Source organism: Salvelinus fontinalis, chromosome 40 (genome assembly GCF_029448725.1).
Source record: "Salvelinus fontinalis isolate EN_2023a chromosome 40, ASM2944872v1, whole genome shotgun sequence".
NCBI classification, from domain to species: Eukaryota; Metazoa; Chordata; class Actinopteri; order Salmoniformes; family Salmonidae; genus Salvelinus; species Salvelinus fontinalis.
The window spans coordinates 10,579,716-10,868,073 of record NC_074704.1 but is presented as its reverse complement, the minus strand read 5'-3'; the positions used below and the strand labels follow the sequence as shown (position 1 = coordinate 10,868,073).

At 43.9% G+C, this 288,358-nt stretch overlaps 8 protein-coding genes and 1 non-coding gene across 23 annotated transcripts in view; 7 read left to right on the top strand and 2 right to left on the bottom strand.

Moving 5' to 3' along the window:
- The first annotated feature begins 34,846 nt into the window (after positions 1 to 34,846).
- On the top strand, positions 34,847 to 97,437 carry atf7ip (activating transcription factor 7 interacting protein). Of its 6 annotated transcripts, XM_055906975.1 has the most exons (15): positions 34,850 to 35,099; positions 44,197 to 44,278; positions 78,052 to 78,097; positions 79,042 to 79,587; positions 79,794 to 80,292; positions 80,498 to 80,685; positions 80,855 to 80,992; positions 81,208 to 81,279; positions 81,794 to 81,852; positions 84,051 to 84,109; positions 84,294 to 84,896; positions 87,981 to 88,091; positions 88,280 to 88,375; positions 91,906 to 91,979; positions 96,415 to 97,437. In XM_055906975.1, exons 1-15 carry the CDS (start codon positions 34,907 to 34,909, stop codon positions 96,895 to 96,897), a joined length of 3,249 nt encoding a protein of 1,082 aa, XP_055762950.1. In that variant the 5' UTR covers positions 34,850 to 34,906; the 3' UTR covers positions 96,898 to 97,437. The 6 variants fall into 6 exon arrangements, with proteins under 6 accessions (XP_055762956.1, XP_055762950.1, XP_055762952.1 ...); XM_055906977.1 differs by lacking the exon at positions 44,197 to 44,278 and having other exon boundaries at positions 35,017 to 35,099; XM_055906976.1 differs by lacking the exons at positions 34,850 to 35,099; positions 44,197 to 44,278 and adding an exon at positions 57,471 to 57,634.
- A 3,272-nt stretch (positions 97,438 to 100,709) lies between these two features.
- Positions 100,710 to 240,100, top strand: grin2bb (glutamate receptor, ionotropic, N-methyl D-aspartate 2B, genome duplicate b). 6 transcript variants are annotated; one of them, XM_055906645.1, is made up of 17 exons: positions 100,710 to 101,527; positions 102,785 to 102,958; positions 114,042 to 114,552; positions 141,055 to 141,771; positions 178,636 to 178,779; positions 180,834 to 181,104; positions 181,463 to 181,655; positions 199,127 to 199,241; positions 199,530 to 199,738; positions 213,352 to 213,520; positions 214,862 to 215,015; positions 216,617 to 216,742; positions 218,724 to 218,953; positions 219,182 to 219,342; positions 221,013 to 221,200; positions 230,160 to 230,398; positions 232,842 to 240,100. In XM_055906645.1, exons 3-17 carry the CDS (start codon positions 114,544 to 114,546, stop codon positions 235,458 to 235,460), a joined length of 5,544 nt encoding a protein of 1,847 aa, XP_055762620.1. In that variant the 5' UTR covers positions 100,710 to 101,527; positions 102,785 to 102,958; positions 114,042 to 114,543; the 3' UTR covers positions 235,461 to 240,100. The 6 variants fall into 6 exon arrangements, with proteins under 6 accessions (XP_055762620.1, XP_055762622.1, XP_055762621.1 ...); XM_055906648.1 differs by lacking the exon at positions 102,785 to 102,958 and having other exon boundaries at positions 100,714 to 101,527; positions 232,842 to 233,898; positions 235,039 to 240,100; XM_055906649.1 differs by lacking the exon at positions 102,785 to 102,958 and having other exon boundaries at positions 100,715 to 101,527; positions 232,842 to 233,271; positions 235,039 to 240,100.
- On the top strand, positions 137,497 to 137,573 carry trnal-uaa (transfer RNA leucine (anticodon UAA)). The gene has a single exon. It is a non-coding gene; the product is annotated as a tRNA-Leu (tRNA).
- Positions 240,101 to 242,393: 2,293 nt separating the features above from the next.
- On the bottom strand, positions 242,394 to 255,947 carry si:ch211-243a20.3 (uncharacterized protein LOC100151507 homolog). 5 transcript variants are annotated; one of them, XM_055906654.1, is made up of 7 exons: positions 255,846 to 255,946; positions 255,534 to 255,657; positions 254,014 to 254,111; positions 251,556 to 251,635; positions 244,576 to 244,707; positions 244,316 to 244,445; positions 242,394 to 243,005 (listed from the first exon to the last, which is right to left on the bottom strand). In XM_055906654.1, the coding sequence occupies exons 3-7, from the start codon at positions 254,085 to 254,087 to the stop codon at positions 242,681 to 242,683; spliced, it is 741 nt and encodes a 246-aa protein (XP_055762629.1). In that variant the 5' UTR covers positions 254,088 to 254,111; positions 255,534 to 255,657; positions 255,846 to 255,946; the 3' UTR covers positions 242,394 to 242,680. The 5 variants fall into 5 exon arrangements, with proteins under 5 accessions (XP_055762629.1, XP_055762628.1, XP_055762630.1 ...); XM_055906653.1 differs by having other exon boundaries at positions 255,832 to 255,930; XM_055906655.1 differs by lacking the exon at positions 255,534 to 255,657 and having other exon boundaries at positions 255,846 to 255,947.
- si:ch211-243a20.4 (uncharacterized) lies at positions 252,121 to 253,771 on the top strand. The gene is made up of 3 exons (XM_055906657.1): positions 252,121 to 252,203; positions 252,466 to 252,753; positions 253,436 to 253,771. The coding sequence occupies exons 1-3, from the start codon at positions 252,140 to 252,142 to the stop codon at positions 253,588 to 253,590; spliced, it is 507 nt and encodes a 168-aa protein (XP_055762632.1). The 5' UTR covers positions 252,121 to 252,139; the 3' UTR covers positions 253,591 to 253,771.
- Positions 254,767 to 259,870, top strand: f8a (coagulation factor VIII associated). Its single transcript, XM_055906650.1, has 12 exons — positions 254,767 to 254,887; positions 255,332 to 255,378; positions 255,557 to 255,629; positions 255,858 to 256,017; positions 257,053 to 257,121; positions 257,340 to 257,460; positions 257,840 to 257,932; positions 258,060 to 258,124; positions 258,279 to 258,360; positions 258,497 to 258,543; positions 259,114 to 259,169; positions 259,342 to 259,870. The coding sequence occupies exons 1-12, from the start codon at positions 254,829 to 254,831 to the stop codon at positions 259,421 to 259,423; spliced, it is 954 nt and encodes a 317-aa protein (XP_055762625.1). The 5' UTR covers positions 254,767 to 254,828; the 3' UTR covers positions 259,424 to 259,870.
- Positions 259,871 to 259,959: 89 nt separating this feature from the next.
- emp1 (epithelial membrane protein 1) lies at positions 259,960 to 263,635 on the bottom strand. The gene is made up of 5 exons (XM_055906658.1): positions 263,536 to 263,635; positions 262,129 to 262,212; positions 261,748 to 261,850; positions 260,998 to 261,138; positions 259,960 to 260,645 (listed from the first exon to the last, which is right to left on the bottom strand). Exons 2-5 carry the CDS (start codon positions 262,201 to 262,203, stop codon positions 260,488 to 260,490), a joined length of 477 nt encoding a protein of 158 aa, XP_055762633.1. The 5' UTR covers positions 262,204 to 262,212; positions 263,536 to 263,635; the 3' UTR covers positions 259,960 to 260,487.
- An 8,166-nt stretch (positions 263,636 to 271,801) lies between these two features.
- Positions 271,802 to 283,984, top strand: LOC129839623 (uncharacterized). The gene is made up of 17 exons (XM_055907151.1): positions 271,802 to 272,476; positions 273,596 to 273,760; positions 274,265 to 274,383; positions 276,084 to 276,273; positions 276,351 to 276,463; positions 276,564 to 278,652; positions 278,930 to 279,054; positions 279,352 to 279,595; positions 279,875 to 279,999; positions 280,103 to 280,202; positions 280,421 to 280,543; positions 280,797 to 280,969; positions 281,438 to 281,535; positions 281,779 to 281,906; positions 282,138 to 282,318; positions 283,447 to 283,597; positions 283,905 to 283,984. The coding sequence occupies exons 1-17, from the start codon at positions 272,053 to 272,055 to the stop codon at positions 283,980 to 283,982; spliced, it is 4,626 nt and encodes a 1,541-aa protein (XP_055763126.1). The 5' UTR covers positions 271,802 to 272,052; the 3' UTR covers positions 283,983 to 283,984.
- A 1,095-nt stretch (positions 283,985 to 285,079) lies between these two features.
- Positions 285,080 to 288,358, top strand: part of LOC129839726 (RNA binding protein fox-1 homolog 2-like) — a gene marked incomplete in the record, with an annotated part of 34,863 nt that continues 31,584 nt past the window's right edge. The window contains 1 exon segment of the mRNA XM_055907320.1: positions 285,080 to 286,309. Coding sequence (XP_055763295.1) covers positions 286,052 to 286,309 — 258 coding nt within the window.

The window sequence follows — 288,358 nt, the reverse complement described above, 5'->3', positions numbered from 1 at the left end:
GGGCCGGCTTACATGGCACCAGCCTTACGCATGGTGTCCCCGGTTCGCCTACATAGCCCGGTGCGGGTTATTCCACCTCCCCGCACTGGTCTGGCGACGGGGAGCATTCAACCAGGTAAGGTTGGGCAGGCTCGGTGCTCAAGGGAGCCAGTACGCCTGCACGGTCCGGTATTTCCGGCGCCACCTCCCCGCCCCAGCCTAGTACCACCAGTGCCTACACCACGCACCAGGCTTCCAGTGCGTTTTCAGAGCCCTGTTCCTCCTCCACGCACTCTCCCTATGGTGCGTGTCTCTAGCCCGGTACCTCCAGTTCCGGCACCACGCACTAAGCCACCTGTGCGTCTCCTGAGTCCTGTACACACTGTTATTTCTCCCCGCACTCGTCCTGAGGTGCGTGCCCTCAGTCCGGTACCACGCACCAGGCATATAGTGCGCTTTGAGAACTCAGTGTGTCCTGTTGTTGTTCCCCGCACTAGCCTGAAGGTGCGTGTCCTTAGCCCGGTACCTCCAGTTCCGGCACCACGCACCAGGCCTACAGTGCGTCTCAGCCGGCCAGAGTCTGCCGTCTGCCCAACGGTGACTGACCTGCCCATCTGTATTGAGCCTTCAAAGCCGCCCGTCTGCCATGAGCCTGCAAAGCCGCCCGTCTGCCATGAGCCTACAGAGCCTTCCGCCAGACAGGAGCCGCTAGAGCCTTCCGCCAGACAGGAGCCGCTAAAGCCTTCCGCCAGACAGGATCAGTCTGAGCCATCCGTCTCCTCAGAGCCATCCGTCTCCCCAGCGCCGTCTGAGCCATCCGTCTCCCCAGCGCCGTCTGAGCCATCCGTCTCCCCAGCGCCGTCTGAGCCATCCATCTCCCCAGCGCCGTCTGAGCCATCCGTCTCCCCAGCGCCGTCTGAGCCATCCGTCTGTCCCGAGCCAGTAGAGCCGCCCGTCTGTCCAGAGCCGTCAGAGCCGTTAGTCAGTCAGGAGCCGCTAGAGCCATTCGTCAGTCAGGATCTGCCAGAGCCGCCAACCAGACAGGATCTGCCAGAGCCGCCAACCAGACAGGATCTGCCAGAGCCGCCAACCAGACAGGATCTGCCAGAGCCGCCAACCAGACAGGATCTGCCAGAGCCGTCAGCCAGCCATGAGCGTCCAGAGCCGTCAGCCAGCCATGAGCGTCCAGAGCCGTCAGCCAGTCATGAGCTGTCCCTCAGCCCAGAGCGGCTATTTATCCAGAACTGCCCCTCAGTCCAGAGCTGTCTCTCTGTCCGGAGCTGCCTTTCAGTCCGGAGTTGCCCCTCTATCCTGAGCTACCTCTCTATCCTGAGCTACCTCTCTATCCTGAGCTATCCTTCTGTCCTGAGCTATCCCTCTGTCCTGAGCTATTCCTCTATCCCGGTGCTGCCCCTTGTGTCGATGTTACCCAAAAGATTAAGTGGGGGTAATATGAGGGTGGTCATTTGTAGGGGGAGATATAAGCTGGGATTGACTATGGTGGGGTGAGGACCTCGCCCTGAGCCTGAGCCACCACCGTGGTCAGATGCCCACCCAGACCCTCCCCTAGACTTTGTGCTGGTGCGCCCGGAGTTCGCACCTTAAGGGGGGTGGCTATGTCACACCCTGGCCTTAGTATTCTTTGTTTTCTTTATTATTTTTAGTTAGGTCAGGGTGTGACATGGGTATTCATGTGGGTTTTGTAGTGTCCAGGGTGATTGTAAGGTTTAGGGGGTTTATTTAGAGTAGTTGGGTTTATGTTTAGTATAGTTGTCTAGCTGTGTCTATGTTGTGTGTAGTTGTCTAGGAAAGTCTATGGTTGCCTAAATGGGTTCCCAATTAGAGACAGCTGGTTTCTGTTGTCTCTTATTGGGAGCCATATTTAGGGTAGCCATAGGCTTTAGTTTGTTGTGGGGAATTGTCTATGTTGAACGTTTGTAGCCTGTGTGTGTGCACTACGTTTCTAGCTTCACGGTCGTTTGTTGTTTTGATAGTTTGTAAGTGTTTTGTTTCGTTTTGCCTTCGTCTATAATAAAAGAAGATGGCTTATTTTCCACATGCTGCGTTTTGGTCCGTCTCTCCTCCACACGATCGTGACAGGGAGAAATCTTGGGAGAGGCACCTAATCTAATCAATAACTAATCATAAACGTGACTAAAAATACAGGTTGGACAGCAAATGAAAGATACATTAGTTCTTAATGCAACCGCTGTGTTAGATTTTTAAAATTAACGTTACTACGACATACAGCATGCGTTAAAGCGAGACCGCACCGAAATTAATGGCGGAATAGTAGGTCAACATTTTTCAACAGAACAACAAATTAACTTCATAAATAGTTCTTACTTTTTGATGAGCTTCCATCAGATTCTTGGGCAAGTTGTCCTTTGTCCAGAATCATCGTTGCTCGGTTGTAGATTGCCGTCTTCAACTTAGGAATTAGCAGCAAACATTAGCTATGTGGCCCAGACGTGCCCAACTCACTATAACGCAGCACAAAGAAATATCCGAAAATCGCAATATACTGATATAAACTGATATAACTCGGTTTAAAATAACTACATTATGATGGCTTTAACACCTATATCGAATAAAATCAGAGCCGGATATATCTAAGGCCTATAACGAGAGCTTTCCAGACGCCATCCTGAGGTCTGTCTCGCGTCATGGCGAACGTTGAAAAGAGTGCACCCCACGTTCCAAGAGCATTTATATGGCCTCAGATCTGCCTAGCAACTCCATTCCAATTCTCACTGCTTGCTGACATCTAGGGGAAGGCGTATGCAGTGCATGATGACCAATAGAATACATGCAAATTAATAAACTGACCCTGGAACAGATTGCCTGATTTCAGATTTCTCACTTCCTGAAAGGAAGTTTGCTCCAACTTGAGTTCTGTTTTACTCACAGATATAATTCAAACGGTTTTAGAAACTAGAGAGTGTTTTCTATCCAATAGTAATAATAATATGCATATTGTACGAACAAGAATTGAGTACGAGGCAGTTTAATTTGGGAACGAATTTTTACAAAGTGAAAACAGCACCTCCTATTGAGAAAAGGTTAATATAACGAATGGTGTATTTAAAATGTTAGCTCTCTGCAGTTTCACCAGATGTTGGCCTGGTGGGACGTTAGCGTCTCACCTACCCAAGAGAAGTTAACAAGAATTTAAGCTTTCTGCCAATATCAGATATGTCAATGTCCTTGGAAATGTTCTTGTTACTTACAACCTCATGCTAATCGCATTAGCCTACATTAGCACAACCGTCCCGTGGAAGGGACACTGATCCCAAAGAAGTTTTAACTTCTTTGGGGTAGGGGGCAGTATTTTCACGTCCGGATGAAAAGCGTGCCCAGAGTAAACTGCCTGCTACTCAGGCCCAGATCCTAGGATATGCATATTATTAGTAGATTTGGATAGAAAACACTATTAAGTTTCTACAACTGTTTGAATGATGTCTGTGAGTATAACAGAACTCATATGGCAGGCAAAAACCTGAGAAAAAATCCAACCAGGAAGTGGGAAATGTGAGGTTTGTAGGTTTTCAACTCTTTGCTTATCCAAGATACAGTGGAAATGGGGTCATGTTGCACTTCCTAAGATTCCATTAGATGTCAACAGTCTATATAACCTTGTTTGATGCTTCTACTGTGAAGTGGGGGCGAATGAGAGGAGATTGAGTAAGGTCTCTCCCAGAGTGCCACGAGCTGACCATGCGCTGACCATGCGCATTCATGTGAGAGTTAGCTGCGTTCAATCGCATTTCTGAAGACAAAAGGAATTCTCCGGTTGGAACATTATTGAAGATTTATGTTAAAAACATCCTAAAGATTGATTCTATACATCGTTTGACATGTTTCTACGGACTGTAACGGAACTTTTTGGACTTTTTGTCCGTACTTTCCGCTGGACTTGCACGTGCGTCGTGAGTTTAGATTGTGTACTGAACGCGTGAACTACAAGGAGGAATTTGGACATAAATTATGGACATTATCGAACAAAACAAACATTTATTGTGGAACTAGGATTCCTGGGAGTGCATTCTGATGAAGATCATCAAAGGTAAGTGAATATTTATAATGCTTTTTCTGACTTATGTTGACTCCAACATGGCGGATATCTCTTTGGGTTGATTTGTCGTCTGAGCGCCGTACTCAGATTATTGCCTGGTTTGCTTTTTCCGTAAAGTTTTTTTGAAATCTAACACAGCGGTTGCATTAACCTGTCTAGGACTCCACATTCCACTGAAAAGGAAGTGCGTGAATTTCAAAAATATTTTTTTGAAATATTTAACTTTCACACATTAACAAGTCCAACACAGCAAATGAAAGATAAACATCTTGTGAATCCAGCCAACATGTCCGATTTTTTTAAATGTTTTACAGCGAAAACACCACGTATATTTATATTAGCTCACCACCAAATCCAAAAAAGCACAGATATTTCTTTCACAGCACAGGTAGCTTATACAAAACCCACAAATAGAGATAGAATTATTCACTAACCTTGGAAAATCTTCATCAGATGAGTCATATAACATCATGTTACACAATACATTTATGTTTTGTTCGATAATGTGCATATATATATTTTTAAAAAATCTCTGTTTACATTGGCGCGTTATGTGCAGTAATGTTTTGATTACAAAACATCTGGTGATTTTTATTTTTATTTTTTTATTTTATTTAAATTTTATCCCCTTTTCTCCCCAATTTTTGTGGTATCCAATCGCTAGTAATTACTATCTTATCTCATCGCTACAACTCCCGTACGAGCTCGGGAGAGACGAAGGTCGAAAGCCATGCGTCCTCCGAAGCACAACCCAACCAAGCCGCACTGCTTCTTTAACACAGCGCGCCTCCAACCCGGAAACCAGCCGCACCAATGTGTCGGAGGAAACACCGTGCACCTGGCCCCCTTGGTTAGCGCGCACTGCGCCCGGCCCGCCACAGGAGTCGCTGGAGCGCGATGAGACAAGGATATCCCTACCGGCCAAACCCTCCCTAACCCGGACGACGCTAGCCCAATTGTGCGTCGCCCCACAGACCTTCCGGTCGCGGCCGGCTGCGACAGAGCCTGGGCGTGAACCCAGAGACTCTGGTGGCGCAGTTAGCACTGCGATGCAGTGCCCTAGACCACTGCGCCACCCCGGAGGCCCTAACATCTGGTGATTTTGCAGAAATACTCATAATAAACATTGATAAAAGATGCAAGTGTTATTCACATAATTAAAGATAAACTTATCCTCTATGCAACCGATGTGTCAGATTTCAAAATAAACTTTACGGAAAAAGATTAATCTGAGAACGGCGCCCAGAGCCCCAACCAGCCAAAGAAATAGTCACTATTTTGGCGTCAACAAAGCTACAAAAACACTATAAATATGCACTTACCTTCAAATAATTTCATCAGAAGGCACTTCCAGGATTCCCATAATCGACAATAAATGACTGAAAAGTTCCATAAAGCCCATCATTTAGCCAGTTGTTGTTAGCATGTTCAGCCCAGGAATCCATTTTCATGACGCACGAGCAAACCTCCAGGTGAAAACTCAAAAAGTTCCGTTACAGGTCGTAGAAACAGGTCAAATGATGTTTGCAATCCATATTTAGTATGTGTTTTACATTAATCATCAATAAGGATCCAACCGGAGAATTTCATTGTCTGTAGAAAGAGCATTGGAACGAGAGCTCTCTCTCTCCCTCGCGCGCAAATCCTGACTGAAAAATCTGAAGACCACTCACTAGAACAGCTCTTCTGAGCCCCTCCCTTATAGTAGAATAACAAGACTGAAATCTAAAGACAATGACATCTAGTGGAAGCCCTAGGCAGTGTTTGTTCAGCCATATCTACAATGGGTCTCATTTGACGCTGTTTTGAAAATCGAGTTCTCATTTCCTGTTTTGACCTCTTCTCAGGTTTTTGTCTGCCAAATGAGTTCTGTTATACTTACAGAAATAATTCAAACAGTTTTAGAAACTTCTGAGTGTTTTCTATACAATAGTAATAATAATATGCATGTATTACCTTCTGGGACAGAGTAGGAGGAAATTTCGTTTGGGCACGCAATTTGTTCAAAGTCGAAATGCTGCCCCCTATCCCTATGAAGTTTTTAAGGAGAAGTGGATCTAAAATTCAATGTGTAACACTTGTATTTCAATCAACATTTATGATGACTATTTCTGTAAATTGATGTGGCTCTCTGCAAAATCACTACTGGAACTACTGAACATAACGCGCCAATGTAAACTGAGATTTTTGGATATAATTATGAACTTTACCGAACAAATTATACACGTATTGTGTAACATGAAGTCCTATGAGTGTCATCTGATGAAGATTATCAAAGGTTAGTGATTCATTTTATCTATATCTCTGCTTTTTGTGACTCCTCTCTTTGGCTGGAAAAATGGCTGTGATTTTCTGTGAATAGGCACTCACCTAACATAATCATTTGGTTTGCTTTCGTCGTAAAGCCTATTTGAAATCGGACACTGTGGCTGGATTTACAACAAGTGTATCTTTAAAATGGTGTAAAATACATGTATGTTTGAGGAATTTTAATTATGGGATTTCTGTTGTTTTGAATTTGGCGCCCTGCAGTTTCACTGGCTGTTGACGAGGTGAGACGCTACCGTCACACATTTTATTTTATTTTATTTATTTATATTTCACCTTTATTTAACCAGGTAGGCTAGTTGAGAACAAGTTCTCATTTGCAACTGCAACCTGGCCAAGATAAAGCATAGCAGTGTGAACAGACAACAACACAGAGTTACACATGGAGTAAACAATAAACAAGTCAATAACATGGTAGAAAAAAAAGAGAATCTATATACAATGTGTGCAAAAGGCATGAGGTAGGCAATAAATCGAATAATTACAATTTAGCAGATTAACACTGGAGTGATAAATCATCAGATGATCATGTGCAAGAAGAGATACTGGTGTGCAAAAGAGCAGAAAAGTAAATAAATAAAAGCAGTATGGGGGGTGAGGTAGGTAAATTGGGTGGGTAGTTTACAGATGGACTATGTACAGCTGCAGCGATCGGTTAGCTGCTCGGATAGCAGATTTTTAAAGTTGTTGAGGGAGATAAAAGTCTCCAACTTCAGAGATTTTTGCAATTCGTTCCAGTCGCAGGCAGCAGAGAACTGGAAGGAAAGGCGTCCAAATGAGGTTTTGGCTTTAGGGATGATCAGTAAGATACACCTGCTGGAGCGCGTGCTACGGGTGGGTGTAGCCATCGTGACCAGTGAACTGAGATAAGGCGGCACTTTACCTAGCATAGCCTTGTAGATGACCTGGAGCCAGTGGGTCTGACGACAAACATGTAGCGAGGGCCAGCCGACTAGGGCATACAGGTCGCAGTGGTGGGTCGTATAAGGTGCTTTAGTAACAAAACGGATGGCACTGTGATAAACTGCATCCAGTTTGCTGAGTAGAGTATTGGAAGTTATTTTGTAGATGACATCGCCGAAGTCGAGGATCGGTAGGATAGTCAGTTTTACTAGGGTAAGTTTGGCGGCGTGAGTGAAGGAGGCTTTGTTGCGGAATAGAAAGCCGACTCTAGATTTGATTTTGGATTGGAGATGTTTGATATGAGTCTGGAAGGAGAGTTTGCAGTCTAGCCAGACACCTAGGTACTTATAGATGTCCACATATTCTAGGTCGGAACCGTCCAGGGTGGTGATGCTAGTCGGGCGTGCGGGTGCAGGCAGCGAACGGTTGAAAAGCATTTATTTGGTTTTACTAGCGTTTAAGAGCAGTTGGAGGCCACGGAAGGAGTGTTGTATGGCATTGAAGCTCATTTGGAGGTTAGATAGCACAGTGTCCAAGGAAGGGACGGAAGTATACAGAATGGTGTTGTCTGCGTAGAGGTGGATCAGGGAATCGCCCGCAGCAAGAGCAACATCATTGATGTATACAGAGAAAAGAGTCGGCCCGAGAATTGAACCCTATGGTACCCCCATAGAGACTGCCAGAGGACCGGACAACATGCCCTCCGATTTGACACACTGAACTCTGTCTGCAAAGTAGTTGGTGAACCAGGCAAGGCAGTCATTAGAAAAACCGAGGCTACTGAGTCTGCCGATAAGAATATGGTGATTGACAGAGTCGAAAGCCTTGGCCAGGTCGATGAAGACGGCTGCACAGTAATGTCTTTTATCGATGGCGGTTATGACATCGTTTAGTACCTTGAGCGTGGCTGAGGTGCACCCGTGACCGGCTCGTAAACCGGATTGCACAGCGGAGAAGGTACGGTGGGATTCGAGATGGTCAGTGATCTGTTTGTTGACTTGGCTTTCGAAGACCTTAGATAGGCAGGGCAGGATGGATATAGGTCTGTAACAGTTTGGGTCCAGGGTGTCTCCCCCTTTGAAGAGGGGGATGACCGCGGCAGCTTTCCAATCCTTGGGGATCTCAGATGATACGAAGGAGAGGTTGAACAGGCTGGTAATAGGGGGTGCGACAATGGCGGCGGACAGTTTCAGAAATAGGGGGTCCAGATTGTCAAGCCCAGCTGATTTGTATGGGTCCAGGTTTTCCAGCTCTTTCAGAACATCTGCTATCTGGATATGGGTAAACGAGAAGCTGGGGAGGCTTGGGCGAGTAGCAGCGGGGGGGGGCGGGGCTGTTGGCCAAGGTTGGAGTCGCCAGGAGGAAGGCATGGCCAGCCATTGAGAAATGTTTGTTGAAGTTTTCGATTATCACGGACTTATCAGTGGTGACCGTGTTACCTAGCCTCAGTGCAGTGGGCAGCTGGGAGGAGGTGCTCTTGTTTTCCACGGACTTTACAGTATCCCAGAACTTTTTGGAGTTAGAGCTACAGGATGCAAATTTCTGCTTGAAAAAGCTAGCCTTGGCTTTCCTGACTGACTGCGTGTATTGGTTCCTGACTTCCCTGAACAGTTGCATATCGCGGGGGCTCTTCGATGCTATTGCAGTTCGCCACAGGATGTTTTTGTGCTGGTCGAGGGCAGTCAGGTCTGGAGTGAACCAAGGGCTATATCTGTTCTTGGTTCTGCATTTTTTGAACGGAGCATGCTTGTCTAATATGGTGAGGAAGTAACTTTTAAAGAATGACCAGGCATCCTCAACTGACGGGATGAGGTCAATATCCTTCCAGGGTACCCGGGCCAGGTCGATTAGAAAGGCCTGCTCGCAGAAGTGTTTTAGGGAGCGTTTGACAGTGATGAGGGGTGGTCGTTTGACCGCAGACCCGTGGCGGATACAGGCAATGAGGCAGTGATCGCTGAGATCTTGATTGAAGACAGCAGAGGTGTATTTGGAGGGCAAGTTGGTCAGGATAATGTCTATTAGGGTGCCCATGTTTACGGATTTAGGGTTGTACCTGGTGGGTTCCTTGATGATTTGTGTGAGATTGAGGGCATCAAGCTTAGATTGTAGGACTGCCGGGGTGTTAAACATATCCCAGTTTAGGTCACCTAACAGAACAAACTCTGAAGCTAGATGGGGAGCGATCAATTCACAGATGGTGTCCAGGGCACAGCTGGGAGCTGAGGGGGGTCGGTAGCAGGCGGCAACAGTGAGAGACTTATTTCTGGAGAGATTAATTTTTAAAATTAGAAGTTCGAACTGTTTGGGCATAGACCTGGAAAGTATGACAGAACTTTGCAGGCTATCTCTGCAGTAGATTGCAACTCCTCCCCCTTTGGCAGTTCTATCTTGACGGAAAGTGTTATAGTTGGGTATGGAAATACCCTAGAGAGGTTGAGGAACAACACTGGACTTTATGCAAACTGGAAACCACATATCCTGAGGTCGGATTTATTGTAGTTGGGGATTTTCACAAAACAAATTTGATGAAAATGCTGGCAATGTTCTATCAACACATTAATTGTAGTACTCGCTCTGGAAAAACTCTTGACCACTGCTACTCCCCCTTTCGAGATGCCTACAAGGCCTTCCCCTGCCCTCCCTTCAGCAAATTAGATCACAAGTCCATTTTGATCCTCCCTTCCCGTAGGTAGAAACTCAAACAGGAAGTACCCATGCTAAGGTCTATTCAACCCTGGTCTGAGCAATCGGAATCCGTGCTTCAAGATTGTTTTGATCACACGGACTGGGATATGTTCCCTGTAGCCTCTGAGAATATCATTGACATATACACGGATATGGTGACAGAGTTTACATTTAAGTCATTTAGCGAACGCTCTTATCCAGAGCGAATTACAAATTGGTGCATTTACCTTATGATATCCAGTGGAACAACCACTTTACAATAGTGCATCTAAATCTTTTAAGGGGGGGGGGGGGTTATAAGTATTACTTTATCCTATCCTAGGTATTCCTTAAAGAGGTGGGGTTTCAGGTGTCTCCGGAAGGTGGTGATTGACTCCGCTGACCTGGCGTCGTGAGGGAGTTTGTTCCACCATTGGGGTGCCAGATCAGCGAACAGTTTTGACTGGGCTGAGCGGGAACTGTACTTCCTCAGAGGTAGGGAGGTGAGCAGGCCAGAGGTGGATGAACACAGTGCCCTTGTTTGGGTGTAGGGCCTGATCAGCACCTGAAGGTACGGAGGTGCCGTTCCCCTCACAGCTCCGTAGGCAAGCACCATGGTCTTGTAGAGTTCATCAGGAAGTGTATAGGGGATGTGATTCCCACTGTGACTATTAAAAACCTACCGAAACCGTGAATAGATGGCAACATTCGCGCAAAACTGAAAGCACGAACCACCGAATTTAACCATGGCAAGGTGACTGGGAATATGGTTGAATACAAACAGTGTAGTTATTCTCTCCGTAAGGCAATCAAACAGGCAAAACGTCAGTACAGAGACAAAGTGGAGTTGCAATTCAACGGTTCAGACACGAGACGTATGTGTCAGGGTCTACAGACAATCACGGATTACAAAGGGCAAACCAGCCATGTTGCGGACACCGACGTCTTACTTCCGGACAAGCTAAACATCTTCTTCGCCCGCTTTGAGGATAATACATTGCCACCGACGCAGCCAGCTCCCAAGGACTGTGGGCTCTCATTCTTCGTGGCCGAGGTGAGTAAGACATTTAAGCCTGCTAACTCTCGCAAGGCTGCTGGCCCAGACAGCATCCCTAGCCGCGTCCTCAGAAAATGCGCAGGCCAGCTGGCTGGAGTGTTTACAGACATATTCAATATCTCACCAATCCCAGTCTACTCTCCCCAATTGCTTCAAGATGTTCACCATTGTTCCTGTACCAAAGAAAGCAAAGGTAACTGAGCTAAATGACTATGGTCCCGTAGCATTCACTTCTGTCATCACGAAGGGTTTTGACAGGCTAGTTAAGGATCATATCACCTCTACCTTACCTGACACCCTAGACCCACTTCAATTTGCTTACCGCCCCAATAGATCCACAGACAATGCAATCACCATCGCACTGCACACTGCCCTGTCCCATCTGGACAAGAGGAATACCTACATAAGAATGCTGTTCATTGACTATAGCTCAGCCTTCGACACCATATGTCATGATCGTCATTATGAATGGACCAAGGTGCAGCGTGGTAGGCGTACATTTTCCTTTAATAAATAAACACCGAACAAAAACAACAAACTACCAAACGAAACGTGAAGCTAATAAAAGTGCTGACATGCAACTATCCATAGACAAGATCCCACAAAGCACAAAGGGGAAATGGCTGCCTAAATATGATCCCCAATCAGAGACAACGATAAACAGCTGCCTCTGATTGGGAACCGTAACAGGCCAACATAGACACACAAACACCTGGATGACCCACCCTAGTCACACCTCGACCCAACCAACATAGAGAATAAAAAGCTCTCTATGGTCAGGGCGTGTCACCATAGTACTGTCGTGACGTGACTATAATTAATGTGATGACTGCTATTCATCTAATAATTACCTCCTACCTTTAGTTATTACTCTATTAAATTAATCATGTAACAATTAAATCATTAGTAAATTGAGGCACCACGAGAACATTTTATTTAATGAGTTACCGTTTCCCGAATGAACTCAAGAATATATCGATATCATACTAGTCATCAATCAATAATTTCCTCATATCAATCTCATTCTGAACGTCGCATAATCCTTGGATATCTGCATGAACCCTAGCCTAAGTGATGAATCAGCGATACACATATTGGCTTAATTATTTATTTACTAACTAACTAAACAATCACACGGAATTACAGAAACACACACGGTATAGGTTATCAATTACTAACATAATGCATATAAAAAGTCCCTAGTGGACTAACCCGATATGACGGCTTGTTACACAATGGAAAGGGGTGGGGAAAATAAAAAGTGGGAGAGACAAAGATAGTGGACTTATCGTATATACATTTGTAAATTTGGAAACTACGCTCACCGTAAATATGAATATTTAGCACCCTAACAATCGCTCATTCGGATAAGAAATGCAACATACACTACTGTTCAAAAGTTTGGGGTCACCTAGAAATGTCCTTGTTTTGGATAACATCAAATTGATCAGAAAAACAGTGTAGACATTGTTAATGTTGTAAATGACTCTTGTAGCTGGAAAGGCAGAGTTCCTTTGTCCAGTGTCTGTGTTATTTTGCCCATCTTAATCGTTTATTTTTATTGGCCAGCCTGAGATATGGCTTTTTCTTTGCAACTCTGCCTAGAAGCCAGCATCCCGGAGTCGCTTCTTCACTGTTGACGTTGAGACTGGTGTTTTGCAGGTACTATTTAATGAAGCTGCCAGTTGAGGACTTGTGAGGCGCCTGTTTCTCAAGCTAGACACTCTAATGTACTTGTCCTCTTGCTCAGTTGTGCACCGGGGCCTCCCACTCTTTCTATTTTGGTTAGAGTCAGTTTGCGCTGTTCTGTGAAGGGAGTAGTACACAGCGTTGTACGAGATCTTCAGTTTCTTGGCAATTTCTCTCATGAAATAACCTTCATTTCTCAGAACAAGAATATACTGACGAGTTTCAGAAGAAAATCATTTGTTTCTGGACATTTTGAGCCTGTAATCGAACCCACAAATGCTGATGCTCCAGATACACAACTAGTCTAAAGAAGGCCAGTTTTATTGCTTCTTTAATCAGAACAACAGTTTTCAGCTGTGCCAACATAATTGCAAAAGGGTTTTCTAATGATCAATTAGCCTTTTAAAATGATAAACTTGGATTAGCTAACACAACGTGCCATTGGAACACAGGAGTGATGGTTGCTGATAATAGGCCTCTGTACGCCTATGTAGATATTCCATAAAAAAATCAGCCGTTTCCAGCTACAATAGTCATTTACAACATAAACAATGTCCACACTGTATTTCTGATCAATTTGGTGTTATTTTAATTAACAATTTTTTTCTTATTTTCTTTCAATAACAAGGACTCCAAACTTTTGAATGGTTGTGTATTTTTATGCCTAGATGTCTTTCTCTGTCATCTCTCTGTTGAAACCACTAACCGTCTATGGCGAGTAGTTCGATGTAAGTCTCTGGTTGTCCACCAGAGGTCACAATGTCCTTCTTAGTTGTTGGCCTCTTTTGTTCTGGAGTGTTCGTTAGATACGTTAGATACATCAGAGGTGTACCACACCGTGGTGAGAGGGAAATGTTCTTCCCTTTCGTATTTGTCAATTGTCCTAGACTACTTCACAATACCCAGCTGCAGACTGAGAATGTTTGGTCTAATCTTCACCTTCTTTACTCGTTGAGAGTTTCAGAGGGTCTTACCATTTTCTGGTCTTGTAGTTTTAACCATTTCGTGACGTCCGGCTTACACCGTCCGCCTGCTTGGTCTAATGTAAATTTCGTTAGGAGTCCTTTTAAGCACCCTGGCCTTGGAGGGCATTCCATCCTGTTGACACAATGTTTGTGCTCACGTGGGCATGGTTACTGACTTGGCCCAGGTTAATAAGAAAAGACACTATCTCATTTAGAAGGCTAAAATCACATTTGTATATTTTATTAAGTATTCTAATACTTAATCATTTATTTTATACATCATTTTGATGCAAATCTGATATATACATTGTGAAAGCTATTAAAGTTACAATGTTTCCGATACTTTTAATGACATCACATATTCCATCTGTCATCATTATCAACATTCTTTATCTTAGAAATATTGTTTCAATGTTCATTGTTAGATGTTGAAATTCTTTGGCAAGAGTCTCTCTGTAACACTCAGACATTCCATTCTCAATACTGCAGAGCCAAAGGGAGAGTTTCTGCCAGGTATTTACGATCTGGTTGTTAAGTCATAAAACTGGGCCAACTCCCAAAGGAGAGAGAGAGAGTTTGGCAATCTGTCAGCCATTGGCCTAGCTGATCCGGCACCTTTGATCGTCACCAAGGGGAGAGAGTCATGACAGTATCATCCAAGCTCATCATTTGGCTCGGTTCCCTGGGTCTGAAGTCCGCCTTCTGCAACTTGGTCCTGGACTTCCTGACGGGCCACCCCCAGGTGGTGAAGCTAGGAAACAACACCTCCACTTCACTGATTTTCAACACAGGGGCCCCACAAGGGTGCGCGCAGCCCCCTCCTGTACTTCCTGTTCACCCATGACTGCGTGGCCATGCACGCCTCCAACTCAATCATCAAGTTTGCAGACGACAACAGTAGTAGGCCTGATTACCAACAATGACGAGACAGCACACAGGGAGGACGTGAGGGCCCTGGCGGAGTGTTGCGCCAGGAAAATTATCTCTCCCTCAACGTCAACAAAACAAAGGAGCTGATCGTGGACTTCAGGAAACAGCAGAGGGAGCATGCCCCTATCCACATTGACGGGACCGCAGTGGAGAAGGTGGAAAGCTTCAAGTTTCTCGGCGTACATATCACTGACAATCTGAAATGGTCCACCCACACAGACAGCGTGGTGAAGAAGGCTCAATAGCTTCTCTTCAACCTCAGGAGGCTGAAGAGTTTCGGTTTGGCCCATAAGACCCTCACAAACTTTTACAGATGTACAATTGAGAGCATCCTGTCGTGCTGTATCACCGCCTGCTACGGCAACTGCACTGCTCGCAACCGCAGGGATTTCCAGAGGGTGGTGCTGTCTGCCCAACGCATCACCGGGGGCACACTGTCTGCCCTCCAGGACACTTACAGCACCCGATGTCACAGGAAGGCCAAAAATATCATCAAGGACATCAACCACCCGAGCCACGGCCTGTTCGAGGTCAGTACACAATCTCCACCCGGCACAGCCAGAAGAGGACTGGCCACCCCTCATAGCCTGGTTCCTCTCTAGGTTTCTTCCTAGGTTTTGGTCTTTCTAGGGAGTTTTTCCTAGCCACCGTGCTTCTACACCTGCATTACTAGCTGTTTGGGGTTTTCGGCTGGGTTTCTGTACAGCACTTCGAGATATTAGCTGATGTACGAAGGGCTATATAAAATAAACTTGATTGATTGAGTACAGGTGCATCAAAGCTGGGGCCGAGAGACTGAAAAACAGCTTCTATCTCAAGGCCATCAGAGGGTTAAATAGCCATCACTAGCCGGCTACCACCCAGTTACTCAACCCTGCACCTTAGAGGCTGTTGCCCTATAGACAGACAGTTGAAGTCTGAAGTTTACATACACTTAGGTTGGAGTCATTAAAACTCATTTTTCAACCACTCCACAAATTTCTTGTTAAGAAACTATAGTTTTGGCAAGTCGGTGAGGACATGTACTTTGTGCATGACACAAGTAATTTTTCCAACAATTGTTTACAGACAGATTATTTCACTTATAATTCACTGTATCACAATTCCAGTGGGTCAGAAGTTTAAATACTCTAACTTGACTGTGCTTTTAAACAGCTTGGAAAATTCCAGAAAATTATGTCATGGCTTTAGCTTCTGATAGGCTAATTGACATAATTTAAGTCAATTGGAGGTGTACCTGTGGATGTATTTCAAGGCCTACCTTCAAACACAGTGCCTCTTTGCTTGACATCATGGGAAAATCAAAGGAAATCAGCCAAGACCTCAGAAAAAAATTGTAGACCTCCACAAGTCTAGTTCATCCTTGGGAGCAATTTCCAAACGCCTGAAGGTACCACGTCCATCTGTACAAACAATAGTACGCAAGTATAAACACCATGGGACCACGCAGCCGTCATACCGCTCAGGAAGGAGACGCGTTCTGTCTCCTAGAGATGAACGTACTTTGGTGCAAAAGGTGCAAATCAATCCCAGAACAACAGAATAAGACCTTGTGAAGATGCTGGAGGAAACAAAAGTATCTATATCCACAGTAAAACGAGTCCTGCATCAACATAACCTGAAAGGCCGCTCAGCAAGGAAGAAGCCACTGCTCCAAAACTGCCATAAAAAAGCCAGACTACGGTTTGCAACTGCACATGGGGACAAAGATCGTACTTTTTGGAGAAATGTCCTCTGGTCTGATGAAACATAAATAGAACTGTTTGGCCATAATGACCATCGTTATGTTTGGAGGAAAAGGGGGGAGGCTTGCAAGCCGAAGAACACCATCCCAACCGTGAAGCATGGGTGTGGCAGCATCATGTTGTGGGGGTGCTTTGCTGCAGGAGGGGCTGCTGCATTTCACAAAATAGATGGCATCATGAGGGGGGGAAATTATGTGGATATATTGAAGCAACATCTCAAGACATCAGTCAGGAAGTTAAAGCTTGGTCGCAAATGAGTCTTCCAAATTGACAATGATCCCAAGCATACTTCCAAGGTTTTGGCAAAATGGCTTAAGGACAACAAAGTCAAGGTATTGGAGTGGCCATCACAAAGCCCTGACCTCAATCCTATAGAAAATGTGTGGGCAGAACTGAAAAAGCGTGTGCGAGCAAGGAGGCCTGCAACCTGACTCAGTTACACCAGCTCTGTCAGGAGGAATGGGCCAAAATTCACCCAACTTATTGTTGGAAGCTTGTGGAAGGCTACCCAAAATATTTGACCCAAGTTAAACAAGTCAGTTAAAGGCAATGCTACCAAATACTAATTAAGTGTACAGTATGTAAACTTCTGAACCACTGGGAATCTGATGAAAGAAATAAAAGCTGAAATAAATCATTCTCTCTACTATTATTCTGACAGTTCACATTCTTAACATAAAGTGGTGATCCTAACTGACCTAAGACAGGGAATTTTTACTAGGATTAAATGTCAGGAATTGTGAAAAACGTATTTGAATGTGAACTGTCAGATGTATTTGTCTAAGGTGTATGTAAACTTCCGACTTCAACTGTACAAAGACATGGAAACACTGGCCACTTTAATAATGTTTACATATTGCTTTACTCATCTCATATGTATATATTGTATTCTATTCTACTGTATTTTAGTCAATGCCACTCCGACATTGCTCATCCTAATATTTATATATATATTTATTAATTCCATTCTTTTACTTTTAGATTTGTGTGTATTGCTGAGAATGATTAGATACTACTGCACTGTTGGAGCTAGGAACACAAGCATTTTGCTACACCCGCAATAACATCTGCTAATATGTGTATGTGACCAATACATTTGATTTGGTTTGACTCCGTCCAGGTCTCGTGGAGTTTCTGCAATTCCGTCCACAACAATGTTGTTCCGCCTTGATTTTCCCTCGAGATAAATCTTATTTCTCAATTTCTATCATTGATTCACATACATAACTGACGTCCTCTCAATGACTTACAGGTTGCGGTCATCTTGCCGTTCTCCTGTTTATTAAACTTATCGAGATGACACTGGGAGAACTGCAAACTGTTCTTCAGGTCCTGGACCTCTCTGGTCAGGTCATCCATTCTTTTTTTTAGTTGACTCAGTATTTGGATGCAACACTTGAAGATATTTTGTTGCTGTTGTAACAACTGCTTGTAGAACTACTTTTGTTCATTTTAAAGATCCTTCACCTGTAATAATAGACATCACTGTCCTCAACGCTACTCCCAACGGCTTTGGTTTTTGTCATGGTCGCAATGTAAGCTACGCTGTTACTGCTTGCAGTTTCAGACAGGGAAAGTCACAGGGAAAATGGAAACAGCAACAAACAGCAGGGCTCTAGACAGCCACAAGACCGGGACAATCCGCGATCCCTGCCACAAGGGCTAACCGTGTCGCGGTCTGGATTCAAGCCCTCAAGGGCCACTGGACAGTGAGTGTTCAGGGGGAATGACACTGGTCATTGTAGGGATGGGGTTGTGGTACACTGACCACTGGAAGGGGAGCGCTCTGGGGTAGTGGTACACTGATAACTGGGAGGGTGGCACCTTGGGGGCGTGGCACACTATCCACTGAAGGGGTAGCACTCTGGGGATTTTAACCACTGGGGGAGGGGGAACACTGGAGGGGGAATTCTGGATGGGTGGCACTTTGGGTTTGTGACAAGGGGTCTGGTATCCATCCCATCTTGGCTGGGGATGGGAGTAGCTGGCTGTCTACTCAGGGTAGGCATAGGGAGCCTGGAAAGTCTGAGCTGGTTGTTGGACTTGGGCCTAGTAAGGATGAGCTCATTGCTGAGCTGCAGCCACTGGGCTTGGCGCTAAGTAAGGTTGGGCTAATAGCTGAGCCGGGGCCTGGTAGGGCGGAATTCGTAGCTGAGCTGGGGCCTAGTAGGGCTGGACTGGTAACTGAGGCTGCTGATAGGTTTGGTATGGTTGTTGTGGCTGAGCTGTGGCCTAGCCTTGAGACTGGTATGGCTGGGCCGGAGGCTGATGGGGCTGTGCTGGTTGCTGAGCTGGGTTCTGAGCTGGAACCTGGTATGGCTGGACTAGGGGCTGGTAGGAATGAGCAGGGGCCTGAGCTGGAGCCTGGTATGGCTGGGGTAGTAGGGCTGGGCTGGAGACTGGTGTAGTAGTGCCCAAGGAAGGTCAGAGGTCGACTGGGTTCTAGAATACTATTGAAGTCGTGGGTCTGTCGAGTATATGTAGGCTTGACTCTGTGTCCTGTACTGCAGCCCCTGGGTCGGATCAGGTGGTAAGGTAGCGGATGATGGGTGGAGCCTGTAGGCTGCTGGGCTGGGATCCATGGGAATGAGAGATTGTGGTATCTTATCTGTAAGATTGGTTTAATCTACCCCCACTCAGGGTGCAAACTGGTCTATGGGGGTTATGTGATCATCTGGGGAGAGTGGAATGGCCTGGGTTAGGTTGAGGCCTGGATGGCCTGGGTTGAAGCTTGAATGGCCTGGGATGAGGCCTGGATGGCCTGGGTTAATGCCAGTGTGGCCGCTTGGTATGCCGGGGTGGCCGCTTGGTAGGCCGCTTTGGCCACTAGGGTAGTCGGTTGGCCGATGTTGGCCTAACCCATTAACAGCGAACATCTGTCGTCTCTCAGAGCAACACGTGCCAAGCAGATTGAACTCAGGTGCGGATTTACTGTCATGGAGGAACCACCTACCTGGTTCATCCCAAAGTCATCGAGGAGGTGTGGGGACGTTACGGCAGGGCTGGAGTCAGACAACGCGCAATGAGAGACCACAACGCTCCTCTAAGCGTGGACTTACTGGGCCCACAAGTGGCAAAACACGCTTCCCTCCTTGGGCCTGATCCCTCCCCCCCACTCACAAGTGAGAGCGAACAGTCTATCCATCATCCTGATAGCGCCACATTGGCCCGGGAAGCCATGGCTGGCAGAGATTTTACCTCTCCTGTACGCACAACCATGGTGCCTCCCACAAGGCAGGGATCTGCTATCCCAATTGAAGGGCAAAATATTCCACCCTCATCCCGAGTTTATGGATTTCTGGGCCTGGCCCGTTAGAGGTCCAACTTAAACTCGGTGGGCTTGCTTCCAAACATAATTGCCACGATTCTGAGTGCAAGAGCTCCCCAACAAGAGGTCTTTATGACCTGCAGTGGAGATTGTTTGAGAGGTAATATGAGAGACACGAGTTGGTCCCCTTTCAGTGCTCCATCCCTGCCGTTCTCTCCTTCCTATAGGAATTGCTCAACATGGGCAAGTCCTTTTCCACCATTAAGGTCTACTTGGCAGCGATCACAGCCTAACATGTAGGACTAGGTGAGACGACGATCGGGGCTCAACCAATGGTTTGTCATTTAATGATGTCTCCGTCTGGTCTCTAAGCCACTTGCCCCATCATGGGACTTGGCACTGGTTCTGGATGCACTCACGGGCCATCATTTTGAACCCCTGGACACGGGGGATCTTAAGACTATGTCTTATAACACGGTTTCCCATACTCGGTCCTGGGGCCCCCCCTGGGTGCATGTTTAGATTTTTGCCTTTGCACTACACACCTGATTCAAATAATCAATGCCTAATGATGAGTTGGTTATTTGAATCAGCAGTGTAGTGCTAGGGCAAAAACCAAAACGTGCACCCAGGTGAGGCCACAGGACCGGGTTTGGGAAACCCTGTCTCATAAGATGGACCTGTTGCTCACCTTGGCTACGGCCAAGCGAGTTAGTGAACTTCATGCGCTCTTGGTTAATTTTCATTTACTCAGTTTGATCCCGACTACTCCAAGATTATGATATGTCCTTATGCAGAGTTTGTTCCTAAAGTAATCCATATGGCATAGTAGTCAAGCCACTGACCTCTGCCCCTTCCACCGTTCTCTCCCCCAGGTTGTGTCTGGTACGTGCCCTGCACGTCTACATGGACAGGACTAGGCATTTCCGGAGGTGTGACCATTTGTTTGCTTTCCCAACCCTGCTCATGATAGGGCTTTGTCCAAAGAACAGGTAGTGAGGGCTATTGCCAAGGCATACAGTTGTAGGGGGTTGCAGTCTCCCCTGGGTGTCCAGGCGCATTCCACCGGAGGATTTGCCACGTCATGGGCACTGTTCAGGGCCATCTCTCTTAGATTTTTGGGCTTCCCCTCACACCTTTGTTAGGTTCTTGATAAGAGAATTTCCAATCCCAATGATAATAACAATCAATCAATAGCTCTGACCAATTCCTGAGGTTTGTAAGACCATGGGTATATGTAACGCTCGTCTTCCTCCTCGTCTGAGGAGGAGCAAGGATTGGACCAAAGCGCAGCGTGGTTTGAATACATATTTTAATTATAGCAACGAAGATGAAAAAACACTTGACAAAATACAAAACAATAAACGACGTGAGCAAACGAACGAAAACAGTACTGTGTGGCGAACAAACACAGACACGGCAACAATCACCCACAAACAAACATTGAAAACAGCCTACCTTAATATGGTTCCCAATCAGAGACAATGACAAACACCTGCCTCTGATTGAGAACCATATTAGGCCAAACGAACAAATCTAAACATAGAAACAAATAACATAGACTGCCCACCCCAACTCACACCCTGACCATACTAAATAAAGACAAAACAAGGGAAATAAGGTCAGGAACGTGACAGTATAATAATAATAATTAGTCAAAGACTCAGCTTATACAAAAGGTTAGTACAGTTTATTCAGAGAACGTTCTAAAGTCAAGAATACAAAATAATTCATTTTATACTGACTTCTCACGTCCACACATTCACAAAACCATACACACAACCATACACACACACACATACACACAACCATATGCACACACATGTCCTGCTACCTAGCCGACAGAGATTAGTGACCTTGTCCTTGAGACTTACTCCCCGTTCTCTCCCAAATCTCTAGTCAGGTCGGCACCAAGTTCAGACTGTCTGTGTTTAAAATACCATAAAGACATATTGTCTTTACCCTAATTCTGACTAGGACTACACATTTATTGATTATGATTTTATACATTCTAATCAATTCCATACAATTATATGTTTCAGGGCGGAATATTCTAATCATTCAATTAACAGATAATTTTCACCTATCAGTTCTATTGTCTGGATGTCATTGCACCTTCATTGGCGCACAAAGTCCTCGATGCTGGAGCTGAGTAGGATGAATCAGGCACATTACCATGTACCACAACAGGCTTCTCAGGAGATGGGGTATTGGCAATCAGGGCATTTTGCAAGTGTTCCATAGTGAGATGTCAAACCGAGTCGACTGAAAGATAACTTTGGGTTACGGTATGTAACCCCGGCTCTCTGAAGGTGAGGAGGGAGCCATCTCACCAGATTGCCCCTCTTGCATGACTCTAGAATTAGGAAACCAGAGCATTGCAGGTGCTATATAGCCATGCGGGGTGTACACCCACAAAGCTCTGATTGGCCTGCTAGGTGTGATTCTCCTCCAGAAAACCGGGGTTACATACCGTAACCCAAGGTTTACAGTCCCAGACAGTTCAGCCCAAGCCAGTGGTCCAGCAGCAGCCCTGGTAAGAACACAAGCAAGCTAATATAAATCATGCTGTTACACAGAGCAAAGGGGTCATGTGGAACATGGGCTCTGAAAAGGGAAGCAGTTTTTGGCCCGCAGATTCAGCAGGCAGCCGACTTACCAGCAGCCGAGCTCCCAGCAATCCAAGCAGTCAACCTACAAGCAGCCAACCTACCAGCAGCCGACCTACCAGCAGCCCAAGCAAGTCGTGCAACCGACCTACCAGCAGCTGAGATGCCAGCAGCCCAAGAAACTCGTGCAGCGGGCCTACCAGTAGCTGAGATTCCGGCAGCTCAATATCATGATTAGTGATAAGTTGGAAATGTTCATGGTTTTCCAGACTCAACACCTTCCCTGAGGGTGACATCCATGGAAGCTCTGACCAGATCGAGAGAGTTTGAACAACTACACTTGGGTGGGTATAAAGCAATTGCACTATTAACCACTTGAAGGTTTTGGCCTTAGAAATTGTCTATAGCAACTAACATTTTTGCTCTTGCTCTCAGTTTGGGGAAGGCCCTTTCCTGTTTCAGCATGACAATGCCCCCGTGCACAAAGCAAGGTCCATACAGAAATGGTTTGTCGAGATCGATGTGGAAGAACTTGACTGGCCTGCACAGAGCCCTGAACTCAAGCCTATCAAAAACCTTTGGGATGAATTGGAACGCTGACTGCGAACAAGTCCCTGCAGCAATGTTCCAACATCCAGTGTGAAGCCTTCCCAGAAGAGTGGAGGCTGGTTTAGAAGCAAAGTGAGAACCAACTCCATATTAATACCCATGATTTTGGAATGAGATGTTCGACGGGCAGGTGTGTGTAAACAGTGCATTCGGAAAGTCATATAGTGTGTGTAGACTTGTTACGTTACAGCCTTGTTCTAAAAATTGATTAAACAGTTTTCCCACTGATCAATCTACTACACACAATACCCCATAATGACAAAGCAAAAACATGTTTAGAAATTTTTGCAAATTTATTAAAAATAAACTAATTAAATATCACATTTACATAAGTATTCAGACCCTTTACTCAGCACTTTTGTCGAAGCACCTTTGGCAGCAATTACAGCCGGGAATCTACTTGGGTACGACGCTACAAACTTTGCACACCTGTACTTGGAGAATTTCTCCCATTATTCTCTGCAGATCCTTTCAAACTCTGTCCGGTTGGATGGGGAGCGTCGCTGCACAGCTATTTTCAGGTCTATCCAGAGATGTTCGATCGGGTTCAAATCCGGGCTCTGGCTGGGCCACTCAAGGACATTCAGAGACTTGTCCTGAAGCAACTCCTACGTTGTCTTGGCTGTGTTTATGGTCGTTGTTCTGTTGGAAGGTGAATCTTCTGCCCAGTCAGAGTTCCTGAGCACTCTGGAGCAAGTTTTCATCAAGGATCTCTCTGTACTTTGCTCCGTTCATCTTTCTCTCAATCCTGACTAGTCTCACAGACCCTGCTGCTGAAAAACATCCCCACAGCCAGATGATGGCACCACTATGGTTCACCATAGGGATGGTGCCAGGATTCCTCCAGACGTGACGCTTCGCATTCAGGCCAAAGAGCTCAATCTTGGTTTCATAAGACCAGAGACTCTTGTATCCCATGGTCTGAGAGTCCTTTAAGTGCTTTTTGGCAAACTCCAAGCAGGCTGTCTTGTGCCTTTTACTGAGGTTTGGCTTCAGTCTGGCCACCCTACCATAAAGGCCTGATTGGTGGAGTGCTGCAGAGATGGTTGACATTCTGGAAGGTTTTCACATCTCAACAGAGGTACTCTGGAGCTCTGTCAGAGTCACCATTGGTTTCGTGGTCACCTCCCTGACCAAGGCCCTTCTCCCCCGATTGCTCAGTTTGGCCAGGCAGCCAGCTCTAGGAAGAGTATTGGTGTTTCCAAACAACTTCCATTTAAGAATGATGGAGGCCACGGAGTTCTTGGGGACCTTCAAGGCTGCATAACATTTTTGGTACCCTTCCACAGATTTGTGCCACGAAACAATCCTGTCTCGAAGCTCTACGACAATTCCTTCAACCTCTTGGCTTGGTTTTTGCTCTGACGTGCACTGTCAACTGTGGGACTTTGAATGGGGTACGGTAGTAAATGCCAGGTGCATTGGTTTGTTTTTTAAGAACTGCAACGCTGCTGGGTTTTTCACGCTCAACAGTTTCCTGTGTTTATCAAGAATGGTCCACCACCCAAAAGGACATTCAGACAACTTGACACAACCGTAGGAAGCATTGGCGCCAACATGGGACAGCATCCCTGTGGAACGCTTTCAACACCATGTAGAGACCTTCCCCCGTCGACTTGAGGCTGTTCTGAGGGCAAAAGGGGTTGCAACTCAATATTAGGAAGGTGTTCCTAATGTTTGGTATCACAGGAGGTTGTTGGCACCTTAATTGGGGAGAACGGGCTAGTGGTAATGGTTGGAATGGTATCAAATACATTGTTTCCAGGTGTTTGATGCCATTCAATTTACTCTGCTCCAGACATTATTATGAGTCGTTCTCCCCTCAGCAGCATCCACTGTTTGGTATACTCCAGATTTCTTTTGTCGAATGCCTGGTATAGCAAGTAGCGGCGAAGGAACACAATGTATATTATCCAGGTCAAACTCAAAACCTATAATCTGCATGAATAGCATTGAATACTTCTCTGGTCACACTTTATGCTCACAAACTAAATGAGTCAAAATCAGCTATTGCACCTTATTCTACCCTATGGTGAATTATGACATTCTGTGCAGACAAATGTCCAAAAGGGAAGATCAAATCAGGGAATGGAACCTAAATTATTTTCCAATCGTTTCATTCTGATCAGAACCCTATTTATTTTGTTCCGTTCGTGTTTTAACCCGGATAATAAAGTTCTGAATCAGTTCTAACTCAAAAAAGTAACTGTTCGTATAGTCAGAGAGGAAGCGAGAGGCCCAACTTGCCGGAAAATCTCTTTCTCCAGCAGGTGGCGTTTCCCCCCCGTATTTTCGCCCACTAAGCAAGGAGTTTTTGGGTGGAAGTCAATAAAATAGTGTCTAATTTGGTCAACAAAAATTTGCTACGTGAGGTTAATTTGATCTAATAAAAGTTTCATAATGCTTAAGTTGTTATGAGTGTACTGATATAAGTAGGACACGTGACATCCTGGCAATTTTGAGAAGAAAACCCTATCGGAGATGTCTAGAGATGGCTACACATATTCATGGCATGAGGCTAGTAGCATAGCATCTCTCTCCATTGAATACAGACTGTTGATGTCAACAACCCTCATCGAATATTCAAAAAATTATTATAATAAGGAGTTCATGTATCCACCAACCCAAAGAAAGGATAAGCGGAAGCTAGACAGCCAGCCGTGCCGCTTTGTGGACAATGACTCCCATTGTTAGGGCAGAGACATGTATCTTGTCAGTATATCCATACTCTTTGGTATAGTTCCTTTTCGTTCATTTGTACTGCGTGAAACCAACAGTTTTTACATTTAGCTCATTAAGGCTGCATTCACACAGGCAGCCCAATTCTGATATTTTCTTTACACTGACTGGTCTTTTGACCAATCAGATCAGCTCTGAAAAAGAGCTGACATGAAAAGATCTGATGTGATTGGACAAAAGACCAATTAGTGGAAAAAATATCAGAAGTGGGCTGCGTTTAAACGCAACCTGATTTACTCCACCAACTAGGGTAGATAGAGCAGCTTGCTATGGAACACATAAGCTAGTTGTTTACATGTTTGATGGACAGATAAGCGCAGGCCATAGAAGCTACTAAAATTTCACAGGTGAGGATAGAGCGAGAGAGGGGTGGACATGGAGGCTTCCCCTGAAGCAGTTCCAACCCCTGTATCAAATTTTGATACATCTTTGTATTCTATATTCTCTCCATGTTGTTTTTTATTTTGTTTTTCACTTACTTATTGTTATCCATCCACAGATTTGTCACTGAATGAACTGTAAACCCACGTGACGATGACTGTAAACTATTAGAGGATGAGTTCCAACACTTACCTGCATGTTCAAAGGTGGGTGGGTGACTTTAGCGTCGCTATATACACTACCGGTCAAACGTTTTATAACACCTACTCATTCAAGGGTTTTTCTTTATTTTACTATTTTCCCCACCTTACAGTGAAATACTTACTTACAAACCCTTAAACAACAATGCAGTTTTAATAAAAAATAAAATAAAATAAATGAAAGTAACAAATAATTAAAGAGCAGCAGTAAAATAACAATAGCGAGGCTATATACAGGGGGTACTGGTACAGAGTCAATGTGCGGGGGCACCAGTTAGTCAAGGTAAATGAGGTAATATGTACATGTAGGTAGAGTTAATAAAGTGACTATGCATAGATAATAACAGAGTAGGAGCAGCGTAAAAGGGGAGGTAATGCAAATAGTCTGGTTAGCCATTTGATTAGATGTTCAGGAGTCTTATGGCTTGAAGGTAGAAGCTGTTTAGAAGCCTCTTGGACCTAGACTTGGTCGCTCCGGTACTGCTTGCCTTTCGGTAGCAGGGAGAACCGTCTATGACTAGGGTGGCTAGAGTCTTTGACACTTTTTAGGGCCTTCCTTTGACACCGCCTGGTATAGAGGTCCTGGATGACAGGAAGCTTGGCCCCGGTGATGTACTGGGCCGTACGCACTATCCTCTGTAGTGCCTAGCGGTCGAAGGCTGAGCAGTTGCTATACCAGGCAGTGATGCAACCCATCAGGATGCTCTAGATGGTGCAGCTGTAGAACCTTTTGAGGATCTGAGGACCCATGCCAAATCTTTTCAGTCTCCTGAGGGGGAATAGGTTTTGTCATGCCCTCTTCACAACTGTCTTGGTGTGCTTGGACCATGTTAGTTTGTTGGTGATGTGGACGCCAAGGAACTTGAAGCTCTCAGCCTGCTTGCCTACAGCCCCGTCGATGAGAATGGGGGCGTGCTCGGTCCTCCTTTTCCTGTAGTCCACAATCATCTCCTTTGTCTTGATCACGTTGAGGGAGAGATTGTTGTCCTTGCACTACAGTGTCAGGTCTCTGACCTCCTCCCTATAGGCTGTCTCATCGTTGTTGGTGATCAGGCCTACCACTTTTGAGTCATTGGCAAAATTAATGATGGTGTTGGAGTCGTGCCTGGCCGTGCAGTCATGAGTGAACAGGGATTACAGGAGGGGACTGAGCTCGCACCCGAGGGGTACCTGTGTTGAGGATCAGCGTGGTGGATGTGTTGTTACCTACCCATACCAACTGGGGGCGACCTGTCAGGAAGTCCAGGATCCAGTTGCAGAGGGAGGTGTTTAGTCCCAGGGTCCTTAGCTTAGTGATGAGCTTTGAGGGCACTATGGTGTTGAACGCTGAGCTGTAGTCAATGAATAGCATTCTCACATAGGTGTTCCTTTTGTCCAGGTATGAAAAGGCAGTGTGGAGTACAATAGAGATTGCATCATCTGTGGATTTTTATTTAACCAGGCAAGTCAGTTAAGAACAAATTCTTATTTACAATGACGGCCTACCCCGGCCAAACCTGCATGACGCTGGGCCAATTGTGCGCCGCCCTATGAGACCCCCAAATACAGCCGGATTTGATACAGCCTGGATTTGACCTAGGGACTGTAGTGACGACCTCTTGTAGATGCAGTGCCATAGATTGCTACGCCACTCGGGAGCCCTGGATCTGTTGAGGCGGCATACAAATTGGAGTGGGTCTAGGGTTTCTGGGATAATGGTGTTGATGTGAGCCATGACCAGCCTTTCAAGCACTTCATGGCTACAGATGTGAGTGCTACAGGTCTGTAATCATTTATGCAGGTTACCCTAGTGTTCTTGGGCACAGGGACTATGGTGGTCTGCTTGAAACATGTTGGTATTACAAACTCATTCAGGGAGAGGTTGAAAATGTCAGTAAAGACACTTGCCAGTTGGTCAGCGCATGTTCGGAGTACACGTCCTGGTAATCTGTCTGGCCCTGCGACCTTGTGAATGTTGACCTGTTAAAAGGTCTTACTCACATCGGATATGGAGAGCGTGATCACACAGTTGTCGGGAACAGCTGATGCTATCATGCATGTTTCAGTGTTACTTGCCTCGAAGTGAGCATAGAAGTAATTTAGCTCGTCTGGTAGGCTCGTGTCACTGGGCAGCTCTCGGATGTGCTTCCCTTTGTAGTCTGTAATAGTTTGCAAGCCCTACCCCATCCAACGAGCGTCGGAGCCGGTGTAGTATGATTCTAGAGTTTTTATTTTTTTATTTTAATTTTTAATTTTATCCCATTTTCTCCCCAATTTTCGTGGTATCCAATCGCTAGTAATTACTACCTTGTCTCATCGCTACAACTCCCGTACGGGCACGGGGGAGATGAAGGTCGAAAGCCATGCGTCCTCCGAAGCACAACCCAACCAGCCGTACTGCTTCTTAACCTGTCTAGGATCAGCGTGGCGCTAGCGGCACCCCCCCCCCCCCCCACTGAAAAACCAGTGCCGCGAAATTCAAAAAAAATATATTTTTAAAATATTTAACTTTCACACATTAAAGTCCAATACAGCTAATGAAAGACACAGATCTTGTGAATCCAGTCAACATTTCCGATTTTTAAAATGTTTTACAGGGAAGACACAATATGTAAAGATGTACATCTATTACCTAAAAACACATTAGCATCATCCACCATCTTTTATTTGTCCACCAACACCAGTAGCCATCACCAATTCGGCTAAACTAAGATATTTATAGCCCCTAACCAACAAAAAAACTCATTAGATGACAGTCTGATAACATATTTATGGTATGGGATAGGATAGGTTTTGTTAGAAAAAAGTGCATATTTCAGGTAGACTTCATAGTTTACAATTGCACCCACCATCACAAATGGACTAGAATAATTACAATGAGCAACGTGTTTACCTAACTACTAATCATCAAACATTTCGTAAAAATACACAGCATACACGAATCGAAAGACACAGATCCTGTGAATACAGACAATATTTCAGATTTTCTAAGTGTCTTACAGCGAAAACACAATAAATCGTTATATTAGCTTAGCACATAGCAATTAGCAGCCCAGCATTGATTCTAGCCAAAGTGAGCGATAAAAGTCAACATCGCCAAAAGATATTAATTTTTTCACTAACCTTCTCAGAATTCTTCCGATGACACTCCTGTAACATCACATTACAACATGCATATACAGTTTGATCGAAAATGTTTATATTTAGCCACCAAAATCATGGTTAGACAATGTGAAATGTAACTCAGCTGGTCAGAATTTGTCCTTGCGCCACTTAGACAGTGATCTACTCTTATACATAAATACTCATAAACGTGACTAAAAAATATAGGGTGGACAGGGATTGATAGACAATTTAATTCTTAATACAATTGCGTTATTACATTTTTTAATTTATCCTTACTTTTCAATACAGTTTGCGCCAAGCGAAGCTACGTCAAAAAACATGGCGTCCTAAGCCACTAAAATGTTTCGACAGAAACACGATTTATCATAATAAAAATGTCCTACCTTGAGCTGTTCTTCCATCAGTATCTTGGGCAAAGGATCCTTTCTTGGGAGAAATCGTCTTTTGGTGGAAAGCTGTCCTCTTGCCATGTGGAAATGTCAACTGCGTTCGGGATGAACTGAAAAGCGTGCCCAACTTTTCACATCGTTGCAAAAATAAATGTCCCAAAATCGCACTAAACGGATATAAATTGCTATAAAACGCTTTAAATTAACTACTTCATGATGTTTGTAACTCCTATAACGAGTGAAAAGATGACCGGAGAAATATAACAGGCTAAACTAACGCTTGGAACAGGAGAGGGTCGGTGTCTTCCACGCGCGTTACGCAGCAAGAAAAGACTTGCTAGCTAAAGGTTTTTTTCATTTGTAGGGCCTGTGAACGAGCAATCGACCCCGTTGGAATCGTCATCACGTAAAGGCATCCAGGGGAAGACGTAAGAAGTGTCCGTATAGTCATAGCAACGACAGTGCCCTTTTAACTGACTTCAGAAAAGTGGCCAACATTTCTCAAATCTGACTCCATGTCAGGGAAATTGCTGTAGAATGGGCTCTGTTCCACTTAGAGACAAAATTTCAACTCCTATAGAAACTATAGACTGTTTTCTATCCAATAATAATAATAATATGCATATTGTACGATCAAGGATTTTGTGGGAAGCCGTTTAAAAAATTAGCCACATTAGCATAAATAGTCTAAACAGCGCCCCCATCCCCAACAGGTTAACACAGCGCGCCTCCAACCCGGAAGCCAGCCGCACCAATGTGTCGGAGGAAACACCGTGTACCTGGCCCCCCTTGGTTGGCGCGCACTACGCCCGGCCCGCCACAGGAGTCGCTGGAGCGCGATGAGACAAGGATATCCCTACCGGCCAAACCCTCCCTACCCCGGACGACGCTATGCCAATTGTGCGTCACCCCACGGACCTCCCGGTCGCGGCCGGCTGCGACAGAGCCTGGGCGCGAACCCAGAGACTCTGGTGGCGCAGTTAGCACTGCGATGCAGTGCCCTAGACCACTGCGTCACCCGGGAGGCCCTGTAGTATGATTCTATCTTAGTCCTGTATTGACGCTTTGCCTGTTTGATGGTTCGTCGTAGGGCATAGCGGGATTTCTTATACGCTTCCGGGTTTGAGTCCCGCTCTTCGAAAGCGACAGCTCTACCCATTAGCTCAGTGCGGATGTTGCCTGTAATCCATGGCTTCTGGTTGAGGTATGTACGTACAGTTACTGTGGGGACGACGTCATCGATGCACTTATTGATGAAGCCAGTGACTGATGTGGTGTACTCCTCAATGCCATCAAAAGAATCCCGGAACATATTCCAGTCTGTGCTAGTAAAACAGTCCTGTAGCTTAGCATCTGCTTCATCTCACTTCAAAGGGCTCCTTTACTAGGCTACCCCGCACATGTTCTTCAAGCCTCCAAACAGTGGTGAATCAAAAGAGACATCTTTTCCACAAATCACCAAAAAGTGTAATGACATTTGGCGATTGTCAATTGGCCAGAATTTATGCGTCATTTGCTGTCCGCATCTGTGTCTCGGCCACTCATCTCTGCCTTGCCAAATGTCAATGTTCTGGTTGAACCACATCACATTTTGGAGCCTAGGCTATACCACCTGTTTAAGTCCATTCGCAAATGTTTCATGCCTCTGACATGCAGTAGTGATTAATAATGATGTGATAGCCTACCGTTTTCTTGACATTTTGTTTTAATTATTGTAATAGGCTCATGTTTTACCGATACAGCGTACCCCCACTATTTATTTTGCCAGGACACCATACCGGACCTCCTTACTTTCACCCTTGGGAAAAAGTTAATTAATCCACAAATTGTATATTATTTTAAAAGACCACGTTTTAATGAATTTGTTGATATAATTAAAAACATATATTATAAAACAGTACAGCAGGAAGCAGGAAGTAGGCGGGACTTTCATATCAGATAGAAGGGTTGGCTGACAACGTCACAAATTATGCGCACCCATTGATGGGGCCGAAAGCCGTGCTTAGTTATGATTCTGAATAGTCAGATGCTGTAGCTAGCAACAATGACATGCAGGGAATCGTAGTTGGCTCATTTCAGCTAGTTTTATCTTGTTCTTGATACCATGTCTTGTTTTGAGGTGTTTTGACTGGTTTCATGTCAATGCTAATAGGGCAAAAATGTGCTAGCTATCTAACTGTAACGATGTATTTGTGCAAATGTATTTGTTTTCAATAAACATTTGGGGAAGAGTCTTTCTAAATGTTTAAATGAAAATTTCATAACCCCACATAACACACTGCTGCTACTGTTTGTCTGTCCTGTTGACGAGTCACTTCATTCCTAGTTATATGTACATATCTACCTCAATTACCTCACGTATATAGTCAAGTTATTGTTACTCATTGTGTATTTACTAGTACATTTCTATAATTTATCAATTTTCTTTCTACATTGTTGGGAATGGCCCGTAAGTAAGCATTTCAGTTTTAGTCTACACCTGTTGTTTATTTAACTAGGCAAGTAAAGTCTTATTTACAATGACGACCTAGGAACAGTGAGTTAACTGCCTTGTTCAGGGGCAGAAAGACAGATTTTTACCTTGACAGCTCAGGGATTGATCTAGCAACCTTTCGGTTATTGGCCCAACGCTATAACCACTAGGCTACCTGCCATTTACAAAGCCTGTGAGGAATAAAGATGTATTTGATTGAACTTGTTTGCAAATAATTGGTTAGAGATCTTAAATATCACTTAATTTGTATCTCCTGTAGCTTTAGAATCGTGTCAAAGTTAGTTCCTGTTTCAGTAACGTCTTTGGTCACGTTTGCGTGAGTCAACCAAAAACACCCGAATGATTGGTTGACAAATAGTGCCTCAATGCAGGTGATGGCTGCATTGTGCAGTTGGTTTGAAGCAACTGCAGCGACTTGAAGACAACTTCATCAAAGACTGTTAGAGAGGATCAAAACCGTAATATATCATGGGTAAATTGTGACTGACTGACTGACTGATCTACAAATAATAATGAGAAGTTATTTATTAAACAAGGTTCTTTGTAGATCAGTCAGTCGGCATTCGCCTGCACTGTCGGCTGCAATGTTAAACAAGCCCATTAACGGCATGCCTTTGATCACATGGTTTTTGTAAAGTTCATGCAGTCCACATGTAGGCACAAGTCTGACAATTTTTGTCTCCATAATGCAACACACTTGAGCTGCTCGAACCATAGAGAATGATAGAGGCCTCTAGTGGCCAAAAGTCTGTGTTAGCATGGGAAGCACCATTGAGAGCTTCCACCATCTTAATGTAGTCAACTGGGTGGGACTTCCAACTTCACTGGCTAATCCCTCCTGAAGAAGAAGAAAATGTACTACTTCAAAATGGAGATTTCCTCAATGGCGCTCCCAATGCAGTCACAGACGCTATGATGGCAAAGATAAAGATGAGTCCTCTATCTATCTCTATGACTTGAAGGTGCCCATTGTCTGTCTGTTTTTCAATGCCAGTTCTGCTTTAGATTGTCACACAGCCGGCTAGGGCTGGAAGCACCCCCTCCCTTTGTGGAGAAAGGGGAGGAGCATACTACAGTCACTCTCTCACTGATGAACTGTATGTAGCAAGGTGTCTGCTTGTGTGTGTGTTTGACTGTGTGTATGCGTGTACCCTTTTCTCTGAGTTAATTGTGATGCAGTAAGTTTTAGCAGTGAGGGGGAAAACAATTATAAAGAGTAGGCAGTTTAGTTCTGATTGGGTTTTCCCAATTGGGAGGGGGCTTATATACAATGAATTGTATGTGCGAGACAGATTTTTAACATGGTGATTCAATCAAATAAATCAACCCTCCCCCAAAAATAAAGTGGTTCGCTATGGAAAGTGGATATAATCAATTCCAGAAAAACGCACAAACCAGGAGATTAACCGAACAAATTAAATACAGTAGCTAAACAAGAAAACGTGTTAATATGATAAATACAATTCCAGACATTTCAGGCATAAACATTTTAATCACATATATATTTTTAAAGACCTCTATTGGTCATTGGTGGAACTACAGTGGCACAAGCAGACATTTTAATTGAAAAAGAGTTTGCCTGCAGAGGGGCCAGTGAGACAAAATGGCCGACCTGAAATCAGCTCATGGGATGTGCGAAAATGAGTAAATGTCAGTAAATGTAATTTTTCTCAATGATGAATAAGTTTGCATATGTTATTTTGGCTCTGGATGTGTTTATTGATCACATACGTTGTACATATAGGCCTACTAAGTCACTTTAACCTATGACCAGAACAATTTAGCACTTGAAGCAGTTGAGCATCTTTTTTGTTCAGTCTGGCCTAAAACAAGTTTTACCTTTTTGTTTTTTTTGTTTCTTCCTTTTTCCTTTACGATTTAGATCCACATTTGAAGCCATAAAATGAACAAATCACCACTGTCTATAGACATTTCGATTTTTAGACACGTATGTTGCTATGCTACTATGAACAACTATAGCTTTTGAACAGTTGAAATGCTTAACAGCTACCAAGAGAGCCCACAGATCACAAGCACTGTAGTTTCAGCTGAAACTTTTCTAGGATGTGGGATGAATTAAAAAAAAAAGTACAATACATAATTTCCACCAAAGATGTAATACTTTACTATAATTATAAGCTGTTATAAGTATACTTGTGTTGCCACTGTTCTTAAACAGACTCCTCCCACTTATGAATACCACCCCTCCTCCCTTCATACTTCCCTCACCCCTGCTCCCTTCATACTTCCCTCACCCTTCCCCCATCAGAAAAGACCACACCCCATCCCCCTCTTCTTGCCTTGTCAGAAAACAGTCTTTAGCTCTTCCACTATGGCGGTCTTGTGACTGATACTGTCTATTCTCCTAGTAGAGCAGGTGATCAGGTAGTCTGTGAAAGTCTACACAAGTCTTTCTTACCCTCAGGCGATCAGGTAGTCTGTGAAAGTCTACACAAGTCTTTCTTACCCTAACAGATCTAAGAAAATCACGTTAGACATGGTTCTGTTCTCTCTTCAACATATATCATTTCCTTCAACTTCTACTTACCTTGTTGAATTAAAAAAAAAAAATCATAGACGACAGTATTCATACTGTACTTGATTTTCTTTTAAAGCTACTCCTACCAGCTTTCACGTTGTTTTCTGTCATGGACGATATCTAGTAGGAGGTGCCTAGACTGCTCTCACGCACGCAACCCCCTCCCCTTGACTACGAAGGAGGAGGAGCTGACAACACAGTGGTGGATGACTGACTGTAGTCGCTGAGAACAGTCTGCATGCACAGGTTTTGTTTTGGTGTTGTTTCTAGCCGGTGTGTCCGCGTCACTATCACGCTCATATTTACGTTTTTCCCTTGGCTCAGTTTGCGATCCTCTGCACATTATAAATCGATATTGTGCGCGAGGAGCACATTCGGCTCGTGCGGATACTGGCTATTTCGCGGGAAACAGGCAGAATTCAGAAGCATCGGTGAGTTAGCTAGCATGCTAGCTGTCTTAACTGTTTTTACAGATCATTCCAACAGTTTTGTTTTTGTCTATTTAAAATGTGTCACTTTCTCTATAAAATAGGCGTTTCATTTTTTTATGTCATGTTCTTGAACGAGTATGTGTAAAACATTAGCTTGGGATGTAGACTGGTCTTGGCAGGGACATGGACGTGAAAAAAAAAGTGAGGTGGGGTGAAGGGGGGCGCTAGCTAGCTAACGTTAACTGTTAGCAAAATCATTTAAGATTTTTGGCTATTGAGTAGAGAACTACAATTGTTTGTTTATATATATTTTTTTATATATAATATATATATGTGTGTTTATATATATATCTACCAAAATATATATATTAAAAAAATGCGTACACATTTAAAAAATATATATTTTGGTAGATATATTTTTTTTAAGTCTGTCTATACACACACTTTAATAATAATGTGTGTGTGTGTATGTGTATATATGTGTATATATATGTATATATGTGTATATATATGTATATATATATATATATATATATATATATATATATATATATATATATATATATACATGTGTATGTATATATATATATATATATATATACATGTATATATATATATATATATATACATGTGTATGTATATATATATATATATATATATATATATGTGTGTATATATGCCAAAAGATAATTTTTATATTTAGTATTTCTTATGTATGCTTTGTATTTGGCTGTACATTTTTTGTTGTTGCCCAAAATGTAATGTTTCTTTCAAGACAAAAATGTGCTTTCATCGAAAAACATGTATCAAGTACAAGTGAATGTTGCAAGCCTAGGCAGCTAAAGCGGTTTGTTTCACAGCGTAGCTTGTCGGCACGCTAACTACCATACTTTATATTATTTGACGTCAAAATTTGGAAATGCACATGCCATCTACAGGTCATAGTCCATCATAACCTAGCCCAGTGATTCTCAATTGATTGGTCGTGACCCAAGAGGTTTTGAGTGGGTCATGGGTGTCTGGAGTAAAAAAAAAAAATAAAAAACCCTTGAATTAACCAGGTAGAACATGTGTAGTATAGCAACACTATTTTGGTTGATTTTGTGGTCTAAAGCCAGTGAGTTTATTAACATTCCTAATCAAGGACATGGGCAAATTTGTATTATTGAAAATGAAAGCGGTGGGAATGTTAATCCCTTGTCATATAATTGCTGCATTTACTATCAATATAGCATAAAAAATTGTTTTTCAGATTATGTTTTGGCGATGCGAATATTGGGTCGCAACTGAGACAACCTGGTTCAATATGGGTCCCGGGGCAAAACCAGTTGAGAACCACTGATCCAGCCTATGTCGATGCACTCAAAATCTAGACAACCCCATTGGTTGAGATGATGTGATCCCCTTCAACCTGGACAACTTCTTTATAACCATGACGGCCACCAAACATTGACAAAGTTGTGAGTGCAAGTCACTGGGGCTATAACAATAAATGTTGCTTCTTGCTCTATAAATGTAGCAAGGAATTTGTTTCAAAAGGAATTATCAATGATAGTAAATTGGAAGGATTAAAACAAATATTGCAGGGAAGCATGGACGATGCCTATGTAGGATCGGGTGATGCTGGAGTGTGTCAGATGAGATGTTGCAGTATTACGACGAAAGGGGTTATCTGGCTTAAAGAATTTTAGGAATCAGACTGATAGCCTATTTTCAAGATCAGAATATTTGCAAATATTGTCGAGTTTGTAAATAGCCATCAACCATTTCTGTTTCAAAACTAGCAACCAAACAAAGAGCAAGTACTGTCAAAATACCATTAGATATTGAGACAAAGTACTTGTACACACACTATGGAAACAGACACAACGTTGAATGACAAAAGGGAAGAAATGGACAAGACTGGTCAGGATCTTTTCTTTAGAGCCACTGTATGAGGAGTCTTGCTCTAACATCAGCAATAACGTGTAAAATGTATGAATAGGGCATAAATACATTTACCATATGTCTAATTCAGCACCAGTAGGAACTTTAGGAAGCAACTTTAATGTGACTGCAAAGTATTCCCTGACATTGTTGCAAATTGGGGATCAAGCACATGGAAAAAACCTAGCTAACAGCAGCTATGGTGGCCATTTTGAGTTGCTGCAATAATAAGTGGCACCGTCAGAAAATGTGGCAGCGCAGTGTTTGTGTGTGGGGGAGGGGAAGAGATAGTGAATAGTTAGCACTCAGCTAGCTGCATTAGCCTCCCAGGAAAAACATAATAATTATGAACATAACTATATGATAACATTTTAGACAATCTGTCACTTTCAAAGTCTTGCGTCTTTGAAGAGTACTGCCATTTTTGTTCTTGTTGGCTGTGTATAAGGCATTTTGAATATCTGCTCCCAATGTGCTCTCTATTGCAATTGGAACTTTCTTAGGTCTATGGAAATAGAAACGATGGTGAACAGACACAATTATTTTCCATAACACGTTTTCATTACATTGGAAAGATTATTATCAGATTAGATGTGGGCATAGGCCTAGAATTAGTTTTTCTCCTTCTGTTTCCACACAGTCCTACAATGAACAGTATTGTAAACTGTGTGACTTACATACAGGGCAGACACATCTCTTGGGGAGATATTTTGCACTGGAATTGGAATGCTCGTCTCACTGTATGTACTAGCATACGTGAAAGGCTGTTCATGCTTGAAGAAACCTAGTGCACCCCTGGAAGCATCGTTTCAGGTAGGCCTAGATGTTTTTACGCAAATTGTAATGAGTTTGGAAACACATTGGTTTTGAGGTAGTCTGTCTACTAGTGTAACGTAAGGCGCACGTAGAATTACAGAATTAATAAGCAATCTCCTTTAACGTGAACTATTTCAAGTTGTTTTTGATAAATATTGAAACACCTATTATTGGTATAGTTTCTTATATAAAAAATATTTTTGAATGTAAAAAAAAATAGTTTTTAGTGTTCTAGGATTACTCTCCCCTCTTGTCTTGTTATTTGATCTCAACCCCCCCTGGCTTCTTAAAGTGGTATGGCCCTGGTTTGCTGTACTTTTCCACTCAGTACACAGTCTGTCTGTGAGTGACTGTGTTAGTGAGGGGGGAGGGGTGTTCCAACGTCTCCTGTGTCGACCAATCGTTTACTGGATAGTTGTGCGTTTTTGATCTCAACCCCCCCTGGCTTCTTAGTGGTATGGCCCTGGTTTGCTGTACTTTTCCACCCAGTACACAGTCTGTCTGTGAGTGACTGTGTTAGTGAGGGGGGAGGGGTGTTCCAGCATCTCCTGTGTAGACCAATCGTTTACTGGATAGTTGTGCGTTTTTGATCTCAACCCCCCCTGGCTTCTTAGTGGTATGGCCCTGGTTTGCTGTACTTTTCCACCCAGTACACAGTCTGTCTGTGAGTGACTGTGTTAGTGAGGGGGGAGGGGTGTTTCAACGTCTCCTGTGTCAACCAATCGTTTACTGGATAATTGTGCGTTTTTGTTTTGTATATTTGTTCTATTGGTGCAACTTTCTGTGTGTGTGTGTTTTTGGCAAATTTGGGCTTTGAAAGTAAGTTATTTCAGGCACACTGGTGAGTTAGTTCATATTAATTTGTGTAGAGACTGAGATTGCATTTGTTCTGGGGTGTTTTCAGTTCCCTAGTGTAAAGTAGTTTATTACCTTGAATGTTTCATTGTAAATATATGTACCAGTAGTTCCAGTTCGTTCACACCAAGTGTGTGTGCCCCCTTAATCCACTTTAGTCTCCCCTCTGAGGAAGATGGTACAGTCCTGCAGCCAGTTATCCCTCCCCCACTGCTTTTCCAGGCTTCCATATGCCTGCGGTTTCTGGGCTAACTGAAAAGGAGGCAGAACTCCGGACAAAAGCTAGGCTTAACCTACCTGTCCTTGCAGTTGTCATAGGCTATGTTAATATTTTATATTGGCTAGTTAATAGCTATTGGGCGATTCCATGCCAGCGGGAGCGTAAAATATTTTTGTCATCTCCGATTGTTTTGGCAATTCTCACTTAGAAACTTCATTGGGAGGAAGGATGTTTGACATGTCTTTTACATTTGTATCACAAATCAGATGATGGAAGTGTACATTTAAGGCCCTTTTTTTTTAAACCTATACTTGTCTCTTGTCAGACTCTATGATCTATGAACCATACATGATATTTCGGAATGTAGACATACTCCATATTTGAGAGAACAATATAAGGAGGAAGATGTTGTCTGGATCATGCACGGTTCACAAAACATCGTGTCTTACAGTAGGCATGTACCGGTCTAAAAAGGGCCTAAAATGGCCACTTTAATCATGATTTTTCTCAAAAATGGTTAGTGATACAAATGTTAAAAGTATTTTCTAATGTCTTTAATCCTAATGAAGTTCTATGTGAGAATTACCAGAAAAATCTGATATACCCCAAATATTTTTCGCTGATGTGGAATTGCACTATTGCTAGATAAACTACCTTTGAAATAATACATCATTGTTGAATAATTACCTAATGTTAATAAACCATATGTACATTTTTGTAAGAACAAATAGGTAAGCGTTCTTGTGTCAAGAACTGAGTGTTGTAAGTTTTTCATATAGAACGATAGCATGACGAGTTTCTCCACATAGACACTATTTTGAATTTGGTTAATGAAGACGTGGTTGAGTTTATTTTGGTTAATTTGTCAATCTGGTTCAACAAGACAGTTAACTGTTTGTGGTAGTATTGGACTGTAACTGGTTCGAAACAATCCCTCTTTCACCTTCTGTCAAACCAAGATGTCTGCCTCAAGCGACCTCACCAACCCTGATCAGTCATACCCAACCTGTCTCGGGACCCAGAGTATGATATAGCCATATAATAATATATACCATTTAGCAGACTTTTATCCAAAGCGATTTACATCAGTGTGTGCATACATTTTAATGTGGATGGCCCTAGAGGGAATCAAACCCACGACCCTGCGACGCAAGCGCGGTGCTCCACCAACCGAGCCACACAGGACACTCCTTGATCAACCAGTTTCAGTAGATCGAACAGCCAGTCTATGGATGAACTATAGAGATCAGCTGGAGATAATCGCTGGCAGAACAAACCCAAGGGAGGGACTGACCCCAATGCAGCACAAATATGAGAAATGTGCAATCAGTTCTGTGTGGGCAATCAGTAGCAAAGCAAGGAACCCCTGTCTGGCCTGGGAGGAAAACAGTCTCCAGATACTCACTTCATCAGTGCTTTGTTGTACAGTTTAGGCCTTCAAATTTTACGGACATTGCAATAATCGGAATACCATTCAAATGCCTGTATTCTGTGATTCCATTCGTTTTTTTTGCATCGTGGAAGGTATTCAGTTCAGAAGTATGAAAGCTCAGAATACCAGTTGTGTGCGTAGTATTTGAAAATATGTGTTATGTACTTCATCTCAATGCGGAAATATTTAGGCTAGTGAGTGAGGCTGGACCACTTGAAGACTGCTTCCACGTTGTGACTGTTGCTGTGAGTCTCTACAGAACTGTCGCGTGGGGGATGGGCAGCATAAAAAATGAGAGCAACATTTCACTCAAGATAGCCTACACTTAACAGGATTTGTGGAGTAATGTTTGTGTGAAGGCCTACAGGTCATGTCTAACAGAACTATAAGGTGCAGCCCACCCCTGGACGTTTTACCCGTTCATGTGATAGACATCTTTAATGGTACTTTACATAACAGAAATTTAGGCCTAACACCAGCATAACGTCTTGTACTAGCCTAATCCCATTTGTGGTCAGTTAGCAATGTAGGCTAGTCACTTACATATATTTATCTAATATGCCTGTAGGCTAATGTAGGAAACGTATGCCATATATCACTCCTTGTTTTGGATCCCCGGGGCTATTCATGACAGAATTCTTCAAAACTGAAGGTCGGAGTTAACACTGTAAAGTAGGAAGTAGAGTATTGAATGATTCTTCCCTTGTCTAAATAACATTGCTTAAACTGGTTTCAGCAGGTTCTAGCTGGTTCCTTTTACACTGCCTCCGGATTGGCTAACCACCTGATTGAGAGAGCAGGGGGAGGAACGTGTTCCCAATGTGGTCTTGAGTCAATATTTATGTTAGTCTTTGGTGCTTTGGACATTTCATGAATCATTTATTGTTTTATATCCCAAGGTCATTTAAACAGGTGGTTATTTAAATACTTAAAACATTTTTATGTATGTGTATGTGTATCAAAATGTCTGATGTACAAACTTGAGAGAAATTATGTGTTCATTGTCAGCGAGGAACGCATGAACCAACCGACATTATGGATGATAATCAGGCCAAATTATAAATTATAACAATTATTATTCTGCTTCTCACAGGAGTCATTCACATAAAGCAATGCACTGCTATTGAATAAAATACTTCATGGCACTCATTAGACCAGTAAAGAATATTATGCACAGTCTTGCAGATCTATAATAAGTGTCTATAATAAAAGTGTTCACAGGGTGAACCCAGCGGTATATGTACTGTGTAGCTCGGGTCTAATGATTGCACCACTATCAGTTACTAGTATAGGGCCCTATAGAATCTGCATTAAGGAGAACGAGGACAGAATCACGGAATCCAGATATTAAAACAGAATTGATCAAATTTCAAAAATATATTGAACTTAGTAGGAAATCAACGAAATGTATTGAACTTATTAGAAAATCCATTAAATTGCCCAAATTAATCATAAAACATGAACAAAATCAATCAGTGATTCGTATTTTCCTGCACTTTCTGAAAAGACACAGGAATGCCCCTCTGTGTGTGATGCGTGCATATGTCTACACTTTGTGTAGCAATTAGCGATGATGCTAATGATAACCTCCCCTGATAGCGATGGAAAGGCTTTCCAAAAAAACATTTTTTTTAAATGTTAACTACAAAGTAATATATGCCTATCTGGCAGAATGATATCATGATTATTTGCATCAATCCAGTGGCCATTTTGTTTGGCACACACTGCAAAGTGCTAGAGAAATGTTGCTAACTAAACAAATCTCTTTTGCTGGTTCATTAAAGGGTAACTAAAGGGTAACTTACCCCTAAAGGGTAACTACACCCCAAAATCAAAATGTCTTCTATTTTTCTCAGATGTCGAGTGGTCTCCTGATGAGGTTTAAGCATTGTTGTGGACTTAGAATATCCCTCTTTTTTTGATCATTGTGTGGTTTTTTGACCTGGATAATCCCCCCCCGGGGGAAAACGGAATTTGGGAAAAAAATAAACGTATCGGGCAAAAAATAAAACATATTTTATAGGGTCCTATGTCTGTAGGCTACTTCGACTTATATTTTTTTGTGGTAGCTGGTTAGCAAGGCATTTCTTGAATTGTTAGCAATATTTGGACTTTCAACCTTGTGGTTAAAGATGCCAGGGATTTTTTGGGGGTTTGGCAGGGTTATAAATCTAAATTACACATCACAAAATCTAATTTGCGACAAGATTACACATCAATCTTATTTGCCTTGAAGATACTTGAGGAACTTTCGTTGTTTTTTTATCCATGATAGACTGAAATAAAATCAAGCCCAATGCATTTTTTAATGACAATATAGGTATTGGTTCAGACAAGACTTGTCTCTTTTTACCTTTATTTAACTAGGCAAGTCAGTTAAGAACAAATTCTTATTTTCAATGACAGCCTAGGAACAACTGCCTTGTTCAGGGGCAGAACAACAGATGTTTACCTTGTCAGCTCAGGGATTTGATCTTGCAACCTTTCGGTTACTAGTCCAAGCTACCTGCCGCCCCACCGTTCTGACCCTGAACAAGGCAGTTAACCCACTGTTCCTAGGCTAACTACTAGAATATAGAGTAAGAATTCCAAGCTTGACTGAATTCTAGAGGCACTCTGAGGTCAATGGTCAAGTTCTAAGGAGAACCCCAATGGTGAAAAAGAGGACACAAAGCTCAGTGAGTAAGGTACTGGAGTAGGTCTGTAAACTGTATGAGAGCTGAAAAAGCATAGAACGTCTCTGTTCAGATCAGTATCTCAGTCAGAGTCAGCGATCTTTCGGTTTCATTGTTAGCGATAGGTTATGAATTGCGATCTTTCGGTACAATCCCCATTGTATGTATAATTATGGTAAGAATAAAATGATACCTTAAAGTAGGAGGAGTTTAAACTCTCTAGTCCTCCTGCACAAGTGAATGTTTCAGCCAACAGCTGCCAAGTGCTAAGCCTGGCTGCGCACAGCAGCAGCACTGGCGGACATTTTGAGTTTCTGCTGGCAGTCCTCACGCAGTCTATGAAAGAGGAAGGGAGTGGGGGATGGGCATACTACGCAGTGAGCTATTAGCTGGCTAGTGTTAGTTCTACTGAATAACTGTAATATCAGCAGCATTTTAAATGATCTATCTTAGGTTTCATCTTGTAATCCAAGAAATATGCAAGAAACAGAAACATAGTCCTGACACCTCAAGAAGGAGTAAACTATCTACTACCATCATTTTTTATGCATGTTCGTTTTATCATTTTATTGCTATTGCCATTAGTGATTATAGGCCTTTTTAATTAAGGACAGAAGTAATCTAGATTTCTGGTGGTTAATTAAACGGTCCTCTCTAGTAGGAGAAAAATCTTTTCCCCCTTCCTCTGTCAGAATGGTTTAGTCCTAGCTAGGCTGTAATTTTCCATGCAGCTACAGGCTGCTAGTGTGGGGGAGGGGTGGTGCTAAGTGTGTCAGGCTGTGCACTCTAGTACTGACTGCGCTGCTAGCCTGTTTTTTTTTGGCGGGAAAAAAGCAGTCTCTGTGCTGCATGCTTCTGCCAAAGTTAAAAAAAAAAGTATATTTTGCATTTGTTTTAATAACTTAAGATGGCCACCCTGGGGTAAATCCCAAAGGGAGAAAATAAATTTGTTTCCATCCTTTTGTTCTGAGTGTGTTACATTGTGCAGTTTGTCAGCCTGTGCTGAATCAGTGTTGCCTGTGCTGGCTGTCTTTAGCCACGAGGCTGAGATTGATGGTTTCACTGTGCGCACAGCCTTGCACAAGAACACTCTATGCTGAAACAGATGGAACATTCCAACCTTAGTCCCCCTCACCCTCCCACTTTTTTTCTTCCTCCCTCTGCTGTTGCTAGTACAATCAACACAGCCAATCGAATCACGCGTACGACCTCTGTCCAACGGAAGGCCTTCTTCTCCAGACTTCTCCTGTTCAAGGTTTACTTGAATTTCTTTCATTTTTTGAAGACTGTTGTACAGCTATAATGATGTTGCTCTGTTCTGACTATGATTTTGGCCTACATTTCAGTATTTAACTTAGCCATTGTTCTATATATTCATTTCCGTTAAGTAGAGCTATGCTAACCACAATTCCGAAACGTGGATAATATATATATTTTTAGAAAGTGTTATTTAAAAAAAAATAAAAAATAATAATGTTTACAGTAGTGCTGTATTTGTGTTTTGTATGAGGAGAAAATATTTGTATATATTTTCTGTAGTAAAAATTGATAATTTTTGGCATTTAGATTGTCATGCCCTGCTATTTGTGTGTGAGGACACGAGAGGGTTGGGGGTGAATGCTAGAAGCCTTAAGTATTGTATTAGCAGCAATGCTTTGCAACCAGTCCAAATGTGTAAAAATCTTTGTCTGACAAGTGAAAAAGGTCTTGAATCGTCATTGGCATCGGAATAAGAACAGGAGCTTTAACAGGGATGTAATATCTTTATATCTACCAATATTTTCTCATATTGGTTTCTTGGCTAATGGATTCTTATGGGAATCTATAAAAATAAAGAAAGCGACAAGACCACAAACTGGTTCTGATCAATACTGGGATATGAACACTGATCAAAGCTCATGTTGCGTGGCTCCTCCCGCCTTGCCACTAATTGAAAAACACACCTGGGGTTTGAACGGTATAGGGGCGTCAGGTAGCCTAGTGGTTAATAAAAAATAAGAATTTGTTCTTAACTGACTTGCCTAGTTAAATAAAGGTTCAATACAAAATGTAAAATCCTCTTGGATCGAGTCCAATTAACAAAAGTTTCATTATTCAGAGGCTGTCAACATGAATTTGTTCTTGTCGAGGCAGTGAAAAGTAAGAGCAGGAATTCTTGAAGATTTCTGCAGACCACTTACCAGTTGTGAAATTTAACGTACAATGTTTCATCAACATTGCTGAGACTGATAGCCTACCTTTGCCTGTGTCTTGGGAGTGATCTGAAAACGGAGGGAATTTTCACAGAAATTATAATCTGAAAGGAGTTTCTGAAATGTATGCCATCAGCCTGAGGCTGCAGCTCACATAGGCCTAGCAACAGAACATGAGAGCACTCTGCACTTGGATTGAAAGGCCCTGTTTAACAGGAGAAAACATTCACGAAAGACAACTGTAGCTTGGACTATGGCTTGGAGCCCAGCCCATCTCTGCCAACTTTTTGGTTTGACCAAACCTGTCTTGCTGTGTGACAGGTTTTTTGTATTTTATTTTTTGCTTTGTATTGCCCTTTGTTAATGATTGAAAGGTCAGCAGTATTTTACAAGTACTTGAGGAATTGCATACCTGTATACCTGCATAGTAATTTTGAGATGTTTGCCAGTGCCTGTGTTGTCATATTGATCAATTCAGGAATGGGCAGATCACTGGAAATATATTTATAATGCACTGCAATCACAGATAGGCCCATTATTTTCAAGTCTTTTGAGATTTTACACATCTGTGAATTGTTGTGCTGCTGTTTGGCCACATACCCATCTGGAATTGTTATGAGCTATGAACAGAACACAGTACTAGTCAAGTACTACTAGCCTAGTAAATCAGTAGCGTTTGTCAGAGGAGACAAACATTACCAAAGGAATAGAAGCAAGGTCAAGATGGTGATGAGAAGTCTTTTTTACACAGTTTGGAGGTATACAGTGGACAGTTTACACCTATTGCAGACCAGAAACCAATCATCTATGGCCCACATCAATCAGTAAATGCTGTAGTATATAGTACAGTGGAGGACTAGCTTGAACCGCATCATGGGAGCTTCAGGAGAAAATATACCCAAACTAAATACATTTAACCTAATTGATCAGCATAACCTTACACAACATTATGTGGGTTGGATGAGGAAGTACATAATAACTACTTTGAAAAAGAAACGTAACTTACTTTTTATAGAAATAAAAACGAACGAAACAGCCTGCAAAATTGGTATACAGAGCAGATAACATATTTACATGAAGGTGATGTAACTTGATACACTGTTGTACTACAGTGGATTGGATACGTGTTCAGTTAGCAGTGTGTGAGGGCTCAGTCTGGCTGGCTGCGCATACAGCAGAGTTGGCGGACATTTTGTTTTTTCTGCAGTGAATCCGGAACGCGTGTAATGAAAGAGGAGTGTTGAGGGGAAGCCTACGCACAGTTTGCAGTAACATTGGAATGTTAACAGAGCTGTTGTAACATAGCAGTGATTTTATTAGTTTAATATCATATCAGAGATGAGAAAATAACATGTTAATAATTATTATAGAAAAGTTATGAGGCAAAATGTTACTGAACATATTATTTTTCATCTTCCATTCAAAGGACATTTTGGTCAAATAAGTATCTCAATCAAAGAGTCAGCGCTCTTTTGATTTCTTTGTTAGCAATAGGAGTCCATAGAACAGACAAAGAATGTCATAAATTGCAATCGTTTGATACATTCCCTATTGTATGTATAATTATGCGAAGAGTAAAATGATACCTAAAAGTAGGAGTTTAAACACTAGTCCTCTTGCTCAAGTTGATGTTTCAGTCAACAGCTGCCAAGTGCTAAACCTGGTTGTCCACTGCACCAGCACTGGCGGACATTTTGAGTTTCTGCAGGCAGTCTTCACGCAGTCTATGAAAGAGGAAGGGAGTGGGGGATGGGCATACTACGCAGTGAGCTATTAGCTGGCTAGTGTTCTACTGAATAACTGTAATATCAGCAGCATTTTTAAATGATCTAATTTTGGTTTCATCTCATAATCCAAGCTCTATGGAAGATACAGAAAACAGGTTAGACCTGCCTCTCAAGAATTATTTTTTTATTGGTGTTTACTTTATCATAGTATTGATATTGCCATTAGTGATTATAGGCCTATTAACTAATTAAAAATACTTAATTCTAAACAATTATCATCTTACTTTTTTAGAAATTCAAATCACATTTTATTTGTCACATGCTCCGAATACAACAGGTGTAGACCTTACAGTGAAATGCTTACTTACAAGCCCTTAACCAACAATGTTTTAAGAAGTTTTAAGAAAAATAAGGGTTAAGTAAAAATTGTAAAATAAAAGTAACAAATAATTAAACAGCAGCAGTAAAATAACAATAGCGAGGCTATATACAGGGGTTACCGGTACAGAGTCAATGTGCGGGGGCACCGGTTAGTCGAGGTAGTATGTACATGTAGGTAGTGTTAAAGTGACTATGCATTGATAATAACAGATAGCAGTAGTAGTAGTAGTAGCAGTGGCAGTGTAAAAGAGGGGTCTGGGTAGCCCTTTCATTAGCTGTTCAGAAGTCTTGTGGCTTGGGGGTAGAAGCTGTTAAGAAGCATTTTGCACCTAGACTTGGTACCGCTTGCTGTGCACAGTCTATGACTAGGGTGGCTGGAATCTTTGACAATTTTTAGGGACTTCCTCTGACACCGCCTTGTATAGAGGTCCTGGATGGCAGGTAGCTTGGCCCCAGTGATGTACTGTGCCGTACGCACTACCCTCTGTAGTACCTTGTGGTCAGAGGCCGAGCAGTTGCCATACCAGGCAGTGACGCAACCAGTCAGGATGCTCTCGATGGTGCAGCTATAGAACCCTTTGAGGATCTGAGGACCCATGCCAAATCTTTTCAGTCTCCTGAGGAATAGGTTTTGTCGTGCCCTCTTCACGACTGTCTTAGTGCGTTTTGACCATGATAGTTTGTTGGTGATGTGGACACCAAGGAACTTGAAGCTTTCAACCTGATCCACTACAGCCCCGTCGATGAGAATGGGTGCATGCTCGGTCCTCCTTTTCCTGTAGTTCACAATCATCTCCTTTGTCTTGATCACGTTGAGTGAGAGATTGTTGTCCTGGCACCACACGGCCAGGTCTCTGACCCCCTCCCTATAGGCTGTCTCATCGTTGCCAGTGATCAGGCCTACCACTTTTGTGTCATCGGCAAACTTGATGATGATGTTGGAGTCGTGCCTGGCTGTGCAGTCATGAGTGAACAGGGATTACAGGAGGTGACTAAGCACGCACCCCTGTGGGGCCCCCGTGTTGAGAATCAGCATGGCAGATGTGTTGTTACCTACCCTTACCACGTGGGGCGGCCCCCAGTTGCAGAGGGAGGTGTTTAGTCCCAGTGTCCTTAGCGTCCCAGTGTCCTTAGCTTAGTGAGGAGCTTTGAGGGCACTATTGTGTTGAACGCTGAGCTGTAGTCAATGAATAGCATTCTCACATAGGTGTTCCGTTTGTCCAGGTGGGAAAGGGTAGTGTTGAGTGCAATAGAGTTTGCGTCATCTGTTGGGGCGGTATGCAAATTGGAGTTGGTCTAGGGTTTCTGGAATAATGGTGTTGATGTGAGCCATGACCAGCCTTTCAAATCACGTCATGGCTACAGACATGAGTGCTACGGGTCGGTAGTCATTTAGGCATGTTACCTTAGTGTTTTTGGGAACAGGGACTATGATCTGCTTGCAATATGTTGGTATTACAGACTGTCAGGGACAGGTTGAAAATGTCAGTGAAGAAATTTGCCAGTTGGTCAGCGCATGCTCGGTAACGCAGATGAAAAACACACAAAAGGTTAACATTCACAACGCCGCAGGGCCAGATGGATTACCAGGACATGTACTCCTGTGTATCTTTTCTATCTATAGTGTGCTCAGCTGCCCTAATATTACTTACTGGTCAGGGCTCGACATAAATGCTTGTCCTCTTGTCCAGGAAAAGTTTTTTTTAAATTGTCGGCACAAGAAGAATGTAGATTTAAGTTGTCCGAATGGACAAGTAAAACAAATCACACAAAATTCACAATATCAAACGAGGGCCCTGACACAATATTCAATAGACAATGGCTTAATATTCAAATCAATTTTTCATGTATATAAATAAAAAAGATGTCATAGGGTAGGTGATATGCACATTGGCTACAGCCTCATGTCCAAACCTATGCTGACATGAGGGAGACGCCAGAAAATGTAGCAAAGTTTTAATGAGACTTTTAATTGCATAAATATAGGCTAAGCGGCCGTCATGTTTGACACATATTTGTAAGGATAATTAGCCTAACATTAACATCTAAATGCTTGATTCTGTTGACATAGGCTACACGAGGCAGGGTTTGCCCAGATGAAATGGTCACAAAACCGGAGAGTGAAGGACCGTGCCTGTTGCCAGATCACACACCTTGAATCTGAGCAGAGGCGGTCAGCATTTTGAAACTATTTAACCATAAATGTAATTGTCTAAACTTGGAAGTTTTATGTGTCATATTAGTAACCAATGCTAGTTGGTGCATCTTTAAATCTCGTCACACAGCCAGGAGTGGTGGGTGCGGAGTCAAGCGCAGAGAGCAGAGGATAATGAGGGAAACCAAACTTTATTGCGGTAACCAAAATAAACGCCCAAAACAACAGGCGATAATCAAAAGTGTCCAACCCAAAACTAGGCACAAACAGACAGGGAACACAACACGCAACAAACCTCGACTAACAGAAAACAAGCCCGCACAAAAGCAGGCGGACCTAACAGGCTTAAATAGTCCTGAATCAAAACTCAAACACGAAACAGGTGCAACCAATAAGACATAACAAACAGAAAAGGAAAAGGGGATCGGTGGCAGCTAGTAGATCGGCGACGACTTCCGCCGAGCACCGCCCGAACAGGCAGGGGAGCCACCTTCGGTGGGAGTCGTGACAGTACCCCTCCTGACGCGCGGCTCCCGCAGCGCGCCGCCGCCGCCGGCCTCGAGGGCAACCCGGGGGGGCGAGGCGCAGGGCGATCTGGATGGAGGCGGTGGAACTCCCTCAGTAGTGATGGATCCAAGATGTCCTCCACCGGTACCCAGCACCTCTCCTCCGGACCGTACCCCTCCCAGTCCACGAGCTACTGTAGGCCCCTCACCCGGCGTCTAGAGTCCAGAATGGAACGTACAGTGTACGCCGGGGACCCCTCGATGTCCAGAGGGGGCGGAGGGACCTCCGGCACCTCACCTTCCTGCAGGGGACCAGCCACCACCGGCCTGAGGAGAGACACATGAAACGAGTGGTTAATACGGTAGTAAGAAGGAAGCTGTAACCTATAACACACCTCGTTTATCCTCCTCAGGACTTTAAATGGCCCCACACACTGCGGCCCCCAGCTTCCGGCACGGCAGGCGGAGGGGGAGGTTTCGGGTCGAGAGCCAGACCATGGGACGTACCTCGCCCATTCACCAGGCCAGTCCTGGCAATACGACTGCAGAAACCTACCCACATCCTGGTTCACTCTCTCCACCTGCCCATTACTCTCGGGGTGAAAACCCGAGGTCAGGGTGATTGAGACCCCCGTACGTTCCATAAACGCCCTCCAAACTCTGGACGTGAACTGGGGACCCCGATCAGAAACGATGTCCTCAGGCACCCCGTAGTGCCGGAAGACGTGGGTAAACAGGGCCTCAGTGGAAAACAGTGGAACGGGGAGGGGCTGTAACTTCCTTCTAGGCAGGTGTCGAGGAGCCTTGCTCTGAGCGCACACCGAGCAGGAGGAGACATAAAACCTCACGTTCTTGGCCAAAGTGGGCCTTCAGTACCTCCCCCTAAGACTCCGCACTGTCCTCAATACCAGGATGATCCGACGAGGGTAGCGTATGGGCCCATCAAATCAAACGATCACGAACACCAAGCGGCACGTACTGAATACCCGCTGGACTCTGAGGAGGTGCAGGTTCCAACCGTAACGCCCGCTCGATTTCCGCGTCCACCTCCCATACCACCGGTGCTACCAGACATGAAGCTGGAAGGATGGGAGTAGAGATGGGACAGCGTGTCAGCCTTAGTGTTAAGGGAGCCTGGCCTATAGGAGATCGTGAACTGAAATCTGGTAAAAAAACATGGCCCACCTTGCCTGACGCGGATTCAATCTCCTCGCTGCCCGGATATACTCGAGATTACGATGGCCAGTCCAGATGAGGAAAGGGTGCTTGGCCCCCTCAAGCCAATGTCTCCACACCTTCAGAGCTTTTACCACAGCTAACAACTCCCGGTCCCCCACGTCATAGTTCCGCTCCGCCGGACCGAGCTTCCTCGAGAAGAAAGCGCAGGGGCGGAGCTTCGGTGGAGTGTCCGAGCGCTGTGACAGCACGGCTCCATCCCCAGCCTCGGACGCGTCCACCTCCACTATGAACGCCAAAGAGGGGTCCGGATGAGCCAGCACGGGAGTGTCGGTGAACAGCTCCTTCAGACGACTGACGGCTCTGTCCGCCTCCGCGGACCACCGCAAGCGCGCCGGCCCCCCCTTGAGCAGTGAAGTAATGGGAGCAGCTACCTGACCAAAGTCCCGGATAAACCTCCGGTAGTAATTGGCAAACCCCAAAAAACACTGCACCTCCTTTACCGTGGTCGGAGTCGGCCAATTACGCACGGCTGTAACGCGGTCACACTCCATCACCACCCCAGAGGTGGAAATGCGATAACCCAGGAAGGAATCGGCTTGTTTGGAGAACACACATTTCTCAGCCTTGACTTACAGGTCATGCTCCAGCAGTCGCCCAAGTACCTTACCCACCAGAGACACATGCGCGTGTGGCAGAATAGATAAGTATATCATCGATATACACCACCACACCCTGCCCGTGCAGGTCTCTGAGAATCTCGTCTACGAAAGATTGAAAGACAGCTGGAGCATTTTTCAACCCATACGGCATGACGAGGTTACTCATAATGGCCAGATGTGGTACTAAACGTGGTCTTCCACTCATCTCCCTCCCGGATACGCACCAAATTATACGCACTCCTAAGGTCCAGTTTTGTGAAAAAACGCGCTCCGTGAAATGATTCTACTGCCGTGGCCATGAGAGGTAGCGGGTAACTAAACCCCACTGTGATCAATGCACGGACGCAGACCTCCCTCTTTTTTCTTCACAAAAAGAAACTTGAGGAGACGGGTGACGTGGAGGGCTGAATGTACCCCTGTCCCAGGGATTCAGTGACATATGTCTCCATAGCCACTGTCTCCTCCTGGGACAATTGGTACACGTGACTCCTGGGAAGTGCAACGTTTACCAGGAGGTTTATCGCGCAATCCTCTCGTCGATGAGGTGGTAATTGGGTTGCCCTCTTTTTAGAGAAAGCGATAGCCAAATCGGCATATTCAGAGGGAATGCGCACAGTGGAAACCTGGTCAGGACTCCACCATCGTCGCACCGATGGAAACTCCTCTGCACCTACCTGAACACTCCTCTGACCAGCCTCGGAGATCCCCCTGTTTCCATGAAATCTCAGGATTGTGATTAGCCAGCCAGGGAATCCCCAGCACCACTGGAAACGCAGGTGAATCAGTAAGGAAGAGACTAATCCCCTCCTTATGATCCCCCTGCGTCACCATGTCCAGTGGAACCGTGGCCTCCCTGACCAGCCCTGACCCTAATGGTCGGCTATCTAATGGTCGGCTATCTATTCCACACTGCATTGGCCCACTCCAGGGCTCGACCCGTCAGACAGGAGATGAGGAAGCTCACGCTCTCCTCACGAGAGGGAGTTGGACGAACAGTAGCCAGGTACAGCTCAAGCTGTAGTAAGAAACCCTGGCACCCAGCCGCCGTTCCATCGTACTCCCTGGGGAGCGCCAGACGCAGAGCACTGGATCCGGACATCGTAGGAGGGGTAGGTTGAGCTAGGTGAGGTAGGGAGGCCACTCCTCTCCCATCGGTCCATTCTCTCCATCATTTGATCCATTGCTGATCCGATTTGGTGGAGAATGGCCATATGATGGAGGACACGCTCCTCCATGGATGGAAGAGGGGGTGCAGCTGCTCCTGCTGACTCCATGGGTATGGTGCGTGCTTCTGCCACACAGCCAGGAGTGGTGGGTGCGGAGTCAAGCGCAGAGAGCAGAGGATAATGAGGGAAACCAAACTTTATTGCGGTAACCAAAATAAACGCCCTAAACAACAGGCGATAATCAAAAGTGTCCAACCCAAAACTGGGCACAGACAGGGAACACAACATACAACAAACCTCAACTAACAGAAAACAATCTCGCACAAAAGCAAGCGGGCCTAAATAGTCCTGAATCAAAACTCAAACACGAAACAGGTGCAACCAATAAGACATAACAAACAGAAAAGGAAAAGGGGATCGGTGGCAGCTAGTAGATCGGCGACGACGAGCGAACAGGCAGGGGAGCCACCTTCGGTGGGAGTCGTGACAGATCTCCCCTCTTTCTTTATTTCTAACGGATATTTTCATCTCTGCCACATGAAACCACTTGGTATTTTCCTGCTAATTGCATTTTAGAACATTTGCGCATATCCAACAGCCATGTGCGCAATTGTTGAGTTCTAATATGATTTTTTGAAACTTCAGCAACATTTTATGCTAAACGGTCTGATCTGTTGCATCAGCCTCATCATTTTATTTTTAATTTTTTTAAATCTGCAGTGGTTGTATGAATTTTGGATCTGTCATCCCAGAATTTTCCCAGAGTCTGTTTTAAACCGTAGATGTATTGTTTATCGTCCCAGGGACGACAGGACGAGCCCTGCAGGAAATTATTTTCTAAAGACATAAAAACTATTTGGCTGTAATTGTAATGTTGCAATATTTTATTGGCTACCGAAAAGGGCCAACCATCCTCCAGAAGAGCCTTAAAGTGGTAGTGTTTTATTTTGAGACAGGCTTGAACGTGCAAAGAAGCCATTAGGCTGAGTGTGGCCAACATTTTTGTCTGATTCTCTATGGTAAAAAAGAGAAATGCATTTTATTTTGCAAAGTGGGTCATACAATGATGTAAAAATTGTCACAGACCTTTTTTTTTTGTTGGAACAAGTGTTTGAGCTTTTGGACAAGTAAAAAATGGCAAAAAAGGAAATGTCAAGCCCAGCTGGTGTAAATGCACATGGTGTAACGCTCGTCTTCCTCCTCGTCAGAGGAGGAGCAAGGATCGGACCAAAGTGCAGCGTGGTTTGAATACATATTTTAATTATAGCAACGAAGACGAAAACACTTGACAAAATACAAAACAATAAACGACGTGAACAAACGAACGAAAACAGTACCGTGTGGCGCAACAAACACAGACACGGCAACAATCACCCACAAACAAACATTGAAAACAGCCTACCTTAATATGGTTCCCAATCAGAGACAATGACAAACACCTGCCTCTGATTGAGAACCATATTAGGCCAAATGAACAAACCTAAACCTAAACAAATAACATATACTGCCCACCCCAACTCACGCCCTGACCTTACTAAATAAAGACAAAACAAGGGAAATAAGGTCAGGAACGTGACAGTACCCCCCCCCCCCCCCTCCTCAAGGTGCGGACTCCGGACGCAAAACCTGAACCTATAGGGGAGGGTCTGGGTGGGCATCTGTCCACGATGGCGGCTCTGGTGCTGGTCGTGGTCCCCACCCCACCATAGTTAATCCCCGCTTCCATGGCCTCCTCATAATAGTGACCCTCCAAATTAACCCCACCGGACTGAGGGGCAGCACCGGACTGAGGGGCAGCACCGGACTGAGGGGCAGCACCGGACTGAGGGGCAGCACCGGACCGAGGGGGAATTCCGGCATCGCCGGCAGCTCTGGCAGCTCCTGGCTGACTGATGATTCTAGCAGATCCTGGCTGACGGGCGGCTCTGGCTGCTCCTGGCTGGCGGGCGGCTCTGGCTGCTCCTGGCTGGCGGGCGGCTCTGGCTGCTCCTGGCTGGCGGGCGGCTCTGGCTGCTCCTGGCTGGCGGGCGGCTCTGGCTGCTCTTGGCTGGCGGGCGGCTCTGGCTGCTCCTGGCTGGCGGGCGGCTCTGGCTGCTCCTGGCTGGCGGGCGGCTCTGGCTGCTCCTGACTGGCGGGCGGCTCTGGCTGCTCCTGACTGGCGGGCGGCTCTGGCTGCTCCTGACTGGCGGGCGGCTCTGGCTGCTCCTGACTGGCGGGCGGCTCTGGCTGCTCCTGACTGGCGGGCGGCTCTGGCTGCTCCTGACTGGCGGGCGGCTCTGGCTGCTCCTGACTGGCGGGCGGCTCTGGCTGCTCCTGACTGGCGGGCGGCTCTGGCTGCTCCTGACTGGCGGGCGGCTCTGAAGGCGCAGGACAGACGGGCGGCTCAGACGGCGCTGGGCAGACGGGCAGCTCAGATGGCGCTGGGCAGACGGGCACCGCAGGCGACGCTGGGCAGACGGCAGACTCTGGCCGGCTGAGGCGCACAGTAGGCCTGGTGCGTGGTGCCGGAACTGGTGGTACCGGGCTAAGGACAAGCACCTCAAGGCTAGTGCGGGGAGCAGCAACAGGACGCACAGGGCTCTGGAGACGCACAGGAGGCTTGGTGCGTGGTGCCGGAACTGGTGGTACCGGGCTGGAGACACGCACCATAGGGCGTGTGCGTGGAGGAGGAACAGGGCTCTGGAGACGCACTGGAAGCCTGGTGCGTGGTGTAGGCACTGGTGGTACTGGGCTGGGGCGGGGAGGTGGCGCCGGATATACCGGACCGTGAAGCGTACTGGCTCCCTTGAGCACCGAGCCTGCCCAACCTTACCTGGTTGAATGCTCCCCGTAGCCCGACCAGTGCGGGGAGGTGGAATAACCCGCACTGGGCTGTGTTGGCGAACTGGGGACATCATGCGTAAGGCTGGTGCAATGTATGCCGGCCCGAGGAGACGCACTGGAGACCAGACGCGTTGAGCCGGCTTCATGGCACCTGGCTCAATGCTCAATCTAGCCCGGCCGATACGTGGAGCTGGGATGTACCGCACCGGGCTAAGCACACGTACAGGAGACACCGTGCACTCTTCCGCATAACACGGTGTCTGCCCGTACTCTCGCTCTCCACGGTAAGCACGGAGATTTGGCGCATGCTTCCTACCTGACTTCGCCACACTCCCTTTTAGCCCTCCCCCAAGAAGTTTTTGGAGCTGACTCTCAGGCTTCCAGCCTCGCTTCCGTGCTGCCTCCTCATACCGCCGCCTCTCGGCTTTAGCTGCCTCCAGCTCTTCACGAGGGCGGCGATATTCTCCCGGTTGTGCCCAGGGTCCTCCACTGTCCAGAATTTTCTCCCAACTCCATAAGTCCTGCGATCGCTGCTCCTGCTGCTGCTGCCTCTTACCACGCTGCTCGGTCCTTGGTTGGTGGGTGATTCTCTAACGCTCGTCTTCCTCCTCGTCAGAGGAGGAGCAAGGATTTGAATACATATTTTAATTATAGCAACGAAGACGAAAAACACTTGACAAAATACAAAACAATAAACGACGTGAACAAACGAACGAAAACAGTACCGTGTGGCGAACAAACACAAACACGGCAACAATCACCCACAAACAAACATTGAAAACAGCCTACCTTTAATATGGTTCCCAATCAGAGACAATGACAAACACCTGCCTCTGATTGAGAACCATATTAGGCCAAATTAACAAACCTAAACATAGAAACAAATAACATAGGCTGCCCACCCCAACTCACGCCCTGACCATACTAAATAAAGACAAAACAAGGGAAATAAGGTCAGGAACGTGACACATGGAGAATAATTGATCCCTGTAATGATTGATATCTGCCCAATTTTACAACTCGCAAACCTTGATACATTCGACTATGGTGTCTAAGGTTATGGTGTCTAAGGTTATACTCGTTCAGGCTTTTTTTGAACATAACAGTTAAAGGTCATTTTCATTAGCTTTCTCATTTTAGGACAGAAGTAGTCTAGATTTCTGGTGTTTTAATTAAACAGTTTTATCTCTCCAGCTCCCTCTAGTAAAAAGAAATATCCTCCCCCTACCTCTGTCAGAATGGTTTAGTCCTAGCTAGGCTGTAATTTTCCATGCTGCTGCAGACTGCTAGGGTGGGTGGGTGGTTGGGGGAGGGGTGGCCGCTAAGCGTGTCAGGCTGTGCACTTTAGCACTGACTGTGCTGTTAGCCTGTTTTTTTGCGGGCAAAAAGAAGTCTGTGCTGCAGGCTTCTGCCAAAGTTAATAAATAAGTAGTATATTTTGAATTTGTTGTAGTAACTTTTAAGATGGCCATTCTGAGGTAAATCCTAAAGGCAGAAACTAATTTTGTTTCCATCCTTTTGTTCTGAGGGTGTTACATTGTGCAGTTAGTCAGCCTGTGCTGGGTCAGTGTTGCCTGTGCTGGCCGTGTTTAGCGAGATGAGGCTGAGACTGTGATAGTTTCACTGTGCGCACGTGTGCACAACCTTGCAAAAGAACACACTATGCTGAAACAGATGGCACAGTCCGACCTCAGCCCCCTTCACCCTCCCGCTTTTTTTCTTCCTTCCTCTGCTGTTGCTAGTTCCCTCAACACAGCCAAACTAATCACGCGTCGACCTCTGTCCAATGGAAGGCCTACTTCTCCAGACTACTCCTTTTCAAGGTTTACTTGAATTTCATATATATATATATTTTTAAACACCTATACCCAAGTTACTATTCTGACTAGTATCTACACTTCAGTATTTAACTTAGCAACTGTTCTATTTTTTGTTTGTTCGCTAGAGTGCTACGTTAACAATGCTTCCAAAACATAGATAATGCGTTTTTTAAAACGTATTTATGTAACACTAATGGCGTTGTATTTGGTCATTGTGTGTTTTGTCTTAGGAACATTTGTATTTATTTTTTTGTATAAAAAAATATTAAATTTTTGGGCATTTAGATATTCATGTCCAGCTATTTGTGTGATAGGAAGTGAGAGGGTCTGAACAGTTGGGACAATACTAGAAACCTTAAGTATTGTGATAGCAGCAATGCTTTGCCACAATTTAGAATATGTAAAAACCTTTTGTCTGACAAGTGAAAAAGGTATTGAATCATCATTGGCACCAGAACAAGAACAGGAGCTTGAACAGGAAAGTGATACATTCATATCTACCAATATTTTCTCGTCTTAGTTTCCCGGCTAATTGAGTCAAATGAGGAGCTTAGAAAATGAACTGTAAAAGGCGACAAGACCACAAACTGTCTCTGATCAACACTGGGATATGAACACTGATCAAAGCTCATGTTGTGTGGCTCCTCCCACCTTGCCACTAATTGAAAAACACACCTGAGGTTTGAAAGGTAGAGATCATCATGGATCGAGTCCAATTAACAAAAGTCTAGTTATTCAGAGGCTGTCAAGTCATTTGTCCTTGTCGAGGCATTGAAAAGTAAGTGAAGAAATTCTTTAAGATTTCTGTAGACCACCTACCTCAGCCAAATCAGTTGTGAATGTAAAATTCAACGTACAATGTTTACTCAACATTGCTGAGACTGATCGCCTACCTTGTGTATTGGGAGAGATCTAAAAGGGGAGGGGATTTTCACAGAAATTGTAATCTGAAAGGAGTTTCTGAAATGTATGCCGGCAGCCAGAGGCTGCAGCTCGCATCGGTCTAGCAACAGAACATGAGAGCACTCTGCACATGGATCAGGGCCTTCTTTAACAGGAGAGAACATTCACTAAATACACTTGTAACTTGGACTAGGTTTGAAGCCCAGCCCGTCTCTGCTAACCTTTTGATTTGACCATATCCTCTCACTGCTGTGTAGCAAGACAGGCGAGTTGTATTTATTCACTTTTTACTTCGTATTGCCCTATGCTAATGCTAATGATTGAAAGATCAGCAGTATTTTACAATGACAAATGAGAGGACTTGCCTTCCTGTATACCTGCATAGTTTTTAAAAGTAATTTTCAGATGTTTGCCAGTGCCTGTGTTGTCACACGGATGAATTCAGGAATGGGCAGATCGCTGGAAAGATATTTATAATGCACTCCAATCATAGATAGGCCCATGAATTTTCAAGCATTTCCCTGATTTTACACATCTGTGAATTGTTGTGCTGCTGTTTGGCCACATGTCCCTCTGGAATTGTTATGAGCTATGAACAGAACACAGTACTAGTCAAGTACTACTAGCCTAGTAAATCACTAGTGTTTGTCAGAGGAGACAAACATTACCAAAGGAATAGAAGCAAGGACAAGATGGTGATGAGGAGTCTTTTTTACCCCAGTTTGGAGGTATACAGTGGACAGTTTACACCTATTGCAGACCAGAAACCAATCATCTATGGCCCACATCAATCAGTAAATGCTGTAGTATATAGTATAGCGGAGGATTAGCTTGAAACGCATCATGGGAGCTTCAGAAGGAAACTATACCCAAACTAAATACATTTAACCTAATTGATCGGCATAACCAAACAGAAAATGTTGTGGTATGGATGAGGAAGTACATAATAACTACTTTGAAAAGTAAATACAATTTGTAAAAAGCAAACTTAACCTACTTTTTATACAAATAAAAAAAAATGAACGAAACCATCTGTGTAAAGTTGGCATACAAAGCAAATAATTTAACATGAAGGTGATGTAAGTTGATGCACTGTTGTACTACAGTGGATTGGATATGTGTTCAGATAGTAGCGTGTCAGGGCTCAGCCAGGCAGTGCACACAGAAGAACTGGCGGACATTTTGTTTTTTTCTGCAGTGAATCCAGAACGCGGGTAATAAAAGAGGAGTGGGGAGGGGAAACGACGCGCACTGCGCAATAACATTGGAATGTGAACAGCGCCATTGTAACATAACAGGATGTAATTTCACCTTATTCGTTTTATATCAAGGAAACTCATCAGAGATTAGGAAATAACATGTTAATAATTCTTATTGTAAAGTTTAGGGAAAATGTGACTAAACAATTTTTCATCATCCATTCGAAGACATTTGGGTAAAATCAGTACTGCAATCAGAGAGTCAGCAATCTTTTGGTTTCTTTGTTCATACAAGAGACAAATAATGTTATAGTTTTCAATCTTTCGGTAGAATCAAAAATATGAATGCAGCATATGAAGTGTTGGTCCCATGTTTCATGAGCTGAAATAAAAGATCCCAGAAATGTTCCATATGCACAAAAAGCTTATTTTTCTCATCTTGTGGACCAATTAGTTTACATCCCTGTTAGTGAGCATTAATCCTTTGTCAAGATAATCCATCCACCTGGCATATCAAGAAGCTGATTAAACATCATGATCATTACACAGGTGCACCTTCTGCTGGGGGCATTAAAAAGCCACTCTAAAATGTGCATTTTTGACACACAACACAATGCCACATTGTGGAGTGTGCAATTGGCACGCTGACTGCAGGAATGTCCACCAAAGCTGTTGCCAGAAAATGGAATATTAATTTCTCTACCATAAGCCGCTCCAGCATCATTTTAGAGAATTTGGCAGTATATCCAACTGGCCTCACAACCGCAGACCACTTTTAACCATGCCAGCCCAGGACCTCCACATCCGGCTTCTTCACCTGTGGGATCGTCGATGAGACCAGCCACCTGGATAGCTGATAACTATGGGTTTGCAAAACCAAAGATTTTCTGCACAGTCTCAGGAAGCTCATCTGTGTGCTCGTTGTCTTCACCCGGGTCTTGACCTGACTGCAGTTTTGCGTCGTAACTGATTTCAGTGGGAAAAGGCTCCATTCGATGGCCATTGGCAAGCTGCAGAAGTGTGCTCTTCACGGATGAATCCCGATTTCAACTGTACCGGACAGATGGCAGAGAGCGTAGAGTGTATGGCGTCGTTTGGGCGAGCGGTTTGCTGATGTCAACATTGTGAACAGAGTGCCCCATGGTGCCATTGGGGTTATGGTATGGGCAGGCATAAACTACACACAACGAACACAATTGCATTTTATAATTTGCGATTCGAATGCACAAAGATCTGCCGCCATCATCTCATGTTTCAGCATGATAATGCACGGCCCCATGTCTCAAAGATCTGTACACAATTTCTGGAAGCTGAAAATGTCCCTGTCCTTACATGGCCTGCATACTCACAAGACAAGTCACCAATTGAGCATGTTTGGGATGCTCTGGATCAATGTGTACGACAGCGTGATCCAGATCCCTCTGATATCCAGCAACTTCACACAGCCATTGAAAAGGAGTGGGACAACATTCCACAGGCCACAATCAACAGCCTGATAACCTCTATGCGAAGGAGATGTGTCGCGCTGCATGAGGCTAATTGGTATTCACACCAGATACTGACTGGTTTTCTGATTAATGCCCATACCTCTTTTTTTAAGAAATATGTGACCAGAAGATGCATATCTGTATTCACAGACATGTAAAATCCATAGATGAGGGCCTAATGAATGAATTAATTTAAATGGACTAACTTCCTTATATGAACTGTAACTCAGTAAAATCTTTGACATTTTTGCTTGTTTTTGTTCCGTGTATAATTATGTGACGTGTAAAATTATACCTAAAAGTAGGAGGAGTTTAAACTCTCTAGTCCTCCTGCACAAGTGAATGTTTCAGCCAACAGCTGCCAAATTCTAAGCCTGGCACAGCAGCAGCACTGGCGGACATTTTGAGTTTCTGCAGGCAGTCTTCACGCAGTCTATGAAAGAGGAAGGGAGTGGGGGATGGGCATACTACGCAGTGAGCTATTAGCTGGCTAGTGTTCTACTGAATAACTGTAATATCAGCAGCATTTTTAAATGATCTGTTTTTGGTTTCACCTTGTAATCCAAGAAATATGCAAGAAACAGAAACAGTCCTGACACCTCAAGAAGGAGTAAACTATCAACTACCATCTTGTTTTATGCATGTTCGTTTTATCATTGTATTGCTCTTGCCATTAGTGATTATAGGCCTTTTTAATTAATAAAAATACTTATTTCTAAACAATTATCACACTTCTCAGAAATTGTGTTACACCTGTGTTACTTGTGTACCTTTTCTATCTATATTCCATACTGGTGTTAAGGTACAAGGAACATGATTGATCCCTGTATTGATTGATATTTGTCAAGTTTTACAACTCGTAAACATTGATACAGTAAACTATGGTGTCTAAGATTATATACTCTCTCAGGTTTAATTTTTATTTATTTTACATTACACCAAAGGTTCTTATATTCATTTGCGTTCTTATTTTACGACAGAGGTAGTCTAGATTTCTGGTGGTTAATTAAACGTTTCTCTCTCTCTACCTCCCTCTCCAGTTATAAAAAAACATCCTCCCCTACTTCTACCTGAATGGTTTAGTCCTAGCTAGGCTGTAGTTTTCCATGCAGCTGCAGACTGCTAGGGTGGGGGAGGGGTGGTGCTAAGTGTGTCAGGCTGTGCACTTTAGTACTGACTGTGTTGCTAGCCTTTTTTTTGCAGGCAAAAAGATGCCTGTTGTAAGGAATTGTATTAGATATTGGTAACTTGTTTTAACAACTTCTCAACATTAGCTATGGTTGACACAATATACACACTCCCTTTTATATTGGACATATGCGGGACTCATTGGACACATGCACGACTCCCACAACTCCCCTCCCCCATGACAATCACTCAGACACACACAACTCAGGGTTGGAGCTCCAGACAAAGAACTACCTCAGGAACCAATGGAACGTGGACACCAGGCCTGTACAGGACTACCCAAGACCCAGACCGACCAATCGGAAGGCCAGACTCGCAGATCAACCTACTTTGCTTGTTGTCTATATATAAAACTGTACGACTGTGGAAACTCGCTCTTTACCTGATGACCCCATACGGATCGGATAGAAAGAGCCGTGCTGCACGCTTTGCATAATATTTTTACACTTGAATAAACCTGCCTTATTATAAAATTATCCACCTCGTCCTATGTCTCCACTTGGTCTCCTGTCTCAAGTAAAACGAATTATCAACACTGTGCTGCATGCTTCTGCTAAATTTACAAAAAATATTTACATTTATTGTTGTAGCTTTTAATATGGATACCCTGAGGTAAATCCCAATGGGAGAAAATCCTTTTGTTTCCATTTGTTTTGTTCTGAGGGTGTTACATTGTGCAGTTTGTCAGCCGGTGCTGGGTCAGTGTTGCCTATGCTGGCTGTGTTGAGCCATGAGGCTGAGACTATGGTGGTTTCACTGTGCGCACAACTTTGCACAAGGACATTCTATGCTGAAACAGATGGAACAGTCCAACCGTAGCCCCCCTCACCCTCCTGCTTATTTTCTTCCTCCCTCTGCCGTTGCTAGTTCCCTCAATCAACACAGCCAAATGAATCACGTGTACGATTTCTGTCCAACGGAAGGCCTTCTCCAGACTACTCCTGTTCAAGGTTTACTTGAATTTCTTTTAAAAAAAGAATGTTGTACACCTATAATGGTGTTGCTCTATTCTGACTAGTGTCTTGGGATACATTTTAGTATTGAACTTGGATATTGTTCTATTTTTTGTTCCGTGAAGGAGTGCTGTGCTAACCCTAATTCCAAAATGTAGATGTTTTTTATGAAGTGTTATTTTTTTTTTTCAAATATTTTTTACAATAGTGCTGTATTTATGTTTTGTATTAGGAAAAAGTATATGTATTTTCTCTAGTAAAAAAGTAGCAGCTTTGACATTTAGATTGTTCATGCCCTGCTATTTGTGTACAAGGAAGTGAGAGAGTCAAAACATTTGGGGGGGAATGCTGGAATCTGAACTATTGTGTTAGCAGCAATGCTTTTCAACCAGTCCGAATGTGTAAAAATCTTTGTCTGACAATTGAAAAAGGTCTTGAATCATCATTGGCACCGGAACAAGAACAGCTTTAACAGGAAGGTGATATCTATATCTACCAATATTTTCTCCTATTGGTTTCCTGGCTAATGGAGTTCTATGGGGATGTTAGAAAATAATAATTAACGCTACAAAACCACAAACGGTCTCTGATCAACACTGGGATATGAACACTGATCAAAGCTCATGTTGCGTGGTTCCTCCCGCCTTGCCACTAATTGAAAAACACACCTAAGGTTTGAAAGGTAGAGCTTGCATCAAGTCCAATTAACAAACGCTTCATTATTCAGAGTTGTCAACAGTAATTTGTTCTTGTCGAGGCAGTGAAAAGTAAGAGCAGGAATTCTTGAAGATTTCTGTAGACCACCTACATCAGCCAAATCAGTTGTGAAATTCAACATGCAATGTTTCATCAACATTGCTGAGACTGATAGCCTACCTTTGCCTGTGTCTTGGGAGAGATCTGAAAACGGAGGGAATTTTCACAGAAATTATCATCTGAAAGGAGTTTCTGAAATGTATGCCATCAGCCTGAGGATGCAGCTCACATAGGCCTAGCAACAGAACATGAGGGCACTCATTTAACAGGAAAAAACATTCACTAAATAAAATGTAGCATGGACTACGGCTTGGAGCCCATCCCAACTCTGCTAACGTTTTGGTTTAACCAAACCTGCAAGACAGGTTATTTTTTTCGTATTGCCCGATGCTAATGATTTTAAAGGTCAGCAGTGTTTTACAATGACAAATGAGAAGAATTGCCTTCCTGAATAACCAAATAGTTTTTAAAAGTAATTTTGAGATTTTAGCCAGTGCCTGTGTTGTCATACAGATGAATTCAGGAATGGGCAGATCACTGGAAATATATTTATAATGCGCTGCAATCAGAGATATGCCGATAAATTGTCAAGCCTTTCCCTGATTTTACACATCTGAATTGTTTTACTGCTGTTTGGCCACACCCCTCTAGAATTGTTGTGATCTATGAACAGAACACAGTACTACTAGCCTAGTAAATCACCAGTGTTTGTCAGAGGAAACAAACATTACCAAAGGAATAGAAGCAAGGACAAGATGGTGATGAGTCTTTTTTACCCAGTTTGGAGGTATACAGTGGACAGTTTACACCTATTGCAGACCAGAAACCAATCATCTATGGCCCACATCAATCAGTAAATGCTGTAGTATATAGTACAGTGGAGGACTAGCTTGAACCGCATCATGGGAGCTTCAGGAGAAAATATACCCATACTAAATACATTTAACCTAATTGATCAGCATAACCAAACAGAAAATGGTGTGGGATGGAGGAGGAAGTACATAATAACTACTTTGAAAGTAAATACATTTTATAAAAAGCAAACTTAACCTACTTTTTATACAAATAAAAAAACAAATGAAACGACTTTGCAAAATTGGCATACAGAGCAAATATTTTATTAACATGGAGGTGATGTAACTTGATACAGTGGATTGAATATGTGTTCAGTTAGTAGCATGTGAGGGCTCAGCCTGAATGACTGTGCACACAGCAGAGCTGGTGGCCATTTTGTTTTTTCTGCAGTGAATCCAGAACGCGGGTAATGAAAGAGTGGGGGAGGGAGCACTGTGCAATAACATTGGAATGTGAACAGCGCTGTTGTAACATAACAGGATGTGATTGCACCTTTTTTAGTATTTTTTAACAAGGAAACTAATATTAGAAAATGACATGTTAATCATTTTTATTGTAAAGTTATGAGGAAAAATGTTACTGAACATATTATTTTTCATCATCCATTCGGAGGACATTTAGGTCAAATCAGTATTACCATCAAAGAGTCAGCGATCGTTTGGTTTCTTTGTTACTAATAGGATTCAATACAAAAGACAAATAATGTTACAAATTGCGATATTTCGGTACATTCCCCATTGTATGTATACTGAAGAAAAATATGAACACAACATGTAAGGTGTTGGTCACATACACTGCTCAAAAAAATAAAGGGAACACTTAAACAACACAATGTAACCCCAAGTCAATCACACTTCTGTGAAATCAAACTGTCCACTTAGGAAGCAACACTGATTGACAATAAATTTCACATGCTGTTGTGCAAATGGAATAGACAACAGGTAGAAATTATAGGCAATTAGCAAGACACCCCCAATAAAGGAGTGGTTCAGCAGGTGGTGACCACAGACCACTTCTCAGTTCCTATGCTTCCTGGCTGATGTTTTGGTCACTTTTGAATGCTGGCGGTGCTTTCACTCTAGTGGTAGCATGAGACGGAGTCTACAACCCACACAAGTGGCTCAGGTAGTGCAGCTCATCCAGAATGGCACATCAATGCGAGCTGTGGCAAGAAGGTTTGCTGTGTCTGTCAGCGTAGTGTCCAGAGCACGGAGGCGCTACCAGGAGACAGGCCAGTACATCAGGAGACGTGGAGGAGGCCGTAGGAGGGCAACAACCCAGCAGCAGGACCGCTACCTCCGCCTTTGTGCAAGGAGGAGCAGGTGGAGCACTGCCAGAGCCCTGCAAAATGACCTCCAGCAGGCCACAAATGTGCATGTGTCTGCTCAAACGGTCAGAAACAGACTCCATGAGGGTGGTATGAGGGCCCGACGTCCACAGGTGGGGGTTGTGCTCTACAGCCAAACACCGTGCAGGACGTTTGGCATTTGCCAGAGAACACCAAGATTGGCAAATTCGCCACTGGCGCCCTGTGCTCTTCACAGACGAAAGCAGGTTCACACTGAGCACGTGACAGACGTGACAGAGTCTGGAGACGCCGTGGAGAACGTTCTGCTGCCTGCAACATCCTCCAGCATGACCGGTTTGGCAGTGGGTCAGTCATGGTGTGGGGTGGCATTTCTTTGGGGGGCCGCACAGCCCTCCATGTGCTCGCCAGAGGTAGCCTGACTGCCATTAGGTACCGAGATGAGATCCTCAGACCCCTTGTGAGACCATATGCTGGTGCGGTTGGCCCTGGGTTCCTCCTAATGCAAGACAATGCTAGACCTCATGTGGCTGGAGTGTGTCAGCAGTTCCTGCAAGAGGAAGGCATTGATGCTATGGACTGGCCCGCCCCTTTCCCCAGACCTGAATCCAATTGAGCACATCATGACTCATGACTCGCTCCATCCACCAACGCCACGTTGCACCACAGACTGTCCAGGAGTTGGCGGATGCTTTAGTCCAGGTCTGGGTGGAGATCCCTCAGGAGACCATCTGCCACCTCACAGGAGCATGCCCAGGCATTGTAGGGAGGTCATACAGGCACGTGGAGGCCACACACACTACTGAGCCTCATTTTGACTTGTTTTAAGGACATTACATCAAAGTTGGATCAGCCTGTAGTGTGGTTTTCCACTTTAATTTTGAGTGTGACTGTCACGCGTTCCTGACCTTATTTTCCTTTGTTTAGTCTTGTTTAGTTGGTCAGGACGTGAGCTGGGTGGGCATTCTATGTTATGTGTTTCTATGTTGGGTTGATCTAGCCTGATATGGTTCTCAATCAGGGGCAGGTGTTTTATGTTTCCTCTGATTGGGAATCATATTAAGGTAGGCTGTTCTCACTGTTTGTTTGTGGGTGATTGTTGCTGTGTCTGTGTTTGTTCACCACATGGTACTGTTTCGTTCGTTCGTTTGTTCCTGTTCGTGCGTTCATGTTCTATGTTCTCAAGTTCAGGTCCGTTCACGTCGTTTATTGTTTTGTAGTTTGTTCAAGTGTTTTTTCGTCTTCGTTTAAATAAACGATAGTATGTATTCAAACCACGCTGCATATTGGTCCGATCCTTGCTCCGCTTCAGACGAGGAGGAAGACGAGCGTTACAAAATCACCCACCGACCAAGCAGCGTGGTTACGGGCAGCAGCGACAGCAGCGGCAGCATACACAGGACTTCTGGACATGGGAGGAAATTCTGGACGGTAAGGGACCCTGGGCACAACCTGGAGAATATTGCCGCCCCCGTGAAGAGCTGGAGGCAGCTAAAGCCGAGAGGCGGTGGTATGAGGAGGCAGCACGGAAGCGAGGCTGGAAGCCTGAGAGTCATGCCCAAAAATGTATTGGGGGGGGGGGCTACAAGGCTACAAGGGAGTGTGGCGAAGTCAGGTAGGAGACCTGCGCCAACTCCCCGAGCTTACCGTGGAAAACGAAAGTACGGGCAGACACCGTGCTATGCGGTAAAGCGCACGGTGTCTCCTGTACGTGTGCTTAGCCCGGTGCGGTACATTCCAGCTCCTCGTATCGGTCGGGCTAGATTGGGCATTGAGCCAGGCGCCATGAGGCCGGCTCAACGCGTCTGGTCTCCAATGCGTCTCCTCGGGCCGGCATACATGGCACCAGCCTTACGCATGGTGTCCCCGGTTCGCCAACACAGCCCAGTGCGGGTTATTCCACCTCCCCGCACTGGTCGGGCTACGGGGAGCATTCAACCAGGTAAGGTTGGGCAGGCTCGGTGCTCAAGGGAGCCAGTACGCCTGCACGGTCCGGTATATCCCCAGCCCCAGCCCAGTACTACCAGTGCCTACACCACGCACCAGGCTTCCAGTGCGTCTCCAGAGCCTTGTTCCTCCTCCACGCACTCGCCCTGTGGTGCGTGTCTCCAGCCCGGTACCACCAGTTCCGGCACCACGTACCAAGCCTCCTGTGCGTCACCAGAACCCTGTGCGCCCTGTTGCTGCTCCCCGCACTAGCCTTAAGGTGCGTGTCCTTAGCCCGGTACCACTAGTTCCGGCACCACGCACCAGGCCTGCTGTGCGCCTCAGCCTGCCAGAGTCTGCCGTCTGCCCAGCGCCGCCTGCACTGCCCGTCTGCCCAGCGCCGTCTGAGCAGCCCGTCTGTCCTGAGCGTCAGACAGGAGACGCCAGAGCCGCCCGCCAGACAGGAGACGCCAGAGCCGCCCGCCAGACAGGAGACGCCAGAGCCGCCGCCAGACAGGAGACGCCAGAGCCGCCCGCCAGACAGGAGACGCCAGAGCCGCCCGCCAGACAGGAGACGCCAGAGCCGCCCGCCAGACAGGAGACGCCAGAGCCGCCCGCCAGACAGGAGACGCCAGAGCCGCCCGCCAGACAGGAGACGCCAGAGCCGCCCGCCAGACAGGAGACGCCAGAGCCGCCCGCCAGACAGGAGACGCCAGAGCCGCCCGCCAGACAGGAGACGCCAGAGCCGCCCGCCAGACAGGAGACGCCAGAGCCGCCCGCCAGACAGGAGACGCCAGAGCCGCCCGCCAGACAGCAGCAGCCAGAGCCGCCCGCCAGACAGCAGCAGCCAGAGCCGCCCGCCAGACAGGAGCAGCCAGAGCCGCCCGCTAGCCATGACCTGCCAGAGCCACCCGCCAGCCATGACCTGCCAGAGCCGTCACTCGGTCCGGAGCCGCCCCTCGGTCCGGAGCCGCCCCTCGGTCCGATGCCGCCCCTCGGTCCAGTGGGGTTGATATGGACGGTCGCCATTAAAAGGAGGCCACAGAAGCGGGGATTAACTATGGTGGGGTGGAGGCCACGTCCAGAGCCAGAGCCGCCACGCCACCGTGGACAGATGCCCACCCAGACCCTCCCCTATAGGTTCAGGTTTTGCGGCCGGAGTCCGCACCTTGGGGGGGTGGGGTACTGCCATGTGACTCCAAATCCAGACCTCCATGGGTTGATAAATTTGATTTATATTGATCATTTTTGTGTGATTTTGTTGTCAGCACATTCAACTATGTAAAGAAAAAAGTATTTAATAAGAATTTTTCATTCATTCAGATCTAGGATGTGTTATTTTAGTGTTCCCTTTATTTTTTGAGCAGTGTATTTCCTGAGCTGAAATAATCGAGCCCAGACATTTTCCATATGCACAAAAAGCTTATTTCGCAAATTTTGTGCACAAGTTGTTTACATACCTGTTAGTGAGCATTTCTCCATTTCCAAGATAATCCATCCACCTGACAGGTGTGGCATATCAAGAAGCTGATTAAACAGCATGATCATTAACAGGCCACTCTAAAATGTGCATTTTTGTCACACAACACCAATGTCATGTGTCTCAAGTTTTGAGGGAATGTGTAATTGGAATGCTGACTGCTGGAATGTCCACCAGAGCTGTTGCCAGATAATTTTATTTAATATATATTTTTTTTTACCATAAGCCGTTTCCAACGTTGTTTTACATTTGTAGTACGTCCAACCGGCATCACATCCGCAGTCCACGTGTAACCACGCCAGCCTAGGACCTCCACATCCGGCTTCTTCACCTGTCGGATCGTCGATAAGACCAGTCATTCGGGCAGCTGATGAAACTGTGGGTTTGCACAACCAAAGAATTTCTGCACAAACTGTCAGAAACAGTCTCGGGAAAATCATCTGCGTGCTCATTGTCCTTACCAGGGTCTTGACCTGACTGCAGTTTTGCGTCATAATCGATTTCAGTGGGAAAAGCCTCCCTTCGATGGCCACTGGCACGCTGCAGAAGTGTGCTCTTCACAGATGAATCCCGATTTCAACTGTACCGGACAGATGGCAGACAGTGTAGTGTGTATGTGTGGGCGAGTGGTTTGCTGATGTCAACGTTATGAACCGAGTGCCCCATAGTGGCGTTGGGGTTATGTTATGAGCAGGCATAAGCTATGAACACAATTGCATTTTATTATTTGCGATTTGAATGCACGTAGATATGCCGGCATCACCTCATGTTTCAGCATGATAATGCATGGCCCCATGTCGCAAGGATCTGTACACTTTCTGGAAGCTGAAAATGTCCCAGTTCTTCCATGGCCTGCATACTCACCAGACAGGTCACCAATTGAGCATGTTTGGGATGCTCTGGATCGACGTGTACGACCGCGTGATCCAGATCCCACAGGCCACAATCAACAGCCTGATAACCTCTATGCGAAGGAGATGTTGCACTGCATGAGGCAAATGGTGGTCACACCAGATACTGACTGGTTTTCTGATCTATGCCCCTACCTCTTTTTTTAAAGGTTTCAGATGCATATCCGTATCCCCTGTCATGTGAAATCCATAGATTAGGGCCCAATTAATTTATTTCAATTGACTCATTTCCTTATATGAATTGTAACTCAGTAAAATCTTTGACATTTTTGCTTGTTTTTGTTCCGTGTATAATTATGTTTAGGAGTAAAATGATACCTAAAAGTAGAAGGAGTTTAAACTTTCGTCCTCCTGCACAAGTGAATGTTTTAGCCAACAGCTGCCAAGTGCTAAGCCTGGCTGCGCACAGCAGCAGCACTGGTGGACATTTTGAGTTTCTGCTGGCAGTCCTCACGCAGTCTATGAAAGAGGAAGGGAGTGGGGGATGGGCATACTACGCAGTGAGCTATTAGCTACTGAATAACTGTAATATCAGCAGCATTTTAAAATGATTGTCACTCCCTGACCTGAGAGCCGTGTTATTTCTCTATTTGGTTAGGTCAGGGTGTGATGTGCGGTGGGCATTCTATGTGTTGTATTTCTTTGTGTTTGGCCGAATGTGGTTCCCAATCAGAGGCAGCTGTCGATCGTTGTCTCTGATTGGGAATCATACTTAGGCAGCCTGTTTTTGCCACCTTAGTTGTGGGTAGTTGTCTTTGTTAGTGGCCTGTATAGCCCTAGTAAGCTTCACGTTCGTTTTTGGTGTTCCTTGTTTTGTTGGCGACATTCTTAATAAAGAAAAATGTACGCTAACCACGCTGCACCTTGGTCCGGTCATTTCCCTGACGACGTTCGTGACAATGATCTATTTTTGGTTTCATCATGTAATCCAAGAACATGTAATCCAAGCACATCATGTAATCCAAGCACATAAAACAGTTTAGTCCTGACTCTCAACAATGAGTAAAAACAATCAACAACCGTCTTTTTATGTGCATGTTCGCTTTATCATTGTATTGCTATTGCCATTAGTGATTATAGGTCTGTTAAGTAAAATCCTTATTTCTAAACAATTTTATCACACTTTCTTCTCAGAAATTGTGTGTTTTCACCTGTGTTATCTTTGTATCGTTTCTATCTACGGTGCCTTCGGAAAGTATTTAGGTTACAGCCTTATTCTAAAATGGATTCAATAGTTTTTTCTCTTCATGAATCTACAATACCCCATAATGACAAAGCAAAACAGGTTCTTCGATTTTTTTCTCTCCCACATGTACATAAGTATTCCGAGCCTTTACTCAGTACTTTGTTGAAGCACCTTTGGTAGCGATTACAGCCTCGAGTCTTATTGGGTATGACGCTATGAACTTGACACAACTGTATTTGGGGAGTTTCTCCCATTCTTCTCTGCAGAACCTCTCAAGCTCTGTCAGGTTGGATGGGGAGCGTCGCTGCACAGCTATTTTCAGGTCACTCCAGAGATGTTTGATCGGGTTCAGGTCCGGGCTCTGGCTGGGCCACTCAAGGACATTCAGAGACTTGTCTTGAAGCCACTCCTGCGCTGTGTGCTTAGGGTTGTTGTCCTGTTGGAAGGTGAACCTTCGCCCCCAGTCTGAGGTCCTGAGCACTCTGGGGCAGGTTTTCATCAAGGATCTCTCTGTGCCTTGCTCCATTCATCTTTCTCTTGATGCTGACGACTCTCCCAGTCCCTGCTGCTGAAAAACATCCCCACAGCATGATGCTGCTACCACCATGCTTCACCATAGGGATGGTGCCAGGTTTCCTTCAGATGTGACGGTTGGCATTCAGGCCAAATAATTCAATCTTGGTTTCATCCTACCATCCTACCAGGGATCTTGTTTCTCATGGTCTGAGTCCTTTAGGTGCCTTTTGGCAAACTCCAAGCGGGCTGTCATGTGCCTTTTACTGTGGAGTGGCTTCCGCCTGGCCACTCTACCATAAAGTCCTGATTGGTGGAGTGCTGCAGAGATGGTTGTCCTTCTGGAAGGTTCTCCACAGAGGAATCTGGAGCTCTGTCAGAGTCATCATCGGGTTCTTGGTCACCTCCCTGACCAAGGCCTATCTCCCCCGATTGTTCAGTTTGCCCGGGCGTCCAGCTCTTGGAAGAGTCTTGGTGGTTCCAACTTCTTCCATTTAAGAATGATGGAGGCCACTTTGTTCTTGTACCTTCAATGCTGCAGAAATGTTTTGGTTCCCTTCCCCAGATCTGTGCCTTGACACAATCCTGTTTCAGAGCTCTACGGACAATTCCTTCGACCTCATGGCTTGGTTTTTACTCTAGCATGCGCTGCCAACTGTGGGACCTTGTATAGACAGGTATATGCCTTTCCAAATCATGTCCCTTCAATTGAATTTACCACAGGTGGACTCCAAGTTGTAGAAACATTTCAAGGATGATCACTGAAAACAGGATGCACCGGAGTTAAATTTTGAGTCTCATAGCAAATGGTCTGAATAGTTATGTAAATAATATTTCTGTACGCAAAAAAACTAAACCTGTTTTCGCTTTGTCATCATGGGGTATTGTTTGTAGATTGCTGAATATTTGTTATATAATCCATTTTAGAATAAGGCTGTAATGTGGAAAAAGTCAAGCGGTCTGAATACTTTCCGAAGGCAGTGTTCTCAGCTGCCCTAATATTCCATACTGGTGTTCAGGTACAAGGAACATGATTGATCCCTCTATTAATTGATATTTGTCAAATGTTACAACTCGTAAACATTGATACATTTGATTATGGTGTCTAAGGTTATGTACTCTCTCAGGCTTTTTAAAATCATTACAGTGAAATGTCCTTATTTTCACTTCTTATTTTAGGACAGAAGTAGTCTAGATTTCTGGTGGTTAATTAAACGGTTCTATATCTCTACCACCCTCTAGTTAGAAACAAATATTTCCCCCCTACTTCTTTCAGAATGGTTTAGTCCTAGCTAGGCTGTAATTTTCCATGCAGCGTTAAACTGTGCTAGGGTGGGGGAGGGGTGGTACTAAGTGTGTCAGGCTGGGCACTCTAGTACTGACCGTGCTTCTAGCCTGAGTTTTTTGCGGCAAAAATCAGTCTCTGTGCTGCATGCTTCTGCCAAAGTTACCTAAAATGTATATTTTGCGTTTGTTTTAATAGGTTTTAGTATGTCCACTCTGATGTAAATCCTAAAAGGGAGAATCATTTTGTTTCCATCCTTTTGTTCTGAAGGTGTTACATTGTGTTGTTTGTCAGCCTGTGCTGGATCAGTTTTTCCTGTGTTGAGCCCTGAGGCTGAGACTATGACGGTTTCACTGTGCGCACGACCTTGCACAAGAACACTCTATGCTGAAACAGATGGAACAGTCCAACCTTAGCCTCCCTCACCCTCCTGCTTTTTTCTTCTTCCTCCCTCTGCTGTTGCTAGTACCCTCAATCAACACAGCCGAACAAATCGCGCGCACGACCTCTGTCCAACGGAAGGCCTACTTCTCCAGACTACTCCTGTTCAAGGTTTACTTGAATTTTAGATTTGAAAGAATCTTGTACACCTATACCCATGTTGCTCTATTCTGACTAGTATTTTGGACTACATTTCAGTATTTCACTTGGCTACTGTTGAAATGTGTTTTTTTTTGCTAAAGAGTGCTACAGTAACCACGATTCCGAAACGTAGATAATATACGTTATTTTTAAATCATATTTTGTGCAATGGGGCTGTTTGTTTTGTATTAGGATAAATATTTGTATATATTTTCTGTATTCGTAAAGTAGCATTTTTGGCTTTTAGATTTTCATGTCCTGCTATTTGTGAGAGGAAGTGAGAGGGTCAGAACAGTTTGGAGAGAATGCTGGAAGCCTTAAGCATTATGTTAGCAGCAATGATTTGCAATCAGTCCGAATATGTAAAAAACTTTTGTCTGACAAGTGAAAACTGTATTGAATAATCATTGGCACCGGAACAAGAACAGAAGCTTAAACAGGAAGGTGATATCTTCATATCTACCAAAATGTTCTCCTATTGGTTTCCTGGCTAATGGAGTTCTATTGGGATCTTAGAAAATAAAACTGTAAATGTGACAAATATCCAAACTGGGTCTGATCAACACTGGGATAGGAACACTAATCAAAACTCATGTTGCATGACTCCTCCCGCCTTGCTACTGATTGAAAACACACCGGGGGTATGAAAGGAAGAGATCATCTTGGATCGAGTCCAGTTAACAAACGTCTCATTATTCTGAGGCAGTCATTAGTCTTTGTTGAGGCAGTGAAAAGTAAGTGGAGGAATTCTTGAAGATTTCTGCAGACCACCTAGGTCAGCTAAATCAGTCGTGAATGTAAAATTCACCTTAAAATGTTTACTCAACATTGCTGCGAGCGATAGCCTCCATTTTCCTGTGTCTTGAGAGATCTGAGATCGAAGGGAATTTACACTGAAATAGTCATCTGAATGGAGTTCCTGAAATGCATGCTGGTAGGAGAACGCTACCTGCCTGAATGCATAGTTTCAACTCAAGTTTGGTGGAGGAATAATGGTCTGGGGCTGTTTTTCAGGGTTTGGGCTTGGCCCCTTAGTTCCAGTGAAGGGAAATCTTAATGCTACAGCATGCAATGACAGTCTAGACGATTCTGTGCTTCCAACTTTGTGGCAACAGTTTGGGGAAGGCCCTTTCCTGTTTCAGCATGGCAATGCCCCTGTGTACAAAGCGAGGTTCATACAGAAATGGTTTGTAGAGATTGGTTTGGAAGAACTTGACTGGCCTGCAGAGCGCCCTGACCTCAACCCCATAAAACACCTTTGGGGTGAATTGGAACGCCAACTGCGAGCCAGGCCTAATCGCCCAACATCAGTGCCCGACCTCACTAATGCTCTTGTGGCTTGTGGCTGAATGGAAGCAAGTCCCCGCAGCAATGTTCCAACATCTAGTGGAAAGTCTTCCCAGAATAGAGTAGGCTGGTTTAGCAGCAAAGGTTGGACCAACTTCATATGAAAGCAGGTGTCCACATACTTATATTTATAATGCGCTGCAATCACGGATGTGCCCATACATTTTTTTAAGCCTTTCTTAATTTTACACATCTGTGAATTGTGCTGCTGTTTGGCCACACCCCTCTAGAATTGTTGTGATCTATGAACAGAACACAGTACTACTAGCATAGTAAATCACTAGTGTTTGTCAGAGAAAACAAACATTACCAAAGGAATATAAGCAAGGACAAGATGGTGATGAAGAGTCTTTTTTACCCAGTTTGGAGGTATACAGTGGACAGTTTACACCTACTGCAGACCAGAAACCAATCATCTATGGCCCACATCAATCAGTAAATGCTGCAGTATATAGTACAGCGGAAGACTAGCTTGAACCGCATCATGGAGCTTCAGGAGAAAATATACCCAAACGATTGATCAGCATAACCTTACACAACATTATGTGGGATGGATGAGGAAGTACATCATAACTACATCGTTTTTACAAAAAAACTTTTTTTTCAAACTTAAACTAACCCTTTATACAAGTAACTTACGAAACCTATGCAAAATGTGGCATATGGTGCAAATAACTTATTAACATGGATGTGACTTGATACACTATTGTACTACAGTGGATTGGATGCGTGTTCAGTTAGCAGCGTGAGGGCTCAGCTTGGCTGGCTGAGCACACATCAGAGCCAGTGGCCATTTTGTTTTTTCTGCAGTGAATCCAGAACGCGGGTAATGAAAGAGTGGGGGAGGGGAAGACTGCGCAGAGTGCAATAACATTGGAATGTGAACTGAGTCGTTGTAACATAATAGAATGTGATTTCACCTTATTAGTTTTATATCAAGGAAACTCATATCAGAGGTGAGAAAATCATATGATAATAGTTGATATAGTAAATGAATGAGGCAAAATGTTACTGAACGTATTCTTTTTCATCATCCATTCGAAGGACATTTTTTAAGTCGAAGGACATAATAAAAATGTTTGATAAATGATCAAACTCAAAATAGATCTCGAAAACCCCCCTTATCTGTATTGATATGAGGGGTAGCTGTGCGCTTAGTTGTAACAGAGTGTCATTGGTATGTAGGCTAGCGTAGCCTGCAGCTCTGTCTGCCTAGAGCTGTAACTTAGTTTGCACACTGTGTAAAGGACGCGCTCTCTCTGTGTGTAGGTTGCTTAACGGATGTTGTAAAATTTCTGTGACTGTTTGTCATGTGATACCAGGCTGCACATTGAAGTCAAAGGCACATGGGGTGGGGCCACCAGCAACGTGGCCTATTTATATAGCTGTAAGCAGTCTACTGCAGTCTGTCTAGGCAGCAATGCAGCGACAATGCAGTAGACTGTTGTACCTGGAACTGATACAATAATGCAGTTTCTTGGGCCTGGAACTTATTGAGTTTACAGGGCCAAACTAAAGCACCTGATGACCTAGCTCAATTTAATATGCTGGGTGAAAATCAATTGGTTCGGATAGCAGTATCTGCCAATTTCTGAGAAACATTTAGAAAAAATAACCTACTCCTCACCTCAATATCATGGTTATTTTGTTGTTTCGCAGATGTGTTCGTTATTTGGAAACCACTGCATTTTGATGAGTGATAATGTCAAGTACTACTAGTGACGTGCGTAACCTGTCCCTATGGAAAGTAAAATGTCACTTGGGATCAGACAGCAATGCTAGGCAACGGTTTCACTACGTCAGCTAGAATGGTGTATCGTAACTAGGCTAAAGGCCTATTGCTCCATGTGTAGGTTGCTATGACCAAATAGTTTGAATATTTTTGTATAGTATGAGTCAGTTTCTTTTTTTATATATATTTTTTATAGTATTTTACAGTTTCTCTGACTGCTGTCTGTAATTTCTGCTCATATTTGGACTGTTCAGGCGAGGCAGATGGTTAATCATCTTCCATTATTCACACTGTAGTTTGTCCGTGCCTTTAGCTTGGAATTCATTATTTTTATGTTTTATCTCTGTATTGCTCTTGTGGAGCCTTCTGCACAAACTGATCAGTTCTGTGCCGAAAATGTACTTAAAATGCTTCATTTTGTCGTCATCCTCTGTGTGAAGCCTGTTGTGCGAGTTTGTCTGTGTGTTTGGTGGTTGTTCTAGAAAATTGTGAAAAGATTATCTGGACATTTCAAGGTGTATCTTGAAGCACAGAAGCCTAAGTAATGCTAGTACATCTCATTCGTGAAGACTAGCCTACCCTTTTTTGGCTGGTTTTTGGCCATTGTGGAATGTCAAACTGTCAGGAGCTTTGCAACACCCACGGCCTGTTCTATTATTAATTATTACGGCCACCATCTCTTGACTAGTAAAACATGTCTGCAACTTGTTTTTTTATGATGTACTTATTAATGAAAGGCTCTATATGTTGCTGAAATGTGCTTTAAGTCGTTACATTTAATTAATAATAAATACGTTTTTTCCCCCTCTAGGTTATTAGATCCTGTTGGTGTCAAATCCATGATCGGAAACCTCCAGGTGAGATATTATTTTAAGTCTAATATAATAAAGGACCACTGAAACCCCTAGGTCACATTTGACTAAATACAAAAATCCATATGAATGTAATATTTTGTATATTGGCCTATTGTTCTTAACGATTGTATCAATGTCACTGTAACTATGAGAAAATGACTGTCAGCAGAAATATAAACTCCATAAGCACAAATTGGAACCTAGCCCCGACACTGGAATGCGTTCGACAATTGGAACTGTATAAGGTAAATCATGCAGTCCTTGCATAACTCTTCCTCACTGTTGCCAACGCGGCCTGTATCTAGGGGCCCTGATTGGCTGAGGAAAAGGACCAATAGGAGCGAAGGGGAGGGACAAAAACAAGTAATGTTGCTGCCATCCTCTGGGATAATGTCATATCCGTGCTGCAGACTGGGCCGGCTGTGTTGGATTTGACAACGCAAAAGCTTGTCAGCCAATTGAAGAGAGGGATAGTGTTCTTACAGTGAAAAGTATAGTCTTCTGTCATGTTAGTGTGTTCGTCACCCCTGGACCACATGGCATCTCAAGTTTGCAATCCTGAGGACAAAAGGTTGTGAGCGAACATGCTGGACTAAACTTCAGTGGAGAGGAAGCTGGACTTGAGACAATTTTGATAGACTTCTGTTGAGTCACTCTTTCTGCTGAAATTGACTCTTGTATAGAATGGTTCTGTTTGCTGAGCTCACAGTGAAAAAGAACCTTCTAGAATAGAACAAAGAGGGGAAAAACATACCAACAGGGTTCTACAGTGACCCCTAGTGGTGTCCCAGAACACTGCATTGATTTGGCCTTAAAGATAGCTCACCTGTACCCATTGTAGTGGGTAGAAGCTAGGTGGGTGGCGCAGGCGCTGTTAGCATTCCCGAGGAGGATTCTTTCGTGACCCGTTCCAACTAACATCCCCATCCCTCCTTGTCACTCCTCAGGTTAAAATGGAAGTTGCTGTGGCAGAAGAGAAGAAGAAGATATTCCGAGCCAGGAAAACCATGAAGATAAGCGACCGCCAGCAACTGGAGTCTCTCCACAGCACATTGTCGTCCCCCGTCCCGCCCCTGTCCAATTCCAATTCCAGCTCTCCCCCTCCCCGTAGCCCACTGACGAACGGTACGCACACAGAGGATGCACAGAAGGGGGCAGACAGAGAGCAAAACGACGTTACGGTGACGTCTCGTTCCACAACCCCAGTCTCCCCTACCTCCCTGACCTCTCGATCCCCTCCCCTTGCTCTGTCTCTATCGTTGTCTCCCTCCCCACCAACCTCCCAAAGCCCCAAAGCCAAGGAAGATGCCACTCCCTCTCCCTCATCGCCATTCCACAACCTAAACGACGTACTGAAAAAGATGGAGGAAGAGGGAAAGAAAAGCGAGTGTTCCACGTCCCCTTCCAATAAAGACAAGGAAGGAAAGGATACAGAGATGGAGGTGGCAAAGACGGACGAGAAAGAAGAGAAAGCACCTGAGACCGAGAAAGAGGTTTGTATGAGAACGAGTGAGAGGAGCTGAAATATGGATAAATGGGAAACATTGGAAGGTTAAGGAAAATGGGGGTTATAGTTGAAAAGTGTTGAAGTTGGCATTGTTAGGGGTCCAAGCACCGCGAGTAGGATTTTTTTTCTCTCCATGTGTTTGTTGAGTTTGGCGGCTAAAATACAAACTTACCTGGATGTTCTCTTCTCCAGGAGGCCTGCACTACAACTGGAAAGAGCCATGAGGACCAAGCCCCTATGGATCAGTATCCTCTGGACTCTCCATTCTCTCCCGTCTCACTCGCCATGTCTGACAAAGAGTCTGGGAAGGAAAAGATGACAGAGCAGAAAGAAGACACCGTGGCCATGGAAACGGATACGGACAAGGACCATACAGAGACCAAGGCCTCTGAGGCCTCCACTTCCACGGAAGAGAAACCTTCCTCCCCCAAGGCCGCTACCATGGCCCCCCCTGTTCCCACCCCCTCCCCCTCTGCTGCCCCTGAGCCGGATCAGGACATCAAAGAAGAGTTGGTGAAGAAGGGAGAGAAGAAGAAAGACGATAGTCAGAAAGAGAAGGAAGGAGTAACGAAGGAGGAAAAGATGGAGGTAGTTTCTGTGAAAAAGGAGATGAAAAAGGAGAAACAGAATGTTGCCGGGTGTTCTACCTCATCTCTTGTCTCCTCCACCTCTACATCCACAAGTGACAAAGGTATGAAATGATAGAATCTGCAAGACCTGAAAAATCATCCAGAGTTGACTGACACTACTATGCCAGCTATGTTTCAGTTTCAACAATACAGGAAAAACATAAAAAATTAATAACATACACACAAGCATACTGCACAGGAAATTAAATCACATGACCATTAACCAAAGTAATCTGATTAAACTAAACCAGAACACTGTCTCAACAGGGGTGAAGGTGAAGGAGGAAAAGAGCTCCTCTTCTGGACAGAAGCGTCCCTTGTTGGAAGGTGACGAGAAAGATGGAGGGAAGGTTGAAAGAGATGGGAAGAGGCAGAAGGTGCAGGGCGTGGAGTTGGAAGCTCAGCTCGAGTTGAAAATCACAGCGAAAGGTGGCAGTCGCCTAAAACTTGAAAAGGTTGGTCTGGCTGGAATTGATGATACCTGTTCTCACGTATTAGCATTTTACCCACAGGTTTAAGACTTTACCCCCAGTCAGGTATAAAGTAACTCTCAAACAATATTGCCCCACACTATCTAGCCCTAAATTGCATCTTGAGCTCATCCTACGTTTCTCTTCTTCTCAGGTTCTGCAGAAAATGGTTGAGGAGCGGTTGAGGGCGCTGCAGCTCACCGTCTTCGACCAAGGTTTACAGGAGCTAAAAGACCGGGTAGAAAAGATTGATTGTGCCACAAAACACCAGAGCACCCTTAACACACTACAGGTAAGCTAGCTACATGTTAAACTACTAGTAACAGTTATGTTACAAGTCGATTTGACAATAGTCATTAGTCACAACAGTCAGAAATAGTCGTCAATGGTTATAGTCAGCAATAGTCATAGTTTTCAATAGTCACCAAATTCAGAAATGCTAATTAAAATCCTTACAAATGTCTTACAAAGTCTCACGGGTTCTCATTGTTTCTTACCCTTTTTCAGGCCAAGATTGCTAGATTAGCAAAGAAATTCGGAGAAGCCAACCAGGCCTCGGAGAACAAAAGAAAACAGGAGGTAAGAAATGTTGTTAATTTATGGGACTCCAATGTCTCAGATATATTTTTGAAAGTCATCTACTACTCATCAATATTAGTTAAAACTGCAATATGTAACTTTTTGGGTGACAAGACCAAATTCACATAGAATTGTGAGTTATTAAGATCTGTCATTCTCATTGAAAACAAGTCTAAGAAGCGGTAGTTCTGTTTATTTCTATGCTTCCCGTTCTAAATATTTGTTTTTGCGTCTTTTGCGTTTGGTTTTATACACCAGCTTCAAACAGCTGAAAATACAATATTTTTGGTTATGGAAAATTTATTTCACAGTGGTTTAAATGGTACAATGATTCTCTACACTATACTTGCTTGTTTTGTCACATAAACTAAAATTAGGTGAACAATTTGAATTTTAGCAACCAGGAAATGGCGGAACGAATTCTGCATATTGCACCTTTAATATCAAACAGACAATTAAATAAAAATTGCTGAGGGTGTTAGCTAAAGGTGTCACCATGGCCGTGTGTTCGCAGGCACTAACGTCTCCTGTTGCCAAGGCTGCACCTGCTACAAACACCATTCCGACACAACGGTAAGAGTTCGGTCCTACTGCCAATGTACTACTTCCTCATTTAGAAAAGCTTTTAGTCATTTGAATGCATTTCCTCCTGTGAATCACAAGTGAACAGTAATCAAAAATGGGATTGCATTGCCTCTAGTCTTATGAAGATGTTGGTTTCAATCATTCTTTTAGTTTGTTTGCAGTCTTGTGTTAATCACCATTGGCAATCATGGATGGCAATTCCAAAACTTTCACATATTCTATAGTTTCCTTTTTTTCCATTTCTTATGACAGCACATTCCCATTGCTTGTATTCTCCAGCATAAAAATGCATTTTCTGTATTTGTAATTCAAATCATGCAGAAGGAAAGCTGTGTTAGTCATTGCATGGGGATATACTAGCTATCATTGTGCCTTTGTATCAACGTGACAATACCGGCCTGAAGCCAATGAATGCCACACGTGGAGTCAATCACAACGTGTGATTGAATGTGTGGTGACTCTGCACAGGATCGTTGTCAATAATACTGAGGCTGGATTAAATTCTCGGGGAGATTGGATTAAAAAGCAACAACATCCGCTAAAAACCATAATAACGGGAAACAAAGATGATACCTTTCGAGGGTATTCTCTGATGTACAAGACCGACTTCTTTTTTGTTCGCTTAGTGCCTACCCGTCAGGCATTTTCAAACCAAAATCCCCACATGAAATCAATCATCATTTTGCTTTGGATAAAACAAACGAACAGCGGTTCGGTTTTTGCGTCTTTTCTTTTGCACACCACCATGGTTCCAGGTCCTGAGTCTTGTGACGTTATACAATGCGCCAAAGCTTGAGAAAACAAGCTTTTAAAAGCTGTGCAGACAGTGTTCACAGCACCCGATCCAACTGCACCTCTCCTCTCAACAGCGTGCTCCGAATGCATCCAAAGCTGGAGCTGCAGTCTGAAGAGGGGGCATGGCGGAGAGGGGAGCTGGCGACCTCTATTGGTTGGATTAAGAATGAAATGAAGGAGGAGGAAGAATCCGAAGAAGAGTATGAAGAGATATCTGAGGAAGAGGAATTTGAGAAGCCTTCATTCAACCTAAGACACCAGCCTGCTAGAAGAGATGGGTCACAGCAGCAGTCACCACAGCAACCGAGTGGAGGAACTAGGGTTCGTTCAGACATAATGCTGCGTCCCATCTCCACGGACAAGGAGAGACAGCTTTACCTGCGCTCTAAGAATGCTGCCAGGAAGGCCAGATCCGATCGTTATGCAGTATTCCTGTTCCGGAACCTGGTCTCGTACGAGAACTACGTGAAGTGGGTCACCACGGTGAACTACGTCGGAACGTTGGGCAAAGACGCGCTGCCCGCTAACCTGCGCGAAACCATGAAGAAATATTTGGAACAAAGGTTCAACAAACTGTATGCCAGAGACTGGAAAAAGATCAGGGACTCCATCAATGAGATCCTGAGAGTGAAGAGACTACAGTTCTTCTTTGAATCAGACTTTAACTTGACTTAAACATGTTTGATTGGGAAGGTGCCATTTTCCACAGTAGTCGTGTTGCACTTTTATGTTTTGTATGGAATTATGGAAACGACATAGTCTTGAGATAGTTGCAATCGTCACTTTTATTTTACCAACGTTAACAGTAATATAATTGCATTCTAGCCCCATGAAACATTTTATTTGTTCATAATATTTCCAGTTCCTAATGTACTGAACTAAATAAAGGTCTGGAATTACTATATATAAAAACATGTTATATATCATTACAACACAAATGTATACCAAAATGTTTTCTTTAATGTACAGTACCAAAAATGTTAAACAACCTGCAAACACTTCATGATTTTCATAACAGAATAACACAAACAACTCAAGAATGATACCTATACACTAAACAAGTCCTCAAGGGATTTGTAAAAATTCAATGCAAAAAAGTACAAACAACAGAATGCACATAACAAACACACACAAAAATATCTGTAAACACATCATAATGTTACAAACACAGGGGGGGAAACTGAAGAAGACCGAGCCAGAAGACAGAATAATAGTAAACTGGCAAAGAGGTCGCCAAATTACAGGAAGACTTTTTCTCTGGTCTGTCTCAATATGATCTCTGACCTATTTTTAAACAAGCCAACTGAATGCAAATCACATCTCTTTCAATTACCTTAAATTATTTTGGAAAAAATGATTAAACTCAATGCAAACACATATCTTTCCAACAGGGCAGTAGCAGCTGTCGTAAAGCAGCCCATGACTAGCCCAGTCTCTACCAACCTTACAGGTAAGACCTCCCTTACCTGTCAATAGGATGTTTCACCTATCATGGGGATTGAATGACCCTGAGATCAAGTTATGAGATAAAGAACAACACCAACTGATAGTGCGTTCTGACCTGTCATGGAATAGGATTTTAAAGTTAAAATCTAAAATCGCCATTCCTTTCCTCTCTCCTGTTGTCTTTCCAGTTACTCCGGTGAAGCAGCCCAAACCTGTCCCTACTACCACTACGGCCACTGCCATGGTAACACAGGGCTCCATCCTGCAGCTGATCCCCACCTCCTCTAGCTCCGCCTCCCTGTGCACCGTCACCTCCCAGAGCGGCCCCACCGGCACCCTGCTCCTCAAGACCACCTCTGGCTCCAACGTGGTGGGCCAGAATGGCCAGCCGCTCCTCATCCAGCTGCCTCTCTCTGCCATGGCCAACGGCGGGGCCGGAACCCTGGTCAACATCCCTGTGTCCTCCTTCGCCGCAGTCAACTCGCTCAACAAGGCCAAGACCACTACTCCCACCACTACCTATATCCTCAAGGCCGGCCCCACCACCTCCACCACCTCCACCATGGCCTTGCAGCCCATCTCCACTACCCAGCTCTCCCCAGCCATGTCCCCAGCCCAGATGACCCTGGCTCGGGCTGTGTACCAGGGGGGCACTGGGGGAATCAGTACGCCCAGTGCTGGGATGTCAGTGACCACAGCCAGGGCGCCGGTTCAGGCGTCCTCTGGTCCAGCCGCTACGGGCTCGGCAGCTCCAGGACCTCCTTCGGGGACGGCTATGACGTCAAAGACAGGTGAGTTTTCTAGCAACAGGCCTGATAACAATATCCTATACTGTATGTGGACAAAAATAATAATTGCATTTATATATACAGTTGAAGTCGGAAGTTTACATAAACTGATTTTAAATGTATTTGGCTAAAGTGTTTCACAATCCTGTCATTTAATCCTAGTAAAAATTCCCTGTCTTAGGTCAGTTAGGATCACCGCTTTATTTTATGAATGTGAAATGTCAGAATAATAGTAGAGAGAATTATTTATTTCAGCTTTTATTTCTTTCATCACATTCCCAGTGGGTCAGAAGTTTAGTATTTGGTAGCATTGCCGTTAAATTGTTTAACTTCTTTGATAAAGGGTGCAGCATTTTCACTTTTGGATCAATTGCGTGCCCATAGTAACCTGCCTCCTACTCTGTCCCAGATGCTAATATATGCATATTATTATTACTATTGGATAGAAAACACTCTGAAGTTTCTAAAACTGTTTGAATGATGTCTGTGAGTATAACAGAACTCATATGGCAGGCAAAAACCTGAGAAAAAATCCAAACAGGAAGTGAGAACTGAGTCTGGTCGATGTTAAACTCATCACCTATTCAATTCCCTGTAATAAATGGATCTGTTTGCATTTCCTACGCCTTCCACTAGATGTCAACAGTCGGTAGAACGTTGAATGAAGTTTATACTGTGTTGTGGGGCCGGATGGGAGGGGAATGAGTCAGTGGTCTGGCAGATTGCCAGTTCCTGGTCATGCGCTTTCCTCATGATATCGCCTTGCGTTCCATAACTTCTTCAGACATGAAGGAATGCTCCGGTTGGAACGTTATTGGATATATATGATAACAACATCCTGAAGATTGATTCTCTACTTACTTTGACCAGTTTATTCGACTTGTAATGTAACTTTTTAAAGTTTTCGTCCAACGTTTGCCTGCATCTGCGCGAGCGTTTGGACACGTGTACTACACATGCTAGCAAAAGTAGCTACTTGGACATAAGTAATGGACATTATCGAACAAAATAACGATTTATTGTGGAGCTAGGATTCCTTGGAGTGCATTCTGATGAAGATGATCAAAGGTAAGGGAATATTTATGATGTAATTTCATATTTCTGTTGACTCCAACATGGCTGAGAAATGTTGTTAAATCTGAGCGCCGTCTCAGATTATTGCATGGTGTGCTTTTTAATTATTTTTTTAAATCTGACAGCGGTTGCATTAAGAACAAGTGTATCTTTAATTCTATGTAAAACATGTATCTTTCATCAAAGTTTATGATGAGTATTTCTGTTATTTGACGTAGCTGCAATTTCTCCGGATATTTTGGAGGCATTTCTGAACATGGCGCCAAAGTAAACCGAGATTTGTGGATATAAATATGCACATTATCGAACAAAACATAAATGTATTGTGTAACATGGTGTCCTATGAGTGTCATCTGATGAAGATCATCAAAGGTTAGTGATTAATTTTATCTCTTTCTGCTTTTTTGTGACTACTATCTTTTGCTGGGAAAATGGCTGTGTTTTTCTGTGGCTATGTACTGAGCTAACATAATTGTTTGGTGTGCTTTCCCCGTAACTACTTTTTGAAATCAGACATGTTGGCTGGATTCACAACATGTGTAGCTTTAATTTGGTGTCTTTCATGTGTGATTTCATGAAAGATTGATTTTTTTAGTAATATATTTGAATTTGGCGTGCTACATTTTTTTCTGGGTTTTGGCCAAGTGGGACGCTACCGTCCCATATGTCCCAGAGATGTTAACTTGGGTCAAACGTTTTGGGTAGCCTTCCACAAGCTTCCCACAATAAGTTGGGTGAATTTTGGCCCATTCCTCCTGACAGAACTGGTGTAACTGAGTCAGGTTTGTAGGCCTCCTTGCACGCACACGCTTTTTCAGTTCTGCCCACAAATTTTCTACAGGATGAGGTCAGGGCTTTGTGATGGCCACTCCAATACCTTGACTTTGTTGTCCTTAAGCCATTTTGCCACAACTTTGGAAGTATGCTTGGGGTCATTGTCCATTTGGAAGACCCATTTGCGACCAAGCTTTAACTTCCTGACTGATGTCTTGAGATGTTGCTTCAATATATATCCACAGAATTTTTCTTCCTCGTGATGCCATCTATTTTGTGAAGTGCACCAGTCCCTCCTGCAGCAAAGCACCCCCACAACATGATGCTGCCACCCCCGTCCTTCACGGTTGGGATGATGTTCTTCGGCTTTGTCCCCCTGTGCAGTTGCAAACCGTTGTCTGGCTTTTTTATGGCAGTTTTGGAGCAGTGGCTTCTTCCTTGCTGAGCGGCCTTTCAGGTTATGTCGATAAAGGACTCGTTTTACCTTGGATATAGATACTTCTGTACCTGTTTCCTCCAGCATCTTCACAAGGTCCTTTGTTGTTGTTCTGGGATTGATTTGCACTTTTCGCACCAAAGTACGTTCATCTCTAGGAGAATGCGTCTCCTTCCTGAGCGGTATGATGGCTGCGTGGTCCCATGGTGTTTATACTTGCGTACTATTGTTTGTACAGATGAACATGGTACCTTCAGGCATTTGGAAATTGCTCCCAAGGATGAACAAACTTGTGGTGGTCTATAATTATTTTTCTTTAGATTTTCCCATGATGTCAAGCAAAGAGGCACTGAGTTTGAAGGCAGGCCTTGAAATACATCCACTTCCAATTGACTCAAATGATGTCAGAAGCTTCAAAAGCTATGGCATTATTTTCTGGAATTTTCCAAGCTGTTTAAAGGCAGTCAAGTTAGTGTATGTACACTTCTGACCTACTGGAATTGTGATACAGTGAATTATAAGTGAAATAATCTGTCTGTAAACACTTGTTGGAAATATTACTTGTGTCATGCATAAAGTAGATGTCCTAACCGATTTGCCAAAACTATAGTTTGTTAACAAGAAATTTGTGGAGCGGTTGAAAAACTAGTTTTAATGACTCGTTTTAACTTCCGACTTTCAAAGGGCTCAAAGCACATCCACTTGCGATGTGTAGCACCCAATGCAGCAAAATCCAAAAACCTGTTGTAAAAGATAATATTATCTAACTGTTTTCTTTTCTATTTCTGTTCCATCCCTTTCAGATAACCAAGCAACAAGCTCTACTCCAACCAAAAAGGGGGCTCGACCCAAAGGCTCCTTCATAGACCTCACTGAGGAGGAGGAGGAGGAGGAGGAGGATGATGATGTTCTAGGTGAGAATGAATCCCAAAACCATCTCCAAATTTCTCCCTCTCATCTCCAGAGGTCCACTAAATGATTGATTTATGTCCTCTAAAATAGTGACTATTGTTGCTAATGATGTGAATGATTCTGGCTAAATAAATATTAATTGAATTCCCTCTTCTGTCGTCTTCTTAATTCCTTCTCTTTCATTCTGCAGTGACTGGTGTGAGAAAGGCCATTACGACTGCAGTATCGTCATCTTCAGTTACCCAGCGATCTACTGGACCTCCTCCGCTGATCAGCACTCCTAGTGGTGAGGCCTGCACGTTACATAGTCATTGATATTGACAATATACACAGGCAGTTAGGAAAGCTAAGGCTAGCTTTTTCAAACAGAAATTTGCATCCTGTAGCACAAACTCAAAAAAGTTCTGGGTCACTGTAAAGTCCATGGAGAATAAGAGCACCTCCTCCCAGCTGCCCACTGCACTGAAGCGAGGAAACACTGTCACCACCACTGATAAATCCACTATAATTGAGAATTTCAATAACCATTCTTCTACGGCTGGCCATGCTTTTCACCTGGCTACCCCTACCCCGGTCAACTGCCCGGCACCCCCCACAGCAACTCGCCCAAGCCTCCCCCATTTCTCCTTCACCCAAATCCAGATAGCTGATGTTCTGAAAGAACTGCAAAATCTGGACCCCTACAAATCAGCCAGGCTAGACAATCTGGACCCTCTCTTTCTAAAATGATCTGCCAAAATTGTTGCAACCCCTATTACTAGCCTGTTTAACCTCTCTTTCGTATCGTCTGAGATTTCCAAAGATTGGAAAGCTGCCGCGATCATCCCCCTCTTCAAAGGGGGAGACACTCTAGACCCAAACTGCTACAGACCTATATCTATCCTACCCTGCCTTTCTAAGGTCTTCGAAAGCCAAGTTAAAAACAGATTACCGACCGTTTCAAATCCCACCGTACCTTCTCCGCTATGCAATGTGGTTTCAGAGCTGGTCATGGGTGCACCTCAGCCATGCTCAAGGTCCTAAACGATATCATAACCGCCATCGATAAGAGACATTACTGTGCAGCCATATTCATCGACCTGGCCAAGGCTTTCGACTTTGTCAATCACCACATTCTTATCGTCAGACTAAACAGCCTTGGTTTCTCAAATGACCGCCTCGCCTGGTTCACCAACTACTTCTCAGATAGAGTTCAGTGTGTAAAATCGGAGGGTCTGTTGTCCGGGCCTCTGGCAGTCTCTATGGGGGTGCCACAGGGTTCAATTCTCGGGCCGACTCTCTTCTCTGTATACATCAATGATGTCGCTCTAGCTGCTGGTGATTCTCTGATCCACCTCTACGCAGACGACACCATTCTGTATACTTCTGGCCCTTCTTTGGACACTGTGTTAACTAACCTCCAGACGAGCTTCAATGCCATACAACACTCCTTCCGTTGCCTCCAACTGCTCTTAAATGCAAGTAAAACTAAATGCATGCTCTTCAACCGATCACTGCCCGCCCGTCCAGCATCACTACTCTGGACGATTCTGACTTAGAATATGTGGACAACTACAAATACCTAGGTGTCTGGGTAGACTGTAAACTCTCCTTCCAGACTCACATTAAGCATCTCCAATCCAAAATTACATCTAGAATCTGCTTCCTATTTCGCAACAAAGCATCCTTCTCTCATGCTGCCAAACATACCCTCGTAAAACTGACCATCCTACCGATCCTCGACTTCGGCGATGTCATTTACAAAATAGCTTCCAACACTTTACTCAACAAATTGGATGCAGTCGATCACAGGCCATCCGTTTTGTCACCAAAGCCCCATATACTACCCACCATTGCGACCTGATCGCTCTTGTTGGCTGGCCCTCGCTTCATACTCGTCGCCAAACCCACTGGCTCCAGGTCATCTACAAGTCTCTGCTAGGTAAAGCCCCGCCTTATCTCAGCTCACTGGTAACCATAGCATTTTTGACCAAATACTTATTTTCCACCATAATTTGCAAATAAATTCATTAAAAATCCTACAATGTGATTTTCTGGATTTTTTTCTCTCTCATTTTGTCTGTCATAGTTGAAGTGTACCTATGATGAAAATTATAGGCCTCTCTCATCTTTTTAAGTGGGAGAACTTGCACAATTGGTGGCTGACTAAATACTTTTTTGCCCCACTGTATAAATGCAAAAATATAAATGCAACATGCAACAATTTCTAAGATTTTATGGAGTTACAGTTCATATGAGGAAATCAGTCAATTGAAATAAATTCATTAGGCCTTAATCTATGGATTTCACATGCTGGAAATACAGATATGCATCTGTTGGTCACAGATACCTTAAAAACAGTGGGCCTCACAATGGGCCTCAGGATCTCTTCACAGTATTACTGTGCATTCAAATTACCATCAATAAAATGAAATAGTGTTCGTTGTCCGTAGCTTATGCCTGCCCATACCATATCCCCACTGCCACCATGGGGCACTCTGTTCACGTTGTTGCCATGAGCAAACAGCTCGCCCACACAACGCCATAAATGTGGTCTGCGGTTGTGAGGCCGGTAGGACATACTGCAAAATCTCTAAAACGACGATGAACAAATCAACATTAAATTATCTGGCAACAGCTCTGGTGGACATTCCTGCAGTCAGCATGCTAATTGCACACTCCCTCAACTTGAGACATCTGTGACATTGTGTTTTGTGACAAAACTGCACATTGCGTGTTTGGGACATTTCTGGGATCTTTTATTTCAGCTCATGAAACATGGGACTAACACTTTACAAGTTGCGTTTTTATATATTTTTTCAGTAATGATTATGATGGTCATAATGCTCTTTGACAGGGTCATAAGCAAGCATAGTGGTGGGGCTGGCTGCATCATGTTATGAGTATGCTTGTCATTGGCAAGGACTAGGGAAATTTTGATGTTAAAAAGAAACATATTTTTTTTAAATCCTAGAGGAAAACCTGGTCCAGTCTGCTTTCCAACAGACACTGGGAGACCGTCACCTTTCAGCCTGAGAATAACCTAAAACAAGGCCAAATATACACTGGAGTTGCTTACCAAGACAACGTTGAATGTTCCTGAGTGGTCTAGTTTCAGTTTTGACTTAAATCGGCTTGAATATCTATGGCAAGACTTGAAAATGGCTGTCTAGCAATGATCAACAACCAACTTGACAGAGCTTGAAGAATTGTAATAATAAAATAATGTGCAAAGCTCTTAGATTTACCCAGAAATAGTCACAGCTGTAATCTCTGCCAAAGGTGATTCTAACATGTATTGACTCAGGGGGTTGAATACTCTAATCAAGACATGTTTTATTTATTTTTATATACAAATATTATAATTTTACTTCTACTTTCACATTTAGTATTTTGTGTAGATCGCTGACAAAAAAATGGCAATGAAATCAATTTTAATCCCACTTTGTAACACAGCAAAATGTGGAAAAAGTCAAGGGGTCATACTTGGACAAAAAATTTATGTTTAAACTTTTTCTAATGTTCGTATATGGACCCCATATCACCCTGATATTACTATAACACTCATTAGATTCTAATCTTAATTGCTGGATGTTTCATGATTGTGGTCAGTCAGTTGAAACAATTTAATAGAATTCCAAGGATATCTATTAGCCGAGCCATGCCTGTTACTCAATGTGTTATAAGTCAGCTCTATGTCTGTTTGCTCTGTAAAAGTGGTTCTGACTAAAAGTTTGCATTTTGTTGTTTTACTCAAAGAATCTTGTAAACAACGCAGATTTGAGGAGGGGATGCTTCTTATGTTATCTAATTTGACATATTGTCCTCTCTTTACAGGCACAACATCAAGAGCATCTCCTCAACAGTCAGTTGGCGGTCCTCATCTGACAGTTCACTACCGCCCCCCTCTGGTGAGTTTGTTACCGCTGAATCTATTTCACATGTTCATATTTTTCTTTGATTCATTTGAGTTCCTATAAGATTATTTGAATGTCTTAATTTCTCAACATTTTAATGAATACGAAACAAACACAACACAATGAAATACAAATAGGCAGTTCCTTGGCCACCTATATAAAGTAATGACCTTGACCTATAAAGATTATCCTTACTTTTTATATTTAATATAGCATTTGTAAAATAACATTAAAAGTATATTTTCTGTGATGTACTGAAGGACATGTGTTTTTGTTACAAAGGTTAGTACTAGAGGGTGAAAAGGTGAAATCATCAAATATTTCAGAGAGATTTACTCACCTCATCACATTGATAGAGGGTCTTCAATGGGTCTTCTTTGTGATATCACACACTGTCACATGATTACCATCATGCGATATGCTTTAAAATAGCTTTTTATCTTTGTTATACTGAATGACATTGATGAAGCGTAAAAGTTCGGACAAAAGTTATTCAAGTAAAAAGAAAAAAAAAATTAGATACAGTATGTCGCCCATTACTCTATATATTGTTGCAAACACTAACGCACACGAAATAAGATGGCGCCGACAAAGATGGTCACTCGCTTCAAGTCCTTAGGAAACTATGCCGTAATTTTGTTTTTTATGTATTATTTCTTACATTGTTAGCCCAGAAAATCTCAAGTGTTATTACACACAGCCGGGAAGAACTATTGGATATAAGAGCTACGTCAACTTACCAGGAATACAACTTTCCCGAAGCGGATCTTTTGTTCGGCCCTCCGTCCTGGACATTGGATCTAATCGCAGAAGCCGACCGAAAACAACGTCGTCGCTGCAGGAAAGGCCACTCGAGCAAAACACTGGACAACTGCTACTCTAACTTCCGTGATACATACAAGGCCCTCCCCCACCCTCCCTTCGGCAAATCCAACCACGACTCCATCTTGCTCGTACCGTCCAATAGGCAGAACCTCAAACCGGATGTACCCGTGACAGGAACTATTCAACGCTGGTCTGACCAATTGGAATCCACACGTCAAGATTGTTTTGATCACGTCGGCTGGAAAATGCTCCGGGAAGCTACAGACAATAACATGGATTTATACGCCGACTCTGTGAGCGAATTTATTAGGAAGTGCATTGGAGATGTTGTACCCACTGTGACTATAAAAACCTATCACAATCATAAACCGTGGATAGACGGAACCACCGCATTCAACTATGGAAAGAGATTGGGGAATATGGCCGAATATAAACAGTGTGGTTATTCTCTCCGCAAGACAATCAAACAAGCGAAACGTCGGTATAGGAACAAAATGGAGTCGCAGTTCAACGGCCCAGACACAAGACGTATGTAGCAGGGTCTACAGGCAATTACGGACTAAAAATAGAAAACCAGCTACGTCACAGACACCGACGTCTTGCTTCCAGACAAGCTAAACACCTTCTTTGCCCGCTTTGAGGATAATACAGTGCCACCGACTCGGCCCGCTACCATGGCCGACGTAAGACATTTAAATGTGTTTACCCTCGGAAGGCTGCTAGCCCAGATTCATATTCCATCCCTTTACTTTTGTGTGTATAAGGTAGTTGCTGTGAATTTGTTATATTACTTGTTATATATTACTGCACGGTCGGAACTAGAAGCACAAGCATTTTGCTACACTCGCATTAATGCGACCAAATTTTATTTTATTTGAATTATGCAATGGGTGTTCATTTATATTTTTACGATGAATTTCTACATTTTAAAAACACTTTTGTCATTAGAATTTTAAACTATTTTATGGCATTTTAAGGTATTTCAAGGAACATTATATTTAAACTGTAGATGCCATTGTCTAATAAGGAGAGAGCTGCATGGCACAGACTAAAGACTAAAGATTAACGCAGATCCAGTTGCTAGGGAGGAAAGACTAGCCAGAAGAAAAGCAAGGTATTGTTTTCATGGCTTCATGCTACTGTCAGCAACAGAATAGGATATAATAGGATATAAAGCTGGGTGGATAACACTTAACATTAAGTTGCGCTATTACACTGTAGTTAATATTTTATTGCACTGCAGTTAAGGTATAAATTATTAATTATATTAGTTAATATAATATTACACACATACACAAATATGGATTAAAAATGGATTATGAATTATATTAGTTAAATGCTGCTTCACATTTGGGGCACTTTATGAAAAATTTAGACTGTACAAGTTTGAATTGAAGTAGTTTGATGGGCGTTTTATCTATTTTGTGTAGGTATTTTGAAATTGCATTTGTGTACCTGCATTGAATAGAAATTTACCAGTTACAGTGTAACAATGCATAATACTTAACTATCATGTAATAATGCAACTTATTGCAATAAAAAGTGTTTGCCGCAGGCTCAAATTACAGTAAAGTGATTATTATTAACATTAGCAGTGAAATAGTAACAAAACATGTTTGGGAGAGGGAGTTGATTTAACTTTGATTAAATGTTATCATTGTATAGCCTACTAATAACATTTAATGGCTGGGAGAAGTCCCACGGAAAAGGTGCACTCGATTGGGTTGGTGGTTCGGTTAAACGTTGTGCAGATGAGTTTGTCAAACTGGGTGGTGACCTCCAGAGCCCAAAGGAGCTCTACACCATGCTGGAGAAGCCAAGCGTAAAGTACTTCTGCATTGCTGAGGATGAGATTAACCGATTTTGATGAAGCACTTCCAAATGAGTTGCCAGCTGTCAAATGAACCTTAACAATCCACCAGATCATCGCAGAGGAACCTGGAAAGATCCCACATCGGGAGGTGTCCTGCTTCTGCTCCCGAGCAGGTATCTTCTGTAAGTGCAATGCTCCAACAAAGGTGGACTTTCAGAACCAGAAGCAGAACACAACCTGTCCACAATGGTGAAACCACCAGAGGACTTAAAAGGAAAGTTCATAATAGTCAATTACGATTACCAGCCATTTGTGGGCCAAGTTTTGAAGGTTGTGGGAGAGGAGATGGAAATCAGTTGCATGCAATAAGCAGCTGAAAGAAATAATTAATTGCGTGGCCCCAAGTTAAGGACATCACATACTACTTCAAGTCGGATGTCCAAGCGGTAATCTCCGAACGAAAGCCGTGTACTATAAAACGAAGGAATTCAAAACTCTGCAACTCTGACTGGCAAAAGTTTACAGAGCTTTGAATGTCCAAATTCCAAGTTACACACCAGTTAGGCTACAGAATACTACATAGGCCTACACAAGAAAACGACATACACAAGCAATCTAAAAAGAAATCCATGTTTTAAAGATGTTATTGAATGATGAGTTCAGTTTGAGAACGTTGATGAGTTCCATTTGATGTTCAAACAATGGATTTGGTTAATATTCTGATGTTCAGAATACAGAAATGTTTTTTTTTGATGTTGGTGGAATAATTGTATATGCATTTTTTTTCAAATGCCTGATGTAATGTCATGGCATTACTTTGAGAAAGATATCCACTGTTTCATGAGGATTTTAAGCAAAACTAGTTTCCCCCCCAATGTTTATGGAATGTTTTTTAATTAATGCTTTGTTTGAAATGTTCAATGCTGATTTAATCCTATGTGAATGAAATTGTACCTATTGTGTCAGTTAAACTATGTTGTATAGTAAAACCCATTTTCTTTATGTGTGTGGCGTATGGGTCATTTCTCTCTCTCTCTAGTATGGAAGAGATTTAAGTTCAGCTAGCCTGCACATTTTAAACATCTTATCCTGTTTTTTAGTTTTATAACAAAAAATACCTAAAGGAAAAATACTATTGCTGCTACTAATAATAGTTCATAGGATCATCACATTTAATCAATATTTGTGGGCCGTAGTGATGTGTTATTCAGGGTAACAGAATATTGTCATACAGTATAACACCAGTATTTTATTAAAATACAATAACTTGCTTTTGTTGATTCAGAGAGACAAAAACAAATCTCAAAGGATGAAGTGAAAGATATTTTCATAGATTTTAGAATTATTTTCATTGTAAGGCAGGAAGTTTTGTAGAAAAAACCTTCAACAAATTGAGTTGTACACGTGACACATCAAATATGTGGTATTCAAAATAAAAGAATGTCATTTTCTCTGGGTAGTTATATTTCTGCCAGTCTAAGCATGGATATATAACCTTGTGATTATGGGAAAAAACAGTGTTATACTGAATGACATTTTACTAGGGTACATTCATATTAATTATTGGCTTTATTTTTGAATATAAATAATATAAGGGCATAGGTGACACTCCAATGAACAATACAAATAATTTTAGGGAATTGTAATTGCTTTTTTATTTTTTTGCTACTTTGAAAACATTAAGTCTTTGACCTATATATTTGTATTTTTCGAAAGCTATACATTTGTGATATGTTTTCCTGCATATTTCTTGCCCTAATTCATTTCCATCTCCTCTCGTTTCCCTTCCAGGACTCCCCATCCAAAGCACGCATGGGAAACAATACCACTCCAACCAAGCCCCCCCCTGTCACCCTGCCCCCGTTACCCTTGGCTCCCCTGCCTCCCGGCCGGCTACCCATGGAGGCCAACCAGACCACGCCCCCCCAGCAGCCCCAGCTGAAGTTGGCCAGGGTACAAAACCAGAATGGCATCGTCCTGTCCTGGTGCGTGGCAGAGACTGACCTGACCTGTGCAGGGGTGGAAAGCTACCACCTGTACGCATACCACCAGGACAACGCTGGGTCGGTCGGTAATGGCCCTGGAGCGGGGCAGCACTGGAAGAAGATTGGGGAGGTGAAGGCACTGCCACTGCCCATGGCCTGTACCCTCACCCAATTCGTCTCTGGATCTACGTATTACTTTGCTGTCCGGGCCCGGGATGTGTACGGGCGCTTCGGGACTTTCTGTGAGCCACAGTGCACTGACGTCATCAGCGCGACGACTCCTAGCTGAGCCAACCAGGAATGGAAAAGGCATTTCATGTGACAGGAAGTTGATAGCATTCCACCTGCTTATTTTTTTAAGGTGTTCTGGAGGACCCTGACTGAGATTGCTTTAGTGTTTACACTTGTGCACGTACACAAACACACACCATGAGAAAACACCTAAATGTACACTGTTGGACTCCAGACTACTCTGATTGGAGAAAGGATATGGCAACGGTTATCGTTGTGCCTATCGTTGTATATTCTTTGTGAGTTAAGCTATTGTACATAAGTGAATTGTTCCCCATGGCAGGTCAGATATTTATATGTTGACTTCTGTTACCCTTGTCCAGATGTTTTTATTATAATTGTTTTTTTTTTGGCTTTATAAAAAACTAAGTGAAAGAAAATACATTTTAACGTTCACAGAAATTGCACAGGAATGCAAAATCGGTGTTAGAACTTAAATGATGTTAGAACGATGATAGTTATTTTGTATGTATTGTCTGGTAACCAGACTTAATAGGAATGACAAATTCAATAAAACGTTTTATTGGAAAGTTTACAAGTGTTTAATCTGTGAGATTAATTTTGTTTGGCTATGGGGACAGCTGTGTAAACATAGGCTATCTTGTTGTCTGTTTTACATGTGACCCATATCAGATTTGCTCGTTCTCACTGATGTAGCCTCTGAAATAGCCCGCAGATGCAATGCTCATTTACTGCCACAGTTTCTTTACATTTTTGGGTGATTGTCTTGTCAGCATTGAAATTGTATATGAATTGAGAATCACATACGAATGTGGTAAGAATCGGAACAGATTCCATGTTTTTGCTGATGTTTACACAATTGGGAAAGGTCAGATATGAATCGGATATGTCCAAACATAAGAATTTGTTGTGCTGTGTAAACAAGGCAGATTTCATGGCTGCGTTTAAACAGGCAGCCCAATTGTGTCAATTATTTGCAAAAAACCTGATCTGATTGGTCAAAAAAAACTTTTATTGGAAAAATATCAGAATTGGTCTGCCTGTGTAAACGCAGCCATGGAATCTGATCTTTTGACTTCCAATTTATACCACCTCTATATGTGGATCTCAATCCTGATACAAACCATATGCGACCTCTGTCTGGATGCTCAGATTCTTTTGATCTGAAGTGTTATTTTTTGCACATGACCTGCTATTATCATGACAACCACCCCAAAATGTAAAGGAACAGTGACAGGAAATGAGCATTGCATCTGTGTGCTATCCGGGATCCTTGGGACTACTTCAGAGGCTACATCAGTTTGAATGCTCAAATCAGATGTGGGTCACATGTAAAACTGAGTGGACAAAAAGAAAAACGATTGGATGTAGAAGGAAAGTCAGATTTGGGTTTTTAGAGTGGCTGTTTAAACACAGCCTTCGTGGCATAGCTTTATGTAGTGTACTGAAGTAGTCTTTGATTGCTTTTATTACAGACCATTATGCAGTCAATTGATTCAGTATTAGTCAATGTTGCAAGGAATTACTTGCATTGCAGACCACTTCATGTTTCTTTCTCTCCAGCCAACAATCTGACATTAGGCTACCCAATCTTATGGCACCTGGAGGTACTTTTATAGAAGATTCCTGTCAGCAGCTGAAGAGATCCGGAGGGTGGCAGCCATTCAGAAACGCACCAATAAAGCTGTCATTATCCAACACTGACACCAGCTTCCATGTCCATCCCTCTCCACACATGATCTACAAGAGTGGCACTTAAGGTATGAAAGGCTGACACTTGTGTGTTTCCCCCCTATTGTCCTGTATATGAACATGTGCTATGAATAAAGCACTGCACAACGTGAGGATGTTCTATTCCAGAAGCATGATAAGATTCCACAGCTGGTGCTTTGGAGTGCTCAAAGAATTCTCAGACAAGCTGTGAAGTAGAGAGGTCAGGAATAAGGTGTTTATTAGGTTTTATATTTGTCTTTAGTAGGTATTTAACATAGAGATAGATAGAGGACTCATCTTTATATCTGTGCCATTATAGCATCTGTGACAGCATGGGCAGAGCCATTGAGGCAACAATCCATAGGAATCCCCACCCAGTTGACTACTTTGACTACTTTAAGATGGTAGAAGCCCTCAATGGCGGTGCCCATGCTAAAATGGCCTTTTGGCCACTAGAGACCTCTATCTTTCTCTATGGGCATTTACCCCCTCCATCACAGCTTTTATGTCAATAGTCCATACATAGGTTAGTTAGCCTACACAATCACAGTCCATAGCATATGACTAAGCTCAGCTGGGATAATCTGGCAAATAAAGGTAGCATAGAGTATATTTACACAGGAAGCCCAATTCTGATATTTTGCCCAATTATTGGCAAAAGATATGATCTGATTGGTCAAAAGACCAATTAGTGTCAAATGATCAGAATTGGGCTGCCTGTGTAAAGGCAGCCATAGATGGAGATCCATCTTAAAATGGAAAGAGGACAAATGAGTAAATTACATAGGAAAATCTTGACCTACATTTTGACTGCAATCTTCTTCAAAGCTAAACTGTCAGAATTCCTGCCATGATGAGCCTACTAAGTCAAACAGCAAAAGCACAAAGCACTTTTAGATTGATTCCACACAAGCTTCAAAATTGTGCTTGAGAGTTTACGGATGTTGTAGTAAATGGATTCAGAAAACCTAATAATGACATTGTTTTAATTTCCCTTCGTCAACATCTTCAGTAAATATAGCTAGGTAAGTTAGTATTTCCATGATACTGGTGAGTTTACCTCATTTACTGCATGTGTAGAGCACACGTTTTCAGAAGTATTTAATCTATTTCGCCTTTTGAACTTGCTAGCGTATCTTCCATATTTCCAAAATATTTTTATAATACAGTCCATGAGTACAGCAAAACACTAGCCTATTGTTGTCATTTTTACCTTGTGGTTTGACTTTTATTTCCAAGAGAGGAAGTCCAAATGATAGTGAGTTCTCACCATTTAGACCCATAGGCTACTTTGCCATGTCCACTTATCTCACTCCAAATTGTCAATGTTGTTCATCAAATGTTTTATTTATTTATTGAAACAGAGGCGTCTTGCCCATAGAGGGCACAGGGGCACGTGCCCCCTCAGATTTTTCCTCTTTTAAAACGTTTCAATAAAAAAAATTATACATATGTTTTGGTTTATTTCGTTGTTGTTGTTTCTCTGTAATACTGCCAGCCACTTAGCAATTTTATGAATATGGATTTAGCTAGTCCAGATAAGTCCCCAATCTCTCAACCTCATAACCAGCTACCAAGAAGCCATTTCAGGCTATCAATCGAGTTAGAGTAACTAGCTTGTCTAACTATCTTAGCTGGCAAGCCTGCTGGCAAGGTTGGTAGACTTTAGAAAAGGAAGCCATTACTAAATGTAACGAATAAGACTCAATCTTTTATGCAGATTTTATCAGAATATGCAGAAAAGCATATTTCGTTTCTTTAAAAAAAAATCACCACCAGTCAGGAGGATACAGACAGCTCAGGAGTTATGCTTAGATATACAGAAACATATACATATATTTTTTTTTTTACATAGAATTAAGCATAATGATTATGGCTCTAGATTTCAGGAAAATGCTTTTTCAGGTGTTAGAAGCAGCCTTCCTCACGTACTTTGTGCCCACACAGATTTTTAGGGGTGCATGACGCCCCTAAACACGATGTTAGTTAAAAAAAAATGTCAGGTAGCAGGTGTTCATTATTGACAATAGGGGGAGCCATTCTCCTTAATATATTATATTTTCCTAGACATTTGTTGCAAATGAGAACCTGCATCCCTTTAATTCAAAATCCTATAGAGGGACCCACTTCCACACACCTCTCTCTCCCTCTCCCCCTCTCTGGTAGAGGAGGGGGTGGACAGCGAGGCAGTGCACTTTGAGTTCTACGTTCTAAGGCAGATGGAGGTGCCAGTTGTACGTTCTCTCTAGCTCTGGGTAGTACCTCACCATGCCGCCTGTTTGACACGTTTAACAGTTGTCCTGGAGAAGGCTTTACATCTTAAATAACCGGAAGGCTCCTGTTTTTGGCGGAAAAGGAAGAGATGAAGAAGATTTGTAACAGTTGGAGAAATTACTGATAACCCTCCTCTCAGCTCACACAAACCGCCAAAACGGAAGGCTTTGGACTATTCAATTTTTTCTTTCGTTGTATGTTTTTTCTCTTCCTTATCGTGGTGCTGGGAGGTGCTTCATCTTTTCATATATTCGCTCTCTCCATCATTTGCCTCCTCATTTATTTCTCCATCTACCTGCTGTACAATTTCCTCTATTTATGAGTGAGAGAGAGAGGAGGGGGAGTTTTTATTTTTTATTTTGGGACTTTTTTTCTTTCCCTTGTCTCTTTCCTCTCTCCCTCCTCACCATTTCATCCCTTTCGATCCTTATTCCTTTCCTTCTCTCCTCTACCCTTTTCCACCAGTTCTCCACAGCACATTCCTCTCCCTCTCTTTCTCTGTCTTTAAACTCAGATGTAAATTAACGTGGACTGAATTTTTTAAAGAAAGAGACAACTAAACAACAACTCTCCTTCAATGACTCCTTTTCCCCCATTTTCCTTCTCTTCCTCCTCTGGTCCTTCCTCACCCACATCCTATGCATCACAATTTTGCGGGATTCTTAAATTGGTAACTCTAGGTAGGTTTACTATTGTTTAGTGTCTGTCTATCTGTCTGTCTGTGTGTGTATTTGTGTGTGCTTTACGTATACATAAAACACACATACACACACACTCACACACGAAACTATGGCGAAAAGGAGAGAGATTATATCTGGTACTCATAGTCAGTTGATGTTGGTCTCACAAATCTCCCATGCCCAGTCAGTTCAGTCAAACTTCATCCATTTTTAATTGTTGTCTTTGAGGAATACAGTTATCTATCTTGGCGTTTTCTCTGTCTCGCCTTATACATTGCATTTCTCATATGTACCTGATGCCATTTTGAGTCTTAATTGGAACATTAGCACAAAATGATTACGTTTTGCCTGAAGTTTTGACTTGTGATTTAGCAAACTGTGTATTTGGACAGTAAACTTGAAAACTTGAAAACTGCCAGTGTTGGGTAAGGTATTATTGCACCCCTATGGTTATTTCTGGTTGTTTGACATATCACGGTTAATGGTTGATTTTCAATTTCTTTCATTCAGCTGGTCCATCACCTGTATTTAGCTTTCTCATAAGTAATAAACGTCACATACCAATTTCCATTTTAGTATTCAATTCCATTTGTTCCTGCATCTTTCATTTAGCGGCCCCTCCTTATTTCGGTTTTATGTTTTTTCAACTAGAATGGACAATTCTCCATTAATTGTCTGTGAAGCTGTTTCTTCCCCTTCCTTGTATTTCACCTCTCTTGTATCTCAAAAGGCACGTCAATCAGGAAAGACTTCCGGGCTTAGTTGTTGAAAAGTAGATTAGAAAGCTTGTAAAGCCTTGGCTTGCGACACATCTGAAGACCGCTGTTCACAGTGTGTGTGTGTAGGTTTGAAATAGTGACAGACTGATAGACAGATAAGAATAGAAATCAGTAGGAGAAGAATGTTGTTCATCTCATTGCTCTCCATCTCCCTCTGTCAAATTCCCCTCTTTTTTTATGATGGTTCTCCTCAGCGTCTGAGTTGTATGTCTTATGGGAGGTCCCTTTTCAATCATCAGCATCACCAGTTCATCCAAAATAAGTTATTAATGTAGCACACACACACACACACACACACACACACACACACACACACACACACACACACACACACACACACACACACACACACACACACACACACACACACACACACACACACACACACACACACACACAGTTTATGACAAACAATTTCAATCAATAGCATTTACATCTTCAACTTTTGTCTTTTTTCTTCTTCTTGTGGATTGAAAAGGGGGTTCAATTCAAACAAACACCCCATGTTTATTGCTTTGAGCGGGATCACCATGAAGGACTAAGGAACCCACATCACATTTTGTGTTTTCAAGTGGCAGCTCTGTCTTTACTGTTGTCCCACTCCTCTGATCACCACTAAATTAATAATGAATTACAGACAAGAGTTAAATAGGTGAGTAGTGGATTGAACTGTGTGTGTGTACGTGCCTCTGCTTGCATGTATGGTGTGTGTGCTTGCAGGCGTGTGAGAGAGAGTATAAGTGTGTGTGTGTGTGTGTGTGTGTGTGTGTGTGTGTGTGTGTGTGTGTGTGTGTGTGTGTGTGTGTGTGTGTGTGTGTGTGTGTGTGTGTGTGTGTGTGCACTAGCATGTAGGGTTGTCTGTGTGTGTTATTCCGGATGAACTTTGATTAGTACGTTGCGTTCTAAAGCGGTGTACAGTATCTAGATCTCTCTCTGTCCTTTTAGATCTATCCTCACCACACTGTCTATTCACAGCTTCTGATCTTAATTAGTGTTCTATACCTTTACCCTCTACATGAGCTGTACTGTATAGAACAGCTCATTGTGTTGCTCAACTGGTGGCCTGCAGGCCAAATTTGGCCCGGGGGTGGTTTTATTTGGCCCCCCAAGTTTTTGGAGCAAAAACACATAAAAGACTGTAAAAACACCAGGAAATTATCTCCAAGTGACTTGAATTTTGGAATGCATTTCCCACGCATAGAGAGACACGTGATCATATATAAATGTAAGCAAGGTTTGAAATTATTATGTTTTAGTCAAATATTATATCTGTTTGGGCTTCTTGTGATCAATTTGCTGTCTAGGAATGATTTGTAATTATGTTCCAGCCCCGGCCATCCATCCGCTCAAGAATCGTCCCTGCCCCTCCTCTCCTCTCCATCTAAACACATTGTTTTGTGTCTATATATAACTCACTCAATTAGTACATCAAATCAAATGTTATTGGTCACATACACAGTAGCCTACAATACAGAGTGACACTTTTCATGTATAGATATAGGATCCTAATTTGATCACTTTTGTTGCTGAGAAATATTGAGCTTTGTGATTTACATCAATTCACTGAAAACCCACACTAACACAAAGTTATATAAACACTATTGTACTTTTCATGTAGCTTGCTTTTGGCCAGTTTAATAACCTAACCACCGATCAAGCAACATTATGGACTGAATGTTCAAATCCTGTTGCTACAGGATTATTCTGCTGTGGCAATATAGGTCAAATTAAGATCCCTGGTCTAGTATGTCTGCATTGTCTTGTTGGTTTTGATCTATTTATCTTCATAGGGCACAATTATGACCTGAGTTAAGTGCGTGTAAATTAACGTAATTCCCTTTTTATGTACCTTTCTCTCTATTAAGCATGAGAATAGTGTGCTATTCACCTGCCATTCATTTTGGACGGAGGTGGAATACATGAAGGTATAGCAGAGGTGTCTACAGATACACCGTATTCTGACCTTGATTTAATCCCCTAATAATTCCACCACCTTTACGCATAAGGAAACCATGAATAAGGTCCAGTGAACCTATCGGTTCCAAGTGGAAAAAGCATCTACTTCATTTTTTCCCCGATAGAAATACCACCATTCTTCATGCACTGTAATTTACAATTTGATAAGATCTATTGATAAGCGCTACGTACAGTGCATTCAGGGGGCTCCCGAGTTGCGCAGCGGTCTAAGGCACTGCATCTCAGTGATAGAGGCCTTCACTACAGACCCTGGTTCAATTCCAGTCTGTATCACAACCGGCCGTGATTGGGAGTCCCATTGTGCGGCACACAATTGGCCCAGCGTCGTCTGGGTCAGGGTGTGGTGCAGGCCGTCATTGTAAATAAGAATCTGTTCTTAACTGACTTGAAAAGTTAAATAAAGGTAACAAACAAAAAAACGCACTCAGACCCTTTGACTTTTTCCACATTTTGTTAAATTACAGCCTTATTCTAAAATAGAGTTGTTTTCCCCCTCATCAATCTACACACAATACCGCATAATGACAATGCAAAAACAGTTTTTTAGAATAATAATAATAAAAAAATAAGGCTGTAACGTAACTGTGCTGCTACCATGTTGTGCTGCGGCCATGTTGTGTTGCTACCATGTTGTTGTCATGTTGTGTTGCTACCATGCTGTGTTGTCATGTGTTGCTGCCATGCTATGTTGTTGTCTTGGTTCTCTCTTTATGTAGTGTTGTGTTGTCGCTCTTGTCGTGATGTGTGTTTTGTCTTCTATTTAAAAAAATGTTATCCTAGCCCCCGTCCCCGCAGTAGGCCTTTTGCCTTTTGGTAGGCCGTCATTGTAAATAAGAATTTATCTTTAACTTACTTGCCTAGTTAAATAAAAGTTGAATAAAATAAATAAATAACTAAATGTGGAATAAGTCAAGGGGTCTGACTGATAGATTTTTAGGCCTATAATTAAGACTAAGTCTTAACTATATGCCCAAATTTCTATAATGTAAAATATTAGCCACTATCATTATCGACTTTTAGTAAGTCGAATAACAGCACATATTAAACTGCCATTTTACTATTAGTTCCCTTCAGCTGGTATAGCCTACATTATCATTTCATTTAATTACGTTGTTTTGTTTACCTACATTTGAATCCTCTGTAAATGATGTCACAGCTTTTTGGTTGTTGCTGAGGGTCATTAGTAACAGTTAATATATATACACTGCTCAAAAAAATAAAGGGAACCCTAAAATAACACATCCTAGATCTGAATGAATGAAATATTCTTATTAAATACTTTTTTCTTTACATAGTTGAATGTGCTGACAACAAAATCACACAAAAATGATCAATGGAAATCAAATGTATGGAGGTCTGGATTTGGAGTCACACTCAAAATTAAAGTGGAAAACCACACTACAGGCTGATCCAACTTTGATGTAATGTCCTTAAAACAAGTCAAAATGAGGCTCAGTAGTGTGTGTGGCCTCCACGTGCCTGTATGATCTCCCTACAATGCCTGGGCATGCTCCTGATGAGGTGGCGGATGATCTCCTGAGGGATCTCCTCCCAGACCTGGACTAAAGCATCCGCCAACTCCTGGACAGTCTGTGGTGCAACGTGGCGTTGGTGGATGGAGCGAGACATGATGTCCCAGATGTGCTCAATTGGATTCAGGTCTGGGGAACGGGCGGGCCAGTCCATAGCATCAATGCCTTCCTCTTGCAGGAACTGCTGACACACTCCAGCCACATGAGGTCTAGCATTGTCTTGCATTAGGAGGAACCCAGGGCCAAACGCACCAGCATATGGTCTCACAAGGGGTCTGAGGATCTAATCTCGGTACCTAATGGCCGTCAGGCTACCTCGGCCCCCCAAAGGGGGCCCCCCAAAGAAAATGCTGTGCGGCCCCCCAAAGAAATGCCACCCCACACCATGACTGACCCACCGCCAAACCGGTCATGCTGGAGGATGTTGCAGGCAGCAGAACGTTCTCCACGGCGTCTCCAGACTCTGTCACGTCTGTCACATGTGCTCAGTGTGAACCTGATTTCATCTGTGAAGAGCACAGGGCGCCAGTGGCGAATTTGCCAATCTTGGTGTTCTCTGGCAAATGCCAAACGTCCTGCACGGTGTTGGGCTGTAAGTACAACCCCCACCTGTGGACATCGGGCCCTCATACCACCCTCATGGAGTCTGTTTCTGACCGTTTGAGCAGACACATGCACATTTGTGGCCTGCTGGAGGTCATTTTGCAGGGCTCTGGCAGTGCTCCTCCTGCTCCTCCTTGCACAAAGGCGGAGGTAGCGGTCCTGCTGCTGGGTTGTTGCCCTCCTACGGCCTCCTCCACGTCTCCTGATGTACTGGCCTGTCTCCTGGTAGCGCCTCCATGCTCTGGACACTACGCTGACAGACACAGCAAACATTCTTGCCACAGCTCGCATTGATGTGCCATCCTGGATGAGCTGCACTACCTGAGCCACTTGTGTGGGTTGTAGACTCCGTCTCATGCTACCACTAGAGTGAAAGCACCGCCAGCATTCAAAAGTGACCAAAACATCAGCCAGGAAGCATAGGAACTGAGAAGTGGTCTGTGGTCACCACCTGCAGAACCACTCCTTTATTGGGAGTGTCTTGCTAATTGCCTATAATTTCCACCTGTTGTCTATTCCATTTGCACAACAGCATGTGAAATTTATTGTCAATCAGTGTTGCTTCCTAAGTGGACAGTTTGATTTCACAGAAGTGTGATTGACTTGGAGTTACATTGTGTTGTTTAAGTGTTCCCTTTATTTTTTTGAGCAGTGTATATATATAAATATATATATATAGTACCAGTCAAAGGTTTGGACACACCTACTCATTCAAGGGTTTTTTCTTTATTTTTACTGTTTTCTACATTGTAAAATAATAGTGAAGACATCAAAACGATGAAATAACATAGTTGGTTTGGGATAAGTTGGACTGCAGAGTGAAGGAAAAGCAGCCAACAAGTACTCAACATAAGTGGGAACTCCTTCAAGACTTTTGGAAAAGCATTCCAGGTGAAGCTGGTTGAGAAAATGGAACCTTTATTTAACTAGGCAAGTCAGTTAAGAACAAATTCTTATTTACATTAACGGCCTACAAACCTGGACGACGCTGGGGACAATTGTGTGCCGCTCTATGGGACTCCCAATCACGGACGGTTGTGATACAGCCTGGATTTGAACTAGGATGTCTGTAGTGATGCCTCAAGCACTGAGATGCAGTGCCTTAGACCGCTGTGCCACCCGGGAGCCCTAAAAGAATGCCAAGAGTGTGCAAAGTTGTCATCAAGGCAAAGGATGGCTACTTTGAAGAATCTTTGAAATATATTTTGAATTGTTTAACACTTTTTTCGTTACTACTTGATTCCATATGTATTAGTTCATAGTTTTGATGTCTTCACTATTATTCTACAATGTAGAAAATAGTTCAAATAAAGAAAAACCCTTGAATGAGTAGGTGTGTCCAAACTTTTGACTGGTTCTGTATATAATAAAAGACATGTAGGCTAATTAAATCGTTATGGAGCGGGCAGACCATGCCTCAACAGTTTGAACCCGACGCATCGTGCAATTCTTGGCTGTGTCATCACACAGTTCCATGGTTAGTGCAGGCAATAGATGAGGGTATAGCCTACTATTGTGCACTGTTCTTCCTATTATAATTCTATATACAGTAATCTTCCAACATTACCATGGATTGAAGAACTGAAGTTGGCAATTTTCAGAATGAATCAAACCACCATTTTCTTTCTTTCGCTCGTGAAGGCCATGGAGAATAAGAACACCTACTCCCAGCTTCCAACCGCTCTGAAGATAGGAAACACTGTCACCACCGACAAATCCACTATAATTGAGAATTTCAATAAGCATTTTTCTACGGCTGGCCATGCTTTCCACCTGGCTACCCCTACCCCGGACAACAGCACTGCCCTCCCCTCTGCTACTCGCCCAAGCCTTCCCCATTTCTCTTTCTCCCAAATACAGTCAGCTGATGTTCTTAATGAGCTGCAAAATCTGGACCCTTACAAATCAGCCGGGCTAGATAATCTGGACCCTTTCTTTCTAAAACTATCTGCTGAAATTGTTGCCACCCCTATTACTAGCCTCTTCAACCTCTCTTTCGTGTCGTCTGAGATCCCCAAAGATTGGAAAGCAGCTGCGGTTATCCCCCTCTTCAAAGGGGGGGACACCCTTGACCCTAACTGCTACAGACCTATATCTATCCTACCCTGCCTTTCTAAGGTCTTCGAAAGCCAAGTCAACAAACAGATTACCGACCATTTCGAATCACACCACACCTTCTCCGCTATGCAATCTGGTTTCAGAGCTGGTCATGGGTGCACCTCAGCCACGCTCAAGGTCATAAACGATATCGTAACCGCCATCGATAGGAAACAATACTGTGCAGCCGTATTCATTGACCTGGCCAAGGCTTTTGACTCTGTCAATCACCACATCCTCATTGGCAGACTCGACAGCCTTGGTTTCTCTAATGATTGCCTCGCCTGGTTCACCCACTACTTCTCTGATAGAGTTCAGTGTGTCAAATCGGAGGGTCTGTTGTCCGGGCCTCTGGCAGTCTCTATGGGGGTGCCACAGGGTTCAATTCTTGGACCGACTCTCTTCTCTGTTTACATTAATGATGTCGCTCTTGCTGCTGGTGATTCTCTGATCCACCTCTACGCAGACGACACTATTCTGTATACTTCTGGCCCTTCTTTTGACACTGTGTTAACAACCCTCCAGGCGAGCTTCAATGCCATACAACTCTCCTTCCGTGGCCTCCAACTGCTCTTAAATACAAGTAAAACCAAATGCATGCTCTTCAACCGATCGCTGCCTGCTCCTGCCTGCCTGTCCAACATCACTACTTTGGACGGCTCTGACTTAGAATATGTGGACAACTACAAATACCTAGGTGTCTGGTTAGACTGTAAACTCTCCTTCCAGACCCACATCAAACATCTCCAATCCAAAGTCAAATCCAGAATTGGCTTCCTATTCCGCAACAAAGCATCCTTTACTCATGCTGCCAAACATACCCTTGTAAAACTGACCATCCTACCAATCCTCGACTTCGGTGATGTCATTTACAAAATAGCCTCCAAAACCCTACTCAATAAATTGGATGCAGTCTATCACAGTGCCATCCGTTTTGTCACCAAAGCCCCATATACTACCCACCACTGCGACCTGTACACTCTCGTTGGCTGGCCCTCGCTTCATACTCGTCGCCAAACCCACTGGTTCCAGGTCATCTACAAGACCCTGCTAGGTAAAGTCCCCCCTTATCTCAGCTCGCTGGTCACCATAGCAGCACCTACCTGTAGCACGCGCTCCAGCAGGTATATCTCTCTAGTCACCCCCAAAACCAATTCTTCCTTTGGACGCCTCTCCTTCCAGTTCTCTGCTGCCAATGACTGGAACGAACTACAAAAATCTCTGAAACTGGAAACACCTATCTCCCTCACTAGCTTTAAGCACCAGCTGTCAGAGCAGCTCATAGATTACTGCACCTGTACATAACCCATCTACAATTTAGCCCAAACAACTACCTCTTTACCTACTGTATTTATTTATTAATTTATTTTGCTCCTTTGCACCCCATTATTTCTGACTCTACTTTGCACTTTCTTCCAATGCAAACCAACCATTCCAGTGTTTTTTTTAGTTTTTATTTTACTTGCTGTGTTGTACTCACTTCGCCTCCGTGGCCTTTTTATATTTTTATTTATTTATACATATATCTGTTTGCCTTCACCTCCCTTATCTCACCTCACTTGCTCACATTGTATATAAACTTATTTTTTTTTCACTGTATTATTGACTATATGTTTGTTTTTTACTCCATGTGTAACTATGTGTTGTTGTATGTGTCGAACTGCTTTGCTTTATCTTGGCCAGGTCGCAATTGTAAATGAGAACGTGTTCTCAATTTGCCTACCTGGTTAAATAAAGGTTAAATAAAAAAATAAAATAAAAAAAAGGCTCCCCAAAACAGTTTTTTTATGATTCATAAATACTTTCCTAAGTTAAATAATTTACAATATCAGAGCATTTTTAAATCTACCAATTGCATATATTTAGATGGCTTTCTTTCATTGATCCCTAATATTCTAAACCCGTTCGATATATTCTGTTGTGTCCGTCAACAAAATTTAAACTAAAAACCACACCATATTTGAAGGGATGGCTAAAGATAAATGTACTGACAACCCCATTGAATAAAAACTATACAATAAACTCTGTTGGCCAGCAAGTGGGAGAGTTTCAGCAGTTGAATTACATTTATTGAATGTGCGCAAGGGAACCACGCCTGCAAAGCCCGTTACGCACCTTCATAAGGTAAGTCTGAATACCAAGTGCGTAGGAAAGGCGTGCTTAAAAAAGGCGTAATTTCCTAAGTCAGAATCGGGCCCATATAGCCTAGCCTATATCTGTTAAGTACAATACAGAGTGTACAGGTCATTTGAGTGTCCTTTTGCAATTTGGTCCATTATGGCTTGTTTCGATTTGGTTTTAATTCAGTATCTCTATTTTATTATGATATTTTCAGATATTTAGCTATATTTCCTCCCATGTTTCACCTTACATACAACTGTCTGTGTGATGAATCTGTTTAAATGAGTGATACCGTGAATCATACACCAGCCAGGGGGTGCTTGGTCCTCTTTGATGCCCCCTAAAGTGTTTATTTCAGGCTGCATCATAGGATTCCCGTGGTGGTTCACTGTAGGCTTGAGTGTCCTAATGCTGTTTGTTGTTATTCTTTTCAACAGAAAGATGACAGGCACTACCCCATATGCCTATTAGTAATTTCTGAGAAATTCACTTAAGCTTCTAATGGAAATGGGGTCTAAAATGGAGGTTGGTTCATGGTGAAAACTATGCTTGTGAATGTAAATCATATTCCCCCAAAATGTGAAATTCTTGGCTTCCTTTGGGTATTTTGACATTAGAGGCGGTATATAAAACTGCCACACCTCCTACTTAGTCATTACCTAAGACCTAAGTATTGATCAACTAACTTTCATGTTATGTACAATTTTACAAAATGTCATATAGTATCAAATCCGATTCTTATCTTAAGTGGTTGAAGTCAATCGGTTGCAAAGTTTAAGTCAATGTCAGATGTTAGTGGATGTGAGATATAATTTTAAGTCTAGACTTTCCTTTACAACGGCCTTGGATTAAGCTTTTTTTAAACTAATTCTCCATCCTTGTCCTCCATCTCAATCATTAGAGTAAAAGTAGTCTCTCAAAGTTTCATCGCGTTGATGTTAATTGAGTATAGTGTCCTATCGACCCAAGCAGTCTGAATGATTTAGGTAGGCTTTTAAACCAGCACAGTGAGGAGGGATGTCACTACGCTAGGAGAGTGAGCTCTTATTACTATTTATAATACACAATGTTCCTTCCAGGTACATTTTTTGACAATGTCTCCGTCTCAAATGGCACCCTGTTCCCTATATAGTACACTACTTCTGATGAGGGCCCACAGGGGTTTGGCCGAAAGTAGTACACTATATAGGTGATAGGGTGCCATTCGGGACTCAGGCAATGTCTTCCTGTCTCTAACTCACAAAGGGCATCCATCCACCCCTCCATCTCAGTTATAAAGGATTAATGCTATAACAAAGCTGTGACGCATGGTGAGATTATGTTGCTACATTTGAGAGACATGGCTAGCCTAGCCTATACGTTCAATTTGTGCCATTTTTGGTCAATTCTGTAAAGACATGATACTGGCTTGCATTTACTGTATGTAGGCTATAGACTTAGCACTTTTTATTGAGTCTCAAAGTGGTTTACATTGTATGGCAGTAACTCACATATTTCCTTTATCATATGCTATGCTTTCCATTTTTGAAGGGGGCAAAGGAAGTTACAATTATGTATTTAGCGAGGAGACTCAAATCTGCTGCCCTTTCCAGATAGATATTAATAATCAGTAGTTTTGTTTAATCCATTTTACTTTCACCACACTATATCATATTGTATATTTCTGAATAATTGTCTTTGAAAGACGTTGTTTGATTGTAGTCAGGCTAGGGCAGGCCGGCCTACTTGCATGTGGTACAGTATTTAATTGCCGAAGTGTGTGTATGTTTCTTTGAGCCCAATACATCATTTGCAGTATTAATGTCATTTAAATACTACTGAAGGAGTTTGAGATAATTACAGTTGGAAAGAGTCAGAGAAAGATGGGTTTTGGAAATAAAATGTGTTGAATACATAATTTATCACTCTGCCAGACAGGATAAAAATTCCTCACACAGTGATATCCTTTGACATTTTTCCCAGGGCTAAAATGTGTGTACACGCACGCATGCGCACACGCACACACACACACACACACACACACACACACACACACACACACACACACACACACACACACACACACACACACACACACACACACACACACACACACACACACACAGACACACACGCGCACACACACACACACACACACACACACACACACACACACACACACACACACACACACACACACACACACACACACACACACACACACACACACACACACACACACACACACACACACACACACACACACACACACACACACACACACACACACACACACAGACACAGACACACGCACACACTCTCTCTCTCTTCCTAGAGGGCAACATGGTAAAATTCAGCGGGGAAATGCAGGACACAACTCATCAACAAAAGTGGGAAGGGATGAAGGCACGAAGAGAACATGAGAGAATGATGCATATATTACACGGACAAGATCAGAGACTAGTGGGTGTTAGGCCAAAGTTACTTCTTGAATACTTATCATAAAAATTGGCAAAGTGCCTCCTATTTGTTTAACCCATTTTATATGTCTGTTGTGTATGGAACTTTTCCAGAAATCTAATGTTGAATGTATTGAATGTTAGGCTCAAGTTAAATCTACCCATTACAAACCTCGAATACTTAACGGTCCAATGTAGCCGTTTGTATCTCAATATTAAATCATTTATTGGTAGCAGTCTAGTACCTTACTGTAATTGTTATGCATTAAAATAGCAAAAAACTAAACATAAATAGCTTTTTAGCAAATATACATTTCTCAAGCAAGAATTTTGCTAGGACTGTTATTGGCAGAGAGGTTTGGAACTCTTTTTCTTGTTTGTCTATTAACTAATTTACTGCCTGTTGATAGGCAGGCCAAAACTCCATCCCACCAAAACAAACAGCCTTTCAAAAAGCTCTTACACTTAAAGGGCATTATTGTAATTGTCACAATTTCTCAGTATTATTCCAACCTCATAGTGTGGAAATATACATAAAACACAGGTTAATCAAGTTTTTGACTGCACTGGGCTTTTAACGTTTTACACATTTTGTATGTCTGTCAATGTAAGAAGTTGAATCCAACCACCAGCCAAAATGAACTAAGTACCATATTTATTTTGCACGCATTTTGTACTGTCTGTCAATGTATAATATGGAACTTTTATGATATGTGATAAGAAGATAAATCACACTGCATAATTGTGTGTTGGCCAAGAGCCAATCCATAAGTCAGAAAGGATTTGAATTCAGATTGTGAAGTGAAAGGTAAAACCCTGTGTTAAAAGCCTTGAACCTCTGAAGCAATTGACTTGTGTATACAAACTACACAAAAGCATTCACCATTAAGAAGAGAAGCATTCACCTAACAGATAATGCCTGGTTATTGACCATCTCTCTATCTCCCTCCTCTCCTCTCTCCCCCAGTCTTGACAAAGACCCAACGTACAGACAGACGATGGTGACTAAATAAACGAGGGGAGCGACAGAAGAAACAGAAAAGGGGAAGGAGGAAGACACGCTCTAATCTCCGCATTGCCACGGCAACCGTTGTTCACACACACTCACACACGGAGTTGTCAGAGGAAACCTCGTCGTGCTGCATCATCCAGTGGAAGAAGACGGGAGGATGAGTCAGACGACAAGAGACGAATGAGAGAGCGCCTCGCCCCTCTCCATCTCTTTCTCCATTCGTCATTTCTCAAATCATTTTTTTGAGTTCTCCTTACACACTCAAACTTGACACACGCACACTCGTTCAATCCAGGTGCTCATCCCTCACTCCATAAGCCCTCTTCACGTCTACTCCTCTCTGTACGGCTTCATCTGTTCATCCTTCCCTCCACCCGGTGCTATGAGAGGAGTAGTTGAGTCCCAGACCACACCACCATGCCAGTTCTGAAGAGTAGAGAGGAGATCTGGGCTGGCAATGTACAAGGTAGGACCCCCAAGGCCTTTTACGCTTGACCTTTTCTCTCTGATTCATAGATGCAGTCCATCAGTCTTAGGCCCAAAATTCAATCAAACCTGCAATGTTTATTACATTTACATTGTAGTCATTTAGCAGATGCTCTTATCCATTCATCTAAGCTAGCTAGGTGGGACAACCAGTACATTTTCCCCTTATAAGGTAGCGATCAGCAAAGTCAGAGCTGGTAAGGGGGAGGAGAAAAAGCCAAGTGCGAGTGTTAGTTCACGAAATGCATTTAAAAAACATATATAATTATGAAGTGTATTCGATAATAAACTATTATCCGTGAACATACACACCTGTTACTGTGAAAACTGGACGCATCCTCCTATGAGCGGAATGTACCTGGTCGTAGTGGTGGTTTTTGAAGAAAAAGAGCTACTGCCTAAATATCACGATGCAGGTTCGATCGAAAGCCTTCCGTTTCTTTATGTGTGATACAATATCCATATGAGGCTGAATGTGTAACTGTCTGCCATTGAAATGGCTTATTTATATGTCTTTTGTGAACAGTAATGACCTAATATGACCAGTAAAACCAAAGTCCCTTCTTTTGGCCGTTAGTAACCAACGGTGTTCCTTTTTGTACTCCATTTAGTACGTGCAGACGGTCATTGCACATTTTCGGGTTTGTTATTTAAATCGCGAACAATTTGTTTCCAGTACCAGCGAGATCGAGAGGAAAGCGTGAAATAGAGAATGAAACTAGAAACGGATAAAGGGTGAGAATGGAGGATGAAGGAAGAAAGAGTTAGGAGAGCGTAGAGGAAGAAAGGACTAATTGTCTTCCTCTCTCTCTCCCTGGGGTGGGCGTAGAGGGAACTAAAAGTGGATGGAAAACTGGAAGTGAAAGAGAGCTGGGGGGGAGAGACACAGAGACAGGTTTATTTAACAGTGGATGTAGAGACTGGAAGTGAGACAGAGAGCAGGAGAGAGATGGACAGGTAAGCAGAAAGACAGACAAACAGACAAACAGACAGACAGACAGACAGAAAGAATGAGAGAGAGAGAGAGAGAGAGAGAGAGAGAGAGAGAGAGAGAGAGAGAGAGAGAGAGAGAGAGAGACCAAATTTTGATCAACTCTGATATCTACTGGGTGGAATACCACAGTGTGCCATCACAGCAGCAATATTTGTGACCTGTTGCCACAGGAAAAGGGCAACCAGTGAAGAGCCAACACCATTGTAAATACAACCCATATTTATGTTTATTTATTTTCCCCTTTGTACTTTAACCATTTGCACATCGTTACAACACTATATATAGACATAATATGACATTTGAAAAGTATTTTGGAACTTCTGTGAGTGTAATGTTTACTGTTAATTTTTGTTGTTTATTTCACTTTTGTTTATTATCTACTTCACATGCTTTGGCAATGTTAAGATACAGTATGTTTCCCATGCCAATGAAGCCCTTGACTTGAGAGGGGCAGGGAGAGACAGACAGACAGACAGACAGACAGACAGACAGACAGCCTACTGAATGACAGATAGATTGGGAACGGGAGCGTGCGTCCCAGAAGGAGCTTGTTTGTGGAGCTGGTTTGGTTTGTGGTGGATTACGTGTTCTCTTGTTCTCTTGCCGGGCTTAGTGGTGTGGCAGCCCCCTTCTGTGATCAGTAGATTGTGACCAGAGTGTGTGTCTGTGTGTGTGTGTGTGTGTTGAGAGAGTGGCAGCAGTGCATCATGGTCACAGACAGACGACCTGGCAGGCAACTCTATTGGCTTCTGGCTTCATTTGACTGGCTTTACAAATATTGATGGAGTCATTAAAGGATTAAGGGGACTCGAAGTGCAGGCGGACAGGTTTTTGTGTGTACTCGAATGTATCGGACAGTGTGTGTCTGTGAGTGTCGGTTTGTTTGTGAGAGAGAGAGAGATGCACAGTATTCCTTGTGGTCAAAGTTAAAGACATTTAAATAGTTCTTCTTTTCTTACTCTACACTTTGTCTGGTCCTCTTCTCATTCCTCTTTGAACCTGTAATGCATCACCATCTCCCAAGTATAGAACAACCATCAGTGTATTGACCCATCGTCAATGACGAAAATGTATGCCCTCACTAACTGTTGCTCTAATAAGTGACGATCATCTGACTCCCACCCACTCACCCTTTGCTTCTCTGTGATGAAAATAAGCATTCCAAATGTCTCTCCTTTTCTACCTCTCTCTCTTTTCCCCACCACTGCCAGTCATGTGTGACTGTCTTTGAAGGAAGGATGGAAGGTCTAAGAATAGCATCGATGGAACCCATCACTGTGATACTGCTGCAGCCCACATACCGTGGCTTCTTAGAGGGCCATTCTTTCTCACGCTCTCACTCATATCAGCATTCCTTCAACACGTATCCCTCTTAACAGGCAACCGGATATACTTCTAGTGTAGGTGTTTTGATACAATTTATATTATAGGGACTTTAAATAGAAAAAATGCATCTTCACTGAAATATTCTGCCTTCTTAATATAATAATATATGCCGTTTAGCAGACACGTTTATCCAAAGAGACTTAGTCATGCTTGAATACATTTTACATACAGGTGGCCCTGGGAATCGAACCCACTATCCATGCTCTACCAACTGAGCTACAGAGGACCACTTCTTTTGACTTGAGTCAATGCAGCACAGTGAGAGTCTAATCGGTTGGTTACTGATCCCCTCTCTTTGGCGGTTTGTTCTGTAATGACATGATCGGAATGTCTCGGTCGTTGTGGATTCTTAGAGTACCATATCAGCTCAACTCATCAGCATGCCTTGAATTGCCCCTTCGATACCTATTCCCCTTAATAGGCTGCCTGATATCCGCCTCATCTGTGTCCCAAATGGCATTCTATTCCCTATGTAATGCACTACTTTTGACCAAAAGGTAGTGCACAAAACAGGGAATGTGGTGTAATTTGAGACGCAACCCTAGTCTAGATGCTTGGATAAAATTGATAGGCTAGGGCGTATACTGCTTTTGAATAGAGAAATGTCTCCATTGAAATATCTTGGCTTCTTTTGACTTGAGTCAATGCAGCACACTGAGAGTCTAGTTGGTTATAAGATCAGAATGGATAGATGCTGTGCGAACATTTTTTGTTGTTGAAATTGTCACTGTTCCCTGTCACGCCGACGGAACCTCTTTTGAATCCGCTTTTTGACAGGCAGGCGGGCAGACGGAGTTACAGCGAGAGGGAGAGAGAGAAAGAGAAGGGAGAGAGAGAGGTGAAGAGGAAGAGAAAGAGAAATGGAGAGGGGTTAGAGAGAGTCAGGTTTTTTAGAGACAGAGAGGCAGAACAAAAGGGGAGTGTGGCTCGTTCAGAGAGGGGTGGCGGTATAGAGATGAGAGAGATGGAGGGATGAGAGAGAGTGACGGAGGGAGGGAGGGTATGATACCAGAACAGGTTGAAGGAATAAGGGAAGTAACATTTGATGAATTACAAATGAGAGAGAGATAAGAGAAGAATTGGGATCATCATGTGTTGTGCAGGTGACTCTTCAGAAAAGGAACGATAGTGAGAGGATAATGATACCTTTAATGGAGGAGATAGAGGGTAAAAGAGATTCATAGATGGAGTGTGATCTAACCAGGCTACAGTAGAGTACATGCCATGAAGATAAAGCATGATACTCCTAGTTTCAAACCTCCGTGACAAACTCCTTCCCCAAGGGGTCTATCCAGAAAAGAACACAAAGAGCCAATGTGACCGTTGGTGTGCTGTGGGGGATTCCATTGTATTCAAGTTAGCAGTGTGTAATGGTGACCATATACAAGAGGTTTACTAGCCAAACCAGGAGTATAGCTCATTTATAAAACAGTTGAAATCGGGGGTTGGAACCAAAGTTATTTTCCAATTGTTTTGTTGTGAACAGAACCATTCTTTTTTCATTCTGTTCCACTGTTCCCACTAGCAAAATAAAGTTCTGCACCAGTTTGAACCCCCAAAACGTAACGGTTTATATCATTCCTTTCTGTTCCTTTTCAAACCTCTGAAACATCCATTTTATTTTACATTTAGCTTGACATTATATGACTTCACCAATCAGTGCATATAGAATAGCTTTCTGTGGAGCGGGTAAGCAATTTAATCTGTATAGGAAAGGCGTTAATAACAAATAGTCTTTTGCCGTAACAGTATGGTTTAATCATAATGAAAGACGAACACACGTACTGTGCTGCCAGTCACAGTGTAGGGCGGGAGATGCAACTAAAGTTTTCAGGTTGAGGAAGGAGGATGTAGGAAGCTTGCCTTGAAGCTCTGAGCATCCTGTTATGACATGCATTATCTGAATTAGGCCTACAGGATTATTCCTACGGTGGAGTGGCTTCTATGGAGGAACTTTGGAATGTCTTTGAACTTCCGAGTTGGTTTAATGTTGGTACCAGAGCTAGCTAGCTAGCTAACGAGCGTGTGTTCAGAGCAGCACTAGAAATAAAAACACGTCTTATCTTTTGTATTAAATAAATCCAACGTGAAAAGTGATAACTATTGTATCCTTAACTGGCATTGACAAGTCCATTCATTCTTCTGTAATTAAACATCTCTCCCTAATTTCTGAATTACGCTTGTAATGTCGTCAGTAGGCTCCAGTAATGTTGTCAGTAGGCTACAGTAACCTATGTAATGTTGTCAGTAGACTACAGTAACCTATGTAACGTCGTCAGTAGGCTACAGTAACCTATTTAACGTCGCCAGCAGGCTACAGTAACCTATGTAACGTTGTCAGTAGACTACAGTAACCTATGTAACGTTGTCAGTAGACTACAGTAATGTTGTCAGTAGGCTACAGTAACCTATGTAATGTTGTCAGTAGGCCACAGTAACCTATGTAACGTTGTCAGTGGGCTACAGTAATGTTGTCAGTAGACTACAGTAACCTATGTAATGTTGTCAGTAGGCTACAGTAACCTATGTAATGTTGTCAGTAGGCTACAGTAACCTATGTAATGTTGTCAGTAGGCTACAGTAATCTATGTAATGTTGTCAGTAGGCTACAGTAATGTTGTCAGTAGGCTACAGTAACCTATGTAATGTTGTCAGTAGACTACAGTAACCTATGTAATGTCGTCAGTAGGCTACAGTAATGTTGTCAGTAGACTACAGTAACCTATGTAACGTCGTCAGTAGACTACAGGAATGTTGTCAGTAGGCTACAGTAACGTATGTAATGTTGTCAGTAGACTACAGTAACCTATGTAACGTTGTCAGTAGGCTACAGTAACCTATGTATCGTTGTCAGTAGGCCACAGTAACCTATGTAACGTTGTCAGTGGGCTACAGTAATGTTGTCAGTAGACTACAGTAACCTATGTAATGTTGTCAGTAGGCTACAGTAATGTTGTCAGTAGGCTACAGTAACCTATGTAATGTTGTCAGTAGGCCACAGTAACCTATGTAACGTTGTCAGTGGGCTACAGTAATGTTGTCAGTAGACTACAGTAACCTATGTAATGTTGTCAGTAGGCTACAGTAACCTATGTAATGTTGTCAGTAGGCTACAGTAACCTATGTAATGTTGTCAGTAGGCTACAGTAATCTATGTAATGTTGTCAGTAGGCTACAGTAATGTTGTCAGTAGGCTACAGTAACCTATGTAATGTTGTCAGTAGGCTACAGTAACCTATGTAATGTTGTCAGTAGGCTACAGTAACCTATGTAATGTTGTCAGTAGGCTACAGTAACCTATGTAATGTTGTCAGTAGGCTACAGTAACCTATGTAATGTTGTCAGTAGGCTACAGTAACCTATGTAATGTTGTCAGTAGGCTACAGTAACCTATGTAATGTTGTCAGTAGGCTACAGTAACCTATGTAATGTTGTAGGCTACAGTAATCTATGCTTCAGAAGGGAGGGGCAGGTAGCCTACACACTGTAAAAGGTTTCTGAGTGAGAGTGAGGGCTTTGCGTAGGCGCTTTGTTGTGATTGTTTGGGGACTGGTAAAAAATACCTGGAACATGAAAGAACATTATTAACCGGGTCCCAACACTATAGATCACTTTCTTTTTCGGTATGAGTTCTGCTCTTCAATCTTTTTTGTTATTTTATGGTTTTCGGTTCTGTTCCCTGAACAAGTTCTAACCCTTGTTTTTTAAATACTTTTCTGGTCTTCATGGATATTTTTTTTTATTTGGCTCCAGAAAGATAATATTGTAATTAGTGTATCAGCGCTGGCTCGTGTGATAAGTCCCTTTGGTTAAAACCTGAACATTTGGATCGATTCCCCATTGGCTCAATGCCAAGGGTTGAGCTCAGTGGGCGAAAAAACTATTGCGGCTCACAGTGCAGGAGACTCCTGAGTCTGAGTGTCCCTAACTACTGTGTGAAGTGAACCTGCCTCCTGAGTCTGAGTGTCCCTAACTACTGTGTGAAGTGAACCTGCCTCCTGAGTCTGAGTGTCCCTAACTACTGTGTGAAGTGAACCTGCCTCCTGAGTCTGAGTGTCCCTAACTACTGTGTGAAGTGAACCTGCCTCCTGAGTCTGGGTGTCCCTAACTACTGTGTGAAGTGAACCTGCCTCCTGAGTCTGAGTGTCCCTAACTACTGTGTGAAGTGAACCTGCCTCCTGAGTCTGGGTGTCCCTAACTACTGTGTGAAGTGAACCTACCTCCTGAGTCTGGGTGTCCCTAACTATTGTGTGAAGTGAACCTGCCTCCTGAGTCTGGGTGTCCCTAACTACTGTGTGAAGTGAACCTGCCTCCTGAGTCTGAGTGTCCCTAACTACTGTGTGAAGTGAACCTGCCTCCTGAGTCTGGGTGCCCCTAACTACTGTGTGAAGTGAACCTGCCTCCTGAGTCTGGGTGTCCCTAACTACTGTGTGAAGTGAACCTGCCTCCTGAGTCTGGGTGCCCCTAACTACTGTGTGAAGTGAACCTGCCTCCTGAGTCTGGGTGTCCCTAACTACTGTGTGAAGTGAACCTGCCTCCTGAGTCTGAGTGTCCCTAACTACTGTGTGAAGTGAACCTGCCTCCTGAGTCTGAGTGTCCCTAACTACTGTGTGAAGTGAACCTACCTCCTGAGTCTGAGTGTCCCTAACTACTGTGTGAAGTGAACCTGCCTCCTGAGTCTGGGTGTCCCTAACTATTGTGTGAAGTGAACCTGCCTCCTGAGTCTGGGTGTCCCTAACTACTGTGTGAAGTGAACCTGCCTCCTGAGTCTGGGTGTCCCTAACTACTGTGTGAAGTGAACCTGCCTCCTGAGTCTGGGTGTCCCTAACTACTGTGTGAAGTGAACCTGCCTCCTGAGTCTGAGTGTCCCTAAGTACTGTGTGAAGTGAACCTGCCTCCTGAGTCTGAGTGTCCCTAACTACTGTGTGAAGTGAACCTGCCTCCTGAGTCTGAGTCCCCCCCTGACTGTATCACTGAGCTTGCTTTTATTTGGCGCTCTGCTGGGAACAGCTTGCTAATTAATTACCCATGACCACTGAGGTGGGGAGGGGTTGGGTGGGGTTGGAGGGTAACGATACTGGGAGGGTGGTGGTGGGGGGGAAGCAGGTCATAACTAGTGTCCTCAGGGGGTAGGCTAAAATTAATCAGCCCCCCATCCCTCCACCTTGCCAGAAAAACATGTTGCCAGACCTAAGTAGTACAGTCTGTCTCTGGGTTTGAATGAGGAAAAGTTATCTGTATCAAGTGTTGTTTTTTGCATGGATGTTAACATTAGGTGTCAAACAGAGAATACACAGACAGATATATATAGGTGCAGTATAGACATTAGTGATGGATGACACAGGGGTGCCAGACGGTATAGAACATATAACCACATGGCTATCCAGTGGTGGTTCAGTCATATAGGCTTTATAGTTCTAATCCACTGTTGGTCCAGTCATGGATGCTTTATAGTTCTAATCCACTGTTGGTCCAGTCATGGAAGCTTTATAGTTCTAATCCACTGTTGGTACAGTCATAGAGGCTTTATAGTTCTAATCCAGTGTTGGTTCAGTCATATAGGCTTTATAGTTCTAATCCAGTGGTGGTCCAGTCATATAGGCTTTATAGTTCTAATCCAGTGGTGGTTCAGTCATAGAGGATTTATAGTTCTAATCAAGTGGAGGTCAAGTCATAGAGGCTTTATAGTTCTAATCCAGTGGTGGTAGAAGGCTTTATAGTTCTAATCCACTGTTGGTCCAGTCATAGAGGCTTTATAGTTCTAATCCAGTGGAGGTCCAGTCATAGAGGCTTTATAGTTCTAATCCACTGTTGGTCCAGTCATGGAAGCTTTATAGTTCTAATCCAGTGGTGGTCCAGTCATAAATGCCTTATAGTTCTAATCCAGTAGTGGTCCAGTCATAGAGGCTTTATAGTTCTAATCCACTGTTGGTCCAGTCATAGAGGCTTTATAGTTCTAATCCACTGTTGGTCCAGTCATAGAGGCTTTATAGTTCTAATCCACTGTTGGTCCAGTCATAGAGGCTTTATAGTTCTAATCCAGTGGAGGTCCAGTCATAGAGGCTTTATAGTTCTAATCCACTGTTGGTCCAGTCATAGAGGCTTTATAGTTCTAATCCAGTGGTGGTCCAGTCATAGAGGCTTTATAGTTCTAATCCACTGTTGGTCCAGTCATAGAGGCTTTATAGTTCTAATCCACTGTTGGTCCAGTCATGGAGGCTTTATAGTTCTAATCCACTGTTGGTCCAGTCATAGAGGCTTTATAGTTCTAATCCACTGTTGGTCCAGTCATAGAGGCTTTATAGTTCTAATCCACTGTTGGTCCAGTCATAGAGGCTTTATAGTTCTAATCCACTGTTGGTACAGTCATAGAAGCTTTATAGTTCTAATCCAGTGGTGGTTCAGTCATATGGGCTTTATAGTTCTAATCCAGTGGTGGTACAGTCATAGAGGATTTATAGTTCTAATCAAGTGGAGGTCCAGTCATAGAGGCTTTATAGTTCTAATCCAGTGGTGGTAGAAGGCTTTATAGTTCTAATCCACTGTTGGTCCAGTCATATAGGCTTTATAGTTCTAATCCAGTGGTGGTCCAGTCATAAAGGCTTTATAGTTCTAATCCAGTGGTGGTCCAGTCATAGAGGCTTTATAGCTCTAATCCAGTGGTGGTCCAGTCATAAAGGCTTTAGTTCTAATCCAGTGGTGGTCCAGTCATAGAGGCTTTATAGCTCTAATCCAGTGGTGGTTCAGTCATAGAGGCTTTATAGTTCTAATCCAGTGGTGGTCCAGTCATAGAGGGTTTATAGTTCTAATCCAGTGGTGGTCCAGTCATAGAGGCTTTATAGTTCTAATCCACTGTTGGTCCAGTCATAAAGGCTTTATAGTTCTAATCCAGTGGTGGTTCAGTCATAAAGGCTTTAGTTCTAATCCAGTGGTGGTCCAGTCATAGAGGCTTTATAGTTCTAATCCAGTGGTGGTTCAGTCATAAAGGCTTTAGTTCTAATCCAGTGGTGGTTCAGTCATAGAGGCTTTATAGTTCTAATCCAGTGGTGGTCCAGTCATATAGGTTTTATAGTTCTAATCCAGTGTTGGTCCAGTCATATAGGCTTTATAGTTCTAATCCAGTGGTGGTCCAGTCATAAAGGCTTTATAGTTCTAATCCAGTGGTGGTCCAGTCATAGAGGCTTTATAGCTCTAATCCAGTGGTGGTTCAGTCATAGAGGCTTTATAGTTCTAATCCAGTGGTGGTCCAGTCATAGAGGGTTTATAGTTCTAATCCAGTGGTGGTCCAGTCATAGAGGCTTTATAGTTCTAATCCACTGTTGGTCCAGTCATAAAGGCTTTATAGTTCTAATCCAGTGGTGGTCCAGTCATAGAGGGTTTATAGTTCTAATCCAGTGGTGGTCCAGTCATAGAGGCTTTATAGCTCTAATCCAGTGGTGGTCCAGTCATAAAGGCTTTAGTTCTAATCCAGTGGTGGTCCAGTCATAGAGGCTTTATAGCTCTAATCCAGTGGTGGTTCAGTCATAGAGGCTTTATAGTTCTAATCCAGTGGTGGTCCAGTCATAGAGGGTTTATAGTTCTAATCCAGTGGTGGTCCAGTCATAGAGGCTTTATAGTTCTAATCCACTGTTGGTCCAGTCATAAAGGCTTTATAGTTCTAATCCAGTGGTGGTCCAGTCATAGAGGCTTTATAGCTCTAATCCAGTGGTGGTCCAGTCATAAAGGCTTTAGTTCTAATCCAGTGGTGGTCCAGTCATAGAGGCTTTATAGCTCTAATCCAGTGGTGGTTCAGTCATAGAGGCTTTATAGTTCTAATCCAGTGGTGGTCCAGTCATAGAGGGTTTATAGTTCTAATCCAGTGGTGGTCCAGTCATAGAGGCTTTATAGTTCTAATCCACTGTTGGTCCAGTCATAAAGGCTTTATAGTTCTAATCCAGTGGTGGTTCAGTCATAAAGGCTTTAGTTCTAATCCAGTGGTGGTCCAGTCATAGAGGCTTTATAGTTCTAATCCAGTGGTGGTTCAGTCATAAAGGCTTTAGTTCTAATCCAGTGGTGGTTCAGTCATAGAGGCTTTATAGTTCTAATCCAGTGGTGGTCCAGTCATATAGGTTTTATAGTTCTAATCCAGTGTTGGTCCAGTCATATAGGCTTTATAGTTCTAATCCAGTGGTGGTCCAGTCATAAAGGCTTTATAGTTCTAATCCAGTGGTGGTCCAGTCATAGAGGCTTTATAGCTCTAATCCAGTGGTGGTTCAGTCATAGAGGCTTTATAGTTCTAATCCAGTGGTGGTCCAGTCATAGAGGGTTTATAGTTCTAATCCAGTGGTGGTCCAGTCATAGAGGCTTTATAGTTCTAATCCACTGTTGGTCCAGTCATAAAGGCTTTATAGTTCTAATCCAGTGGTGGTTCAGTCATAAAGGCTTTAGTTCTAATCCAGTGGTGGTCCAGTCATAGAGGCTTTATAGTTCTAATCCAGTGGTGGTTCAGTCATAAAGGCTTTAGTTCTAATCCAGTGGTGGTTCAGTCATAGAGGCTTTATAGTTCTAATCCAGTGGTGGTCCAGTCATATAGGTTTTATAGTTCTAATCCAGTGTTGGTCCAGTCATATAGGCTTTATAGCTCTAATCCAGTGGTGGTCCAGTCATAAAGGCTTTATAGTTCTAATCCAGTGGTGGTTCAGTCATAAAGGCTTTATAGTTCTAATCCAGTGGTGGTAGAAGGCTTTATAGTTCTAATCCGGTGGTGGTCCAGTCATAAAGGCTTTATAGTTCTAATCCAGTGGTGGTCCAGTCATAAAGGCTTTATAGCTCTAATCCAGTGGTGGTCCAGTCATAGAGGCTTTATAGTTCTAATCCAGTGGTGGTTCAGTCATAAAGGCTTTTAGTTCTAATCCAGTGGTGGTTCAGTCATAAAGGCTTTATAGTTCTAATCCAGTGGTGGTCCAGTCATAAAGGCTTTATAGTTCTAATCCAGTGGTGGTCTAGTCATAAAAGCTTTATAGTTCTAATCCAGTGGTGGTCCAGTCATAAGGGCTTTATAGTTCTAATCCAGTAGTGGTTCAGTCATAAAGGCTTTATAGTTCTAATCCAGTGGTGGTCCAGTCATTTAGGCTATATAGTTCAATTCCAGTGCTGGTCCAGTCATAGAGGCTTTATAGTTCTATTCCAGTGGTGGTCCAGTCATAAATGCTTTATAGTTCTATTCCAGTGGTGGTCCAGTCATAAATGCTTTATAGTTCTAATCCAGTGGTGGTCCAGTCATAGAAGCTTTATAGTTCTAATCCAGTGGTGGTCCAGTCATAGAGGGTTTATAGTTGTAATCCAGTTGAGGTCCAGTCATAGAGGCTTTATAGTTCTAATCCAGTGGTGGTTCAGTCATAAAGGCTTTAGTTCTAATCCAGTGGTGGTCCAGTCATAGAGACTTTATAGTTCTAATCCAGTGGTGGTCCAGTCATAAAGACTTTATAGTTTTAATCCAGTGGTGGTCCAGTCATATAGACTATATAGTTCTAATCCAGTGGTGGTCCAGTCATAAAGGCTTAATAGTTCTAATCCAGTGGTGGTCCAGTCATAAAGGCTTTATAGTTCTAATCCAGTGGTGGTCCAGTCATAAAGACTTTATAGTTCTAATCCAGTGGTGGTTCAGTCATAGAGGCTTTATAGTTCTAATCCAGTGGTGGTCCAGTCATAGAGGGTTTATAGTTCTAATCCAGTGGTGGTCCAGTCATAGAGGCTTTATAGTTCTAATCCACTGTTGGTCCAGTCATAAAGGCTTTATAGTTCTAATCCAGTGGTGGTTCAGTCATAAAGGCTTTAGTTCTAATCCAGTGGTGGTCCAGTCATAGAGGCTTTATAGTTCTAATCCAGTGGTGGTTCAGTCATAAAGGCTTTAGTTCTAATCCAGTGGTGGTTCAGTCATAGAGGCTTTATAGTTCTAATCCAGTGGTGGTCCAGTCATATAGGTTTTATAGTTCTAATCCAGTGTTGGTCCAGTCATATAGGCTTTATAGTTCTAATCCAGTGGTGGTCCAGTCATAAAGGCTTTATAGTTCTAATCCAGTGGTGGTCCAGTCATAGAGGCTTTATAGCTCTAATCCAGTGGTGGTTCAGTCATAGAGGCTTTATAGTTCTAATCCAGTGGTGGTCCAGTCATAGAGGGTTTATAGTTCTAATCCAGTGGTGGTCCAGTCATAGAGGCTTTATAGTTCTAATCCACTGTTGGTCCAGTCATAAAGGCTTTATAGTTCTAATCCAGTGGTGGTTCAGTCATAAAGGCTTTAGTTCTAATCCAGTGGTGGTCCAGTCATAGAGGCTTTATAGTTCTAATCCAGTGGTGGTTCAGTCATAAAGGCTTTAGTTCTAATCCAGTGGTGGTTCAGTCATAGAGGCTTTATAGTTCTAATCCAGTGGTGGTCCAGTCATATAGGTTTTATAGTTCTAATCCAGTGTTGGTCCAGTCATATAGGCTTTATAGCTCTAATCCAGTGGTGGTCCAGTCATAAAGGCTTTATAGTTCTAATCCAGTGGTGGTTCAGTCATAAAGGCTTTATAGTTCTAATCCAGTGGTGGTAGAAGGCTTTATAGTTCTAATCCGGTGGTGGTCCAGTCATAAAGGCTTTATAGTTCTAATCCAGTGGTGGTCCAGTCATAAAGGCTTTATAGCTCTAATCCAGTGGTGGTCCAGTCATAGAGGCTTTATAGTTCTAATCCAGTGGTGGTTCAGTCATAAAGGCTTTTAGTTCTAATCCAGTGGTGGTTCAGTCATAAAGGCTTTATAGTTCTAATCCAGTGGTGGTCCAGTCATAAAGGCTTTATAGTTCTAATCCAGTGGTGGTCTAGTCATAAAAGCTTTATAGTTCTAATCCAGTGGTGGTCCAGTCATAAGGGCTTTATAGTTCTAATCCAGTAGTGGTTCAGTCATAAAGGCTTTATAGTTCTAATCCAGTGGTGGTCCAGTCATTTAGGCTATATAGTTCAATTCCAGTGCTGGTCCAGTCATAGAGGCTTTATAGTTCTATTCCAGTGGTGGTCCAGTCATAAATGCTTTATAGTTCTATTCCAGTGGTGGTCCAGTCATAAATGCTTTATAGTTCTAATCCAGTGGTGGTCCAGTCATAGAAGCTTTATAGTTCTAATCCAGTGGTGGTCCAGTCATAGAGGGTTTATAGTTGTAATCCAGTTGAGGTCCAGTCATAGAGGCTTTATAGTTCTAATCCAGTGGTGGTTCAGTCATAAAGGCTTTAGTTCTAATCCAGTGGTGGTCCAGTCATAGAGACTTTATAGTTCTAATCCAGTGGTGGTCCAGTCATAAAGACTTTATAGTTTTAATCCAGTGGTGGTCCAGTCATATAGACTATATAGTTCTAATCCAGTGGTGGTCCAGTCATAAAGGCTTAATAGTTCTAATCCAGTGGTGGTCCAGTCATAAAGGCTTTATAGTTCTAATCCAGTGGTGGTCCAGTCATAAAGACTTTATAGTTCTAATCCAGTGGTGGTCCAGTCATAAAGACTTGATAGTTTTAATCCAGTGGTGGTCCAGTCATATAGGCTATATAGTTCTAATCCAGTGGTGGTCCAGTCATAAAGACTTTATAGTTCTAATCCAGTGGTGGTCCAGTCATATAGGCTATATAGTTCTAATCCAGTGGAAGTCCAGTCATAGAGACTTTATAGTTCTAATCCAGTGGTGGTCCAGTTATAGAGGCTTTATAGTTCTAATCCAGTGGTGGTCCAGTTATAGAGGCTTTATAGTTCTAATCCAGTGGTGGTAGAAGGCTTTATAGCTCTAATCCAGTGGTGGTAGAAGGCTTTATAGTTCTAATCCAGTGGTGGTCCAGTCATGGAGGCTTTATAGCTCTAATCCAGTGGTGGTAGAAGGCTTTATAGCTCTAATCCAGTGGTGGTAGAAGGCTTTATAGCTCAAATCCAGTGGTGGTCCAGTCATAGAGGCTTTATAGCTCTAATCCAGTGGTGGTAGAAGGCTTTATAGTTCTAATCCAGTGGTGGTCCAGTCATAGAGGCTTTATAGTTCTAATCCAGTGGAGGTCCAGTCATAAAGATGTTATAGCTCTAATCCAGTGGTGGTTCAGTCATAGAGGATTTATAGTTCTAATCCAGTAGTGGTCCAGTCATAGAGGCTTTATAGTTCTAATCCAGTGGTGGTCCAGTCATAAAGGCTTTATAGTTCTAATCCACTGTTGGTCCAGTCATAGAGGCTTTATAGTTCTAATCCAGTGGTGGTTCAGTCATAGAGGCTTTATAGTTCTAATCCAGTGGTGGTACAGTCATAGAGGATTTATAGTTCTAATCAAGTGGAGGTCCAGTCATAGAGGCTTTATAGTTCTAATCCAGTGGTGGTAGAAGGCTTTATAGTTCTAATCCACTGTTGGTCCAGTCATAGAGGCTTTATAGTTCTAATCCAGTGGTGGTTCAGTCATAGAGGCTTTATAGTTCTAATCCAGTGGTGGTTCAGTCATAGAGGCTTTATAGTTCTAATCCAGTGGTGGTCCAGTCATAGAGGCTTTATATTTCTAATCCAGTGGTGGTCCAGTCATAGAGGGTTTATAGTTCTAATCCAGTGGTGGTCCAGTCATAGAGGCTTTATAGTTCTAATCCACTGTTGGTCCAGTCATAAAGGCTTTATAGTTCTAATCCAGTGGTGGTTCAGTCATAAAGGCTTTAGTTCTAATCCAGTGGTGGTCCAGTCATAGAGGCTTTATAGTTCTAATCCAGTGGTGGTTCAGTCATAAAGGCTTTAGTTCTAATCCAGTGGTGGTTCAGTCATAGAGGCTTTATAGTTCTAATCCAGTGGTGGTCCAGTCATATAGGTTTTATAGTTCTAATCCAGTGTTGGTCCAGTCATATAGGCTTTATAGTTCTAATCCAGTGGTGGTCCAGTCATAAAGGCTTTATAGTTCTAATCCAGTGGTGGTTCAGTCATAAAGGCTTTATAGTTCTAATCCAGTGGTGGTAGAAGGCTTTATAGTTCTAATCCGGTGGTGGTCCAGTCATAAAGGCTTTATAGTTCTAATCCAGTGGTGGTCCAGTCATAAAGGCTTTATAGCTCTAATCCAGTGGTGGTCCAGTCATAGAGGCTTTATAGTTCTAATCCAGTGGTGGTTCAGTCATAAAGGCTTTTAGTTCTAATCCAGTGGTGGTTCAGTCATAAAGGCTTTATAGTTCTAATCCAGTGGTGGTCCAGTCATAAAGGCTTTATAGTTCTAATCCAGTGGTGGTCTAGTCATAAAAGCTTTATAGTTCTAATCCAGTGGTGGTCCAGTCATAAGGGCTTTATAGTTCTAATCCAGTAGTGGTTCAGTCATAAAGGCTTTATAGTTCTAATCCAGTGGTGGTCCAGTCATTTAGGCTATATAGTTCAATTCCAGTGCTGGTCCAGTCATAGAGGCTTTATAGTTCTATTCCAGTGGTGGTCCTTTCATAAATGCTTTATAGTTCTATTCCAGTGGTGGTCCAGTCATAAATGCTTTATAGTTCTAATCCAGTGGTGGTCCAGTCATAGAAGCTTTATAGTTCTAATCCAGTGGTGGTCCAGTCATAGAGGGTTTATAGTTGTAATCCAGTTGAGGTCCAGTCATAGAGGCTTTATAGTTCTAATCCAGTGGTGGTTCAGTCATAAAGGCTTTAGTTCTAATCCAGTGGTGGTCCAGTCATAGAGACTTTATAGTTCTAATCCAGTGGTGGTCCAGTCATAAAGACTTTATAGTTTTAATCCAGTGGTGGTCCAGTCATATAGACTATATAGTTCTAATCCAGTGGTGGTCCAGTCATAAAGGCTTAATAGTTCTAATCCAGTGGTGGTCCAGTCATAAAGGCTTTATAGTTCTAATCCAGTGGTGGTCCAGTCATAAAGACTTGATAGTTTTAATCCAGTGGTGGTCCAGTCATATAGGCTATATAGTTCTAATCCAGTGGTGGTCCAGTCATAAAGACTTTATAGTTCTAATCCAGTGGTGGTCCAGTCATATAGGCTATATAGTTCTAATCCAGTGGAGGTCCAGTCATAGAGACTTTATAGTTCTAATCCAGTGGTGGTCCAGTTATAGAGGCTTTATAGTTCTAATCCAGTGGTGGTCCAGTTATAGAGGCTTTATAGTTCTAATCCAGTGGTGGTAGAAGGCTTTATAGCTCTAATCCAGTGGTGGTAGAAGGCTTTATAGCTCTAATCCAGTGGTGGTAGAAGGCTTTATAGCTCTAATCCAGTGGTGGTCCAGTCATAGAGGCTTTATAGCTCTAATCCAGTGGTGGTAGAAGGCTTTATAGTTCTAATCCAGTGGTGGTCCAGTCATAGAGGCTTTATAGTTCTAATCCAGTGGAGGTCCAGTCATAAAGGCTTTATAGCTCTAATCCAGTGGTGGTTCAGTCATAAAGGCTTTAGTTCTAATCCAGTGGTGGTCCAGTCATAAAGGCTTTATAGTTCTAATCCAGTGGTGGTCCAGTCATAGAGGCTTTATAGTTCTAATCCAGTGTTGGTCCAGTCATAGAGGCTTTATAGTTCTAATCCAGTGGTGGTCCAGTCATAGAGGCTTTATAGTTCTAATCCAGTGGTGGTCCAGTCATAGAGGCTTTATAGTTCTAATCCAGTGTTGGTCCAGTTATAGAGGCCATCTATCTCTAATCCAGTGGAGGTTGAGTCACTGTGAAGCGGGACACAGACTCCAGCCCACATAGAGACCACTCTACTCTGCTGTGTACTGCTGCCGTAAGGAGCAGCCAGGGGAGCGTGGTCAATCAAATCCTGGAGATATGGAAGAAATGGCTTCAATGAGCTAATGCAGACCCCAGGGGATAGAGGAACCCTCCTACTATCAGTCATTTTTTTTAGGGCTGGGTGTGTGTGTGTTTCAGGCTGGGAATGTGTGTGTGTGTATGCAGGCAAGCATGTCTGTGGCATTTAAGCACAATTAACATTAAAAAGCCTCTCGACCGAGCTCAAGCACACTTAATCAAACACCTAAGACCCTCTTCTGTAAAATAGTGACTTTCCTTCCCTTTTCAGGCCACAGAGAAGCAACAGATTGATGACTACTACTCACCACTGGTGCTCAAGTGGCTCATACTGATGATTACATCATTTTGGCCCCACTTCTGGGGATGAGTAGGGTGATGAGACTGTCTCCTCCAGACATGGTCACTTCCTTTATCTCCTCTCTTCTCTCTTATTCCCACTGTTCATGTTCTGCTTTTCTGTATCTGCCTCCCTATTTCAACCAACTGCCTCATGTACAGATGCTCCCACCGTTCTTTCCATCTCTATCTCTCTCACTCTCTCTCTCTTGCTCTCTCTCTCTCTCACTCTCTCTCTTGCTCTCTTTCTCTCTCTTTCTCTCTCTCGCTCTTTCGCTCTCTCTCTCTCTTTCACTCTCTCGCTCTCTCTTTCTCTCTCTCTCGCTCTCTCTCTCTCTTTCTCGCTCTCTTTCTCGCTCTCGCTCTCTCTCTTTCGCCTTCTCTCTCTCTGCCTCTGCTTTCACTCACTCACTATTCAATTAAATTCAAGGGGCTTTATTGGCATGGGAAACATGTGTTAACATTGCCAAAGCAAGTGAGGTAGATAATATACAAAAGTGAAATAAACAATAAAAATGAACAGTAAACATTACACAAAACAATAAAGACATTACAAATGTCATATTATGTATATATACAGTGTTGTAACAATGTACAAATGGTTAAAGTACACAAGGGAAAATAAATAAGCATAAATATGGGTTTAATTTACAATGGTGTTTGTTCTTCACTGGTTGCCCTTTTCTTGTGGCAACAGGTCACACATCTTGCTGCTGTGATGGCACACTGTGGAATTTCACCCAGTAGATATGGGAGTTTATCAAAATTGGGTTTGTTTTCGAATTCTTTGTGAATCTGTGTAATCTGAGGGAAATGTGTGTCTCTAATATGGTCATTCATTGGGCAGGAGGTTAGGAAGTGCAGCTCAGTTTCCACCTCATTTTGTGGGCAGTGCACATAGCCTGTCTTCTCTTGAGAGCCAGGTCTGCCTACTGCGGCCTTTCTCAATAGCAAGACGATGCTCACTGAGTCTCTCTCTCTCTCTCTCTCTCTTGCTATTTCGCTCACTCTCTCTCTCTGTCTCTGTCTCTGCCTCTCCTTCCCTCCATCTCTCTCTTTTTCCATTTCTCAATTTTAATTAAAATCATTGAGTATCCAGAGGATTCGGCTGCATGACTGTGATTTAAATAGGGACATCAGCATCTACTCAACATTACTGTCAGGCTAAAGCAAATTCCATTTCTTCTCATAATGTGTGTGCTGCTCCTTCTCTAAAGACATGAATTACTACCATTTGCAGTCGTAAATTGTAGACATATGGATAAGAAGACGCTCGCTAACCTAATCCTTGACTGTCCAACAATATGGAAACACAATCCGAATCAGCATACAAGACAATACATTGCAAGACATCAGTGACATCAGTGAATTAACTGACATTTCCCCTGGTGGGATAGAATTAATTAATTACTGTATAACACTGAAAAGAATAATAACCTATGTCACGAAGCTCCTGCATGAGGCTAATTAAAACAGCAGGAAGTCTGATTATCTGATGACAACAGCACAATAGTGACAAGAGATGAAGAGATGCATCTCTGCACCCAGAGATCAAGATGCCACTGAGAACAATGACTGAAGTGGATGTCATTGCCCATCCGCATGTTGGTGAAGAGCCATTGATGTCCAACCATTTACATAAAAAAGATACCTATGAATTATGCATGCGCTTCTGAATTATTTGCATGTAGAAAATGCACCGTGTAGGAGTAACGCTCTCAGAAATATCTGTTGTGTTCCGTGGCTACTACCTGTAAATCATGACGGGAAATGTATCAGCTTTCAGTATGTCATCCTCAATGTCTTTCAAATGTTGCGTGATTCCGGGGATGTTTGTGTGGAAACGTCGGTTTTGACTACTTATGCAATGTCTTTCAGGAAGGTTTCTGTCTATACCGTTACACGGGTTTGTGTTTCTGATTGCAGCTAATGTGTTCTATGCCTCCAGTATGTGTTCTGGTTTCTGTGGAAACGGATGTGTTTCTGATTGCAGCTAATGTGTTCTATGCCTCCAGTATGTGTTCTGGTTTCTGTGGAAACGGATGTGTTTCTGATTGCAGCTAATGTGTTCTATGCCTCCAGTATGTGTTCTGGTTTCTGTGGAAACGGATGTGTTTCTGATTGCATAAAGAGACTGTTGCATTCACCGCGGAGCAGCTAGCCCTCCTTCCTTCCTGGAGCTGTTTAGAGCTCCAGAGACGGCAACATACAAACTCCTAATCCCCCAGTATTCAGGACAAGCAGCGTGTATTTAACATACCTTACACAACACTGTCTCTATCTAACCACCATGCATGCACTCACACACACACACACGCATGCACGCACGCACGCACGCGCACACGTACGTACACGCACGTACACACACACACACACACACACACACTCATTACAGTGTGAACAAGAGACCGGTGGGGCCAGAGCTCAGAGAGCACAAACACCCAATAGGGGTTGAATGTCTTGACTGATCACAAATAACATCTATTGGCACATGGGAGAGTGGGGGAGAGACGAGGGGGGGGTCCTGGTAATTCTTCTGGTCGTTTGGGCTGTTTGAGGCGGGGTGAGTTCCTCGATCAATGCTCTTTGTAAATGTTAAGGGTGATGACAGTAACAGGCGAGTCCGAGCAAACTCCGCTGGCGCTAGTCTTATTGACACGGGCCAGTTCACCCCAAGGCCCCGCACTGTGACTACACGCCCAATGAAACATGTGTGTCTCTCTCTCTCTATCTTTGTGTCTGTGTGTGTGTGTGTGTGTGTGTGTGTGTGTGTGTGTGTGTGTGTGTGTGTGTGTGTGTGTGTGTGTGTGTGTGTGTGTGTGTGTGTGTGTGTGTGTGTGTGTGTGTGTTTGCGCTCATGAGTGTGTGCCATCTCATTGGGCAGAGAGTCAGGGAGCTGATTTACAGAGGGGCTCAGTGTAGACGTGTGTGTGTGGTGAAGACTGCTGCTGTATAGCTCGGCATCACTGGACCTGTCCATGCTGTGTACTAAATACATGCTACCGAATACCTGAGTACCTTTGTGTTCATACATGGTCAAGCCTTGCTGTGTGTATGTCTGTGTGTGTGTGTGTGTATCTGTGTCTGTGTGTATCTGTGTCTGTGTGTGTGTGTGTGTGTTTCTATGTCTGTGTGTATCTGTGTGTGTGTGTGTGTGTATCTGTGTCTGTGTGTATCTGTGTGTGTGTGTGTGTGTGTGTGTGTGTGTGTGTGTGTATCTGTGTCTGTGTGTATCTGTGTGTGTTAAATCCTCTGTGTGGGAATGGATGTGGATGGAATAACCACTGAAACAGTTTTCCTTCCACGTTAATGTCTCTGTTAACTGTAATTGCAGTGTTAAGTAGTATGTAATGGACATACGACAGCATATTTAAATGCTCAGTCTAGATTTGTCTGCAGTCTGTGAGGAAAGCAAATGATCCATTGCGTCGGATGGCTCTTGACATTCTCCGTTTCTTGTAATTAATTTGGAGTTATTAATGACGGTTGAGCTTTTGTGTTGATTACCCTAAATGTCAAGGTAGTTCTCTCTTCTCTCTCTCTTAGTCAAATTGCTTGCTCTCTCTCTCTCTGTGTGTGTGTGTGTGTGTGTGTGTGTGTGTGTGTGTGTGTGTGTGTGTGTGTGTGTGTGTGTGTGTGTGTGTGTGTGTGTGTGTGTGTGTGTGTGTGTGTGTGTGTGTGTGTGTTTGTTGTTTTCCCCTTTCAGCCTTTTTATAGCGCTTAGTTTTAAGGTCAGGTAGGTTCAGGTTCATCTCTCTCCGCCAGAGTGTCAAGTCAATTTTGTCTGTGTATGTGTGTGTGTGTGTGTGTGTGTGTGTGTGTGTTTGTTATACTGGGGTTATTTCCTCCCTCAGTAATTAGGCTGGAGAGGCCAAACGCTCCAGAGACTCTTCCATTGACCATGACACACAGTAACACGGACCATCCACTCCTCTCCTCTACTCTCTCCACACATTCCTAGAATAACACTAGTACATATTGGGTCTACTTCTGGGTGGTGGTGGGGGGGGAGGGGGGGGCGGTTGTGTAAGCTTCTACTATTCTATGATAAGCCTCGTTTATATACGAGTGTATCTTGAAAGTCTGTGTTTGTGTCCAACAGTGTGTAATTTTCTTTGTGTGTGTGTGTGTCTGTGTGTCTGTGTCTGTGTGTCTGTGTGTGTGTGTGTCTGTGTGTGTGTGTGTGTGTGTCTGTGTGTGTGTGTCTGTGTGTGTGTGTGTGTCTGTGTGTGTGTGTGTCTGTGTGTGTGTGTCTGTGTGTGTGTCTCTGTGTGTGTGTGTCTGTGTGTGTGTCTCTGTGTGTGTGTCTCTGTGTGTGTGTGTCTCTGTGTGTGTGTCTCTGTGTGTGTGTCTGTGTGTGTCTCTGTGTGTGTGTCTCTGTGTGTGTGTCTCTGTGTGTGTCTCTGTGTGTGTCTCTGTGTGTGTCTCTGTGTGTGTGTCTCTGTGTGTGTGTGTCTCTGTGTGTGTGTCTCTGTGTGTGTGTGTCTCTGTGTGTGTCTCTGTGTGTGTGTCTCTGTGTGTGTGTCTCTGTGTGTGTGTCTCTGTGTGTGTGTCTCTGTGTGTGTGTCTCTGTGTGTGTGTCTGTGTGCTAGTCTCTTGCTCCTTCCCTTACTCTCTCTTAGCAGTCAAACTGATTCGGCCTACAAGAGCAGCCACTATGGCTGCTGCTCCGTCTAGAGGTGAGGTACTGTGTATTGAGAAAGATATAAATATATTTATAGCTAGCCGTACCAGTCGACTGTCTTGTTTGTAGGGCTGACCCAATTTAGTCGACTGGTGATTGTTTGGTCGATAGGCTGTTGGTCGACTGAGATTTCTTTAGTCGAGCAGTAGGGGAAAAAATCTCATGGTGTACAAGAAACTTGGGATTCACGCTGAGTGGACTGATCCATTGTGGAGGCCGTGGGGGTGGCACAGGCCATCAGTATAGGACATGTGCTACTGAAATTGTAAACTCAGCAAAAAAATAAACATCCTCTCACTGTCAACTGCGTTTATTTTCAGCAAACTTAACATGTGTAAATATTTGGATGAACATAACAAGATTTAACAACTGAGACATAAACTGAACAAGTTCCACAGACATGTGACTAACAGAAATGGAATAATGTGTCCCTGAACAAAGGGGGGGTCAAAATCAAAAGTAACAGTCAGTATCTGGTAGAAGTCGACCGATTATGATTTTTTAACACAGATACCGATTATTAGAGGACCAAAAAAAGCCGATACCGATTAATCAGCCGATTCTTTTTAAATGTATATTTGTAATAATGACAATTACAACAATACTGAACGAACACTTATTTTAACTTAATATAATACATCAATAAACTCAATTTAGTCTGAAATAAATAATGAAAAGTTCAATTTGGTTTAAATAATGTAAAAACTAAGTGTTGGAGAAGAAAGTTAAAGTGCAATATGTGCCATGTAAAAAAGCAAGTTCCTTGCTCAAAACACGGTCCCGTGTGGCTCAGTTGGTAGAGCATGGCGCTTAAAACGCCAGGGTTGTGGGTTCAATTCCCACGGGGGGACCAGGGTTCAATTCCCACGGGGGGGACCAGGATGAATATGTATGAACTTTTCAATTTGTAAGTCGCTCTGGATAAGAGCGTCTGCTAAATGACTTAAATGTAAATGTAATGTAAATGTCTCTGTGTGTGTGTGTGTGTGTGTGTGTGTGTGTGTGTGTGTGTCTGCAGACCTGGGTTAAAATACTATTTCAAATATGTCAATTACTTTCACATATATTCTGAAGTAAGTTTTTAGATGTTTTGTATTAGAAAAGCATGTATATTATTTGAAATACGTATTTAAAGTACTTTCAAATAGTAAGCTATTTTTAGGAAGTTAATTGGGAATACTTTCAAATGCTTCCAATATACAGTAAGTAGTTGATTCTGGCCACATTATTTAAAAATACTCAAATACACAGAAAATAAGTATTTATATGACTAATGATAAAATACACATGTATTTGAATCCTGTGTGTATAGTGTGTGTGTATCAGCGTACGAAGCGAACATTGTGTGTATCTCCTTGTCCATCAGGGTGCTGCATGGAGGCATATTTGAATTGTTGCCATGGAAACTCTCTCTCTGTCTCTCTCTCTCCCCCTCTCTCTATCTCTCTCTCCCTCTTTCTTCATCCTTGCCCTGCCTCTGTCTCTGTCATTCTCACTATCTCACTCTTTTCTCCCGCACTTTCCTCTCCGACTTCTCTCTCTGGCCATCTTTTCTAACCTTCCTTCTCATTGTGTTCTTCAACTATCCTTCCTTCATCACTCTTTCTTCTTCTCCCTTCATCTTCAGCTCTTCTTTTATCATCCTAATAATTTCTTTATTTTCATCCCTCCATCTTCACAGCACCCATCCTCCTCCCCCTCGCTGAATTTCTTCTTGTTGCTGCTGTTCTTCTTCCTCCAACCACCTCCATCTGTGTTGTGTATACCTCCATTTATTTTCCCTCCCCTCTTCTCTGCTTTCCTCCCACTCTCTTCCTCCTCTTCCTCACCTCTCTCTACGTTCCTCCCACTCTCTTCCTCATCCTCCTCTCCTCTCTCTGCTTTCATCCCACTCTCCTCCTCCTCTTCCTCACCTCTCTCTACGTTCCTCACACTCTCTTCCTCCTCCTCCTTCTCTCCTCTCTCTGCTTTCATCCCACTCTTCTCCTCATCTCCTCTCTCTGCTTTCATCCCTCTCTCCCCCTCCTTCTCTCCTCTGTCTGCTTTCATCCCTCTCTCCCCCTCCTCCTCTCCTCTGTCTGCTTTCATCCCACTCTCTTCCTACTCCTTCTCTCCTCTCTCTGCTTTCATACCACTCTCCTTCTCCTCTTCCTCACCTCTCTGTACGTTCCTCACACTCTCTTCCTCCCCCTCCTTCTCTCCTCTCTCTGCTTTCATCCCACTCTCCTCCTCCTCTCTCTGCTTTCATCCCACTCTCTTCCTCCTCCCCCTCTCCTCTCTCTGCTTCATCCCACTCTCCTCCTCCTCCTCTCTCTGCTTTCATCCCACTCTTCTCCTCATCTCCTCTCTCTGCTTTCATCCCTCTCTCCCCCTCCTCCTCTCCTCTCTCTGCTTTCCTCCCACTTTCTTCCTCCTCCTCCTCTCCTCTCTCTGCTTTCCTCCCACTTTATTCTTCCTCCTCCTCCTCTCCTCTCTCTACTCTCATCCCACTCTCCTCCTCTTCCTCCTCCCCCTCTCCTCTTTCTGCTTTCCTCCCACTCTCTTCCTCCTCCTCCCCCTCTCCTCTCCTCCCAGCAGTGTCCAACCTCACTGAGGATTGAGCCTGTTTACAATTAGTATGTGTACCTGCAATTAGGCCTGACAAACCTCCACTAATGACGCTTTTAGATGGGACATTTGTAGTAACAGACTACATTAGCTACCCCCTTTTTCTCTGCTACTTCTCCCTTCACCCCTCTGCTTTGCTCTCCCCCTGGCCTCCTTGATATCTCTTTGCCTATTTTTCTCCCCATTTCTCTGTGTTCTCTCTTCTCCCTTTCTCCCCTGTTTTTCTCCTCTCTCTCTCTCTCTCTCTCTCTCTCTCTCTCTCTCTCTCTCTCTCTCTCTCTCTCTCTCTCTCTCTCTCTCTCTCTCCCTCCCCATGTTCATTCCTCCTTTCTCTGCTTTCTACTCCCTTACTTCTCCCTAGTTGTTTTCTCCCTGTTTTCGCTCTCATCTCCCTTTTCTGTAGTTTAGGGTTCCTCTCATGTGATCATGCCTAGATCAACTCCAGCACACACAGGACGCTTCATAAATGAAACATCATAAAAGGTGCTGTGACTGATTCTGTGCCCCCCTTTGCATGTCCCTCTCTCTGTCTCTTTGTCTCTCTGTCCCTATCTCTCTTTCTCTCTCTTTGTTTTTCTCTCCTTCTCTCTCCCTCTGCCTCTTAAAAAGCATTAAAGTATAGCTACATTAAGGATTCCCATTTCTATCTCAATATGAACGGACCCCCATACGCACGCACGCACACACACACACACACACACAGAAACCAAATGTTTCACATCAAGCTATGACTAATTGTGTTTCTCCCTGACTGTCCCCTCCCTTTCTTATTCTCCTCTCTTTCTATTCTCTCCTTATTTCTCTCTGCATTGCTGTTAATAGAAGGAACAGTTAATAATAGGCCTGCAATTGACTTCAGAGAGGCTAAAGGGATGGGAGGGAGGGAGGGAGGGAGGGAGGGAGGGAGGGAGGGAGGGAGGGAGGGAGAAGAGAGAGAGAGAGAGAGAGAGAGAGAGAGAGAGAGAGAGAGAGAGAGAGAGAGAGAGAGAGAGAGAGAGAGAGAGAGAGAGAGAGAGAGAGAGAGAGAGAGAGAGAGAGAGAGAGAGAGAGAGAGAGAGAGAGAGAGAGAGAGAGAGAGAGAGAGAGAGAGAGAGAGAGAGAGAGAGAGAGAGAGAGCGATAGGCTGAGAGAGACAGAAGTAGAGAGCGCAGGGGAGAGAATCAGTCTCAGTCTGTGAGTGTCTGATGGTCACTTAACCTGGCAGCCAGTCCATGAAGCTCAGAACCCGTCAATCTGTCAAAACACACCCGGCGCTGTCGGTCTCCTCACCGCACGCACACAAGAATACACACACACGCACGTACACACACACACACACACACACACACACACACACACACACGAACACACACATACACACACACACACACACACACACACACACACACACACACACACACACACACACACACACACACACACACTCTCCAAACTGTCTTTGATGTCTGCCACAAGGTCCCTCTGAGGAAATCACTAGAATAGAGTGGTGGATTAAGCATTGTTGAGCGTCACTAGACATTTTATCTCAATTTATACCATTTCAGCATGTGAACAATACGCTATGTGCGTCATTTGATCCTGTTTTCTTTGTGTGCGGTTGTAGCAGTCATGGTATTATTATGATACAGTACCTCTTTTCAGTCCCATCACCTGCTGGTATTATCAAATTTACTGTACATGATATTAATCCTCTCTCTCTCTCCCCCTCCCTACCTCCCTCCCTCCAGGTACTGCATTTACACTCCTCCACGATGCTTGTCAGCCTCCTCTCCCCCTCCCCACTCCAGGACAGGCGCATCACCTCCTCCTTCCCTCCTCCTCCTCCCGAACACACCTCTTCCCCTCATCAGCACCCTCGGCTGGCCCTTCCCTCCCTCTCCCTCCCTCTCTCCCTCTCTCTCCTCCTCCTCTCCCTATTCCTTCTGCCCATCTGCGAGTCGGCGCGGTCTCCTGGGAGGGGCGGAGCTGGCCAGGGCGGAGGAGCACCAGGAGGTGCACCCGGGACGGGAGGAGCAGGAGGCGAGAAAGGAGGCCAGAGGGGCACAAACCTCATCCCCTCTCACTACCCCCCTTACTACCCCCCAGTATCCCCCGCCCGGCCCCCTGCACACCCCTTACCTCCCAAAGTGGCCTCCTCTCTCAGCATCGCCGTCATCCTGGTGGGCAACTCTAGCGAGGTGTCGTCCACCTACGTGGAGAAAGAGGAGTTCCTCCATGTCCCCCACCCTACCAAAGTCCAACTGGAGACCATGAACGACACGGACCCCAAGAGTATCATCAACCGCATCTGCACCCTGATGACCAACACCTGGCTGCAGGGGGTGGTGTTTGGGGACGACACGGACCAGGAGGCCATCGCCCAGATCCTGGACTTCATCTCTGCCCAGACACACATCCCCATCCTGGGTATCCGCGGAGGCTCCTCCATGGTTATGGCTGCCAAGGTATGGAACACTACCTTTAATGTACATCTCTTTCCACTGTAGTACATACAACCTCAGACACCTATCTATTGAGTAGTGTGATGCTGTTCATATAATGGTTACAGCTGGATGGATACACATGTATAGAGTATAATTACAAAATGCACTGTTGGTTAAGGGCTTGTAAGTAAGCATTTCACTTTAAGGTCTACACCTGTTGTATTTGGAGCACATGACAAGTAAACTTTGATTTGATGACACCACTACTAGTACAATGCAGTACAGTAGGTAGAAGTAACTCTGTGAAGCTCACTAAATGCTCAGGGTCCTGACACTAGTTGTTATGGTTCTCTATACATTGGGTACATGCATGCATTCTCTATCCAAGTGCTGGTGTTGAGCCCTGGTTTTTAGTCACACCAACCACTCGACTGAAAGCTAGCTCCTGGTCCAGGGGCGATAGTTGACTTTTGTATATCTCAAACAAGGTTACTCATCACCTTGTTGACTTTTGTATATGTAAACAAGGTTACCGTAAGTTCCGGAATATAAGCCGCTACTTTTTTCCCACGCTATGAACCTCGCGGTTTATACAATGACGTGGCTAATTTATGTTTTTTTTTTTTTTCACAAGATTTATGCCGCCAAAAAACTGAGCACCGTCACATAATGTGACGTAAATCGAGCGCGCTCAAACTTGCCATCATTCTGATTACGGTAGTCATTTTGTCATCCTCATCATGGCAAAGACACGGAGAAATGCATATGATGCAGCTTTCAAGTTGAAGGCGATCGATCTGGCTGTTGGAAAAGGAAATAGAGCTGCTGCACGGGAGCTTGGCCTTAATGAGTCGATGATAAGACGTTGGAACTGTGCAGATCCGACTGAAAGCCAAAACAATCGCCACCGCAATGAAGTTTGACTTTCTTGGTAGGCTACTGTTTACTGCTATTTATTTTTGATTTTTGTTACAAGCCGTGTTTCGTTAAAGCCTATTTATTTTTGTTACAAGCCGTGTTTCGTTTAAAGGATGTGTAAAGTTGATTTGTTTCAATATACCGGTAGGCACTTGCGGCTTATAGACATGTGCGGTTTATTTATGTACAAAATACATATTTGTAAAAAATTCAGTGGGTACGGCTTATATTCAGGTGCGCTTAATAGTCCAACAGTTACGGTACTCATCACCTAGCAACATGCATACTGTACTGTACTACTACTTTGTTCCTGTATGAGGGACGACCAACCTCCTGAAGCGCATTAAGGCACAGCTGGGCAAGACCACAGAAATAGAAGGAAATATAATATTTGTATTGACTGGCAGCTATACAGACGCAGAAAAGACGACAAGTAGGTGGCCAGTACGTTGCAAAAACTTTAGAGAGACGATTTACAAGTGATTAACACATGTAAGTAGGAGCATCTCAGCCTACACATCACAATACATCAGGATGCATAACTGCAACATGTTTCAACTCAATAAGTCTTCCTCAAGCTGCGTTGTTAAGCTATACAGCCGATCAAGCCAGTGTCACTTTCAATATTCAATTGACAAGAGGTACAGTAGATCCGTTAAAATCCCGCAGAGCAGGGAGACATGAACGTTTTAGCCACTCTATTCTGAGCGGCACTAGGGCCGACTGTGAACGCTACAGCATATTATTCCGGCCCGTCTCTCAATGATTGATTCAGCTGTTAATTGGCTTCCTACAGCATATGAATCTGACATCACGTCCATGGCTGCTTCTCAAATGGAACTATTCCCTATATAGTGCCACTATGGGCCCTGGTCTGAGGTAGTGGACTACATAGGGAATAGGGTGACAGCGAGGCTACTCAACCCTGAAAGACTCGCTGTTTGAGACAATGAGACGTTTGGCATATCAAATAAGAGCTTTGTCAGATTTGACTTAAAGGAAAACTCCAGCCAAAAACTATATTTTGGCATTTTTATTTGTCCATTGTTGATTTAGTCCCAAAATGTTTTGCATGTCAGCAGTCAAGTTTTCAAGATATATAACTTTCAAAATACATAAATACAGCTGGTAGGATGCATTTTTGTCACGTTTGCTACCTCTCCGGCCTCTAGGTCACCAGGCTGCTCTTTATGGCGCACACCTGACACCATCGTTACGCGCACCTGCGCATCATTAGACTCACCTGGACTCCATCACATCCATGATTACCTGCCCTATATATGTCACTCCCTTTAGTTCCTTCCCCAGGCGTTATGTTTCTGTTTCAGTTGCCTGTCTGTGCGTTGTTCGTGTTTCTTGTTTTGTATTATGTTGTGTTTATTTATTAAAACACTCATTCCCTGAACTTGCTTCCCAACTCTCAGCGCACATCGTTACAGAATGACAACTCACCAAAGGGGGGCATCAGGGGGTGATTTAAATTATTTTGTGTTGGAGGTAATGTCTGGTCCGGGTGTCCGAACCGGAGCTACCTGGGAGGCCTCAGCCGGTTTGTCTGGTTCCCCTGCCTCAACTGGCTCAACTGGTTTCCATACCTCAGCGGGATCGATAGGCTCTCATGCCTCAGCGGGTGAACAGGTTCCTGTTCCTCGACCGAGGCAACCAGGGAGGTCTCATCAGACTCTCACGCCTCAGCCGTGTAGTCCGGTTTGTGCGCTTCAGCGGAAGCGACCGGTCCGCTCCGGATCCCCGGATCGTCCCTTTGGTTGGCGTCCTGCGGCTGGAGCCGAACGCGCCGGGGAGGGGGTACCGTCACGTATGCTCTCTCTCTGGCGCTCTAGGTCGCCATGCTGAGACTGACAGGTTTTCCGCACCTCAGCAGAGTTGACCGGTCAGCTCCTGATCCCCGGGATCGTCAATTTGGTCAGTGTCCTGCGGCTGGAGCTGCAAGTCGGGGAGGGGGTACTGTCACGTGTGCTCCCTCTCCGGCCTCTAGGTCACCAGCCTACTCGTTATGGTGCACACCTGTCACCATCGTTACGCGCACCTGCGCGTCATCAGACTCACCTGGACTCCATCACCTCCTTGATTACCTTATATGTCATTCCCTTTGGTTCCTTCCCCAGGCGTCATTGTTTCTCTTTCTGTTTCATGTCTGTGCATTGTTCATGTTTCTTGTTTTGTATTATGTTCCGTTTATTTATTAAAACACTCACTCCCTGAACTTGCTTTGTGACTCTCAGCGCACATCGTTACAATTTTGAATCATATGATGCTGCGTTTTGCATCATATGAAGCTAAATGCATCATACCAGCTGTAATTATGTATTTTGATGATGTGATGAAGCCCTGACTTTGGGCCGGTTGCGGCCTACTTTTGTATTGTAACATACCCAGTAATAACATACCAATGAACCATATAAATACTTTAGTGAATGTGATGTATCTATCCAGGCTTAGAAATTATTGATGAGATTAGGCCACTGGACATAATGGGAAGTCTTGCAGAAGTCTCTGAGTGTTACGGGGTGATTTGTCTTTCTTTGAGGATGTTTTGACTTGCTTTTGGAGAGTCTGCATCAGTTCTCATCTACTTCCTTTACTTCAGCTTCAAAATGGAGGCACCGAGGCAGTGGCTTTTCTGTCTGGGTTGTGTGAGTTAGTTGGACACTGTCATGACCGTCAACGAAAATCTAAATAGGTCAGATCAGGTTTGCAATGAATAACTTCAATCAGACCCCTTCTCACCCTGGTGTTAACAAGGTCTGCGCTCTCAAGATTCACCAAATGAATGTTCTGTTTCAACAGACTTTTTCCCGCTGAAACTCTAACATCTTCCCAAGCGAATACTAGAACAATATTTCTAACATAGAGCCAGCCTGCCGGAACCGCCCCTTTTGAGCAAGCTGTGATAATGATGGGTTAAGAATGAAACAGGAGACAAAGGGCCATGAGACAGAAGTTTCATCCGAGACACATGAAAGTGGGAGGTAGACGGAGGGTGCGGGGCAACAAAAGACGAACAGCAGAGGATTTTGAGATGGCGAAAGGGTCGATGAAAAGGGGGGAAAGTGTACTGGACTCCACCCGGAGGAGCAGGTCCCGAGTGGAAAGCCATACCCTCTGACCGAGCCGATAGCGGGGATCAGGGGTCCGGTGGCGATCCGCCTGTCGCCGATACTTGGATGTGGTCTTCAGAAGAGAGGCCCAGGTACGGCGGCAGAGGCCAATGAACATCTGGGCATAGGGTATGCTGACTTCTTGCTCAGGGAAGAGCGGGGGCTAATATCGCCGAGCAGGGAAGGGTGTTACAGGTGTATTCCACCCACACGAGTTGCTGGCTCCAGGTGGTGGGATTGGCAGGGACGAGGCAACGAAGAGCCGTCTCAAGGTCCTGATTGGCTCGCTCCGACTGGCCATTAGATTTGGGGTGAAAACCAGAGGACAGCCTGGCCGACGACCCAATGAGGGTGCAGAACGCATTCCAGAACCGGGACAAGAACCACGATCGGAGACCATGTCGACAGGAAGTCCATGGATCCGGAAGACGTGCTACCATGAGCTGAGCCGTCTCCTTGGCTGAGGGCTACTTGGGAAGGGGAATAAAATGGGTGGCTTTAGAAAACCTATCCACCCCTGTCAGGATCGTGGTGTTGCCATCTGACGGAGGAAGACCACTAACAAAGTCCAGGGATATATGGGACCAGGGGCAGTGAGGAACAGGGAGTGGTTGAAGAAGGCCAGCTGGAGCTTGCCACGGAGTCTTATTTTGTGCACAGACAGTGCAGGCGGCAACAAATGAGGAGACATCAGGAACCATGGAAGGCCACCAAAAGCGTAGTCGGATGAAAGCCAGGGTCCAACGGGAGCCTGAATGTCAGGTCAGTCTCGAGGAATGTGCCCACTCCAGGACCGGGGAACAGGAAGAGTCCGGTACAAACATCCAGTTAGCCGGACCCCCTGGGAATGCTGCGCCTTACGGACCAGGCTCTCTATACGCCAGATGACTGCAGGCAATAGACAGGAGGTAGGGAGTATGGACTCGGGGTCAGACGGAGTAGCAGCGGAGCTATACAAATGTAAGAGTGCATCAGGCTTCACATTCTTGGACCCCGGGCGGTAGGAGAGAGTGAAATTGAAACGGGTGAATAACAGGTCCCAACAAGCCTGCCTAGAATTGAGGTGCTTGGCGATGCGGAGATATTCCATGTTCTTATGGTCAGTGCACACTAATATTGAGTTTTCCTCCTCCAACCAGTGCCTCCACTCTTCCAACACCATCTTGAAGGCGAGGAGATCTCGATTTCCCACATCATAGTTCCTATCAGCAGGGGTAAGACGATGGGAGACAAAAGCGCAGGGGTGCAGCTTTTGGTCCTGGGCAGAACGCTGGGACAGGAGGGCCCCCACCCCGACATCCGCGGTGTCGAACTCCACCACAAACTGACAGGACGGGTCGGGATGGATTAAGATGGGGGCTGTAGTGAATCGATGGTTGAGGTCTGAGAACGCCCGGTCAGCTGCTGGAGACCACGTGAATGGAACCTTGGGAGAGGTGAGTGTTGAGAGGGGGGAAGCCAGGGTGCTGTAACCCCGGATGAAGCGGCGGTAAAAGTTAGCAAATCCCAGGAAACGTTGCAGCTGCACTCTGGATGTGGGTTGAGGCCAATCCACCACTGCTCTTACCTTGTCTGGATCCATCTGCATATGTCCTGCAGCGATGACGTATCCTAGGAAGGAAATGGTGGAGCGATGGAATTCACACTTCTCCGCTCTAACAAAAAGCTGGTTCTCCAGGAGACGCTGAAGGACCTGTCGGATGTAGAGGACGTGCTCTTGAGCTGAACGGGAAAGGGCAAGGATGTTGTAGACAAACACGAACCGGTTCAGCATGTTCCGGAGCACATCGTTGACCAGGGCCTGGAACACAGGGTGAGCGTTGGTCTGTCCGAATGGCATAACCAAGTACTCATAGTTGCCCGCTAGCCATGTTAAAGCCAGTCTTCCACTCGTCCTTCCTGTATACAAACCATATGGTAGGTGTTCTGAAGGTCCAACTTAGAGAAGATGGTCACTCCCTGAAGAGGTTCGAAAGTCGAGGAGATGAGTGGTAGAGGGTAACGGTTTTTAACCGCGATGTCTTTTATGCCCCGGTCGTCGGACTGTTGCTCCCACACCGCCGTAGCCCAGGCGTGTGCCCTCCCGGACATCAGCGTTATCAAATATATTATCGTTGAGCGGTCCGAGGGGAACGAAGAAGGCTGCGGTTTGAAGATGAGGGAGCACTGGGAGAGAAACGCACGGCAGGTTCCAGAATCTCCAGCGTAGCGCCTCTGGAGGAGGTAAGCGAGGTTCTCGGGACACCTGGGTAGGCTGGGAAGAAATGCGGGGTTGCTGAGAGTCTGAGGAATTACTGTAGTGACTTGCTGCCTAGTTGGGAATCTGCAGTGATGCAGCAATGTATCGAACACATGGTCATGGTGTTCTGCTAGGGTATGGAGTCCCTCCATAAGGCATTGCAGTAACTCCTCGTGGTGGCTCCTTGGAAGTAGACAGCGTTGCGGAGCTGGTCCGAGCCTGCTGGGTCAGTCATGGCCAGTTCGTACTTCCACGGCTCAGGCTAAGACACAGGAGGCAGATAGTACGAGTCTCAGAGTTTATTATAGTACATGCGGCATGCAAAACAGAAGTCAAGGCAGGCAAAGAGTCGGAATCCAAATCCGAAACAGGCAGGTACAGGACGGCAGGCAGGATAAGGGTCAAGACAGGCAGAAAGGTCAGAACTGGGAAGACTAGGAAAAACAAAACTAGAGCACAGGAAACACGGGAACACACTGGTAGGACTTGGCGGGACAAGACAAACTGGCAACAGACAAACAGAAAAGGCAGGTATAAATACACAGGGGATAATGGGGGGAAATAGGAGACACCTGGTGGGGGGTGGAGACAAGCACAAAGACACGTGAAACAGATCAGAATGTGACACTGTCCCTCTCTCTCTCGCTCCCCCTCCATCTCTTCTTTAATAATCACCCTCCCGGATCCGGGATCCTCCTCCTAGTAATCAAGCATCAATGTTGCTGACATGGGATCTTTTTTCAGCGTATTACGTCTCCAGTCAGTAACCGGTGCAAAGTGTGTATGTTTATTCCGTGTTCCCATTTAATTAGCTAGTAAATAAATAATTAAACCAATTTGTGTAGTATTGAATCATAAGTCAGGCCCAGGTTTTTGCAGATGCAAGGAGGTTACGACTGTTCAAAATTATGATATGATACAAGGTTATGATTAATAAGTTGACTGTTTATAGATTCCTATATCACGTTCCTGACCTTATTTCCTTTATTTTGTCTTTGTTTAGTATGGTCAGGACGTGAGCTGGGTGGGCATTCTATGTTATGTGTTTCTATGTTGGGTTCTTTTCAATTAGCCTGATATGGTTCTCAATCAGGGGCAGGTGTTTTACGTTTCCTCTGATTGAGAACCATATTAAGGTAGGCTGTTCACACTGTTTGTTTGTGGGTGATTGTTGCTGTGTCTGTGTTTGTTGCACCACACGGTACTGTTTCGTTTCGTTTCGTTCGTTCTTTCTTTCTTGTTCGTGCGTACATTGTTATATGTTCTCAAGTTCAGGTCTGTTTACGTCGTTTTGTTGTTTTGTCATTTATCAAGTGTGCTTCGTGTTCGTCTTTCTTTTAATAAATCATTATGTCTTCATACCTCGCTGCATATTGGTCCGATCCTTGTTCCTCCTCAGACGAGGAGGAGAACGTACGTTACAATAGATGTGATAGGTAAAGACCTTTTAGAGTTTAATATTGGGAGATGGTAACTCTTTAAAGAACCGCTCTCGTGGTGCCCCAGATCCTAATGAGTTAATTGTTACATGATGAATTTAACAATTAAAAATAGTTAGTTAAATAGATAAACAACAGTCTTCAGATTAATGTTAAAGTCAAGTCACGACAACAGCAAAAAGCCTCCTTTTAATTAAAAGAGAGGAAATTAGAAAATTGGAGACATCCTTAGAAGATATCACTGTCTTCTATGTACCTGTTTAGTACTGTGGTCAAAATCAGAGGGAGACTAAAATACATCTGTGTCTCTGTGAACCACCTGAACTCGGTTTAATGGATCACATGAAAACAACTCAAATCAAACAGGATTGAATTCAAACAACCACTGACTGTGAGATGGTCTTTTACAAAGGTCTGAGGCTGTTAGCAAAGGTCAACTTGGGGTTTGCAACCAGACATTAATCTGAGAAACAAGCCTCTCAGAGGAAAGTGAGAGAGACAGAGAGAGAGAGAGAGAGAGAGAAAAAAGGTAATTCACTGAAAATGGTTCTCTGAAAAAGAGAGGAAGGCAAGACCACAGCAATAGGCTCACTACATAAAGAACCACAGAATAGATAGTAAATAGAGGTCGAGAGAGAGAGAGAGAGAGAGAGAGAGATGTGTCATGTGTCACACACAGGGAGATAGGGTTATGAAATTATCCAGAATATGTGTGTGGGTGTGAGGGAGGGAGAGGATTCTACTCAACATATAATTACCCTATTTAAAAACTGACAGATCTCAACACTGAGACTGACAGGAACTGACAGGGACTGACAGGGACGAGGGGACACATGCTCAGGACAACAATACAAGTCAGGAGGGGAAAAACACATGTTAAAGGCCTATTAGAGAGAGGGAAGGACAGGTAGAGAGAGAGAGAGAGAGAGAGAGATGTGAAGAGATGAAAACTAAAGATATATAGGAATGTTTTCTCCCTGTCTTTTCTTAGTAATTACTACTCACTTGCTTCCCTTTTCCTTTTTTCCTTCCCTCTCCCTGATGCTCTCTCTCTCTCCGTTTTATACACACACACACACACACACACACACACACACACACACACACACACACACACACACACACACACACACACACACACACACACACACACACACACACACACACACACACACACACACACACACACACACACACACACACACACACACACACACACACACACACACACACTAAAGTGAACACAGAACTGAAGGCTGAATGCGGCTGATACGGTTGGCATGGAAACCCCATGCTTATACATTTCTATATATATATAAGGACAGCTACAGAGGGAGGTAGGCATGTTTATTTTCTGAGCCTCTGATAAAAAGGAAGGGATAGAATAGAAGGATGAAGCCAAAATGTCATGGGGGTAGGTAGTGTGAGGTTGTGTACAGGCTAAACTTGGAACAGAGAGATGGGGGGATGGAACTGACTGGAGAGATGGAGGGAGGGATGGAGAAAGAGAGATGGAGGGATGGGGGACTGATGGAGGATAGATGAGAGATTTGGTGCACATTACTGCACCGGATATGTAAATATGAAAAGGAGGAGGCTGGAAAGAGAAAGAAAGATGGAGGAAGCACAGAGAGAGATGGCGAGAGAGATGTGTGTGGGTGAGATGGAACATGAAGCCTATAGAGTCATGTGGGGGAGTTGTATGAACCGTGATTCTGTGTGCATGTGCGTGTGGGCGTGTGTGCGTTTGTCCCTGCATGCTGTGTGTGAGTGCAAGCGCAACATGAAAACAACCCCAGCATCAATACCTCAGTTCCCTTCAGGTTGTTGGGTCAATCATCTATCAAGGCCCCACCATAACCAGTAATCTAGTAATCTCTCCCTTCTAAACCTCCCCTAACCTCTCACTCTGGGTCCCAATAGGTCATATAAGGCCTCACCATTACCAGTCATCTATTCTAACACCATTCCCAGTCATCTATTCTAACTCTCCTGTCTAAGCCTCCCCTAACCTCTCACTCTGGGTCCCAATAGGTCATATGAGACCTCACCATTACCAGTAATGTATTCTAACACCATTACCAGTAATATATTCTAACACCATTCCCAGTCATCTATTCTAACTCTCCTGTCTAAACGTGGACAACGTGGACAGGAGACAACTACACATTCCTAGGTGTCTGGCTAGACTGTAAACTCTCCTTCCAGACTCATATTAAACATCTCCGATCCAAAATCAAATCTAGAATCGGTTTCTATTTCGCAACAAAGCCTCCTTCACTCACGCCGCCAAACTTACCCTATTAAAACTGACTATCCTACCGATCCTCGACTTCGGCGATGTCATCTACAAAATAGCTTCCAATACTCTACTCAGCAAACTGGCTGCAGTCTATCACAGTGCCATCCATCACAGTGCCATCCGCCGGAAAGGCGGCCTAATGAGGTGTTGGCTTTGGGGATAACCAGTGAGATATACCTGCTGGAACACGTGCTACGGGTGGGTGTTGTTATCGTGACCAGTGAGCTGCGATAAGGCGGAGCTTTACCTAGCATAGATTTATAGTCTATAGTCTAGTCTATGCTAGGTAAAGCTCCGCCTTATCTCAGCTCGTAGCACGTGTTCCAGCAGGTATATCTCACTGGTCATCCCCAAAGCCAACACCTCATTTGGCCGCCTTTCCTTCCAGTTCTCTGCTGCCAGTGACTGGAACGAATTGCAAAAATCGCTGAAGCTGGAGACTTACATTTCCCTCACTAACTTTAAACATCAGCTATCTGAGCAGCTAACCGATCGCTTCAGCTGTACATAGTCCATCTGTAAATTGCCCACCCAATCTACCTCCCTCATCCCCATACTGTTTTTATTTACTTTGCTTCTGTTTTGCACACCTGTATCACTACTTACACACCATCATCTGCTCATCATCATCTGCTCATCTATCACTCCAGTGTTAATCTGCTAAATTGTAATTACTTTGCTACTATGGCCTATTTATTGCCATACCTCATCACACCATTTGCACACACTGTATTTAGACTCTCTTTTTATTCCTATTGTGTTATTGACTGTACATTTGTTTATTTCATGTGTAACTCTGTGTTGTTGTTTCTGTCGCACTGCTTTGCTTTATCTTGGCCAGGTCGTAGTTGTAAATGAGAACTTGTTCTCAACTATCTTACCTGGTTAAATAAAGGTGAAATAAAAAATATTAAAAACAGACCTCCCCTAACCTCTCACTCTGGGTCCCAATAGGTCACATGAGGCCTCACCATTACCAGTAATCTATTCTAACACCATTCCCAGTAAACTATTCTAACACCATTACCAGTAATCTGTTCTAACACCATTACCAGTAATCTGTTCTAACACCATTACCAGTAATCTATTCTAACTCTACTGTCTAAGCCTCCCCTAACCTCTCACTCTGGGTCCCAATAGGTCATATGAGGCCTCACCATCACCAGTAATCTATTCTAACTCTCCTGTCTAAACCTCCCATAACCTCTCACTCTGGGTCCCAATAGGTCATATGAGGCCTCACCATTACCAGTCATCTGTTCTAACACCATTACCAGTAATCTATTCTAACACCATTACCAGTAATCTATTCTAACACCATTACCAGTAATCTATTCTAACTCTCCTGTCTAAACCTCCCCTAACCTCTCACTCTGGGTCCCGGTATAGGACAAACAGCTTGATTTTTCAGATGCAAAGTCATCGTCCCAAATGGCACCCTATTCTCATGTAGTGCACTATGTTTGACCAAGGTCCATAGGGCTCTGGTCAAAGGTAGTGCACCATATAGGGAACACGCTGCCATTTGTTATGCTGCCAAACAGATTTCCAGATACAGTATCCAGCCACTGAACAATTGATTTCCAGCAAAAATGTCATCCCGATCCCGCGTCATGCATGTCCATTTCAGCGCCAGAAGCACCGTGAACGGAATCCACTGTGTTCGCCTCAATACGCCACGGAGGAAATAAGAGGATGTGATTGGTCCGTTATGTGCTTAGAATACCTTACCCGTACCCTGCGCTGTATTTGTCCCTCTTTAACTACTGAATGGCCTATTAGGGTGGATCAGTGAGCCAGTGACAGGTGCAGGTAGCCCGATTACACACAAAACAATGCACACACCCACACGTCGCTCCTATTTCTGCCATTCATGTACACTGCTGCCAACACGCACACGCACACACACACAAACACAAACAAACACACACAGTCAGTCAGTGCTATTCTGTCATTCATTTACACTGCTGCAATGTGTTTCTATTGGACACAATACTGGACCTTATTCTCATTATCATACTCCACTGGCTAATGAGCTTTCTGCTGTGTGGAGTTAAGCGGTGTGTATGTCTGTGTTGGAGTGTTGGTGTGTATCTGGTGTGTGTTGGGGTTGAATGATAATGACCTTGCATTGTGTTTGGGGGATTAGACCGCGGTTTGCTTTCTGTGAAACAAGCTGTCCAGAGGAGTCTGCTCCCTGATATAATTTCTCACTTCTGGTACCCACTTCATACAACATTTATTCTAGCTCTCGTGTATTACAGATTTTTAAACACTCAGATTAAAGAAATATAAATATATTCTGAAGCATAGATTCATCTTATAGAGGGTTTATAGAGACTTCCTGAATGCCCTATCAAGCCTTTATAAGTTGTAGTTTGTTTAAGTGGTACCTTAACCTTTCTTTCAAAACCAGAAGACTGTAAACACCCTATAGACAGCCTAGTAGCCTATATGGTATATATGGCCTATATTTCCTCAAACCTCCTGTCAACCAAATGAATGACTGATTGATTACTGGTATTATGAGCTACAATTGACCAGTGAGGGCTTTAGACTTCCTGTAAGAGTGTGGGGGTTAGTGATCCTATAGTAGACCCAGTTGACTTCCAGTTCATTGGATCCTCCACCAGCACCAGTTGGCACCACTCAGTCATGGCCCTAAAGAATAGAGATTATGTCAAATTGACATCAACATTTTTGTTTGTTGCATTTTAGCTAACCCTAACCGTTTCCCCAAATGTAACCTAATTCTCCCAACCTGCTACGTTAATTCTCCCAACCTGCTACGTTAATTCTCCCAACCTGCTACGTTAATTCTCCCAACCTGCTACGTTAACTCTCCTAACCTGCTATGTTAATTCTCCTAACCTGCTACCTTAATTCTCCTAACCTGCTACGTTAATTCTCCTAACCTGCTACGTTAATTCTCCCAAGCTGCTACCTTAATTCTCCTAACCTGCTACGTTAATTCTCCCAACCTGCTACGATAATTCTCCTAACCTGCTATGAAAGTTTTCCTAACCTGCTACAAAAATTCTGCTCATTTCTAAAATAACCTGTTGTCCCTTCTAGCCAAAACCCACACACTCTTACCAACCGTTTGCTAAGGAGCTTGGGAGATAGCCGTGGCGTCGCAGCCCCGTGGCGTCGCAGCCCCGTGGCGTCGCAGCCCCGTGCCGTCGCAGCCCCTGACTGCGAATGGCCACGGATCCACTTCCATTGTTCTGTTCAATTGTTCTGTTCCATTATTCTCTGTTCCAATCAGTGGTTTTTAAGACCGTGTTTCCCATTATTCTGTTCAGTTCTACATGATGGGATAAGGTACTGTCTCTTCATAATGCCCTGTGTTGCAATTAGGAGCAATCCCAAAAGATGGAGAGAATTAAAATCAGGCTGCCTGCACTAACTGTATATGAAGCGGCCGCCACCCTCCTCCAGTTGTTTTTTGTCACTCAGCAATGACAACTCGCTCACTCTCTTCCTGAGTCACTACATTATTTGTCGATTCATTTCTTCATTTCTGTCTCTCTTAGTGTCCCTCTCTCACTTTTCCCAGTGTCGCAATTGTCCTGATTTAGAATATTGTGACTCAACATTTCATTGAAGTAGACAGAGATATTGAGAGGAAAGGGAAGAGACGTGACAAAGAAGCCCTAATCGAGTGTCCTATTTGATTTATCAGTTTCTCTCAACGTGAACACAACCTGAAGAATACACAAGCAACACACTCTATTCATTCTCCTTACTCCGTCCAAACGAATCATCTTTTGCAAGGCATCCTCTTGCTGTCATCTTCTGTCCTGTACAGTTCTCTCATCCTCCTGTAGTAGTTCCATCTCCACACTCCATTACAGATGCAGGATCTTCATTTGATCAGGAAACGGTAACTTGTAGTTTAAAAAAGGATTCTAAAGTTTGCCATTTCCAATTAGAAATGTCAGACTTGATTTGCCCTAACGAAATGTCAGACTTGATTTGCCCCACACACACTGTGTGTGTGTGTGTGTGTGTGTGTGTGTGTGTGTGTGTGTGTGTGTGTTGTGTGTTCGAGCGTGTGCGTGCGTGTGTATGTGTGTGTGTGTGTGCGTGTGTGTGTGTGTGTGTGTGTGTGTGTGTGTGTGTGTGTGTGTGTGTGTGTGTGTGTGTGTGTGTGTGTGTGTGTGTGTGTGTGTGTGTGTGTGTGTGTGTGTGTGTGTGTGTGTGTGTGAGAGCCCATCCCTCCCTCTTGACTCTAATCATTGTCTGCAGTCTCACTCTATTGTTGTTCTCCAATCTGTCCTTCTCTTCAACTCTGTCAGCATTCACTTTCGCCACTGTTGGTTGTCTTTTTCTGTTAAACCCCATTCATATTCTTGCACCTTTCCTTTTTGCTTTTAAATGTCTAATCATATCCTTGATGGGGTCAGTGATATTGTGTGTGGACTTTCAACAGTTGACTAAAGGTTTTAGCGTGTCTGCCTGACATGGGCCATTCTGATACATTCCCTCAATGTAATAATGACTATCTAGCCTTTCTCTGTTTAGTGAATGCCAGGCGTGATAATTACCATGTGATGCAATTAAATGAGAAACGATGACAGATAATTCAACTCTAAAGACATTCTTTGTCTGCTTCTCGTGACAGCAGATCGTTTTTCTCTGACAGCAGCCAGCTGTTTTGATTCACAACTTAATTCAAAGCATACAGTGTTTGGGATTAAATGCAAATCAGCTATGTCGCCTTTGATACATTTGCATGACAAGTGAGAACGTTTGTCATATTCTCTTCCTGAAACAGCAAATGATCACATTAAATGTTTGTCTGTTTTGTCACAGCTGTTATTCATCTAATTTGAATGTACGGTTTGTTAATGATAGCTGCCGATTAAACCCCTTAATACAGTGTTCAATACAGTGTTAATGAGTATTCACCCCATAGTGTTAGTCCACAGTGTATAAAACCAGCATTGGCTAGCGCTAGTTGGCTGTACCTGCGCCAAAACGACACTATTTATCATCCTATAGCTTGTTCTCCATCTTCTTTTGAAATAGTGAGCCGACGTGGTTTCAGCACATTTATTTCCCTGACTGATCAAAACAAATATTTTCATGCCTCTCTCTTCTCTCTCTGAAGCAGAGAGCAATATGTTTGGAACATCAAATCACAAATAAAATCACAGTATTGAATCACAATACAGAGTAATATAGGGTCGTCAGAATCATGAGAATCACAATACATATCGTGATAATATCGTATCGTGAGGTCCTCGGCAATTCCCAGCCCCTAGTTCTATCCAATGTAGATAAATAGGGTTGTTAGTGTACACTTGATGAATAGTAGTGTCCATACCTGCCTACGTCGTAGTGTTAGTGTGCAGCATACAATATCATTGAATTCTATGTAGTGTAGATAAATGGAGGTTAGTCAGTGTATTACACACTTCCAGTAACTGGAAAGGGTGTGAGCTCACAGAGGGAGGTGTAAGTCCTTACTGCTGGGTAGTGTGTGAGCGAAGGTTAGGATGATTATTACTATTGGACGGGGCCTGAATTATAAGCAGCAGCAACGGTGTGTGTGTCAATGAACGTGCCACTCATCAGGGTGTCACTGCTCTCCACATACTGTAAACAAAGACCACTGAGCGGGAGATGACAGGCTCTGCTGCTTCTGAAGACACCAACTGTCTCAAACAGACACTCTCTCACACAGAGACTCTCTCACACAGACACTCTCTCAAACAGACACTCTCTCACACAGACACTCTCTCAAACAGACACTCTCTCAAACAGACACTCTCTCACACAGACACTCTCTCAAACAGACACTCTCTCACACACACACAAATCCTGCCCGTCAGGGGGGTGTTGATGAATGAGAGAAACTCGATCAGACAGGAATATGATTTTCTTATCCATCCCTCCCTCCCTCCCTCCCTCCCTCCCTCCCTCCCTCCCTCCCTCCCTCCCTCCCTCCCTCCCTCCCTCGCTCCCTCCCTCCCTCCCTCCCTCCCTCTAAACAAAGTGAGCCTCTGTGATGAATGTAAATGATTGCCCTCCCCTGCGCTAGTCAATTAGAGCAAACTCAACCTTTCCTCTCTCTCCCTGAGTAAATACCCAAGACTCGCCTCCTCTCTCTTTTCTCCCCATATTTTATACTATTCCTTCAGACTGCCTCAAACACCGCCTCTACTCAATGTATTAGCTCTCTCTATCTCTATATATCTCTCTCTGTGTGTCTCTCTCTTTCTCTGTGTCTCTCTCTCTCTATGTCTCTCTCTCTCTCTCTATCTCTCTCTCACACACACACATCCCTCATTCAGCACAGGCTTTAGTATTCCAAATAAATTAATCTTAAAAGACCCTCAGCAAAAGACACACACACACACACACACACACACACACACACACACACACACACACACACACACACACACACACACACACACACACACACACACACACACACACACACACACACACACACACACACACACACACACCAGCGTGAGTAGATGACTGTACATTAGTGCGGATCAGTGCGGGCTGAGAGAGGTGGCTGTGCAGCTGTTAGCCCCTGTAGTGTGTTGTCACAGACAGCGTGTTTATTCAATAGACACTCGGAGGGGAGCGCCAGACTCTCTGTCTGCCTGCCTGTCTGCCTGTCTGTCTGCTCTTTGACTGTGCACCTCTACGCACATGCATGCATGCAAGCACACACACACACGTACGCCCCCCCCCCCCCCCCCCCCCCTTCCATTCCGGGAGGATACTGTTGTAAATAGAATGAACACAACTTCCTTCAGTTGTCTAGCGTATAGCGCTGTCCAGTAGCTGTGTGTACATCTGCAGTAAATACTGTGGCTTCTTTCCTTTATTGGAGGAAGTCTTCTAATACTTTTACTGTAGGATGTTACTGTAGATTGGAAGACTATTCGACTGAGAGGTTACCTGCAGGTTACAGATGAGTTTCTTAACACTCTACTAACGGGAGGGTCCGTGGAGCTCCGAGCTAAAATCAACCTGATTGCGGAAGAAACCGCGGAATAAAACTAGCAGACCAGCTGATCTGAAGCTGTTATGGTGTTTGGGTAGGAGTATTTTTTACAGGGACAGTGCACACTAATCAACGTTTCAGTCAAGCCGGCTTGATGCTAGACAGAGGAAATGGCATGGAAAATAGTCATTGTCTGTTTCTCTGGTTAGGATAACAACTTCCAGATAATAAGGAATGACTCTCCCTGCCACATTTCTTTCCAATTCAGACATGGTTTCTTCAGTAAAGTCAAATATGCCACAGTAGACCTACTAGCCTTGTTGTCCTGTAAGAACATATAAAGGTTTATTCAGTGTTATCACATTTCTCCAAGTCAAGAAATCATCTCCACTATCCACACAACATAGGAAATGTTACTGTTCACTACCAGCCAAACGACGAACACGATTAGAAAAAAATACACAATTACGTTATCATTTGTGCAACTTTGTGTAACTTTAATACAATACAATATCATTTGATTAAAAACACAACACAATCACAATTTAGTTTCAAATGTCAAATGTGTCGCTAGTTCAGGAATATTTCCCTTCACCCTCTTGATGAAAAACAGCCATGTTTTTAAAAGAAAAGTAAAGTCATTCAGGGATTACATCAATTGTAATGAAATACTTTATTTCAGTTGTATGGAATGATTGTCAAATAGATAAATCACACTAAGTCTGCTCAAATAGCAAGATTAAAATGTTCTGATAATAATACTCACCACAGAGTGAAATCGTCTTGAAAACCGTTGGTTGCGATCCGGACTTAAAGATAACTCCAACATCCGCGTTATTGAGCAGTGCTGAATGATGGTTGCAAATGAGATCGGCTATGATGGAGATTTTAGCTCGTATTGATGGTTTAATCAGAAATCAGCATAATATAGTGGCCATCAGTTGTTGCAATTTCCATTGTTTTGAAATATTATGAAAAATTATTTCACACAGTTTTCTAAATCCACACCAGAGCCCCCCTCCAGCATCAGACAGACAGCTGCGGGCCCTTAGTGGCGTTGGCTAGTATGTAAATGTGACAGGGGACCTGGGACTGTGGTCTGACAGAGCGAGGCGATGACGCACTGACATAAGTATATCTCAGCTGTTGTTGTGACAAGCCACTCTGTAAAAGATGCTGCCCATTGAATCATCAATCGTACCGTGCCATCACAGAACAGGGCTCCGGGCTGGCACACACACAACAAGAGCATTTGGCCCCTCCAGCCTAATTACTAAGAGAGGAATTATCCGCAGTATAACACACACACACACAGTTTTGTATTGCTATCCTTCTGGGGACCAAATAATTGATTCCCATCCAAAATCCTATTTTCCCTAAACCCTAACCTTAACTTTAACCCTTAACCTAACCATAACCCTAACCTTAATCCTAATCCTAACCCTTAACCTAACCATAACCCTAAACCTAAACTTAACCCCAAAACACTATCCCTAAAACTATACCTAACCCTTACTCCTAACCCTAACCCTTAACCTAACCTTAACCCCAAAACCCTAAAACTACACATAACCCTAACCCCTAAACCTAACCGTAACCCCAACCGGACCGGCAAAATGTCCCCACTTGTAAATCAATTTTCCTTGTTTCACTATCCTTGTGAGGACTTCTGGTACCCACAAGGATAGTTAAACAAAAAAACATACACACATACACACACGCTAAAGAGACAGTAGCAGTAGAAAGAATATTACCACACTCTGCCATTCATCACACGGTCACACCCCATGCCACATAAAACATTCCTATAATTAGGTCATGTAGAATAGACATAATTGCTCTGTAATTGTTGCTATTGTTAATGACCTCGTGTTTTTTAGTCATTGCTCGGCTGTGTGTGATTTCACCGAGCGTGTGTGTGTCTGTTAGTGTGTGTGCATGTCAAATATACTGTATGTTTTTATGTTTGTGTGCATACAGTGCAACAGAGTGTAAGTGGATATTTCTTCACACTAATGGCGTCTTTAGCAAGATCGTTTCGATGGAAACCGCGTTGCCACGGAAACACTTCATGTCTCTTTGAATTAGAAATGTCTCTCTCTATCCCTCACTCCCTTTCTCTTTCCATCCCTCTCCATATATCTCTCCCTCTTGCTATCTCTCTCGCTTTCCTTCACTTCCTCCCCCTATCTCTTTCAGCCGCTCTCTCTCTGCCTCTCTCACTCTTCCCACACTTCCGATCTCCCTTGACCACTCTCTCTCTCTCTCTCTCTCTCTCTCTCTCTCTCTCTCTCTCTCTCTCTCTCTCTCTCTCTCTCTCTCTCTCTCTCTCTCTCTCTCTCTCTCTCTCTCTCTCTCTCTCTCTCTCTCTCTCTCTCTCTCTCTCTCTCTCTCTCTCTCTCTCTCTCTCATATCACCCCTCTCTCTCCTTCTCTCTCTCTGTATCACTCACTTTCTCTGTACCTCTTTCTTTCTCTTTCTATCAATCTGACAGTACAGCTGATGCCAGTCAAACAGTGTCTTCAGTTAGATGAGACATGGAACCAGAAATGGAGAGTTGGTTGGTTGCATTTCTTCTCTCAGAGAAGTGTGAGGCAGTGGAAAATGTTTGGCAATTTTTTGTTTGAATCAAATGTTACATATTGCAAAAAAGATACGGTTGAAAACTAAAATGACAGGAGGGGAAAAAATTAAAAGAGATGGGTAAAATTGGAGGACTATAAAGAGAGAGGAGATATTTGAATTGAATTGAATTGAGAGAGAGAGAGAGAGAGTGAGAGAGAGAGTGAGAGAGTGAGAGAGTGAGTGAGTGAGTGAGTGAGTGAATGAGTGAATGAGTGAATGAGTGAGTGAGTGAGTGAGTGAGTGAGTGAGTGAGTGAGTGAGTGAGTGAGAGAAACCTGACACCCTCAGCACACAGGGGGACAAACACCTACCTGGAGGTGACAGCATTCCCTCCCCCACATGCCCCCCTAGACACAACTACGACAACATAACCAACAGAAACGGGTCACAACTCCTGCAGCTCTGTCGGACACTGGGTATGTACATAGTCAATGGTAGGCTTCGAGGGTACTCCTATGGTAGGTACACATATAGCTCATCTCTTGGCTAGTACTGTAGACTACTTTATCACTGACCTCAACCCAGAGTCTCTTAGAGCGTTCACAGTCAGCCCACTGACACCCCTATCAGATCACAGCAAAATCACAGTCTACTTGAACAGAGCTTTGCTCAATCATGAGGCACCAAACTGAAAGGAACTGAATAGTATTTAGAAATGCTGTAGATGGAAGGAAAGTATGTGGAAACCTACCAAAAAATATTAGGCAACAACAAATTCAATCCCTTCCAGACAATTTCCCGGACAAAATGTTTTACTGTAATAGTGAAGGTGTAAACTTGGCAGTAGAAAACCTAAACAGTATATTTGACCTCTCAGCTTCCCTATCAAATCTAAAAGTTTCAAACAGACAACCTAAGAAAATGAACAACAATGACAAATGCTTTGATGAAGAATGGAACAACATAAGAAAGAAATTGAGAAACCTATACAACCAAAAACATAGAGACCCAGAAAACCTGAGCCTACGCCTTCACTATGGTGAATCACTAAAAATACAGAAATACACTACGGAAAAAGAAGGAACAGCATGTCAGAAATCAGCTCAATGTAATTGAAGAATCCAGAGACTCTAACCACTTCTGGGAAAATTGGAAAACACTAAACAAACAACAACACGAAGAGTTATGTATCCAAAACGCAGATGTATGGAGAAACCACTTCTCCAATCTTTTTGGCTTTTTAACAAAGAACAAACAGCAAACACATATACATGATCAAATACAAATCATAGAATCAACTATTAAAGACTACCAGAACTGGATTGGATTCTCCAATTATATTGAATGAACTACAGGACAAAATACAAACCCTCCAACCCAAAAAGGCCTGTGGGGTTGATGGTATCCCAAAAGTGGAGACAAATTTAACCCCAATAACTACCGTGGGATATGCGTCAACAGCAACCTTGGGAAAATCCTCTGCATTATCATTAACAGCAGACTCGCACATTTCCTCAGCGTTAACAATGTACTGAGCAAATGTCAAATTGGCTTTTTACCAAATTACCATACGACAGACAACGTATTCACCCTTGACAAACAAACAAACCAAAACAAAGGCAAAGTCTTCTCATGCTTTTGTTTTCAAAAAAGCTTTCGACTCAATTTGGCACGAGGGCCTGCTATACAAATTGATGGAAAGTGGTGTTGGGGGAAAAACATACGACATTATAAGATCCATGTACACAAACAACAAGTGTGCGGTTAAAATTGGCAAAAAACAGACACATTTCTTCACACAGGGTCGTGGGGTGAGACAGGGAAGCAGCTTAAGCCCCACCCTCTTCAACATATATATCAACGAATTGGCGAGGGCACTCGAACAGTCTGCAGGACCCGGCCTCACCCTACTAGAACCTGAAGTCAAATGTCCACTGTTTGCTAAGGAGGGCCTACAGCAGCACCTAGATCTTCTGCACAGATTCTGTCAGACCTGGGCCCTGACAGACCTGGGCCCTGACAGACCTGGGCCCTGACAGACCTGGGCCCTGACAGACCTGGGCCCTGACAGACCTGGGCCCTGACAGACCTGGGCCCTGACAGTAAATCTCAGTAAGACAAAAATTATGGTGTTCCAAGAAAGATCCAGTTTCCAGGACCACAAATACAAAGAGAGAGAGAAAGATTAGTGAGGGAAAACAGAAGGGAGGAATCAGCATGAAGTGGAGGCGGACAGAGTTAGGCTGAGAGGAGAAGGAGGAGTGAACGAGAGGGAGTGAGCGAGAAAGGAGAGGGAGTGGAAATGGGAGTCAAGACTTGCCAAAAACTGCACTGACAGGGTTGTGAACCGCATGTATCTCATTGTGCTCTGTGCTTTGCTCTACTCTGCACTCTAACCCTCTGTGCTTGTTAGAGAGAAGAGGGGAAGAGAGAGAGAGAGAAGAAGAGAAGGAGGGGCATCTGAGGGAGAGAGCGAGCACACACACACATGTGTTTGGCAGAAGTGAAACACCCACATAAAATCACTGGCCGTTTTCTCAAGAGGTTGATCTTTGATGGGAAATCAAGGCTAGAGTAATTCCTACATTATGCACTCCCATTTCCTTGCATTCTCCAGGGATGATTTTTTTGCGATTGATACATTTACATTTTAGTCATTTAGCAGATGCTTTTATCCAGAGTGAATTATGCAGTGCATACATTTTCATACTTTTTTCTTACTGGTCCCCCGTGGGAATCAAACTCACAACCCGGGCATTGCAAGCTCCATTTTGTACCAACTGAGCCACCCTGGACCACAATATGCTTTTATACAACAATATACTTTTATACAAACTGTGGTTTTCTTTATTCAGTCACTCTATTCATTACGCCAGTGTATTTACAGTATAGTCTTTCTATAGTGGCACTACATTAGCTTAGCATTCAAATGAAGACTTTCTCCTCCAATGTGTTTTGAGAAAGAGGCGAGGAGAGAGGACACAAGGAATCAAGGAAAGAGAAACTGAGAAAGCGTTATAGTACACAGTAGTTAGTTATCCATCTCGGGCTCAGTCAGGGTCACGTATAAGTGGCTCCTCTCTATTGGCTGGGGTGGAATGGACCAATCAGCATGAAGTGCACCCATGTGTCAGTGATTAATTACCCAGCATGCTCTCCCGTTGTTAACGAGCTTAATCAACTCCTCGTGACGGGAGGTTTTCATTAACCGCAGAGTGCAAAGGTCTTGTTCTCCTTCTCCATCCTTCCATCCTCCTTTCCTCATTGTCTTGGACTTTTTTCTTCCCTATCTCGACCAGACTCTCCTTCCTTCCTTCCTTCCTTCCTTCCTTCCTTCCTTCCTTCCTTCCTTCCTTCCTTCCTTCCTTCCTTCCTTCCTTCCTTCCTTCCTTCCTTCCTTCATTCCTGTCCCAAACACTAGCCTCTCTGTCCTGGTCTTGTCCTTTAATCTGTCATCCCCATGTCCCTCGCCGTCAATCCATTTCAGTGTATTTCAGGATGTAATGGGCTTGGCTGACATGATGTGAGTCCTGCCAGGGCTGTAGACGTTACAGTATCAGATCCAATAAGACAATTGGCCTTCTCCATCTTCTCCCTCCGTTCACAGAGTGGCAGTTTGAGACACATTAGTGGAGACTGGAGGAAAAGAGTTTGACATTTTGCAGAGGTTTGGAAAAAAGCGTGTGTATGCATGTGTGCGTGTAATACAGATGAATTTGAAACACAAAGTGATAGTCATTTATTTTAATGAGATATTCAGCACATTACTAAAACGTTTACTGTGAGCAGAACCTGGTGTTGGGAAACAGAAACAGAGAAGATGTTGAGTGGGAAGAAATATGTTGGGGAAGAAGATGATAAATCATTCCTGGTATTTCAAATCAACTATGAGTTGATGAGTTTCTGTCATTCTCTTTTTTTAATTATGTGTTTCTGGGCTGATTCACTGACTCATTCACTGCTATGTCAAATAGGACCTATATTGTTAGTGTCTTATCATAAATAAGGGGACTCTGCTGTATGTATGTATGTGTGTGTGCGTGCGTGCGTGCGTGCGTGCGTGCGTACGTGCGTGCGTGCGTACGTGCGTGCGCGTGTGGGTGTGTGCAGGTGTGTGTGTTTGCTTGCGTGGGTGGGTTTGTACAGTGCAGTATGTGAATGTGTCTACATGTACAGTACCAGACAAAAGTTTGGACACACTTACTCATTCAAGGGTTTTTCTTTATCTTTACTATTTTCTACATTGTAGAATAATAGTGAAGACATCAACACTATGAAATAAGTGTTAACCAAAATAACCAAAAACGTGTTAAACAAATCAAATTTGCACACTCTTGGCATTCTCTCACCCAGCTTCATAAAGTAGTCACCAGGAATGCATTTCAATTAATAGATTTGTGGAATTTCTTTCCTTCTAAATCAGTTGTGTTGTGACAAGGTAGGGGTGGTATACAGAAGATAACCCTATTTGGTAAAAGACCAAGTCCATATTATGGCAAGAACAGCTCAAATAAGTGAAGAGAAACAACAGTCCATCATCACTTTAAGACATGAAGGTCAGTCAATGTGGAACATTTTTAAAACTTTGAATGTTTCTTCAAGTGCAGTCGTAAAAACCATCAAGCGCTATGATGAAACTGGCTCTCATGAGGACCGCCACAGGAAAGGAAGACCCAGAGTTACCTCTGCTGCAGAAGATAAGTTCATTAGAGTTACCAGCCTCAGAAATTGCAGCCCAAATAAATGCTTCACGGAGTTCAAGTTACACACATCTCAACATCAACTGTTCAGAGGAGACTGCTTGAATTAGGCCTTCATGGTCGAACTGCTGCAAAGAAACCACTACTAAAGGACACCAATAGTAAGAAGAGACTTGCTTGGGCCAAGAAACACAAGCAATGGACATTAAACCTGTGGAAATCTGCCCTTTGGTCTGTTGAGTCCAAATTTGAGATTTTTGGTTCCAACCGCTGTGTCTTTGTGAGACGCAGAGTAGGTGAACGGATGATCTCTGCATGTGTGGTTCTCACCGTGAAGCATGGAGGAGGAGGTGTGATGCAGTCGGGGGTGCTTTGCTGGTGACAATGTCAGTGATTAATTTAGAATTCAAGACACACTTAACCAGCATGGCTACCACAGCATTCTGCAGAGATACGTTATCCCATCTGGTTTGCATTTAGTGGGACTATCATTTGTTTTCAACAGGACAATGACCCCAAATACACCTCAAGGCTGTGTAAGGGCTATTTGACCAAGAAGGAGAGTGATGGAGTGCTGCATCAGATGACCTGGCCTCCACAATCACCCGACCTCAACCCAAATTTAATTTAATTTTTTTATTTTTTATTTAACCTTTATTTAACCAGGAAGGGCTCATTGAGATTTAGAATCTCTTTTTCAAGAGCGTCCTGGCCAAGATAGGCAGCACCAAGTCATTACAAAAATTACAGACAGACAACATGAAAAACTACAAGTAATCTAGTAAAAACCATTGAATTCACAAGAGTATAACAAAATCAAAAACAGCAAATTAAAAACATTGACAGGTCAGGGAATCAGCCTCAAAATCCTTCATCAGTGATTTAAAAACACCAATCGGGACAAGTTCTTCCAGTTTAAAATTATTTCGTAAGGTGTTCCAAGACGATGGCGCAGAGTACATAAAAGACCTACCAAATTCAGTTCGGACATTTGGAACAGTTAGCAGGATAAACAGTTTAACACTGACATACTATGTGCTGTAGTGGCACCTAGTATGCAGTTTAGTGGCACCCAGTTTGCACCCAGTTTGCAGTTTAAAATAAATCTCAAAGTGCCATGGTAAAGAGTGTCAATTGATCTCAAACACTGAGCGGAAGCATTCATATATAAAATATCCCCATAGTCTAGTAAAGGCATAAATGTAGATGACACTAGTCTCCTTCTGGCTTCAAAAGAAAAACAGGCCTTATTCCTAAAATAAAATCCCAATTTCAGCTTCAATTTTTTTGTAAGTTGTTGAATATGCAATTTAAAAGAGAGGACGTCATCAATTAGAATTCCAAGATATTTATATGAGGTTACAGCCTCAATCTCCTTGCCCTGACAGGTAGCAATAGGTGAAAGGTTCAGAGGTCTATTTCTTGCATTAGAAAACACCATCAGTTTAGTTTTGTCAGTATTGAGGATAAGCTTCAATTGACACAAGGTATGTTGAACAGTATAAAAAGCAGTTTGCAAGTTCTGGAAAGCTTTTGTAAGAGACGAGGCACAGCAGTAAATAAAAGTATCATCAGCATAAAAATGAAGTTGTGCATTTTGGACATTTTTGTCTAAATCATTTATACAAATAGTGAATAAGAGAGGACCAAGTACAGAGCCTTGGGGCACACCATTCAGGACAAACAATTTAACAGACATAAGCCCATCAAATTGAGTGCACTGAGTTCTATCAGACAGATAGTTAGCCTGTCTAGGACTGGGGTGCCGCTAGCGGCACCCCCCCCCCCCCCCCCCCGCACCCCCACTGAAAAGGCAGAGCCGCGAAATTCAAAAAATATATATTTTTTAAATATTTAACTTTCACACATTAAAGTCCAATACAGCTAATGAAAGACACCGATCTTGTGAATCCAGCCAACATGTCCGATTTTTAAAATGTTTTACAGGGAAGACACAATATGTAAAGATGTAAATCTATTAGCTAAACACATTAGCATAATCCACCATCTTTTCTTTGTCCACCAACACCAGTAGCTATCACCAATTCGGCTAAACTAAGATATTGATAGCCACTAACCAAGAAAAAAGCTCATCGGATGACAGTCTGATAACATATTTATGGTATAGGATAGGTTTTGTTAGAAAAATGTGCATATTTCAGGTAGATGTCATAGTTTACAATTGCACCCACCGTCACAAATGGACTAGAATAAATACAATGAGCAACGTGTTTACCTAACTACTAATCATCAAACTTTTCGTAAAAATACACAGCATACACTAATCGAAAGACACAGATCCTGTGAATACAGACAATATTTCAGATTTTCTAAGTGTCTTACAGCGAAAACACAATAAATCGTTATATTAACATAGCACATGTGCAAACATTACACCAGCATTGATTCTAGCCAAAGAGAGCGATAACGTAAACATCGCCACAATATATTATTTTTTTCACTAACCTTCTCAGAATTCTTCAGATGACACTCCTGTAACATCACATTACAACATACATATACAGTTTGTTCGAAAATGTGCATATTTAGCCACCAAAATCATAGTTAGACAATGAGAAAAGTAGCCCAGCTGGTCAGAAAATGTCCTGCGCCACATTAGACAGTGATCTAGTCGTATACATAAATACTCATAAACGTGACTAAAAAATATAGGGTGGACAGCGATTGATAGACAATTTAATTCTTAATACAATCGTGGAATTACATTTTTTAAATTATCCTTACTTTTCAATACAGTTTGCGCCAAGCGAAGCTACGTCAAACAAGATGGCGTCCTAAGCCATTAACATTTTTCGACAGAAACACGATTTATCATAATAAATTGTTCCTACTTTGAGCTGTTCTTCCATCAGAATCTTGGTCAAAGAATCCTTTCTTGGGTCTAATCGTCTTTTGGTCGAAAGCTGTCCTCTTGCCATGTGGAAATGCCAACTGCGTTCGGCATGAATTGGAAACCTGCCCGGCTCTTCAAAAAGTCTCAGAAATATATGTCCCAAAATCGCACTAAACGGGTATAAATTGCTATAAAACGGTTTAAATTAACTACCTTATGATGTTTTTAACTCCTATAACGAGTAGAAACATGACCAGAGAAATATTACTCCCTACACTAATGCTTGGAACAAGTGCGGGTCGGTGGCCACCGCGCGCCTGACGCACCTAGAAAAGAGTTCCTACCTACAGGTTTTTTTCATTTATAGTGGCTGTGATTGGGCAATCGACACCATTCAAATCGTCATCACGTAAAGGCATCCAGGGGAAGACGTAAGCAGTGTCTGTATGCTCATAGCAATAACAGTGGCCTTAAAACTGACTCCAGATCAGGGGCCAAAATGTGTGAAATCTGACTCCATGTCAGGGAAATTGCTGTAGAATGAGTTCTGTTCCACTCAGAGACAAAATTCAAACGCCTATAGAAACTATAGACTGTTTTCTATCCAATAATAGTAATAATATGCATATTGTACGATCAAGAATTTAGTAGGAAGCCGTTTAAAAAATTACACGATTTACATAAATAGTGACAACAGCACCCCCTAGCCTCAACAGGTTAGCAAACCATGCAACTGCATGCTCCGAAAGACCTACACTCAACAATCTCTGCCTTAGTATAGCATGATCAACTGTATCAAAAGCCTTAGAGAGATCAATAAAAAGTGAGACACAGTGCTGTTTTTTGTCAAGGGCTTCAGTGATATCATTTAAAACCTTCATGGCTGCTGTAATTGTGCTATGCCTCTTCCTGAAGCCCGATTGGTACATTGATAAAATAGAGTTAGTAAATAAAAACTCTTTTAGCTGTTCACTTACAAGGGTTTCAAGTATTTTCACCAGGGGTGACAGCTTTGAGATTGGCCTATAATTATTTAAAAGAGTTGGATCTCCCCCTTTTAAAAGTGGTAGGACAAATGCTGATTTCCAGATCTTTGGAATTTCATTACATTCCAGGGCTAGATTGAACAGATATGTAAGTGGTTCAGCTATGAAATCAGCTGCCAGATTTAAAAAGCAGGGATCCAAAAGATCAGGACCTGCAGACTTTCTTTGATCTATGGATTTCAGGGCTTTATGTACCACCTGCACTGAGAATGGCAAAAAGCTAAAAGTTTGACCAGCTCTCACTGGTTCATCCGCACAGGGTTGTACAGAGACAGAGGACACTGAATCAAACAGCCTACCAGATGATACAAAGTGCTCATTGAAACAATTCAGCATTTCAGTTTTGTCATATATAGCAACAGAGTCCTTCAAAACACATGACGGTAATTCATTAACATTACTGTTACCAGACATAGACTTAATAGCATTCCAAAACTTTCTAGGGTCATTCAGGTTATCAGTGGTAACAGACATAAAATATTCAGACTTGGCCTTCCTGAGAAGAAAAGAACACTTGTTTCTTAACTGCCTAAAAATAAGCCAATCAGCATTAGAACAAGATTTCCTAGCTTTAGCCCAGGCTAGATTACGGTCGTGAATAATACAAGACAGCTCCGAAGAAAACCATGGATTATCCCGCCCTTTAACCCTGAACCTGCGGAATGGGGCATGTTTGTTTACTATTTGGAAAAAACCATCATGAAAGAATATCCAGGCAGTTTCCACATCAGGGATAAGCTCAATGTCGCTCCAGTCAAAATAAAACAAATCATGAAAGAAAGCCTGCTCATTAAAACACTTCAAATTTCTCTTACGAATAAAACGTGGGTTTGTCTTTGGAACCTTAGTATTTCTAACAGCAACAACAGCACAATGGTCACTTAAATCATTACAAAAAACACCAACCACAGAATATTTATGTGGAACATTTGTCAATAGCAAATCAATCAGGGTAGATTTATCTGGGCATTTAAGATTTGGGCGAGTGGGTGAGTTAATCAACTGGCTAGAAAATAGTACAAATAAAGAAAAACCCTTGAATGAGTAGGTGTGTCCAAACTTTTGACTGATACTGTATGTATTCATCCATGAATATGTACGGCACCATATGCACATATAGTATGTGTTCATGGTAAATATGCTGCCAAGCTGTAGAACCAGTGCATGAGCAGTCATATTGTATCAGCTGAGTTTAACCTCCTCCGTGTGGGTGTGTGTGTGACCATGGTTTGTGTGTGTGTGGAGGATGGTTGTGACCATGGTTTGTGTGTGTGTGAAGGATGGTTGTGACCATGTTGTGTGTGTGTGTGTGGAGGATGGTTGTGACCATGGTTTGTGTGTGTGTGGAGGATGGTTGTGACCATGTTGTGTGTGTGTGTGTGTGTGGAGGATGGTTGTGACCATGGGGGTTTGGTGCCGTGACCAACATGATATTCCCCACACAGAGGTCAGAGGTGGAGCCTGCTGGCTATGGTGAGGACAGGCCTCAGCATGCTGATAATAAAGGTCACAGTGTATTTTACAGTCTGTTAAAATGGACATTATACTGGAAAAAGAACTCTATGTCCTTTTTAATGGACTGTAAAATACATAAAACACTACTGTACATACTTGGTTTCTTAGGGATTCATTGAAACGAACCACAGAACAGCTTCTGTGAGACTGCTACCTGGCAGCCACAAGATGTACTAGTTTGTTGAAATAAGAACATAACCTGCACTTTTTGTCAAACATTGATTTGCTTGTGATTTACGCATGACATTAACAGCTTCTTACTGTGAGAGTGGCTAATTGCCACACAACAGGAGCGAAAACTTTTTGCTAGTTTGTTAATGACATGTTTGATGGTTCTTTTTGATTTCATATTGTGCTGCTCACAAAATGTTACGATGTCCTGCCGCACTCTATATCTAGTTCCCATGATTGCCATCCCCGTTTTCCAGAGCTCGTCATTTATAGAATGCACATGTTCTTAGTCTATTGGCAGCCCAGCAAATGAGACGAGAGCAACTGTGCAATCATTTCCTGGACTAAAAATAGCGGAGTAATTCAATCAAGACACTGTGGGTTCTTCAAATTAAGTGCATAAGAAAAAGTGACGCAACAGGAAAGACTTCAAAATAGGGTCATTCCTAATTAAACAAGGAATGTTAGATGAATTAACTCTGTGTGTATTTGATTAGCGAAGAAATGTGATGATGAAGCATGATGAGCTTAAACCACAGAGCGAGATTGACAGCAGGATGAACGTGCTGGGGAGAAAATATGGAAAGACAGATAGATAGATGGAGGAAAGACAGAGGAAAGATAGATGGAGGAAAGACAGAGGGAAGATAGATAGATGGAGGAAAGACAGAAGGAAGATAGATGGAGGAAAGACAGAAGGAAGATAGATAGATGGAGGAAAGACAGAAGGAAGATAGATGGAGGAAAGACAGAAGAAAGATAGATAGATGGAGGAAAGACAGAGGAAAGATAGATGGAGGAAAGACAGAGGGGAGATAGATAGATGGAGGAAAGACAGAGGAAAGATAGATAGATGGAGAAAAGACAGAAGGAAGATAGATAGATGGAGGAAAGACAGAAGGAAGATACATGGATGGAGGAAAGACAGAGGAAAGATAGATGATGGAGGAAAGACAGAAGGAAGATAGATAGATGGAGGAAAGACAGAGGAAGATAGATGGAGGAAAGACAGAGGGGAGATAGATAGATGGAGGAAAGACAGAGGAAAGATAGATAGATGGAGAAAAGACAGAAGGAAGATAGATAGATGGAGGAAAGACAGAAGGAAGATACATGGATGGAGGAAAGACAGAGGAAAGATAGATGATGGAGGAAAGACAGAAGGAAGATAGATAGATGGAGGAAAGACAGAAGGAAGATAGATAGATGGAGGAAAGACAGAGGGAAGATAGATAGATGGAGGAAAGACAGAAGGAAGATAGATAGATGGAGAAAAGACAGAAGGAAGATAGATAGATGGAGAAAAGACAGAGGGAAGATAGATAGATGGAGGAAAGACAGAGGGAAGATAGATAGATGAAGGAAAGACAGAAGGAAGATAGATAGATGGAGGAAAGACAGAAGGAAGATAGATAGATGGAGGAAAGACAGAAGGAAGATAGATAGATGGAGGAAAGACAGAAGGAAGATAGATAGATGGAGGAAAGACAGAAGGAAGATAGATAGATGGAGGAAAGACAGAAGGAAGATAGATGGAGGAAAGACAGAAGGAAGATAGATATATGGAGAAAAGACAGAGGGAAGACAGAAGGAAGATAGATATATGGAGAAAAGACAGAGGGAAGATAGATAGATGGAGGAAAGACAGAAGGAAGATAGATGGAGGAAAGACAGAAGGAAGATAGATAGATGGAGGAAAGACAGAAGGAAGATAGATGGAGGAAAGACAGAAGGAAGATAGATAGATGGAGAAAAGACAGAGGGAAGATAGATAGATGGAGGAAAGACAGGGGGAAGTTAGATAGATGGAATAAAGACAGAGGGAAGATAGATAGATGGATGAAAGACAGAAGGAAGATAGATAGATGGAGGAAAGACAGAAGGAAGATAGATAGATGGAGAAAAGACAGAAGGAAGATAGATAGATGGAGGAAAGACAGAAGGAAGATAGATAGATGGAGGAAAGACAGAAGGAAGATAGATAGATGGAGGAAAGACAGAAGGAAGATAGATAGATGGAGGAAAGACAGTAGGAAGATAGATGGAGGAGACAGAAGGAAGATTGATAGATGGAGGAAAGACAGAGGGAAGATAGATAGATGAAGGAAAGACAGAAGGAAGATAGATAGATGGAGGAAAGACAGAAGGAAGATAGATAGATGGAGGAAAGACAGAAGGAAGATAGATATATGGAGAAAAGACAGAATTAAGATAGATGGAGGAAAGACAGAAGGAAGATAGATAGATGGAGAAAAGACAGAGGGAAGATAGATAGATGGAGGAAAGACAGAGGGAAGATAGATAGATGGAGGAAAGACAGAAGGAAGATAGATAGATGGAGGAAAGACAGAGGGAAGTTAGATAGATGGAGAAAAGACAGAGGGAAGATAGATAGATGGAGAAAGACAGAAGGAAGATAGATAGATGGAGGAAAGACAGAAGGAAGATAGATAGATGGAGAAAAGACAGAAGGAAGATAGATAGATGGAGAAAAGACAGAGGAAGATAGATAGATGGAGGAAAGACAGAGGGAAGATAGATAGATGGAGGAAAGACAGAAGGAAGATGGATAGATGGAGAAAGACAGAGGGAAGATAGATAGATGGAGGAAAGACAGAAGGAAGATAGATAGATGGAGAAAGACAGAGGGAAGATAGATAGATGGAGGAAAGACAGAAGGAAGATAGATAGATGGAGGAAAGACAGATAGAGATAGTCGGAAGGGGGGAGAGGATTAAAGGTGGATTGAAAGAGGGGAGTGAAGTGGAAAACGGAGTGTTTGATGGAGAGGAAGGAAAGGATGTGTCTACTATAACGCAGCTGCTACTTCAATGTGTGAATGTGTGTGTTTGTGAATCTTTCTCTTGTTCTTACTCTCTCTCTCTCTCTGGGAGTTCTTAGGTTTTTCCTGTTTTCTCAATTGAGACTCCTCTCTATCTATCGCTCAGCCCCAACTGCCACCCCCCTCCCTCTCTCTCTCATCACCCCTCTCTCTCTCTCTCTCTCTCTCTCTCTCTCTCTCTCTCTCTCTCTCTCTCTCTCTCTCTCTCTCTCTCTCTCTCTCTCTCTCTCTCTCTCTCTCTCTCTCTCTCTCTCTCTCTCTCTCTCTCTCTCTCTCTCTCTCAATCCTCTCCCACCAGGGCTTGTTAAGCGGAGGGCTGATATGTCGCTCTCTCCCTGCAAATCTAATTGGAGACAGGCTTTCATTGGCATGACATGGAGATGAGTTGCCAAATCCTTTCAGACCCGCTTTAGACTGCACACACACACACACACACACACACACACACACACACACACACACACACACACACACACACACACACACACACACACACACACACACACACACACACACACACACACACACACACACACACACACACACACCACAGTACACATGGTGAGGAAGCAGAGGAAGCAGCTAGCTCCGCCGACAACGCCAGGCGAAGCCACCGTGACAATCTGATATAAATCAAGCTCACAACACTTCGGAGTCTTAATAGGTTTAGATAATAGCCACCCTCAACACTGCTCCCCATCCCAGCGCATCTTATAGAAACGGGTGACATACTGTAAAGAAGGAAGCGATGGAGGCACTTTTTTGTATACTAGACTCTGCATATATTTATACATGTATTCCAGAGTGGTTGATGTGAGGTGTGGTTGAGGTGTTAGAGTCACTATGTTAAAGACGGGTTACTCACATATTAGGCTTCATCACAGTACGTTACAAATCCTCAGGGAGATGCAATTGGTTACTGTGTTGTATAACTACTGCGGCTGGTTGCTGTCATCTTTATGCACAACGGGATAATGATGCTAGTGACAGTGAGTCAGTTAAGCTACTGTACTTTACTAGCCTCCGTTAGCTAATGTCTGCAACATGCAGCTGTGCAGCAGCAGAAGTGGTGCCACTACAGCACATAGTATGTCAGTGTCGACTCGCGGGATTTCGCGCTAAACAATCAAACTCACATGGCACAATGCCGACAAAAGCATGTCAAAATTCATACAATACTCTTCAGAGACTTACAATAATTATTATTTTTCCATCTAAAAGAATCATGTCCTTTCTCTGCTCTCTTTTATTCATTTATACATTGAGTTGCATCTCTCACATCACTCATAGGTTCCATCCAAAATGGCACCCTCTATCCTATTTTGTGCTCCACTTATAACCCATACAAGTGCTGGGCATCACATCACAGTTAGTTGGGCTAGTGAACACTGATGTGAGTGGTGAGGACATGCAACTTGGTCGCTGATCAGGAGCGAGACAGTTTGGCCCTGCTGGCCCTGCAGGACACTGGTTGGCACCTCGCAGACATGAGCTAATTGAGCTTTAGGACTTGGTGTGAAGAAGATAAACACGAAGAGTAAAAAAAACACTGACAGACAGTAATTCCATTAGGAGAAAAAAACGAGTGAATTGATGAGGATATTAAAGAGAACATTAGACTGATTAGCTGTTATTCTATGAATAATGGAATAGGTGTCTGCTGATCCAAGTGAATGACATTTGAGAAAGAGAATGAAAAGATAGAATAGAATGATAGAGGAAAAGAGTGGGAAAAAAGACACGTCTTCAAATTAAATGATATCTGTATCCGCACAGTGATTAATAATGTAGGGCAGAGAGACAATAGAGAGAGAAGTGTATAAAGTGTGAAGAAGAGAGATAGGACTCAGGATAGATTGAGAAGCGTGGAGGATCAAGAGGAGTCAATGGCTGCCGTGGATTTGCGGTTGATTGACAGGAAATTATGGGAAGGGACAAACACAGCATACACTCACCTTTGAAATTCATATGACCCTCAGAATATATGGAACGTAGTCAAAACAGAAATGGATTTCAATAGAAAGTTCCAATGGAAAGGTTAGAGTTTAAGGGTGCGCCTGTGATGCGTTTGTGCACAAGCATATTATTTTAACACGGTTATTTCAAGTGAAGTGTTTACTGACTGTCAACGTTTCAGGATTAATCCCCCAACCTTACCTATTCTACTTCCACACTTCCGTCCCCCATTGACATGGAATGTGATTACCTCATCAAAGCAGAAGCTAGGTAACAGATCAAGCCATATCTGTCCCTGTGGAGGAGATGGGATATGTAACAGGGGGAGAAGTGGGCTTTGATGTGGAGCGAAGCGAGTAGACCTGAGCCAGGGAGAGCTCAGCACAGCCTGCTGCATGAGTAACATGGAGCCACGACCTATGGATACGCCCATACACGCAGAGTCACATACAGAGCTGTCATATAGGCAGGCCATCCTTGCTTGCACACGGGAACATGCAGATATAGTATGGACGTCACACATATTCATTCACAAACTAACGCTATTGCTCACTCACTCACTGTGTACACATACGGTGGGGTCCAACATTACACCCTTGATTAAGATTAGAAAAAATTACTATATAAAATAAATAATTAAAATACTGAGCTATATTGTATGCTAAAAAAAATATTATTTTATACTTATACAGTTGCTCAGAGAAAGAGATTTTGTTCAACAAGTAATCATTTTTTTGTCTCAAAAAGGTAGGGTTAAAAATGATTGACAACCCTGTTTTCAATACCTTCAAAAACCTCACCTTGCGAGGATAATGTAACTGAGCCTTTTTCTAAGATATTTTATGAGTTGGAGAACACATTGGGAGGGATCCACACAGAACCCTTCCAGATCCTTGATATCATTCGTCTGCGTTTTATGGGATTGTCCTCCTCAAATCAAACCACATGTTTTCAATTGGTTTCACATCTGGAAACTGACATAACTATTGCAAACAGTTGAATATGTGGCCAGTTAACCATTTTATTTGTGGATTTTTATGTTTACTTGGAGGTTATTGTCTTCCTGGAAGAGGAATGGTCTAAGATCCCTTCCAATGTGTTCTCCACTCATGAAACATTTTGGAAAAAGGCTCAGTGCCATTACCCTCACAAGGTGAGGTATTGAAAACAGGGGTGTCAATAATATTGACCCTTGCCTTTTTGAGAGAAAAAAAATGCATCTATTTCTCTGACCAATTGTATTAGTATAAAATAATATAATAATCCATTTGTTTAGCATACAGTATAGCTCAGTATTTGAATTATTTATTTTATACAGTAATATTTTCTTATCTTTGTGTCAATCATTTCAAACCCCACTGTACATATGAGCAGATTCACACACACACACACACACGCACACACGCGCACACACGCACACACACGCACACACACACACACACACACACACACACACACACACACACACACACACACACACACACACACACACACACACACACACACACACACACACACACACACACACACACACACACACACACACACACACACACACACACACACACACACACACACACACACACACACACACACACACACACACACACACACAGGCATGTTTGTGTTACTATCCTTGTGGGGACCAAACAATTGATTCCCATTCAAAATTCTATTTTCCCTAACCCCTAAACTTAACCTTAAACCCTAACCACTAACCCTAATTCTATCCCTAATCCTAATTGTAACCCTAACCGTAAACCTAACCCCTAAACCTAAAATAGCCTTTTTCCTTGTGGTGACCGTTGAGATGTCTCCACTTGTCAGAATTTTCCTTGTTTTACTATCCTTGTGAGGACACACGCACACTCACAATCTCGCTCACACTCACTCACTAATAATCGTACACACACTCCCCCACTGACAAACTCATGAACACAAATAGACCCCTGACGTTCAGCTGATGCTGGGCGTGAGTCTTCATACAGTTCCTCTAATGTCCCCTCCAGTCCCTTAGTTCCATAAATAATGCATCTCAACCATCATGTCCTCATGGGTGACTGAACAACATCGCCCTAGCCCCCTGGACCTCCCTTGAGTCTCCAGATGTTGTTTGTGTGTGTGGCCGCGCATATACTGTATGTGTACTATCCTCCTTTACATACTATTTACATTTGACCATCGACCTGACGTCCCGTTCTTCTGTCTTCCTTCTCTCTTCTTTCTCTTCCCCGTGTTTGCAGGACGACCACTCCATGTTCTTCCAGTTTGGCCCGTCCATAGAGCAGCAGGCCTCCATCATGCTGAAGATCATGGAGGAATACGACTGGTACATCTTCTCCATCGTCACCACCTACTACCCCGGATACCAGGACTTTGTCAACAAAGTGAGGCAGACCAGACCTGGGTTCAAATACTATTGGAAATCAGTTCAAATACACTATATATACAAAAGTATGTGGACACCCCTTCAAATTAGTGGATTTGGCTATTTCAGCCACACCCATTGCTGACAGGTGTATAAAATCGAGCACACAGCATTCCAATCTCCATAGACAAACATTGGCAGTAGAATGGCTTTACTGAAGAGCTCAGTGACTTTTAACGTGGCACCGTCATAGGATGCCACCTTTCCAACAAGTCTGTTCATCAAATTTCTGCCCTGCTTGTGCTGTTATTGTGATGTGGAAACGTCTAGGAGCAACAACGGCTCAGCTGCGAAGTGGTAGGCCACACAAGCTCACAGAATGGGACCGGCGAGAGCTGAAGCGAGTAGCGCGTTAAAATCGTCTGTCCTCCGCAACACTCACTACTGAGTTCCTAACTGCCTCTGGAAGCAACGTCAGCACAAGAAGTGTTTGTCGGGAGCTTCATGAAATGGGTTTCCATGGCCGAGCAGCCGCACACAAGCCTAAGATCACCATGTGCAATGCCAAGCATCGGCTGGAGTGGTGTAAAGCTTGCCGCCATTGCACTCTGGAGCAGTGGAAACGTGTTCTCTGCAGTGATGAATCACGCTTCACCATCTGGCAGTCCGACGGATGAATCTGGATTTGGCAGATGCCAGGAAAACGCTACCTGCCCGAATGCATAATGCCAACTGTAAAGTTTGGTGGAGGAAGAATAATGTTCTGGGGCTGTTTTTCATGTTTCGGACTCCTTAGTTCCAGTGAAGAGAAATCTTAATGCTACAGCATGCAATGACAGTCTAGACGATTCTGTGCTTCCAAATTTGTGGCAAAAGTTTGGGGACGGCACTTTCCAGTTTCAGCATGACAATGCCCTGTGCACAAAGCGATATCCATACAGAAATGGATTTTCCAGATCGGTGCGTAATAACTTGACTGGCCTGCACAGAGCCCTGACCTCAACCCCACCAAACACCTTTGGAATTAATTGGAACAACGACTACGAGCAAGGCTTAATCGCCCAACATCAGTGCCCGACCTCATTAATGCTCTTGTGGCAGTATGGAAGCAAGTCCCTGCAGCAATGTTCCATTGTATAGTGGAAAACCTTCCCAGAAGAGTGGAGGCTGTTGTAGCAGCAAAGGGGGACCAACTCCATATTAATGCCCATGATTTTGGAATGAGATGTTCGACAAGCGGATGTCCACATACTTTTGCTCATGTAGTGTACTTTGTCTGTGCTTGATTGAGCTCGCCTGTTGCAATGAACTAAAATAAAAATCTCATGTTCAAACCCTGCACATCTGGCACTCCAAGCAAAGTATTTTAAAAGTGGCATCCATTTTCTCCTGTTTCTATGCCCCATACCAAACCTGTTGTTCCTATGAAACCCTTATGAGCGATGCCCCACACCAAACCTGTTGTTCCTATGAAACCCCTATGAGAGATGCCTCACACCAAACCTGTTGTTCCTATGAAACCCCTATGAGAGATGCCTCACACCAAACCTGTTGTTCCTATGAAACCCCTATGAGAGATGCCCCACACCAAACCTGTTGTTCCTATGAAACCCCTATGAGAGATGCCTCACACCAAACCTGTTGTTCCTATGAAACCCTTATGAGAGATGCTCCACACCAAACCTGTTGTTCCTATGAAACCCTTATGAGAGATGCTCCACACCAAACCTGTTGTCCTTTCCCTTTGTCTTGAAAGCATTCTTTAGAAAACAGCCAGGACTTAAAGCTCAAGTACAACCCTAGAGCTGAACTGGCACACAACTAGTCTTACACCTGCACAGCTAAACCCAAGAGAGGAGCCAGAAAGACTGCCAGACAGACAAACAAACTGTTTACTTTTCAAGTGGTGTTTCTTGTGTGGATATTGGAACAGAACGTCAATACTTTTTCCCCCTCCTCCTTCTCCTCCTCCCTCCCTCCCTCTCTCCTCTTCTTTTCCTTATCCTCCCTCACTCTTCTACCTCCTCCCTCTCTCTTCTCCCCCCACCCCCCTTCCCCTCTCCCCCACCATAGATCCGGAGCACCATAGAGAACAGTTTTGTGGGCTGGGAGCTAGAAGAAGTCCTCCTGTTGGACATGTCTGTGGATGATGGCGACGCTAAGATCCAGAACCAGATGAAGAAGCTGCAGAGCCCTGTCTACCTGCTCTACTGCACCAAGGAGGAGGCCTACACCATCTTTGAGGTGGCAAACTCTGTGGGACTGACGGGATACGGGTACACCTGGATCGTACCGTCGCTAGTGGCCGGCGACGCCGATAATGTCCCCCCTGTGTTTCCCACAGGTACTTACTGGATGGGGTTAGAATGGGGGTCAGGAGAAGGGTATAAAGGTGCATACTGATCCAGGAGCAGTTTATTATCCCCAGGTTTTAAAGCTTATTAAACGGAAAATACAAAACTGATCATAGATCAGCGTCTCTGGGAAACTTCATCCTACTCTGGGTGAACCCAGCTGTAAAGGGTGTTGGATGTAGGGATTACAAACACGTTTTTAGTTCATGTGGCACCTCTGTTATTTGAAATGGCTCTCTTAACCTCTCTCTCCACCTCCCACCTTTTCACCCCTCATCCTTCCACATCTTCCCCTACCCCCCCTTTTCCCTCTCTCTTTTTCCCTCTCTCTCTCTCTCCTTCGCTCAGGGCTAATTTCGGTGTCGTATGACGAATGGGACTACAGTTTGGAAGCACGGGTGCGGGATGCAGTGGCTGTCATCGCCATGGCGACCTCCACCATGATGCTGGACCGGGGGCAACACACGCTGCTCAAGTCAGGCTGCAACGAGACCCCTAACAAGAAGGGCTCCAAACAAGGCAACTCCAATGAAGTGCTCAAGTGAGTGCCCTAGATATGGGGGTACAGAGGGGTAGAAAATTAGAGTATAGTATGGTAGAGACTATAATGGCGCTGCTGACCTGCAAAACGACTAACCATCATCTAAAACTGACACTTACCTTAACCAAACCCTTAACCCTAACCCTAACCTAATTTTAGCCAATTCTGAAATGAAATATCGGTTTGCAGGTCAGGAGTGTCCGTATAGCCTTTTCCGTATAGTACACACACACCTAGACACACATACAATACCCATGCACATACACACACACACTCACACACACACACACACACAAACTCACACACATACACACACACACAGACCTTTGAGCAAGGGTGTCCTCTTTTTATTCATCCCAGCATAACCTGAAGAGAGGTGGAAATGTACAGCCTTTTACAACAGCCTTCGTCTTATCTTAGCATTAACCACAATAATCATGAAAGAAAACATATTTTTCTTTCTTCATTTACTTGTTTTGTTATCTCACGCATTACAGTACAGAACATTACAGTACACTCGGTACATGAATAATTAATCTCCATTTAACTTCATAGGGCTTTGCTTTTAGTGCCTGCATTGTTCATAGATTCTGTGACTAATTGAATGCTTGGGGACAAACGGATTAAATTAAAAGAGGTCCAAAGAACAGTAGGAGGTTAGGAGGTGTGTGTGTGTCTGTGTGTGTGTGTGTTTTGTGTGAGTGTGTATTAGACTCCCTTCCTCTAGCACTGTTGTTGGGGTACTGGTTGAGTTACATTTACAGTCTAATAAGGGTTGGTGATTATTAATGCTGCTCTTATTAGACAATATATACGCGTACAAAAGCCGTTCCCCTCTCAATCCTCCACGTTCCTTTTCTAAAAATAAACATAATTGTATTTTTTGTGGTTGGTTTGGATTGTAGATTGGAATATATGGGTTATTGTGTGTGTGTGTGTGTGTGTGTGTGTGTGTGTGTGTGTGTGTGTGTGTGTGTGTGTGTGTGTGTGTGTGTGTGTGTGTGTGTGTGTGTGTGTGAGAGATAAGCAACCTGGGTGAGAGTATAACATTTTTGGGATGTTTATTTGTTTTATTATCAGATGCAGTTATGCGAATACGTCCCTCATCGCAACTTCCAAACAACAGGAATAAAATAACACAAACCCAAACCCATGAATATTTCAATCCCCAACGGAGTTCCTTCTCTGTCACTGAGACCCAGAGTTGGTAGTTAGGGCCTGGCATTCAATCATCCTCCTGGAGTACACCTAGGACCCTTGTCAAAACCGCACGCACGCACACACACACACACTGTGTGTCTCTATCTGTGTCTCTCTCTGTGTCTCTCTCTGTGTCTCTCTCTCTATGTCTCTGTCTTTCTCTCTCTCTCCCCCTCTCTCTCTCTCTCTCTCTCTCTCTCTCTATGTCTCTCTCTCTAACTTTCTCTCTCCCTCTCTCACTCTTTCTCTCTCTCTCTCTCTCTCTCTCTCTCTCTCTCTCTCTCTCTCTCTCTCTCTCTCTCTCTCTCTCTCTCTCTCTCTCTCTCTCTCTCTCTCTCTCTCTCTCTCTTTCTCAAGCACACACGTACACACATCCCTCATTCAGCACAGGATTTAGTATTCCAAATTAATCTTAAAAGACCCTCAGCAAAAGACACACACACACACACTAACACACACACACACACACACACACACACACACACACACACACACACACACACACACACACACACACACACACACACACACACACACACACACACACACACACACACACACACACACACACACACAGGGGGTTGCTGTGGTGTTTCCACCCTAACCAACCAACCTCATCCCTTCATCTCAGGGCTGAGCGGAGAACAGAATGAGAGGTGATGGTGACCCTAATGGCTTGGATGCCCCTACCCTCATCCCACCTCCCTCCTGGCTGCCCCTTCATCCCCCTTTCACCCCTCACCTCCTCCCCTATCTCCTGGAAAACCTGCCCCCCACCACCCCCTCGACCCCCCAACCCCCCAGTAACAGACATTATGCCCTGTAGGCCCTGTGAACGTGGTGGATCCATGCCAGTAATGCTAGATTTGCATGCCATGCTGTCAGACAGTGATGGACTACAGTAGGGGGGGGGGGGGGGGGGGGGCTCAGTGAGTCACACTCTCTGTTTGTGGAAGAAGTGTGTTTATGTCTGTATGTGTGTGTGCATGTGAGCGTGTGCGTGCCTGTGTATCACATTCTCTGCTTGTTTTGGGGGGCAGGTTGACCTCATGGGGATATAGCCTCTGACTGGAGGGTTCTCTCGTGTTTCTCCCTCCCTGCCACTGAGGAGAGGACCGAACAGGAGGTCTGGTGTAATGAGAAAATGTGCTGGAAGTGGTTTTGGATGATGAGCCGCTATGGGGCTTATTGGTGTGTATGGCTAGGGAGGCAGAGAGAGGGGAGAGGTGTGGGGTGAGAAGAAGTGTGTATGTGTGTGCGTGCATGGGAGAGGAAGTTTAATTTTCTCTTATACATACAGTACCAGTCAAAAGTTTGGACACACCTACTCATTCAAGGGTTCTTCTTTATTTTTACTATTTTCTACATTGTAGAATAACAGCAAAGACATCAAAACTATGAAATAACACAAATCGAATTATGTAGTAACCAAAAAAGTGTTAAAGAAATCAAAATATATTTTAGATTGTTCAAAGTTGCCACCCTTTGCCTTGATGACAACTTTGCACACTCTTGGTATCTCTCAACCAGCTTCACCTGGAATGCTTATCCAACAGTCTTGAATGAGTTCCCAAATATGTTGAGCATGTGGTCCAACTCATCCCAAACCATCTCAATTGGGTTGAGGTCGGGTCATTGTGGAGGCCAAGTCTTCTGATGCAACACTCCATCACTCTTCTTCTTGGTCAAATAGCCCTTACACAGCCTGGAGGTGTGATGGGTCATTGTCCTGTTGAAAACAAATGATAGTCCCACTAAGTGCAAACCAGATGGGATGGCGTATCTGATATGGAATTTTGTTATCAATGTTCATAAATGTCAATTATTCTAATTTGTCTGCAACCCAGAATTTGTAAAGTTCTGGTTTAAATGAAACAGACAGAATTTCCAGCTCACAATAGTCAAATCAATGTTTATTAACGAGAGCTCTGCAGTTAATATACAAAGACATTCCTTTTATACCATTCTTCTCACTTACGCACACACATGCACACTAACATTAAGAGAGCTATATTCTTCTCCAGAATTCTCACCACAGTTTATCACTACCCAGCCGACAGTCCCCCCCCCCCCCCCCCCCCCCCCCGATTAGGGAAACCTGGAGGGGTACTCCCTGTCCTATCGTAATTTCTCAGTGTTCTAGCCAGGTTGGTTCAAACACAGTTTAATTGTTGTCAGTGTTTTCTTTAGGCACACACATACATTCCTCTCTTCCCCAGTCCAACCTAGTTGGACTTATTTTTGATATTTTTTTATTATTCCTTATATATGCTCCATAACATATACTGCCTAATGGTTAAGTTTCCGGGTAGAATTATTTAATCATTATCTGTCACCTTATAAATTATTTTATCAGTATCGCTGTGGAATGCTGTGGTAGCCATAATGGTTAAGAGTGCCTTGAATTCTAAATAAATCACAGACAGTGTCACCAGCAAAGCACCACCATCACGCCTCCTCCTCCTCCATGCTTCACAGTGGGAACCACACATGCTGAGATAATCCGTTCACCTACTCTGCGTCTCACAAAGACACAGCGGTTGGAACCACAAATCTCAAATTGCAACTCATCAATCCTAAGGACAGATTTCCACCAGTCTAATGTCCATTGCTCGTGTTTTTTGGCCCAAGCAAGTCTCTTCTTATTGTTGGTGTCCTTTAGTAGTGGTTTCTTTGCAGAAATTCGATCATAAAGGCCTGATTCACACCGACTCATCTCAACAGTTGATGTTGAGATGTGTCTGTTACTTAAACTCTGTGAAGCATTTATTTGGGCTGAAATTTCTGAGACTGGTAACTGTAATGAACTTATCCTCTGCAGCAGGGGTAACTCCGGGTTTTCCTTTCCTGTGGTAGTCTTCATGAGAGTTAGTTTCATCATAGAGCTTGATGGTTTTTGCGACTGCACTTGAAGAAACTTTCAAAGTTCTTGAAGTTTTCCACATTGACTGACAATCATGTCTTAAAGCAATGATGGACTGTCATTTCTCTTTGCTTATTTGAGCTGTTCTTGCCATAATATGGACTTGGTCTTTTACTGTATAGGGCTATCTTCTGTGTACCACCCCTACCTTGTCACAGCACAACTGATTGGCTCAAACATAAACTTGGCCCGTTTCCTGTTGCTCAGGGCAACATATCTTCCCAGAATTCTCAACGTGGGTGTGGTTCTACTTTCCAGGTGGGGGTCCTATCTCTCCAAAGTGGAGACTGCACCCCTCGGTGGTTCCCCAGATATGGGACCGGATCAGCATGGCCAACGTAGATCTTAAACATCGCAAGAAAATACACATTGTTGTCTGTTCTTCTCAATGAGGGATCTGGGCCCTCCTTTGGGAACAGATGCTTTGGCGTATCAGTGGCCTCGTACCCTGCGCTATGCGTTTCCTCCGATGCATCTGATTCAAGCCACCGCGAGGAGGGTCTTTCAGGAGGGTCTGTTGTTGATTGTTGTGTCTCCCCGTTGGCCCAGACAACCCTGGTTCCCGGTGATCATTCGCCTGTTGGGCTGGGACCCGTGGAGGGTTCCGTGTTGTCAGGATCTATTGTCCCAGGGGCATGGGAGAGTTTGGCATCCATGACCACATATATGGGATCAGTGGGTTTGGCCCCTGAAAGGTCGAATTTGACAGCTAGGGGTTTACCCTTGAACGTGATTGCGACTGTACAGTTGGCGCGTCACACACTCTACGAGAGGGTTGTATACATATAAGTGGCGTGCATTTGTGGGTTGGTGTCTGGTTAAAGCAGTTTCTCCTTTTCAAAGCTCTTTGGTGGACATTTTGAGGTTCTTGCAAGAACTTCTTGAGCAGGGCTTTTTTCACATTGGAGGCATATACGGCAGCCATCTCGGTGTGTCATGTAGGGATTGACAGCTCTACCCAGTGGTATCATCCTCTGGGTGGTGCGGTAACTGAAAGGCGTGTGTCGGCTCAGACCAGTCTGAGCCTATGGCACCGATCTGGGACCTGGCTTTGGTCCTGGACACTGTGTGAGCCTCCGTTTGAACCATTGGAGTCTTTGGACCTGCTATGTAGCGTGCGTTTGCGCTTTACCAAGTCACAACAGGGGTTCTGTTGTTTTGGACATGCGGTTCCTTGTACGAGTTCCGATATTCCAGGCTTACAAGGTAAGTATTGTTCTTAGAACTGTGGGGTTTATGGACTGCAGTGGCAGCATGGCAGTGCGCATCGTCAAGTTGCAGCAGGTTCTGGTTCCTTATATGCTTCACTGAGTCGTGGCTGAACGACAACAATATCAACATACACCTGGCTGGTTATACGATGTACCGGTTGGATAGAACAGCGGCGTCTGGTAAGACAAGGGGCGGGGGTCTAAGTATTTTTGTAAATAACAGCTGGTGCATGATATCTAAGGAAGTCTCAAGCCATTGCTCGCCTGAGGTAGAGTTTCTCATGATAAGCTGCAGACCACATTACCTACCGAGAGAGTTTTCATCTATATTCTTTGTAGCTGTTTACATACCATCACAGTCAGAGGCAGCATTGAATGAGCTGTATTCCACTGTAAGCAAACAAGAAAACGCTCACCCAGAGGCGGTGCTCCTAGTAGCCGGGGACTTAAATGCAGGGAAACTTATATCTATTGCAGGCTCTGTGTGTCTGTAAGCCCCACACTGTTACTCCATCCTGGCTGTGTGTGTGCGTGTGAGTTTTTCTTGGACATCTGATGGGAGAAATGACTGATTTACAGTTCATAAGGGTTACCTCATCACACGTGAAATTTTGGAAAGATGCAACCTTTTTAACCCTTTGAAACAGCCCCTATGACCCCAATTTAAGGTACTTCCGGTTGTCACCGGAAGCTGAAAGTAACACAGGCTCTGTGTGTCTGTAAGCCTCACACTGTGTCACTCCCCATTGACTGTGTGTGTGTGTGTGTGTGTGTGTGTGTGTGTGTGTGCGTGCGTGCGTGCGTGCGAGTGAGTGAGTTCAGAAAATCACAGAAATCACGTAGAGCTCCGAAACCCGCCTTAACGGATTCGTCTGAACACGCCACAACTGGATCTATAACTTGTTTGAAAAAAAAAAAACTTTAACCATCACCAAACGGACATTGAATTATTTCTTGTAAATTACGATAGATAAATGGCTGGTTATTTTTTTCCTTACACGTGTAGGTTTTTGTACTTTGACGTGAAGTGGTTAAATTAGCGCTGTATTACCGTTTTTGACCTTTAATCACAGAAAATGGGTCTCAACTTAAAAAGCGTTGAGGCCTCGACACCATCTTGTTTCTGGGCTAAAAGCCCATTTGGCCAAACCTGTGCTCACCGAATTTCATCTTCGAAGTCTTTTCCGTTTAGGAGAAACGCCTATGTCCGTTTGGGGATGTTTTGTCCATTTGCAACAAGCAGCCAGTCTCCATCTGGTGGAATTTTCCAGTACAGCGGAAAAATTACCAAAAATTTTAAATGTTATAAAACGGAAACCAAATGTCCGAGATACTTTTTTCGATGACTTCCCAGAAGACCGAGCCCTGGGGCACGACCTGAGGTCATCGGCCTATTTTAACAACACTCGCGGACGTCTTGTAAGGGACCGTACATTTGCAATGTGGAGATCCTCATCAACCATATGGGTAATGCCACTTGCGTCTCTTATGTGTGCTTGGCCTACCGTGGGCCTCCTAGTTTGGTACACTCTTAGCCGGCTTGGGGCGTGATTTTATGTCCCCATAGTATGTTATACCAAGTGACCGACTGAAAATAAATGTGTAGTTATGAATATAACTACTGTTCACTGAAAGAGGGAACTAGGTATAACGTATTTTGCCCCCACGCTGTCAAGGGGTTTGGGCTCGCTGAAGAGCAGTACTGAATTGAGGAAATTAATGCGAGCTCTGGGTGTGATTGGCCCGTTGGGTGTGATTTCAGTTCTTCAGGTGAATATGACTAGTCGTTGACTCTCCATAGTATGTTATACCTCGTTCCCTCCTTCAGGGAACAGTAGTTATAGTCATAACTGTATGCTTCCTTTCCGTCGGTCACTCAGTATAACATATTACATCCTTTCAAGTGAGCTTTGTAAGGATCGACGCAGGAGATGAGAAGCAGGTACAGGGAGTGAAGGTTTAATATAGACAGACAAGCAACGGAACAAGAACACCATCTGGACATAAACACAACGCGACAAACAGTGCTACAACAGGGAACAACACAGAGGAGCAGACATATATGCTGGGGCAATCAATAAAGTGAGGGAGTCCAGGTGAGTCCAATGAGCGTAGCTGCGCGTAATGATGGTAACAGGTGCGTATGATGATGGGTAGCCTGGCGCCCTCGAGCGCCAGGGAGGGGGAGCGGGAGCCGGCTTGATAGTACACCCCCCCTCTAGGGGCGCCACCCGGCGTCCCATCTGGGCGAGCTGGATGGGCCGGCTGAGGCGTAACAGCCTGACGATCCCGCTGCGGCGTAGAAGCCCAATGGGCCGGCTGAAGCATGACGTGGGATGGGAACCTGCCGAGCCAACCGTGGCAAGGAAATCTCTCGAGCCAGCTAGGGCATGACATCCCAACGAGCCAGCTTAGGCATCCCCGGTTTTATCGGCGACGGCCCCCGGGTCCAGCGTCACCAACAAAATCAAACCCTAAAAAACTCCCTGATGCTTCTTGTAATGGTGTCCACATTCTGTAAGGATTGACACAGGAGATGAGAAGCAGGTACAGGAAGTGAAGGTTTAATAACTGACGGAGACGAAGCAGAACAGGAACAGCGTCTGGACAGGAACACATGACAACAATGAATGCAGACACAGGGAACACCACCGAGGAACAGACAGATATACAGGGGGTAATCAACAACGTGAAGTAGTCCAGGTGAGTCCAATGAGCGCTGCTGCGCGTAATGATGGTGACAGGTGCGTGTAAAGAAGGGTAGCCTGGTGCCCTCGAGTGCCAGGGAGGGGGAGCGGGAGCAGGCGTGACAAGCTTAGTATCTAGATATTTGTGTTTCTATTCCTGTGCTTCACACACACACACACACACACACACACACACACACACACACACACACACACACACACACACACACACACGCACACGCACACGCACACGCACACGCACACGCTTGAACACACAACACACAAAACACAACACACACATCTCTGTACTACACAACACTCTACCGTAAAGTATGTGGTGCCCACGGTGGTCTAACACTCCTGCAGGTCTCTCATGCGTGTAGTACGTCTGGCATGTTATTCTCATCCTATTTCACCGATAAAGTGGTTTTACCTCAGGCTGATTCAGGCAAAGACTGCATCATAGAAGCTCTAAATGGCTGCCACACACACACACACTCACTCACGCACACACACACACACACACACACACACACACACACACACACACACACACACACACACACACACACACACACACACACACACACACACACACACACACACACACACACACGCACACGCTCAACACACACACACACACACACACACACACACACACACACACACACACACACACACACACACACACACACACACACACACACACACACACACACACGCACACGCTCAAACACACAACACACACACACACACACACACACACACACACACACACACACACACACACACACACACACACACACACACACACACACACACGCACGCACACGCTCGAACACACAACACACACACACACACACACACACACACACACACACACACACACACACACACACACACACACACACACACACACACACACACACACACACACACACACACACACACACACACGCACACACACACACACATACACACGCACGCACACGCTCGAACACACAACACACACACACACACACACACACACACACACACACACACACACACACACACACACACACACACACACACACACACACACACACACACACACACACACACACACACACACACACACACACACACACACACACACACACACCTGGGACCCTGCCATTGGGGGTGGCTGTGGTGTTTCCACCCTAACCAACCAATCTCATCTCTTCATCTCAGGGCTGGAGGTATGGAATGAGAGAATACAGCCATAATTTTGTTGGCTAATAAATCATTGTCCTGTTTATTGGGGTAGAGATGTATTTAGTAGACTATTTCATTGTGCTTTTGGGCTATTGAGTTAAAATGTCCTCTCCTTTTGACAGAACCCTATAGAACTGGATGAGAGAACCCATCCCTATCTTTCTGTCTCTCGCTTTTGTGGTTTCGCTTTTGTGGTTTCCATCTTTCCTTTTTAATTTTCACTCTTTTATGTTACCCTTTATCTCCTTTTCAGTCTCTCTCTTTGTCCGTTTCCTCTACCTCATTCCCACTTTCCAATCTCTCTTACTCTCATTCACTCCCGTTTCCTCTCCCTTTCTTTCTGTTTCTCATTCTCAGCACCGTTCGCTCCTCTGCTCTTATGCAGTCCATTCCTGCCAAAAAGCTCTTTCAATTAGCTGAAGTTGATTCGGAAGGCCCTCCATTCCACTCCTCTCTCTCCCTCTAGAAAGCATGGTGTGTGTGGAAGGCAGCAGCCAGCACCTCCTCTTCCCTGACACTCTCCCTATCAGACTAGTTATCTCCTATCTTTCAACTCTACTACACACTCCTACTCTGTCTTTGTTTCTCTCTCTGTGTTTCTCTCTCTGTCTATCTCTCTCTGTCTCTCTCAATTCAGTTCAATTCAAAAGGCTTTATTGGCATGGGAAACATATGTCTCTCGCTCTCTCTCTGTCACTCTCTTTCTCTCTCTGTCTCTGTCGCTGTATGTCTCTCTCTTGCTGCCTCTCTCATAACCTCTCTCTCTCTGCCGCTCTGTCTCTCTCTCTCTCTGCCTCTCTCATAACCTCTTTCTGTTTCCCTCTCTGTCTCGGTCTCTCTCACAACTTCTCTCTCTCCCCCTTCCTGCTCTCTCCCCTTCTCCAAATAATTAGCCCATATTTAATATATAGATGTGACGTATTATTCTTACATAAACATTCATTCATCTATCTCTCTCTCCCTCTCTCTCTCTGTCACTCTGTTTTGCCCTTTCTCTCTCTCTGTCGCCCTCTCTCGATGTCTCTCTCATAACCTCTCGGTTGCTCTTTCTTTCTCTGTGTCTCTCTCATAACCTCTCTCTGTTTCTCTCTCTCCCCCCTTCCCGCCCTCTCTCTCCTTCTCCAAACAATTAGTCCATATTTACCATATAGACGTGACATATTATTCATATATTAACATTAATTCATCTCTCTCTGTCTCGGTCTCTCACAACTTCTCTCTCTCCCCCTTTCTGCTCTCTCTCCTTCTCCAAACAATTAGTCCATATTTACTATATGGACGCAAAGTATTATTCATATATAAAAATGAATTAATATCTCTCTGTGTCTCTTTTATTAATGACCCATTCATATACCACGAGAACAACCAATCAGTTGTCCATACAGTCCTTTAATTATTGAAATGCTCAGTCTGTCGGATCAATGCACACAAATACATAACCTTGGCATGTTGACAACATGCTGTTTGTGTGAGGCAATGCATTTCGAATACATCATTGTTCACAATATCTAATCCCCGAGTAGGGGACGCATCTTGGTAACTCTGCATGTCAACACATTGTGTGGTGTTGTTCATCATTCAAGTTGACATGTTGACAAATAGCCGTGTGTAGTTTTTCAGTACCGTAGCCAGTTTCTTTCTCACAAAGAGCTTAAGCTACCATGGGTTGTGTTCAATAGGAAGAAAATGGAGTGAAACGGGGGAGGTGCTACTTAAACATTTCCGATTAAAAAAAATGTTTGTGTTCTGTTGCAAAACGTTTTTCTACTGCGTGCCCTACTACGGTCCACGACCCAGCTGAAGCTACAGTATTACTATCATCTGGGTAGGAAGATACCAACCTGTAAACCATGAGAGATTCGTGTCTCCCCATACAACCCGAAGGAAGAGTCCGTTGCTGTCCAGGGCGGATATGATAAGCCCCGTCTCACAAAGTGTCCCAAATGGCACCCTATTCATCTGACATTTGACCAGAGCCCTGGTCAAATGTAGTGCACTACTGTATGTAGGGAATAGGATGCCGTTTGGTAGAGATTCTTCCTCCAAATCCACTCGGCTACCCAGGAATGACAAGTCTGTCCGTCAATCCTTTGTCTGCGCCCCAAATGGTACTCTGTTCTCTATATAGTGCACTACTTTAGTTTAGAGGCCTATGGGCCCTGGTCAAAAGTAGTGCACTATGTAGGGAAGATTGTGCTATTTGGGATGGAGACTCTCACAGTGCGACTCTCCACACCACCGGATCGTGTGAACAAGTTGTGGGCTCACTTTAAAGCAGACACCTTTTGGCTGCTTCACAGTGACGCTTTCAGAGTGTGATACTGATCAGATATTGTCAGTCTGTCTGAGTTACTGTATAGGCTAGAAAATCCTATGTGTTTTTTTCCTTAGTCGCAGTATAACTTTACCTCTCTCTCTCTCTCTCTCTCGCTCTCTCTCTCTCTCTCTCTCTCTCTCTCTCTCTCTCTCTCTCTCTCTCTCTCTCTCTCTCTCTCTCTCTCTCTCTCTCTCTCTCTTTGTCTCTCTCTCTCTCTCTCTCTCTCTCTCTTTGTCTCTCTCTCTTTCTGTATTTTTCAGTTGAACAGTTGGTAAGCGAGAGGCATAATGCTAGCATATGCGTACTGTATGGGAATGATAAAGCATTAGGTTTTGTTATCTCCAGTCGATTGTGTTGTTGTTTGTCTTAGTCTTGGGGGAGTTCAGACATGGGGACACATCACATGACGCATAAAAGCTACATCAATACTGCACAGCTACCAAATGACAAATGGCACTGCCTGGTACAGTTATATTCCCAGCTTGCATCAATTATATTTATCTATCCATTTAATGTTGGGCTGGATGGAACCATTGATATAGACTCAAGTGTATCTACTCTGCGTCTTGTAAGTGAGACTGTCGAAAGAAGTGAGAGACAGAAAGACAGGAGTTCAAATCCAAATCAAATCAAATTTTATCGGTCACGTACACATGGTTACAGATGTTGTTGCGAGTGTAGCGAAATGCTTGTGCTTCTAGTTCCGACAGCGCAGTAATATCTAACAAGTAATCTGACAATTCCACAACAACTACCTAATACACACAAATCTAAGTAAAGGAATGAAATAAGAATATATACATAGAAATATATGTATATATTCAATGACAGAGCGGCATAGACAAGATGCAATAGATGGTATAAAATACAGTATGAGATGATTAATGCAAGATATGTAAACCTTATTAAGGTGACATTGTTAAAGTGACTAGTGATCCATTTATTAAAGTGGCCAATGATTTCAAGTCTGTATGTAGGCAGCAGCCTCTCTGTGTTAGTGATGGCTGTTTAACAGTCTGATGGCCTTGAGATAGAAGCTGTTTTTCAGTCTCTCGGTCCCAGCTTTGATGCACCTGTACTGACCTCGCCTTGTGGATAATAGCGGGATGAACAGGCAGTGACTCGTGTGGTTGTTGTCCTTGATGATCTTTTTTGGCCTTCCTGTGACATCGGGTGCTGTAGGTGTCCTGGAGGGCAGGTAGTTTGCCCCTGGTGATGCGTTGTGCAGACCTCACCATCCTCTGGAGAGCCTGCGGTTGTGGGCGGTGCAGTTGCCGTACCAGGCGGTGATACAGCCCGACAGGATGCTCTCAATTGTGCATCTGTAACGGCTTCGGTGGTAGACTTGGTAAGAAAGAAAAGATGCCCCCTATCTCACTCTTTCCTTCTCTCTTTCTGTCTCTCTCTCTTATCTCTCTTTCTCTGTCATCCCCCACTCTCTCGGGTGAGATGACTGTTCTCATGGCAACGCAGCAGATTGCTTGAAAATCGCTGTGGTTGTTGGGCGCCATGGCAACACATTACATATGACGGGGAGTCTTTCTCTGTCGGGGTTTTTGTTAACAATCATACATGTCACCCATGGTGACTGACACACGTCACAGTCAGCACAGTTCAGTCCAGCGCCACACTCCACGCACACCTCCACTTGAACATGGTCAGCTTGATTAACATGGGTGGCAACAAATTCCTTTGTGTGGTGTTGCATTTTTTGGTTTCATAATTCAAATTCTAATGTTAGGCACCTACTGCTAATATTCCATGTTACATGCGCTTTACAGTAGTACAGTACTACACTTTACGTGGCAGACATTTCAGGGACACTGTATTGGATGCGTACAGCTCTTTGAAGGTGTGTTAGATTTAGTCAAATACATACTGCGTAGTGACAAGGTGTAGTAGGACAGACAGATCTCGCTTTGTCATCTTCATCGTCATCTGTCCATTGTTCTTTCCCCTCATTGTTGAAATGACCTGGTGCCCTCTCTCTCTCTCTGTTACTGCCAGTTAACTGTCTCAGGAATCTCATCAAGCACACATTTAACTCCACACGTTGCTGCCCTCCCTCTCTCTCTGTCTCATTTATAGACCAGTATTTATGTATTTCCTGGACTAGAATTGTTTCGGAGGCAGGCAGAGAGTTGCCATGGAGACGGCGGCCGCAGCCGCGGCAACGAACACACCAGAAAGGAGAGCGAGCAGAGAGAGAGAGAGAGAGAAAGCGAGGGTGCAGGTCACGGGTGGGGGAGAATGATTTGAGTTTATCTGGCAGTGACACGCACTTGTCGACACACACAGTACATGCTGATACTTATTCACACAAGCACTTTATACATTATGACGCTCTCTCTCTCTACTCTCGCTCTCCCTCTTACTCTCTCTCTCTACTCTCGCTCTCCCTCTTACTCTCTACTCTCTCTCTCCCTCTTTCTCTCTACTGTCTTTATTCTCTCTCTCCTCTCTTACTACTCCCTACTCTCCTCTTTCTCTCTCTACTCGCACTCTCTCTCTATTCTCTCTCTCTCTATTCTCTTTCTCCCTCTTTCTCTCTCTCTCTTCTCTCTCTCTATTCTCTCTCTCCCTCTTTCTCTCTCGCTCTATTCTCTCTCTCCTCAATCTTTCACCACTCTCTTCTCTACTCTCTCTCCTCTCTCTTTCTCTCTCTCTATTCTCTCTCCCTCTTTCTCTCTACTCTCTCGCTCTACTCAACTCTACTCTCTCTCTCCCTCTTTCTCTCTACTCTTTCTACTCTCTCTTCTTTCTCTCTCTCTCTCTCTTTCCCTCTCTCTCCCTTTATCTCTCTCTCTTCTCTCTCCCTGTCAGAAGTGTGTGTTACAGACTCTCAAAGTGGATCATCTGTGCTACGGTAGCTTAACTTGTTCTTAACTAAATTAAATACAGGTCAAACTACTGACCAAGCAACCTATGGCTGCAGGGGCAGTATTGAGTAGCTTGGATAAAAGGTGCCCATTTCAAACGGCCTCATACTCAATTCTTGCTCGTACAATATGCATATTATTATTACTATTGGATAGAAAACACTCTCAAGTTTCTAAAACCGTTTGAATTATATCTGTGAGTAAAACAGAACTCATTTTGCAGCAAACTTCCTGTCAGAAAGTGAAAAATTTGAAATTGAGGCTCTGTTCCAGGGCCTCCCTAATCATTTGCTTGAAATCTATTAGTATACATGCACTTCATACGCCTTCCACTAGATGTCAGTAGGCTGTGAGAGGTGAAATGGAGTGTATAGCTATTTCTATGGTCAAAAGAGAGAGCTTGGAATGACAGGACCCCAATTTCCTTTGTTCAGGAAGACGCGGAAAGGACTTCCGCATTGGCTTCTGAAAAGCTTTTGTTATAGACGGCTAATATCTCCGGCTTTGATTTTATTTGATAAATGTGACAATATCATCGTAAAGTATGTTTTTTCAATATAGTTTAATCAGATTATTGAAATTTTTTCGGGAGTTTTGGCGTGTTCCGTTCTCTGCGTTTGTTGACAATGGACAGCTTCGCGCCACTTGGCAAGTTTTGCTTGCTAATTCGAGAGGGAAAAAGGACATTCTAAATCCAAACAACGATTGTTCTGGACAAAGGACCACTTGTGCAAGATTCTGATGGAAGCTCAACAAAAGTAGGACCCATTTATGATGTTATTTCCTATTTCTGTCGAAAATGTGTTGTTGTGTTTTCCGCCTTGATTTTTTGGCGCTGTCTCGCTATAACGTAAGCTGCATGTCGTACTAAAGTTATTTTTAGAATTCTAACACGGCGATTGCATTAAGAACTAGTGTATCTATCATTTGCTGTACAACAAGTAATTTTTTCTAACATTTATGATTAGTTATTTGGTCAGAATAGGTGAGTGTCAGAAATATATCCGGAGATTCTGGAAAATATTTGCTACGTTTTCACAATGTATAACCACGGATTTCAGCTCTAAATATGCACATTTTTGAACAAACCATATATGTATTGTGTAATATGATGTTATAGGACTGTCATCTGATGAGGTTTATGAAGGTTAGTGAAATAATTAATATATTTTGCTGGTTTTGTCGCTATCGCTACTGGTGCCTTGAATCAATGCTGTTGTGTGGTTGGCTATTGTAGTAAGCTAATATAATGCTATATTGTGTTTTCGCTGTAAAAAACTTAAAGAATCGGAAATATTGGCTGGATTCACAAGATGTTTGTCTTTCATTTGCTGTACACCATGTATTTTTCATAAATGCTTTATAATGAGTATTTAGGTATTTCAATTTGGTCTCTGTAATTGTTCTAGCTGCTTCGGTGCTATTTCCGATTGTAGCTGCAATGTAAAACTATGATTTATACCTCAAATATGCACATTTTTCGAACAAAACATAGATTTATTGTATAACGTGTTATAAGACTGTCATCTGATGAAGTTGTTTCTTGGTTAGTTTGGTTAGTTCTTGGTTAGTTTGGTTGGTTTTGTGCAAGCCACCTGTGCTGTGAAAAATGTCTGCGCTTTTTTGTATTTGGTGGTGAGCTAACATAAATATACGTGGTGTTTTCGCTGTAAAACATTTTAAAAATCGGACATGTTGGCTGGATTCACAAGATGTTTATCTTTCATTTGCTGTATTGGACTTGTTAATGTGTGAAAGTTAAATATTTCTAAAAAAGATATTTTGAATTTCGCGCCCTGGAATTGGACTGTCTGTTGTCATATTGTGCCCGACTTCGGGCTTGCAGCCCAAAGAAGTTAAGAACATTAACATACAATAACTCAGGTTCTCAAATTCAATGCCTTCATGACTTCTTTGCATTTGTGTGTGTTTCTGCAACCATGTTATCATTTCCACTGTGTCCATTAGGGTTTGCAGTTGATTTAGAACCGAAAATATGCGGTTGAGTCATTCCACTGTTGCCTTTTGAGAAGTTTAACTTAGTCCCAAAAAACGTTTGATTTCACATACTTTTAATAAAGAGCACATGTTCAAATAAAAAAATGACCGTAACAGGGTTGACTGTAACAGGGTTGACGATTTCATTCGAAATCAGCCATAAATCCCCTTGTGACAGGGGGAATGGAAGCTTGTTATGTGCATCAGGGATGCTTACTAAATGTAAGCTTCACAAAATAATGGAAAGTGTTAAAACATTTCTAGTCTGTTTATCTGTGGGTAACAGGTTAACGCTCAACCCGATCAGTTTTCCAACACAAAACACCAGAAAATGGCCAAAAAAGGGTAGAACCAGCTCACCTGCTTTCATTATACGATTTGACTATTAGATGATTCATGTTTCTTTATAATTTCGTTTTCACAAAGCAATAGTTTCAACATGCGTAAAAAGGGACGTAAATGAATCACGAATCACGTGAAATAAATACTAATGTTAAGAAATGACTTTGTCAAAGCAACAAAGTAACTAGGGCTTTACAATGACATAGGGTGTTAAAACGTCACAGGCGGTGCGCGGAGGGACATGTCAAAATGATCAATCTTTCATTTATTGATTTCTCCATGTGGTCTATATTAAAAGGGCACTTCATTTCACATAACAGCCTTTTATAAATTCAATATTGACGCACAATTTCTGCTTAAAATGTCAAAGGGACGCAAAAGGCAATCTTTTTGTGGGACACCCGTGTTATTGTAAGTCGCCCTGTATAAGAGTACCTTCTGGTTTTAGTCAAATCTATTAATGTTACTGTAGTGTGAAACCACCATGTGTCATACAGTATTTTAGAGTGTTTAGTGGGTAACACTTTACATCCAGTTACTCTTATAGCAGTAACAACATTGTGAGGTGTTTTGCCCACAGGTATCAGTCAAGTCATTGTTGTTGTTTGAATTTAAGACATTCTTAAACCCGTGTTGTAATGGTGTAATAACGATAGTAACGTTGTTTCCCCGCAGGTATCTGATGAATGTGACGTTTGAGGGACGTAACCTGTCGTTCAGTGAGGATGGATACCAGATGCATCCCAAACTGGTCATCACCCTGCTAGACAAGCAGAGACGCTGGGACAAGGTGAGTATCTCTCTTCTTCCTCTCCTTCTCTTTCTATGTCTCTCTCTCATTCTCTCCATTTCTCTGGTTTCTTTCTTTGATTTCTCTCACTCTCTTTTTCTTCCTCTCTCTTTCATTCTCTTTCTCTTTTCTCTTTCTCTCTCTCTCTTTCTCTCTCTTTATTTGTCTAAGTTTTATCTGTCGCTGATTATTTATGATTATGCACACCACCCAATCACTTGTCCATCCTCTCTCTCTTCCCTCCTCTCTCTCTTCCCTCCTCTCTCTCTTCCCTCCTCCCATCCCCAGGTGGGTAAGTGGGAGAACAGCTCCCTGTCCATGAAGTACCACGTGTGGCCCAGGTTCGAGCTGTTCTCCGATGGGGAGGCCCGGGAGGACGACCACCTATCCATAGTGACGCTGGAGGAGGCTCCCTTTGTCATCGTGGAGGACGTGGACCCCCTCAGTGGCACCTGCATGAGGAACACCGTGCCGTGCAGGAAACAGCTTAAAATACTGTAAGACAACTTTGATCCACCTCACCCAAATACACAACCCTATACTGTATTCCCTCTCTCCTATTGATCATATCTTGAGTACTGATGCCAAATTCAACTACAGCCGTTTATACCATTACCTCCTCCATGAAACAACTCAAAGTACTGTGAAAACTATAGACCTATATCACTCTCACAGGTGGCTGGTGGCACCTTAATTGGAGAGAACGGGCTCATAGTCATGGCTGGAACGGAATCAAGGGAATGGTTTCAAACACATCAAACACATGGTTTCCATTCCATTCACTCCATTCCAGACATTATTATGAGCTGTCCTCCCCTCAGCAGCCTCCTGTGATCACTGTTGAATATAGACGTCAATGTTTAGGGTGTCATACCTGTAGCTCAGAATCCTATGAGAACCATAGACAATATCTATATTAAAAACAGAGCAATATCTCTTTTAAAAACAGAGCAATATCTGGATTAAAAACAGAGCAATATCTGGATTAAAAACAGAGCAATATCTGGATTAAAAACAGACCAATATCTGGATTAAAAACAGACCAATATCTGGATTAAAAACAGACCAATATCTGGATTAAAAACAGACCAATATCTGGATTAAAAACAGACCAATATCTGGATTAAAAACAGACCAATATCTGGATTAAAAACAGACCAATATCTGGATTAAAAACAGACCAATATCTGGATTAAAAACAGACCAATATCTGGATTAAAAACAGAGCTCAAATTCTACTTTTAGGGCAGAAAATGTCTAGGACCTTCATGGCATCTATAAAACGGAAGCATCCGGTTTTAGGGGGAAAGCAGAAAAGAGGTCAAGCCTGAACCGGATGCTTCCGGTCTCCATCGCCCCGCTCAGGTGTTTATTTTACGCCTGCTACATTAGGTTAATAAGCCCTTAAGCATCATAATACCTGTGACTCAACTTAATCGGCTTCTGTAATGTATTGTTTTTATTCACATAATTCAGATAGCTGAAATTATATTAAGGGTATACCTTAATGAATGAATTAAGGGTACATTAACCTTTGTTATGTTGACTCTATATATAACATGCTGGAGGCTTTGTACTGTATGTCCTGTCTGTCTTGTATTTATTTTTCTCCGCTGTCCATATCTCTCTGTCCCCCTCCCTTTTCCATGCCCATACTTTTCTATCGTGCTGTACTTCTTTCCCTCTAATGTGTTTTGGTCATTTCATCTATCTCTCCATTTCATCCTTTCATCCTCTCTCAATCTATTTGTCTTCTGATAACCCCCATCCCTTCCCTCCCTCTTCCTATATCTGGACTATTTTACTTTTCTTGTCCACATTTTGTTCACGCTTCACTACACTTACCCTTCTTCAGTTTCTCCACTTCACCTTGCCCTCCCATAATGGATTCCCCTCATTGCCCTCCTTTTTCTCTCACTCCTTTTCTCCCTCTCCTTTTCTCTCACTCCATTTCTCTCTCTCTGCTGGCCTATCTAAATTCCCTGGAGCGCCTGCCTCTCATTCCTTGCCCTTTCCTCCTTTTATTATTGACATTTCATCCTCTTCTCACCTCTCCTGTCAACCTCACCATCACTGTTTATTTATTGTTTCTCCCCCTCTCTTCTGAACATCCTGTACCTGTCCTCGTCTCTTCTGAACATGCTGTACCTGTCCTCCTCTCTTCTGATCATCCTGTACGTGTCCCCCTCTCTTCTGATCATCCTGTACCTGTCCTCTCTTCTGATCATCCTCTATCTGTTCCCCTCTCTTCTGATCGTCCTGTACCTGTCCTCCTCTCTTCTGATCATCCTGTACCTGTCCTCCTCTCTTCTGATCATCCTGTACCTGTCCTCCTCTCTTCTGATCATCCTGTACCTGTCCCCCTTTATTCTGATCATCCTGTACCTGTCATCCTCTCTTCTGATCATCCTGTACCTGTCCCCCCTCTCTTCTGATCATCATGTACCTGTCCCCCCTCACTTCTGATCATCCTGTACCTGTCCTCCTCTCTTCTGATCATCCTGTACCTGTCCTCCTCTCTTCTGATCATCCTGTACCTGTCCTCCTCTCTTCTGATCATCCTGTAACTGTCCTCCTCTCTTCTGAACATGCTGTACCTGTCCTCCTCTCTTCTGAACATGCTGTACCTGTCCTCTCTTCTGATCATCCTGTACCTGTCCCCCTCTCTTCTGAACATGCTGTACCTGTCCTCTCTTCTGATCATCCTCTACCTGTTCCCCTCTCTTCTGATCGTCCTGTACCTGTCCTCCTCTCTTCTGATCATCCTGTACCTGTCCTCCTCTCTTCTGATCATCATGTACCTGTCCTCCTCTCTTCTGATAATCCTGTACCTGTCCCCCTCTCTTCTGATCATCCTGCACCTGTCCCCCTTTATTCTGATCATCCTGTACCTGTCATCCTCTCTTCTGATCATCATGTACCTGTCCTCCTCTCTTCTGATCATCCTGTACCTGTCCCCCTCTCTTCTGATCATCCTGTACCTGTCCCCCTTTATTCTGATCATCCTGTACCTGTCCTCCTCTCTTCTGATCATCATGTACCTGTCCTCTCTTCTGATCATCCTCTACCTGTTCCCCTCTCTTCTGATCATCCTGTACCTGTCCTCCTCTCTTCTGATCATCATGTACCTGTCTCCCTCTCTTCTGATCATCCTGTACCTGTCCTCCTCTCTTCTGATCATCATGTACCTGTCCCCCCTCTCTTCTGATCATCCTGTACCTGTCCCCCCTCTCTTCTGATCATCCTGTACCTGTCCTCCTCTCTTCTGATCATCCTGTACCTGTCCCCCTTTATTCTGATCATCCTGTACCTGTCATCCTCTCTTCTGATCATCATGTACCTGTCCTCCTCTCTTCTGATCATCCTGTACCTGTCCCCCTCTCTTCTGATTATCCTGTACCTGTCCTCCTCTCTTCTGATCATCCTGTACCTGTCCTCCTCTCTTCTGATCATCCTGTACCTGTCCTCTCTTCTGATCATCCTCTACCTGTTCCCCTCTCTTCTGATCGTCCTGTAGCTGTCATCCTCTCTTCTGATCATCATGTACCTGTCTCCCTCTCTTCTGATCATCCTGTACCTGTCCCCCTCTCTTCTGATCATCCTGTACCTGTCCCCCTCTCTTCTGATTATCCTGTACCTGTCCTCCTCTCTTCTGATCATCCTGTACCTGTCCTCCTCTCTTCTGATCATCCTGTACCTGTCCTCCTCTCTTCTGATCATCCTGTACCTGTCCCCCTCTCTTCTGATCATCCTGTACCTGTCCCCCTTTATTCTGATCATCCTGTACCTGTCCTCCTCTCTTCTGATCATCATGTACCTGTCCTCCTCTCTTCTGATCATCCTGTACCTGTCCCCCTCTCTTCTGATTATCCTGTACCTGTCCTCCTCTCTTCTGATCATCCTGTACCTGTCCTCCTCTCTTCTGATCATCCTGTACCTGTCCTCTCTTCTGATCATCCTCTACCTGTTCCCCTCTCTTCTGATCGTCCTGTAGCTGTCATCCTCTCTTCTGATCATCATGTACCTGTCTCCCTCTCTTCTGATCATCATGTACCTGTCCTCCTCTCTTCTGATCATCCTGTACCTGTCCCCCTCTCTTCTGATCATCCTGTACCTGTCCCCCTTTATTCTGATCATCCTGTACCTGTCATCCTCTCTTCTGATCATCATGTACCTGTCTTCCTCTCTTCTGATCATCCTGTACCTGTCCTCCTCTCTTCTGATCATCCTGTACCTGTCCTCCTCTCTTCTGATCATCCTGTACCTGTCCCCCTTTATTCTGATCATCCTGTACCTGTCATCCTCTCTTCTGATCATCATGTACCTGTCCTCCTCTCTTCTGATCATCCTGTACCTGTCCCCCTCTCTTCTGATTATCCTGTACCTGTCCTCCTCTCTTCTGATCATCCTGTACCTGTCCTCCTCTCTTCTGATCATCCTGTACCTGTCCTCTCTTCTGATCATCCTCTACCTGTTCCCCTCTCTTCTGATCGTCCTGTAGCTGTCATCCTCTCTTCTGATCATCATGTACCTGTCTCCCTCTCTTCTGATCATCATGTACCTGTCCTCCTCTCTTCTGATCATCCTGTACCTGTCCCCCTCTCTTCTGATCATCCTGTACCTGTCCCCCTCTCTTCTGATTATCCTGTACCTGTCCTCCTCTCTTCTGATCATCCTTTACCTGTCCTCCTCTCTTCTGATCATCCTGTACCTGTCCTCCTCTCTTCTGATCATCCTGTACCTGTCCCCCTCTCTTCTGATCATCCTGTACCTGTCCCCCTTTATTCTGATCATCCTGTACCTGTCATCCTCTCTTCTGATCATCATGTACCTGTCCTCCTCTCTTCTGATCATCCTGTACCTGTCCCCCTCTCTTCTGATTATCCTGTACCTGTCCTCCTCTCTTCTGATCATTCTGTACCTGTCCTCCTCTCTTCTGATCATCCTGTACCTGTCCTCCTCTCTTCTGATCATCCTCTACCTGTTCCCCTCTCTTCTGATCGTCCTGTAGCTGTCATCCTCTCTTCTGATCATCATGTACCTGTCTCCCTCTCTTCTGATCATCATGTACCTGTCCTCCTCTCTTCTGATCATCCTGTACCTGTCCCCCTCTCTTCTGATCATCCTGTACCTGTCCCCCTTTATTCTGATCATCCTGTACCTGTCATCCTCTCTTCTGATCATCATGTACCTGTCTTCCTCTCTTCTGATCATCCTGTACCTGTCCTCCTCTCTTCTGATCATCCTGTACCTGTCCTCCTCTCTTCTGATCATCCTCTACCTGTTCCCCTCTCTTCTGATCGTCCTGTACCTGTCCTCCTCTCTTCTGATCATCATGTACCTGTCTCCCTCTCTTCTGATCATCCTGTACCTGTCCTCCTCTCTTCTGATCATCCTGTACCTGTCCCCCTCTCTTCTGATCATCCTGTACCTGTCCTCCTCTCTTCTGATCATCCTGTACCTGTCCTCTCTTCTGATCATCCTCTACCTGTTCCCCTCTCTTCTGATCATCCTGTACCTGTCCCCCTCTCTTCTGATCATCCTGTACCTGTCCTCCTCTCTTCTGATCATCCTGTACCTGTCCTCCTCTCTTTTGATCATCATGTACCTGTCCCCCCTCTCTTCTGATCATCCTGTACCTGTCCTCCTCTCTTCTGATCATCCTGTACTAGTCCTCCTCTCTTCTGATCATCCTGTACCTGTCCTCCTCTATTCTGATCGTCCTGTACCTGTCCTCCTCTCTTCTGATCATCATGTACCTGTCTCCCTCTCTTCTGATCATCCTGTACCTGTCCTCCTCTCTTCTGATCATCCTATACCTGTCCCCCTCTCTTCTGATCATCCTGTACCTGTCCTCCTCTCTTCTGATCATCCTGTACCTGTCCTCCTCTCTTCTGATCATCCTGTACCTGTCCTCCTCTCTTCTGATCATCCTGTACTAGTCCTCCTCTCTTCTGATCATCATGTACCTGTCCTCCTCTCTTCTGATCATCCTGTACCTGTCCCCCTCTCTTCTGATCATCCTGTACCTGTCCCCCTCTCTTCTGATTATCCTGTACCTGTCCTCCTCTCTTCTGATCATCCTGTACCTGTCCTCCTCTCTTCTGATCATCCTGTACCTGTCCTCCTCTCTTCTGATCATCCTGTACCTGTCCCCCTCTCTTCTGATCATCCTGTACCTGTCCCCCTTTATTCTGATCATCCTGTACCTGTCATCCTCTCTTCTGATCATCATGTACCTGTCCTCCTCTCTTCTGATCATCCTGTACCTGTCCCCCTCTCTTCTGATTATCCTGTACCTGTCCTCCTCTCTTCTGATCATCCTGTACCTGTCCTCCTCTCTTCTGATCATCCTGTACCTGTCCTCTCTTCTGATCATCCTCTACCTGTTCCCCTCTCTTCTGATCGTCCTGTAGCTGTCATCCTCTCTTCTGATCATCATGTACCTGTCTCCCTCTCTTCTGATCATCATGTACCTGTCCTCCTCTCTTCTGATCATCCTGTACCTGTCCCCCTCTCTTCTGATCATCCTGTACCTGTCCCCCTTTATTCTGATCATCCTGTACCTGTCATCCTCTCTTCTGATCATCATGTACCTGTCTTCCTCTCTTCTGATCATCCTGTACCTGTCCTCCTCTCTTCTGATCATCCTGTACCTGTCCTCCTCTCTTCTGATCATCCTCTACCTGTTCCCCTCTCTTCTGATCGTCCTGTACCTGTCCTCCTCTCTTCTGATCATCATGTACCTGTCTCCCTCTCTTCTGATCATCCTGTACCTGTCCTCCTCTCTTCTGATCATCCTGTACCTGTCCCCCTCTCTTCTGATCATCCTGTACCTGTCCTCCTCTCTTCTGATCATCCTGTACCTGTCCTCTCTTCTGATCATCCTCTACCTGTTCCCCTCTCTTCTGATCATCCTGTACCTGTCCCCCTCTCTTCTGATCATCCTGTACCTGTCCTCCTCTCTTCTGATCATCCTGTACCTGTCCTCCTCTCTTCTGATCATCATGTACCTGTCCCCCCTCTCTTCTGATCATCCTGTACCTGTCCTCCTCTCTTCTGATCATCCTGTACTAGTCCTCCTCTCTTCTGATCATCCTGTACCTGTCCTCCTCTATTCTGATCGTCCTGTACCTGTCCTCCTCTCTTCTGATCATCATGTACCTGTCTCCCTCTCTTCTGATCATCCTGTACCTGTCCTCCTCTCTTCTGATCATCCTATACCTGTCCCCCTCTCTTCTGATCATCCTGTACCTGTCCTCCTCTCTTCTGATCATCCTGTACCTGTCCTCCTCTCTTCTGATCATCCTGTACCTGTCCTCCTCTCTTCTGATCATCATATACCTGTCCCCCCTCTCTTCTGATCATCCTGTACCTGTACCCCCTCTCTTCTGATCATCCTGTACCTGTCCTCCTCTCTTCTGATCATCCTGTACCTGTCCCCCCTCTCTTCTGATCATCCTCTACCTGTTCCCCTCTCTTCTGATCGTCCTGTAGCTGTCATCCTCTCTTCTGATCATCATGTACCTGTCTCCCTCTCTTCTGATCATCATGTACCTGTCCTCCTCTCTTCTGATCATCCTGTACCTGTCCCCCTCTCTTCTGATCATCCTGTACCTGTCCCCCTTTATTCTGATCATCCTGTACCTGTCATCCTCTCTTCTGATCATCATGTACCTGTCTTCCTCTCTTCTGATCATCCTGTACCTGTCCTCCTCTCTTCTGATCATCCTGTACCTGTCCTCCTCTCTTCTGATCATCCTGTACCTGTCCCCCTTTATTCTGATCATCCTGTACCTGTCATCCTCTCTTCTGATCATCATGTACCTGTCCTCCTCTCTTCTGATCATCCTGTACCTGTCCCCCTCTCTTCTGATTATCCTGTACCTGTCCTCCTCTCTTCTGATCATCCTGTACCTGTCCTCCTCTCTTCTGATCATCCTGTACCTGTCCTCTCTTCTGATCATCCTCTACCTGTTCCCCTCTCTTCTGATCGTCCTGTAGCTGTCATCCTCTCTTCTGATCATCATGTACCTGTCTCCCTCTCTTCTGATCATCATGTACCTGTCCTCCTCTCTTCTGATCATCCTGTACCTGTCCCCCTCTCTTCTGATCATCCTGTACCTGTCCTCCTCTCTTCTGATCATCCTGTACCTGTCCTCCTCTCTTCTGATCATCCTGTACCTGTCCTCCTCTCTTCTGATCATCCTCTACCTGGTCCCCTCTCTTCTGATCGTCCTGTACCTGTCCTCCTCTCTTCTGATCATCATGTACCTGTCCTCCTCTCTTTTGATCATCCTGTACCTGTCCCCCTCTCTTCTGATCATCCTGTACCTGTCCCCCTTTATTCTGATCATCCTGTACCTGTCATCCTCTCTTCTGATCATCATGTACCTGTCTTCCTCTCTTCTGATCATCCTGTACCTGTCCTCCTCTCTTCTGATCATCCTGTACCTGTCCTCCTCTCTTCTGATCATCCTGTACCTGTCCCCCTTTATTCTGATCATCCTGTACCTGTCATCCTCTCTTCTGATCATCATGTACCTGTCCTCCTCTCTTCTGATCATCCTGTACCTGTCCCCCTCTCTTCTGATTATCCTGTACCTGTCCTCCTCTCTTCTGATCATCCTGTACCTGTCCTCCTCTCTTCTGATCATCCTGTACCTGTCCTCTCTTCTGATCATCCTCTACCTGTTCCCCTCTCTTCTGATCGTCCTGTAGCTGTCATCCTCTCTTCTGATCATCATGTACCTGTCTCCCTCTCTTCTGATCATCATGTACCTGTCCTCCTCTCTTCTGATCATCCTGTACCTGTCCCCCTCTCTTCTGATCATCCTGTACCTGTCCCCCTCTCTTCTGATTATCCTGTACCTGTCCTCCTCTCTTCTGATCATCCTTTACCTGTCCTCCTCTCTTCTGATCATCCTGTACCTGTCCTCCTCTCTTCTGATCATCCTGTACCTGTCCCCCTCTCTTCTGATCATCCTGTACCTGTCCCCCTTTATTCTGATCATCTTGTACCTGTCATCCTCTCTTCTGATCATCATGTACCTGTCCTCCTCTCTTCTGATCATCCTGTACCTGTCCCCCTCTCTTCTGATTATCCTGTACCTGTCCTCCTCTCTTCTGATCATCCTGTACCTGTCCTCCTCTCTTCTGATCATCCTGTACCTGTCCTCTCTTCTGATCATCCTCTACCTGTTCCCCTCTCTTCTGATCGTTCTGTAGCTGTCATCCTCTCTTCTGATCATCATGTACCTGTCTCCCTCTCTTCTGATCATCATGTACCTGTCCTCCTCTCTTCTGATCATCCTGTACCTGTCCCCCTCTCTTCTGATCATCCTGTACCTGTCCCCCTTTATTCTGATCATCCTGTACCTGTCATCCTCTCTTCTGATCATCATGTACCTGTCTTCCTCTCTTCTGATCATCCTGTACCTGTCCTCCTCTCTTCTGATCATCCTGTACCTGTCCTCCTCTCTTCTGATCATCCTCTACCTGTTCCCCTCTCTTCTGATCGTCCTGTACCTGTCCTCCTCTCTTCTGATCATCATGTACCTGTCTCCCTCTCTTCTGATCATCCTGTACCTGTCCTCCTCTCTTCTGATCATCCTGTACCTGTCCCCCTCTTTTCTGATCATCCTGTACCTGTCCTCCTCTCTTCTGATCATCCTGTACCTGTCCTCTCTTCTGATCATCCTCTACCTGTTCCCCTCTCTTCTGATCATCCTGTACCTGTCCCCCTCTCTTCTGATCATCCTGTACCTGTCCTCCTCTCTTCTGATCATCCTGTACCTGTCCTCCTCTCTTCTGATCATCATGTACCTGTCCCCCCTCTCTTCTGATCATCCTGTACCTGTCCTCCTCTCTTCTGATCATCCTGTACTAGTCCTCCTCTCTTCTGATCATCCTGTACCTGTCCTCCTCTATTCTGATCGTCCTGTACCTGTCCTCCTCTCTTCTGATCATCATGTACCTGTCTCCCTCTCTTCTGATCATCCTGTACCTGTCCTCCTCTCTTCTGATCATCCTATACCTGTCCCCCTCTCTTCTGATCATCCTGTACCTGTCCTCCTCTCTTCTGATCATCCTGTACCTGTCCTCCTCTCTTCTGATCATCCTGTACCTGTCCTCCTCTCTTCTGATCATCCTGTACTAGTCCTCCTCTCTTCTGATCATCATGTACCTGTCCTCCTCTCTTCTGATCATCCTGTACCTGTCCCCCTCTCTTCTGATCATCCTGTACCTATCCCCCTCTCTTCTGATTATCCTGTACCTGTCCTCCTCTCTTCTGATCATCCCGTACCTGTCCTCCTCTCTTCTGATCATCCTGTACCTGTCCTCCTCTCTTCTGATCATCCTGTACCTGTCCCCCTCTCTTCTGATCATCCTGTACCTGTCCCCCTTTATTCTGATCATCCTGTACCTGTCATCCTCTCTTCTGATCATCATGTACCTGTCCTCCTCTCTTCTGATCATCCTGTACCTGTCCCCCTCTCTTCTGATTATCCTGTACCTGTCCTCCTCTCTTCTGATCATCCTGTACCTGTCCTCCTCTCTTCTGATCATCCTGTACCTGTCCCCTCATCTGATCATCCTCTACCTGTTCCCCTCTCTTCTGATCGTCCTGTAGCTGTCATCCTCTCTTCTGATCATCATGTACCTGTCTCCCTCTCTTCTGATCATCATGTACCTGTCCTCCTCTCTTCTGATCATCCTGTACCTGTCCCCCTTTATTCTGATCGTCCTGTACCTGTCCCCCTTTATTCTGATCATCCTGTACCTGTCATCCTCTCTTCTGATCATCATGTACCTGTCTTCCTCTCTTCTGATCATCCTGTACCTGTCCTCCTCTCTTCTGATCATCCTGTACCTGTCCTCCTCTCTTCTGATCATCCTCTACCTGTTCCCCTCTCTTCTGATCGTCCTGTACCTGTCCTCCTCTCTTCTGATCATCATGTACCTGTCTCCCTCTCTTCTGATCATCCTGTACCTGTCCTCCTCTCTTCTGATCATCCTGTACCTGTCCCCCTCTCTTCTGATCATCCTGTACCTGTCCTCCTCTCTTCTGATCATCCTGTACCTGTCCTCTCTTCTGATCATCCTCTACCTGTTCCCCTCTCTTCTGATCATCCTGTACCTGTCCCCCTCTCTTCTGATCATCCTGTACCTGTCCTCCTCTCTTCTGATCATCCTGTACCTGTCCTCCTCTATTCTGATCGTCCTGTACCTGTCCTCCTCTCTTCTGATCATCATGTACCTGTCTCCCTCTCTTCTGATCATCCTGTACCTGTCCTCCTCTCTTCTGATCATCGTATACCTGTCCCCCTCTCTTCTGATCATCCTGTACCTGTCCTCCTCTCTTCTGATCATCCTGTACCTGTCCTCCTCTCTTCTGATCATCCTGTACCTGTCCTCCTCTCTTCTGATCATCCTGTACTAGTCCTCCTCTCTTCTGATCATCATGTACCTGTCCTCCTCTCTTCTGATCATCCTGTACCTGTCCCCCTCTCTTCTGATCATCCTGTACCTATCCCCCTCTCTTCTGATTATCCTGTACCTGTCCTCCTCTCTTCTGATCATCCTGTACCTGTCCTCCTCTCTTCTGATCATCCTGTACCTGTCCTCCTCTCTTCTGATCATCCTGTACCTGTCCCCCTCTCTTCTGATCATCCTGTACCTGTCCCCCTTTATTCTGATCATCCTGTACCTGTCATCCTCTCTTCTGATCATCATGTACCTGTCCTCCTCTCTTCTGATCATCCTGTACCTGTCCCCCTCTCTTCTGATTATCCTGTACCTGTCCTCCTCTCTTCTGATCATCCTGTACCTGTCCTCTCTTCTGATCATCCTCTACCTGTTCCCCTCTCTTCTGATCGTCCTGTAGCTGTCATCCTCTCTTCTGATCATCATGTACCTGTCTCCCTCTCTTCTGATCATCATGTACCTGTCCTCCTCTCTTCTGATCATCCTGTACCTGTCCCCCTTTATTCTGATCATCCTGTACCTGTCCCCCTTTATTCTGATCATCCTGTACCTGTCCCCCTTTATTCTGATCATCCTGTACCTGTCATCCTCTCTTCTGATCATCATGTACCTGTCTTCCTCTCTTCTGATCATCCTGTACCTGTCCTCCTCTCTTCTGATCATCCTGTACCTGTCCTCCTCTCTTCTGATCATCCTCTACCTGTTCCCCTCTCTTCTGATCGTCCTGTACCTGTCCTCCTCTCTTCTGGTCATCATGTACCTGTCTCCCTCTCTTCTGATCATCCTGTACCTGTCCTCCTCTCTTCTGATCATCCTGTACCTGTCCCCCTCTCTTCTGATCATCCTGTACCTGTCCTCCTCTCTTCTGATCATCCTGTACCTGTCCTCTCTTCTGATCATCCTCTACCTGTTCCCCTCTCTTCTGATCATCCTGTACCTGTCCCCCTCTCTTCTGATCATCCTGTACCTGTCCTCCTCTCTTCTGATCATCCTGTACCTGTCCTCCTCTCTTCTGATCATCATGTACCTGTCCCCCCTCTCTTCTGATCATCCTGTACCTGTCCTCCTCTCTTCTGATCATCCTGTACTAGTCCTCCTCTCTTCTGATCATCCTGTACCTGTCCTCCTCTATTCTGATCGTCCTGTACCTGTCCTCCTCTCTTCTGATCATCATGTACCTGTCTCCCTCTCTTCTGATCATCCTGTACCTGTCCTCCTCTCTTCTGATCATCCTATACCTGTCCCCCTCTCTTCTGATCATCCTGTACCTGTCCTCCTCTCTTCTGATCATCCTGTACCTGTCCTCCTCTCTTCTGATCATCCTGTACCTGTCCTCCTCTCTTCTGATCATCATATACCTGTCCCCCCTCTCTTCTGATCATCCTGTACCTGTACCCCCTCTCTTCTGATCATCCTGTACCTGTCCTCCTCTCTTCTGATCATCCTGTACCTGTCCCCCCTCTCTTCTGATCATCCTCTACCTGTTCCCCTCTCTTCTGATCATCCTGTACCTGTCCCCCTCTCTTCTGATCATCCTGTACCTGTCCTCCTCTCTTCTGATCATCCTGTACCTGTCCTCCTCTCTTCTGATCATCATGTACCTGTCCCCCCTCTCTTCTGATCATCCTGTACCTGTCCTCCTCTCTTCTGATCATCCTGTACTAGTCCTCCTCTCTTCTGATCATCCTGTACCTGTCCTCCTCTATTCTGATCGTCCTGTACCTGTCCTCCTCTCTTCTGATCATCATGTACCTGTCTCCCTCTCTTCTGATCATCCTGTACCTGTCCTCCTCTCTTCTGATCATCCTATACCTGTCCCCCTCTCTTCTGATCATCCTGTGCCTGTCCTCCTCTCTTCTGATCATCCTGTACCTGTCCTCCTCTCTTCTGATCATCCTGTACCTGTCCTCCTCTCTTCTGATCATCATATACCTGTCCCCCCTCTCTTCTGATCATCCTGTACCTGTCCCCCCTCTCTTCTGATCATCCTGTACCTGTCCTCCTCTCTTCTGATCATCCTGTACCTGTCCCCCCTCTCTTCTGATCATCCTGTACCTGTCCCTCCTCTCTTCTGATCATCATGTACCTGTCCCTCCTTTCTTCTCAGCATCCAGTACCTGTCCCCCCCTCTTCTACCGCTCTTTGATTGGCCCCAATTATTTTTGCCCTTTGACCCTCCTGGTCATTGATGTCTACCTGTGCCCCATTATCCTCATTTTTCTCTCTCTTTCTCTTTCTTATCTTTCCTCTCTTTCTCTTGCTCTTCCTCTCGCTCTTATCCTTTTATTTCTCTCTCTGTGTCTCACTCTTTATCTCTCTTTCTCTGTCATTCTCCCTCTCCCTCCCTATCTCTCTTATCCTCCTCCTTCTGTCTTTTCCTCCTTCTATTTCAATTGTCAATTTAAGGGTCTTTATTGGCATGGGAAACACATGTTAACATTTCCAAAGCAACTGAAATAGATAATAAACAAAAGTGAAATAAACAATAAAAAAATGACAGTAAACATTACACTCACAAAAGTTCTAAAATAATGAAGACATTTCAAATGTCATATTATGTCTATATGCAGTGTTGTAGAAAAAGTACAAAAGGGAAAGTATGTTTAAAAAATCTCTCTCACAGCAACCAGACGGTACCTGGCCAGTACACCAAGCGCTGCTGTAAAGGTTTCTGCATCGACATCCTGAAAAAGATCGCCAAGCAGGTCAAGTTCACCTATGACCTCTACCTGGTCACCAACGGAAAGCACGGCAAGAAGATCAACGGCACCTGGAATGGAATGGTCGGGGAGGTGGGAGTTTGTCCGTTCTTTCTCACTGACTCTCTTTGGCCGTTCTTTTCTTCTTCTTTTTTTCTGTTTTGGCGTTCTTACTCTTCCAGATCTGGGTTCGAATAGTACTTGAAATGTGTTCAAATACTTTGACTGTTTGATTGATTGAGCCTGCCTGAAGTGCTAGGAGGGCGGGGTTTGCACCTGTGGGACTATTCTATTGCTTCTATCGCACCAGACAAGCTCAATTGAGCGCAGCACAAAGTAGTTTGACAGACGATGAATACAATTTGAACCCAGCAGGTCTGATTTGACTGCCTCTATATCCTAGCCTGCGGGGGGCTTTGATCCGCTCATTTCAAGTCTGGGAGAGAAGGAGAGGAGGCTCTTCATCAGACTCAGAGAGGGAGAGTTAGCAGCGGGAAGAGCCTCAGGGAAAGCCCCTACCTCGCCGGCATTAATTCCCATATTAAATCACACAGCACGTGTTAGATACAGCACTGTACTACATCCTTTATGAAACGATGTCCAAGTTAAACGATCACGGGTGGGAAGAAGACATGTGTAGCCTTGCCTGACAACTGATAACTGTTGTATTTGTATATCAGGGACAGAGATGCTGTGGAATGGATTCATCTGGCGTTATAAAACCTTGACTGGATTCTGTAGTAAAACGACAGGGAGATGTGTCAACGTAGGCACACCCGGCTTATGCAAATGCACAGGCATGCATGTTCTCATCATCTAAGTACGCAGCTAATGATTTCATTTAGATAGGAGAGAAGGAGGGAGCCAAAGATAAATGAGAGAGAGAAATGGGCCACAAACAAATGAAAAACATCAGGAGGAGGAGGGAGAGAAGAGGGAGAGAGCAGAGGGGAGGGAAGAATTCATGCTCACTCTGCTATGTGTTTACCCTGTTAACACAGCCTGTTGTGGCCCACTATTATACACTGCCCAAGGCCTCAGGTATTAACAGCTAAATATACCTGTAGAGACTCAGAGGAGGGAGGGACGGGAGTGAGTGAGGGGAGGGAGGGATTAGGATATAGGGGAGAGAGCAGGGGAGGGAAAGGTTCATGGCAAGAACAGAGATATTTCCAGCTGTAGTAGTGATTCACTATACAGTGTAGTAACCCAGTTTCCTTCTCCTTCATTATTTTTTGCAGTCATGTTTCGTATCAGATCTAAAATGGCAGTGTATGTGAAGGGAAAAGGTGACCTCTCATGGGTATACAGTAGTTTACAGTTGTAGTATAAAGTAGTAACCCAGTTTCCTGCTCCTTCGCTGTTTCTCTTGGTCCTGTTTTGTATCAGATCCAAAATGACCTCCCATTGACCCTGTCTCTCTCATTGACTCAGGTGGAGCAGAAGAAGGCCCACATGGCCGTGGGGTCGCTCACCATCAACGCGGAGAGGTCCGAGGTCATTGACTTCTCCGTGCCCTTCATCGAGACGGGGATTAGTGTCCTGGTCTCCCGTAGCAACGGCACCGTCTCCCCCTCCGCCTTCCTTGGTGAGAATCAGAGTACCACTGGCACCTGGTGTTGATGGAGATGCTTCACATACATATGTCGTGACTTGACTTTAACATTATTCTGAAGACTGTTATTTATCTAATTAGCTAACTATGTTTAATTGTTACTCAATTAAATGATTCATGTAACAATTAACTCATTGGGGTCTGGGGCACCATGAGAGCGGTTCTTTAAAGAGTTACCATCTCCCGAATTAAACTCTAAAAAGGTCTTTACCTATCACATCTATAAACAGTAAACTTATTCATCTTAACCTCATATCATATCATAATTTTGCACAGTCTTAACCTCCTTGCATCTATAAAAACCCGAACCTTACTTATAATTCAGTATTACACAAATTGGTTTAATGATTTATTTTCTAGCTAACTAAATGGTACCACACGATAAACATACACACTCTGCACCAGCTTTTGCCTGGAGACTGAAATACACAAATACACTGAAAACAGATCGCTAGCGGAATGACAACAACATGGATGTCTGTTAAAGAAGAGATGGAGAGAGAGAGGGACAGAGACACTTAACATTGGTACCTTCAGAAACTACTCTCACCTACAGTAACCATATACTTTGCACACAAACCACTGCCCGCTTTGAGTAAGAAACCATGAATGTATTCATGTGAAACGCCTGGGTTCGCCAGGGATCTCTCGGTGAACAGGGCAATCTTGGAAAGGGGATTGGGCCTTTTTGCGGCACACTTGTAAGGCTCTGATTGTCCAAAATGGTTCCAACAAGTCTTCTACTGTTGTCCTTCTTTGTAGTTCTCCGGTGACTTGTCGTCCTGAACAGAACTACAGAGTTGTTTTTCCTTCCATTCACTCTTGAAGATGCTTCTTGAAGATCGGCTAGCCAGCCGTATCGATGGTTTGAGTAGTGTAAGACGATGGCTTGAGTAACAGGATGGTCCTACTTAACTTTACTTAGGAACAGCTAAGTGATTGTCCGGGAGGTGAGTTTATCGTCTCCACCTCGTGTTGAGTTTCAAAGTTCAAACCACTATAAACGCACATCTGCAGCTTCACGCGTTTCTGGCCTCCACGGGTGAAAGGGGGTTTGATTGAAGTTATTCATTGCAAACCTGATCTGACCTATTTGGATTCTCTTGGACAGTCATGACACACACACTCAGTAGGCTACATAACCACACACACAGACATGGTAAATAAGCACGCACGCACGCACAGACAGACAGACAGACAGACAGACAGACAGACAGACAGACAGGCAGGCAGGCAGGCAGGCAGGCAGGCAGGCAGGCAGGCAGACAGACAGACAGACAGACAGGCAGACAGACAGACAGACAGACAGACAGACAGACAGACAGACAGACAGACAGACAGACAGACATGGTAAATAAGCACACACACACACACACACGGTAAATAACCACACACACACACAGACATGGTAAATAAGCACACACGCGCACACACACAGAAATGCCATTACCTACTTGGTCATTGATGAATTTGTTTAATTTACCAGCCTTCGTCTGTCTCCCTCTCGCTCTCTCTCCCTTCCTTCCTCTCTCTCTCTCTCCCTCTCTCTCTCCCTCTCTATCTTCTTCTCTCAGAGCCGTTCAGTGCGGACGTGTGGGTGATGATGTTTGTGATGCTGCTGCTCGTGTCGGCGATTGCTGTGTTTGTGTTTGAGTACTTCAGCCCGGTCGGCTACAACCGCTGCCTGGCAGACGGACGAGGTGAGAGAGAGGACACACACACACACACACACACACACACACACACACACACACACACACACACACACACACACACACACACACACACACACACACAGACACAGACACAGACACACAGACACACAGAGAAAGAGCGAGAGAGAGAACTTGTCAATTGAACACCTTTCTCTTCCCCTCTATCACCAGCCAGGCAGCAGGCGGCAGCCAAGGTTGGGAAATTAAACACATTGAAACATTTCCACTCAATATAAGGAGGACACCTCAGTCACTCCCGCCACACTCTTTAAATGAAACACATATAGTGTGTATCCCAAATGGCACCCAATTCCCCATGTAGTGCCCTTTTCCAGAGCTCAAAGGTCAAAAGTAGTGCACTATATAGGGAATTGGGTGCATTTTTGGACACAGCCATCTAGTCATCAGGACGAACAATAAAATAATAGCTGTTCTTAGATGGAGCTGTAGATTAAAATGAAAACCTATCTAACATCATCATCATTACACAATAACAGAATGCCTTGGGCGTCATTAAGCACGAGTAACAAGTCTCCCTGTACCTAAAGACATCACGTTGTTTCCCAATACACCGACTGGGGTTTGATCCTGGGTCTCCTGTACGACACAAGATTGTGTTAACCCGCCGAGCTAAAGGCTAGGCATTGGCTTGGGGGAGCTAACGCAGGTCTTAAGGTTACTCTTCACATAAACCACCACCATTACACCTCCGTTAAACAGTTTCCACAGGTCCATTGTGTTGAAAACAAATACAGAAAAACAAAAGTTGTGACAGAATGTTTATGACACTACCCACAGAATTGAATAATGTTCCCAACACCCACAACACAAAATCAACGGTTCCGTTTCCACGGCAGCAGCAGGATTCTATTTTACACGGAGCTTCTTTTGTTCACACCCTCCATGGCTCCATATACAATGCAGAGGAACGCATTAACATTCCACCACTCCAGCCCACTCAACATAACATCATAGGAGTTTTATATCCACACTGCTTTTAGTGTTGTTGCTTTATATTGGCGACAGGGGGATAAGTGTTTAGTGATGAGCCAGGCAGGGCAGGGTAATGGTGGGTTATCTACACTGTCTGTTGCTGCTGTATAATGTACTACAATTCACTGTAACCACTGTAGAAAACAGAGAGGGAGAGAGAGATAGGAAGAGAGAGAGAGAAGGAAAAGAGAGAGAGATGTTGGTTCCTCTGCTGTTTACGCGCCCACGGTATCATGATTTAATGACTTCCAATACAGGTTATGTAAGCCGTGTGAAGCGCACATGCACACACAAACACACACGCACATGCACACGCACACACCGTGTTGTATTGTATTGCTTGTTGCTGCAGCTGTAGCATAATTGTAGCCTTTTGGACACCAATCCACCCCCACCTTCACCCTCCTTCTCTCGCTCTCTCTTTCTCCCTCTCTATCTCTACCCTTCTCTCGCTCCCTCCTTCACACTCTCTCTCCCTCCTTCACTCTCTCGCTCTCCCTCTCTCTCTCTCTCCCTCCCTCTCTCTCTCTCTCTCCATCCTTCACTCTATCTCTCTCTCTCCATCCCTCTCTCTCTCCCTCCCTCTCCATCCCTCTCTGTCCCTCTCTCCAAGCACCCCATGGATGTGGATGCAGATAGCCAGCCAGGGCGTCAGTTCTGATTCTGCTACAGTGGAGCCTGGTATAGCAGGAGCCAACTGGCTTTACGTCCCAATACTTCCCAACAGGATGTCTCTCCTCTCCTTTTGTTCATGATCCTTGGCAGACAGAAGGACAAGTGTCCACCATGTTGCTTTCACCAATAACATAAACTACCTCAGATCAATGGCCCCATAACAAAAAGCCAACATCAGGACTATTAAATGAAGTGCTTTTTAATTGGGAGCATAGCCACCAAACCAATCAACTCCCTTCTCCCTCTTTCCCTCCCTCTCTCTTGACTTCCTCTCCCTATCCCTCTTTTCTTCCCCCAGAGCCCGGTGGCCCCTCCTTCACCATCGGCAAGGCCATCTGGCTGCTGTGGGGCCTGGTTTTCAACAACTCTGTCCCCGTCCAGAACCCTAAAGGCACCACCAGTAAGATCATGGTGTCGGTGTGGGCCTTCTTCGCTGTCATCTTCCTGGCCTCCTACACTGCCAACCTGGCTGCCTTCATGATCCAGGAGGAGTATGTGGATCAGGTGTCGGGCCTCAGCGACAATAAGGTGTGTGTGTGCGTGTGTGTGTGTGTCTTCACCTGCCTGTATGTGCCCAGCGTTGCATATGTTTTCCAAGCAGATTCATTTCCGGTTAGTCCAGAAGCATAATGCATTAGGAGCATTTGATGGAACCCGGTGCCTTGTCCACCTCACCACACCAACCCCTGCTATTTTCTCTCCTTTTCTCTTCTCTTCCGGACCCCCCCCCCCCCCCCCCCCCCCCCACACACACAGTTCCAAAAACCCAACGCCTTCTCCCCGCCATTCCGTTTCGGAACGGTGCCCAACGGAAGCACGGAACGGAACATCCGCAACAATTACCCGGAGATGCACCAGTATATGACCAGCTTCCACCAGAAAAACGTGGACGAGGCCCTGGCAAGCCTCAAGGGAGGGTGAGAGAAGGAGAGGGAGGGGAAGAGGGAGGGAGAAGAGGGGAGGATGGGTGGAGGGTTAGGGAGAGGAGAGAGGGATGGATGGATGGATGGAGGGGAGGGAGGGAGAGGAAGAGGGAGGGAGAAGAGGGGAGGATGGGTGGAGGGTTAGGGAGAGGAGAGAGAGAGAGGGATGGAGGGGAGGGGAGGGAGGGTCAGGGAGAGGGAGGGATGGATGGAGAACGGGTGAGGGAGAGGAGAGAGGGATGGATGGATGGAGGGGAGGGAGGGAGGGAGTGTGGGTGGGAAGCTAGCAGAGCTGCTGCTGTTGCTTGCTGCTGCCTGCCACAGCTCCTTAGCTCAGAATAGCAGCAAGCAACAGCCTGGTGGTTGTTGGTGGAGGCTGAGAGCTGATCTGATGTGATGGTCTCCTCCCTTCTTCCTTTCCAGGAATTAAAAATGCAGAGTGCGGGTTAGAACATTAGAGCTTCATATAGCCATCTGTGGGTTTCTCTTCTTTTGGCTTGGTTGGGAGGGAGCTGGTTGAACTGCTAGCTAGCCATTGGTATTGTAAGATGGTATGTCTGCAGGGGTGTGCATCACTAACATGCTGTAGCCATGGGGAGTTGATGAGTTGTGGGTTTGTCGCCTAAACCTGTCATAGGTCACTTACTTAATATAAACGTAACATGTGAAGTGCTGGTCCGATGTTTCATGAGCTGAAATAAAAGATCCCAGAGTTGCTCCGTAGGCACAAAAACCTTATTTCTCTCATATTTTGTGCACAAATGTGTTAACATCCCTGTTAGTGAGCATTTCTCCTTTGCCAAGATAATCCATCCACCTGACAGATGTGACATATCAAGAAGCTGATTAAACAGCATGATCATTACACAGGTGCACCTTGTGCTGGGCACAATAAAAAGCCACTCTATAATGTGCAGTTTTAATCACACAACACAATTCCACAGATGTCTCAAGTTTTGAGGGAGTGTGCAATTGGCATGCCGACTGCAGGAATGTCCACCAGAGCTGTTGCCAGATAATTAAATGTTAATTTCTCTACCATAAACTGCCTCCAACAACGTTTTAGAGAATTTGACAGTACATCCAACTGGCCTCACAACCGCAGACCCTGTGTATGACGCTATGTGGGCGAGCAGTTTGCTGATGTCCACGTTGTGAACAGAGTGCCCCATGGTGGCGGTGGGAATATGGTATGGATAATGAACACAGTTGCATTTTATCAATGGCAATTTGAATGCACAGAAATACCGTGACGAGATCCTGAGGCCCATTGTGAGGCCCATTTTTTAAAAGATAGATCTGTATTCAGATCTGCAGATCTGTATTCCCAGTCATGTGAAATCCATAGATTAGGGACTAATTAATTTATTTTAATTGACTGATTTCCTCATATGAACTGTTGCATGTTGCGTTTATATTTTTGTTCAGTATATCTCTCATTACTAGGCCCTGCAGTTTTTTCCAGACCTTGTGACCTCACCAGGAAAACTCCAGGCCCATGTACAGGCTATAACCAGGGCCCAGAGTTTTACTTGTTCAGTCATACGATCAGGAAACAAACTCCTAACCCTGAAAATAACCAATATCTACAATTACTAACACTTTGCCTGACCAGTACTGACCACTAACTATCCTCCACTATCTCCCTCCCTACTCCTGCTCAGTAAATTGGATGCCTTCATCTACGATGCTGCTGTGTTGAACTACATGGCCGGGAGGGACGAGGGCTGTAAACTGGTGACCATCGGCAGCGGGAAGGTGTTCGCCACCACCGGTTACGGCATCGCCATCCAGAAGGACTCTGGCTGGAAGAGAGCAGTGGACCTGGCCATCCTCATGCTGTTCGGCGATGGTAAAGCTTCAGCTGACATGCGATCGTAGTCCTACAGTAGAATAGAATATTGAATAGTAATTTATTAGTCCATCTGCAGAAACAGAAATTCTTCATCTGCTCCCTCCTCCCCTCCCATTTCCCAAGACAACACACAAACACACAACACACACATTTTGGGTAGGAGCACAGCTTCAGCCGACCACAGAGCAGCACCCCTGCAGCTACACATTTCGCAGCAAGTGTAACAGTATAACTTTAGTACGTCCCCTCGCCCTGACCGCGAACCAGGGACCCTCTGCACACATCAACAACAGTCACCCACGAAGCGTCGTTACCCATCGCTCCACAAAAGCCGCGGCCCTTGCAGGGCAAGGGGAACCACTACTTATAGGTTTCAGAGCAAGTGACGTAACTGATTGAAACGCTATTAGCGCGTACCCGCTAACTAGCTAGCCATTTCAGATCCGTTACACTCACCCCCCTTTCAACCTCCTCCTTTTCCGCAGCAACCAGTGATCCATCAATGTAACAGTATAACTTTAGACCGTCCCCTCGCGTACCCGCTAACTAGCTAGCCATTTCAGATCCGTTACACAAGTGCCTTGCTCAAGGGCACAACGGCAGGAGATGGTACATGGGATCTGAAACCAGCTTCCTTCTGGTTGGTAGTTCATCTCCCACTTGCATTGTCGAATCCCAGGATTCGAACACAGGATGCTGGATACCACAAATTACACTGCTGAGTTTCATTGGCTTAGACGTATTATATATTGTACTCCTAAATGTGTCCTATCTAGAATCTATGGTCCACAGTATGTATAGTAGAAACACTAAGTGGTCTTGAGAAGATACCTGGATGATCACCTCACCTCCTTCAGAGAAACGTTCTATTACACTGAGTGTACAAAACATTAGGAACACCTGCTCTTTCCATGACAAAGACTGTCCAGGTGAATCCAGGTGAAAGCTAAGATCTCTTATTGATGTCACTTGTTAAATACACTTCAAGCAGTGTAGATGAAGGGACAGGTTAAAGAAGGATTTTTAAGCCTTGAGACAATTGAGACATATATTGTGTATGTATGCCTTTCTGAGGGTGAATGGGCAAGACACCGGTTTGAGTGTGTCAAGAACTGCAATGCTGCTGGGTTTTTCATGCTCAACAGTTTCCTGTGTGTATCAAGAATGGTCCCCCACCCAAAGGACATCCAGCGAACTTGACGCAAGTGTGGGAAGCATTGGACTCAACATGGCCCAGCATCCCTGTGGACGAATTGAGGCTCTGCTCAAAGCACAAAAGGGACTCAATATTAGTAAGATGTTCTTAATGTTTAGTACACTCAGTGTTTATACATGGACATGGTCAGTACACACACACACACACACACACACACACACACACACACACACACACACACACACACACACACACACACACACACACACACACACACACACGTCTGGTGGGGTGGAGGTTTGGTGGGGGTGGAGGTCTGGTGGGGGTGGAGGTCTGGTGGGGTGGAGGTCTGGTGGGGTGGAGGTCTGTTGGGGTGAAGGTCTGGTGGGGGTGGAGGCCTGGTGGGGAGGAGGTCTGGTGGGGGTGGAGGTCTGTTGGGGTGAAGGTCTGGTGGGGGTGGAGGTCTGGTGGGGGTGGAGGTCTGGTGGGGGTGGAGGTCTGGTGGGGGTGGAGGTCTGGTGGGGTGGTCTGGTGGGGTGGAGGTCTGGTGGGGGTGGAGGTCTGTTGGAGTGAAGGTCTGGTGGGGGTTTAGGTCTGTTGGAGTGAAGGTCTGGTGGGGGTGGAGGTCTGGTGGGGGTGGAGGTCTGTTGGGGTGAAGGTCTGGTGGGGTGGAGGTCTGGTGGGGGTGGAGGTCTGGTGGGGGTTTAGGTCTGTTGGAGTGAAGGTCTGGTGGGGTGGAGGTCTGGTGGGGGTGGAGGTCTGGTGGGGTGGAGGTCTGGTGGGGTGGAGGTCTGGTGGGAGTATACTGTGGGTCTAGCACATACAGATGTAGGATCTTAATTAGACCAGTATTGTTGTAGCAAAAATAATCCTGCAGAAACAGGATTTGAACGTTTAATTCATAAAGTTGCTTGATCGGTGGTTAGGCTATTAGCTGGACAAAGGTAGGCTACATACAATACTGTTAATATAACCGTGTGTTAGTGCGGGTTTTCAGTGAATTTATGTAAATCAATAAGCTCATTTGCATTTCTTGCAGCACAGGAAAATTCTCAGCAACATAAGAGTGATCAAATTAAGATCCTACATCTGTACATGGAACACATACAGAAGTGAATAGCTTTGATTAAGTAGGACACTTGTAGGACTTCTCCATTGATTCTATTCTACAGGGCTAACGAAAACAAAAACAGCTCAAGTCTTGTGCAAACATATTTCAACCAGGTCTTGTGCAGGGGTAGGTGGAGGAGTATTGAGGTCAACCCGAAGACTGCATGTCCTACATCTGAGAGCTCAAAGTCATCTTGACACAACCTGCTGAGCTTTCTTCACGTTCTTCAGTGTAGCCTACTTTAACAGGAAGTCTTAACAACCAGGCAGGCAAAATGTGCTACTGTCCAGGCAGCGCGTGAGTTAGCACACTGTCAGCTACACAAGCACTAGGCAAGATGGAAATCCCCTTTGGTGAGATACAGACTCTGGTGGCTCACATCAAACAAATCTCACCGGACATGTCCTCCCCAATCTCCCTCCTCTCCCCCTCAGCACCAATTCCAGGGCACGGAGGGGGGGGGGGCTATGGAGACATATTTTAGGGTGGGACTGGCGATCACATGACTGTGTGTGTACTTCCTCCCGGACCCCAAGGACTAGCAGAAGTCCCATGAGGCTGTTGTTTCCCACATCAAGACCAGATAACGAGCGACTTGCATAATCAATGATTAATGAAGGTTATCTGTGACGGGGGATGTGTTGGGGGGACATAACACAACATGACATGTGTTGCACACACCAGGAACCTTGTGAGAATGCTGCATGTGAGAATGCTGTTCATTGACTTCTGTAACTGTACAAGCCTTGGTTTCATGCATGTTACATCAGAAGTTTGTTTTACGCACTGCTTTAGCACACTCCGCCAACCCTGATGTCCTTGCCGTGTCTGAATCCTGGCATAGGAAGGCCTCCAAAAATGCAACTACAACATTTTCCGTCAAGATAGAACTGCCAAAGGGGGAGGAGTTGCAATCTACTGCAGAGATAGCCTCCAAAGTTCTGTCATACTTTCCAGGTCTATGCCCAAACAGTTCGAGCTTCTAATTTTAAAATTAATCTCTCCAGAAATAAGTCTCTCACTGTTGCTGCCTGTTATAGACCCCCCTCAGCTCCCAGCTGTGCCCTGGATACCATATGTGAATTGATTGCCATATATCTTCAGAGTTCGTTCTGTTAGGTGGCCTACACTGGGATATGCTTAACACCCTGGCAGTCCTACAATCTAAGCTAGATGCCTTCAATCTCACACAAATTATCAAGGAACCCACCAAGTACAACCCTAAATCCGTAAACATGGGCACCCTCATAGATATTATCCTGACCAACTTGTCCTCCAAATACACCTCTGCTGTTTTCAATCAGGATCTCAGCGATCACTGCCTCATTGCCTGCATCCGCTATGGGTCTGCGTTCAAACGACCACCCCTCATCACTGTCAAATGCTCCCTAAAACACTTCCCACCGTACCTTCTCCGCTGTGCAATCCGGTTTCCGAGCTGGTCACGGGTGCACCTCAGCCATGCTCAAGGCACTAAACGATATCATAACCGCCATCGATAAAAGACAGTACTGTGCAGCCGTCTTCATCGACCTGGCCAAGGCTTTCGACTGTCAATCAACGTATTCTTATCGGCAGACTCAACAGCCTTGGTTTCTCAAATGACTGCCTCACCTGGTTCACCAACTACTTTTCAGATAGAGCTCAGTGTGTCAAATCGGAGGGCCTGTTGTCCGGACCTCTGGCAGTCTCTATGGGGTACCACAGGGTTCAATTCTCGGGCAGACTCTTTTCTCCGTATATATCAACGATGTCGCTCTTGCAGCGGGTGATTCCTTGATCCACCTCCCCGCAGACGACACCATTCTGTATACATCTGGCCCTTCATTGGACACCAAACGAGCTTCAACGCCATACAGCACTCCTTCCATGGCCTCCAACTGCTCTTAAACACTAGTAAAACTAAATGCATGCTTTTCAACCGATCGCTGCCAGTACCCGCCCGCCCGACTAGCATCACTACTCTGGACGGTTCTGACTTAGAATATGTGGACAACTACAAATACCTAGGTGTCTGGCTAGACTGTAAACTCTCCTTCCAGATTCATATTAAACATATCCAATCCAAAATTACAATTAGAATCGGCTCCCTATTTCGCAACAAAGCCTCCTTCGCTCACGCTGCCAAACATACCCTCATAAAACTGACTATCCTACCGATACTCGACCTTGACGATGTAATTTACAAAATAGCCTTCAACACTCTACTCAGCAAACTGGATGCAGTCTATCACAGGGCCATCCGTTTTGTCACCAAAGCCCCATATACCACCCACCACTGCAACCTGAATCTATTGTGGGTTTTTTTTATTGATAAAAAAAAAAAATACTTTAGTTTATTTAGTAAATATTTTACGAACTCATTTTTTTTAAATGCATTGTTGGTTAAGGCCTTGTAAGTCTACACCTGTTGTATTCGGTGCATGTGACAAATAACATTTGGTTTGATTTGTTCACTCCTGCACTGACTGTGCTCACACACACAGCTGTAATGGCCACACACGCACACACACACACGCACGCTGTCACGATCGTCATAATAAGCGGACCAAGGCGCAGCGTGAGAGACATACATCTTCCTTTTATTAGACGAAGATGTAACACGAAACACTCTTACAAAAACTAACAAAACAATAAACGACCGTGAAGCTATAAACGAAAGTGCACACACAAGCTACTAACGTTCAACATAGACAATTACCCACAAACACCTAAAGCATTTGACTGGCTTAAATATGGCTCCCAATCAGAGACAACAATAAACAGTTGTCTCTGATTGAGAACCAAACCAGTCAACCATAGACTTTCCTAAACACCTACACTGAACACAACCCCATACATAGTACAAAACCCCCTAAACAATACACACACCCTAAACTAGACAAAACACACAAACAACCCCCATGTCACACCCTGACCTAACTAAACTAATAAAGAAAATATATATAATAAAGGCCAGGGTGTGACGCACGCACGCACGCACACATGCACACACACAGTCACAATAACAATCAAAGACATCAGAAGCAACTTAATCAGTGTCTCACAATATTAAGTACAGTCCACTGCACTTTATCCCTCTCCACTGTATCCCTCTCCACTGTTTCCCTCTACCGTATCCCCCTTCACTGCATCCCTCTTCACTGCATCCCTGTACACTGTGTCCCTCTCCACTGTTTCCCTCTCTACTGTATCCCTCTTCACTGCATCCCTGTACACTGTGTCCCTCTCCACTGTATCCCTCTATACTGTGTCCCTCTTCACTGCATCCCTGTACACTGTGTCCCTCTCCACTGTATCCCTCTCCACTGTTTCCCTCTCTACTGCATCCCTCGTCACTGCATCCCCCTTCACTGTATCCCTCTATACTGTGTCCCTCTTCACTGCATCCCTGTACACTGTGTCCCTCTCCACTGTTTCCCTCTCTACTGTATCCCTCTTCACTGCATCCCTGTACACTGTGTCCCTCTCCAATGTATCCCTCTATACTGTGTCCCTCTTCACTGCATCCCTGTACACTGTGTCCCTCTCCACTGTATCCCTCTCCACTGTTTCCCTCTCTACTGCATCCCTCGTCACTGCATCCCCCTTCACTGTATCCCTCTATACTGTGTCCCTCTTCACTGCATCCCTGTACACTGTGTCCCTCTCCACTGTTTCCCTCTCTACTGTATTCCTCTTCACTGCATCCCTCAACACTGTATCCCTCTCAACTGTATCCCTCTCCACTGTTTCCATCTTCACTGCATCCCTCTATACTGTATCCCTCTCCACTGTATCCCTCTCTACTGTTTCCCTCTCTACTGCATCCTTCTTCACTGCATCCCTCTACACTGTATCCCTCTCCACGGTATCCCTCTTCACTGTATCCATCTATACTGTATCCCTCTCTACTGTACCCCTCTTCACTGCATCCCTCTATTGTATCCCCCTTGACAGTATCCCTCTTCACGGTATCCCTCTTCACTTTATACCTCTTTACTGTATCCCCCTCTACTGTATCCCTCTTTACTGTATCCCTCTATGCCGTATCCCCCTCTAATGTGTCCCTCTTCACTCCATTCCTCTACATTGTATCCCTCTTCAGTGCATCCATCTATTATATCCCTCTCTACTGTATCCCTCTTCACTGTATCCCTCTAGACTGTATCCCTCTTCACTGTATCCCTCTACTGTATCCCTCTACTGTATCCCTCTCTACTGTATCCCTCTTCACTGTATCCCTCTTCACTGTATCCCTCTTCACTATATACCTCTCTACTGTATCCCTATTCACTGTATCCCTCTAGACTGTATCCCTCTTCACTGTATCCCTCTCTACTGTATCCCTCTTCACTGTATCCCTCTCTACTGTATCCCTCTCTACTGTATCCCTCTTCACTGTATCCCTCTCTACTGCATCCCTCTCTACTGTATCCCTCTCTACTGTATCCCTCTTCACTGTATCCCTCTTCACTATATCCCTCTTCACTATATACCTCTCTACTGTATCCCTATTCACTGTATCCCTCTAGACTGTATCCCTCTTCACTGTATCCCTCTAGACTGTATCCCTCTAGACTGTATCCCTCTAGACTGTATCCCTCTTCACTGTATCCCTCTAGACTGTATCCCTCTTCACTGCATCCCTCTACTGTATCCCTCTCTACTGTATCCCTCTCTACTGTATCCCTCTCTACTGTATCCCTCTCTACTGTATCCCTATTCACTGTATCCCTCTCTACTGTATCCCTCTTCACTGTATCCCTCTCTACTGTATCCCTCTTCACTGTATCCCTCTCTACTGTATCCCTCTCTACTGTATCCCTCTTCACTGTATCCCTCTTCACTATATCCCTCTTCACTATGTACCTCTCTACTGTATCCCTATTCACTGTATCCCTCTAGACTGTATCCCTCTTCACTGTATCCCTCTCTACTGTATCCCTCTCCACTGTATCCCTCTAGACTGTATCCCTCTTCACTGTATCCCTCTCTACTGTATCCCTCTCCACTGTATCCCTCTCTACTGTATCCCTCTTCACTGTAGCCCTCTAGACTGTATCCCTCTTCACTGCATCCCTCTACTGTATCCCCTTCACTGTATCCCTCTAGACTGTATCCCTCTAGACTGTATCCCTCTTCACTGTATCCCTCTAGAATGTATCCCTCTAGAATGTATTCCCATTCACTCCATTCCTCTACATTGTATCCCTCTCTACTGTATCCCTCTTTGCTGTATCTATCTGCATTGTATGCCTCTCCCTTGTATCCCTCTCCACTGTATTCCTCTCGACTGTATCCCCCTTCACTGTATCCCTTTTCACTGTATCCCTCTTTATTGTATCCCTCTTCACTCTATCCCTCTCTACTGTATCCATCTAACCTTATTATAAACTAACCCCTCCATATACCCCCTCACCCTAACCTTATTATAAACTAACCCCTCCATATACCCCCTCACCCTAACCTTATTATAAACTAACCCCTCCATATACCCCCTCACCCCTAACCTTATTATAAACTAACCCCTCCATATACCCCCTCACCTTAACCTTATTATAAACCCTAACCCTAACCCTAACCCTAACCTTATTATAAACTAACCCCTCCATGCACCCCCTCACCCCTAGCCTTATTATAAACGAACCCCTCCATATAGCCCCTCACCCCTAACCTTATTATAAACTAACCCCTCCATATAGCCCCTCATCCTAACCTTATTATAAACGAACCCCTCCATATAGCCCCTCACACTAACCTTATTATAAACTAACCCCTCCATATACCCCCTCACCCCTAACCTTATTATAAACTAACCTCTCCATATACCCCCTCACCCTAACCTTATTATAAACTAACCCCTCCATATAGCCCCTCACCCTAACCTTATTATAAACTAACCCCTCCATACACCCCCTCACCCTAGCCTTATTATAAACTAACCCCTCCATATAGCCCCTCACCCTAACCTTATTATAAACTAACCCCTCCATATACCCCCTCACCCCTAACCTTATTATAAACTAACCCCTCCATATACCCCCTCATCCTAACCTTATTATAAACCCTAACCCTAACCCTAACCCTAACCTTATTATAAACGAACCCCTCCATATACCCCCTCACCCTAACCTTATTACAAACTAACCCCTCCATATACCCCCTCACCCCTAACCTTATTATAAACGAACCCCTCCATATATCCCCTCACCCCTAACCTTATTATAAACGAACCCCTCCATAAACCCCCTCACCCTAACCTTATTATAAACTAACCCCTCCATATACCCCCTCATCCTAACCTTATTATAAACGAACCCCTCCATATAGTCCCTCACCCTAACCTTATTATAAACGAACCCCTCCATATACCCCCTCACCCTAACCTTATTATAAACTAACCCCTCCATATACCCCCTCACCCCTAACCTTATTATAAACGAACCCCTCCATATATCCCCTCACCCCTAACCTTATTATAAACGAACCCCTCCATATACCCCCTCACCCTAACCTTATTATAAACTAACCCCTCCATATACCCCCTCATCCTAACCTTATTATAAACGAACCCCTCCATATAGCCCCTCACCCTAACCTTATTATAAACTAACCCCTCCATATACCCCCTCACCCTAACCTTATTATAAACTAACCGCTCCTGCTAACCCCTCCTAACCCCCTATATCTCCTGCTTGTCCCCCCAGGAGAGATGGAGGAGCTGGAGGCTCTGTGGCTGACGGGGATCTGCCACAACGAGAAGAACGAGGTGATGAGCAGCCAGCTGGACGTGGACAACATGGCAGGCGTCTTCTACATGCTGGGGGCGGCCATGGCTCTGTCGCTCATCACCTTCATTGCCGAGCACGCCTTCTACTGGCAACTGCGCTTCTGCTTCATGGGCTACTGCACCGGCAAGCCAGGCTTTACCTTTTCCATCAGCAGGGTGAGTTATTGGCTGGATTGGAGCACGTCTTTAACTGGACCGGTACTTCCTGGTCAGGTTGCTAATACTCTGTGCTTATGCTACGCTCACGTCATGTCAGAAACTTGGAACTTCCAAGTTCAAATTAACGTAAGTTATTTGCGTAGGGCTTAATATTTGTTGATTCTAATACTTCCCAAGTGAGAAACTTGAGTATAATCTTTCTACAACGAATCAGCTGACATGATGTGAACGCGGCATAATAAAACCTATACTAATAAGCTAATGATACTTTGTGAACTGTGATAGAGACATAGTAATAAGTAGTGACACTGCATGATACCCTTTGAGCAAGGATAACAAGACGAGTATAACTATTGATATTGTGAACGCTAATAGAATTTAGGCTAATCCTTGCTAACGGTGCTAGCAAAACTAACATAACAATCATCGCCAATGGGCCTTTTGAAAGCCTTTTTAATATATAACACTAATGCTAAGGCTCTTCCAGTTAGTTACATGCCCACTGATTCCAGTTGTATAGAAGGGTAAAAACAGGACTTTATAGCGGTGTTGTTACGTCTTTAAATGGGGACTGCTCTGAGGGCTGTTTATGCGGGTCATTTACCATGGCAGTTGTCATGGCAGTTATTATTGTAAGTCAGAGAGCTTGTTTACGCATGCAAAACAATTGCTTGAGGAACAATTGCATTTGCATAATGTTACCTTTTAAGAGAGGGGGGGAATGTTTTTGTTGTTGCACGCTCATTGAACTCAATTATCATTCATTTGAGAAACAGTCGCAAATGTTTACCTGTCTGAACTTCTTAAGAAAGGTTTTTCTTATGCCCCCTTGAGCATTTTGAAAATGCAGTTTTCTCTACTGTATCCTTCCTCTTTTGGGAGCTCGACGATAGTTACTCTGTAAGACAGCAATAATGGTTTTATGCAAAGTACATCAAATAGTTTACATGTAGGGAGAGCCTCGATAGAATACAAATTCAGTATTTATTGGTTCAAGCGTACAGGTGTTGATGTTATTTGGCAGCTGCATTACAGGATTCATTTTCACCCTCTACACTATTACAGACTACGACTCGTCTAATTATTGCCGCCTGCAAGAGATATTAGTCTATTAAAGATTTCTACGCCTGGTTTAGTGCTCCAGTTGTGGAGGGACAGAGGGTGGAAAAAATGAGAAAGTATAGCGCTCAACCAATCTGCACACATACAGAGAGAGAGAGAGAGGCGGGAGGGGACAGAAAGAAAGAGAGGGCATATGATGAGAGGTACAGATAACATACGACGCGAGGAAAAGGAACTCTGTCCGTGAAAAAGAATGATAAAAAACATAAAAGGGGAACAGAAGGAACAGAGGAGCGCAAAGGGAGAGATGTGCCAGTAACCTCTGTCCTAGCACCTTTATGGAGGGATTGTATGGAGATACATAGATAGATAAAGAAAGTCCCGTTGGAGGAGAAGCTTCACCATGGCGACCAGGAGGCAATGGAGATAAAATAAGACAAAGAAATACACAAAGAAAGAGTGAAAGAGAAATAAAAGAGTGGAAAGAGTAGAAAAAAGAATAATGATTTCAGGGGGCCAGGGGGCCAGGGGAGATGAGTGACTAAGAGATGGACAAAAAAATGGTTTTGACATGACGCCCCTGATGAACAGTGAAACACGTTTTCACTGGCAGGCAATGATCTTTCGTTTTTTAAATCTGGAATGGCATGAGAAACACCAACCCACAGCGCTGATCCTAACATACATGCCTTGATTTGTTGGCAGGTGTCACCTCTTAGAATTACTGTCCTCACAATGCCAAATTCACAACCAGATAAAACCATAACATTTCAACAAAACCACACCTGCCTTTCATTTCGCAGAATATTTTAAAATACTTTTATTGCATGATTCATTATCGTGACGTGTCTTTACGAGACGGAGGTTGGATTGCCCCAGGAAAAGTGCTGTCAGCTGAATTTAAATTAAACTAATTCAACTTATTGATTGGTTGGTCAAAACTAGACGCTAACGGCGCTCCTGTCGTTATCAATCAAGTCTCTGATCTGCCCTCCAACACTGGGTCTGAGTGAGAGGAGGAGAGGAGAGGCTCTGAGCCTCTGCAGGGGCCAAAGCTCTGTCTGCTCCCCAGGGAGAACGTATTGATGAACTCACCCCTATTACTGTTTAATAGTGTGTAAACAAGGTGGCCAGATGAAACACTGCAATGCATTAACCTCTCTCTCTTTGTCGCTCTCTCTCTCTCTCATCTCTCTCCACCTTTCCACCTCCCGTCCGCTTTCTAATGCTCGTCCACCAATCGACCCTATTTATGTTTTCGTCAATCTGTCTTTGTGTTGGTTTCTTTCGCTTCCTCTCCCCATGTTCTTCTCTCTCTCCCTCTCTTCCTGCTTCTCTAACATTCTCTATTCTCCCTATTCATCTGTTCCTCCAACAGGGCATCTGGAGTTGTATCCACGGGGTCCAGATCGAGGAGAACAAGTCGGCCATGGACTCTCCATCGGCCACCATGAACATGAACATGAACAACACCCACTCCAACATCCTGCGACTGCTCCGCACAGCCAAGGACATGACCGCCATCCCGGGGGTCAACGGCTCGCCACACACGCACGGCGCCCTGGACTACGGTGGCCACCACCGTGGCGGCGGCGAGTCGCCCAGCATCTACGACATCTCCGAGCACCGGCGCAGCTTACAAGAGCGCAAGGCCCCGCCGCCGCCCTACCTGCCCGAGGACAACATGTTCAGCGACTACATCAGCGAGGTGGAGAGGACTTTTGGCAACTTGCCCCTGAAGGACAACAACCTGTACCAGGACCATTACCTGCACCACCACTCAGGCCCGGGACCCGGGCTGGCTCTGGGTATGTCCGGCCCCCCGCCTAACAGGCCGAGTAGCTTAGGCAGTACCAGTTCTTTGGAGGGAGGGATGTTTGATTGTGACAGTTTAGGGGGAGGGGTAGCGCCCATATTCACCACACAGCCCCGCGTTGCCTCCCTGACTCACAGGAACACCAATAAGTTTGACCTGATCGCCGGCCACACCTCGGCCTCAGGCTCCGGTCAGCAGGGGGGTCAGTTCAAGTCGAACGACCTCTACGGGAGGTTCTCCTTCAAAGGCGGGGCGTCCAGTTCTGGGTTTATCGACAGGGGCGGTCACGACAGGTACTGCATGGGTGGAGGAGGAGGGGGTGGCGGGGGCTCGGGGGGCGATGATGTGTCGGATATCTCCTCACACACCATCACCTACGGCAATCTGGAGGGCAACGCCAAGAGGCGTAAACAGTACAGGGACAGTTTGAAAAAGAGGCCCCACTCAGCCAAATCCAGGCGGGAGCAGGACGAGATTGATTACCGGAGGCGAGCCCAACACCATCACACCGTCCACCACCACTTCTCCCGCGGGCCTCTGGGACACCGCTCGGCCTCCCCACCCCTGGTCCCCTCTGAGCGGAAGAGAGGAGGAGGTGGAGGAGGTGGAGGAGGAGGGGGTAACTCTTCACCTTACTTATTCCGCGACAAAGAAAATCTGAGGGAGTACTATGCAGAGCAGTTCCATTCCAAGGAGGGCTCTGCCCAGTGGGAGCATGTGGATATGTCCGACGGGCCTTGTCCGATGGGCGGTAGGGGAGGAGGAGTCGGTGGCGGTAGTAGTGGTAGTGGCATTTGTAAGAGCTTAGTGCCCGTGGAGGATTTCCTGAAAAGTAACAAACCCAAGAAGTCAGAGGGTAAAAGTGGCGTAGTCGGAGGAATGGGCTTGGGGTCGTCAGGGCAACAGGCCCACACGTGTTGGGAGAAGAACATGTCTGAAGTGGGAGGTGGAGGCATAGCAGGGGGTGACTGGGAGTGTCGGAATCACAGTGGTGGTGGCGGGGGAGGAGGAGGGAAGTCCATCTCTCACCATGGAGGAGGGGGGACCTGTACGCATGGGGGCGCTAGTGGCGGAGGGGGAGGAGGGGGAGGAGGGGGTGGGGGCCCTAGTGGCGGAGGGGGAAATAGTCGTCCAAGCTCTGCTACTTGCAAACGGTGCGAGTCGTGTAAGAAACCAGGCAACCTGTATGACATCAGTGAAGATAACCTCATATTTAGCCAGATGGGGGGTGGAGGGGGGAAGAGTGGTGATGCGGGGGGTGCTGGCCAATCACAAAGTCATGCACAGCGCAGGAAGCTAGGGCCAGGTGGGCGGGTGTTACGGAGGCAACACTCCTACGACACGTTTGTAGATTTGCAGAAGGGGGGGGGCGGCGGACGCATGGGCGGGGGAGGAGGAGGAGGTGGGGGAGGAGGGGGAGGGGGGCAGCTCCTCCCGCCCAGAAGCGTGAGCTTGAAAGACAAAGACCGCTACATGGAGGGCGTTAGCCCATACGCCCAAATGTTTGCCCAGTACGCGGAGAGGGACAGAGATAGTCCCTCCTTTTTCAGTCGGGGTGGTAGTGAGCGGGAGAGGGCGAAAGGAGGCTCCTCCTTCAGTTTGTTCCGAGGCGAACGAGGCGAAGGTGGGTTGCACCGTCGGTCGGTGGGGGAGAAAGACATGAGGGACAGAGATAGAAGAATGATGGGAGGTGGAGGTGGTGGGGGCGGTAGTGGCAAAGGGGCCGGGACTTACTCCTTGTCTAAATCTCTCTACCCAGATAAGGTGACCCAGAACCCCTTCATCCCAACCTTCGGCGACGACCAGTGTCTATTACATGGCGGCAAACCGTACTACGTCAAAATGTCTCCACAGCAACAGCAACAACCGCCACAGCATCTCCTCAACAACAGCCGCGGGGACTTCCGAGGCTCCATGGGGGTGCCTTCATATTTGCCGACATCAGCCACGACGGGGGTCATGTCCAACGTGACCCCCAGGTTCCCCAATGATCTGTGTCTCGGGGGAGGGTTGGGGGGGCCCATGGGGAACCACCATGGCCCCAGACTGGGAGGCAACAAGCTACTGCCGGTCAGGGACGGGGGGTTAGGGTTGGTGGGGCAGGGCGGACAGAGACCCTTCAACGGCTCGAGCAACGGCCACGTTTACGAGAAGCTCTCCAGCATCGAGTCTGATGTCTGAAAGAAAGAGACGGATCTAGAGAACAGGATAATTGCTTCTCCGTCTGAGGAGAACGAATAGCCGCTACATTGTGGACATCGTTCTCATATTTCTAACTGAGGAAGGTTAGTTGGACAATGGACACTGCGGACAGAGTGAAGGAGAGTGAAGGAACTGTCAAGTGTAACAGAAAGCGACGCGACTTCTAATGAGGAAATGAATGGATTCTGCTGCTTGACTCTGAGACTGTGAGGGAGGAGGAGAGAAATCTCTCCTCCATTTCTCCTCTCCTTCTTCACTCCCTCTTTTATCTTTCCCTCTCTTCCGCTCGCCTGCTGTTCCTTACACCAAAACAAACGTTTTGCTTAGCTATCAGAAATACAATCAAATGAATGAAAAATCGAATACTTTTCTTGAAGTAACAGGGTAAACTAACAATAATTGTATTGATAATGTTGTTCATGATATTATTGAATATAATTAAATTGTTTAAGATGTTCAGTTTGGGCTCGTTTTTTGTGTTTTTTAAAAATAGTTCATGTTGTTATATATTTGTACTGTTGTTAATTATTTGCTCGGCCATCATATTACAGGAGACGAATAGACTCTTTGTTAGGAAGAAATGTTACTTAAGTACCAATACTTTTAGGTTGTGTAATTCCGATTTCTTCTTAATTCTTGATTATCCATATTTTCTGTTCTTGGTGTGCTGTGAAAAAGTATACTGTATGTGAAAGGCATGATTTGCTGAGTACATTTTCCATGTACTTGACATCTTATAGTGAAGGAGAAAGTACCTATGTGGCATCATACTGGTTTGCAGTTTAGATTTCTTGTTTTGCCTGGCAGTACGTCGGGAGTAGTGGTGATCTCAGATACCGAGCGGGATGTGCCTTACTGAATTCACTACAATCATAAAGATATGAAGACTCCTCCTCCTATCGGTAGAAAGGGTGTTCATTCTGTGGACAATTCTGTTATTAACTAGTAATTCATAAAGTGGTTATCATGTTCTCTGCGGATCCGCTGAGCTGACATTTTGCTTTAAACGAGATCCACCCACCTGAAAGGAGAGGAAAGGAGAGTTGCATCATGGAAGATGTAGTTTTCTGCTCGTTTCACTCGGGTGCCAGTCAAGAGGCTCTTATCTCACCCTTTGGCTTTCCATAAATCATTTGATTTACCGTTTTAAATCCCAACATATCACCCCCTTATATACCCAAAGGTAAACTATCAATTACACTTATTATCATTTTTGTATTGTTTTTAAAAGCCTGGCATAGATGCAGTATTTGCTAAATATATGTAAATCCCCTTGTATGCATATATGTTGCTGGGAGTTGGTTTCAGTTGGACTTGACAGTTTTCTACTTTTAAGATATGGTCCATGTTCTGGGAATGGAGAGATGAACAGCAGGACGTGTTACTTATTTCATTTGTATTGTGGCAGTAAGCTGTTGCTGCTATATTATCAAGACACATTTATCAGAAGGGGGAAGGGTCGAGAGTGGTGTGCTGTGAACACAGGGAGGAAAGAAAGTCTCCGTTGGTTTATTTATTTCATTTCACCCAATCACTGTACTGTTACTGTACAGTATACTGTATGTCTCTCCTTAATTCACGTCAAGGACTTGATCAAACCACTAATTATGTTTGACTTACTTACTTACTTATAATTATGTTTGACTTACTTACTTATAATTTCTGAGAATTCAGATATCACTAAAGGTGGTCACTTGAGATGGGGATTGGGGAGAAAAATCACTATTCACTATTTGTTTGCTTTTTCCTGGTGAATACCAAAACAAATCAATCACTTTATACAGGCCACACAAGACAGTCTGAATGTAACATTCAGTAAATCTCAGTAAACTTTCAACATTGTGCCGAAGATGATTATGGCATGTTTTGGCAATTTCCATCAATGGCTTGATACATAAGTAGGATACAAGGACAATGACGTTTGTGAAGCTTGAGTACTTGTCCAGGACAGGGTTACCATTGGCCTAGTATTAGCAAGAATTCTTAATCTCTGCGTTTAAAATAAAACCTTATTTGAATAATTCGGTCTATTTCAACCAGAACAACCACTTTTCATCTATCAAGGGCAAATATCTTGTGAATTTACAAATGGGATTGAAGGCACTGGACAGTATTTTCCTTTTGGAAAACAGTCCTCACAACTGTCCTAGAAGGTACTTGGTGGAAGGTGGAGAAAAGCAAACCAACGCCATGATAAAAATGAAAAAACGTTGAATCTCCACATAGTGTGGAAAGGAAAATGTTTTCCCCTATTCTATAAGCATTGAGTCCAGTGGTTTGTTTATCATGCCTTTGCCAATGTCTCTGGGTCACTTCCATCAATGATAACCTCATGTCTATGGAAGAAGACCTCAAAGCCACAACTTATCACAGACAGATATCCAGGTCCAAGCTGTATTTGTGTTCACCTCCATGTCATTGTTGTAATATACAATTTAGGACCCCCCATATCTTCATTTGATTTGTTCTATTTATGAATTACTTTAAGTTATAGCTGTCTGAAATATTACATTTCTACGTGATTTGTCTTTTTGCCAAACCAAATTGTACGATCGAAGCACAATCAGTGTTATTGATTAGTTGATCAATACTTGTACATCCCTATTGAAACGTTGAAAGATTTTTCCTTCTTTCATGACTGACAAGTCAGTGTGTATGATATTGAGTCAGTGTGTAAGGACATGCATGCATCAGTGGAATTGTTTTATTTTGCCTTTTTTACTTAGACTCTATTTTATCCCAAAAGTGGGTGTTTGGGAATGATATCTGGACTTTTTAATCGATTTAATTGATTCTGATCCTTGTTGGTGTGTGTTTGTCTCTGTAAAAAGACAAATAGAATTTTGCTCTGAAAATTGTCGTTATTTTAAAATATTTCAAATTCAGTAAACAGAATTGTCAATAGGAATAATTGCTATGACAGAAATAGTTTCAACAGATTTATTATGGAACCAGAAGAAGTGTAAGAAGAGAAGTTCAGGCTTCTCTGCTCCTCTTGATGTTTGGTTGTAAATGCTGTGAATGAGGTGAAGGTATTGGTATTATTAAATGCCTGTGAATGAGGTGAAGGTATTGGTATTATTAAATTCCTGTGAATGAGGTGAGGGTATTGGTATTATTAAATTCCTGTGAATTAGGTGAAGGTATTGGTATTATTAAATGCCTGTGAATGAGGTGAAGGTATTGGTATTATTAAATGCCTGTGAATGAGGTGAAGGTATTGGTATTATTAAATGCCTGTGAATGAGATGAAGGTATTGGTATTATTAAATGCCTGTGAATGAGGTAAAGGTATTGGTATTATTAAATGCCTGTGAATGAGGTGAAGGTATTGGTATTATTAAATGCCTGTGAATGAGGTGAAGGTATTGGTATTATTAAATGCCTGTGAATGAGGTGAAGGTATTGGTATTATTAAATGCCTGTGAATGAGGTAAAGGTATTGGTATTATTAAATGCCTGTGAATGAGGTGAAGGTATTGGTATTATTAAATTCCTGTGAATGAGGTAAAGGTATTGGTATAACGTTTTTATGAAGTGATGAACCAGCTTTGATTTTCAATGTTTTTGCTTGTTTTTTCCCTACAACCTCTCGTTCTTCAGTAAGTTTCTTTCTTTCTCTTTTATTTTTTCTTTCTTTCTTTCTTTCTTTCTTTCTTTCTTTCTTTCTTTCTTTCTTTCTTTCTTTCTTTCTTTCTGTTGTTGTTGTATGTGCCTCAGTACATGCGCTTGATTACCTGTGTGTGTGTGTGTGTGTGTGTGTGTGTGTGTGTGTGTGTGTGTGTGTGTGTGTGTGTGTGTGTGTGTGTGTGTGTGTGTGTGTGTGTGTGTGTGTGTGTGTGTGTGTGTGTGTGTGTGTGTGTGTGTGTGTGTGTGCGTGCGTGTGCGCGTGTGCGTGTGTGTGCAGAAAAGAAAGCGCTAAAGAGAGAACTGTTGACTGATGTTCTGTATTGTAGTGATGTATGTAAATAACTTACCTCCCTCTAGCAGACTTTTAATAAAAGTGTACAAAATGGCTGAAAGTAAGAACCTTTTGGGTGACATCTTTGACTTGAAGGTTCCCTGCTAAAATTGTTTTATAAAAAATGAAAGGCCACGTGTGTGCAAGCTTGTAATTTGTTGAAAGAGTGCACACCTAAAGTAGTAGAGACTATTTTTACAGCAAGTTGATGTATTTCCTTTCACTTTAATTTGGTAAAAGACCGGCATACACACTTGTTTTTGTTACACAACTAATGGTAATGACATTAGTGGCTATTACATAAGCACAACATCATGACTCTCTACTACATTTTTACAAGTTATCATTTTTCTTATTTGGCAACCCTTTATTTGACGTGTTTCCAAGAGAAAATTATAACACGACCATTTCTAGAACTGTACAGATTGTGAAAATGTATATATGACTAAACATTTCAGTCACTCTTTAATTTTTGTATGGGAAGAAATGACATGTGTTAAAGAATAATAACAAATGTGATTAAATATTTAATAATATTTAAAATGAGGATAATTAAACACAGTCGATGTGAAAATAAGTGCTAAGAAATATTCTTCTTCTGTCTCTTTGTACAAAACAAAGTGTTGAGTATTAATAATAAAACAATGAAATCATGTAATTTGTGAAATTCCTACCTTTTCTTATTTTCCCCCTCTAAACAGATTTCAACATTCATTCATGGTCTCTCATTTGTCTGCGATTCATGATAATGTATGTGTTTGTGTATATATTGGAATTATCTGGCTCGAAGGACCAATACCTTAAAGGGTCATTCAGCAGTTAAAACAATAGAAAAGTGTCCTCTCCGCCCCTGTTTCGTTCTTTTTATAATGGGGCTGGAGAATTGTAACCACTTTCAACTTCCTAGACAGAGCTATGGATGGATGGAAGGACTTACCAGCCATGATATCAATATTATAGTTGTAAACATGTTTTGACTCTATATAGTGTTTGTTTAAATTTTATTAGTTTACAAACATTGGAGTAAAACAAGCTTATATTTTGGCTTCTGGTGGGGTACAACAGCTCATGAGGTATTTATAAGTAATATTCTTCAAGAATCAACGGGTACATATCAAGTCCAAAAATGTCTGTATTAACTGCAGATTGCCCCTTTAAAGGTGCAGGGCCTTTTCAAGTGTTCTCAGATTCATCTGTCATTTAAATAGCCAGTATCACTCCTCCTCTTTAATCATGTTGCTGTATTGTCACTTTCATCCAGGACACCTGTCCATCCTCCCATTCCTCTCATCCCCTTTTACCTTTCATCTTGTCTCTCCGTAGCTCTCCTTTTTCTGCATTTTCATATCTTTCTGCCTGTCTTTTTTCTTTCACAAGTAGGACACTGAAATGAGATTGAGGTTACTCAAGATGTTGGAGAGGCAGGTTTGTAGGCCAGGACAGACGGAGAGGGAGGTGACGAATGACACACTGATAAAAAGTGAGCCAGTAGGATATTGTATACAGAATTTGAAAAAGACTCCAAATTCTCCTCCTGAGACTCTCTCTCTGTCTCTCTTTCTTCTGAAAGAGCTCTGACCAGCAACAAGGGAGATATTTAAAGAAACCAGTCATCCACAAAACCCTCTTTGAGATTTTGGTAAAGCATATCTCTGTATCTATATTTGTATAATTCAAGATCTCTGCTATGATCCTATGTCAATGAGAGATAAATAATTAGCTAGTGCTATAAACAACACTGGTAGAACAAGAACACATTGATAGAACACATTGATAGGACACATTGATAGAACACATTGATAGGACACATTGATAGAACACATTGCAACACATGTAACTACTTGACAATTAACCGTTACCTAGCAACTGGCTCTTTATTCAAGAGATGGGGAAGAGTTGAGGATTTATACTGTATATTCTCACTGTCTTAGTGGATTGGATGGGAAAATGAATCAACATACAATACCAAAATGGAAAGTACAGCCTGAGCCGAACACAGAGAGAGAGAGAGAGAGAGAGAGAGAGAGAGAGAGAGAGAGAGAGAGAGAGAGAGAGAGAGAGAGAGAGAGAGAGAGAGAGAGAGAGAGAGAGAGAGAGAGAGAGAGAGAGAAGAGTAGGGAGTAGTAAGAGAGGAGAGAGAGAGAGACAGTAGAGAGAAAGAGAGTCATAATGGAATGCAGATTAAGAAGTAGAGATTTTTGTGTCTGCATTGTGACTAAATTTCCTGATCCATCCCTGTATGCAAATTGTTTCACAGCTATTCTTTCCAATAATAAGTTATTTATTTGAAGACATGTTGGTGGCATAAGTCAATGATGTTAGAGGCCGGTATGATGATGATTTAAGTGGTTTCAACGCTCCCAGATTGGTCTACACAATGCGTCTTTTAATCGTGTAAACCTGTCTAAAAATGCGGGATCAATCAGAATGTGGACAAGATCAGGAAAAAGGACCCATGTTAGAACCAGGTATAAACAGGGCTAGAGAGAAACAACGGAGGATGACAAGTAGAGATGGGGAAGAGGAGAGGAGAGAAAGGAGAGAAGGAACGGTTGCTGTAGAAACGCTTGGCAAAGTTTTAATGAGGGCACAAAGTTCGATCCTTATGCCCACAACACATCCACACTCACACAGTATATATACCATCTGGCTTTAGTATTACCCTTTGTGACTACAGCTAACGGGGGAAAAAAGAATGATATCCCAAACGAATAACAGGATAGGGAGTCACCCTTTAAAGTCAGATATCAAAACATAACAGTGTGGCATACAACATCCTCTCCAATAGTAGCATTTTGTTCTATTGTGTACTGATAATGTGGTACTCTAAAATCAATTGTGTGGCGATTGGTTTTGGATCCAATGGTGATCACGCTTCCATGCAAATGACGGAATTATTTTCATGGCCATGCAGCCACAGTTGGCTAGTTCTGAATGAGATGATCAGACAGTTGACACTTGATGAGTTTGTTTAATGAATATATCATTCCTCTCTCATGGGTTGATACACATAACAACTACAGATGCACATCTTTGTTTGTAATGAAGCAGAGACAGAGAATACATACATTTTACATCAACTTTCTACAATAGATATCAGATTTTGATACATTATAATTATTTGCAGACTCTATTTCGTTAATTTCTCGCTCTTTCACCTTTGACCTCTCACTGAACTTAGAACCCTAACACTAACTTTCCTACTATCACACTCCTCCGTAGTCCACAATCCCTCCCGCTATCTCTCACTCGCACTCTCCAGCATCCTAACTTGTCCGTTGTTGTATACTCTCACCCTCCTCCTCCTCACCACCCTAGTCCCCTTCACAGGGACCGCCTTCTTCAAGGTGTACCTCGTCAGTCTCGCTGCGCCACCTCTCATGCTCCGAGGTGGCAGAGCCCTGCTACCGCCACCCCCTCCCTCCTCCCCCTCGTCCCGGTAGCCGTGGCGACGGAGGAATGGTTCCAGGGTTGCTAGGCGATGGGTGAGTTCCGTGATACGCCTGTGCAGCAGAGTGACTTCCCTGAAGAGATCGTTGAGCGACTCGGACAGAGGGCGCACCCTGCAGGACACAAAGAGTAACTTAGCAACAGGCACTTCAAACTGGCAATCAATCACACTTTAAGAACCTGGACAGTAACTTCAAATTATTCATCTGCACTAGTCAATATTTTGTAGAGTCAAAACAGGAACTTAGGAACATCAATCTACAATGTCATTCACACATTGTTGGACAGATTAAATAACTTTATAGGCCTACAACTTCATTATAGAGACATACAGTGCCTTCAAAGTATTCACCCCCTGTCACCTTCTCCACATTTTGTTGTGTTATTTTAAATGAATGAAATTGATTTTTTTCTGGGGTCACAAGCCTACACATACCACATAATGTCAAAGTAGAATTATGTTTTTAGACATTTTTACAAATGAATTACAAATGAGAAGCTGAAATGTCTTGAGTCAATAAGTATTCAACCCCTTTGTTATGATAAGCCTAAATAAGTAAGGAGTAGAGATTTTCTTAACAAGTCACATAATAAGTTGCATGGATCACTCTGTGAGTAATAATCGTTTTAGCATGATTTTTTTAATGACAACCTCCTCTCTGTACCCCAGTGAATTTCAAGCACAGATTCAACCACAAAGACCAGGGAGGTTTTACAATGCCTCGCAAAGAAGGGCACCTATTGGTAGATGGGTAAAATAAAAAAAGCAGACATTGAATATCTTTGAGCACGGTGAAGTTATTAATTACACTTTGGAGTGTGTATCAATACACCTAGTCACTACAAAGATAATACTGCAAAAATGTGGCAAAGCAATTCACTTTTTGTCCTGAATACAAAGTGTTGTGTTTGGGGCAAATCCAATACAACACATTACTGAGTATCACTCTCCATATTTTGAAGCATAGTGGTGGCTGTACCATGTTATGGGTATACTTGTAATCATTAAGGAGTTTTTCAGGATAATAAATAAACAGAATGGAGCTAAGCACAGGAAAAAAACGAGAGGAAAACCTGGTTCAGTCTGCTTTTCAACAGACACTGGGAGACAGTCACCTTTCAGCAGGACAATAACGGAAAACAAGGTAAAATATACACTGGAGTTGCTAGTATTTCTGTATTTAATTTTCAGTACATTTGCAAAAATATCTAAAAACATGTTTTACTTTGTCATTATGGAGTAATGTCTGCAGATGGGGTAAGAAAAACATATATACTTTATCTGTTTTGAATTCAGGCTGTAACACAACACAATTTGGAATAAGTCAAGGGGTATGAATACTTTATGAAAGTACTGTAAAATGGATTTGTACACTCTCTGTTGACCTATACCACAGTAAAGATGTCCCTCTGGTACTCCTACCTGGAGTAGTCAGGGAGCAGGGTGCTGGGCTGAGAGTGGAGTAGGGTCTTGATCTCGTTGAATATGCGTTTTCCCCAGACGTCCAGGACTCTGGTCACACTGCGGACAGTGGTCACGTTCACACTCTCAGCTGCAACCACAATCCCAGAGAAAAGGAAGAAGAGACGTTGTTATGAAAGATCTGTCTGTTTCACTACTGCTTTTTCTTTCCTTGACGTCAACTGAGTAGGCTGGCTGGATGTTCTTATTTATTAGCTTACCTCCCTCCCGGTAGTTCCAGTACCCATAATCCAGTTCGTTCTCCTTGCTAACGGACTGGACCATGGTCGCCATGGCAGCCAGAAGCAGCAGCAGCATCACAGTTTGAGGGGCCATGATGAGAAGACACAGCCCTTTATGAAGAAGAAAAGGAAAACACAACAAGAATGAATTTTAAAAATCTGCCAATTAGCCAAAATCAGTTCACCCGGACATTACAACAATTTGATTATGTTCAGAAGAAATAGGGAAAGTCAGAGACAGAGAGAAGAATCAGAAAGAGGGAGAGAAAGAGAGAGGGTGTGTGAGAGAGAGAGAGAGTGAAGAAAAAGTAGTTTTTTCCACACAAGGCTGCCAACAGTCTCTCCGTGGCCCAGTTAAGAGTTGAAAACAGATCCACGTGCATGTTCACATGTTGGTTTGGTATAGGTAATCTTAATATTACCTATCGCTCTTTGAAAGTCTCTCAAAGTATGTACAAGTATGTTTTCAATACTATGCCTGAAAACAGGTAACAGCCATTCATTTGTGGTAAGGACAGGAGTCAGACAGTCTTATGACCTGTTGGACTGAACAAACTCAATTAGTTTATTTCAAAGCCTGAAGAAAATCTATTTTGTGTGAGGGACAGTGGGGCCTGTGTCTTCAGGACAGTGGTGTGATAGAAGGAGAAGGGCCATGTGTCCAACCAACCAGCAAACAGTTTGAAGACCTTGATTGTATTGTATTGGTTCCAGAAACAAGGCAATATAAAGAGCAGGAAGGGGATTATAGCCATAACGGAGACCATGAGAAGGATTGGTAATCACTTGGAATGGTTTGGATATCTTAGATGATGACTCATGAAAGAAGTCTTGTAAATGACTTCATAAGAGGGTCTCGTGTTGCAGTTGGCACCAGACCAGAGGGAGAATGGAATATACAAATTAACACCTATCCTCACAAGAAACAAGCTTTAAAAGCCATATCATGGCACAAAAAATTGCCAAAGACTCCGGCCACCCGGGACATTGACTGTTCTCCATGCTCCCATTTTGCTACCAGTCACTTTTCAGCCTTGTTTACATGTACATCATACTACCAGCCACGTTTTATGTATGAACCCACTTCAACCACTCCAGTACCCTGCACATTGAATAAGGTACTGGTACTGACCTGTATATACTACCACTCCAGTGTCCCTGCACATTGAATAAGGTACTGGTACTGACCTGTATATACTACCACTCCAGTGTCCCTGCACACTGAACAAGGTACTGGTACTGACCTGTATATACTACCACTCAAATGTCCCTGCACATTGAATAAGGTACTGGTACTGACCTGTATATACAACCACTCCAGTACCCCTGCACATTGAATAAGGTACTGGTACTGACCTGTATATACAACCGCTCCAGTACCCCTGCACATTGAATAAGGTACTGGTACTGACCTGTATATACTACCACTCCAGTACCCCTGCACATTGAATAAGGTACTGGTACTGACCTGTATATACTACCACTCCAGTGTCCCTGCACATTGAATAAGGTACTGGTACTGACCTGTATATACAACCACTCCAGTACCCCTGCACATTGAATAAGGTACTGGTACTGACCTGTATATACTACCACTCCAGTACCCCTGCACATTGAATAAGGTACTGGTACTGACCTGTATATACTACCACTCCAGTGTCCCTGCACATTGAATAAGGTACTGGTACTGACCTGTATATACTACCACTCCAGTGTCCCTACTCATTGAATAAGGTACTGGTACTGACCTGATTATACTACCACTCCAGTACCCCTGCACATTGAATAAGGTACTGGTACTGACCTGTATATACTACCACTCCAGTACCCCTGCACATTGAATAAGGTACTGGTACTGACCTGTTTATACTACCACTCCAGTACACATGCACATTGAATAAGGTACTGGTACTGACCTGTATATACAACCACTCCAGTACCCCTGCACATTGAATAAGGTACTGGTACTGACCTGTATATACAACCACTCCAGTACCACTGCACATTGAATAAGGTACTGACACTGACCTGTATATACAACCACTCCAGTACCCCTGCACATTGAATAAGGTACTGGTACTGACCTGTATATACAACCACTCCAGTACCACTGCACATTGAATAAGGTACTGGTACTGACCTGTATATACAACCACTCCAGTACCCCTGCACATTGAATAAGGTACTGACACTGACCTGTATATACAACCACTCCAGTGTCCCTGCACATTGAATACTGGCACTGACCTGTATGTACTACCACTCCAGTACCCCTGCACATTGAATAAGGTACTGACACTGACCTGTATATACAACCACTCCAGTACCCCTGCACATTGAATAAGGTACTGGTACTGACCTGTATATACAACCACTCCAGTACCCCTGCACATTGAATAAGGTACTGGTACTGACCTGCATATACAACCACTCCAGTACCCCTGCACATTGAATAAGGTACTGGTACTGACCTGTATATACAACCACTCCAGTACCCCTGCACATTGAATACTGGCACTGACCTGTATATACTACCACTCCAGTACCCCTGCACATTGAATAAGGTACTGGTACTGACCTGTATATACTACCACTCCAGTGTCCCTGCACATTGAATAAGGTACTGGTACTGACCTGTATATACTACCACTCCAGTACCCCTGCACATTGAATAAGGTACTGGTACTGACCTGTATATACAACCACTCCAGTACCCCTGCACATTGAATAAGGTACTGGTACTGACCTGTATATACTACCACTCCAGTACCCCTGCACATTGAATAAGGTACTGGTACTGACCTGTATATACTACCACTCCAGTACCCCTGCACATTGAATACTGGCACTGACCTGTATATACAACCACTCCAGTACCCCTGCACATTGAATACTGGCACTGACCTGTATATACTACCACTCCAGTACCCCTGCACATTGAATAAGGTACTGGTACTGACCTGTATATACTACCACTCCAGTACCCCTGCACATTGAATAAGGTACTGGTACTGACCTGTATATACAACCACTCCAGTACCCCTGCACATTGAATAAGGTACTGGTACTGACCTGTATATACTACCACTCCAGTACCCCTGCACATTGAATAAGGTACTGGCACTGACCTGTATATACTACCACTCCAGTACCCCTGCACATTGAATACTGGCACTGACCTGTATATACAACCACTCCAGTACCCCTGCACATTGAATACTGGCACTGACCTGTATATACTACCACTCCAGTACCCCTGCACATTGAATAAGGTACTGGTACTGACCTGTATATACTACCACTCCAGTACCCTTGCACATTGAATAAGGTACTGGCACTGACCTGTATTTACTACCACTCCAGTACCCCTGCACATTGAATAAGGTACTGGCACTGACCTGTATATACTACCACTCCAGTACCCCTGCACATTGAATACTGGCACTGACCTGTATATACTACCACTCCAGTACCCCTGCACATTGAATACTGGCACTGACCTGTATATACTACCACTCCAGTACCACTGCACATTGAATAAGGTACTGGTACTGACCTGTATATACAACCACTCCAGTACCCCTGCACATTGAATAAGGTACTGGTACTGACCTGTATATACTACCACTCCAGTACCCCTGCACATTGAATACTGGCACTGACCTGTATATACTACCACTCCAGTACCCCTGCACATTGAATAAGGTACTGGTACTGACCTGTATATACTACCACTCCAGTACCCCTGCACATTGAATAAGGTACTGGTACTGACCTGTATATACTACCACTCCAGTACCCTGCACATTAAATAAGGTACTGGTACTGACCTGTATATACTACCACTCCAGTACCCTGCACATTGAATAAGGTACTGGTACTGACCTGTATATACTACCACTCCAGTACCCTGCACATTGAATAAGGTACTGGTACTGACCTGTATATACTACCACTCCAGTACCCCTGCACATTGAATAAGGTACTGGTACTGACCTGTATATACTACCACTCCAGTACCCTGCACATTGAATAAGGTACTGGTACTAACCTGTATATACAACCACTCCAGTACCCCTGCACATTGAATAAGGTACTGGTACTGACCTGTATATACTACCACTCCAGTACCCCTGCACATTGAATACTGGCACTGGTACTGACCTGTATATACTACCACTCCAGTACCCCTGCACATTGAATAAGGTACTGGTACTGACCTGTATATTCTACCACTCCAGTGTCCCTGCACATTGAATAAGGTACTGGTACTGACCTGTATATACTACCACTCCAGTACCCCTGCACATTGAATAAGGTACTGGTACTGACCTGTATATACTACCACTCCAGTACCCCTGCACATTGAATAAGGTACTGGTACTGACCTGTATATACTACCACTCCAGTACCCTTGCACATTGAATAAGGTACTGGTACTGACCTGTATATACAACCACTCCAGTACCCCTGCACATTGAATAAGGTACTGGTACTGACCTGTATATACTACCACTCCAGTACCCCTGCACATTGAATAAGGTACTGGTACTGACCTGTAAATACTACCACTCCAGTACCCCTGCACATTGAATAAGGTACTGGTACTGACCTGTATATACTACCACTCCAGTACCCCTGCACATTGAATAAGGTACTGGTACTGACCTGTATATACTACCACTCCAGTACCCCTGCACATTGAATAAGGTACTGGTACTGACCTGTATATACTACCACTCCAGTACCCCTGCACATTGAATAAGGTACTGGTACTGACCTGTATATACTACCACTCCAGTACCCCTGTACATTGAGTAGGGTACTGGTACTGACCTGTATATACTACCACTCCAGTACCCCTGCACATTGAATAAGGTACTGGTACTGACCTGTATATACTGCCACTCCAGTACCCTGCACATTGAATAAGGTACTGGTACTGACCTGTATATACTACCACTCCAGTACCCCTGCACATTGAATAAGGTACTGGTACTGACCTGTATATACTACCACTCCAGTACCCCTGCACATTGAATAAGGTACTGGTACTGACCTGTATATACTACCACTCCAGTACCCCTGCACATTGAATAAGGTACTGGTACTGACCTGTATATACTACCACTCCAGTACCCCTGCACATTGAATAAGGTACTGGTACTGACCTGTATATACTGCCACTCCAGTACCCCTGCACATTGAATAAGGTACTGGTACTGACCTGTATATACTACCACTCCAGTACCCCTGCACATTGAATAAGGTACTGGTACTGACCTGTAAATACTACCACTCCAGTACCCCTGCACATTGAATAAGGTACTGGTACTGACCTGTATATACTACCACCCCAGTACACATGCACATTGAATAAGGTACTGGCACTGACCTGTATGTACTTGCACTCTCGTTTCTTTAACTGTCATCGTAGTTGTTGTGGGGTTTTTATTCTTAATTGTATTTTTTATTCTATTTTCTATTATTATCTACAGTATATTATTATCACTGCAATGTTGGGAAAGGGCTCTCAAGGTAAGAATTTCACCGTACTGTTTTACACCTGTGGTGTCCTGTGCAGGTGGCGAATAAACATTGAAACGTGAAACTTGAATATGGTGGAGCTGTTTCAATAAACATATCAAGAACCAAACAGACAAATGAGACACATGCAGGAAGATAAGGTTCTGTATGTATCCCAGTTAAATTGTCAACGGTAAAACAACAGTGCCACAAACAACTGAAACAAGGCCAACAAACCAATGCATTTGCTGGATGAGAAGCACATTGCGTGTTTTAAATGAGTGAATGAAACAATACTTACACCTTCAGGGAATTAGGTTTAATTTAGCAGGTCCAAATTGTCACTCAATAGAACTTGGTGCCTTCACTTTATTTGAAGTATTATCTCCCCCTTTTCTCTCCTCCACTCTTCCAATGCCCTGGTCTCCTCTTCTTCTTCCCTCTCTTCTCCTCTCTGTCCCTGCAGTAGTAATGTGATTAGCAGGAGAATGTGGCTGGGCAGTGCGGACCCACTTAAGAACTCTTTATTTGTTAACTGTGAGAGGACTGAGGAGCGTACACATCTCACTCTCTCTTCTCTCTCTCCCTCTTTCTCTCTCTCTCTCTCTCTCTCCCCCTCTCTTTCTGGGTTCCAGCTGTTTCCAGACGTACGTGTTCTCTTCATATTCACTTTTCTTTTTAGTCTTCCTGTCATTCCCCCCTTCCCCGCCCCTCTGTTTCCCCATCTCTCTGATGCAGATGGAGGTAAAGAATGATTGTTATCCTATGAGCTATAACATTATTTCAAGAACCCAAAAGTATAACAGCAAATTCTCCACATTTCTCAAATGATGACACATTTCATCCAGCTCTGGTTATCGTCCAAGTTCAGTCCAATACATCAACTGACCAAATCCAGGTGAATACCTTCCATACTGTTGACAGTGGATTTGCCCTGCCAGGTAAAAGAATGCAAGAAAGTGATTTAAGGTCAGAGGGGAGTTAGAGATAGATAAGGAGAGGGGGAATGGTATGAAATAGAGTGAACATCATTTTTATTCACTGGTATCCAGATGTTATTTCTGTTCTCTCTCTCTCTCTGAGTCTGTTTTTGTGCAGTGGCTGCTGTGAGGTCAGAGTTGGCTTCTAGCTCTGCCAATGAAAGGGGGATGACAGGGGAAAGAGTTTGTAAAAGAAGGGAATAGAGAGAGAGGGAAGAAGGGAAGTGGGGAAGAGGCATAGGCACGTGCAGAGGTGTTGCAATGCTGTGCAGTTCTTCCTTCCACACTGACTGAGAGCATTAGTTGAGGAGAAGTCAAACGGATGTACATTCACCTGGTTTTCATTAACATAGACAATTTGTCACCTCCCACAAATTCCATTCTCTCTTTCTCAGATGTTTTCCTCTCTCTCTCTCTTTCATCTGAAGGGCCAGACTCTCATTTAGTGCTCACGTGTGGTTTGAACTTCAACTCTGGGTCTCTCCAACACTGTCTCACAGTGGAGGAAACTCAACACTGCATCTGGGATGGATCTGGTGAGTGACGTAACAAACACAATAATAACACAGTAGCTGCCTGTGGTATCACAACAAAACATACACAAGAATACATACTGTAATAACTTTACTTTTTGGACATTCCCTGTCTGCTGTAAATGCTTCATGCTTTCTTTCATAATCTGTTTATAGCCTATGCGTCCTAGATCAGTACAGTATCTTGGTCATTCTATCTCTGATGGTTGGGGATTTTACAAGGCTCACATTAATTAATACTTTGAGGAAGTAGCCAGGGCAAAACAGGAACCCCAGTATTGCGACCTCTCTGAGGCCAAGACTAACAGATATACACATACACATTCTGGGCAATCTGAACAGGGGAAAGGCTAAGAGCGACACTCATACACTGTTTGGGAAATTCGACGAAATCCTTCCAATACTGATACAGGTATTCCTATCTCAAGTGACCACAGAGAAATAGAAACAGAGGGGAAAATAGAAACATAGGGGGAAAAACGAAACTTTTGGTGTCTCTTCAAAATGTGCTTCTGGATGGTGGGAGTTCTGTGTGTGCTGATGTGTTTGGGAAATCATCAGGCTCAAGGTAAGGGTATTTAATTAACAAAACATTTAAATACCAATACCATGATACTGTTGAAAGTCATTTTTTCATGTTAGAAGTTAGAAATGTCATGATAGAAATTCCTGTTGTCATTTACAGAATTGTCTTTTCTCATCAACATTGTATATCAATGTATTTTTAGCGGGATATATCAAAGTATTGCAAATCAATACATAAGTAAGTTGCGTATTTGGTTCTTCGATGTCAGATTGAGCCTTACTCTACATCCCCCTGTGTAATTTAGAAGCCAACCCAGCCATCTCCATGCCGGACAGAATCAGAGTGGCTCTGGCAGGAGAAACGGTCCATTACAAACTCAGAGTGACCATCCCAATGAATCAGAGCTCCAGCGACTTAGTCTGCTCTGGGCCTCCAGACCAAAAGAAGATAAAAGAATGGAATATTCTATTTTCTCCTGAAACAAAAACAAGAATATTTAATTGGGAAATAACAGCATATAACAGTTCGTACTCAGGAGAGTATAACTGTAAGTATAAAAATGTGGAGATCTTCTGGACCCTTCTGGTGAAAGGTGAGTGTGTGGTAGAAGAAGAAGAAAATTAAGGGATGATAGAAAGATAACAGTTAGTCAGTTAGTGAAACTTCTGTTAACCACATGTTGAGTAACAGGAATTGTTGACATGATAGTGAAAACACAATCCCTTTTTAAAAGGGACCTTTTTTGGTACAAATACTGTAGATGTCAGCTGAATGTCAGATGCACGCCACCATCAACAACACGCATGATTGGCATCATGAAAATAAAAAGCCCTCTAACTCTTTTTTTTCACTTGACATTAATCTACTTCCAACCAAAGTGTTCAGCCATTGACTGACACCGGACAAACTCGAATGGTACTGTTTATTGTCTCTGTATCTCTGTGTCTCTGTATTTGTCTCTGTGTCTCTGTATTTGTCTCTGTCTCTCTGTATATGTCTCTGTCTCTCTGTATTTGTCTCTGTGTCTCTGTATATGTCTCTGTCTCTCTGTATATGTCTCTGTGTCTCTGTATATGTCTCTGTCTCTCTGTATTTGTCTCTGTCTCTCTGTATATGTCTCTGTCTCTCTGTATTTGTCTCTGTCTCTCTGTATTTGTCTCTGTCTCTCTGTATTTGTCTCTGTCTCTCTGTATATGTCTCTGTCTCTCTGTATATGTCTCTGTCTCTCTGTATATGTCTCTGTCTCTCTGTATTTGTCTCTGTCTCTCTTTCAGACGAGGGGTACTGGCAGCCTTACTCTGGTTTCAGCCTTTTCATCGTGTTGGGGGCTCTTACCACAGGCCTTCTCATCTTCAGTGTGATCGGCTCCATATATGTGTTCAAAAGCCAATGGGTAAGAGATTTGAGAAAGGTTTGGTGGAGGTTTTGAAACCCTGTATATTTTTGTACCCTTCTGTTGTGGTTGATATGTTGTCATTGTATCAGTCCGTGTTTGTGTGTTAACTTGTGATTTCCAGGGTCAATTTCTATTGAAGAATGGAAGTACCGGTAGTGGAGTAAGCAGAAGGAATAGAGGGGAGAATGAAGAGGAGGAGGAGAACAGTAAAACATCAGTGAATGCAGCTGCCTCTGCTTCAGTTTACGCTGTAAGCATGTCTCTCTGTCTCCATTGACTTGCTGTAACTATATCACATTGATTTTATGAGTTAAACAACAAAAATAATCACCTTGACACATGTCAAAGCTGTGTGTGGGTCATCAAAAGAATGTCATCAACAAAGATTCACTGTTTTGATTAACTTTCACATCCACTGTAGGCCCTATGTAATCCACAAGAATGAATGTGTCTCACCTGGAACTCCCTCCTCTCTCAGAGTCTAGAGTCTCGGCCAGCATCTGTCTATGAGGTCTTGACCTCAGGAGCATCAGCAGCAGCAGTAAACCGTGAATCTGTCCAGAGGAAAGTCAAAGCAAAGAGAAAGTCAAAGGAATCGGTCAGTGTGAACATACACTAACCAGGAAATATAAATTACTAAAGCCTTGGTTTTGTCATTCCAGATATATTATATTTAATTGTATTCTATTTTTCTACTATATTCTATTCCCCCAAATAGATATGAGTAGACCTATAGCTACCAATAATGTTGATAAAGACCTGTTCGAGTTAATGAGGATGCTACTGTCCTGACCTCTCTCCCACTCTCCTCCTACAGATGGAGAATGCAACGCCGCAAGGGGAAGGAATATTTGAATGCGTCTATGAGAATTTCTGACCTACTGGCATCTGCACTGTGTTTGGAAATCTATATGCCTCTATTTTCCTGCCTTTGCAATCTCTCTTGTTCTTTTACACAGACCTAAAATCACGTATGTATTTTACCCTGCAGCTTCGTGACTTCTGTTGAAAATAAACTGCTGTGTCTCTGGTTGTTATCATCACGGAATGTCTCTGGTTGTTATTTTGTCTAATTAACAGATATCTGCAATATGTCAGATTCATTTTAGCGATAGATTTTGCAAACTGAACCCCTATACTCCAAAATCCCACCATAATAAGGTTGTATCCAATGAGACTTTTAGGCTATTTTGAGTAAGAACCAATCGAAACGCGTCTCCCGTCTCTATTTCCTGGTTAGGTTTATTTACGTTTTTCATCTATTGTTGACCATGGCAGCGGAGGGGGACTTTCTGATGAGATATCGTGCTGTATCAAATAAATTGAAAAAGTACGATTTATTACGTTCTTGGTTTTGTTTTAGGTACCCATTCGAGTGACTATGTGTAATGCATGATCGTCTAATCTTTTGAATTGCGAGTCAGGATTTCACAGCTAACGTTAGCTAGCTAACGGTGGCCAGCTAAACTTGCTGTCAGTTCCATGGGTCCAAAGAAAAGCCCCAAAAGCGTTTTATTTCTTTTTTTAAAACAATTTTTACCATGTTTTGGCTAATCTCATTAACTAGCTGGCACTAGATATTTAGCTAGCTGTTTCAAATGAATCCTCGTCCCTGAATGATAATGATTGTTTAGCTAACGTTAGTTTTCTAGCGTTGTAGCTAATCAGGTACTAGAGCAGTGGTGAGTAGGCTAACGGTAACTAGCTAACTAAACATGTCGGACATTCTGTTGTCTCTACTGGCTTAGTTGTAATTTCACTTTGTCCATCTTAGACGTTTTCTTCGGAAACCCAATGTAGCAGAAGCAAGTGAGCAGTTTGGTGAGTAACTAATGTTTCCTGGAAAAAAATATGACTAATAACCATGTTTCTAACATATCAGCAATTCATTCATATGTTCATGTTTTCAGATGATGACCCCTACTATTAAGTACACCATTTGCACATTTCTGTTGATTATGTGGCTTGCATCTCACCCAGTATTTCTGCTTGGCTGCAGGTCAGTTGGCTAAAGAGCTGAAGCAGCAAGACTGTCTTCAGTATGCAGCCTTCTGTGACCTTGCAATGGCAAGGCAAGTCTCCATCTCTAACTATTGCCCCCTAATCAGAACATAATGTTTGCCCTTATTAATATCATACAGACATGGGTAGCATAGAATGATGGATCAATATTGCCCTTTCTCCTCCATTGTAAGTATCCTACAACCAACATTATTTCCTACTATCTATTATAATGTAAATTAGATATCTCACATAACAATATTTAATCTATACCTGTTATATCCTACCTGAACCCACAGGTGTGAGCAGACTCTTTTCAATGCTCCTGGGGAGGCCCTGGCCCTGACCGATGCTGCCCGGCTCTTCCTGCTCTCTGAGAAGGAGAACAGAGCACTACAAGCCCCAGGCTTCGACGAGCACCTGCAGGCCGCACTCAACTGCTACAGCTTTGCCATCAAGGTAAAAAAGACTACAAATGTTTGACATAATAGAATAGAGATACACAAACAAGTCATAAGTTAAAGGTCACGAACAGTCAAAATCATGTTTTTCATGAAATTTGATGATATTTGGATAAAACCAGATCAAAGTATGAAACATGACTGTTGCTTCTACATTAGTAGAATAAAGTTACTGGTCTCCTCCCCCATGTCAAACACTTTTATTTCAGGAGGCGGGATTATTATCGGGATAGGGGGACAGCACGTGTGATGTCACATGTTTGCAGAGGGGCATGGTTTATATACAGTAGCTAGATAGCTACTTTACTGGTGCAAAATTTGACTGTAGGGTGTCAGCAAATATAATTAAAAGGTTACTCTTCATCTATGTCAAAGATACTTCCATCTGTGCCTGGTGTTAGCTAGTTACTGTATAGCTTGGTCTTCAGCCAGCATGGAACAAAAGGGGAGGGGCATTCAAAACTCTGACGCAATTGTCATGTCAACACATCCGTCCGTGCTGCTGTGAACTGCATCACAAGAGACATAGATGTATAAAAAATATTTTTAAAAACACATGTAATTTCAATGTTGTATTGAGTTGCTTTACGTTTCACCAAATTAGCCTGAGATGATTTAACTGCAACACTGCTCACTGCATCCACGTTTGTTGACAGAGGCGTTTCAAAGAGCTGCCAGTCAAGGCGAGCTCATGAATATAAGCTTCCCTATTAAACCAGATGGAACTGACTGACATAAAGTGAGACAAAAGTGAGCTCAGCATTCAGTCTAGTTTAACCAGGCTTGGTGAACAACAGCTGTGAACGGGAAAATGATCAATCAGAATATCTGTATTGGTTTTGCTAGGGCATTTAAATGATAATCTAATCCTCTTTAGTTAATTGTTGAATCCATCTGAAATAACAGCTACAAAGAGATAGACCAAGCATCTGGAGAATTTACCATACATACTAACAACCCATTTTCCCTGGCCTTTCCCCTAGAGTCCTCTGGAGACAGTAGTATAATGCTGTGTTTTACAAATCTGTTTCAGGTTTACATTGAGATGAACCAGCCTGTCATGGCCGCCAGTCTATCTCTGGAACTTGGCAATGCCCTCAAGGTAATGGACCAAACTGATCACAAAAGATAGATTGGCAACCATTCCTCTTCTATGTCAGTCTGTGTGGTGAATTAAGATCATATGATCATCCTTCTCATCCTCTTTCTCTCTTTTTTTCTCTCTGTTTCTCTGTCTTCTGTTCTCTCCCCTCCCTCCCGCTCTCCCTTCTTCTCCCTCTCTCTCTTCCTCTTCCTCTCTCTTCTCATCTTTGTCTATAGGAGATGAACAGACCAGGTGAGGCCATCGTTCACTACCAGAGAGCAGCAGAACTACAGACACAGCAGCCCATTGAGTCTCTGCTGTCTATGGGAGAGATGGCCACCTGCAAAATACTCACCCGTGAGTACAGTGGCGGGATGTGTGGGGGTTGATGGGTCTGGACCATAGGTAAAGATTTGTGTTATTCTTTGTTTTCAACTCCGTATTGATCTCCGAGCCAGGAAAATGGGTTATGGTATGGGGATTACCTGCATGTGGTCCAGATGTCAGTTGAAGCATATAAATGTGTTGGGGACTAGAGTATAGCAGGGTTGTGGTCAAGACCATGTCAATTCCAATAAGTTGCTTTGGACATGGAATTTCTCCAGAGGAGTGCAATTCAATTTCTGAATTTACTGGAATTGATATTGAACTGACTCCAACTCTGGTGTGTGTGTTTCTAATCCTAACAACAACATCATGATCCTGTAATAGACATTGTCTGTTCGGTGTGTGTCAGGTGACTATGACGGCGCGCTGGCCGTGCTGACAGAGATGCAGCTGATGTGTCAGGAGAGGGGACTGCAACTGCCCGGCACCAGCACCCCCGTTGGTGAGGACATAATGGACTGGCCCAACACTTGTGGCTAACTCATCACTTCCTGTCTTAAAGCGGGAAGTTCATTAACTATTCTGAAACTGATAACAGTATGCTTTTCGTCTGCTCATTGTCTTCTTAGGTGCATTTCTGGACATTGTGGCCAAGTGTGAGATTTCCAGAGTACTTTTGCTGATGCTGCTTGAGGTAAGCACAGCCTACCGAAGATTGTTGTCCCCTCTTATACCATTACATTTCACTTGTATTCAATTCCTTCCTACAAACACTTACAGATGATTTATCACTGCTAAATTGCATTATCTCTCTGAAAGCTGTGAACGAATGTTAATGTCTTTTGCAGCCTCCTCCCCAGAAGTTGTTGCCAGAGCATGCCCAGACCCTGGAGAGATACGCCTGGGAGTCGTTTGACCCTCATAGTCAGGGTAACTACGCCACAGCCATTATTCTAACCTGACTGACCTTAAACACTCATACACACAACACTAGCAAGGTTGGGATGGGGAACAAAGTTCATAATTATATATTGTTAAACATGTATTTCCAACCCTCTCATTGTAGTGACTTTCCTACCTGAGAATGTATTCCTGCTCCTGCAGTCAGTTGTGGTATGTGGCATATTTCCTTACTAGACGATATCACACACAATAGCTATGTATTGGCTCTTAATGTCCGGGTGAGAAGGTCAAGTGTCACATGAGGATTAATATGAGCATAATTGTAGGACTGAGTCAACTTTAAAGCAAGAATCCATCGTTGCTACATCTTATGAATGAATGGTATATACCCATTGATTCTTGAAGAATATAACTTTGTAAATGCCTCATGAGCTTAGTTCAACTGTCGTACCCCATCAGAACGCAAAATAGAAGCTTGTTTTACTCCAATGTTTGTAAACAATGCAAATGTAAACCAGAATTGTACAGCCTAACAACATGGTTAAAACTATAATGTTGATCTCATGGATGGTCAGCCCTTGCATCCATAGCTCTGTATATGAATTAGAGTGGTTATGTTTCTCCAGGCCCATCCCTCAGCATTTTACAGAAACAAAGGCAGGGTGACGCTTTGTTATTGTTTTGATTGAAGGATTCTAGCTTTATGCGGATCTATATTCGTGGTTATGCTGGGCTTTCAAAGTCTTAAGTCTATAACAGTCTATCATTGTGTTGTTGCAGATGGCCTGTCAGGAAAAAGACACCGAGTCCCTCAAGTCTCTTCAACCTGAACTCTGGTAAGCAAAAATAGAATCTCAGCCATGTGTTAGCTATTTAGCTCCAATACACATTTCAATTGAGTTTTTTTCCTTATGGTTTTCTCATTGATGTCTTGTCTCTAAATTATCAAGAACATTTCTGTAGACTGTAAGGAAAATGGACAGTAAATTCTTCTTCTTCATGCTTCAGGCCTCTTCTATCAGCAGAGCAGAACCACCTCCTTCACCTGGTGGTGCAAGAGCGGATCACCCCCTCTGGACAGGGGATTTAGTACAGTCCAGATCAACTCACTACACCCCCTCGGAATGACACAAAATGGAACATTCCTGTCTCTGTCTTGGTCTGTTGTAGGGCCTCTTGAATAATGTTTTGGTGGGGTTGCATTCACAAACACATTTTGCGTCTTTTCTAAAAATGTGGGAACCGGACCAAGCATGTCATTGTGAAGGACATACTGTACATCTTACTGCATCCCCTGTTATGCTTATTAGTGGTCGCAGGATTGCTCTCGTGGTGAAGTCTTGCATCAAATAGTTATTTATTGGAAATATGTTGAATAGATGAAATATGAATGAAAAATATGCTTTTTTTGTAGCGTTTTTATTTTGTTAATAAATTGTATAGTCTGAACACACATGGCTTAAATTCCAATGTAATTACAAAACAGAATCCCTCTACTGCATTATAATAAATGGTGATATTACATACACCACATTGACCTCTGTTCCTGGTTTACCTTTTTCACTTGTACAAATTAAAATGTACTTTGATATAGCAGCCAACCAAAACTCAGAATCACACACATGATTAAAATGTATTTTGATATAGAAGCCAACCAAAACTCAGAATCACACATGATTAAAATACCCTTAGAATACACGTTACGACAATTACACAACAAACGGTTACAATGTATTTAGATAAAAAAACAATTACAATTGGTTATAAAATACTTCAGTTATAAAAAATAAAAATTCAGATTCCTTTTAAAACATGTACTGGAAATTAAAGCTTGTTTGCTGATTGTTCAAGTACTGCAACAGGTACGTAGCATACCTTGAAAAATACAGTACTATATCAATTACACATTACAAATCTCCCATTTGAACAGGCATGCAGTAGTCTGCATAGAAATTGATTGTGCATACAATTCTTTGGGGTCCGCTCTCCCCCCTTCTGTACCACCTTCCTCCTCACAAGACAAATCAGAATACTGGGACTGTTAATAAACTAATTAAGACCCCTCCCTCCATCCCTTTCCAACACAATGCAAAAACGTAATAAAAACTATCCTTCCTTACAATCCTCCTCTCCTCCCCTTCATCCCTTGTTCCTCTACTCGCTCTTCTTGCGCAGGACCACGTAGATGACGCCCAGTATGAAGGTGAGAACGAAGGAGATCCAGGCCAGGATGAAAGAGTGTCCGAACCAGCCCTGGTCCTGCTTGTGGAAGATGTCCGTGTAGATGGACGCAGCGATCATTACACACAGACCTAGATGGAGACGAGGGGAGATTTAAAAACACCTGTTAGGTTAATAACAGTTATGTGCTGTACTGGAAACATCACCTCAAAGTCACTCATAGGGCTGTAGACACAACTGCTGATGAGACTATTTCAACCTGAACTTACATTACAGTGATAGTTATAGCAATAAACAATAGTGTTTTTCAATCATGCTCATGGGGACCCACCCACAGGGTGTGCATTCAAAGACTGGATGATCAGTTATCAGTTTGTTTGCTAGTGCTGGACTACAACAAAACATATACACTGTGTTTATATCAATGTCATTACATAGATTATACAGTATTAAGATGCAGATACAGGGACCCAAGCTACTTACAGGAGATGAGCATCAAGGCTCCAGAGAAGGTGAACCTCTGGCCCTTGGACAAGGTGAAGAGTTGAGCCACAAACACAAACAGGCCCAGGATGGAGAAGATGCAGGCCAGCACTGCCCCGGCCTGCACTACCTGGAGGTATTCTATAGGGGGATACAGAGAGAACAGGGCTCAATGAGATGGGAAGATGCACATACTGATCCTGACACACTATACTCTTGTCATACAGAACAATGACATTTCATTTATTTTAATTAATAATAAAAAAAAATCTTTTTTTTTTCTCCATGTCATGTAGGCCTACCAGCAGGGGTAGAAATAAAACCATTCTGGGAACTCACCACAGTAAAATGAACACATCAAAACTAGTTTCACTTTGGAAGCTTTATTCAACCCCTACCTACTGAGCGAGTATAAGCATATGCACATGTCCACTCTATCTTGTTTTGGTAGAAGCTAATACTGTGTAGCCATAACAAGAGGTGAGTCCACAGATGCTGTATCTTAATGTGAGCCAGTTTCAACCAGAAGGAAAATAATCCTGCAGCAACAGGAAATGTGAATGACATTTTTTTGTAGGAGTTGATACATTTTTCGTTGGGAAAATCAAGTCAGACATTTTAAAGTAGAAATTACAAACTTTCGAAGCCTTCTCAAACCTTGAGTACACTACAAGTTTGTATTTCCTGCTGTGCCGGAAAATTCCTGCAACAACAGGGTCATCAAATTAAGATACGGCATCTGTACTATACCTTCAGCATAGTCTCCTTTGAGGTTGGTGTAGTGCCAAGTTGAGCCTGCCAGTTCCCACCGGCCCCACACGTCTGTGGCCACTGAGTCTGTGAACCACCAGGCCTGCAAAATAACACAGGAGAAGAGTAGCAAAGTCATTGTAACAATACTTACCAACAGCTATATCATCTCACAACAGTGTTGTAACCGTGTTTTCAGTGTTGGATACTTAGGCCCAACAGTGGACATTTTTGTTCTAGCCCTGTATTTATTATGGTGTCCATAAAGACATTCTGAAGTTCATATGGAGCAGTAGAACAGATGGAACAGAAGGGGTCACTGAGGTGACATTGGAAGCATGTGAAAGTAAGAAAAAGGAAAGGGGATATTTATTTACTTACATTATCAATGGTTGCCACCAGAAGCAGGATGATGGCGGTAATGTGAAGAACAACGATTCCAGCCAGGACCAACATTGTGACTAACTGAGAAAAGATAAGTGTTGTGGAAAGATATACAGTGAGTAGGCTATGCTGCTTATTATAAACTAGGTGGTTCGAGCCCTGAATGCTGATTGTCTGAAAGCTGTGTTATATTAGCCCATATACCACAGGTATGACAAAACATGTATTTTTACTGCTCTAATTATGTTGGTAATCAGTTCATAATAGCAGTAAGGCACCTCGGGTGTTTGTGGTATATTGCCAATATACCATGGCTAAGGGCTGTTTCCAGGTCCTCCGCCGTTGCATTGTGCTTAAAAATAGTCCTTGGCCGTGGTATATTGGCCATATACCACACCACATTCGGCCTTATTGGTTAATTATCTTACTAAATACGAGGCATAACCAGATCAGGGTCAAATACGTGTAAAATACTTTCAAATGCTTGTATTGTGCTTGAATTGGTTTTCCTACAATGGGAATAATAGAATAGACCCAAAAGTGCAAACTCCCAGATAAATCAAGCACACATTAAAGTATTTGACGTATGTTTTTGATCCAGGTCTGGGATAGAAGAGCGCTCTACCTAAATGGTCTATTTGGGCTCGTTTCAAATACGACTCGGTTGTGTGCAAATCATTGGATTCGATTGCTAATTCACGTTTAGCCTATAAAAGGAGTTTATAGATTAGTTTATTTGTTATCAACTACAAATAGACCGCTTAGAGGGTAAAGTAATAATTGTTGTTTCTGTAGGTCTACCATCACAACAACATTGTTTAAAAAGTTACTCAAGTGTATAAAGTTATTAGGCCTAAAAGTTTAGACTATTCGTTTAACTGCAGACTAATCATTATTAACCTGAATATTTGCATATATTTTTTTTGACTCAATAGCAAGTTTCAGTAGAGAAAAATAATAGGCTATTCAACGTGGCCATGTATTTTATCTGAACTACTAGGCTGGACATTACCATTTGTTATGGATGCTATCCCCGTTAGTTGCAACGGGCCCCATACACAGGCTATGAGAAAAGAGCGCGAGAATACGACGACAGAAGTGAGTCTATGAAACAAATGTGTTATACATAAATGAATACAAAATATTTATTAAAATATGATCTATAATACTATGCACAAAGTAAACCTATGTTGACGTTTTTTTGCAGCTCGCAAAAGTGAAATCCATGTAATCCTTCCAAAGCGTCTTTATCAACTGAATGTAGTTCCATTATAAAACGTTTAAATACCTCCCCAAAACTATTGTTTTCGCCCGCAGCCATCAAAAATTTCGCTAAACAGTACCAACCCTCCACCAATCCCATTGCATAGAAATTGTAAACCGCATTAGGCTGATAAACATTACCTGTGAAGGAGCTTTTACGCACGATAGTTATTTGCAATTCTGAAAAGCTGTAACGTTAAGACCCACCCAGCATCGAATTCATAGCCTACACATTACTATTTTTTTCTCTTCGGCCCCTTCCCTCCCTTTCCCCTTTCCCAAACCCCACCCATATCCTCAAACTTGTTCGTATCTTTAAAAAGTCAGGGACTTTAAAAGTCTATGACAAATAGGCAACGATTCCCTCTGTCAAAACACTGCGTGAAGCTAAGTGATCTTCAAAGGAGCTCGTTGAATGAATGGAGTAACAATTACGGCTGTGAGAATGTGTGCAGCATAGTCCCAGTTTGTAGTATATTCTTAATTCTAAAAGGAACCAAACAAACATGTTGCGCTCCACTCTAGCCCCCCTCCCCCGCCCCCAAAGCAATATGTAGGCTACACCTCTCCCTTTTACAATGAGCTCTCAACACATGAGAAATACAGTATTTTACTTCACATTCATATAAGTAAACAACAACACCCAATTCCCCTCTGTACGCAGTATCGCAGGAGCAACCCAAAATATGAGTAATAGAATAGCAACAGCCATTACCTATTCGTGTTTTGGGTAATGCCATACTGTACACGTCATATCCATCCACATAGTTTATGGATGTAATTTTATACTTTAGCCTATAGGCCTACTTTTTTACCTTCAATATTTCAAGATATTAACAAATTCTTTCTACTGTATGTCTCTTTTTCTTCCATGATGAAATCCAACCAGATTTTTGTTTTGTCTGAGTTAATTAACTGCCCATGTGAGAAGCACTCCCATTTGCATAATCAGTTTGGAATTACAGCTGTCAGGTGTAATATATAGATTTGGCTTTATAATCGAATTTCGCGTGTAGAGTTTCACATTCTGAGGTCAAATTTACAGTGGTTCCACTTTTCCTAGATGGGAGTTTTAACCTTAAAGCTGTCCTTTTCACAGTAGGTAGGCTTACTTTGGACATGTCTTGGGGAATGTTGTGTTGTTAATTACAGGATGCTCAGTGGGTACCATGGTGATGTCCAACAGCAATATCAGCCTGATCATGACACCTTTTCAAGTAAATATATAGGTGCATTTATAGATGTATAGGTGTATTTCTAGTCTTCGGCTACAAAATAATACAGGTATTTCCTTATCTTACACATGATAATGAGTCTGTTCTAATGTAACCCTATGTCCTGAAGATATTGCCTCAGTTAAACAGCAGATCTACTCTCCAGACCCTGGGCTCGGACCACAGAAGGGACATCATAGGCATGCTATACAGCGGTGGACCCCACTGTCCATTGTGGGAGCGACATCCTGATGTTCACATTCCAGAAACAGGACATTCCAAAATTCTTAATTGACAGATGTATGTAAAGCCATATATTGTAACACTAGCAGGCCTTGTGGAAGTCATGCTGTAGTAGGCCTTGTTGAAGTCTTACTGCAGTAGGCCCTGTGGAAGTCATACTGCAGTAGGCGTTGTGGAAGTCATACTGCAGTAGGCCTTGTGGAAGTCTTACTGCAGTAGGCCCTGTGGAAGTCATACTGCAGTAGGCCTTGTGGAAGTCATACTGCAGTAGGCTTTGTGGAAGTCATACTGCAGTAGGCCCTGTGGAAGTAATTTTGTAGTAGGCCTTGTGGAAGTCATACTGCAGTAGGCCTTGTGGAAGTAATTTTGTAGTAGGCCTTGTGGAAGTCATACTGCAGTAGGCCTTGTGGAAGTCATACTGCAGTAGACCTTGTGGAAGTCACATTGTAGTAGGCCTTGTGGAAGTCACATTGTAGTATGCCTTGTGGAAGTCATATTGTAGTAGGCCTTGTGGAAGTCATATTGTAGTAGGCCTTGTGGAAGTCATATTGTAGTAGGCCTCGTGGAAGTCATATTGTAATAGGCCTTGTGGAAGTCATATTGTAACACTCATAGGCCTTGTGGAAGTCATATTGTAACACTCATAGGCCTTGTGGAAGTCATACTGCAGTAGGCCCTGTGGAAGTCATACTGCAGTAGACCTTGTGGAAGTCACATTGTAGTAGGCCTTGTGGAAGTCACATTGTAGTAGGCCTTGTGGAAGTCATATTGTAGTAGGCCTTGTGGAAGTCATATTGTAGTAGGCCACGTGGAAGTCATATTGTAGTAGGCCTTGTGGAAGTCATATTGTAGTAGGCCTTGTGGAAGTCATATTGTAGTAGGCCTTGTGGACGTCATATTGTAACACTCATAGGCCTTGTGGAAGTCATATTGTAACACTCATAGGCCTTGTGGAAGTCATATTGTAACAATCATAGGCCTTGTGGAAGTCATATTGTAGTAGGCCATGTGGAAGTCATATTGTAGTAGGCCACGTGGAAGTCATATTGTAGTAGGCCTTGTGGAAGTCATATTGTAGTAGGCCTTGTGGAAGTCATATTGTAGTAGGCCTTGTGGAAGTCATATTGTAACACTCATAGGCCTTGTGGAAGTCATATTGTAGTAGGCCTTGTGGAAGTCATATTGTAACACTCATAGGCCTTGTGGAAGTCATATTGTAACACTCATAGGCCTTGTGGAAGTCATATTGTAACACTCATAGGCCTTGTGGAAGTCATATTGTAGTAGGCCTTGTGGAAGTCATATTGTAACACTCATAGGCCTTGTGGAAGTCATATTGTAACACTCATAGGCCTTGTGGAAGTCATATTGTAGTAGGCCTTGTGGAAGTCATATTGTAGTAGGCCTTGTGGAAGTCATATTGTAACACTCATAGGCCTTGTGGAAGTCATATTGTAGTAGGCCTTGTGAAAGTCATATTGTAGTAGTCCATGTGGAAGTCATATTGTAACACTCATAGGCCTTGTGGAAGTCATATTGTAACACTCATAGGCCTTGTGGAAGTCATATTGTAGTAGACCTTGTGGAAGTCATATTGTAGTAGGCCATGTGGAAGTCATATTGTAGTAGGCCACGTGGAAGTCATATTGTAGTAGGCCTTGTGGAAGTCATATTGTAACACTCATAGGCCTTGTGGAAGTCATATGGAGCTTCTAGCTTAACACAGTTAACATTTCTTTTCAATAAAGATCTGTATCCATTCACTCAAGACCTGTTAGTCAGTCAGGTTATAGGGATGACTGAAAACCTATGATAATACTGTACTGGTCTTAAACTTACTAAATTTGAGTCTGTTCCAAATTGCACCCTATTCCCTATATATTCCCCATAGAGCTCTGGTCAAACGTAGTACACTATGTAGGGAATAGGGTGCCATTTAGGACTAGGTATAAATTAGCTACCGGGTGGTCTGAGCACTACATAATGTCCAGACAGTAGTATTTGACTTAATCAATTCTGTCCCTACCAGTCAGTGAATGATGCTACTTCTTATTACCGCCATTACTTCTAATTTCCTAGTGGACATCCCTGCCTCTCCTCTGTCATTGTCCCCAATCAGCCTCTCCTCTGGCCCTGTCCCAATCAGCCTCTCCTCTGGCCCTGTCCCAATCAGCCTCTCCGCTGGCCCTGTCCCAATCAGCCTCTCCGCTGGCCCTGTCCCAATCAGCCTCTCCGCTGGCCCTGTCCCAATCAGCCTCTCCGCTGGCCCTGTCCCAATCAGCCTCTCCGCTGGCCCTGTCCCAATCAGCCTCTCCTCTGGCCCTGTCCCAATCAGCCTCTCCGCTGGCCCTGTCCCAATCAGCCTCTCCGCTGGCCCTGTCCCAATCAGCCTCTCCGCTGGCCCTGTCCCAATCAGCCTCTCCGCTGGCCCTGTCCCACCTCCCTTCGGGCTAGGGCCTCAAGCTGAAGACCTCAGACAGAGGCAGTCCTGATGATACACTACAATGGATGCTTTGTTCACCAGGAGGTATTCACTCTCCACTTCCTGTCCTTTCCCATCTGCCCCTCTCACTTATGAAGACTGTGTGGATTTATTTTCTGACTGTTTTGTACTAAATGCTGTGCATGTTTGGTCTTGGATCTGTTTTGTACTAAATGCTGTGCATGTTTGGTCTTGGATCTGTTTTGTACTAAATGCTGTGCATGTTTGGTCTTGAATCTGTTTTGGACTACATGCTGTGTATGTTTGGTCTTGGGTCTGTTTTGGACGACATGCTGTGTATGTTTGGTCTAATCTGTTTTGGACTACATGCTGTGTATGTTTGGTCTTGAATCTGTTTTGGACTACATGCTGTGTATGTTTGGTCTTGGGTCTGTTTTGGACTACATGCTGTGTATGTTTGGTCTAATCTGTTTTGGACTACATGCTGTGTATGTTTGGTCTTGGGTCTGTTTTGGACTACATGCTGTGTATGTTTGGTCTAATCTGTTTTGGACTACATGCTGTGTATGTTTGGTCTAATCTGTTTTGGACTACATGCTGTGTATGTTTGGTCTTGGGTCTGTTTTGGACTACATGCTGTGTATGTTTGGTCTTGGGTCTGTTTTGGACTACATGCTGTGTATGTTTGGTCTTGAATCTGTTTTGGACTACATGCTGTGTATGTTTGGTCTAATCTGTTTTGGACTACATGCTGTGTATGTTTGGTCTTGGATCTGTTTTGGACTACATGCTGTGTATGTTTGGTCTAATCTGTTTTGGACTACATGCTGTGTATGTTTGGTCTTGGATCTGTTTTGGACTACATGCTGTGTATGTTTGGTCTAATCTGTTTTGGACTACATGCTGTGTATGTTTGGTCTAATCTGTTTTGGACTACATGCTGTGTATGTTTGGTCTAATCTGTTTTGGACTACATGCTGTGTATGTTTGGTCTTGGGTCTGTTTTGGACGACATGCTGTGTATGTTTGGTCTAATCTGTTTTGGACTACATGCTGTGTATGTTTGGTCTAATCTGTTTTGGACTACATGCTGTGTATGTTTGGTCTTGAATCTGTTTTGGACTACATGCTGTGTATGTTTGGTCTAATCTGTTTTGGACTACATGCTGTGTATGTTTGGTCTTGAATCTGTTTTGGACTACATGCTGTGTATGTTTGGTCTTGGGTCTGTTTTGGACTACATGCTGTGTATGTTTGGTCTAATCTGTTTTGGACTACATGCTGTGTATGTTTGGTCTTGGATCTGTTTTGGACTACATGCTGTGTATGTTTGGTCTTGGGTCTGTTTTGGACTACATGCTGTGTATGTTTGGTCTAATCTGTTTTGGACTACATGCTGTGTATGTTTGGTCTAATCTGTTTTGGACTACATGCTGTGTATGTTTGGTCTTGGGTCTGTTTTGGACTACATGCTGTGTATGTTTGGTCTAATCTGTTTTGGACGACATGCTGTGTATGTTTGGTCTTGGATCTGTTTTGGACGACATGCTGTGTATGTTTGGTCTAATCTGTTTTGGACGACATGCTGTGTATGTTTGGTCTAATCTGTTTTGGACGACATGCTGTGTATGTTTGGTCTTGGATCTGTTTTGGACTACATGCTGTGTATGTTTGGTCTTGGGTCTGTTTTGGACTACATGCTGTGTATGTTTGGTCTTGGGTCTGTTTTGGACTACATGCTGTGTATGTTTGGTCTAATCTGTTTTGGACGACATGCTGTGTATGTTTGGTCTTGAATCTGTTTTGGACTACATGCTGTGTATGTTTGGTCTAATCTGTTTTGGACTACATGCTGTGTATGTTTGGTCTTGAATCTGTTTTGGACTACATGCTGTGTATGTTTGGTCTTGAATCTGTTTTGGACTACATGCTGTGTATGTTTGGTCTTGGATCATTCCTTGGCATGTAATGCATCTGAACAATCCAGAATAGTCTTGGCTAGTCTCTACTGCTTGGAATTCTATTGATGGATACATTGCGAATCAAGGTGAATGACTGTTTGCATTGCAGCTTTCTAGAATGAGTTTTCCACATTTCAGCTCATAATAACATCCATTCCTTTTGCAGGGGACAGACTACATTGTCATGGCTGTATCACAACCGGCCGTGATTGGGAGTCCCATAGAGCGGCGCACAATTGGCCCAGCGTCGTCCGGGTTTTGCCGGTGTAAGCCGTCATTGTAAATAATAATTTGTTCTTAACTGACTTGCCTAGTTAAATAAAGGTTAAATATGTATTTCTTTGCCAGTGTATTGGTATGGATCTCCAGTGAGGGCCTCACATCCAGTCAGGGTGCCCTCACCCCAGGCCACATGTCTGGGATCTGAGATGGATCTGATGATCTATGGAGAGGAGACCGTGGAGTAAGTACTGTATGTACAGGAATTTTGATCTCATGGTAAATTGACATGATCTATCTTGACTATGGCTGAATCCCAATTCTCCACACACATCCATTGGATTGGTGCAAGAAATGGTTTTAAGGGAGTTTTCACCATTGTTAAATCCATGACAGGGAGTGTGCATGTGTACGATTTGGGAGAAGGGTGGTCGGAGAATCAGGATGCAGCCTAAACCAGTTGAATAGAGGTCACTGAGCAATGTCTTTAACCTCTGATCTTCTCGCCCCCCTCAGTGAATGGTGACTGGGTGCCGCTCCTGTATGCTGCGTCCCGGTGTTGGTACCCCACTGAAGACACTACTGAGCCTCTGGTGTTTGTAGTTCCCAACACAACTTGTGGGACTACAGTGAAGTTAAAGCTATGTATGGAACTGTACACAACTGCCATGCAGTAATAACTGCCATTAATGTTACTCACCTGATTATAACTACTTCCTGTACATTATGATTAGGGGGTAAATGGGTGAGCTGTTGGTACCTGCAATTCCAGAGGGGATTTTATTATGCTTATTTTGTCAGTTTATTTTAAAATGTATGCCTTACGTAAGGGTATTGTTTTCGCTCTCCTATAGAATGGCATGTAAACAGTACAGATCTAATCCAGGGAAAAGGACCTGTCTTTCTCCTGCCTGTTCCAAACCCCTTACCTACAACACCCTAAACACCCCAACAACCCCCACTATGACCCTTATGAGGAGCCTGATACATCTCCAGACTATATGTACTCTTTGCCTCACAAACCGCAAACCATTTCACACCCACCCATTCCCCAACCCCTCTCACCATCAAACACCCTCTCCCAGTTGTGCCTGTAGTACAACATCGGAAGTTACCCGACACCCCAAAAAGTACCAGGGATAAGGCTGTTACCCCTTCCCCTCCCCAACCGCTCACAGCCACCAAGTCCCCAGCTAAGACCCCCCCGTTGCTTTCCCTTCATCCACGACAATCCCGAGTTACACATGATACCCACTCCACCCCCATCAAGCCTGTTCCTTTTAAGCCAGTTGCTTTCTAGTTCTCCCCTGAGTTTTCCCATACCACCTCAGCCTGCTGAGACATAACACAGTCAAAGGGTTGAGCAGTACCAAGAATACGTGCATGTGGAACATCAACCTGCGTTTGTTTCTTTGACATAGGATCCTACTGTTTCTGTCACTAATCACCCCAGTTCTCCCCAGCAAGAGAAGCCTAACCAACACACCAGACCTGTCACTCAACCACCTACTCTCTCTGCCCCTCGTCCTCTTTCTCCGCCCTCAGTATCATCAGTCCCTCTATGTATCAACACCTGTAGAGGAAGCATATTGCCCCTGTTCCTCCAACAAGAACACCACGGGATCTAGAGATTCCACAACTCCCCCATATGGAGGCTGTCCAGCACCAAAAACAATATTCTAAGTATGTCCCTCCAGCCCCCTTACCCCACCAGAATAGGCCTTCTCCTCCCTCTGGACCTCAACACCTGGGAATGGGGTTGTTTCTCCCAAAACACTCGTGGGCGGAGTGTTGCTGACGTCACCCACTGTACGCGCTTTCTGTTGCCTGATTGCATCCAGACCAATGACGTGCATAAACCCTGGATGACTGGAAGCGCCATATTGAAAAAGATTCGCCAAAAGATTTAGGAAGCTATAGAAAGTAATTTATTAATGTCTACATTCTTTTGACACGTTTATTATATTACAAAAACTTCAATACATACTTGTCCATTATATTATGTGAGCTAAACATTATTTATTTGTATTTTTTATATATAAAACATTTTCTTAAAGTATTGTTTTTAGAGAGTACTAATGTTACTGTCCCCACTACAACAAAATATACTTAAATATATGTAATTTTGTCCTTGAAATATTTAATTGAAATACTGTCGAATTTCATTCATTCCAATGGAGGACTGCTCCTACAAGGAGTGCCAATGCATCCCTGACCCCTTGAACACAATGCGACTTTTGTGCGGACATGTCTGGACATGTCTTTTCAATGGATTCTTCAATCTCTAATGCGATTCTGATAGCAGAAGTCACATGTAAGGGTCAAGTGTAAACACAGCCATAGACTTGCATGTTTTTTCAAAAAGGAACGACAGCTTTTTGGAAATGTTTGGAAAGTGTTGGGAAAATTCCTTATCAACGTTTTGTTGTAATAAGGTTAATTGAGACGGAATCAGCCTTTTCATAACGATCTGCCATCTGATTGGTCCTCACCAATTAGGCCTAATTCATTGCCCTGTTGTTGATTTTACTTGCGTGTTAGCCTCTATGCGCATGTGCGCAGAAGCATCAATCTGGCGATGTCTTCCGAACAGAAGAGAAACATAGTTGTGTTTTTATGTGTAATAACTGTAGCTATTTCTAACTTGATGTTCTGTGGTGCGTTCAGTGTAGATAAGTTGAATGTTCTCAATGGTTTTAATGCGGATCATGAAAACGCGTCAAATGCTGACAGAGAACCGACGATCAACACAAAAGAAGACGCCAAGCACAAACCTTACCTGGGCGGACTGGCCATTCTTCGGCCCACTGTTAATAATTCCAGCATTCAAGAACAGAGTGCAGAGTCCATTGACGTTCCTGAGAACCCCATAAATAATTTGAGTCAACCCAACATTGATCTAAAGTCAACTGATTTGCGGGCGCCTTTGAATGTGCGTAATGGTTTCAATGTCCAGAAAAGATCTCTGGATTACAATGCTGGACATCAGGCAGTCTTCAAAGGTGAATCTGTTTCTATTATTAGATTAGGGTGTAAATAGTCACATGCACCCTGTAATTACATCTGCAACCCTGCCGTGTGAATCTTAAACTCTGAGTTCCAACAATGCAGGTCAAAGTGAAATTAAAACAAATGTAATAAATAATTATATAAATAAAATATATACATAACACTAACAATGGTAAATGTTAATTGTCAGGGTACATGTCTGTTAAGGAGAGGGACAGGGGAGCAGGTAGGTGACTATTCAGCATCCTGAAGGTCTGGGGGTAGAAGCTTTGGGTTGGTCTTCCAGTTTTTACCATGATGCTCTTGTACTGCCCTTGTCTGATTGATGGAAGCAGGGAGAATAGGCCGTGGCTCAGGTGGCTGGGCTCCCAGTTGTATCACCTTCCTACGACACCTGGTGGGGCGACGCACAATTGGCAGAGCGTCGTCCGGGTTAGGGAGGGATTGGCCGGTAGGGATATCCTTGTCTCAGTATGTAAAAAAAAAAAAAATGTAATAAAATGTATGCACTCTACTGTAAGTCGCTCTGGATAAGAGCGTCTGCTAAATGACTAAAATGTAAAAAAAATGTAATGTAAATGTTGTAGGTGTCCTGGAGGTCAGACAGTGTGCACGCAATGGTGAGTTCAACTGAGTACCACCCGTTGTAGCACCTAGCTGTGACGCTGCCCGACAGTATGCGCTCAATGGGGTTTCAGCATCCTGAGGTTGAAGGGTCGCTGTCGTGCCTTAACCGAGGTGTCTGTGTGGTTTAACCATTTCACCTTCCCAAGGAACTTGATGTTTTTTTTTTTTTACCGTCTCCCCGGCGGTGCCCAGCCTGGTTCCTCCTGAAGTCCACAACCCGCTCCTTTGTTTTGCTGATGTTGACGGACAGGTTGTTTACTTGGCACCACGCAGTCAGTGCCAACATCCTCCCTGTAGGCCGTCTCGATGTTTGTAGTCAGGCTTACTATTGTCGTGTCGTCAGCAAACTTGATGACGGAGTTAGAACTGCGTGAGGTCAAGCAGTCGTGGGTTAATATCACATATAGTAGGGTATCTTATCAGTAGTATATGCATTTTAAATTGGTGTTTGGGCATGGATAAAGATCTTTCCTTTTATCTAATAGGTTTTGAAGGCCCTGGTTTTCAAGGGAAGGTCTATGGTCCATCAGCTGACCACAACCCCCACTCCAGTGAATGGCTGTCGATGAGGCCTCTGGTCCAGTGTAATGACAATCTCATGATGCTCACTGCATCTGGACGAGGATACACACATCTACTGGTGGATAGAGGTAAGCATTGGAGACCCACCCAAAATTTCTAAAAGACCTTTACCACAATGTGAAAGCATCAGTGACTTGTTATGGAATATAATTAAATGGGCTCATTAGTTTAGTTGTCTGGGGCCAGGTGTGTATTTATTTGGCAGATTCTGTTGCAAAATGTTTTGCAACCGAAACCATTTACTCCAAACTGAATATTTTGCAATGAAAACTAAAGTTTCTATTGGACAAATTTAATGTAGGTCCCTTCCCCGTTTTGTTTCGTTTGCACTGTTTCCTTCCATTTGGTTCCTAGAGTAAACGAATTCTGTTGCAAACGTTTTGCAACGGAATCTGCTAGATGAGTATACCCCAGGAGTTTTTCCTGGCAAGGTCATGTGGTCTGGAAACTCCTGGCCCTTAAGTATTCATTATGGAAACCATTTACTGTTTTTAAGAAGCAAACAAGAGTTTATATTGGACAAATTCGGGTAGGTTCCTGAATATTGAATATGGCCCTGTTTATCGTTCCAGCGGGCACTTCTCCCATCTCCCTGTTCCAGCTGCCGCCGTCCTGTGGCTACCATGTGAAGACTACCTGGAGAGAGATGGTGATGACGGCACCATACGATGGATGCTACATCATGCAGGAGGTAGAATATTTTCCCCAGGTTGCTTAGACAGGCCCCACACCCTCAAAGAAAGGGTAACTCCCCCCCTCCTAATCATATCACAATCAACATTTTCCAGTTGACTGTAGCCCAACTATACCTCTTTTGTATAAAACGTTTAGAAAATATTGTTTTGACATGTGCAAATGATGTGTTGTCATTAAATATGCACATATTTGCATATCGTGCAAATGCATTTCTGGACAACTTGAAGTCTGCCTAGAAATGCACATTCTGTCCAGATCAGGTTGTCCATTTTTCCAATGAAAAATGTATGTAGAATTTGTATGTATATATATATTTTTTAAACATCACCAATTTCTATCTGGGCAAGTCTGGAGAATATACAGTGCTTTCAGAAAGTATTCAGACCCCTTGACTTTTTACACATTTTGTTATGTACAGCCTTATTCTAAAATTGATTAAAAAAATAAAATAAATCTTCATCAATCTACACACCACACCCCATAATGACAAAGGGAAAACAGGTTTGGCAAATGTATTAAAAATACCTTATTTATATTGGTATTCAGACCTGTTGCTATGAGACTCAAAATTGCGCTCAGGTGCATCCTGGTTCCATTGGTCATCCTTGAGATGTTTCTACAACTTAATTGGTGTCTACCTGTGATTCAGTTCTATTGATTGGACATGATTTGGAAAGTCACATCTGTCCATGTAAGGTCCCACAGTTGACAGTGAATGTCAGGTGCAAAAACCAAACCATGAGATGAAAGGAATTGTCCGTAGAGCTCCGAGACAGGATTGTGTCAAGGCACAGATCTGGGGAAGGGTAACTGAGCAATCGGGGGGAGAAGGGCCTTGGTCAGGGAGGTGACCAAAAACCCCATAGTCTCTCTGAAAGAGCTCCAGAGTTCCTCTGAAGATAGGAGAAACTTCCAGAAGGTCAACCATCTCTGCAGCCCTCCACCAATCAGGCATTTGTGGTCGAGTGGCCAGATAGAAGCCACTCTTCAGTAAAAGGCACATTACATCCCCTTGGAGTTTGCCGAAAGGCACCTAAATGACTCACAGACCATGAGAAGCAAGATTTTCTGGTCTGATGAAACCAAGATTGAACTATTTTACCTGAATGCCAAGCGTCATGTCTGGAGGAAACCTGGCACCATCCCTATGGTGAAGTTGAGAAAAGTGAGTTGGCGTGTGGGTAGTCTGACTTTCGAGAAATGGCAGTTAGACAGTACACGGAAATTAGACTGCCTATTTAGACCAAATCACCATCTCTTCAAAGTAAGTTACTAAATATAGTCCAGTTTGTAATACTATATGAAATTGATTTTTAAATTGTGTCATTTAAAGTAGTGAGATTTGAAATTATTGACCTATGTCCATTTTAAGTGCTTAAAATGAATTAAAAGGTTGACTGTAGTTTGATAAACTAAAGAAAATTTAAAATGTACCTTTTACTTTTTGAAAATACTAATATTGATGAACCAAAATATCAACATCTCAAAATGAATACTGTAGGTAGCTGCAGAAATGTAATTTCAGCCTGTGGTGCCTGGCCTTGATTCTCTGTTCCTCTTAGAAACCTTCAGTCAGGCTGCGTCCTGTCTATTCACTCTACAATCCACCCTGCTTTTGACCATACTAGAACATGAGATTAATCAATGTCTGTCTCTCCCCTCTCTTCTTCACTCACTCTCCGTCCCCCCTATCAGCATGGTAGTTATGTCCTGCCCATGCTGTGGTGGGGCAGCCCTGTGAAGATCATCTGCCCAGTCCCCCACCCTGACACCCGACCCCACCCTGTCCCCCCAAACTCTGTCCCCTCAGTACTCTGCTCCCACTTTGGCATGGCCATCCAGATACATGGAGGGGAGGAGGTCATACACACATTACAGGTCATAGGTGAGTTGGCTAGTTCTGCTCATGTTCCCATTTGGATTATGACTGATTCATTCATTCTCTCTCTCTGTCCCTAACAGAGAACGGCGAGTGGGTGCCGTTTGTGTCTGAAGAGTGTGCCTACCATGTGGAGTCCCACTCAGAAGACCTCATCTTTTATGTTCCCTTTACAGCCCCATGTGTGACCATCAGAGTAAGTTGTAGGAAGTTGATACTCAACCATTCAATTTAACTTCGAGTCCACTCTAGCATCGAATTGAGCTTATATATAAATAAAATGTTTCCTCTTTCAGAATGGAGTTCATCGACTGGTCCTATTGGACGGCCAGGACTTCATCCTCTCCTGCCCCTCATACCCCCCTCCATTTCCTTTCTTTCCCTCTCCTCCATTTTCTCAACCCTTCTCTCCTGGTGACCCACAGCAGCAGATACCTGACCCTGTGACTTTTGCTCCCTCCACCAGCCCTCCCCTTACCTCTCCTCCCATCACCCCTTATACTCAACCCCCAGCCCAGGAACAGATGCCCCAACTTCCTGCGTTCCCCCACCACCTCCCTCATGGCATGTATCCCCAAATTCCCCATTCCCCTTACGGTGGAGCTGGTTATCACCCTCTCCTCCACCCTGGTCACGATCCATACCCTGGCTCCCATCAGCTTCTCCCAGGGAGATACCCAGGCCAGCAGCCCTTCTTCCCCATGGGGCCTGGGAATCACCCCTATGGCTCTGGAGACCACCGTGACTCCTTTTACCTGCCCCCGCCCCCTACCCACAATCCCATGCTCAACTATTATAATGATATCACCCCTGGTGTCCACCGTCCTTCTGTTGTCGATCCTACTCCTCTTATAGCTATCCGACCACCGCCTCCCGCCGCTTATACCAAACCACCGCCTCCCGCCGCTTATACCAAACCACCGCCTCCCGCCGCTTATACCAAACCTTCTCGTCTTCCCGCCGCTTATACCGAACCTCCTCGTCTTCCCGCCGCTTATACCGAACCTTCTCGTCTTCCCGCCGCTTATACCGAACCTTCTCCTCTTCCCGCCGCTTATACCCAACCTTCTCCTCTTCCCGCCGCTTATACCCAACCTTCTCCTCTTCCCGCCGCTTATACCAAACCTTCTCCTCCTCCCGCCGCTTATACCAAACCTTCTCCTCCTCCCGCCGCTTATACCAAACCTTCTCCTCCTCCACCCGCCGCTTATACCAAACCTTCTCCTCCACCTCTTGATACTGAACCTGTTCTTCCTGTAACAACAACTGCCATTGAACGTCATTCTTACCCCATTGTTACCGGATCTCCTCCTCCCCCTTCTGGATCCAAACCTTCATCACCCGTTTTCCAACCTCCAAAACCACCTGCAGATCCAAATGACCCATATGGGGTCCACATGACCATCAATCAGGCCCTGATTACCGAAGAGCCCATGTCTGCTACCTGGAGCCCCAATCCTGATCCCAATACCCAACCTAAATGGCCTGTGGGTCCATACTATTACCCCTATGGTCCTTACTACCCCCCATCTGGTCCTCACCATTACCCCTTCATACCCATCTACTACCCCTTGCCTAGCCCAGTCACGGCTAGTCCTCCCCAGACTCTCCCTTCAGGTACTCTTGACCCTACAATGCCCACGGTCTACCCTCCCCACCTCTACCCTCAGCCAGTCACCTGCACTCCCTCTGCCCATACCATCTGTAGCTATTACCCATATCCCTTGGATGTGCCACACTACCAGCCACACCACCCATATCCTCTCTACCTGACGCCCAGCCCCCCTCTGACCACCCTTGCCCTTCCCTCCACAGGCACAGCTCTGCCTGGTGCTACTCAACCACCCCAGACCTCACCAACCACCGCCTCACCCTCCTCCAGGACCATATCTTCCACTACTACTCTCACTTCTTGGATGTCCATCCTCACCCCTACTCTCCCCCCTCGGCCCTCCCTCTCTCCTGGGCTCTCCCCTCGGCCCTCCCTCTCTCCTGGGCTCTCCCCTCGGCCCTCCCTCTCTCCTGGGCTCTCCCCTCGGCCCTCCCTCTCTCCTGGGCTCTCCCCTCGGCCCTCCCTCTCTCCTGGGCTCTCCCCTCGGCCCTCCCTCTCTCCTGGGCTCTCCCCTCGGCCCTCCCTCTCTCCTGGGCTCTCCCCTCGGCCCTCCCTCTCTCCTGGGCTCTCCCCTCGGCCATCCCTCTCTCCTGGGCTCTCCCCTCGGCCCTCCCTCTCTCCTGGGCTCTCCCCTCGGCCCTCCCTCTCTCCTGGGCTCTCCCCTCGGCCCTCTCTCTCTCCTGGGCTCTCCCCTCGGCCCTCCCTCCATTGTCTAGCAGGACAGATGATGGTGTCGCTGCCCTCTGCTCTCCTGGACTCCATCCAGGTCAAAGGTCAGAATGTCCCTCTGCTCGCCTCATGGTCGGTGTTGGTGATGTTCAGAAACACAACTGGCCTTCCCTTATTTGATGTACTAACTGCTGCATTGATTGCTTCATTGTGTATCTATAAAGGGAGGGATTTTAGACCCCTGTCTTTCCTCCAATTGTGACGTGGGCTGCTGTTTAAATTGACCATGCGACCCAATCAGGAAGAACACACGGGCCCATGATTGACTTTTATTACATTAATGCTCACTGACTTGCATGTGAATTGCATTGCTCTTTTCAGATCAGATGAATGGCTGGGTGTCTATCTCCAGTGCCCCGGCGGCTTGTAGATACATCCTGCAGATGAGTCAGGGTGGTGAAGTGATCCTCCATTCCCCTCTCCCTGCCTGCCACAGCCAAGCTATGGTGAGTCCCCCAGAGCTTAATTCTGGGTCGTATTCATTACTGCACAGAGTAGAAAACGAAGCAAAGCGTTTTGCAACGGAAAATTAGTTCCTTATTGGACAGGTTCAGATAGTCCTTCCCTGTTTGTCAGTTTTCTTCCATTTGTTGCTTGGTGAATATAACCCTGTTTTCATTTTTGAAGTATTTGCTGTGAAAATGGACCTCACAGTTTGCTATTTTGATGTGGCCCATTTGAAGTGGAAGTTGTTGGTTTTGGCTGTTAAACCCAACGTTTCCTCCCTCTTTGTTTTGATCCAGGCCCTCAACCCACACCAGCTCTCCCTCCCCCTGAAGTTTTGGGACACAGTCCTGAGGAAATACAGAACTCTGGAGCTCCATTGCCCGTCAACTGTGACCCCACCACCCCACACAACTACCACCACCCTCCCACCGACGACCCACACCGGGCCTCCCACTCCCCCCAAGCCACACGTCTTCTGCTCTGCTCGCCACATGAGGGTGGAGCTTCCCCCAGGTCCCATATCTGGAATCGTTGTCAAGGGTAAGTAAGTGTGTCTGTTGGGGGATGGTGTATGTTTCAGGTGCATATGGTTGTCATCATCCCTGCATGAGTTGAATTCTAACATGGTTGAGGACCTAAGCTTTTTTCAGTTTATTAGGATTTGGGGAAAATGTGTTGGTTTGTGCGGTACCATACGATGTTTCACCAGAACTGCAGTTTGGTCTTAAATGTAAATAATGGCTTTGTTAGACAAAATATGGGCATTTATTTTCTAAATGTCTTAGTGATTGTGCAATAATGGCTACAAATCATTCTCAGACATCGAAGGGAATGAGATGAGCCTGAAGGATGCCCCAAAGCATTGTGGGTATGTGGCAAGCAAGGGAAAGGATGGCATGATCACCCTGAACCTCCGCTTCAACTCCTGTCACATGACTGTCCAGGTGTGTTTAATGTGCTGATCAAGGATCAGGTCCTGCCCGTCCATGTCATCTCATTCATTATGGTCTAAAAGGCTAAACTGACTCCTATCTTTGTTCCTAACAGGGTAAAGAGCACCGCATAGATGTGATTTACTCCACGTTGAACGGACAAAAAGGAAAGGCCCAGTTGTCCTGTCCAGTTTCCATACCAGTTTCTCATCAAGGTAGAAACATAACAGGTTATCCTCGTTCTGATGAATGATTTAATGGCTGAAACGTCAATCTTTTTAAAATTGCTTCATTTGTTTTTAATGGTGAGCGAGCATTGAGCCTTCACTGTCCTGTCTTGTCTGAATGGAAATAAGGGGATATGTAGAATTTTATATCAAGCTCATTCAGATTACTGGTCACTCCATTGACATTTCCTGTGTATCCCCTTTAGAGTGTAACCTTCCCAGTGACCAACGCCTCCCCTGCGGCCGCCGCCCTCTATCCCAGGCAGAGTGTCTCTCTCTGGGCTGCTGCTACAGCACCAAGCCCTCTGCCTGCTACTACTCCATGGATGGTAAGTATAACCCCAAATGAATCACAATTTTGTATTTTCTTGATTCTTTTGTCCGCTCCTGACCTTCTCCAATGCAGGAAGAGGACACGAGGAATCAAGAAAATACAATTAAGATTCACCCTTGCAATGAATCTTAATTTTCTGAGATGTATAGGGTCCCAATATCAGTCAAAACCTTGGGGAATGCCACTCTAGATCCATGACCTTTATATAACCTTTAGCTAACCCAGAGTGTATACATGTCCTTTCCCAGAATGCACATTGGACCGCCACTTTGTCTTTACGGTGCCCGCCTCCCTCACGGACCCCCCTCTGTCCCCCGCCTTGCTCACTGCCGCTGGCCACCCCACCTGCGCCCCTCAGAGGGTGACTCCAGACTACGCCCTGTTCAAGATCCCACTGGGCGGCTGCGGGGCCCACAGATACGTGAGTGGCCCTTAATTATCTTCTTGTACAGTTTTTGAGTTAATTTTTTAAAGTCGGAGTTGATTAGCAATGGTTGGGACTCCATTAAGCCTCATGGGTTACTGAATGGGTGCACTTCATTAACATTGCTTTCCAAAATGGGCTTAAATGAACATTCAGTCAAACTATCTTTTGGTATTTGTTTCATTAGTCTACAGTTGATACAGTCACAAAATGTTTCTGATTAAGAATGCAGATGCGCATGAAGACATGAGTGACCCATGGAACATGGCTTAGATATAACATTTTTTTTAAATGGGTGAATTGTTTTTTATTTTTAACAGTTCTACTTTCAAAGTCAGGCAGTGATTGACATCTGGGTAGGGTTCATGTAGCATAATGTTTTGCAGTGGACAACATCAATCTCTAATTGGACAAGTTCAGTTAAACGTTTTCTCCCTACTGAACTGAACCCTATTGTTCTAACAGGAGGTAGGCCAAACAGTAATCTACATGGTGGAGATCGTCAACACGGTCCAGTCCATCACCCTCAACTATGGGACCATCACCAGAGACTCTCCTATCAGGTCAGTTCTAAACCCCCACTGGTGTTTATAGGCTGGACATTTCACGTTTCACTGTTACCTGGCAAAGAAAAACACATTCTGACCGAACAATAATAATAATTAAATGCATTATTATCTTATTGAGTGACGTTTTCCATAGGAATAGAGTTGATATTTTTTCAGTGCAGGAATGTATGAAGTATCTAAGTAATTCAGTAATCTGAGTTGTGACCTCCCTACATGCTGTTTTCCTGTTGCTCCTAGGCTGCTGGTAGAGTGCCAGTACACTCCTGGCTCTGTGGTGAGTGTTGGCTTCCTGGTCAAGACCCCCTCCCTGGGCCCCTCCATTCAGGCCCAGGGCGTGTTGGGCGTCCAGCTCAGGATTGCCACAGGTACGCAGCTTTAGTTGCTCACACATCTCACTAATTTTGCTGCTGTCGGTTTCTCCACACCCCAAGTGGTAGTGGTCAGTCTTGCATGTAAACTTATAAAGGTTACTTTTTGAGCATTTAACAGTATGTCAATTTGCTTTGAATGCAAAGAAACATTGTCAAGCACCTGGAAAGGATGAACATGATTATTTTACACATTAAAGTAACACCCTTTCCCCACTTCCGCTCCAGACATGCAGTACAGTAGCTTCTACCCCCAGTACCACCGGCCCCTGCAGATGCTCTTGGGTAAACCCTTACACCTTGAGGTGCGCCTGCTCAACCCCCCAGATGACAAAGTGGTCCTGCTGGTCCACTACTGCGTGGCCTACCCCAGATCAGGACAGACTGTCTGGGTACTCCTCTATAATGGGTACGCTGCAGGGTGACCTTTGACCTTCTAGGCTCATACACGTCTGTGTTCAACAACAATAGTGAGCTCAAAGTATTTGGAACAGTGAAACTTTTTACATAAAAAAAAGAGAACGTTTTGGTTCTGTAATCCAGCACTTTGGATTTGGAATGATACTATGAGGTTAACGTGCAGACTGTCAGATTTAATTTGAGGGTATTTTCATCCATATCGGTGAACCGTTTAGAAACAGCACTTTTTTACGTAATCTCCCCCCCTTTTTTTTTAGGGGACCAAAAGCATTGGGACAAATTCCCTTATGTGTATTAAAGTAGTCAACAGGTAAGTATTACATCCCATATTCCTAGCACCCAATGATTACATTAAACTTGTTGGATGTATTTGCTGTTTGTTTTGGTGGTACAGATTATATTGTGCCCAATAGAAATGAATGATAAATATTGTACTTGTCACTTTAATTGTAAATAAGAATAGAATATTTCGAAACACTTCTACATTAATGTGGATGCTACCATGGATATTCCTGAATGAATTGTAAGTGAAAGTTAGACGCACAAATATCATACCCCCAAGACGTGCTAACTTCTTACCATTACAATAAGTGACTTCAAAATGACACGATAGATTATTTACCATTCATTTCTAGTGGGCACAAAATAATCTGAAACGCAACCAAAACAAACGGCAAATGCATCCAACAAGTTTGAAGTGACACGCTTGATGTAATCATTGGGTGCTAGGAATATGGGATGTAACACTAAACTGTTGACTACTTTAATAAACAAGTGAATTTGTCCCCCCCCCCATTTTAGGGGACAATGTACAAAAAGTGCTGTAATTTCTAAACGTTTCATCCGATATTAATGAAAATACCCTAAAATGAAAGCTGACAGTCTTCACTTACACCTCAGTCATTGAATCGTTTCATTTCAGAACAACAAATGTCACAGTTCCAAAACTTTTTTGTAGCTCACTAATGTTTGGGGTACAATTTAAAGTAATTAATTTTATATTATTTAACGGTTACAAACTGCACATATGTCAGTGGGCAGACCATCATCACAGGAGAAGTATCTTCAGAAAGAGCTTTTCTTGTTGCGATGACTAACCACATTCTGGCCTCTGTAGATGTCCTAACCATCTGGACCCGGCCTCTCAGAAGCCTCCCCCATCTCCTCCACCCCCACCCTTCCACCAAGGCCAGACACGACGGTTCACCATCTCCACCTTCCAGTTCCTCACCTCTGGACAGACCCAGACATTGGAGGACCATGAAGAGGTGAGGGCTGCCCCCTGCACCAGACCTTTTACTTAGAGCCAATGGCTGTCTTAAGTTTAAAAGTAGCCATCTTCCCCTTTTTTTCTTTGCTTCATTCTCAGTGATCTGGCAGGGCATGACCGGTTCCCACCATTCATTTCACCTATCTAACCCTTTAATCTATCAATGGTCATGAACAACAGGAGTGTTGAGTCCTAGCCAAAGGCAAAAACAGAGGCCAGTAAGGCAGCACTGTCTGTAGGTGTGGCTGACTTGCTTCTCATCTGACCCTCCCTTTTCGTCTGTTCTCGCGCTCTCCTTCCCTCAGATCTACTTCATGTGTTCTACTGAAGTGTGTTCGCCGCTGGACGGCAGCCTGTGTGTGGAGGGATGCTTTGGCCAGTGACTGTAAGGAACCGCACGGACACAATGTTCAGCCGCTATGGATACGGCAGAGCCCTGGTCAAAAGTAGTGCACTATCTAGGGAGTAGGGTACCATTTGGGATGCATACATAACTCACAGAAATGTTTATTTATTTTTTTATAATTATTTAATTCCCAGAAATGGAGCAAAAGGCTGACGTGTGGTGCCACACAGCAAAAATGTGGTTTTGTAATTAAGGCTACTTGAATTATTTAAGAGGACTAATGCATTTCCTGCCTCTGTTCCACAGAGAAAATATGGACAGAAAGCAATAGTCATGGAAGATTAACTGGTAGGATTTTCTCTTTGTCAGTGGAACAGATTCAACTTTACTAATACATTTCCATTTTAACTTCTTTCCTCTCCCTCTGTTTTCATCTCCAGGCCCGAGGCTGCTCATTCACCACTAATAAAAACCCTTAAAAGGAGACTGTGTGTGTTTCTTGCTCCCAGGCAGTGTAGTCTAGTTTGGATGGCATGAGCCTGACTCCACCAGTGTTGTACTCAATTGTTTACGTTCACACTGACTCCGCCTATGGAGGTTCTAGACAATGGCATGAATTAACATTCTGGATATCCAATGTTGCTCCATACATTGTTATAGCATTCAATGTGATTACTGTCTAAAATGGCTTTTGAATGTAGGTTAGTATTTAGATTAGTTAGCAGATCTCTTCCATATTGCCCATACATACATATATTATATCAGCCTATAGTCATTAGTTCCCATGAAGATCATAAGTTTTGACCACTGGGTGTCAGCCAAGCTCTAAACCAGGATAGAGAATGTTTCCCGAGGCTCTTGATTTGTAGTTGAGGGGTCCAAAGACCTTGAACTGGCTGTAGTGTAATAATATGAGCGCAATCATGTTATAACCTCAATGGCACATTTATCTGAGTAATGTTGTCACCTTCGAAATGTTTACGTTATTCTACAGCACAGGTTAGTAGGCCTCTAGTCTATTTTAAAGGAGGAGCACGCGAATCATGCGTCATTCATATTGGTTAAAGAAGTCTAGGTTCAGAATGCTGTGAAAATGAACATGGCCCTCGCATGCCCCCCATTTTAATTGTTTGTAAGCACTGCGGCACACTGCGTTTTTTTTTGTGGCTGCCATGCTAGTGTGTGTGCGTTGTTTTTTTTAGGGAGAGAACGGAAGATAGGAGGGCGCACGTCCAAGGGGAACGAGGGAGGGACCTACACGAGAGCACAGAGGGGGAGGGAAGATCATTTCCTTTCTGTAGTGTACACGCCGCAAGAATACACCGGGATAAGGACGAAAAAAAACATAGGGAAGACGGTAAAGGAAATACCGCAGCCCCGTTGTCTTTTGTTTTGGGAATTCATCTTACACAGAACGGAAGACTAACATGGGGAGATGGTTCTTCAGGATTGACTTTCAATAACCTTCTCTCCATGCGAAAAAGTCTGGCGAGTAGACTGAAAAAGGCAATAGCAGTCAGGGAAGACATGTTTAGTGATTTTAGTCCTGCGCTTGAGGTAGGATGTTGATGTATTTTCGTAAAATAGTTCTGTCTCTGGCACAAATATGGGGTCAACGGTGAATGGGCATATTATTCCAGGCACAGTATCATTATTAAGTAGTGTAGTTAATTACGTAGGTTAATAAAACGATGAAATAGCCTAGGCCTTCTGCAGACTGAATATTGCTGTAACGTTACATGACAAACGTTAGTAGGCTAGGCCTAAACACAAGGCTATGAACCGGTGAAAATTAACGTTAACTAATTTTGTATATAATTTATTTGTACCTGCATCGTATCAATGGCAGTAAGGGCAACACATTTTACATTTTAAATTAAAAAATAGTTATTAGTTATATCGAATTTCTTGATCAGATTATACACATCTGATCATCTTTAATATCAAGGGTTGTATAACAGTGGATACATAGGGACAGACTATATAAAACCCCAATCGGTTTCTTACAAACATAATTTTGACCACAGAAAAGAGTTCGACAGAGGCCAAGGTAGAAAGGATAGGTGAAAATTCTATCACTAGACCGGGAACATCAGGCGTTTTTAAATGTTAATGTCGACCGACGTAACATCAATCATACTGCCTGTATCTCGGGCTATCATGGACCGGGATCGAGAGCTCCAGGACACAATGGCCGGGGTGCATCCCAACTCGACCGGGGCTTCTGGCGCAGCTGTCCGGGGAATGAAGCGAGGAGACCCAGGATCTGACGTGCAGACGTCGGCAGCTCTTGTGGAATCGGCCGGGGCAGAGTGCAAGCGTCCCCGAATTGACGGATCTGGAGTAGTCGCAGAGGTCGGCCAGGTGAGAAGGAACCGAGAGAGGAGTGGGCATTTGAATTACTCTGTTTTTCAAATTAATACGCCCACTGGCATGCTTTACAGCCAAAACGCAAAGCGCTGTTATAGATAGCTTTGATTTCAAACTGGTATTTTCATGTCATATAGGCTGCTAATAGCCTAATTATTCGCTACTGTAGACATTAAAACCACACATGGCACAGGAAACACCATGCTAACCCAATCTATTTAATCTAGCACTCGAATGAGGTCGCTAGGCTAATTATCTTCCGACCATTTTAATCTATTTATTGGTGTGATTAATTAGCGTGTCGCCAGAGAGAGATCGGTGTACGAGTTGACCCACACAATAGCCAACTAGTAGTTTACGGTATCCTATCTGCATTTTAGCTCTCTGCGGACTCGGCAAGCAATATATAGCCTATTAATATCGATGACTACGGAGGCTACTACAATGTTGCCATGTCTTTTGAAGTGTACTCAAAACTTTCATTTTCCTGAAACGATACAATGCTTCAGATGCCCTTTGTTATTGTAGGCCTATTCAACGACATGTTTACTTAGTTATGCAGGCTATGCCCTTTCTCCAGCGGTTACATTATTATACTCGGTCGAAAGCAGCGGCATTTGGCCTCTATCACTGAGAAAAGCATGTTTTCAAATAGCGGGAATGTAAACAAAAGTAACCTTTGTTATGCTAAAACAGTCGTACTTCACCTGGCGTCTTGGTGTTAATAGTATTTGGTTTATAATGGGAGTGAAATGTTTGCGTGTGTGATTTTGGGGGGTTGGGGTAGGGGACCTTAAACAAAGACGTCCCATTCTATGACTGGGATACAATCACTGCCTGTTGTGTATTTAGTCCTTTAGTCCTACTGTAACAAGTCAAACCCACATGCTATAGTCTATTGCACTTGGCGGTGACATTTACCACTTAATGATGGAACTGCCAGTATCATCACAGCAGATTTATTTCAACCAAATCAAATTGACCCGGCTACCCAGTCATTTTCAGTGTTGTCAAATACCCAGATTTTCCACATCTCTAGAGAAATACATAGGCAGGATGTCACGTGACGCACTAAATGTATCACGTTGCATTAAGTTGCAGCGGGAAGTTAACCGATCCATCAGAAGGTAAAATGCCCTTCTCTCTGCCATTGTAAGTAGCGGTAATGCAGGGGAATTGGCCAGTTTGCTGTCCTCGTGTAATAGTGAGGGAGAATGTCTTTAGAGGCAGTTCACCACTATACTCTCCTACAGGGCTGCTGAAAGTGATCTTAGAGCGTCTAATTCACTTAAAACAGACAGCATGGATGGAAGGTGGTGTGTGTGTGCCTGCATTTGTGTGGGAGGGAGAGGTATGGAGCAATGGTCCCTTGGCTCCTAAAAAGGTATTGAAAGTCTGCGGGTTGGTCTAAGACCCCCCTCCCTCGTAGACCCCCCTCCACCCCTCCCTCGTAGACCCCCTCCACCCCTCCCTCGTAGACCCCCCTCCTCCCTGGTAGATCCCCTCCACCCCTCCCTCGTAGACCCCCCTCCACCCCTCCCTCGTAGACCCCCCTCCACCCCTCCCTGGTAGACCCCCCTCCACCCTTCCCTCGTAGACTCCCCTCCACCCCTCCCTCGTAGACTCCCCTCCACCCCTCCCTGGTAGACCCCCCTCCACCCCTCCCTGATAGACCCCCCTCCACCCTTCCCTGGTAGATCCCCCTCCACCCTTCCCTGGTAGATCCCCCTCCACCCCTCCCTGGTAGATCCCCCTCCACCCCTCCCTGGTAGATCCCCCTCCACCCCTCCCTGGTAGATCCCCCTCCACCCCTCCCTGGTAGATCCCCCTCCACCCCTCCCTGTTAGATCCCCCTCCACCCCTCCCTGGTAGATCCCCCTCCACCCCTCCCTGGTAGATCCCCCTCCCTCGTAGATCCCCTCCACTCCTCCCTGGTAGTAGGGAGCAGATTTGCCCTATCACCAGCAGTAAAGAGGCTTTTTTTTGCTAGGCTAACGGGATCACCGCTCATTCAGGAGGAGGCATTATAACCACACTGATCCC

What these genes read in the sequence shown, in the direction of transcription:
- atf7ip (XM_055906975.1), top strand. Translation starts at nt 34,907, where the DNA reads ATGCACAGGTTTTGTTTTGGTGTTGTTTCTAGCCGGTGTGTCCGCGTC. An exon ending in TACATCCACAAGTGACAAAG is followed by an intron (nt 80,293 to 80,497) that starts GTATGAAATGAT and finishes CTGTCTCAACAG; the next exon opens with GGGTGAAGGTGAAGGAGGAA. An exon ending in AACACCATTCCGACACAACG is followed by an intron (nt 81,853 to 84,050) that starts GTAAGAGTTCGG and finishes TCTTTCCAACAG; the next exon opens with GGCAGTAGCAGCTGTCGTAA.
- grin2bb (XM_055906647.1), top strand. An exon ending in CCCCCCTGTGTTTCCCACAG is followed by an intron (nt 181,105 to 181,462) that starts GTACTTACTGGA and finishes TCCTTCGCTCAG; the next exon opens with GGCTAATTTCGGTGTCGTAT. An exon ending in CTGCCTGGCAGACGGACGAG is followed by an intron (nt 216,743 to 218,723) that starts GTGAGAGAGAGG and finishes TTCTTCCCCCAG; the next exon opens with AGCCCGGTGGCCCCTCCTTC.
- si:ch211-243a20.3 (XM_055906651.1), bottom strand. Translation starts at nt 251,778, where the DNA reads ATGAAAGAAAGCATGAAGCATTTACAGCAGACAGGGAATGTCCAAAAA. An exon ending in CTGGAACTACCGGGAGGGAG is followed by an intron (nt 244,446 to 244,575) that starts GTAAGCTAATAA and finishes TTGTGGTTGCAG; the next exon opens with CTGAGAGTGTGAACGTGACC. An exon ending in CTGCTCCCTGACTACTCCAG is followed by an intron (nt 243,006 to 244,315) that starts GTAGGAGTACCA and finishes TGTGTCCTGCAG; the next exon opens with GGTGCGCCCTCTGTCCGAGT.
- si:ch211-243a20.4 (XM_055906657.1), top strand. Translation starts at nt 252,140, where the DNA reads ATGTGCTTCTGGATGGTGGGAGTTCTGTGTGTGCTGATGTGTTTGGGA. An exon ending in GGGAAATCATCAGGCTCAAG is followed by an intron (nt 252,204 to 252,465) that starts GTAAGGGTATTT and finishes TGTGTAATTTAG; the next exon opens with AAGCCAACCCAGCCATCTCC. An exon ending in CTGGACCCTTCTGGTGAAAG is followed by an intron (nt 252,754 to 253,435) that starts GTGAGTGTGTGG and finishes TCTCTCTTTCAG; the next exon opens with ACGAGGGGTACTGGCAGCCT.
- f8a (XM_055906650.1), top strand. Translation starts at nt 254,829, where the DNA reads ATGGCAGCGGAGGGGGACTTTCTGATGAGATATCGTGCTGTATCAAAT. An exon ending in GCTACAGCTTTGCCATCAAG is followed by an intron (nt 256,018 to 257,052) that starts GTAAAAAAGACT and finishes AATCTGTTTCAG; the next exon opens with GTTTACATTGAGATGAACCA. An exon ending in CGGCACCAGCACCCCCGTTG is followed by an intron (nt 257,933 to 258,059) that starts GTGAGGACATAA and finishes TTGTCTTCTTAG; the next exon opens with GTGCATTTCTGGACATTGTG.
- emp1 (XM_055906658.1), bottom strand. Translation starts at nt 262,203, where the DNA reads ATGTTGGTCCTGGCTGGAATCGTTGTTCTTCACATTACCGCCATCATC. An exon ending in TGGTGGCAACCATTGATAAT is followed by an intron (nt 261,851 to 262,128) that starts GTAAGTAAATAA and finishes GTTATTTTGCAG; the next exon opens with GCCTGGTGGTTCACAGACTC. An exon ending in AGCCTTGATGCTCATCTCCT is followed by an intron (nt 260,646 to 260,997) that starts GTAAGTAGCTTG and finishes GTCTCCATCTAG; the next exon opens with GTCTGTGTGTAATGATCGCT.
- LOC129839623 (XM_055907151.1), top strand. Translation starts at nt 272,053, where the DNA reads ATGTCTTCCGAACAGAAGAGAAACATAGTTGTGTTTTTATGTGTAATA. An exon ending in GATGCTACATCATGCAGGAG is followed by an intron (nt 274,384 to 276,083) that starts GTAGAATATTTT and finishes CCCCCCTATCAG; the next exon opens with CATGGTAGTTATGTCCTGCC. An exon ending in CCTGTCACATGACTGTCCAG is followed by an intron (nt 280,000 to 280,102) that starts GTGTGTTTAATG and finishes TGTTCCTAACAG; the next exon opens with GGTAAAGAGCACCGCATAGA.